Raw genomic sequence first — 288,358 nt, 5'->3', positions numbered from 1 at the left:
ATTGGCTGGGAACCGTGGCCAATGGGAGCTGCAGGGGTGGTTCCTGTGGACAGGCCACCATGCAGAGCCGCCTGGCCGCACCTCCGCATAGGAGCTAGAGGGGGGGACATGTCGCTGCTTCTGGGAGCTGCTTGAGGTAAGCGCCACCCGGAGTCTGAACCCCTGACCCCTTCCTGCACCCCAACCCCCTGCCCCAGCCCTGATCTCCCTCCTGCCCTCTGAACCCCTCAGTCCCAGCCCAGAGCACCCTCCTGCACCCCCAACCCCTCATCCCCAGCTCCACCCCAGAGCCTGCACCCCCAGCTGGAGCCCGACCCTCCCCCTGCACCTCACCCCCTGCCCAAGCCCAGAGCTACTTCCCGCACCCTGAACTCCTCATTTCTGGCCACACCCCAGAGCCCGCGCCCCCTCCTGCACCCCAACCCCCAATTTTGTGAGCATTCGTGGCCCGCCATACAATTTCTATACCCAGATGTGGCCCTCGAGCCAAAAACTTTGTCCATCCCTGCTCTACACTCATGAATACCCCCATACAATGGCCAAATATGTTGCAAATAATCATGGTAGCTGCTGCAGAACCAGGACTCCTGGGTTCTTTCACTGATTTGATGTGTATAGTACTGAATTGTGTGTTCTGCGCTAGGCATGGTTATATGTGGTTCCCCCATTTCCAATCCATGCTTCCCCCATCAAAATGTACGTCCTGGCCTGTTATTGAGCTCCTTTAAATATATATGCCCAAATATTTTTAATTTGGGGGAGGGAGGGGAGTGGGAGTGGATGGAAGAAAATAAATTCCCCTTCACATAATCATCGGAGGAGGACAGTTCTGAACAATGACCAGACCATCCCCGCACCGATGATGACAGCAATTTCAGACTTATCACGCCCCAGCACTATATTAAGGAACTGAGATTACATTGTTATTCATTAGGGCAACATCTGTTGGGAATCAGCACGGAGCAGCCCAGTGTGATTGCTGAAAAAGCACTGTGACGGGCGCAGGAAGCGTCTCCCCCACAGCTTATGGGCCTGTGCCCTTCCTGGGGTATCTTGTGGCCTATGGAAATCAGTGGCATTGAACTTACAGTAAGCAGTCACTCACCTTTGTGCTAAGGGGCGTGTGCTTGAAGTAGAGAGAGAGGTGCGTTTACCTGGGTTAGATGCTATCTGCTTCTCCCAGCAGGGCATGAACTCCAGTAGTAATCGTGATTAGTACTGTCATAGTAATCATGAGTGCTTCGTAAGATAGGCAGTCTGGTTCAATGAATAGGGCAGTGGGCTGGAATGCAGCAGATGCAGGCTCTAGTCCCAACTCTGACCTTGCACAAGTCATTTCCTCTCTCCGTGCTTGTCTATTTAGAGGGTAAACACTTCAGCAGATGGTCTGTTCCTATACATGTGTGCAGAGTCCTCCACCATGGGTCAGGTTAAGGTGGCTGCATGCCAGTGAGCTCCCCCAATCCTGAGGGCTGTCCATGGGCAGTTTGGTCCTTGGGGCTGCTCCATTTTACAACCCTCTCCATGGTGAGGCTGTTCCATGAGCCGAGTGGGTTCTGAGGTCCGTCTGCAGGTTGAATTCCAAATGAAGAGTAGGTTATTCTTTCCTGATTTCTGGCCTGATTTCTCTTTGATTGGCCTGGAATAAGGAGCAATCGATCCAGTCAGCTGGTGAGGATGTCCTGGTATGTACCGAGAGAGAAAGGAATCATCCAGGTGGATATACATTTTCCTATGCAGCCAGAGAGCTTGCAGTGGGAAGGTCCATCAAGGCAACGTGGATGAGTTTCGCTCATTCAAGGGGTTGTGATTCCTCTGTGCTTTGGCTAAGTCTTCCATTGACTCCAGTGGGGCTTGGATCAGGCCTTCCATGCAGATCCCACAAAACCTGGTAGATTCATAAGAAAACTGGTATATTTATTGACTTAGCCCTCTGCCCTTATATCCCATCTCCCTCCAACAGGATTTCTGGGACTATGTCTCGTGTCAACAGCCTCCCAAAGTTCTTAGAACCCCAGTTTCCCATAGCTTTGAGTGTTTTTTTAGGAGGAAGGAAGCAGTTGTCTCCTATCAACCTCCCAGGGATCTTTAGAGGCTGGAGCTTCAAGGGGCAACTGTTTGGCCTGATCTCCCCCTCTGAACTGGTTAGTCAATAAAGCTCTATTGGCCCCTCTAATCCATGGGAAAGTTCTTCAGGGCCAACAGTCCATGTTCCCATCCAGTCGCGGGAGTGAGAAATGTCCCTGCAGCCCCACTGCTTCTCCTTCACAAGCTGTTTTACCCAGCCAGAGTAGGAGATAAACTGACCTTCAAATTAGCAGCAACAGGACTGAAGGGGGATTTCATGGGCCTATTCTATTCTGGGCCTTATGCCACCCCCCTTATTGTGGTGTCTGAGCACTTACGGTCTCATCTACACAGAACCGTGCCGCCTTAACTTCAGGTGCGATGTTGAAACCAGTTTTGTTAAACAAATACCAACTGCTACATTGATGCTTTTATTTCAGCTTTAGCCTGGCTTATTTGGATTTAGCTTAAATTGATTAGGAACAAGGTTAAGCTAAACTGCAACAAGCTGCTCTTCAACCACAATAAGATCATCCACACAGGGGTTTGCACTACTTTAACTAAACCGGTTTAAATTAGCCAGTGCAAGTTAGTGTATTGACAAGGCCTAAGACCGTAAGGTGGCTGCATCTTGGACAACCTGTAAAGAAGGCCATTCAATTGCATCCAAAATGATCACTCCCACCTGCAGATTATAAGTGTGAGAGGAGGACAGTGGTCCATCCCTGAGCAGGTTGGGAGGGGAGTGGGACAAAAGGGTTCCATCCCCAGCAGTACACCCTTGAAGGTAAGGTAGGGTCATTAGGGGAGTGGAAGGTGATGGAGATGGTGCGTAGATAAAACTGGCTCAAGTCTTCTCCTGGACCTCAGGGAGGTGTGGGTGTGCAAGGTAAGTTCTGCTTTGTGTTGGGTTCCATCTCAGTTCGCCAATGCCTTGCAAATGGGAAACTTCTCTGAGATTTACCTTCCACCCCTGAACTTGCCACAAGCCCATCACCGCCTGTCGTTGCTGCTGCAAGTCTCTCTGGAGGGTGCTGAGAACCCTGATGGAAAATACTCATTCATTAATTGATTCACTGGCACCCACAAAGCCTCCAGTCCAATTAGTGATAAATAATGTATGCCATCGAATGCTGAGGCTGGGACCTGGCAGGGACAGTATTGATCCAGGGCGGGGAAGGGAATGGGCAGCTGTTTCCGTAGTTGGAGTTATAGAACCTGAACTGAGGAGTTGATCCTTCCATTAAAAAGAAGGGAGGGCTGGCCAGACACTAGGTGAACACCGTCTGAGGTCTCAGTACCGGCACACAGCAAAGGGGCAGCCTTATCTTATTCTGTAGATCTCTAACAAGTCACCAGCTGTACAGACAGGGCCAAATTCTGTGTTCAAACATGCAACTCCCATTGACGTGAAAGGAGCCACCTGCATGCAGAATTTAATCTGTTGATTGCAGTGGGAACCATCTGTGTATATAAGAGGGGAGGTTGTAGCCCAAAGTACCCTAAGTAATAGTGTAGTTATAGAGGATGCTGACTTTCAAAGCTCAGCAAATGTGGTCACAGCATGGGCCCACCCTCGTAAGTCAACACCCAGCACATGGAAAATAAGGACCCAGTCCTGAAGTCTCATGTGAGAACTCCCACTGATGTCAATGGAAGTGGCAGGATTGGATACCTAAATACCTTTGAGGATCTGGGCAAACACCCCATTGATTTCACTGAGAGCTAGGTGCCTACATACCTTTGAAGAGCTGGGCCTTGGTGCCTAACAAAAACAAGGCTACCATGAAGTGCAAGAAGTTACAGTAGTGAAACATTAAGGCTGAGAATTTAAACAAACTTCAGAAAATGCAGAGGTTAAAGTTCTCATGGAAACTCAGGTACCTGGCACGTCTCTGCTTACGGCTGTGTGTGTATTCATCAGTAGTAGGCTAGATCATATGCCCAATGCAGTCAGCACATGGTTAATTTGGAAATGTAAACCTGGGATTTCCTGACTTCAGTGCACTTAAATTCTCAACCTTACGTGGGCAATAAAGGGCTGGGGGAGAGGGAGTTTGGTTATCTAATTTACTTGTTTTTATAAAAGGGAAGAAAAGGAAATAGGGAAGAGAAAATAAAGAAAAAATGTAATTGCTTTCACGGATGCCTTGAGATCCTTCCCTCTGTCCATCCCTATCAGATCAAGAATCCTATGAGAAAGAGATGGTGGAGAATGGGCAAAGAGTTGCAGACTGATGGATTGCAGTATCTTGCTTTAACCAAACCCATTCATCCTTCCTTCTCTTTGATGGTCATGGTGTTTGTCCTAGTTAAGTCAACCAGAGGTTTTCTATTGACATCAATGAGAGCTTTGGATCAGGTCCCAGTATTGTGGGTCATCGTACAGTGGAGAGAGAAGACGGGAAATTCCGCAGGATCTAGTTGATTCAGGAGCACAGAGCTGACACCCCCTTTGGAACAATAGTGTGGTTATTACAGGCAAAGGAAATATGTTATTTCCACTTCAGGACGTTTATTTGGCCCATGGTGGTAAAATATTATTTACTTGTCAAAGTCCCACTGGGGTGGTAAAAATATAAATACCACATATTATTATGTATTTGTTCTGAAATGTGGTTAATGACTGTGTTTATTGCAGCTGGCCACTGCTTAACAGGATATGGGGCCTGTTGTGAAGCCTAAAACTACTGCAGAAGGATGGAGCCAAGCGATTCTGTGCCTGAATCTTTTCAGGACTTTCAGCAGCACTGAAAATTGCTCATTCTATTCTATATATGTTTTTATACTGTGCTCATCATTGTAGTATCTAAGCATCTTCCAGTAGAGCATTAAGCAACGTGACTATACACTCTCATACACATTTGTTCTCTCATCCTCTCCCCAGAGGGAGAAGCATGTGTAATGGAGTGTCTTCTTTTGATAGGTTTATTTAATAAATATCCTTGTTGCTCTGTGTTTCTATTAGAGAAGGCACGGTCAAAGAAATGTGCCTCGCACTTGGAGCAGAAAGTGGGGAGGTTTGGGATGGTCCTGAGTTCTTGGGGGACTTCATTCCACAGTCTTGGACCAGCTCCTGGAGAAAGTTCTACCTCCTGCAGAGATGAGAATTTACTCTTATTGGTGAGAGCTCTGCTGTGCCAGAGGAATGAAGTGGTCAACCGTGGTTTTTGTCCCAGAGCTTTAGACTGTCTTTTAGGTATCCTAGGCCTAGGTCATGGAGTGCTTTGAAGTTAAGGACCAAGACCTTATAGATTCATAGATTCTAGGACTGGAAGGGACCTCGAGAGGTCATCGAGTCCAGTCCCCTGCCCGCATGGCAGGACTAGATACTGTCTAGACCATCCCTGAACCCTGTCTAGACCTTGAACTTCTACAAGAATCCCCATCAAACACACTGCAAGTGTTAACCCTGCATTATCTGACTTGCAGGCTGGCATTCTTTAAATGGAAACCTCTCAAGTTAAAAAACAAAATATATTTTATTCCCAGAGCAGCCATGAATTGACCTCATTGTGCATAGGACATACAAATAGTAATAGCTTACTAGTAATAAATGTATGCAGCTCACTGGGGAGTGTGTTACAGGTCCCCCTCTACTCAATCCAGAGAGGTTATGAGTCTTTCACAGCCTACCCCACAAAGATTTAGTGCTGTAGCAGGTCATGCTTTTAGCTTTGGAGATGCACAGTGTGTCAGACAAGATGGTGGCTGTAATGAGGTGTGCCTACCCCTTCCTGGCCCAGAAAGGGTTAACTGTGCATTGTAGGCCGAGGAGGCCACACCCCTCCACCTCTGCTGGGCATGCTCAGCCTGGAGACAGGACATAAAAGGAAGCAGCCCAACTTAGTCTGGCCAGGCCGCTGAAGGGGAAGGATGCAGATCACGGGCTCCCTCCTGGGAACTGCTACAGGCCCTGACCACAAAGCCAAGGCATGCCGAGCCCCAGATGGATTCCAGGCTGCCTGCGGAACCCAGAGAGGGGCCCAAGCCATGAGGAGCTGCACCAGCCCAGGACCCCAGAGACCCAGGAACTGTGGATCACCGCTGAGGAAGACAGGGTAGGGAGCAGCCCAGGGGACTTAGACATTGCTCTGGTTGGAGGACCGGGGAGCAGGTCAGCATGTTTTGGGGAGATCCCCACTGAGTCAGAGCTGAGCACCCTCACCACTGCCAGGGCCCTGGACAGGGACTCAGAGGAGCAGGGAGGGCCCGAGTCCCCCTACCCGGGTGCCACACACCCCTAGGTGGTGCCTCACTTCCCCAACAGGCCAATAGGCCACACAGCTCCGTGAAGGTAGGTGACTTTATTGACTCCAGCCACTAAGCCATACTACCACGCCTTATAGCCTTCAGCATAGGAGCTAACCAGCTCCAGTACAGCCGTTCCCTTTCTTTTAACCATATGTGACCTGGCCTCCATGATAGGGTGTATCTATGTCATGACAATGGCCATTACAAGTGCACTATATGTTCAAGGGCCCCTGCCAACTTAAGCTGATGTGTTGCAAACAATTCTGTACTGCTGCTCATTTGCACCTTGCAGTCCACCCCCATTCTAGCCCTGAGTGTGTGGTCTGCATGCATGTGCTGTAGGGAGCCATCTACTATATGTAAAAAGTTAAATAATTTTGCCACTTGCAATTTAGAAAGCTCAAAGAGCATAAGTCCATGTTAGAAACAGAGGCTATCTACATGGCAAAAAACAAAACTCGCAGAGGGAGTCTCAGAGCCTGGGTCTACAAACACGGTCTCACGATATGGGGATGAAAACATTGTAGTTGTTCCTACTCAGGCTCTGAGATGGGGTGAGGCAGGTAGCTCTCTGAGCCTGGGCTCCAGCCTGAGCAGGCATATCTACACTGCTGTTTTCAGCCCCAGAGCACGAGCCTCAGGAGCCCAAGTCAGTTGACCTGGCTTTGAGACTTGTGGCCACAGAGGTTTTTTTGCAGTGTAGACATACCCAGAGTGCCTTTTTTAAATTTAAGGGCTAGATGCTGAATTCACTAGTGCAGCTGAGAGAGGGAAAAACGCAGGAGCAGATCGGCTATTAAGTAAGCTGCTCCAGCCACACACCTCCTAGCCCTCGAACGCCCCCACCTCCAAGGACTACATCTGCCATCACATGCTGGTGAAACCTCCCTCCCCAAAACAATCTCCAGCCCCTTTGTGTCACAGAATCATAGAACTGTAGGACTGGAAGGGACCTCGAGAGGTCATCTAGTCCAGTCCCCTGCCCTCATGGCAGGACTAAATATTGTCTAGACCATCCCTGACAGGTGTTTGTCTAACCTGCTCTTAAAAATCTCCAATGATGGAGATTCCACAACCTCCCTAGGCAATTTATTCCAGTGCTTAGCTACCCTGACAATTAGGAAGTTTTTTCCAATGTCCAACCTAAATCACCCTAGCTGCAATTTAAGCCCATTGCTTCTTGTCCTATCCTCGGAGGTTAAGGAGAACAATTTTTCTCCCTCCTCCTTGTAACAATTTTTTATGTACTTGAAAAATGTTATGGTGTTCCCTCTCAATCTTCTCTTTTCCATACTAAACAAACCCAATTTTTTCAATCTTACCTCATAGGTCATGTTTTCTAGACCTTTAATCATTTTTGTTGCTCTTCGCTGGGCTTTCTCCAATTTGTCTACATCTTTCCTGAAATGTGGTGCCCAAAACTGGACACAATACTCTGCTCAACTTCTAATCAGCGCAGAGTAGAGCGGAAAAATTACTTCTTGTGTCTTGGTTACTACACTCCTGCTAATACATCCCAGAATAATGTGTGGTTTTTTTTGGCAACAGCGTTACACTGTTGACTCATATTTAGCTTGTGGTCCACTATGACCCCCAGATCCCTTTCCGCAGTACTCCTTCCTAGGCAGTCATTTCCCATTTTGTATGTGTACAACTGAATGTTCTTTCCTAAGTGGAGTACTTTGCATTTGTCCTTCTTGAATGTCATCATATTTTCTTCAGACCATTGCTCCAGTTTGTCCAGATCATTTTGAATTTTAGTCCTATCCTCCAAAGCACTTGAGACCCCTCCCAGCTTGGTATCGTCCACAAACTTTATACGTGTACTCTCTATGCCCTCGTCTAACTCATTGATGAAGATATTGAACAGAACCAGACCCAGAACTGATCCCAGTGGGACCCCACTCAATATGCCCTTCCAGCTTGACTGTGAACCACAGATAACTACTCTCCGGGAACGGTTTTCCCACTAGTCATGCACTCACCTTATAGTTGCTCCATCTAGGTTGTATTTCCCTAATGTGCTTATGAGACGGTCAAGCGAGACAGTATCAAAAGCTTTACTAAAGTCAAGATATGCCATATCCATCGCTTCCCCCCTATCCACAAGGCTTGTTACCCTGTCAAAGAAAGCTATTAGGTTGATTTGACATGACTTGTTCTTGACAAATCCATGCTGACTGTTACTTATCACTTTATTATCTATTATCATATAGAGGGCTGATCCCAGCTTAGGGTCTGGCCCTTGTTTTCTATAATGATTCTTTTATATCAACATAGGACAGTCTGAAAAATCAGTTGGTGGGGCCATTTTGATAGTTAAAACATAATGTCTGATAGCCTAAACACCAATTTTAAACCATGAGTCCCTCTCAGAGGGTCTGTTAAGCCCTGAAATCGACCCATTTGGTACATTAATACTAGCTGATGTTACAGTCCTATTCCTACTCCTGCCATCATTCATTTCTTGTTCTGACAGGCTTAGCTGGCAGTACATTTGCCCTGGAATCAAAAAGTTGTAGGCTCAAGTCCCCTATTAACAGCCTAAGGGTAGGGTTAGATTATCTATGCTGTAATCCACGCAGGCCCTCATTCTTCTCTCTGGTGACTATGTAGATGCAAGTTAAAGTTGGAATGGCACTTTTCAGAAAGAGTAGGACTGTCCTGGCTCTGTGTGTATATATCTATTATATACCTTATAGATCAGGGCCCCACGGCCGTGTGCTAGTGCTGTACAAGCATATAATAACAAGACATTCTCTGCCACACGAAGCTTAAATATTTATCTCCCTTGTCTGTCTTTGTTCTCCACTTTTCCTTAAGACTGCTGTGTAGACCTTCTATCCAATAGCAGATTCTGAATCCTCCCCCTGCCTTTCAGCGACCGATCCCTTCCTATGCATTGGAGTCCTTTTGATGAAAGGAGCTACAGTATATAAATATAAGGGTATACGATTTATTAGTAACACCAGCATCCTTGTCAAAAAAATCTTTCTAAGTTCACAGCCGCATGCTGAGCAGCAGCTGGATTAGTGTGAACTGACAGTACTGTGTTTAGCGCATTGCTTTGTAAAGTGCTAGAGCACATTGAATACAAGAGGCACAAGCTAAAAGCAAATTAAGTCACATTCTATATTGACCGTCACCTGATACAGCCACCACTAATTTGATCCATACTATTTTATACTGTGCTGATTTAAAGAATTCATGGTCATATACAAAAGCTATGTACTAGCCCTCTTCTCTCCCCCCCCACTGGCAATGGCATTGTAGAAAACATTTATGCTGCTCTTTGGGAAGATTTGACGGGTTTATAAAAAGGTGCAGTACATTTCATAGGAAGCCTGGAGATGGACGCATACTTACCAATGAATATAAAATATTTTGTATTCAGATTAGACACAATTTGGTGAGTTACATTGGGAACACTCACTCACTGACACACAGAGGGCTGTAGTGAGTTAAGGGCCATGTCTAATTTGCATATGTATTTGCATATTTCATCATAAATTAATGCACACCTCTAGAAAGTTAGTTTGCCTTCTTACCTTTGATGGACTCCTGGGAATCATTGGTTGCTTGTGTTCACCACAAATAAAAACCTATGGTGCTTCAACCCGCCAATTACAGAGAGGGCTGAGACCACAAGTGAACCACATTTGAGGATATCACAAGCTGCATGCAGACCCCAGGCCACAGTCTGGGCATCTCTTGAAGGATGTTGCTAATGCCAGTGTAAGACAAAAAGGAGTTTTCTTATTTTAAAAGAGAAAATGCAGCTAGAAATTCAGAAAGTGAAACATACAAGATTTATCCCGCTCTAGAGGATTTCAATATCCCAAAAGGAAAGGAGTCCAGTCCCTCTGACTTAATGGAAACCTGCTGCTTTATTGAGGCTGTCTTGGAAAAACTTGTCCACAGGTCCTGGGCAGAAAATCAAGCTCTGCATCTGAGGAGCTTTCCTGGAGGTTGTCATTAATAACAGGGCCAGAGACCCACGGCAAATGTAAAAATCATAAATTAGAGAGTCATGAAAGGACTGAGACTTACTCACGGTGGAACCAATAGAGGAAAGTGGGAGGACCCCAGAACTCAGCGCTGCCGGCGTAGAAGCTATAAAAGTGGTGTGGAGGCCAAGGTGCTATTGGTGGGCAGGGGGAGTTTGCATCAAAGCACCACAGAAGGCCAGCTGTTTGCTTCAAAGAAAATTCCCCCTTCCTCATGGCTTCCAGATCGTCTGGATCCAGGAATGTTTTATAATCTGTCCCCGGCTGGAAAATAGAATAGACTCAGGCAGGAGTGATGTCCAGTGAGCTCATGGCACCACGCAGTGTTTCAGGGAGGATTTGTGATGATCCATTAGCAAACAAAATGAGCAAACGAGTATGGCTCTGTGGGCAGGATGCTTGACTGATATAAATGGGCCTATCTCCACTGAAAGCAATTTGCACTGGCTTAGGACCTTACCCTGTGTAGTAGTAGTACTGATGTGGTTTTATGCTTGCAGAAGAGCCTAGGAGGCCAGTCGTGGAGCAGGACCCCATTGTGCCTGGTGCTGTACAAACAAAGACCAAAGAGCTGATCCCTGCCCCAAAGAGCTTGCAATCTAGGTGTAAGACAAGAGGCCGGGGGGACAAGGTGTGTGTGACTGTGTGGGTGTGTATGGAAGGGTTTGTATGTGTGTATCTCTATGATGACACTTAAGGAAAAACACAATCCAAATGCAAAGAAGCAACACAAATCACTGAAGAATGAGCATAGAAAAGGAAACAAACAAACAAACCAATAATAAATCACCAGGCTGGTAGGTGGGGTGGCTGTTTGGTTTTTATTGGGCATGTGTGTGTGCAAACTACTTTAGATAAAATAAATACCAGAATGAACCTTCACTTGCAACTCTAGTCAAACCCAACCTCAGCCTATTGGGAAATTAGAAAAAGCCTTCCCACCCCACCACCCCCTTCATTCCTCTCTGTACTTGATGTGGGGGGAGGAGGCCTGTCCCTCAAATGGAACAGGGAGAGCCAGTTCAATTCCGGATTTGAGCAGGAAAAAAGCTCCCTTCCACTAACACATGCTGCAATTGTAAGCTCTTTGGGGCAGGGAATGTCTTTGCATGTCAGTGACTAGCACAGTGGGGCCCTGCTCCCTGACTCGGGCTTCCAGGTGCTGCCAGAACAATGATAAACAATGGCTGTGTGAGTTTCGTCCCCTGTGGCAGACCCAAGAGGTTCTGGCTGAGAGCAGAAAGGAACACTTTTTGGGTGCTTAGTCCATCCCTACCTCCAAACTGCGCCCTCCACCCCCCCAAGTCTCCTTCGGTTAGATCCCTGTAAATCCAAAGCAACCCCACTAATGCAGAGGGGGTTGCTCTGTGTTGATGCTGGTGTAAATGGGGTCAGAGCTGAATCCCCTTCCCCCTGAATTTCCACCACATCCAAGCTGCGCTCTGACCTATTGGACAGTGGCGGCTGTAGGGAGCTGGTTGCGACTCCATGATCCCCAGTTGCTCAGCCCCGGCAGCAGTTAAAGCAGCAGGGGTCCTTCTGCTGGAGATTTCAGCTCCAATATACCTTCTTCCACCTCGCCCCCCCCTCCCAACACGCCCCCTCCTCCTGCTTTTGTTGGGGGTGGGGGCAGCTGGCATGGTAGGTGGCTTTGCCACTCCTGCCAGATTTTCCCTGGCAGAGATTCCCCCTATACAGTGTGAATTCTCCAATGGGAATCTCTGACCAGTTTAAGGTCACTTTGTGCTGCTTATGTGAACCAGAGAATCCGACTCTTCGTCTCTACACCCAAATGGGTGGGTCTGATTCTCCTGTTTATTTTTGCCAGTATAAATATGGGCTAGCTCCATTGGCATGAATAGTCACACCAGCGTAAAACCAGCATGGGAATCGGGGCTGGTATTCAGTGCATGAAGCATCCAGCAGCAGTCAGACCCCTGTAAACACATTTGCGCTTTAGTCTGTTCTCACACTGGTGTAAATCAGGAGTGACTCCGTTGAAGTCAATGGATAACTGGTGTAAGCAAGAGCAGAACTGGGAGTTTGGTTGACAGTCTGTCTAGACTGTTTCCTCCCCATGCATTTCATGCAGGGTTTGCTGTATTAAGATCTGCACCATGTCTGTATCTGAATCACTGGCCACTAGAAATGCGCAAGGGGTAGGGAGATGCTGGGGGGCTATGTTTCCTTCTTCTCCTCCCCCTGCAGTTGTACCTCAACACTAGCACTTGTGGATTTATAATCTGTGACTAAGAAACTGCAGAGCACAGGGTGTGTAGCGGACACGGGCGTCATCCGATCTGCAGGATGCATTCCCCTGCCTCTCTGTGTTCCTCCTTCAATGCTGTATTGTGTAGCGAAAGCCTCGATCTTGGCTTTGCGGTGCCAGTCGCCAGCCTCACGGATAGATTTTCACTTTGGCTTTGGGTTCTGTTCCATCTGGAACCATTTCTCAACCTCCTCTCCCTCCATATGGGAACTGAGACTGCAGAGCGACCCCAGCCTCGCTGCCCCCGCACCCCTCGCCTGGATCCTTGGTGGTCCAACCTATGGGGGAGGATGTACCTTTGAGATCGCACAGGATTGTGAGTTGAGTAGAACACAAGGGCCCAATCCTACTCCCACTGAACTCAGTAGCAATGGGAGGTGGATCATGCTCATTACATGTGTGAATCATGTTTCAGCTCATAGGCTGATACAAGGCTGTTTTGTTACTACCGGTTTCTAAGAAAATTTTACATTTCTATTGTTCTAGTCTTCAGATCCTCAGCTGATGTAAATCCACTGGCTTACCAGCGAAGCCCTAGTGCTAAGGTTCTTACAGACTCTACATACAAGGTTATTATACCTACCACTGAAATGCAGCCACCTCTGGGATAAAATGTGACTGCTCTTTAGCAGTGCACATCAATCCGCAAAAAGCACATGGGCCAAATTCTGCTGGTATTTACATCTGCGTAATGCAGAGTAAATCCATTTACTTCAGGGGTAAGTGGGAGCAGAATTTGGCCCTTTATCACTAGGGATGCAATGCTCCCGAATGCAAGAGCGATGGGAATCTCACTCTCTCTCCATAGGATTCCTGCAAACATTCTCGTCATTTGCGGCCCATGTGGGTTCGCACCCCAAAAGTCTTGTTTTGAGTTCTGAATTCCTTTGAATTCAAAAACTCAAAGTGAGGCTCAGCTGAAATCACATCCTAGGATCAAGCAGCATAATTCAGATCCAGAGCTGGATGTCGAGTGTCTCAATGTTCAGGGCTGTTTGGATCCAAAGTTTTGTTTCAGCTCATTTATTAATGTGGGGGGGGCCATTTGCAAAATTTAGCTTTAGGTTCAGATTGCAAAGACAGCCATGAAGCTCGGGGGGGGACCCAAGTCAATTGGATTTGTTTGGTCCCATCTCTAATGGAATACATATTAAGCTGAAAAATGTGAAGAAATGAGCTAGATTCTCAGCTGATGAAAATCAGAGCAGTTCCTTTGAATTTACTGAACTGACTTGACACCAGCTGAGAATCTGGCCCAGTAAACGAGCCCCGGTTTGCTGAAAGTTGAGCCTGTGTTGGCCACATTTTGATCAATAAGATCTGAGATCCAGGTGTCAAAACCTGGAGCTAGATACATTTTTATGCAGTTTTGGGTCTGGCTGAGAAGATTTTGCATAGCTCTAGCAAACCTCATGCTGAGGCAGTGGCTCAGTGCTCTCTCAGTGGAAAGAGCACCACCTACTGTACCACCAGCATCACTTTCTGCGAAACCCTATAAGGTTTCACATCCCTCCTCTTGCATCTGAAGAAGTGAGGTTCTTACCCACGAAAGCTTATGCTCCCAATACTTCTGTTAGTCTTAAAGGTGCCACAGGACCCTCTGTTACTTCTGAAAAAGTCAAATTTGCCTGTGAAATGGAAAGGCTGAGTTTTGACCCGCTCTGCGTTCCCCATTGGGAGAACAGGAAAGGCTGTCGAAGCGTACAGAGTCGTGGAATTTAAGGCCAGATGGGATTACTGAATTCGTAGATTCCTACGTGAGAGTGGAGCGTTGTGCTCATGTAATCTGGCCTCCTGTATAACACAGAGAATTTCCCCCCCAAATCATTCCTAGAGCAGAACTTTCAGAAAAATCTCAATTTAAAAATTTGTCTGTGATGATTATCTAGTCTGACCTGTTAAACATAGCCCCTACAGACCGAGTCCAGCACTACAGCTGGAGGGTTGGCTACTCAAATCTCAATTTAGGAGCCAAACCCTAAGTCACTTTCACAGGACCACCGAGAGCGGGTTTGGGCCCTGGTGAAATTTTTTTTTCAGGCCCCCCCAGCAAGGGTGGACCGGCTAAACAGGGCCAATGGGGGGGGGGGGGGGGAAGCCGGGCCCCCTTCCGGACCGTCGGGCCCCGGTAATTTGTACCGGCTTTCCCCCCCCCCCCTCGTTGGCCCTGCACTTTCACTGTTGGCCTGGATATATACAGGCCGGAGGGGCCTGGGATCCAGAAGGGCTAATCAGTCCCAACTCCCCTGTAGTCAACGCTCAGCACCCAGGAAAACTGGACCCTGTGGGTGTGCATTACACACTGCATTCGAGCCATGTATCCTGTGAGGCAATAACCAGTCCTGCTGCCTGACAGCCAAGTACTTTAGTTGATGCACTCTCAGCCCCGCCAGCTCCTCCCACCTGGCTTTTCAACAACTCTGCAGCCCCTAGCCCTGTCATGACACATTGGTGGTCCGGGGGGCTTGAGACATTTTCCCAGCGCTCTAATCTAACAGCACCAGTGGGAATGTTTACAGCACACTGCCACTTGAAAAGTCTTATCGTAGTCCTTCCCTATCTCCCACCACTCGGGGCCTGATAAACATGGAGGTAGTGGGGGTGCTCAGGGCAGAGCCTGGGGCTGATGACCGACCAAATCAAAAGCCTGCTGGATAAAACGCTAATGGAACGGCTTAATCACAAATTCCTCTGGCATTTATTAGGATACGGTGGGGCCCACTGTGGCGCTTGCCTCTTTAAGGAGAAGATGAAACAAACTATGAATGGCAACCCTGTGAAATGAGCCTCTGAGGAAACAAGAAACCTCCAGCCATGGCACTGGTAGGGGAAGAATGCATTGGAGACCTGACCTGTTAAAGGGACAGTTCTGGGAAGTAAAGGCATCTTCTGTGGAGCAAACCAGCAAACAGTGGGCAGAGGCTTCTTAAATGCATCCCTGTTAAAGGAGCAGGCGTGTTACAGAGTGTGAGCCCAATTTACCCCCTGGCGACTATAGCCAAAACAGGTGGGACCCAGGCTGTGGGTGGCAAAACATCCACTCTGAACCGCGGTGCAGTGGAACAAGTCGCCGAAAATCTGCACTAGAGGGATCTGGAGCCAGCAGACCGTGCTCCCAAATCAGGTCTCGTGTTGCACCTCCGAGGTGTAGACGCTAGACGAAATGTAAAGCTCCCCATCCCTGGTGATAACAGAAAACATTAACGCTGCGCCCTGAGAGACGTCGTGAACATCCAGAGACAAACACCTGATCCTGTGGGACTTCCCCCCTAAGCAGCAGGGATGGATTAACCCTTTCCATTGCCATGGGGGGAAGTTAAAAATGTTCCCCACCCACCTACCCAGCCAACTCCATTTAAGGACCAGAAGTGTGTGGGTGAGGAATTGTCTGTTATCCACTTAGGCTGCCTAAAGGACTGACACCAAATCATTCAAGGAGACAAAACCACAAGTCACAGGTGATCAGAAATCAACCCTGCCTGTAGTAGAACATACAGCAGGGTTCTGAAAATTCATCGGTAGGTTTCTTTTCCCTCTCTTTTGCCCAGAGGGTTGTTTCCCAGTACGTTATTGTCAACCTTATTCCTAAAGCCCCATTCCATATTGCTGTGTTCTCTGGATGTTTCTCATCACCACAGTGTGATTTAAGTACGCTTGGCAGAATTCATTTTTTTTTAAATTTTGATGGATAATATTGATGTTTATGTTTAAGCATTTTTATCTATTTAAATTTTCACAGTTGCCTAAAATTATGGGGTTTAAGCATTTTTTATGTTTATTAATTTAAATGTTCACTCTTGTAAGAAGTTATGGGGGGAATAATTATTTAATGAAAGTAGGGGTCGAGGTTCAAAAAGTTATAACATTAAAACACAAATTGTCAGCATCACATGTCAAAATATACAAAGTAAACATCCTTAAAGTCTAGTAGGTTCTTAGGCAGCATTCTTCTTCCTTTGCCCATCTGTACATTTCAATGATTATCAATGGAGATATATTTTTGTCTGTGCGTGTACAGCGAAATCGAGAGTTGCTGACATTTACCGATAATCTCATCCTTCCAAGCCTAGATATACAGATGTTGCCCTCTAGTGGCTGATTTATGCCGTGGTTTAGAGAGATGCTCCAGCTACTAGCTAAGAGATGCAAGTAGTTGAGGCCCGTGCATTTTAGACTTCTGGAAATCAAGGTTCTAATCCCAGCTCCCCAGGCATGTGTGTGATTTACCAATGAACTGTGTGTGCTGTGCACAACGCATGGAGTCTATACAGCAGGAATGAATGCTGCTTTGCTGCTGTTAGAGGCTGCACTGTTTTACCATCTCAGGTTGGCTAAGTCAGTGTGCTGCGTCAAGCTTGCCCTCATAAGCCAATGTGCAAGACCTGCCTTGAGTTACAGGTATCACACTCTCAGAACTGAGGTGTTTAGAACCTACAAGGATTCATTCTCACACCGTGCCATGAACAAATTAGGCAGATCTTGCTGGAGAGCTATGCAGTGCAGTGGGTCGGCGAACTAAGTCTTCCTCCATGGAGGCTTCCGTTCATCACCAGGACATAAATGAATTACGGATATCACTTGTGCCGCTTGAAAAAGCGGCACAGGTTGGTGGCATTTGCAGTTTCTGCTCAGGGGAGAACTAGGGTCGTAATAGCAGGGGATGCTGCTTGTTAGAACTGAGATGCACTAGCTGAACTGGGGGATGGACCAGAACTGAAAAAAGCAGGAGTGTGGTGTAGGTCAGGACTGAGGGACATCGATGTGTGGACACCCAGGACTGGACTAGCGGGGGGTGCTGCATGGTAGATTTTAGGTGCATTAGCAGAGCTGAGTGGGGACCCCAGGATGATAGAAACAAGAGGATGCAGGTCTGGTCTGAGAAGCATCAGCAGATCTCCGTGTGACCCTAGAGCCGTGGGCACGGGCAGAGAAGCAAGGTGGCTGGGATCCCAGACGAATGGGGCAAAAATCAGCCTTTCCTTACTCTTTATTATTTTACCCTTTCTAAAGTGTAGGCAACAAACTCCATGCAAAGACGGCAGAGCAATGCATTCTCCCCGCGGGCCCTGGGTGGGTGGAACACCCAGCTCACTGCAATCATAGGGAGGGTCCCCAGCCCCCTAATCCTTGGGGCCAAACCCAGAGCACGGGTAACCTCCTAATTCTGAGCACAGTGAATGGCATTGAGCTAACAGAGCAAGGACCTGGGCTGATTCTTCTCTGAACTGAATAAGAATCCAGGCCAAAAGCACTCAGATCCCTAATGGCAACTGTGCATTACCCCTAGTTCCTAGTGTATTAGGAAGAACCCACAGAAACAATCCCCCTGCCACCCCAAGCATCGAACAAGACATGGGAGTTCTTTCTTTATTAAGCTGGTTCCAACCCCAGGTTGGCTATGAGGAGTAGAGGGAAGGCCATCCCGAAGCCTGACCCCAGCTCAGCAGTTCTGTGGGTGAGGGAGCCCCCTAGTGGAGGCAGACATGTGGAGCAGAGATAACAGACAAGGAATCACCTTTCTAATGGGCATAGACATTGCATAACCCCAGTGGGGCCGAAACCTCCCCCATGGCAATTAACCAGTCAGACGGAGGGGAGGGCAAGCACCTGGAGATGCCCCGAGAATCAGTCATTTAAATGTACAGCTGCGTTCCTCCCAGCACCTCCAGGGATGCTGGTAGAATCGTATGAGTGCAGCAAGCTCCCTGAGATGTGGTGTACCGGCTCCGCACTGGAGCGGAAGGGGTTAAAGCAGTGCTCTTAGCGGCAGAAGCCACGCCCCCCAACCCTGCTGAGCATGATCCAACTGCTGCTGCAGTATAAAGGGGAGCAGCCTAGCTTAGTCTGGGCTGGTCCCTGAGAAGGAAGGATGTACCTTGCTGGCGAGGCATAGCCAGGATCCCAGACTGCAGGAGATGGAGATGCCCAGGCAGGGGCACAAGTACTTGCAGACACCCCAGGGAGATTGCAGTTGCCACGTGAAGAGCCCAGAGACTCTGAAAACACCCTGACTTCAACTGCAGGAGTCATGGTAGGAAGTAGCCCAGGGAGGGACTAGCCAGTGTCTTGGCCGCAGTTGGTGTGTTGTCGGTGGATTCCCCACCAACATAGTGGTGAACCCATTTGCCACTACCAGGGCCCTGAACTGGGACCTGGTGGAGCAGGGAGGGCCTGGTCCCCCACACCTGGCTGTCCCCTTTAGGGGGTAGCCCACTGAGCCACCTCTGACTCTGGTCTGTGGGCTGTGCTTCCCTGCAGCCCAGGGGAGGCCTATTAGCTTTAATTGTGGGCCTGCCCCACCCCCAGGAGGATGGGGTGTACTGGCCCTGTGATACTTCCCTTTACTTCTCTTTTTCTGTGGTTCCCTCTTCCTCCTCCCTGCACATCCCTTTAATACTGAAGGGCTTTCTGCAGCTGATAACCCCGCCCTGCCCCTCTGTGTTCCCAAGGGTGCATCTATGACCAGAGGTGCCTTTGGGATTTGCCTTTTTGGCCCCAGCAGCAGCAATAGGAACTGTAACACAGCTTATGGGGATGGGGATGCAAGGCTGCTGTTGTTGTCTCATCCCAATCTGCAGTGGATATTTGTGCTCGGTATAAAAGGCCTCCAGTGCTGAGAATCTCTACCCCGCATGGGAGCGGTGGAATAGCTGTGGGTCATGACTGAGGGGCATTAACAGAGCCGTGAGGAGTTTAAGAGCCTAGCTGGATTAAGGTCTAGGCAGTAAGTGCCCCTGCCTGGGGCTCTAGCTCCTGGAGTCATGTGGTGAGATCAGAATCTCAGCTTCCATTTAAAAAGTAGCTGTGTTTCTAGCACTCCTGGAAGCAAAGAAAGGATTGGAGCCATGACGCTAGTGTATCCAATGCCTGCCTGAGTCTGAAGACAGCCTGAAACAATAGGTTCAAGAGTTGTGAACTGCCCCATTCATCTTAAGGGAAACCTGCTGCCACCCCAAGGTGATGCCAAGCCATGGTCTATAGGAGGTCTCACTGCGGGTGTACTGAGAGCCCTCAATGGCCTTAATTTGGCCCTGCTCATGACCACAGTAGTAGGCACGTGTTGCAGTTTGGGACTGAGGGGCACTGGATGAGCTGTGGGAGCTGAGCCAGAAATGGCGTGGCAGGTGGGGTGCTGCAGGAGACAACAGTGCACTGGCCTAATTGTGTAAGGCGCTCCAGAGCTGAACGCAGGAGGGTGCTGAAGTTCAGACTTGTTCTGAGGTGCATTGGCAGAGTTGTAGCGGTTTGCAGGACAGGACTAGCAGAGGGTGCTGCAGTTAAGATGCATAGACAGATCTGCAGCACAGTTGGCCTAGAATAGCCAGGAGGCCAGGGGCTAGGACTGACCTAGCAATGGGATTGCGCTATCTAGGGCAGGACTGGAAGAGCCGGGCGTGTCTCAGCTCAGGATTGAAGTGCATAGCCAGAGTGGCGGGGTGGCCCACTGCACTGTGCCAGGTTGTAAACTACCTGATTCTCTCTTTCATGAGCATCAAGTTCACCCTTTTAAAAATAAAGGACATTTTAAAAAGCTGTTTGCGCATCGAGATTGCCAGGAGGCCGAGAGGTGATCCCTTGGATGCTCTCGGCTCACGGCTTGCAGGGCTAAATGAGAGTATTCAACCCATCTGCCTGTTGAATGGGGAATTCTTCTAGCTTTGAAATCTGCCCTTAACCATGATTGATTTCCTGAGTAATTTAACATTTAACGAGCTCTGGGGCAGTGCTGGGGAGGGAGGGAGGGGAAGTTTTGCGCAGCACCCCAGGAGAATCTGTTGGGCAGGGGGAGGCCCAATAATTCCCAAATCCTCATGTGGGAAATGTAAAATATTCCAAAAGGTACAGTGTACACAGGCTTGGCAGAATTCAATCTGTACTTGTTATAACTTTGATGGATAATATCAATATTTATTTTAAAGCATTTTTAAACTATTTTTATTGATTTTAAAATTTTACAGTTGTGGGGAATTATTGGGGGGGCAGGCAATTATTTAATAGCAGTAGACACTGACATTCAAAGAGTTAAAGCTTTATCACCATTGAACAGAAATTGTCAACATCATATGTCCAAATACACAAAGTAACTATCCTGAACTCAAACTCGACTAAGTTCTCAAGCAACATTTTTCTTTCTTTGCCTATCTGTAAATTTTGATTATCGAATAAATATTTTTTTCATCAGTTTGTTCCTGTATGGGGAAATTGACGTTTACTGACATTCACCAATAAAAATTTAATCCTCTTAAGCCTAGGTATACAAATGCTCCATTGAAAAGATGTGTGCATCAAGGGGATGAATAAATAAGTGGCAAAACTACCACTAGGGTATTACACCTGGATCACTAAGGAGGGGTGAGAAGGAAAGAAGAAAAAGGGCGGGGGGGGGGGGGGGGGTTCAGGGAGAGGAAAACAGAAGGAAGAGGAATCCTAGAATCTCAGGGTTGGAAGGGACCTCAGGAGGTCATCTAGTCCAACCCCCTGCTCAAAGCAGGACCAATCCCCAACTAAATCATCCCAGCCAGGGCTTTGTCAAGCCTGACCTTAAAAACCTCTAAGGAAGGAGAGGCAAGTCTATGAAATAGAACAACAGCAAGAGGAAAAAGAACAAAATGAATGAGGCCGTCCTTAGGATTTATGGGGCCCTATGCAGTATTATTAAACTGGTGCCCCTGTGCCTGACTTGCTCTTAGCAACACAAACAGAAGCTTATAGTATTGGAAAACTTGCCACGTGCACTCTATTAAAAAACAGTTTAATTGTGCTGCTTTCACCCCTAACCTCTGCACTTCCCTCCCACCTGCTCCCCAACCCCAGCCCTGCCCTGCCAGCGTGCCCTGCCACACCACCCCCCTGCCCAGTACCCCTCACCCCCTTATGCCCAGCAACCCCCATGCCCAGTGGCGCCTCACCCAGAGATCTCCACCACAGATCCCTACGCCCAGCGATCTCCCACCCACAGCCCCCCCCAGTGCCCCTCTCACAGCCCCCCAACTGCCCAGCCCCCCATATTCCTGAGGGAATGCAGCACCAAAAAATTAAATTCTGTGGACAATATTTTAAAACTCTGCAAAATTCTGCAAATTTTGTCAATAAATAAACATTGAGGCAACAACATGGCAGTGGCAAGCACAGGCCACTGGCTGCATGGAGGTAGGAGATCACCCTGCAACCTTCCCCCTCCCCTCCCCTCCCCTCCCCTCCTAGGACAGGGACTTGGCAGTGAGGTACCTCGGGGGTGGGTGTGTCAAAAGGCCACAGGCAGGGCCGGCTTTAAGTGCGGGGCCCAATCGTGGGGCTTGTACTCACCGGGCGGCGCTCCGGGTCTTCGGCGGCAGGTCCTTCAGTGCCGCCGGAGCAAGTGAAGGACCCGCTGCCAAAGTGCTGCCGAAGACCCGGAGCGCCACCGGGTGAGTAAAAATTAAAAAGGCCACTGGGCGCGGGGCCCTCTTAGGCACAGGGCCTGATTCGGGGGGATCGGCCTAAAGTTGGCCCTGAGACAGTCTGAGGGAGAGCAAGAGGCAAAGAAATCATTGCAGTAGAGAAAGAGAGGATTATTGTTCTCCCACCTTGTTTGCTTTCCTTTTGGATTCCACTTGTCCCCTGGTGACTATACTGTTTCACTAGCTCATTGTATGGCCTGCAGAACAGTTTTCCACTTCTAAACTACAGTGGCCTTTGTTATGCAGGGGGAGGCCAGCGCAGCAGCTAGAACAAAGCCCTACCTGGCAGCCAAAATGTCTAACCTATTGGGACAGGCCTGAGCTACCAAAGTTGGAGCTGAATTGCAAAGTGCCGGGGGATGGGTGTTTGGATTTGTGTTGTGGGGGTAGGCCTGTTTCTAGTTTAATGCAATAGAGCCCAATTCTGATCTCCCTGACTTGTGTGCAAAGCAGGAGTAACTACTGAAGCCAGTCAAGCTAACTTGGTGTAAGGGAGATGAGAATCAGGCCCATAGCTTTTTGTCCTTTAAGGTAGTTTCCTCCTCTAGTGCCCATCTAACGCCTATTTCCTAGAGCTGTGGTTTTCAACTTTTTTCATTTGCAGACCCTAAACAATTTCAAATGGAGGTACAGGCCCCTTTGGACATCTTAGACATAGTCTGAGGACCCCCAGGGGTCCACCGACCGCAGGTTGAAAACCACTGGCCTAGAAAGTAATGACTGCACATGGGGCAAGGAAAGGGAGAACCAGTCTTTCCCCAGTTCAAGCAGTCCTTGTGCTCTGGTCTCCAAAGAAACTTGGATTCTCCTTAAATCAGCAACAACTTAGGCCTCTACACTGAGGGGATTGGTGGAGTCCCTGGTAAAGAAGATTAGACTGTCAGTTGTAGGTATTTCAATTATATATTGAATGTACAATAAAATCTTTACCTTGTACTGCTCCCTGGCCTGTCTGATGCACAGTGGCCTACAGATCCACTTCTGCCATCCAAGATACAGGCACCGTTCCCACTAAAATCACTGGGAGTTGTGTGTGCCCCTATGATGGGGCTGCTAGGTTCCTAAAATCTGCTGACTCATCCTGGCAGTCAGACTGGGTGGGCCTCAGTGCCATCCCAGGAGCGTAAAAGGATCTGTGTAGCTGTTGCTAAATGCAACACACTAGAGAGGAGATCTAGCAAGGAGAAACTTTAGAAAGAGTCAGCAGGGACAAGACCAAGATTTACCTTTTGCTCTAAAGGTAAGAATAAAGGGAACGTACATGCATGCGTCTACTCCATTCCTAGTGCAGAGACTCTATTCACAAAGTGCCCATCTGAGGGCAGGTTCTTACTTGGACTTTTCAAGGCTGAACTCAGTTTTATAATTATTATTGTATTACCATAGCTCTAAGGGTATGTCTACACTACGAGAGTAGTTCAATTTTACTTAAATCGAATATGTGGAATCGATATTACAAAATCGAACGTGTGTGTCCACACTAAGGACAGTAATTCGACTTTGTGAGTCCACACTAACGGGGAAAGCGTCGACATTGGAAGCGGTGCACTGTGGGCAGCTATCCCACAGTTCCCGCAGTCCCCGCTGCCCATTGGAATTCTGGGTCGAGCCCCCAATGCCTTCTGGGTAAAAAAAATGTGTCGAGGGTGCTTTTGGGTAACTATCGTCAGCCGTCCGTCACTACCGCCCTCCCTCCCTGAAAGCGCCGGCGGGAAATCAGTTTGCGCACTTTTCTGGTCAGTGACAGCGCGGACGCCACAGCACTGCGAGCATGGAGCCCGCTGCGACCATCGCTGCAGTTATGGCCGTTGTCAACACCTCGCAGCTTATCATCCACCTTTCCCAGAGGCAGATGCAGAGAAATCAGGCGAGGAGGCTACGGCAGTGCGGTGAGGGCCTGAAGTCTGAGAGTGGCACAGACCTGTCAGAAAGCACGGGACCCCACGCCGAGGACATCACGGTGGCAATGGGTCATGTTGATGTTGTGGAACGGCGATTCTGGGCCCGGGAAACAAGCACGGACTGGTGGGACCGCATAGTGCTGCAGGTCTGGGATGAATCGCAGTGGCTGCGAAACTTTCGCATGCGGAAGGGGACTTTCATGGAACTTTGTGAGTTGCTGTCCCCTGCCCTGAAGCGCAATGACACCCGGATGCGAGCAGCCCTGACTGTCCAGAAGCGAGTAGCCATAGCCCTCTGGAAGCTTGCAACGCCAGACAGCTACCGGTCAGTCGCGAACCACTTTGGCGTGGCCAAATCTACCGTGGGGGGTTGTTGTCATGCAAGTAGCCAATGCAATCGTTGAGGTACTGCTCTCAAAGGTAGTGACCCTGGGAAACGCGCAGGTCATCATAGATGGCTTCGCCGCGATGGGATTCCCAAACTGCGGTGGGGCTATAGATGGAACTCACATCCCTATCCTGGGACCGGACCACCAGGCCAGCCAGTACATTAACCGAAAGGGCTACTTTTCAATGGTGCTGCAAGCACTGGTGGACCATAGGGGACGTTTTACAAACATCAACGTTGGATGGCCGGGCAAGGTTCATGACGCTCATGTTTTCAGGAACTCAGGTCTGTTTAGACGGCTGCAGGAAGGTATTTACTTCCCGGACCACAAAGTAACTCTTGGGGATGTGGAGATGCCTATAGTCATCCTCGGGGACCCAGCCTACCCGCTAATGCCCTGGCTCATGAAGCCCTATACTGGCGCCCTGGACACTGAAAAAGAACTCTTCAACTACTGGCTGAGCAAGTGCAGAATGGTGGTGGAGTGTGCTTTTGGCCGTCTCAAGGGGAGATGGAGAAGCTTACTGACTCGCTGTGATCTCAGCGAAACCAATATCCCCATTGTTATTGCAACTTGCTGTGTGCTCCACAATCTCTGTGAGAGCAAGGGGGAGACCTTTATGGCGGGGTGGGAGGTTGAGGCAAATAGCCTGGCTGCTGATTACGCCCAGCCAGACAGCCAGGCGATTAGAAGAGCCCAGCGGGACGCGCTGTGCATCCGGGAGGCTTTCAAAGCTAGGTTCCTGAGTGAGCAGGGTAACCTGTGACTTTTAAGTTTGCTGAACCTGCCCCCGTTTCTTTACCCACTAAATGTTCAGTATCCTCTCCAGTTACATACCCCGTTCCCCCCCTTCCAACACACGTTTAAAAATAAAATCACTTGAATTTTGTTAATGAACACCGTTTTCTTTATTACTGTTTTCGCGGGAAAGTGTTGAACCTGGGACGCAGACTGTGGTGGGGAGCAGGTGTAGTGTAGTGATGCAAATGACGCTTCTAAACTCCAGGAATGACAGGCTCCGCAGTGGTGGACTGGTTGTTTCAACGGAGCCTGCCACCCCTCCTGTTCGGGACTCTGTGTGTGGGGGGGGCTATGTGACTTTGTGGCAGGGGGAGGACGGTTACAGATCCCCTGCTGCGTGGCTCTGTGATCCAGGATAAGGACCGCTGCATAAGATCTCTAACTGCCCTCCCCCGCCACAAAGTCACAGAGCAACCCCCCCACCACCACCACCACAGAACATGAAAACCACCTCCCAGACTGACCAGGGTAACTAGTGACTGCACTGTGTGTGTGCACTATGTGTGTGCCCTGCTGCTGAACCTGCCCCCGCCTCTGTACCCTGGTAAAAGTGACTGTCCTGTCCAATTACCAACCCCCTTCCCCCCCTTCAGACAGACTCTCCTCTAAAAGAACGTGATGGAAACAGTAATTAACAGAAACTTATTTTTTATTAGCAACTACACATGAAACTGGGGGGTGAAACTTGGACGGGGGCTTGGGTGAGGCGGGAAGGAAAGGACTTGTCAAATTTTGGGGAATGAGAGCCTTCTAGTACTAGAGCAGTCTGCAGGGGTGGAGTGAGAGTTTTCACGGACTCTGCCGCCCCTCCTTCTTTGGACTTTGGGTGAGGGGGGTATGGGACTTGGTGGCGGGGGAGGGCGGTTACAGATAGACTGCAGCGGGGCTCTGTCCTCCTGCCTCCGGTCCTGCAGAACATCCACAAGGCGCCGGAGCGTGTCCGTTTGCTCCCTCATTAGTCCAAGCAGCGTTTGAGTCGCCTGCTGGTCTTCCTGCCGCCACCTCTCCTCCCGTTCCATGTGTGATCGGTGCATTTGGGACAAGTTCTCCCTCCACTGGGTCTGCTGGGCTGCCTGGTCTCGGGAGCAGCCCATAAGTTCCGAGAACATGTCCTCCCGTGTCCTCTTCTTCCTACGCCTAATCTGCGCTAGCCTCTGGGAGTGTGATGCCAGGCTAGGTCGGGAGACAGTCGCAGCTGTGGGAATGGGAAAAAGGGAGTGAATTCCTCAGAAAGATAAATTTAGTTGTGAACAAAGAACATAGTCTTTCTCTGTGAACAAGACCATGCACAGCACCTATCACATGCGTACTCAGGACAAGGTCGAATTTTCGGCCTTCGCATTCAGTGCCTGGGGTCTTGCAGTGCAGATCAGAGAAGCGGGGCAGGACACCGGAATTTGTGTAGCAGGCCAACATGGTAAGCCGTAGACTTGTGGCTGCTTAAAACTTTAATAGTAGCACTGGCCTCCTTTCACATTGAAAGCAATGTCAGTCCCTGCTGCCAGCAGTCCGGCAAGCATGAACTCTGCCCCTGTCCCACCCCCTCGCGGCTGTCCCAGGGAAAGATCCCTGTATGCTGCCCCTCTCCCGCCTCCACCGCGTGGCTGTAAGCCGCCGGTTACAGTTCTGTAAAGGAACAGGCAAGCAGTCCCAATACTAACATTCCCCTACCTAATTCAAAGCAGGTCACCATGAGCGACATCACTCTGATGAGGATTTCAGAGATGGAAAAAGAAAGGATGCTTCGGGAAAGCCTGCAAAGACCAGGGCCGTATGCCGCCATGCTCTGCAGGGCAATGATCCCGGAGTACTTGCTTGTCTCCTGGTGCGGAAATGTTTGCTACTACGGAGGACCCAATAAGGCCGCTCTCCCCAGGAACCTGATGCAAAGGCTTTCCAATTACCTCCAGGAGAGCTTCGTGGAGATGTCCATGGAGGATTTCTGCTCTATCCCCGGACATATAGACCGGATTTTACTGTAGCTGCACTGGCAGGGACTAAACAGTAGAGCGGCTTGGGCAGAACAATCATGCTAAACCGGACATTGTTAGATTTTTTTTCAGCAGTTGCACTGCCAGGGACTGAACCGTTAAGTGCCTAGGGCAAAGTAATCATGCAAAACCCATAGTTAATATTGTTAATATTCCTGTTCTGTTAAAAATAAATGTTTAGGTGTTTTAAACACTTACTGAGTGATCCTTCCCCTGATTCTGTGTCCGGGTTAACGGCTGGGGACGGTTGGTAGGGGATCTCTGTAAGGGTGATGAAGAGATCCTGGCTGTCGGGGAAATCAGCGTTGTAAGCGCTGTTGACTGCCTCGTCCTCCTCATCTTCTTCCTCATCTTCCCCGTCCGCTAACATGTCCGAGGAAGCGGCCGTCGACAATATCCCATCCTCAGAGTCCACGGTCAGTGGTGGGGTAGTGGTGGCGGCCGCACCTAGGATGGAATGCAGTGCCTCGTAGAAACGGGATGTCTGGGGCTGGGATCCGGAGCGTCCATTTGCCTCTTTGGTCTTCTGGTAGCCTTGTCTCAGCTCCTTGATTTTCACGCGGCACTGCGTTGCATCCCGGCTGTATCCTCTCTCTGCCATGGCTTTAGAGATCTTCTCATAGATCTTTGCATTCCATCTTTTGGAGCGCAGCTCGGAAAGCACGGACTCATCTCCCCACACAGCGATCAGATCCAAGACTTCCCGATCAGTCCATGCTGGGGCCCTCTTTCTATTCTGAGATTGCACGGCCATCTCTGCTGGAGAGCTCTGCATCGTTGCCAGTGCTGCTGAGCTCGCCACGATGTCCAAACAGGAAATGAGATTCAAACTGCCCAGACAGGAAAAGGAATTCAAATTTTCCCGGGGCTTTTCCTGTGTGGCTGGTCAGAGCATCCGAGCTCGGACTGCTGTCCAGAGCGTCAACAGAGTGGTGCACTGTGGGATAGCTTCCGGAGCTATTAGTGTCGATTTCCATCCACACCTAGCCTAATTCGACATGGCCATGTCGAATTTAGCGCTACTCCCCTCGTTGGGGAGGAGTACAGAAGTTGAATTTAAGATACCTCTATGTCGAACTAAATAGCTTCGTGGTGTGGACGGGTGCAGGGTTAATTCGATGTAACGGCGCTAAATTCGACATAAACTCCTAGTGTAGACCAGGCCTAAGAATCCCTAGCTTTAGTCCAGGATCGCATTGTCTAGGCATGGTACAAACACAGAACAGACTCTCCCTGCCTCAAGAATCTTCCATTGATTGGCTTCTTTACTATTACTGACCTGAACATTTGGACCTTATCCCACAAGGTTCAGAGCAATCGGGTTCTGATTTGGCAAAGCATTTTAAGCATGTGAATACTACTTCCATCAGGTTGATTCCTAGCTTTAGTGCTTTGCTGGACTGGGGGCCAGATTACTTAGCACCTGGAAGGATCAAGAAGACCTGAATGAACATTGAATTGTTTTGGAATCTGTGAATCTGCTTGTTAATGTTCGGGTCAATCAACAGACCACTATGAAACCGGTTTAAGTTCAGATTTGCTAAATTGTCAAGAAAAGTCACCAGCCCCAGCACAGAATCAGCCCCTCACCTCTTCACTTTTGGGAATGAGCTACAACTTCCCCCACCTGAACATAAAGGTAAAGGGCACCTGGGAGGGAGGAGCGCAGCATTGGGGAGTCTGAGCTAATGCGATTGTCCTAAATGGCTGCATCCTTACAAATGCCACCTTGTTAGAATTCCTGCAGGCTCCTGAGAGAACTTTCCATGAAGGGCTTGGAACCAAGCAGCCCTTGCTGACCACCTCCCAGCAGCTTGGCTTATAGCCTCTTCAGGCACTGTGGAACTTTCATGATGCCATTCAGGGTGGCAACGGGAAACATGAATTGTTAAGCAGACAGCATAGGCTGTAACAGGCCCTTCATATCTCCTCAGATGCTGTTAGCAGGGGTAGGAAGCACCTGTTTGGGGTCACCTGCTGGCTGCAATTCTCCTGTCTTTTGGCACTGGACTAGGGGGACCTTCCCCTATATTTTCAGACACTTGGCCTCCTGCAGATGCCCAGTCTGACTGCAAACCTGTGAAATAACTTTGGAGTGACACAATTTGCTGTAGCCTTCCCTCTCCTCCTCCCTGCCTTCTCCTTCACTGCTGCAGTCTCCAGGAAATCCTGCAAATGATGAGATTGTTATTTATGGGCAGCAGGCAGTGGCGGCAATCCACCTTGGGACTCGACCAATGAAAATCTCTGCAGGCAGCACTTGTGAGACTGAGCCGGTCTGCTGGGTGTTTCTTGACTCTATCTTCAGGCCCCGAATGGGACACAGAAGTAAAAGGCCACAGAATTATCTCCTAAATCCATTGCCTTGTTCAGCAGCTCAGTGGGCTGACTAAGCCCCTAACCAGCTTGTAAGAGAAGTGAGAACGAGCTTTGGAGTTGAGGCCGTTTCCAAGCTGAGCTATCACAGCTGCAAACCATTATTGGGAACAGTTACGCACACTAACTCGAGCCACCAATGTCCATACAATTTTATGGCCCTAATCCAGCCATCTCATCTAATAGGTGACTATACAAACTGTGTTTAAGTAATGTGACCTGACAGGCAGTGCATTTCTTTGTGATTATAGCATGTGCCAAACAGCACAAAGCTAAAGGCAATAATCCCCAAGAGAGATATTGCCCCGGGTGTCTAATTGCTATTATGAAATGAATGTTTTCATTAACATGTAATTTCAAGAACCTTTACATTCAAGCTATGATTATGATGTAACTGACAGCCAATCGAAAGCTCCAGTCCTATGCGGGTTGCAAAAGCCATTTATGCATCATGTAAAAACACATACCCCAGGGGTTAACGATATCCGGTTTGCAAATATATTTATTTCTGCAGCCAGGTGATATATGGGACCCTCATGTGATAAGCAGCATTTCATTTTCAACTTGGAGCAGCTCACCTGCTCCCTGCCTACTCATCCACCTCCTCAGCCAGGGCTAATTCACACATGCCAAACCTCTGAGCAGCTTTCAACAGACACCCAGGTAAGAACAAATGCAACAAACTATTTATTCCCTCCCTTGGGGAAATGAGGAATAACCCCTCAATCCCCCCCACTCCACACTAATAAAAAAAAAAAAAGCAACTATTGCCCTGGTCCACATTGGGCAATATTCAGTGGTGGACCAACAACAGTTTTAAGGTCTGATATCTTGTGACCCATCAGAGCTAGAAATACCTGCAATATCCTATTGAGGACCCAGGGGTCCTGCTTTCTAACATCTAGCATTTATGGGTTGTGAAATCACAAACTGTAAATCTGACATCCTGATGTAAATGAAAATGTCATGGGGGGCCAATTCTGCTCTCAGATCCATGAGCACAGCTCTCATTGAAGTCAATAGGTGGAAGTTCAGTGTTACACGCTCCGTTACCAGGGCCATAGGTTTTTAACAGTTATTCATATTAAAGATGAAACTGGATCAGAACCTTGGCTCTAAATACCCCTGAGCTTCAGGGAAATTCTGTTCTAATTCTATACTTCTTTGTTCAAGCTTGTCTGTATAATGAGCCCAAACAACCCACCCAACCCCCAAATCTTGGCCTTGGGCCCTCTTTTTAATTCATAGCTATATTCCTGTCGCATAGAAGCTTATAAAAAGAAATTAAGTATCAGGATCCCAGGCACTGGTCAAGGCCAGTAGCCACAATCTGCCCCGATGTCCTGCTGCAGGACTAGGTTGGAGACCGTGAGCTATGCCAAGTCAAAAGTCCACTGTGTCTGCCAAGGTTGGGGTAGTGGAGCCAGGCAAGGGATCAGGAAATGAAAGAAGAAGCCAGGATCTGCCTAGCTGCACAGATAGCCTCCAACTGTTTCCCCCTGGCCTTAAATAACACACTGGAGCCAACCAGGGGACTCAGTAGACACTGCCAATCAGGGCCTCCATGAGCAGGCTCCTCCGAGGTGCCTGTCTGCTGCTCTGCTAGAGTTGTCGAATGGCATTGTGGCTGCAGCAGCTACCAAGGAGCCAGCAGTCATGGGTTCCCGACCTTCATGCTAAAGTAACGTACACACAGGTGGAGGGATCTGATGATTGTTACAGTAGTTCTTGTTGTGCAGGGCCCTGCACAAACATAGTGACAGACAGCCCCTACCCCAAAGAGTGTACAGTCTAAAAAGGCAGGACAGACAAAGGGTGAGGGGAGGCAGAGGCCCCTGGTCACCCAGCAGGTCAGTGACAGAGCCAGAGGATTGGCCCATGTCTCCTGACACTCGGTCCAGTACCTAATCCACTAGACTGTGCTTCCTCCCAACAAAAATAAAACACACATGACTCTTTTTTCTCTAAAGTGTCATACTACCACCAGCTGTTAGGGTTATAACAGGTTGGTTTTTTTGGCACTTGCTTGACAAGACTTGCCTAAGCTAAGGGCTTTGCTTGTTGTGAGTGATGCAGGCGCCCCAAACTCCTGCCAATATCACCCTCATGCCACCATGTGCTCCGTATGCTGGATGAGAGACCAAGCCGTGTAACTAACTTTATCGTTATATTGGCAGGAGCCTAAGGTGACCACACCCCCATAAGTGGCAGAGCAAGTTAAACGGTCTTCCCAAGCACCTACTAGCATGCCCATCAAAGCATCCAAGGCTTCCTGGAGCCACTGGTTGAAATCACTACTGCTCAGCCCTTCATTCTTTCTAAGGAAGAAAAAGTGAGCCCCAGGCAGTGTATAGCATGGTAGTTTTCAGAACACCGGCACTGCCATGCCAAATCAGACCAGTGGCCCATCTAGTATCCTGTTTCTGACAGTGGCCAGTACCTCCAAGGAATATGCTAAACAGCAGTGATGGGGAAACTATGCCCTAATATGACCAGGGGAAAGTTTCTTTCTAAGCTAGTCTTGTTGAGTCTTTCCTATCTATTCTGCACAGATGTAAAACTCGCAGAGCTTTCTGTGAGCAGGGGTTTGCTGTTGTGTATAAAATCTCACTCCTCAATTAACTGCTCTCAGGGACTGGGGCATGGGCAGTCATACCTAGTGATTAGAGCCAGACCTCTCTGCCTAGTGGTTACAGCCAGGGACAGGAACCAGGAGTTAGAGCCAAGGGTCAGTGCTGGAGTCAGAAGCTGGGTAAGGGAGTAGGGTTGGAGCAAGGCTGGGAACAAGGGAAGCAAAAGAGACACTACAACTGCAGGCATAAGCACTGAGCAGCCAGCAACCTCTTTGTTTTATGGTGAAGCAGACTCTCTTGCTGAGTCGGTGACCATCAAGTACTGGATACCTCAGTAACTCAAGAATTAGTCTTTCATCTTTCCCAGTATTTTTAAAGAATTGTGATATTGCATGTAGCTTTTTTTTTTTTTTTTTTTTAAATAGGACCCACTTTTTCTGGTGCTCTTTCTAGGTGTTGCAGTGAAAATCTGAATAGTTTAGGGCCTCTGTGTTATTTCAGATAAATACCCCCTTTGATGGTACCCTCTTGTCATTCCCACAGGAGATGACCAACTGTTTCCTGGACCATGTACGTTCCACATAAACCTTCTTTATTAGAAACAAATAACTATTTAAGCCACAGTTGACCGTTAAAATTCTAAATAGAGCCACTTCTCTCTCTTCCCCTCCCTCTCCCCCCCAAGTCCTTGGAGTATATCAGAATTTGTGACTCCTGGGCCTAATTCACAGAATCTTTCCCCTTCATTTTGTTTGCCCATAGTTCCTGCCATTCCTCTCAATGTCTTTTTTTAATTAGATTTTTTTAATCTCCAGTTTACCTAAAGGGATCTCTACATCAACTTGCTCATGTTTGACAGCAATTTTTTGCCACTTTGTCTGCCAAGTTGTTGCCCACCATGCCGACATCCACTGAGATCCCTGCTATTACTGTGATTCCGCCCAACTGCATCAATTCTGTTAACAGTAGTAATTCATTAAGTATCACTTCTGATATCTGAAGTTCTATTTCTGATCACCAGCAGTCCCAATAAGGAAGCAGGACAGGATGACCGTGGCAGCTGGGCACATCTCTATGACTCAACTTAATGCCAGCATTATTCCTGCCAGTTCAGCAGTCAAAATGACTACAAAATTTGATAGCCTTGCAGCTTTCTTGATTCCCAGTGAAAACCGAGAATGCTGTTCTCCCTCTGCCTGTTCTTACATCTTTGGAGCCATCGGTATACATTTGGCAGTAGTATCCCCATTTATCACAGACATATTGATTTGCTATATCTTGCATATTTACCACTCCTTTTCCTCTTTTAATTTCATTGTATAATTCCATATCTACCTCAGTAGGTATAATTTCCCACTTATAATGCATTCCCCCAACGCTATAGATATTAACCTCTTTTTTTAGTTTTTTTCTTTTCGCTAACATCCTTTGTCCATGCTTTAATCCTACTTACATGAGACATTTTTGAATTTTTGCCTCTTCACTGTTGTCAATGACTTCAGCTCAAAAGGTTAAAACTTTAAGAATGAAGTTTTTAGAAACAGCTGCGAGTGAAATGCCTATCTGCAGTACATCAGCATTGTGATGAAGGTGCCACATGGCATTCACAACACCTGAGCTTGGATTGAGTCAAGCGGTCTCCAATTCAGTTTTGACGCCAAAGTGAAGACCGGCGTAGTCAATAATTGGTGTTAGCTCTCTGTACTGCATTACTGCTGCTTTCTTATCCACACCCCAGGAAGTTCCAAAAATATTATTAAGTCAGTTGATTCTGCCTGTACACTTATCACTAATATTTTCAACTTGATCTTTCCAAGTGCTGTCAAATCTCACACTTAAAAATGTGAAGCTTTTAACTGTATTTATTTGCTGCACAAATAGATAAGCCAGCCCCCTGCCACAGCTATTGAGCTTAAATGCAGACTGGATGGCTCTTTGCAGCCAATCAGGCAGGCCACCAATCAGGTGATTCTGCCCCAGCCCAGATGGACTCATTTACTGGCCTGAGGGCTGAACCAGCTAGCCCCAGTCTCAGTGGAGGGAATTCAAACCCATAGACCCTGACAACAGCAGTCTCCTCCAGTGCAGAGGGGGCTGAATGCTAGTATTGGTATATGTAAATAAAATAGAATTACTACATTGATTTTTGTCCTCTTTTGTCTCCTTCTGCTTTATGTAATGTTTTGAAATGGCTACCATGGTTGTGCAGCTTTAAGACTTTTTGTGTAATTCTATCTATCCCCTCATGTAGTCATCCCACAAACACTTCCCTCACTGGATATCATGTAATCCCAGCCTTCCCAAGCCAGTGGATAAACTGTCCAACTATGGAACAAACCATTTATTCAAAGCCTTTAATTCCCTCACCATCACTCTGACCCCTGATCCCCACAGGCCTCTCTCGAACATTCCAAAGCAGAGCCACTTTTAGGTGATAGCAATTTTTTTTTTAAATGAAGAATCCACCACCAAAAGAAAATTTTGTCTTCCTTCTCCCTTCCCACAAATAACAGCCGGCCTTGCAAAGTACAGACATTGTTGGCTTCAGTCTTGGACCAATGACAATTTAAGGTACAATGTTACCGCTGTTCAGTGGGATCCAGGGTTTGAGGCATGGCCAAACGCTGGTGTCTAAGATTTCCAGCCCATTTTGCAGCAGCACAGGCTCTCGCAACATTCCCAGGTGGATCAGAACACTCCATACTGTGGCCCAGCTCCTGCCCAGAGGCACAAAGGAGAGGGGGAGGTGTGCGTCCTTTGCATCTCCAAAGCAGGATCCAGGCACAAATGCAGGCCTTGCATCCTCCTGAAGGAGGGGCACAAACCTCCACCAAAGGGTGAGGTAGTTAGGGTCAAGGTGAACCAATGGGCTCTACCATCCCCTTTTGCACCATCAGTAAAGCTGGCCAGGCTCAGACTGTACCATCCCTGAGGCACAATCCCTCCAGCAGGGATATACTCCAGAGGAGGAATATTCTAACTTCTTCATGGTATGGGACAGTAGATGTATTGTCTCATGGCTACCACCTCCTCTCCCACTGGCCACTTCCCTCACATTCACAATAACCTAGCATCACTGGGAACTACAGTAATTGCTTCTCTGCCAGCTGCCATCTTGGCTGACAAAGCAGGGCCTGAACTCAGGCTCTCCAGAACGGAAAACCACATAACCCTACAGCTTGAGCTACAATACAGGGCTTTCTACTCTCAACAGCTATGGGTGGGGGTGCACACTGTCAGTGGGTTACGCTTCCACAGACAGGCAACATTAAGAAAGGATTTAATGCATTTTTAGTTTCTTTTAATGCACCTTCTTAGTTAGATATTTGGCAGAGTAGAGGGCACCATCTGCCCAGACAGGTCTCCGGGGGTCACCAGCAAAGCTCCAGGGACCACAGTTAAATCATTGCTATCGTAGAACAAAGACACACAATCATACCCAACAAGGTGTGCCATTATACTGGAGACCAACATGCCTTCAGTGAATTGAGTCACAAAATTTAAGACCTTTAACTATCCAAACTACTTGCTGTTACATTTCTGTAAAACACACACACATACACACACGCGCGTGCACAAAACCACCATTGTTAATGTCTAGAACTGATCAATCATTTATCTATTAAAACTTTTTCTATGGGAAAGCAGAAATTTTCATTAAAATGTTTGTTTAATATGTTTGATTTCTGGCAACAAAAATTGTGCTTTTTCAATGAATCTCTCCCCCTCCCCCCATATTGATGAAAACAAAAATGTTTAATTTCCATGCACATTTTTTGTGGGGAAAAATAAGGTATTTCTTGATTTGCTCTGTTGACCAGCTAGAGTCAAGTCATTATGAACCAAAATTTCCATTCCATGGAAAAATTCCAACATTTTGGGGGGGGAAATTGTTCCAACTTGGAACAAAAAGGTGAAATTGAAATTTCCTGTGAAGTGAAAATTTTAAAAAAACTGATTCAGGACTATCAAAATGTTTCATTTAGATAACAAACAGTTTCAGTTTGTGTCCTTTTGATAAGGTAAAATGTTTTAATTTGACTCTTGTTTTATATTCATATATCACATATAATATTGTGTATAATGTTAAAATATAAACATCAAAATTAAATGGATCAAAATTATAAAGCCAAAATGAAACATTTTTACCTTATTGAAATAAAAGGTTTTGACCTTAACAAAATGAGAAGTCAAAACAATTTGACTTTTTCCCTGTAGAATTTCATGGACATCAACATGTTCCCACACAACTTTTTCATTTTTGACAAAACCACGTTTTTCAAGGCAGGGTGTTTTTTTTGTTGTTTTTTTTTTTTTTGACCAGCTCTATTTTCATTTTGTCTTTCAACCTCCACCCAATAGCTAAGCAGTTAATAACAAACTCCTATATAGCACTCTTCATCCGAAGATCTCACAGCACCTTATAAGGGAAGGTAAAGGTTAATCATTATTCTCATTTTACTGGCAAGGAAATTTAGACTACCACTTCAGTGTCTTACCTAATGGGCTATATTGCCTCTTCAGGCATTTGGCTGGAGAATCTGAGCACTTAAAAATCTTCATTAGCCCTATGCCCAATGTAGAATTGGCATCATGCCCAATTCACAGGCCTCTATAAACTGGATCTCTAAAACTTGGCTTTGTACCTTTCATAGAATCATAACAATCTAAGGAAAACTCTTATCCTTTGTGACAGTTACCCCACAGGAAAGAAACATTCATTTCCAGCCTGTTTCTAAACATACTGACAGTAGGTGAGGGAGAGAGGCAGGGACGGAGAACAGCAATATGCCCAGTGCTGTGTTGTAAATGAGGAATTAATTGAACACTTTCTTGTGATTTCCCCCCACAACCCCACTCCAAACCAGACTTGCTTCTTTTCAGCTGACAATACACTTCTGAGCAGAGGAGACGGGTGTGGTTATGATTACAGCCATTTCTCTCCAAGGCTGAGCCTTCCTCGGTTATTGCTCAGCTCCTGACTGCACTGCCACATTTGTCTTCTGAAGCACCTTCCTTTCCATTCCCTTGCGCCCACCCCTAACTTCCGCACCAGTTCTTGCTGTGGTACCCCTTAGCTTCTGAGATAAGTCAAGTACTGCCTGCTCATGACATCTGTTTGTGGGCTTGGGAAGCCTGGGCTCCTTGTCATGGGCCAAATCCCACCAGCCCTACTCATGTGGAATGTATGTAACCTGTCTGCAGATCCCACAGTGGACAGCTGCTCTGTAGAGACAAACATTGAAGTCCAACTCCTTGGTCCTAGTGGTGTCCATAGGAAAATATCTGGTTAATGCTAGCTGCTGCTGTAAGCCCCTGGTGAGTGTGGGTTACAAGTCCCCCTCTGTGGCACTCCACAGTGGTATCTGTGGATTGGTACAATGTCCACGGTACCAGGGCATCATTTCAGAAAAACTCTGCCTGGGAGTTAGGGGGGAGTTCTGTTAGTATCCCCACTTTTAGCTCTGGAGGTCTCCAATTCAATCCCTGTGTCAGACAAGATGGTGGCCATTCCACCATGACCACTGAATGCTCTATCAGCCACTCTCTAATGTTTGTCCCAAAAAGCTTCTGAATTCTCCAGGCTGTTATCAGGTACAGACCAGAACAAGCTATTATGGAAAAATAAATCTTTGCCTGCCAGTCAGACCCCAGCATCTGCTCCTGGCAACCTAAATAAACTAGGGCGTTACGACACAGGGAGATCATTATTTGGGGTCTGAATCTCAGTTACTCTGTTCCTGCACATGGAGCAGGGTTCAGGGAAATGTGGAGTATACTGGCACCATACATGAGCGTTCCCAGCTTGTGATGGTGGAAGGACATTCAGGACATGCTTGTTCACCAAGAGAACGAATGACCCATTGCCAACAATGGAGGTCATCCACGGGGTTCCAATGCCCTCCTTCAGTTAAGGTTAATAACTAGTTGACAATTTTCCATCAAAATGTGTTTGTGTGAGGAGAGGTGTTTTTGTTTTGATCCCCCCCCGCCCCCCCAGCAAAACAGAAATTTTCATGGAAAAAAATCCATTTTCCTCTCTAGCTTTTGGGGTTTTGTATTGTATAATATTTGGTTGGCTGTTTTTGGCAATGGAAAACTATTTTCCCCCCAGAAACAGAAAATGGTGGACTTTTTTCTTTGTCAAAACAAAATTTTTCATGGGGGAGAATAATCATTTCGCAACCAGCATTACCAGAATAGTTCTACTGAGACCGCTGGAGTCCCACCATTTAAAAACTATTGAAACATAGTAGAGAATCAGACCTCATGTCTATAAGTCCAAAGAGAGTCCAAATCTATCCCCTCCAGTCCAAGCCCTGCTGGGCCATGGGAGAATTGGATACTAAACCACCGATACCTACTCCTACCATTTTGGTTCTGGATTGGATCCCAGTTTCCAGTCCTGCCATTTTTCCTTTGCAAGGCCTTGTCACATCTGACCCTTATTCCTGATTCACCTTTGAACCCAGAGTCCCAATTTAACCTTAATTCAGAGCTGAGCACCACTCCCTTGGCCAACCCCATTATGACCAGTCACTGCATGTCTGCAGCCTTCTGTCAAATACTTACCTTTTGGTAACATTATTGTGGAGTAACAACCCCTGGTGTATGTGTATATTTTTCCAGAAACCATTTTAAAATCGAGAGTCAGTAAGGTGAGATGGAGCCTATACAAGCAGACCAGATCACAGGGCTGATGCAGGAGCAAAGGATGCGGAGAGACAATCGCTTCTCTGATGCCCCCTTCCACTAAGAGGGTTGTAATTAGATACTGGCCCTCAGGGCCAGCTCTAGGTTTTTTTGCCGCCCCAAGCTCAGGTCGGGCTGGGGCTCGCAGGCGGTGCTGGAAGCGGAGGGAGTGATGTTACCTTCTCCCAGTGCCTGCAGGGGCTTTCCCCGCTCCCCCGCCCGGCTGCGCAGAGAAGCCCCGATATAAGGGGTGGCACAAGGCAGCGCAGCAGCCAGTGCGCAGATGAGGCGGCGCAGATGAGGCGGCGCAGCCCCGGCTCTCCGCCAGGACTCACCCTCTCCTCCCCAGGTAGCGGCTGGGTCCTGGCAGCTCAGCATCCCGGGGCTGGAGCTTCCCCTTCCCGCTGCGGCCGGGGGCGCGGCGCCCTCGCCCCGTCTAAGTGGCGCAGCTCCGAGAGCACAACTGCCCCGAAAAAAAAAGGATGGCCAGAATGCTGCCCCTGGAAATGTGCCGCCCCAAGCACGTGCTTGCTTTGCTGGAGCCTACAGCCGGTCCTGCTGGCCCTAACCAGTGGCCTAGCACATTACTACTCCTCCATCCTGCACCAGTTCATATGTACTGGCCAATGGAGGTGGAGCCTAGGTACCATCACTCCCTACCAATTTGCTTGGGAAGGAGGGGACAAAGTACAAAGATACACTGCACTTTTACCCTTCTGCACCAAGTTCTGGGAGGGCCCTCTGGGGGTGGATCTTATTATCTGTTATGCCTCTCCATGACTACCTATGCCACGTATCAGTCTGACTCAAAACCTCCCAGGCAATTTGCGTTGGGTTTGGGGATCCTATTAAAATCAAAGGGCTAACACTGTAAACAAATCATTCATTTCCTCACCCCGAGCTGTGGTGCTTTTTTTGTCATTGATTAGTTCTCCATCCAGAGCCAATTTTTACAGCCAAGTCAGAGGCTTCACAGAGACCCTTTACCTTAGCGGCTGCCACTCCAGGAAGGGGCAAAATGGTTTTGGCTGGTGGCGCTGAGGATGACCTAGTTTTTTCTCTCTCTCTCTCTCCCCCCCCCTCCCCAAAAGAGAAAATTGGGAATCACGAGTCTGGTGCCGCTGACCTTCCCTTCCCTTGTGTATGTGTGCGTCTCACTCTCTGGCTCCTTGACAACAAGCTGTTGCCTGCGACCAATTATATTTTCTGGTCTTGCTCTGATGAGATGAGGAGGACTTCAGACAGAACAAAGCCACTCGATACCATTCGAGACAAGGGTACAAAAGCGACATCTTCTGGACTTCTGCCCTAATGAGAGCAATTTTTTTTTTGTCCAAACATTTGAAGCAAGGAGGTGCCGTCTATTGCAACCCCCTGCTGGGGTTAATACTATTATCCAGTCCGCTCTGGCTGGAAATTAAAACAAAGGCATTTGCCTCTTTTAATGAGAAGTGACAGTGGCTCCAGTATTTCAGAAGGGAATTAGAGAAAGAGGAGTTGCTGTGGAGCCAGTCTCCCCAGTCGTATCCATAGGCCCTGGTGCCCTAGGCTTCCCATGGGATCAAAAGGCCATCTACCTGCTGCTGAATACAAACTACCCAATTTCCCCCCCCCCCAGTGAAAAATCTACTTGCCTTCCCCTCTATTCCTGCAATATATTGGAAAATGAAACATTTGAAGCACAACACAGGCATTTATTTTCAAGGGACGTGAGGGGCCCAAGAGATGACAAAGCAATGAGGAAACTTTTTACCTTCCCGTCACAGACACCGGCTCGCATCTGATAAGGAAGAACATCCAGAGCTGGTTTAGTCAAGATTTAAAAGCAAGAGTGTGGGGTGGGATTTCAACTCTCAAGCGAGGGACATAATTCAGCCGCTAACAAAACTGGTGAAAAATGAAAAACAAATTTTGTGGAAAAAATACTAAATGTCAAAGGTGTTTTCATAGCAAAAGCTTCAAAATGAGCCCTTTTTTATTTTTGCAATTTTTCGTGTACTTTTTTTGTTTTGTTGGTTTTGGGAGGGGGGGGGTCTCAAATTTTTATCAAGCAGCTACCAAAAATTCTTCTTTTACCAAAAACCAGGTTTTTATAAATATTTCAGTATTGGTTTTGATTAAAAAAAAATAATTAATTGTTGACCAGAAATGTGACTCTTTTAATATGAAGTTTTGGGGTTTTTTTAAATCCCTTTTTCAGTGGATAAAATTTTCATTTTGGGCAGCATTATTAATGGACGTGAAGCACAAAATTTCCCTGGGGGCAGGCTGTCCTCTAACTGCCTACTGCTAGGTTTCTTGCATCTTCCTCTTAAGATGCTGGAGGTACTGCCTCCTTGACTAGATGGACGATTTGTCTGATCCAGTCTGGTAATGCCAATCTTCCCATGCAATAAGTACGTGAAACAGTAATGCAGAAATCTAGAGTGCTTTGGATATGTTGGAGAGTACAGGGCAGGGGCACCATTTGCTATGGGGCAGAGCCCTACTGCCCCTCCTTTCCTCCCCTGACTATAGGTGGCAAATGTCTGGGCAGCTGCCTAGAGCAGCAGATTTGGCCCAGCTGCCCTTCTGTCAGGAGGGAGGAGCGGCCAGGCCAAATTTGAGTTGACGTTGCAACCCCATGCGCCAGATCACAATGCCACTCACTCAAATGTGGCCTGGCCACCTGTCCATCATGATGGAGAAGCAACCAGGCTAAATCTACCACCCTAGGTCTATGGGGGGGGGAGGGGGAGAGCAGATTATCTTGAGCAGATTCTGGCACACATACCTTCCCCACCGGCCAGGCAGCAGGAGCCTGGGTCGGAACTGAATGTGGAGAAAACCAGGCCCCAATCCCACACAGGGCTGGCCATCGGTGAGACACCTCTCTCCCAGCCCACCATCCTCCTCACTCCCCAGAATCGGACTGGCCTCCCACCTCACCGCCCCACTCTGGGATGGGATTAGAACACTAACACCTCCCCCATGAATGGCTGCAGCCTCAGCAGGGAGGAAGAAGTGAGGAAAGTAACACAACTGCCCCCCCAAAAGTTTTTCTGGTGTGATGTCCTGCTACAGTGGTCACTGCAGCAAAGTTAGCATGTCCTAACTGCCACCACAAGTGGTATCTGAGATTCCTACATCTTGAGATGACCACATAACTGGCCACTAATATTTAATGAACATGTCTTGGGGTTCCCCCCCCCCCTTTTCTGTTCTAGAGTGTGAACAGCTGGTGAAATTCTCCAAAGGGCTTGTAATCGCAAAGGATTGGTAAATAATTCTTGGGGCGCAGATCATTTCAGAACAGTTTGGGTACATATCCTCAACGTGTGCTGTGCTAGTTAGCACTAAAAGGTGCGGGCTAGTGTTTCTCTTCCATGATTGGATGACTTAGGTGATTAACCACCAGCGCACCTGGGGAAAATATGCCCCTGCCAGCACAATCCTCTGTGGCCTTCATGAGACTTAAACAGTGCATAAGTGTGAATTTCATCCTCCGTGACTACTCACAACCAAAATTCACTTTTCACCATTATTGGCCCAAGTAGGCTTGGAAGATTCAGATGCTGGCAGGAAACAAACATGAGAGGGTAGCTGTGGTGGGGCAGATCCCCACCCCAGTCAAGAAGGCATTAAAGAGCTCCTGTGGACAGTCAGCCAAATAGGAGCATCTGTGATGCTTGTCAAGTCTGGAGAGATGCAGGTCCTTACAAAGGCTGATGCTAGCTCAGTTTGGGGTGGTGTTCTGAAAGGTAGGGCTATCACCCAGAGCTCCTCAGCTCCTCGAAGCCAGGGTTGCTGCCTTGGAGAAGCTGCTCATGACCCTTGGCTGCCCAGGGCCTCTCACAAAGGAGAGTGGATGGTTTTTTCCTCTCTCTCTTCTGAAGGCTCTGGACTCCACCTTTTGTGGGTGGTGGCAGCATCATTTAGACTACTTTGTCCCTGCTGTGGAGGACCCTGGGGCAACCCCACTGGAACCCCACCAGGATCTGGGGAGACAACAGCAGTGCCCACTCTGCCCAAGGGGGCTCTGAAGAGGTACAACCTACTACAATAGTCAACTAGTCATGTAGAAAGTCTCTAATTTAATTTACTCATAGATCATTTTTTTCCACCCCTTGCTCAGCTCTGACCATTGATTTCCCATCTATGTAGAACAGAGGCACCCTATGAGGTCTCTGGGTGGTAATGGGAAGCAGATGAGGACTTCTCTGTGGCATCTGTTATATCAGGAGAACATGAAACACCTGGTTTCCCCCTGACAAGTGTCACAATTACGGCTGGTTGGGAATGTGGGGGTGGGGGTTGAGGAAAATTTGATTTTGCTTAAATTGGAAACTCAAAAGTCAAAGTATTTAGGTTTTTGGTTTTTAACAAAAATTCAAAATTTTCTGGGAAAGCGGCTGCTTTCTATGAAAAAATTCATTTTGTCAAGACCCCTGTTTTCCATCAGAAAAAGAGTTTGGAAAAATTTCAACCAGCCCTACTCAGAATCCTTCCAAAACTAGCCCATCAACCTGGTGTCTCTCCCTGCTCCCAGAACCCCCAGCCTCTCTAATTGACCTCAACTGTCCGGAGAGCTGGGATCTCAGCTGTTGACCTCATGCTGCTATTTCAGGAGTCTAGGAAATAAGCTCCACTGTTGCTTTTCAGATATTTTCTGTACTCCTCCTGAACAACTCAAATTGACATTTATTAGGCCACCATTTTGTGCCTCTCAGCTTCATTTTGAGATACCATTACCCTTAGCTTTACACTTCCCTTTCAATAGCCCCCCAGACACACACACATAGTGGGTTTAAACTGGTGTAATTTCATCCCTGAACTGGGGCCACTGGGCCAAATTAATCTGTGGTATAACTCCCACTGAATCCAGTGGGGGCTCCTAAACTCAAGATGCTGAGACTCCATAACAGTACAGAACTCTGAGTTTTTCTGAACTGTGTTTCATGAGTATCTACCCAACACAAGCTAACCTCCCAAAGTCCTGTCGCAGCATCCGCCAAGTTCAATGTAAAACCCAGGGTGGATTCTCTGGTGCATTTGCTGAGGGGAGGGGTCCAGGTGTTTCTTTGGTTGTTACAAAGTCCTGGTTTGGAATCATGAGAGGATATCTCCCAGAAATAAGTCTCAAAAGAACAGGCTTCCTCCTGCAAGATTTCTTGCAAAGTTTCTCTCATGGTAGTTTGATGTTTCTGTTTTTGGCCCCTGATGGCAGACAGAAATACAGAGGAGAGTAAACATGGAAAAGAAAGAACTCAACTTTTTCAAACCTTACAAAAGCATTGATTCAGGATCAATATACATGAGGGGTTTGACCTGACTTCTCCATACAAAAAGCAAACATACTTTCTGTCAAAATGTCCTTTGCTTTACACCAAGAACAAGAAAGAATGAAAGTAAAATTTCTAGGAGAGAGCAGAGTGTACGTTTGCTTCCTCTGGAACAGTCTGTACTGAAATGAATACAAAATGGCTGCCTTTTTCTGTAGATGGCAGAGTCCTTAGGGATATATTAGCACAGGACATAGAAACCAAGAGACAATTGCAGAGTTAAATACACTACAGGATCCTTATCAAAGCTGGTTCAGCCCATTCTTAGGAACGGCCCAGAAACGTAGGATCATATCAGATGTGAGAGAGATCCTTTTGAATGTTCCTCAGCCCCACCCCCAGAGACACAACGGCAACCTGCGGTAAACAGGCTGGCACCACGCATGCGGGACTCACCGAGCATACGCTGCACGCGGTCGCTTGCTAACCAGGGGAATGCAGTATTAATGAAGTGTACCTGATTGCCTGCACTGCTCATAATCCATCTCCATCAAGGCCGGGGGCTGTTGACAGGGTGAATGGAAGCGAATGAGTCCATCATCCTCGCTGAGGTCTGGAAGGGGGGAGGAGAGAAATCCCAGGGGAGCAGAAACCCTGCAGCTCTCCAGTGCAGGTACTCAATAAATAGCAAGTGATAAAACAGGAGTCTGCATCAGGAAATCAATTAGATGTGGGGCCTTTGGTTTGCTTTTTTCCCTCCTTTCCTTCAATTGTTCAGGAAAATGTCTAAGGTTAGGGTTATGGAATTGTTTTCTTCTTGAGGCAGCGTCTGTCCGTTACCTGCATTCACAGCTAAAGTGCATCAGAGCTCACTTACTCGGAGGCTTTATGTTTCTTTGCCTCCCCCCCCTCCTTTTCCGGGTTAGACACAGAGTCTGGATTCGGAGAGGTCATTGGGGTCCCACATCTGAAATACGCACAGCCTGGAGATGGGTCATGATTGGAAATAGGCCCCAAGTTGCAAAATTCAGAGTTACATTTTAATCCCTTAAAGTTCAGGATCTGGGAGTGTGGCCCCCCTCCCCGTACCAAAATAAGCACCAGCTGCAACATTTTTGCTCTGTTTCAATTTTGACCACCCCCAAACCTCAGGGATGGCAATGGGGTGGGAGGTGGATCGGAGGGTTGGATCCATCTATAGTCAAGGCAAAAGTTAACAATGGGTTTGGAAGAAAATAGTCCTGGGAATCCACTGCCATCAAATGGAAAATTGAATAGTTTAAGCTGGACAACAAGGGGCTAAGGGCAGTGGGTAGGGTCAGGCATGTTATGATGTCTATTACAGGCTGTGGAAATCAGGCCTAGCTTCACCTGGGATGCAGCAACTAGTCCCCTACCTCTTCCAGGTGATCCTGATGGTTTGGCTTAATTACAATTATCGGATACAGCTGGGAATGAGTCAGGACATTGACTCGTTTGGGACATTGATACCCTGGGAGGGGTGGGACAGAACATAACCCAGCTGGAGGGCTACATCACAAGAAGGGGATCACCAGCAGACATGAATAGGGTTTGGTGGAGGTGACTGAAGAGAAAGCCCCTGCAATGTGGTGCCCAGCCATGAGGGGGTATGCGACTAGTAAGTCACTCTTCTGCAATGTCCTTTGTGTTCAGAAGTTGCCTTGTGGTGGTTTCACATTCCGCCGCTGCAGTCCGCTGTACTAATCCTCACTTAAGCACATGTATTATCGTGCTGGCCTTTTCAGTCACTCAACAGCATGTTAACTAAAGGCACCACCACTCACTCACTCTCTCATACAAGGGAAACAGTCTGACCTCAGGAGCCTTCAAAGTTGAGAGGGGCGTGTCATATAAACCCAGGATGGGTTCTTTTTGCAGAATGTATTAAATGCCCCCACTCAAATGCAGAGGCAGCTCCATAAATATCCCCTGTCCTACCCCCTTTCTGTCTCTCCAACGCTCATCACTGCAGTATCCAAACATTTTCAGACCGCTCCGCTCTCTGGATCTGTCTCATAGCCTTTCTATAGCTAGGAACTCTTTGAGGGCACCTCTGTAGGTAATTCAAGGCTATCTTTGGACAAGAAGGGGGGGGGGTCTAGTAGTCTGAGTATAGGCCTGGGTGCCATGAACCCCTGAACTCTACCTCTTTGTTGCCTTCTTTCTAACATAGGATCTGTCCTCATTACAAAAAGGCAGGTTTGGTTTAAAGTAGCAGTAAAGACACAGCACTTCCTCCTAAAGAGCAGCTATTTTAAACTTCATCAGCAACACACACACACTTTTTTTTTTTAATGAAGACATATCCTTGGATACTTTTACAGTCCCCAATAACCTAGTATCTGGGAGTACATATTTATAACACTCCTCTGAGACGAGGAAGTATTATTGTTCTCATTTTACAAATGAGGAACCCAGTCACAGAGAGATTAAGTGACTTGCCAAAGGTCACACAGGAAACACATAGAGACACAGGGTCTTGAACCCAGGACTTGTAAGTCCTAGGCTATTGGCCTAATCTCTAAGCCATCTTTCCTGTGGTCCTTTAACCTTGAGTAAGAACGTGGCTGATCAGCTCTAGCTAAACCCAAGTTCAAAATGTTTAAATAATAAATTGTTCTGGGACTCAAACACTAGAGTAATACTGTCATAACTAGAAGGCGCTCACACACTATAGAATTAGTGCATTGCTTTATTACACTTCCTGTTAAAGTACCTTTCCCCTCAGGTAATTCTGAATGTTAGCGGGCTGCTGTAATATTAGCTAGAATAGTAGTAGGATAAAAGAGGCTGGCCCTAGGTCAGTGGATTTTACAGGATGGCAGCCTCCTGCAGTATTCTTGCTACCCTGGCCAGTGTAGAAAAAGCCACTCAAAAGCAATACGTGCTCAGTCTGTTTTCTCCATCTATTGATCAAAATGTGCAAAAATTATCTGATAAATGAAGGAATTTTTTTTGCAATTAACTCAAAAAGCTAAAATGTTCACATGAAACACTTTTTGCCGTTCAAGACAAAGAGCCTGACATACCCTGAGGACATTCTGCTGTGTCCTGACTGATTCTAATTAATAAATATACTTTAAAAAATAGCATGACACATTCTCTTGAGCACATTTAGCTTTCCTGAAGGATCACATGACACAGATGGCATTTTAACTTGTCCCAGCATACAGTGGGACTAGTGCAAAAGCTGAGATGGATTCCTGGGGATAGGCCTTGCTTTGGTTATTCCAAAACATGGATTAGGATTATGGAATGGATATTTCCAGGATGATACAGCTGTCCCAGAACTGAATAGCCGGGATTGCCGCAGGTGCAGGACTGAATTGCTTTTGGTGGTGGTCTGGGTGTGTTTAGGGGCAGGACTGCTATCGCATCCAGCACTGTGGGCTGGGATCGAGGGACATGGTCACAGTCTGCGTGGTGCCAGCCTGTAGCCCATGCTATTAGCCTGTGAGTTTTCATGACCATTAGAACTTGCTTTGTAAATGACCATGTGCAGGGAGAGCTTTATTCCAGCCTGCTTCCTCAGCATTTTACAGGCATCACAGCAAAATCTACATCTCTTGTGGTGTGCCTTATTTCTCTCCTGTCTCATTGACCCCAACTGTTCCTGCACCCTCCTCTCTGTCCCCTCTTAGAGTATGTCTACACAGCAATTGAACACCCACGCCTGGCCTGCGTCAGCTGACTCCGGCTGTAAAACTGTGGTGTAGAAGTAGGGAGGGTCTGAGAGCCCGGGCTGCAGCCTGAGCCCAACTGTCTACACTGCAATTAAAAGACCTCCTAGCTTGAGCCTTGCGAGCCCAAGTCAGCTGACATGGACCAGCCATAGGTGTTTATGTAGACGTACCCATTGAGAACCAGAGGATGGGGGTCAGGGGAAGGAGACAGTCAGCCAGGCTAGACAGGGTCAAAACTGCTTTGATTTGGTTTCCAGCAGAGATGGTTGGAAAATGGAATTTTTGTTCCATGGGAAATTCAGACACTGAAATTTTGCTCTAATCCCAAATCAAAACGAAAAGTCGAAATTTTGAAATTTACCATGGGGTGGGAATTCTGAAAGCTTTTGATTCAGAAACGTTTTGTTTTGATCATTTCAAAGCATTATTACTTAAAATATATACAACATTAAATATCAGATGTGATTAATATTTTATTCAAATATAAAAGTTGAAACAATCATCAAAACCAAACACTTCAACGTTATCAACATGAAACAAGGAAGTCCCCCCATGAAAATGGACATGTTCCCATGAAACATTTAGACTTTGGAGAAGCTGCGATTGCCGATAGAAAAGTATTCTGTTGAAGTTTTTTTTTTTTTTCCAGACAGCTCTATCTTTCAGTACGACCCACTGACACCCAGTATTCCACTTTAATGTCCCCGTGTATTACTGCCAAGGGTCAGTCATTTCCCTCCCACACCCTCTCTTTCAAGAAGAGGAAAGGAGCAAATCAAATCTGGTCTGGATTCCAGATGTTCTCAGGTGCTCCCATGGGAATAAGAAAACCTGTGATGCAATAATGGCACACTTTAGGAAGCTCATGAAGGCTGGAAGGAAACGTCATGTGAGCATGGATGTGCATAGACCTGCATGCAGAGAGCTACGTACATACCAGCCTGCCGTCACATACATAAACTGGAATCTGCATATTGTACAGTCAGCTGAGTTCCCAGCTGTCACACTTAAGTTGTTGTCCTGCAGTATTGCCAGCCCTAAGTGTTCAAAAATCATGCGCCAGATCCCTGCCCCCAAAAATACAGGATTGACTTAAAAGTAATAAATGAGGTTGTTTGTTTGTTTGTTTTTGAGCCAGTAGGGATGGGTTATGCAACCACATGGCAATTAAATAGCTGTGGGGATCGGCAGAGGTTGCATGAATTCTGCAACAACATGGTTAGTAAGAAGACAGTGAAAAGCTTGAGGGGAGCCCATCTCCTTCATTTCCCCCTCACCCATTGGTGAGTGCGTGTTACGGATCCCGCTCTGCGTCCAATCCATAGAGGTTGGGCGTCTGTCACAGCCCCAGCTAGGCATAACCCATTCGCGCTCTTAGTTGCGGAGGTTCCTGGTTCAATCCTGGTGTGTCGGCCAGGATGGGAACCATCACGTGAGGCAGCAGGTTACCATTGCACCTCTGTGAATTTGTTCTTGCCGTGTCCTGATGAACTTGTGCTTCGAACTGGGACTGAAAGCAAACCAAACGCGATCCCTGTGGGGTTTTCATGCATCCAAAATCAGTTGGGAGTCCCAGCACAGAGCGAGAGCCTGTTCTCAGGAGACTTTAAGCCCATTTTTTAGACCAAAGATGCTGATCCTGCCTGAACAAGTTGAGGGTCACTGTTCATTACTACCAGGACATGAGATGCCAACCTGGAAGATTTGAAATTGGGGGATATTGTGGGGTTTAGAAATCCTAACAGATTTCCTCTAATATTTTCTTCCAGTTCCCTGTTCTCTCTCTCTCTCACACACACACACGGTTTCAATAGTGCGAGGGTCTAGCAATGTTATTTCAACAATCAGCTGCAAGACAAAACAGCTGGCGCTGTCAGACTCTGTGTGGAGGTGTGGAAAGTCCACTGGGGGATTAGACTGGCCTTACCATCAGTCCTCACTTGTGAAAATACAACCTACTAAGTTCTTCTAGATGATGCCGTTTTCAATTGCTTTTGTTTGCTTTTCAGACAGGTTCTAAATCACCATCAGTCAGCTTCCCCCACACACCCTTCTCTCCCTCCCTCTCCCTCTCCCTCTTCGTCTCCAGCTCAGCTTCCAAGAGCTTTCCTGGAGAACCTATGGTATCCTTCCCATTGTCGTTTATTTATAGGGCTCTACCTGCTGCTCCATGGCAAGGCTCAAGGTGGAGCAGGGTGGGAAAGGAGGGGGTATGACTCTTAACACATTACAAACAGGGCATGTGCTATTTAAATCATGGTTGTGTGAGCTCCCCAAACATATTCACATCTCCTGGGCACCATGAAGCCGATTTGCATGCTCCTACCTAACCAGCCCAGACTGCAGAGGGCTCCAAGGCACAGAGTTTGGATCTTTATCTGGATCAAATCTGTGGCTGGGGGGTGGGTGTCTGGAACCAGTCTGGGTTTGGGCCTCTCACTAGCTGCAGCTACAGGAACTATTTCCATATCTATCTTGCCTGCATGCATCTCCTAGGGCTTTACTACATGCACAAGTTGCACTGGTTTAACTAAAATTGTCATTTAAATTGACTTACTTAAACTAGTGCAGTTCCTTGTGGACACCCTTAAATCAGTTTTGCTTAATTTGGTTTCAGTGTGAACCAGCTGCCAGCTGGTTTAAAGAGTGTTTAGATGGATTTAAAAACGTATTTGAATTAAACTAATGCAACTCTTGTGTACAGACAAGGCCTTATTTTCCTTTCCCCCACTCCTCTGCATTTTTATATGAAGCTGCTGCTTTGCTTGCAGTATTTCTCATTGTCGTCATGGCTGATGCCAAAAGGACATCGTCTCTTGGCAGATTGAGCCCCGCCTGCATTGCTCTCTATCTATGTCCTTGGCTGTCTGGCTGGATGTTCAGTCTATGTCTGTCATTGGTGGTCTTATCGCACTACTGAAGGGTTTGGTGCTCATGTGATCATTGCCAACATAGTGGCATTCCTTGGAAAATGTGCTTCATAACTTGTTGGTCTTCCCTCCTAATATGTCCTGACCAAGCAAGCTGCTAAAACCAAACCTGTGCTGAGAGAGGTGGTTGGTGGGTTCAGCTGTGAGTATCATTGTTGCTGATCTTGTCCTGCCGCTTAATATGGAGCAGCTTATAGACGTAAATGGCAGAAGGAACCATCATGATCATCTAGCATAGGCGCCGACTCCATGGGTGCTCTGGGGCTGGAGCACCCATGGGGAAAAAATGGTGGGTGCTGAGCACCCACCAGCAGCCCCCCATCAGCTGCCCCTCACCCCCCCCCCAGTGCCTCTAGCCCACTGCAATCAGCTGTTCCAGCATGCAGGAGGCTGGGATGGAGGGGGAGGAGCGAGGACGCAATGCGCTTAGGGGAGAGGGTGGAACTGGGCAGGAAGAGGCAGGGTGTGGGAGTGGAGTGGGAAGAGGTGGGGCGGGGGTGGAGCAGGGGCGGGAAGAGGCAGGGCAGGGGTGGGGCCTTGGGGGAAGGGGTGGAGTGGGGGCAAAGCTGGGGGTTGAGTACCCAATGGCACTTTGGAAAGTCAGCGCCTGTGTCATCTAGTTGGACCTCCTACATATTACAGGGCACGGAACCTCATCCCCCACTCCTCATCCCCCCCATTACCTTTGGCCGAGGTCCTGAAATCTTAATTTAAAAACTTCAAGTTACAGAGAATCCACCATTTACTCTAGTTCAAACCAGCAAATGGCCCGTGCCTCGTGGTGGGAACGTGGAAAAAATCCCAGGGTATCTGGCAATCTGACCTGCGGGAAAATTCCTTCCTAACCCCAAATCTGGCAATCAGTTAGACCCTGAGCACGCAGGCAAGACCCTCAGACAGACAAATGGGAAATAATTCTCTGTAGTAACTCAGAGCCCTCCCCATCTAGTGTCCCATCCCCAGCTGTTGGAGATATTTACTGCTGGAGCAGGAAATCCCAGCAATTGCATGAGGAAGGCTATTCCCAGGCGATTTCCACACACAGTTTGCAAACCTAACAGGATCTGCAAGATTTGAATAAGTATTCAAACTCCTAGTTCCTTGTGAGTCCACAGCCTTTTGATGTTCACCCATCACTGACACAGCCGTCAAGCCTCATGGAATCACTCTGGACAGCAGACATGAGCAGGAGTAGGAACGAAACAGGGAAATGGATGTGCCGTTAAGACGCTGAGGGGCCTCTTGCCAGCTTCCAGGCTCAAAGATCTGGAGAGAAAACAACAGAGAGTAGGAGCAACATGGAGTCAATCCCACTTAGGCTCACTACATTTGGGAACTGGACCCCTCCCCTCACACCCACCATAGGAAAATCCAGGCCGCCTGGCCTCCCTCTCATCATTTCCCCACACCCCTGTCCCTGTTATATTTTAACAGTCAGTTGCTGAGAGTATATAGTCAGAGGAGGGTTCTTGTTACACACACAGAGGCTTGTAGCAGGAGTCAGGCTCAGGGCACTGCCGGGGGCGAGAGCTGCTAACCGTGTCCATGGTGAGGGCTGGTGGTGTGAGTGTCTGACTCCAGCTTCCTGGGTTTGTCTGGGAGGTGGATTCTTTGTGGTAAAGCGAATGGAGAAAGGCACCAAGGTGTCGGACCAGCAGCATCTTCTGGATAGCCCCATCACAGGCAGCATCAGTGCCAGCTTCTCCCTTACGCTGCTCTTCAGAGACCTAGCTCACCTGATCCAATGGTCTTTGAGAGCAGAAGCAGCTGGGAGGATCCCTGGGTACAATCCAGACTAATGAGTAGCTGCACCCCCCTTACATGGCTTGGCTGCTCTAGCCTCCAGCCTGGACTGCTCACAAACAGCCTCCAGCAAGCAAGTCACTCCCAGCTGTGCCTGTGTGAGTGCTGTAGCCAGCCAGGCACACCTGAGCTCCTACCAACCTGGGTTATATTGCAGGGTGACCCCAGCACATCGCCATCCCTAGATAAAATGCAACTGGTGCATAACGTAACCAACTATGTTAAATTCAAAGCAAAGTTTTCTCACCACATGCGCTCAGCAGTCTTACTGAACAAAATTCTTAGGTCAGGACCCCTTGTCTAGTTCAATGGCTCCTTCCTTTCGCTCTTCTGGTGTAGTGAATCGATGGACTGAGAGAAGAGGAGGGGTGCCTTGGGGTGTTTGTCCCTCAGTTTTATGATGTCCATCCCCCTCTTGGAAAACATTTCCAGTTGAGATTCAGGACACCCATTGCCTATAGGAAAAGATGCTCCCTGCTGCTTTTCCTCACCTCTTGGCGTTTTTTTGTTTCCCTTCCTGCTCGATGACTCTCTTTACAGCTTACCTGCATATTAAGCAGGGCACACCTTCTCTTGTTTGAGACAGGCCTGTTTGCCAACTTCAGTTTGGAACATGAGTTAAGATCACCATCCAGTGGGATTGTCCAACTTCACATACAGTGTTGCTGGCACACATTTCATCAGGACTGGATTGATCAGCAAATTATGAGTTGTTAAGTGACATCTCACAAGGCGTATTTTGTACAAAGACTCTTACAATAGTGTGTAGGGTGTGGACACTGGGGTACATTCTGTCACCGTCCCCTCATGCAGTATCCCTGGGATCTGTCTGCCTGGGGGTGGGGTTTGCTTCCCTGCTGATCTACCACATGTTTACCCCTTAAGAGCTGCTGATCCTGGGAGAGCTGCAGGAGGTTTTGGCTCTCCATGCCAAGGCCTGGCATTTCCATGCTGCCTCTGAGGCCCCCTAGCTTCCCAGAAGCATAGCCCCCCATTCAGGTCCCCAGCAGCATAGAGCTAATGGGGCTATATTGCCAAGGCTTCCCTCAACCACCGCTCCCTCTACCTGGCCGGGAGAGGGGGTGGGGCCATAGAAAAGTTCAGTGCCACTCCAGGCTATGTTAAGGGCAGGTCTATGCTACAAGACACTTCCTACGTTGATGGAAGGAGTTTTGTCATCGACGTAGATAACCCACCTCCCAGAGCGGCGGTCGCTAGGTTGAATTCTTCCATTGACCAACCTGCACCTGCACCTACACCTACAGCGCTCCGGGGTATGAGTGACATCACTAAGTCGACCTACATTTAAAGTGCAGACCAGGGCTAACTGTCTGCTTGTTTTTTCCAACAGGGTTTGGTGGCACTGATGGGGACCTATGCACAAGCCCTTCTCCATCCCAGCAATGGATATATCGGGGACCCCCTAAATGTAGGTACCTAAATCCATGTTCCATAGGGATGGGGCTGAGATACAAGGTTCTGATCCAGATCCAAAGGTCCCTCTAATGCAGGATTGGGGGCTAGGTTCATTATAGATCTGAGGACCAGTCACAGCATTCTGATCTGGACTTGCACCAAGTTCAAGGGTGCTCAGACCTCAGGGGCTGGTGCAAGCCTAACCCTAACATTCAAGTGCCAACGTACCCAGTTAGGTGACTGTGTCTTTAGGCACTTAAGTTTAGACACCCATGTTTGGCAACTGGGTGCAGAGATTGCATGGAAGATGTCATGCCAAATAAAGCCCTATTGTGATAGCTCTGTGTAACTCAAAGACTCTCCAACTCTGAGTCTCACTCTGGCAGAGATAACAGCTGCTCTGCCCTGATCAGGGAGAAACAGATGTTTGTAATTGATGAGGGCGGTCCCCGCCCCCTTTCCCGCTTAGGAGGCAGATGAACTGACAAGGTCCTTTGGCCGGCATGCTGCGAGATGGCTAAGGAATCGGTCTGGTTACCCATACAGCATGTCACTTGGCATAAAATCACTCAGGAACCTGCATGCAGACTTGGCTTCAGTTAGAACTGATGCCTCCTTGGGGAAAAAGTCAGAGGAGATCCATGCTAAACATTCTCAGTGGCAACCAAGCGGTAGGGACAGTGAAGGGTTAAAGCCCTGCTGAGCTTCTAAACCGTCAAAGTGACAGTCTACTTGCAGAAATAATGGTCCAGATAGATACAGGAGAAAGTAACCCTTAAAATCCCAGGCATCCTAGTAAGGTCTGTGGGAGCTTCCACAGCCAACACACGTGCGCCATTCCCTACAGCGACTCCTGCTGGTGGAGATTATGGCAGGAGTAGCTGTGACGTACTATACAGCCAATGCTCCTGCACCATGCTCTAAATCAGGGGTGGCCAACCTGTGGCTCCGGAGCCACATGCAGCTCTTCAGAAGTTAATATGCGGCTCCTTGTATAGGCACCGACTCCGGGGCTGGAGCGACAGGTGCCAACTTTCCAATGGGCCAGGGGGTGCTCACTGCTCAACCCTGGCTCTGCCACAGGCCCTACCCCTACTCCACCCTTTCCCGCCCCCTCCCCTGAGCCTGCCATGCCCTCGCTCCTCCTCCTCCCCTCCAGAGCCTCCTGCACCCCATGAAACAGCTGATCGGGAGGTGCAGGGAGGGAGGGGGAGGTGCTGATCGGTGGGGCTGCCAGTGGGCGGGAGGTGCTGGGAGCGGGGGGAGGGGCGGAGCTGTTGTGGGGCTGCTGCCGTATTACTGTGGCTCTTTGGCAATGTACATTTGTAAATTCTGGCTCTTTCTCAGGCTCAGGTTGGCCACCCCTGCTCTAGAATGACTCTTGTTGAGGGAATTTGAATTACCTCTGCACTCCATACAACTCCCTATAGTGACCCCTGCTGGGAGAGGTTGGAATAGCTGTGAGGTCCTTTGCAGCTCCTATAGAACTTGACTTGCAAGCTTACCCAATTCATTAGACCCTGCCTCTCTTGCAAAGGCAGTACATCAAGTAAAACCTCAGACAGAGCCAGCTTTGGCATGTTTTACAATGGAATTAGAATAATGAATGAGGAGCTGGGTGTTTGTTAGTTTTGGCTGGCAAGGTGAAGAGAAAGTGTGGTGTTGATCATCATGATATACTCTCAGTGCTAGCACAGCTCTTAGATTGGAAACAACTTTTAAAAGCCTCCAGGGCCCTTGGGGGCTAGAGAGATGCTGGTCCATCAATGATGGAGCTCGCTGGCTCAGGCCAATGGAACACTATTTGAGACAAGCAGGGGTGTGTGGTCCAGCTGTTAGGACTGGATGCCAGAACTCCTGAGTGATTCTGCCGCTTAGTCACTCTCTGACTTTGGCAGGTTACTTGCTTGCTTTGTGTCTCAACTGAACTCATCCTCAAAATGGATATACTACTTCTAACCTACCTCACCTGAGTGAAATAGGTTTGGGGCTCTGAGCCTGCCAAAGCTGTGAGAATCAGGCTGCATTCCGCCATCAATTCCTCCAAGATCTAACATGCATCTGGATGGCTCCCTGCATGTGTGGCCCAGATTGGGCGCATACAGAAAGGGACTCTATAAAGCCTGACAAGTAGTCCCAGGAATGGATGTAAAAGGAACTGCTCAACAAGGGAGTAAAGGATGGAGCGGGAACAATTCAGTTTCTGGCTAGGTGGGTATTAAAGGCATCTGTAGAAAAAGGGAATACTAACATCTACCAAGCAGTTGCATTGGGGTCCATGAGGGGTGCTAGGAGCTGCATTAAAAGTAGAGCTTTTTGTGAAGGGGGGGATACAGATCAGGCAACACTGAAACATTTCATGAATCCGTGCTGACTGCTGAATTGTTCAAGCTGTTTGAAAAGACTTCCCCCCCCCCCCAAATGTTCTTATTTTAAAAAAACCTAAAAATGGCCAATCAAAGTGAAGCGTGTGACTCAAAATGAACACTCTTTTGACTCTTCGATTTGCCAAAAAAAATTCAAAATTCAGGGGGCTGGTCCAACCCAAAACAATTTCCCCCAATGTTTTGAAATGTCCAATCAAATGAAACATCCATATTTCACCCAGCTGTAATTAAAAGGTGTTTTTACAATTTGACCCCAAGCCAAGCATAGTGTTGATGGTGATATACGGATTCACTCTATTTATCTCCCCGCTCCCTTTAAACAAAATTGTGGACCTGATTCTCCTCTCACTTGTACCAGTTCTACTCTGGTGACTCTCCTGATCTGCCGGAGTTGCCATGAGGAAAACCAGGCCCTGTGGGTATAGAGCAGCCCGGACTCACTCATTGCTCTGCCAATGTCCTTGAAATTCTCACCCCTGCTATTCCAGTCCTGAACTTTGGCCAAGCATCAGGTTATTGCAGGGGTGGCCAACCCGAGCCTGAGAAGGAGCCAGAATTTACCAATGTACATTGCCAAAGAGCCACAGTAATACGTCAGCAGCACACCATCAGCTCCCCCACCCTGCTCCCAGCGCCTCCCACCCACCGGCAGCCCCGCTGATCAGCACCTCCCCCTCCCTCCCCGCACCTCCCAATCAGCTGTTTCGTGGCATGCAGGAGGCTCTGGGGGGAGGGAGAGGAGCGAGGGCATGGCAGGCTCAGGAGAGGGGGCGGGAAGGGGTGGAGTGGGGGCAGAGCCAGGGTTTGAGCAGTGAGCACCCCCCGGCACATTGGAAAGTTGGTGCCTGTAGCTCCAGTCCCGGAGTCAGTGCCTATACAAGGAGCCGCATATTAACTTCTGAAGAGCCGCATGTGGCTCCGTAGCCACAGGTTGGCCACCCCTGGGTTATTGGGTTTGTGGTGTGTACAATGGAGACTAGAAAATGCACTAACGTGAAGGTTTGTCTGATGAGAATCCTTCTGGTGAAGACTTAAGATTTTTTGTTTGTTTCCTTTTATGTAAATTGGGGGCAGGATACTTGAGATTGGTTTTCTTCTGATCTTGACCTTTATATTGTTTGGTTTTGTTTTCAATAAACTCCGTTCTTTTTGACCGTTAATTGTTCTCATTCTGTTCCAGTAGCCAGGACAGAAAGTGTAATTGGCTGGTTGTGTTGTGCCAAAGCAACCCCAATCTGTTAGCAAGTTCTGATTCTGGTGGGAAAGGTATGGGTGGGTTCTGTTGGCTCACTGAGGCAGATGACCATTACTCCACCCAGATATAAATGAAGTGGGATTGTCTCTCAGAGAGGACAGGATCTGTGGACTGAGCAGCCCTAAGGGAGGAACCCTGGGAGCAGCCACACCTGGGGAGAAGGTTTGAGGTGATTTTTAAGGTACCATGTTGGTTTTTTATTGTTGTCATAAAGCTAAACGCCAGGGAAGGGGATGAGTTTGGATTCCACACAGTAAATTCACTGTTTGTAGAGCAAAACAGGAAAGGCACCTCCTCACAGAGAGGTTAGTGAATTAATCTGCTGCAGCACATGGCTACAACTCCAGAAGCCCTCCTGGAAGCTAGTTAGTTTGGACTCTGTGGAGTTATATTGTTTGTTTGGAATGATTTACATCCAGATGGCAGATCACCAGTTGGACTCGGTTCTTGTTAAAAGAAGTATAACAGAATATTATTAATAATCCAATAAATTGCACTTACAAAGCACTAGCGACAATCGAGGCATGAGGCAGCAAACTCTAATTTCCTCAGCATGTCTGTAGGTTCTGCATTGCTAGGAAACGCCTTTCAACGTTCCATGAGGAATGTTTTAAGTGGATAATGGTGTTGAACTCCCTCTAGAAAGCGCTGCATTTTGGACTGTAACTTGCACCTCCACATGGCTGACCCCCTCCCCCATGCTTAAATACCATCTCTTACCTGCAGGCTGTCCTGCTATCATGGCAGTGCTGGAGAAACTCCCCTAAGTGACTCATATCCCTGCTACATCAGCTAACTTCTGCCCCTATTTCAAATGAAGTTTTCCCAGTTGCTCTCAGCCAAAATTTCTAGAGGGCAGGCAATATTTTCCTGAAGGAAGAAGTGAAGACTGGAGAGGAGTACTGGTAGCAAATATACGTCCCCAGTTCCGGACCTACCTGTCCAGATTGCTTTGGTCCAAACATTTCTTGTCACTGATGGCTTTGCCTGCTGTTCTGCATCCACTCCCAATCCACTTCAAACAGGGTCCCTTATACATTTCATGGAGGATTGAGAATCCTCCAATTTCTCCTTTACTGTGACCTTGCCGGCCCAGCCAGTATAAAACTAGCCATGTGTCCCATGGTTGTTTGACTGTCCGTTCTACTAGGCCTTCAAAGCTGGGGGTGGTCTAGAACCTTTAAAAGCTCGTGTGCATACACATAAGAATTCTTGTTATCATACAACAGAATGGGGAATTACTTGGAATTCAACAAAACCCTCTTCCCTGGATAGATTGTTTTTATGCTCAGGCTTTGTTTGTATGACACAATCTTCTATTCTCTATTTTTTTTTAATTATTATTTCATTTGCTTTCACTGAGTTCAATGTCAAATTTGAAGCGAATCCTAAGCAGAATATTGTTTTCAATGAGTTTTACGTGTGAGTTCAAAATTAAGTGGGCCCCAAGTTGGGAGAGCAGAGAATCTGGGTCTAGTTCTCCACTTTTCTATATCTTGTGTAGTCATTTACCCCAATCAAAGGTCTTTGTTCTGTGCTGGTATAGTGCCTAGCACAATGGGGTTCTGGTCCATGACTAGAGCTCTCTTATGACCTTCTGCAATACAGATACGAAATGATGATTGATGATGATAACCATTCAGGTCTGGTAGTTTTCGACACCCACTTTTTATTAGTGTGTGTGAATCATTGCACAAAGTGCGAGGCAGTGGAGAACCATGCCCTCTACGTTATCTTCCACCTAATTCACATCCATCTGTCCAATGCCATACCCAACACAGGAAATGTTCTATGGACCTTTAGCCTGAACAAAAGCCCATTGAAGTCAAGGGAAAGATTCCCATTGACTTCAAAGGGCTTTGAATCAGGCGCTAAAGGCCAAGATCCTCATAGGTATTTAGGCTCCTAACTTCCACTGATTTCAATTGGAGATAGGAGCATAAATGTCTTTTGAGGATCTGGGCCTAAATACCCACCAGCCCTGGTCCAACCCTAATCAAAACCCAGACACCAATAATAATGACATTAGTCAAACCCACCTACCACACCAATGTCAGCTGCGGCCATTGATCTGCACAGTCTGGGGAAAGCACAATATTCAGTAGGTATTTAAAGCATATTCTCGGGGTGGGAGGAGGACATGACTAATTCAAAGGAGAGCACTCCACTCTCCCTTTAAAGTCATGACTTGTGAGGCCAGTGAGTAGCACTTTTTCCCCAAGCCCATGAATCCATTGAGCTGGCATCAGCCATTTGTCCCCATCCCTCAGACCTATGTACAGTGTCCATCAGTCCTCTCCTCCTTCCCCTCCCTTTTAGCATCTGAAGTCAGTCAAGCTCAGTTCAAGTTTATTCCCTGGCCTATTTTCATGCCGGGTGCGGGAGTAACCTTTCGAGTGCTCCTCAGCTTAGGAATCGCGGCTGCCTCCTGGCGGAGTCTCTTTCACTTGGGGGCAGCTGGCCATCCTTTATCTCTTTGAAGATTAGGGGGCTTTAACGTGTCTTTAAAGTGAATTTTTCCCCCTCCTCTGTTTTATTATTATAATTAATGACCAGCAAGCTTTTCTCTTCCTTTATCTTTTAAATATGTTTCTTTACCCTTAAAAATGCAATATTTCTTTTAACTCGGAATATGGATGAGTCTGTGCCTAGCAGGGCAGCCCTTGCATCATCTGTCAATTTGATCGTGTAAAGCCTCTGTTTTCAGCTGGCATCCAGCGCAGATTTCAAAGCTGTGACTCACCAATTTAGGACTGAAAGAGGGGGGGGGGCGGGAAATCCACTCCAAGCTGTTAATTGCTGAGAGTTCTGCTTTGTGAGGTTCCCTCTGCACCACCTCCCTCTGCACCACCGCGAGGGAGACTACAGCTGGGGGGGGGGGGGGGTGTGTGAGAGAGAGAGAAGGGGGATTAAAGTAACTGCAAGAAGTCTTAAACTAAGACTACCAAAAACTGATATTAGCCATTCCTAAAATATCCATTTTCCTATATACCTATATTAATTTTGCAAAGTTGTGAGCACCAGAAAACAAGAGGGTTAAAAATGGAAATGGTTTGCAACCTTCATCCTTAGAGCTTCTACCACTTTGAGATCTAGAGATCTTGTTATTACTATTATATTTTAAAATGTTATTTAACAATAGCTAATCCAACTGAAAGGTGCCATATTGCAATAAGATTTTTTTTTTAAATCCATTTCAAATGTCAGCATTCCTCAGACAAATGGTGGAGGAATTTGACTGAATCTATCGCCTTATATGGCCCTCATCACCACAGTATCTGAGCACCTCAAAACATTAGTGAATAGAGCCGGTTGAAAATGTTCTGACTGAGCATGTGTCAGAAAATGCTGATTGGACTAAATTGAAACCTTTCATGGGAACATACTGATTTCATCAAAATGTTCAATGAAAAATTATTGAAATGTTTTTTGTTTCAGTAGGTCAACATGAAAAAGCAGAAACAAAGTGCTTCAATGTTATTGCAAAGAAAAAGTCCAAAACCATCATTTTAATATTTCTGAAACAATGTTGGGGCATTTTTGCTTAGTGGGAAACTTTTTGAAATTCTGAATTTTTTGTTCTGATTTGAGCTAAAGGAATTTTGGAATTTCCAAGTTTGAACCAGCTCTGTTAACAAACACATTACCCTATACCACTGAGAAGCATTTCCTTCCCCCCATCCAATTTCATAGCTGATGAACACTGATTAAGCAATTTGCAGAACCAGGGACTAAACTCAAATCTGTAGAGCCCCAGTCTAATGCTTTTAACACAAGACCATCCCTCCTCTCGACTGATTTGAACAGCTTGGCTGATCTATGGCTTTATCCTCCAAAGGGCCCTTTGAACTTTGTAAGAATGTATATGCATGTGGCCTGCCCTACTCGGGCGGACAGGGGAGCTACATGAGACTTTTTCCTCCTGAGATTCCTTAGCTGCAAGCTATGCTACAGTTCAGACAGGAGGATGGTGCATAGAGGGCAACAAACATCTCCCCAGCAGCTCTCTATATAACCAGCTATAACCCTCCAGATGGTTCTTCCCCTGCACACACTCTAGGATCCTGAAGGCCAGGACACCCACCACTGGCTTAGATAGTGTTAAAGGAAAGCACCCAGTTGGGCAGGGCCAACGAGAGATTTACAAAGGTCATAAAATATCCTTCCATCTGGGTGGGGTATGAGTGGTGGTTACCCCTCCACACTAGGGTGACCAAACAGCAAGTGTGAAAAATCAGGACGGGGGTGGGGAGAATAGGAGCCTATATAAGAAAAAGACCCAACAATCAGGACTGTCCCTATAAAATTGGGACATCTGGTCACCCTGCTCCACACAGATCACATGTGTATATGCTACACACATTTGTTCTGGAGGTATTTATAACCGTAGTGGAGCACACAAGCATGCTGGGGGAAAAGATGGCTCTTTATTTCCTGGCCCTGGTCATATGACATGGATCAAGGTTATAAAAGATTATACACCCCGTCACAGAGCAGGTATCTGCATTCACGGACTTCAGTTGTTTTTATTACAAAACCCAAGACCAGTGGTTCCCAAACTTGTTCCGCCGCTTGTGCAGAGAAAGCCCGTGGCGGGCTGGGCCGGTTTGTGTACCTGCCGCAACCGGAGGTTTGGCCAATCGCGGCTCCCAGTGGCCACGGTTCGCTGCTCTGGGCCAATGGGAGCTGCTGGAAGGACATGCGTTCCATTCTCCGATTCTGCTAGCAGGAGCTTTGTGAGGTCTCCAGAACACAACAGCAGCTACTGACACACAATGGCCTATGGGGTGATATTGTGGGGTAGTCATGTTCCAAGAGTTAGGAAAAGCAATGAAGACCAAAGCAAACCATTTGAAAAGAGAGATTAGAGCTCACCAATGGTGCCAGTCTATTCAACCCCAAGGTAAGGGAATAGAAAAAGCCCCTGAAGAGGTATAGAAAGCCCAGCCCTGCAGTTAGAGGGGAGATGTAGATGACAAACACGGAATGGGAAGCCTTCTATTTAGCTTCACTGCAAGTGCAGTAAAGAGAGCTCCCTTCTCACCCCCCCCCCCCAACCTCCAGTGTGCCTCCCAAACGGAAGGGGCTAGATGGCAACTGTGGAGTCTGTACAATACTTGAGACTGCCAAGAAGGGGGCCAGTTAATGGTTTCTTGTAACCTGGCCACTGGGAACTAGCCTAAGCCCACCAGCCAGCCCAGGACAAGCTCTCCCGCAGTAACAATTTTAATTGCTATTGACCTAGGCAAGACTTGAACTGACACCCCTAGAGATGAAGAGCTCCATGTGTCCCCTGAGCCCACCCAAGTCCCTGAAACACAAAATGCAAGGCAAGAGGATGGACCTACAGGCTATACAAAGACCCCCATCTAGAGTATATTTGGTTTGTCTTGTGTGACCCAGAGAATCTGAGTTATTATTTGATCAAGCCCTGAGTAATAACCAGACAAATGGCCCTGGGGATTTATAAATAAACATTTTAACAAATGATGGGGGAATTAAAGGAGCGCTCTTTCCTCCTCCCCGCTCCCAATATTAATGTGCAAATGAGTACAGACAGCATCAGCCAGAGCCTCGTGTACTGTAAATATATTTCTTGCACTGTCCCGCGTAAACACTAGAAAAGATGAAGATCAAAAGGTCTCCCTGTGCAGAGCAGAGCAGTGTGATGAAATGAACATGTTGCTTTGTGGATGGGGTGGGATGCCTGAGAATAACAGACTGGCTGGAGACGTAGGAACCCAGAGGATCTGGGGGGCCTCAAAGGGGGAAAAAATCCCCACTAGCAGCAGGAAAAATAAATAATTCCGTTATCTCTGATGAATTTCTGCCTTTGATCTAGTTTTTTTTCTCCCTCTCACTGCCTGTCCGTCCCTCTCCCTCCCCCCCCCCCCCAACTCCCCCTCCGACACTTTTTTTTTTCATCCCCTCTTGCAGTTTGATTTATCCCATGGCCAGCTCTGAGAGCTTGACGTCCTCTGATGAATTGGCGGGGCTTGTCTGCTCAGAGCCCATTGCTCCAGCGTCTGGAGGGACATCCCCAGCTTTTTTTCATTCTTCGAAAACCAGGCATCCATCTAGTTGGCGTTGCGCAATATATTTAATTCATACGTCGCTCTCTTCCTCATTCTGCATTAGGGAGATTGCTCTCTCACACACATGGCTCAACCTGCCCCATCCTAGGGTTACTTAGCTTAACCCTGACAGCTGCTAAATAATTGGGTGTTTCTCCCACAGCCAGTCCCTACCTTCTGAGCCAGTAAAGGTCACATGGGTGCCTCTGATATTTCCCTGCCCCGCTGCAAGGAGATGGGCCTTGGAGACAGAATAGCAGTGTTAAATGGAAATGATCATCAGGACTAATACAGTCACGTGGCTTATCTCATACTGACATGGGAGAGGGGAACAGCCTCAAAGGGATTTTAAACTAGTAACTTCAATGGAGCACAGCAAGCGAGAGGGCTTTCTCATTGGAAGTCCTTAGAGAGGACAGCGAGAGAGAGAGGGCTTTCTCGTTGGAGATCCTTAGAGAGGACAGCAAGAGAGAGAGAGGGCTTTCTCGTTGAGAAGAGAAGAGAAGGACCTCCATTAACATTTCAAAGAAGGGGGGAAAGGAGCTAACACCAAAATAAATGACTAGCCTCTCTCTAAGGGTGATCTCCTAGTTGGCCACACAAATGAGCATGAAACTCCTGGCCTACAAATTTCCTTGGGCAGAGGCAAGATTTTCAAAACTGGCTCATTATTTAGAGAGTCAGTTATTTGTGTTCAACTTGAGATGCCTTCGAGGGGCATGGTTTCTCACAGGATGGGTGCTCGGCCCTTTCTGAAAAGCAGGGAGTTGAGCACTTAACTGTCCGATGTGGCTTTGCATATCCTGCCCCCAGCAAGGTCTAGAAAATTTGACTGAGAAAGCCTGAAATGAGACCCTACTTGGCTGGCTTTGGGTTGGTTTAGGTAGGACCTTTTCCTGTGGGCATGTTATTCTGTAACTGCCTACTGGAGGGTTCTTGCCCCTTCTTCGGAAGCTCCTGCCAGAGACAGGATGCAGATAGATGGACCACTGGTCTGATACAGCTGGTAAGCCCCATGTTCTGATGACTTTAAACCAACCACAGACCCTTGCCAATCAAAACGGTTGAGTTGCTCACAGCTCTAGTTGCTACCCAGATGGCAGATGGGTCATTGGACCATAAAAACTTCATGAAAAGAGATTGTCCTAGTTCTGGTGCAGAAGCCTTACTCTGTTGTTGTGGGTCACAGAGCGCCTGATTCTGGGTGGTGCTGAATACCAGCAGTTCCAACAGGCACCACTGAGAATTATGGGTACTCGGACTCTCTTTGGCTCAGGGCCATTCACAGCACAGTTCTTTGCTCTGGTTTTCCCTGTATTTTGTGTTTTCACCATCTTTCTCATTGGTGGCTCCTGACTTTTTATCCCCTGAGGAACTTGCAGGAATGACATCCTCATCCTCTGGCTTCCTTGTCCCAGACCGAACTTCCCCTTCTCCCAGAATGCACCGGGACAGAAGTAGTAAATATCCTCAAGGAAAAATAACAGGAGTACTTGTGGCACCTTAGAGACTAACACGGCTGCTACTCTGAATCCTCAAGGAAACTTACTCTCAAAAATTCAGTCTGTACCTCCAGTCATTATATAATCTTGTATCGAGGGTAGCCGCGTTAGTCTGTATCCACAAAAACAATGAGGAGTCCGGTGGCATCTTAAAGACTAACAGATTTATTTGGGCATAAGCTTTCGTGGCTAGTGGGTTTTTGACCCACGAAAGCTTATGCCCAAATAAATCTGTTAGTCTTTAAGATGCCACCGGACTCCTCATTGTTTTTATGGTATATAATCTTGGAGCTGCTTAGACATATTAGACATAGGAATATTTTATTTCACACATTATTCACTAATCCATCCTCCAACTCTCAGCTCTTTTTAGGTTTTTTTTTTTCTAAGTAATTTCCCATTTTTTTTTGTTCCATCGTAAAATCATGTTTTACAAATAAAAGTTTTAAGAGATTTACTGTATATGAGATTTTCTGGTAGAAGTTGTCGGATAGTAAAACTGTACTTCCTTTTTGCCTCACAAGAGTTCATTAACCCCATGAAAGCCCATATTATTGTTGTTGTTGTTATGTATTTGTCTTAAAGCAATGCCTTGAGGTCCTGAGTGACAGTGGATTCCCACTGTGCTAGGCACTGTACAAACATAGTGAGAGACAATCCCTGCCCCAAAGAGCTTGCAGTCTAAATAGACAAGCTGGACAAAGCCTGGAAGGCATAACAGGCACAAAGGGGGTCACAGAACAGGTCAGTGGCAAACAAGCAATGGAATCAGGTCTCCTCTCAGGCAATTGCCCTAGACATGGGACGATGATGCCTTCCCTATCCCTACTGGTAAGACGCCCATGATAAAAAACCTACCACTAGTTGTTGTGAGGTTTAGTGGCTGGGACAGAGCTGGTCAAGGCTGAAAGCTGCTGGAAAGTCTAATTGATGTTTCTGATTTGGGATATCTGAACAATTTTAGTCATTTGTTTTTTTCCTACCTCAGTACTTACACCTGGATACTCATCTGTGCCTACAGCTTCTTGACAGTCGCACACAAATTGCCATAACAAATCAAAAAATGGCCCATCTGCTCCAGTATCCTGGGAGCCAACACCAGATGATTCAGAAGAAAGGTACAGGAAACCTCCTAGTAGACAATACAGGAACAAACAGCCTATAAGTGATTTTTTTTCTTAAGCCCCATCAATTAAAGACTGGCTTACGCCCTGAAGCATGAGAACCTACATACCCTATTAAGCCCTATTTATCCTATCTATCCTGTAACTGTGGACATCTCATTAGTCATATAAATATCTAATCCTTTTTAAAAATCTTACTAAGGTCTTAGCTTTGGTGATCTCTAGTGACAGTGAGTTCCACATGCTAATTCGGCATTGTGCATAAAAGTATTTCTTTTTTATCCTTTACACTTATTTACTTTTAAAGCAACAACAGAAAACACTACTCAAAATATGTTAGTAACAAAGGAAGAAAGAAATGTGCCATGGGATATTTTATTATCATAAGTGGTAAGGACCTCAGGGTGTCTTTGTGTGAGTTATGGAAAGATGGCATTTGCCAAAGAACAGTGTCTAGTAAACAGAGCTGATCGAGAACAAGAATTTCTGTTCCATGAGAAATTCTGACATTTCAGGGGGGGAAAATTCTGGTTCAGGAATTTTTAAAATATCCAGTGAAACAAACATTCAGTTCAGGACTATCGAAACGTTTCATTTTGATAGAGTCAAAATGTTTCATTTCAATAGTGTTGTTTCCATTCATTTAGTTTTGATTTTTATAATAAAATTGTAAATATATGTACATAAATATTACAGTTAATATTGTAATATAATATACAAGTAAAAATGTATATGATAATAAAATACAATAAAATTATTACAGTAATATACAAGAAAAAAAATCAAAATGGCCCTACTGAAAAGAAAGGTTTCGACACTATCAAAACAAAATATTTTTACCTTTTCCCATAAAATCAACACATTCCCATGAAAAACTTTAATTTTGACTAACTTTCATTTTTTAATGTGAAATTTTTCCAACAAGAAAACTGACCAGCTCTACCAACACCACCAAACAGGGGCATTGGTTCAGTATGAGACTTGTTGAAACATTTTCATCTAAACTTTTTTTCAGTGATAAATGACTTTTTGGTCAAATGGAAAATTCCCATTTTCATATAAATATTTTGGTTGTCTGAACTATTTTCATTTTGGGGATTTTCAGGTTTTCACTGAAAACTCAAAATATGTTGGCAAAAATGAATTGTTTTCGTTTTCATCAAATATTTTCATCAAAATACAATGCTTTTCTCAACCAGCTGCAATCATTATTGACAAAGGGCTTGTCTTCACTCCAAACTGTTATCATGTTGGAACATGCCTTTGAAGAGTCAAATTAATCAACGAGATGCCGGCCACATAGTCAGTGTAGAGATGGACAAATCATGTTCAGCAGCATGTCAGCTAGTTCTGGATAAACCCTTCTGGGACTAGTGTTTAACCCTGACTAGCTGACACAATGCTAAACACAGTCTGTGTCTACACTGCTGCAAAATTGTGGAAGGTTTCCTCTCAGTTAAGCCACCAACACCATTTCAAGTAGCATCTAGACGTTCCTCAGAGGTCTCCCATCCTGGTATTAAGCCAGTTCAGCTTGTGAATACGGACAGCATCACAACAGAAGGTGTCATGGTGGTATCAAAATACCAGAGTTAGACTTGTTAGAGTCTGGTGAAGACCAAAGACCCTTCTCACCCCAACAGAGAAAAAATGTGAGAAGAACAGGAATCACCCATTCATGGCTGGAATCCATTATGAGGGCAGCAGTGGAAGGAAAAATCCAGGGGACAAAACTCCCTTCAGATCCCAAGTGAGGATGGATCTTCTTGGTCAACATTGTGATCTGTTGATGTAGCAATTATAAGAAATTCACCCTTTTGCAGAGGAGTCAGGCCATATAGGTCTTCCAAATTAGAGCGGAGCAAATAATTGATTTTTCTGATAAAACAATTTTTTAAACAAAATAGTTAATTTTGAACTGAAACTCTTTTGTTTTGTTTTTACCTCAACAAACTAAATATATATATATATATATTCAGGTCAAACAAAATGTTTTGAATATTGATTTAAAATGACATTTTCTAAACAAAATTCCAATTCAAAATGGTTTTTATGGCCTTGGACTCTATTAAATAACATGTCATTTTGAAAATGTGGATTCAAAACAAAATGTCAAAATGGTTCGTTTTGAAAATGTCAGAACAAAACATTTCAATATTTACCTTTTTTCTCCCAAGTTTTTCTATATCAAAACTATTCCCCAAATTTGACCCAAATTTCTAAATAGTTTTGGTGCATTTTTCATTAACCTCACCTGCATCACCTGGATCGATCGGTCTTCAGCTGTCGTTAAGACTGCGCCGATCACAACACATCCGCCATTCTTCTCGCATTCTTGCCTTTCTTCTCCATGGTCGTCCGAAACGTTTAACAATGTCATCTTCCCATCTTCTTGGAGGCCGACCAGGTGGTCTTTTCTGTTCTCGTGGGTACCACTCAGTAATGATTGCAGTCCACCTATTGTCCGTGAACCGTGCTATGTGGCCCGCCCAGCGTATCTTATTATTAATTAAAAAAAAAAAACACAAGTAATTTTTCATTAAATTCACCAAAAAACATTTTAATCCAGAAACTCAAAATAGTGTGGTGGTCTACTGCACAGGGTTGTAAATCTCACCGGAGTTGAATATAAAGATTAAATTCCCCTTCTTAATCTTAAGAGAAGTGGATTTTGTCAGATGAACAGAATGGGGAAGCCCAGATAGACCGAGCACCCAATCTAATGCCAGGGAAGTCAATGGAAAGGCTCCCGTTGATTTCAGTGGGCATTGGCGCTGACTCTGAATGACCAGAACAGTATACCCCGGGTGGTCGGCTTCGCAGGGCACGTCTACACTGTGATAAAAGACCCGTGGCCTGGCCACAGCTGGCCTGTCAGCGGACTCGGGCTCAAGCAGCTCAGGCTGCGGGGATATAAAATTGCAGTAGACATTGGGGGGTGGTCTCAGAACCTGGGCTCCGGTCCAAGCCCAAACATCTACACTGCTCTTTTTAGCCCGTCAGCCCAAGCCCCGCCAGCCTGAACCAATTGACTCCAGCTCTGAGACTTGGTGTCATGCTTTGTTGTTTACTGCAGCATAGCTGGACCCTGAATGGCCAGAACAATATAACCAGGGGGCCCGCTTAGCAGTCCATTGCTGACCTCTTGAAATCAGACCCGACCCTTCCAGTTTAGGGTTTGATCACTTCTGCGCTAACCAGGTAAAAAGCAAAGATGGGAAATGAACAAATAACGTTTCTTTCGCTCCTGAGGCAATGAGACAAAGGAACAGCTTTCAGATGGCCCTGCCCATCTGTCTCAGTACCTGGGGGAGATAGCAAAAAACCCTCCAAATCATGTTCCTTGTCTGGAATTACAGAGCGTTAGATAAGGAGGATGAAAAGGGAGGGGGACTTTTAAAATTCAACCAGGTTAGGTGCCATTAAAAGGTCACTGTGTAGAGCTGGCAGCTCTGATTGTGAAAGAGTGCAGAGCTCATGGGATGAAGTTTAGAACAAAATCCACCAAGATCCGTTATTAAGGGCGGGAGCCAAGCAGCTCGGTAAAAATGGGGAGGAAATAAGAAAATATATGGCCGCCTTTTAGATCACAGTGGTATTGCTGTCCTATCACTGCTCTTCAGATTACAGTAGCCAGGGGCGGCTCTATGCATTTTGCCGCCCCAAGCACGGCAGTCAGGCGGCTTTTGGCAGCGTGCCTGCGGGAGGTCCGCCGGTCCCGCGCCTTCGGCGTCCCCGCCGCTGAATTGCCGCTGAAACCGTGGGACCGGTGGACCTCCCGCAGGCATGCCGCCGAAGGCTCCCTGACTGCCGCCCTCACGGCGACTGGCACGCCGCCCCCCGCGGCTTGCCGCCCTCACGGCACGCGCTTGGTGCGCTGATGCCTGGAGCCGCCCCTGACAGTAGCAGCTATGGGAGATCAGGATCTCCTTTGTGTTATGCACTGGGAACACACATAGTAAGAGACAGTCCCTGGCCTGAGGAGTTTGCAATTCGAGCTGGGCAAAATTTTTCCCGCCAAACTTTTTTCCCGCAAAAAATGCAGATTTGACGACACCAAAATGTTTCTCAAAAACGTGTCAATTTTGCCACATTTTTCATTGTGGAAAAAAAAAACTAAAAAGATTCCAAAAAAATTGAAATGACCCATCTTGGCCTTTTTTAAATGATTTTTTTTTAATTTTTCAGTTTGAAATAACTTTTTGGTTCTATTAAATATGTTATTCATTCAGCTCTGAGCTGGGGGTTGGGTTCTTGGTTCAGGGCCTGGAGTGGGACACGGGAGATCTGGGGTGACTCACAGCTCTGCCAGAGACTCCCCACAGTGGCCTTGGACAAGTCATGTAATCTCTTTATATTTCACCTTCCCGTTTATAATCAAGCTGCCTTTCTTTGTCTTGTCTATTTAAACTACTAAGCCCTTCAAAGCAAGAGCTGTCTCGTACTGTGTGTTTGTACAGTGTCTAGCACAATAATAATACTACCCTCCTCTAGCACTTTCCAGCTGTAGATCTCACAGCGCTTTACAAAGGAGGTCAGTATCATTATCTCTATTTTACACATGGGGAAACTGAGGCAAAAAGAGGTAACGTGACTTGCCCAAGGTCACCCAGCAGACCAGTGGCAGAGCCAGGAACAGAAGTCAGGTTTTGCGAGTCCCAGTCCCTTATGCCAGTGGTTCTCAAAGCCGGTCCGCCGCTTGTTCAGGGAAAGCCCCTGGCGGGCCGGGCCGGTTTGTTTACCTGCCGTGTCCGCAGGTTCGGCCGATCGCGGTTCCCAGTGGCTGCGGGTTCACCGCTCCAGGCCAATGGGGGCTACGGGAAGGGCGGCCAGCACATCCCTCGGCCCGCGCCGCTTCCCTCAGCCCCCATTGGCCTGGAACGGTGAACCACGGCCAGTGGGAGCCGCGATTGGCCGAACCTGCGGACGCGGAAGGTAAACAAACTGGCCCGGCCTGCCAGGGACTTTCCCTGAACAAGCGGCGGCCCAAGTTTGAGAACCACTGTACTAGGCCCCACTGGCTCCTGTGGGGGCCCATCTCTCAGTTGAGGCCTGTAGATGCTATGGTAGTCCAGTATGCAAGTCTGTTTGGTGTTTGGAATATTATTACTTCTGTGAACATATGATTGGTCCCTGACACATTAAATAACACCGTGAGCTTAATCAGGAATAACCCATTGCAAAACAACCTCCTTCCCAGCCTGGAGTAACACAGGGATGACTGTAATGCTTGGGAGGATGCTCACTGAGCAAGAGTTTCTGGAAGATGAGGTTTGGTTGCACTCTGCTGAGTGACTTGTAGAAACAGCCCAGACTAGGTCCCTTCCCCGGGGTATGTTAGAGAGACAGACCACAGCCAGTGATTACGCTGCTTCCTTATCTTTCCCCCAAACATCAGAGAACTGATCTTGCTCCCGAGGCCGGGACCTGACAGCCTCGTACATTAGCACTTTTTTAAAGTGATGTCCACTTTTGAAATAGTACCTGTCCTGAGAGTGGTCACTTCATTTGACAAATGCCAGTGATGACAGCTGGACACAATTTTACAAACGCCAGCCTTCTGCTCGCCTCCCCCAGCTCCGCCCCTGCTCACGAGCCCCTGGAGAGAAGCAAAGCCAAGAAGGAAAGGATAGCACAAAGCGCTGTGTTCACATAGTCCTTATCAAGGAATTTAGCGCATAGCATCCCCCTCCCTGAGCTCAAGGCAGCTGGCAGAGATAGTCATTCAGACCTTTCACACACACACACACACACACACACACACACACACACGCTATACACATAGGTACAGCAATTCAGACCAGTTCACGCAGCCACACGCTACAGGCGTGCGCAATTAATAGTCAAAATTGCACATGCAAAGAGCACACAAACGCACGCCATCATGCCCATACTCAAAGCAGCATGCACACCCTTATTCATATACACATAGTGTCCCCTCTTGGACTGCTCAAAGAAACTTCACTTCAGCCTTTTTCTTGGTCACAATACCCCTCCTTGGGGACTGGGATGGGTTACCTAGGGAGGTGGTGGAATCTCCTTCCTTAGAGGTTTTTAAGGTCAGGCTTGACAAAGCCCTGGCTGGGATGATTTAGTTGGGGATTGGTCCTGCTTTGAGCAGGGGGTTGGACAAGATGACCTCCTGAGGTCCCTTCCAACCCTGAGATTCTATGAATATAAAATAATAGCTCAAACCCCCAGAACAAAATCCACTCCTAAGTCCTCCCAACCCAAGGTTTCTCATCCTCCTCCCTGCCCAGAGAGAGAGACAGAGATTGCAATTGCCTCTGCCTCTGGCTTGGCTCTGCCCTGCCGCTTCCTGCTCCTTTTATACTGGAATCAATCACCTGATTCCTCTCAGGCGGGGGCCATCATAGGCAGGTTTAGCTTAGGCCCAGGCTCTCCAGCCCGTGGGGCAAGCCAACTTGTAACAGGGAACCAATATAATACAGAGTCTTTGTTTTGGGGAATGCTCTGGGGTAATTATTCTTTGGAAAACAAACAGGCGATTAACAGGGGACCTCCCAGCAGTTTGCAGTTAGAGCTGGTGCGAGGTCCCCTGTTAATCTCCTGTTTGTTTCTCGCTGTTCTCACAGCAAATAGCAGTTTTGTGACAACTCCATGTGAGCTATTGCCTGGGGCAAGAACCAGAGGTCATAGGCTAGGAAAGCAGGTAAAATGTGTATGCACAGATAACGCATAGCACGCATGACCGTGGGCGGGGCAAAAGCAATTAGTATGGATGGTTTGTTAAAAATCAGTTAGACAAAAATATACACTGGATGAATTCCTCCAGAGGCGTAAATCAGTGCAGCTCCACTGACTTCAGTGAAGCTACTGTACAGTGATTTATACCTGATGAGGAAATGGCCCATTGTTAAAGGGTACAAGTACTAATTCAACAGAGTGGATGGAGCTAATATATCCTAGACTTCTTTTGCCCCCTATGCTCTGTTTCAGACTCTGAGTTCTTCAGTGACTATCTTTTCCTATATGTTTCTGCAGCTTCAAGTGCAATAGGACCCAAGCCCTGACTAGGGCCTTTGGTATCTACTTGAATACTGTCAGTAATATAATTTCTAATGATCAGCTATTCAACCCTGTGAATGGGCTGCGTCCTGACCCTTAGTCCAGTCCCCAAACTCACCCTGTTTTCCTGGGATGGATCATTTATAGGCAGTTGAAACAACCAGACGTCAACATAAATCCCAGCCCAAGCCTTCTTCCATACAAGGCTGCTTCTCGGGCTCTTCCTGTAGTGTATAATCTCTCTGTCCTGTATCTAGTTCCCTTTGCCCAGAGAGCCATTTCTCCCCAAATCCCCAGTGATCTCCACATGCCACAATGAGTCAGCGGGGTCAGTCAGCATTTCTATGCAAGGTTCTAATGCCTGCGAACAGTCAGGGCCATAAAAGACTCTGCCACTTTTCTATAAACCAGCCCTACATTTTGCCTCAGGCCCCTTTCCTTTCATTCATTTTCTTCTATCTACTCTGATTCCCCAAGCTCTTTCTCCATTATTCTTCTCAATCTATTCAATTCTTCACTCAGGTTTTCATCTGTTCCCCGGCCATCCATCCATCCATCCATCCACCCACCCACCCAACCATCTACATCACAATCCATCTTTCGCTCCTTCACCCTCCCATCAATCTACCATCCCATCCATGCAGATTTCTCCTTCCATATTAATGACTCCACCGAGATGCAAGTTATGATGTGAAACTTGGACAAATGTGGACACCCGGCACAACCCAAGCTGAGCCTGCAATTTCCTGGCTAATAAAAACATGAGCTTCCTTCAGGTCCGGGTCTCCGCCAGGTCACGCAGATCTGAATATTGTTTTCCCCCCAACGATTTCACAACACCAGCTACGAGCTTGGTTTTTATTGCTCCATATGTTGGAAACACATGGAAAAAACGAACAGGAGAAATCCCCTTAGTGAGGGAGCGAAAAGCCACCAAGTTTACAGGGTGTTGCAAATGATCAGAGGCAAAACGAAATGTTTCAAGCTGACCCGGTTGCAAATTTCTAAGCACTTTGTTTTGAATCAGGGAAAACAGACCAAGGGGCAGTTGTTAACGGGCTAATAATTTCCTTTCCTTCTGGACACCAAAGAGCAAAACATATTGAATATTCCTTGAAATCTATTTTTTTTTTTTATTTAACAAATCAAAGGGCAGCATTGATTTGCCCGTATAGAGTGCTGCTCATTCCAGCGAGGGGGTTTTACAAGGCAATAACCTGCCTCTAAAGCACAGCAGCGAGTCCATCCAGCCCAGCTCACGGCTTGACGGCAGTGCTGACTTTTATAAGACGCAGTGGGGGCTTGCAACAGACGTGCCTTTTGTGAACCAGTCCATTAAACAACGCAACCTGATCTAAATGGGGGGGAGGGGAGGGGGAACCGAGCTTTGCGAAACCTTGCTGAGTCAGCACCTCTGCCTCCGTAATAAACTCAACGGGATCCCACTTATGGCTCAGGCACTGGGGAGGCTGTACAGAGAGGCTAATGCATCTCCGCAGAGAAGATCAAGGATTAAGAATAACTGGGATGGGATTTTCCAGAGTGCTCGGCACTGGCCTAACTCGGCTCCCGTTGAAGTCCATGGAGAACAGTGTTGACAACTCCTGTGATATTTCCCGGTGGGGGAGGAGGGACAGATTCTTAAAGCCCCAGCTCCTGGAGTCATGTGATTACATAGGCTTCGCAACTTTCCTTTTAATGGCAAGTCAATGTGGCCTAGTGGCTAGATTAGGCTATCAGAGACCTGCATTCTAGTCTCAGTTCTGATACTAATCTGCTGGCTGACCTTGGGCAAGTCATGTTACCGCTCTGTGCCTCAGTTTCCCTATCTGTAAAAGAGCATGATGATGCTTCCCACCTTTGAAAAGTGGATGGGGATTCTTATTTGAAAAAGCCTTCATGGCTACAGAGAGAAGTTGGAAAATGGGACCTCTAAAGTCTCAAAAATCAGAAAACAAATAAAAAGAAACCCCAAATTATCATTTTTTTAAAAAAATCTCATGAATTTAGAGGGCCTGCTTCCTGATTTTGAACATCTAGGCTTGGCAGTACTGCAAAAATCCCACCATTCTGATCCCTCTGATCTATTCTCCATCAGCCTCTGGGTGAAAAGCCTTCTTTTGCCACAGGTAGTTCCTTATTGCTGGACATTAGCAGCTTGCCTCTCCTGGACCCTGCCCCTGTTCCAGTGAGGTCAGTGGTTCCTGTGAGGTCAAAGGTCAGTCACCGATGAGTTCAAGAGAATTTGAACTCAGGCCCCAGTGTCTATTCCATATTCTGCAAAACTCTTGGAGAAGAAATTGCTTCTGGTATCAGCTCCAAACTGGCCAATAACCAGCTTTAGATCATGACCTCTTGTTTGGCTATCAGCCTGTAACGGTTCTTTTATAAGGGTGTGGTTGAGGCTGGTGACATATGAAAGCTGGCAGACTAAATAGACGTGTAGACATGGCAATAGTGGAGCATCCCTGTTGTCTCAAATCAGTGGCAAGATTTTTAGATGCCCAGTCAGTGATGTGCAACTTCCCAGCACTAGCATTTAGATGTATACTAAATCACACCAGGGGTTTGTAGCAGGCAGTTACCCCGCTCTGGTGGAGGAAGGCTGGGCTGATTGGGGAGGCAGCCACAGCTGGGGCCATGCCCCAATCAGGCCACACCTGGCCCTGTTATAAGGGCTCAGGGGGGAGCTAGGTCTCTCTCTGGACAAAGGCTAGAGGAGGAGCTGGGGGAAGGGGGAGTGAGACTGCTGCAGTGGAGTTTCAGTTTTGGGCTGGCTGGGGAATCGGAGGGAACCCCAAGGCTAGGGTCTAAGATCCCTACCCTCCAGAAGGACCTGACTAAGGGGTCCTGTTTTTGCCTACAAGCTCTGGTTTGGACTGTGTTCCTGTCGTCTAATAAACCTTCTGTTCTACTGTCTGGCTGAGAGTCACTGTGAATTGCAGGAAGCCAGGGGTGCAGGGCCTTGTCTCCCCCCAAACTCCGTGACACAGGGTTGAATAGGAGGAGATAGGTTTTGATAACCTGAGGCTTAAAATTCATATTTTAAAGTGGAAAGGCAATGTTGTCTAGTGGGTAGTGCACTGCCCGGGACATCCAGATTCTATTTACTGGTCTAATGTGCAGTGTGAGCTTTGGCAAATCACTTCTCTCTGTTTCCCTTGGGTACTTTGTCTGTACTTTTAAGCTTCCTGGGGCAGGGGTTGTCTCTCACTATGTATTTGTACAGCGCCTTGCACAATGGGGCCCTGATCTCGGCAGTAGTCTCCATGTGTTACTGTCATCATAATAAACTAGCGCTCCTCAGAATGTACTCATAGCTGCCCACAGGCTGCCAACCTCCCAGATGATTTACAATACTGTCTGGTGAGCAGATTTCAAAGGTTGGCCACTCTGAATTAATTAACAAGAATTAAGAGTCTGTGAATTTCCAGCAACCTGGTTAGAGAACTACTTGGCTCCTGTTCCCTGCATTCAGTCACAATTTCAGTGGGTGAAATTCACCCACATACCCTGGGGCCAGCGGAAAGCCTAGGTACCACTTAAATCTTATTTAAACCCATAGACATTGTGCAAGCTCTCTGCACATGGTTACACTAGCACTTGGCCATTTGGAAATCACTGGATCTTTATGAAAGAGCAACAGCCATTGTTGGCCAATGTGGCTCCCCAGAATAAAGCTTTTACACTCTCTTGATAGCTGTGTGGGTGAGTGAGTGTGAGCTGAGAAAGGAAAGAAGAGATAGAGGGGCCCAGGAGAGCCACAGAGTAAGTGAGCAGAAGGACTGAAGTAGGGGTTCCTGGGCTATGGACCCCCCTTTGTGGGGAAAACCCAGAAGAGGTTTCCTGAGAGGAGAAGAGACGGTGCATAGCCTGCCCCCTCAGAAGGAACTGCATCTGAAAGCACATGAATCCTCCACTGGATAACGGATTGTAGGAGGAATCTGTCCATTCTCAGACTTGAGCCAAAGGTTTGCAGCCGACTAAGCTCAAGCATCCCGTGGTTTTTGCTCTGGGGACTCCATCCTGGTCTGCAGAGGGGCTGGCCCTGTCACTACCAGGGGTTTGCTAGAGATGTGCTTGAAAGCCCTGATCCAAACAGGGATCCAGCTTTGGGCCTGGTTGAAATCCAAAGCCCGATCTAAGTGTGGCTACAACGCTGCCCCTCCGCCAGGGAGAGGGCTCCCTGAGGCAGCCACGCCCGCGTCCATATCTCCACAGGGGCCCCCGGCCACTTATCTCCCAGGGCACAAGACTGACAAAGGGGCGCAGGAGGCCCATCAGATGGGAAACGGCCACTTAGTTTAATTGTCCTGTCCCTCGCCTCCCTTGCCCGGCCCGTCACCACCACACCCATCGTGTGAAGAAGGCGAGAGGCAGGGATTGGGTTTTTCTCTCTGCTTTTAGCAGCAGGCAGGTGGGCAGCAGGAGGAGATGTCAGCACGCACACACGAGCTGGGGCCCTGCTGAAAGAGCTGCGTGTGAAGGGTAGAGTCACGCACCAGCCTATTTCCCTTCAGAAGCCATCAGCGCTTCCCAGAAGCAAACAGACCTCTAAAGCACTTAGCAAACCAGCCCCTTCCCCCTTCAGCACTGGCCCCCTCCAGGTAGCTGCCAAGAAAGCTGCACCTAGTCCCATTTGCTAAGTGCAGGGCTCTGCGGGTTCACCTGGCTGACTGAGAGGCATCTGGCCATGAGTAAATTTCAGCTAGGAATTACCCTGGAAAAAGCAAGCTCGGCATTAAATTCAGCCTCTCCTCCAGCGGTGACACCAGGAGCACAGAGTGGACAGGCCAGATCCCCAGCTGATGTAAACGGGAGTAATTCCATTGACTCGAGTGAAGCTATGCTGGTTTGCACCAGTTGAGGATCCGGCCATAAACTGGATAGAGGCTCCTGTCTCATCAATTGAAAGGAAACTGCTGTTTAATATTTCCCCTGATATCACTGTTCCTTCCCCGGAACCAGGGCCGGCTCTAGGCCCCAGCGTTCCAAGCATGTGCTTGGGGCGGCACTTCTCAAGGGGCGGCATTCCGGCCCTTTGGGGGCGGCTCTTTTCAAGCGGCAACACTCCGGCTTTTGGGGGGGTTTTTTTGCTTCGGCGACGGCACTCCAGCTTTTTTTTTTTTGCTTGGGGCGTCAAAAAACCTGGAGCCGGCCCTGCCGGGAACTCTCCCTTCTGGATGGCAGGGCTGGGTTTCTGGCACAGAGTTGGCTCTGCACATGGCACTCTGCATCCATAGAGCTCCAACGGGGGCCGTCACCGCTCGCCTCATTGGACAGATGGGAAAACCAAAGCACGGAGAGCTCCAGTCACTTGTCTGCAGGCAGTGGCAAAGCCAGGAATAGACACCAGGTCTCCTAGCCCAGTGCCCTTCCCGGTAGTCAAAGCCTTTCCCCTTAAAGCTACTTTTCAGGAATGGTCACCAAAGGGAAGCTCAGAAAAACCTAGTTTTAAATACAGATTTGGGGTCAGATGCACCACAGCTGCCAAAAGGAGGTGCAGTGACCCCACTTTCCCCCACACATCCCTTGTGCCACCATGGCTCCTGGCTGGCATTTTCCAGCTTTAGTTCCTGGCTCTCCATAGGGGAATTACTATCTTTAACCAGGGCCAGCTCCAGGCACCCGCCGACCAAGCACGTGCTTGGGGCAGCACCTTGGAAGGGGTGGCCAATCTTGGGGTGGGGAGGGGTGCTCGGGGTTTTTTGTTTTTTTGGTTCGGTGGGGCGGCGCTCGAGGTTTTTTGTTTTTGTTTCAGCGGTGCTGCACTGGGGGGGCAGGGGCTGGCGCAGCGCTCGCGGGGGGCGGGGGTTTGGGCAGCCCGGCGCGGCGCTCGGGGTTTGGGCGGCCTGGTGCGGTGCTCGGCGAGGGGCGGGGGTTGGGGCGGCCCGGCATGGCGCTCGGGGTTTGGGCGGCGCGGGGCGGCGCGGCACGGCACGGCGCGGGGTGGTGCAGCACGGCGCTCGGGGTTTGGGTGGCCCAGCATGGTGCTCGGCGAGGGGCGGGGGTTTGGGCGGCCCAGCGCGGCGCTCGGGGTTTGGGCGGGTAGGCGTGGCACTCGGGGGGGAGGCGGGGGTTTGGGCGGGGCGGCGCAGCGCTCGGGGAGGGTGGGGGTTTCGGCGGCCCGGAGCGGCGCGGCGCTGGGGGGCGGCAGGGGTTTTGGCGGGGCGGCGCGGCACTGGGGGGGGGGGGGGGCAGGGGTTTTGGCAGGGCGGGGCGGCGCGGCGCTGGGGGGGGCAGGGGTTTCGGTGGCGCGGCACTCGGGGGGGGGTGTTACGGCGGGGCGGCGCTCTTTTTTTTTTGCCTGGGGCGGCAAAAAAGTTAGAGCTGGCCCTGTCTTTAACTATTAGGTGTATTACGGTAGCCCCTAGGATCCCCAATCATGGGCCAGGACCCCTTGTGCTGTACAAACTCAGAGCAAAAAGACAGTCCCTGCCCCCGTGTTCCTCTTGTGATTGATACCTCTCATTTTTTTGGGGCTGGGCTAGTCCTTCATGCTGTCTCCCTCGCCCCCATCTGTCAGTCTGGGTTCCAGTGGGAGGGTATGTGCAGAGACTTTCCACCACTCCAGTCGCTCAAGTTTTGCTGGACTATCCCCATCGACGTCAGCCTTCTTTATTTGCCAGGCCTGAGCAGGACACACAGCACCGTACGTGCACTGAGAACTCTCCTCAGCTCCAGAAAGGACAACATCTGCATGGCCTCAACTTCCTTGTCGCTCCGTCTAGCTCATTCAGAGGAATCACATGATTCTGATGTCACTGACCCTGCCAGCTTCTGCCCCTTATAGCATATCTGCTGTTCTGTGGCTGACCCCAAGCCCACTGAAATCAGTGGGGCAGTCTTTCCATTGACTCCCCTGGGTTGTGGATAAAGAGGGAACATGGGCCGTGTGGGAGAAAGGTTGTTTGACAAGGATACAACCTCTGCACCGTTGCTCATTGAGAATCCAGATTTGCAGCTGCTTAATTATTATTCACATTCAACGCAAGGCCAGATTCCACAAACACTTAATATCCACACACAACTTTGCTTGTGTCCGTCTTCCCATTGACTAGAAAAGAGCTGGCTGCCACCTTTGGCTTTCTTTATCTTGGCTTGCTTGACTTACTTTTTTAAAATTTGACTTTGGGGTGAAGGATCGTGTCCCTAAAAGTGATACCCTCATGAGGCCAAGGGCTGCTTTCAGGTAATAACTAATTACACTGTGTATAATCAATTATTCCGTACAGTGTTATTAAGTTATTGGTTTTTCCGGCTCAGCCATTGAAAGTTATATCTGACCTGCAGCATTCCCTGCTATTCCTGCGGAATGCCACACTGCTCTTCCAATGCCAAACAGCCTTTCTCTTCCAATCCTAGGCTACACAGCTCTGCCTAGCTACCTAAAACAGTCCAGGTCATTTCAACCCTCGCCTGAGCAGACACTGCCCATCACAGCAGACTGGTATTGTTTCACTCCCAACAATGAAAGTTTTCTAAAGACTAGACTGAGAGCAGCTAATTTAATTCATTTGTGATCTAGGATTTCTAACCCCCTGTCTCTAGAGGGGTGAAAGGCTGCAGTGAAATAACTCAGTGCACTAGGGGATTCCCACAGAATTTCAGAGATGGCTATGGAGAAATTGGTCCTCTAATTAAAGGAGGCCACATGCCTTCCCTTGTTATCATATGTTGGATGCAGAGTATGGAGTCAGCTCGTTACATACTGATGGCAAACAGCCAGCCCATGCCTACGCCCCAGTATCATTCACCTCTGCTGCTATCCAGCTTACCCCAGGAGTGATGTATCCAAGCGATCACCATAGTGACGGCCTGGTGGTAGAACAACTGTCTGGTAACGCTCCCTTGGCATCCCTCGCCTGTTGCAGCAGGCGGTGGCAGGCGATAGGCACACCAGGTGAATGCCTGGCCAGGGTGCAGATGAGCCCATTCAACAACACACGGGGTTCTCTCCCTTTTGCTCAAAGGGTTCTGGTGACATCTTGTGGTGATGTCTTTCCTCGCCAGAGGCATGTGCAGCTGTACCCTTCAAATAGCAGAGGACGCTTACCTATTTCCCTTCCTCTTTTCAGATCAGGCTGAGGTAGAAAAGCCCCCTCAGGTTCTATTTCCCCCCTCTGCTTCCCCCCCCCCACCCCCGGCCGATTGCTCCCTGCTGTCCATTTTGTAAATCTTTGTAACCTGCCTTATTTCCAATGCCCTGGCAAAGAGGCTTCCCCCGCTGCTCAGACTGTGCCGCGGCCTGAGGGAGCCAGCACAAGGCCTGGGCACCAATTCAGCTCTAGGAGGTAGGTGTAAGTCAGGCCTCACGGGGTACGTCTGTGCTGCACACTGAGCCCAGCCCCTCTTCCATCCACATACACATCCGTCTGATTGAGGGCAGCAAGCCCTCAGGACCTGGGGCCTAGGCCTCTGTCGGGGGCTGAGTCAGAGCCAGGTCCGGCAGTTGTAAGCCCAGGTTTACAAGGCAGTGTGGACTTGGAAACACCGAGTCCACAAACCAGATCCCACTGACAGGAGTGAATTTCCCCATAACAGACCTCACTGTTATTCCTTCATGACACTGAGCATATATTTCCCCTTCCCCTGAGTCCCAGTCCAGTGCATTATCCACTAGGCCACACAGCTTCTATGAGCTGCAGTTTGTCTTGGCGCCTCCAGCAACAGCCCCTCCACTCACCACGTCCTCTTCCCGGGCCACCCCGGAGCTGCCATTGTATCTCTTGTATTTATCTCTAGCATTGCCGTGTCGGTGAGGGGGATTTGACGGCTCTCTGCAGCTAGGGACACAGGTGACCAAGACCAACTTCTGGCCAGATCAGCCTGTACCAAGAGGAAGCCAGGATTCTGTCACATTCAGAGGGATTATACTTGAATTGGATCTTCAGAGCCAAGAAAAGCCCAGGAGGCAGCCAGGATTTTGGAAGGGCATCCAGAAACATACGGCAACAAGACAAATGAATCCTCACTCTGGGTCACACTTCTTCCATCCTGCTTCTTTTATAAGGCTGGATCACTTCTTGCAGGGGGCAGGCATTTGGGGTTGGCAGTAGGGAGGACACACCAGGGGGTCCATGTCTCCTAGCTCCTTGATGCACCAGCTTCCATACCATCTTTGCAAATCGTATTCCGTTGAACAACAAGGCCCGTTTTGCAACAGCAGGTGGAGCTATACTGCAACAGCGTCTTCAGACTCAACTCTGAGGCAGGGGGTCTCTACCTACGGAGAGCATACATCCTCCAGGCTGTCTTTAAAGCATAAAGCACTTGAGCAGCAAAATAAATGATGAGGCTACTGTGGAGATGTGCTGAAAGCTCTGGCAGTACTGCACAGCAGGATGCAAACCAAAGGAAAGGGGAAGAGCAGGAGAGACTCCAAATGGGCAAAGTGAAAACAAAAGATCTTTCCCTTTACAGCCACTGCCCAGGGTCATTATTCTAACAAGTTGAGACTAGCTGCCCTCCTCAGGGCGAAAAGTTAGTGCCCTGACTCAGAAATCACTTTGCACAATCTACTGTACTCAAATAGGCCGTGACTGTCCAACTTCTCACTGCATAAGCTGCAGCCATGGAGTGTTAAAATCCCACAGGGGATTTTTGGCTTTACATGGCATATCTACAATCCACTGGTCTGTGGGTGTTTCGTGTCCCTCTTGGTGCCCAATCCCCAGAGGACAGGTGTCTATTCCAGCTACTATTTACAAGAGCTGGGCCTGGAGCACAAGTCTAGGAGCTGGGTTGTTTTATTTGAAAGCTCTGGAGGTCTCCGGTTCAATCCCATGCTCCTCCTAGCCAAGATGCTGGTCATCGCACATCCATTGAATTGCTGTTCTAAAAAAACCCAACCCCACTCCCTTCCTAGAGGGCAGGTGGAATGTAAAGGCTCCAGGTCCCCACTCAACACAGTGATTTAGGAGCCTAATTCCCAGCGAAATGAATGAGTTAGGTGCCGAAATACCTTTGAGGATCGGTGCCCAGGTCTCTTAGTGGACTTCATCCTCGTGGCATTGGAGAGGTTAACATTCTAGGCAGTACCTTTGCCTCGGAGCCCCGTTGCCCTGACGTGTTTGTAGCAGCTGGCACCAAGCAGCACGTGTGCCTTTTCTCCTTCCCTCTGACTTTGTTTGGGATCTGGCACCGGTCCAGTCTCCTGCCATCGTTTCCATCACCATGAATGACAGGGATTTGTTTCCTTGGCGTCGGCATAGAAACCCTGTTGACCTACAGATGCCAAGCATGCCCTTGACTTGGCAGTGTTTGGGCCCGGAGGGAGTGTATGTGTGAAGAGGTCGTCAGATCCTGGAGCTCTCATCCCCCCCCCCCCCTTATGGGCAGGGCTCCAGCCGTTCGAAGAACACACAAAAACAAGGGCAAAAGGAGCCAAAGAAAAACGCTCCCATGGAGAGTGAGAGGGGCCACGTCTGGAAAGAAGCCACAAGTGAGCTGCAGGGACATGCGATGTCTTTGCAATGAGCACACAGGGCTGCCGTCAGTGTATCCTGGGAAAGAGGCTGTCGTTCAGGTGGGGTCAGCACGCGGGGCCTGAGCCTTCTCAATGGCTTCCCACTGTGACTCTGCGTCGGCGCACGGTGACGCGGGCGGACAACGAAAGCGCAATGACCCCTGCAGTCCTGCGCCTGGGCAGCACTGCCCCGGCACTGCCCCGTGGTTTTATAGGATTAGTGGCAGCAGGGGGCGCTCACCAGAGTAAGGGCTGCCTGAGGTCTGTAGGTGGGCGAGTTTCAAACTGCTCAGCTACACACCTGGAGCTGCTTTCGTCTGTGGGAAGGAGCCATACAGCCGATACGCCCGGCCTGATACCTGTGGTGTTTTCAGGCCCCAGAGCAGGCCAGCAGTGGGGCCTTGCAGACAGGGCATGGGATGGGGATCCAGAAACCTGGGGTTTTGTTGGGTTTTGTGCCCTCTACACACCAAATGCAATCTGAAGGAGCCATGTGAGCATGCTGGGGTCCAGATAACAGGGTTTACTAACTACGTGCAAGGCCTAGCTGCATATTAGCATGGCTCTTCTGGAACGTTTCGAAACATAAGAACACAGAGCGTGCCACTAGAGGGCTTGCAGACTATTTATTGGGATACTACCCTGTTATATGTGACCATTTTATTCCGAGCTTTGCCACTGACCTGCTGTGTGTCCTTGGGCAAGCCACTTCACCTCTCTGTGCCTCAGTTTCTCTTTATCTGTCTTGTCTAGACTACAAGGGCAGGGTCCATCTCCCAGTGTGTGTATGCAGTGTGCACAGAACCATGGGGCCCTGATCTCATTTACATAGACTGTAAGTTCCCCGGGGCAGGGACTGTCTTTGTGCAGCACCTAGCACAACAGGGCCCAGGTCTGGACTGGGGCTCCTAGGTGCTACCACAACACAAATAATAAATCATAACTGGGGGCCGAAGGTGCTGCTATGATATTAATAATAAGCACACCGGGACTTGGTCCGGTGACTCCTGAGAGCAGAGACTCGATGCATAGAGGCATGGACACGTCACAGTGAGCTAAGCCCTCAGCCAGAGCCTGCAATGGCTCATCCTTCAAGCATGTTGCAGCAGCCAATCCATGAGTAAGGACCAGGTCAGATGACCCCCAGAGACAACTACTTAATCCCACAGGAAGAGCAGCAAGCCAGTCTGTGCAACTGTCACCAGTCAGCTGGGAACTCTTCTTGCCCTGTGCCTTGTGGTCTTCCAGGGTGCTGAGGCGTCCAGGCTGCTCTCACCAGCTGGCCCCATCCTGGTATCCACCTGCACCTGCCTGCGCCAGCTCCACCCCTGCCTCGGTGAGTCACCCAGCAACCCCCCCCCCCCCCCGGCACTCACTGCCCTCCAAGCCCCTTTCTTCTGCAGTTTCCATCCTTTGCAGAATCCCTTCCATGCTCCTTTCCCTCTGTTTTCCCCCTCTCTCTGACCACCTTTTTGTTCTTTCATCTCTTCCTTTCTCAGAGCTCTCATCCAATGAACCAAATGGCAAGAAGAATGCTGAGACCTCGCAGCTCGGCTCACTTGTGGCTGCCCCTCCCTGTGTTATCAAGCCGATGAGGCCTTTCCATGCAGGTGGCCATGTTAGCGGAGGGTTAATCAGTCGAGAAGGCCTCTCCTTTCCTCTAGTGGCTCTAAAGGTTAACTCTACCCTGGCTTCGCCGCCATTTTTCTGGTTGGGTGGGCAGGATGCTTAAAATGGCACTTTGCGTGGTAGAAGCAAGGGCTGGGGGAGGAAGAAAAGCTTTTATTTCCAAAAATAACTCTGGAACAAAATGAGGAGGTCAGGAGATAAGCGGGGAAGGAGAAGCCTCTTCCCTCAAGGGCCAGCCCTGAGGTCTTATTCCTCCAAGTACCTGGAGAAGGGAGCTTGGCTATAATAATATGCTGACAAGGCTAAAACAAGCACCACGGCCTAGTGCGCACACGCATGTGCGTGTAGCCTATGGTTTTGACTCCCTCCTCGCTATTTGCAGTACGGCTCCTCCAGTCCCTTGTCTAACCCTATTGAACTCTGTTGTCCTTTAGCTGGTCAGCCCCGGCAGCAGGGACTGGGACGCTTTCTATGATGGCCACGGTGCCAATTCGGTGCTTTCCACCTTTCACCACCCATGAGGCTTTGCAGCCCGGAGGCCTGCAGCAGGGAAATCAGCATGGCCTAGAGGAGATCATGCAGATGGCAGAGCATGTCATGGTACAATTTGGGTCATTTTAGGTTGAAATAAAACTGGAACACAAGTCATTTCCCAGAGAGATCTAGCATCCGAATACGGTCCCTTCCCTTCCGTGTATCAACAGCCAGCTACAGTTTGTGATGTCTCCACCTACTGGCTGGCCTGAGACAAACCTAGTTTTCTATCCTGTTTCCTTTTTGCTATTAGTGCTGGGACGGGCTCATTAAAGAAATGTGCCCCGGTACATCACGTTCGCTTGGGCTTGCCCTCCCATTTCATTTTATTTACACAGACATTTGGGGCTCCCCCTGAGCTCAGGGTCCTGTACAATTATCCCCCCACTTTCTCCCCCTCTTGTCAGACCTGGGTGCAGTGTGGCTGCTTTGAACTGGCAGAAAGGGGCCACAGAGCCCACATAACTAGCCACGGGAGTACCTTGCCAGTGTATGGGGAACTCCCAGTGACCGGCGAGCAGTGCTGTAGCTTCTACCTGCTGCTGGTGTATGGGAGGACATGGCTAGGGGAAACATGGGGTCACTGGGGCTTCCCTCAGCCCTGCTGATCCATGGCTCCCATATTGGCTGCTTGGAGTCCTTGGCTGCTAGCACAACTTAAGCCAGAAGTTCAGGCAGTGGCTTAACCCGCATGGGCTTAAATGGGACCGAAGTTGTTCAGGTAGTACGGAGATGGGAAGCCGAATAAAGCTCTGCGGTAGTTATGTGGTGGATAGGCCTTGGGTTGGCCTTTTGCACAGGGGTGACTCTTCCCCTGGAACACTTCTAAACTGCACAAATGCGTTCCCACCGGTATTTGCTCCAGTTCACCCATTAGGGCCCAATCCTGTGTGGTCTTGGGCTCCTTGTACTCCCATCAGAGCACCATGACCATCCCCAGCAGCTGTAGTTTCTAAAGAGTTTTGATGTGAGGTGCTCTCTAACCATAGGCTTTTGTGCAGTGACTGGGGGAAAAGGCAGGAAAGGGTGTTTTCTGGAACAAGCATTGGGTGGGCATCTTATCACGCCTGTGGCCAATACGCCAGGAAATACAGCAACTTGTTTCCCCCATCCAAAGCCTATCACTCTGACATGATAAACATGAGCCTCTGCGCCCACTCGGCTGGGATCCATCACGGCTGGAGGGACTCGCGGCACCAAAGAGCGGCTGAAGGCAGTTCAGCGATTGTGTAAACAGGCGCTTTGGAGTTCACCTCGAGCTGGGATGACTGTAATTCGTTAGAGGTGTCAGCCCCCTCTGCTTGGCAACTGTACCTCCTCCAGCTCTGGACACAAAAACAAACAGCAGAAGCACTGTGGGCAAGGCAGGGAGAAGGGGGTCTCCCACCTCAAGCATTCGAGTACAGAGTGCTGGCCCCTGGCTGTGGCTGCGTGGCATGCAGTGGTTGCTCTTTGCTGTTGCCTTTGAGCTGCTTGCTGTTGCGTGGCTTGCAGCTCTCCTGCTTGAGGCTCCGTGGCTGCTTTCGGGGATCCATTGCCTTTTGTTAGCCACTCGGGCTGGAGCTGGTGCTCTGCGGGCCGGCGCTGCCAAGCCCTCGTGTAACAGGAAGGCTGCGGAGTGTTTCCCAGATGGAACCGCCTGTTCTCATTCCTCCCCTGGGAAGATCTGCTGTAATTCTTAACCACACTTAAAAGGGCACTAAAATCTCTTACTACTGTTGGAGGGAACCTCGCCACAGTATATAAACTGTCAGAGGTGTCCAGTGAGCGGTTCAGGCCCTGGCTTGCAGGGCTGTAAACACAGGAGGGAGAAGGACGGCTTAGGGTACAGGAAGAGCAGAAACATGAACAACAACAAATGCTGATACACCTCTACCCCGATATAACGCTGTCCTCGGGAGCCAAGGAATCTTACCGCGTTATAGGTGAAATTGCGTTATAGCGAACTTGCTTTGATCTGCCGGAGCGCTCAGCCCCGCCCCCCGAGAGAGCTACTTTACCACGTTATATCCGAATTCGTGTTATATCGGGGTAGAGGTGTATTTGGGAAGAACCTGTCCTGACAGACTGCCTCAGCTGTGGCATAGTCTCCCATGTAGCCAGTGGAAGCCCCATTGCTCACTCCTTTTAAGTGAGACTGGACAATAGGGAACAGGCCTTCACTAGCACCGATGAGCTAGAGGCGGACTTGTCCATCTCTAGCTGATATGGTTCTACAGGCCATATTCTGATCTCATGTACACCAGCCTAAATCTACTGAAATTAATGGGACAGATTCTTAACCCTGCCACCACTCCAGCCAGAGACTCCCCAGTGCCCAAGGCATGGGCAGGCAGCAGCCCAGCAGTTCCCAGCTGGCATAAAGGCCTTTTGTGAGGACAGCCAGAGCAGGTTATGGCATTCGCAAGGCTGCTCTCAGCTATGTCTGGCAGCAGGCCTGTAGAACTGGCTCCAGGATGAATATGCTCTGGAGAACACAGATCTCCCCCCAGAGGCATTACATAGAGAACCATCGATTTGTAAATCACTCCCAATCAAACCAATCCCAGTTATTCCTGGGAAGCCAGGATGGATCAATGAACATTTTGACTACAGCTGATCAGACTGGTGTTGTGATGAAAAAAGTCTTTTTTGTAGAAATTGAAATGTTTTGAAAAAGTGTCCGTTTCAACAAAATTTTGTTTTAGGAAACTTAAATGAATCGAGGCATTTTGGTAACATGGAGACGCCCCACTTTAACATTTTTGGAATGGCTTTTCAAACTGAAATTCATTGGTTTTTCTATTTAAAAACATTTTAAAGATTAAAATTGGAAGGAAACACTTTGATCAACCCAAACAAAATTTTCTTCAGAATTTTGTTTTTCAGGAAACTTCCACATTTTTGGTTTTGGCCTGTCTTGGAACAGGAAAAAAAAATGAAATTGTGGAATTTATGTCAATATAGAAAATCCTGTTCCTGGCAAACTCTAGTTTTGACCACAGCACACAGTGAAGTGCTGAGAAGATCAACACATTTGGGCCTGCATGGTGCCAGGAACTGCCCACATGGATACACTTACAGAATCCGGGCCTAAGCTGAAACCATTTGTACTGAAATATTAGGGCAGAATATAAAACATTTGAATTATGGGACAGGTATTTTCTTATATTGTGTGACTGTGTTAGCCCAATGGCTAGCACATGAGAGTAGATTCAGGAAGCATGGGTTCTATTCGTGTCTCTACTAGTAATATGTGACCTTGAGTAAGTCACGTCTCTTCTGTATGCCTCAGTTTCCCCGTTTGTAAGAACATAAGAACATAAGAAAGGCCGTACTGGGTCAGACCAAAGGTCCATCTAGCCCAGTATCTGTCTACCGACAGTGGCCAATGCCAGGTGCCCCAGAGGGAGTGAACCTAACAGGCAATGATCAAGTGATCTCTCTCCTGCCATCCATCTCCATCCTCTGACGAACAGAGGCTAGGGACACCATTCTTACCCATCCTGGCTAATAGCCATTTATGGACTTAGCCACCATGAATTTATCCAGTCCCCTTTTAAACATTGTTATAGTCCTAGCCTTCACAACCTCCTCAGGTAAGGAGTTCCACAAGTTGACTGTGCGCTGCGTGAAGAAGAACTTCCTTTTATTTGTTTTAAACCTGCTGCCTATTAATTTCTTTTGGTGACCCCTAGTTCTTGTATTATGGGAATAAGTAAATAACTTTTCCTTATCCACTTTCTCAACATCACTCATGATTTTATATACCTCTATCATGTCCCCCCTTAGTCTTCTCTTTTCCAAACTGAACTGTCCTAGCCTCTTTAATCTTTCCTCATATGGGACCCTCTCTAAACCCTTAATCATTTTAGTTGCTCTTTTCTGAACCTTTTCTAGTGCTAGAATATCTTTTTTGAGGTGAGGAGACCACATCTGTACACAGTATTCGAGATGTGGGCGAACCATGGATTTATATAAGGGCAATAATATATTCTCAGTCTTATTCTCTATCCCCTTTTTAATGATTCCTAACATCCTGTTTGCTTTTTTGACCGCCTCTGCACACTGCGTGGACATCTTTAGAGAACTATCCACGATGACGCCAAGATCTTTTTCCTGACTCGTTGTAGCTAAATTAGCCCCCATCATGTTGTATGTATAGTTGGGGTTATTTTTTCCAATGTGCATTACTTTACATTTATCCACATTAAATTTCATTTGCCATTTTGTTGCCCAATCACTTAGTTTTGTGAGATCTTTTTGAAGTTCTTCACAATCTGCTTTGGTCTTAACTATCTTGAGTAGTTTACTATCATCTGCAGTAGTTTAGTATCATCTGTAAAATAAGGTGATGTCTTACCTCCTTTGTAAAGTGCTTTGAGGTCTACAGATGAAATGTGCTACATAAGAGTAAGGTACGACTAACTTTCAACTTCTAAAAACAATCCTTTAAAGAACATTGAATATTTTTAGTAGCTTTCCAAGATAATTATGAAAGCTGATTAATAAAATGCAGTCACTTACACGATTTTGCTGATGCAAAGTCAGTAGCAATAAGGATGAATTTTTGGTGGCTTTTTGTTTTCCAAAGCATGCCCTATCATCAAAATAACCACGCCCAACATTGCTTTAAAAAGACTCTTTTTAGTTTATGCAACCAGTTTGAAAATAAACACTGGAATGACAGGAGGAAAATTAAATAAACGGATTCCTGAGATATAAATCACAGACTCTCAGGGAGGCAGGATTAATACCTCATCCCACAGTTCTGAAAGCACACAGCTGTGTCATTTGAGCTACAGGACAAATGATCACCAGCAAGATTTCTGCCACCATTTACTTAGCTATACCAGTCTGGGCCCTGGGGTGTGGGAAAAAACACACCCTGGCCGACATGGCTGTGCTGGCAAAAACGCCTGTGTAGATGCAGCTATATTTGCAAAAGTAACCTCTTTTCGGGATCGCTTATGTTGTTCAAGGATGTGGTTTAACTATACCACCAAAAGAACTCCTTATTCTGGTAGAAGCTGCATCTTCAGTAGGGGGTTCTGCCAGTACAGCTGTACTAGTATAGCTGTATGGGCAAAGCGTTTCTAGTCTAGAGTAGCCTTTAGATTGGAAATTCTTTGGGGAAGAGATCACCTTTCTGTTCTGTGTTTACAGCGCCTAGCCAGTGGAGTCTGGGTCTGAGACTTCGGCTCTTAGGCATTACCGTAATACAAATCACAAATAATGATAATCAAACATGTCTTTTCTGTGTCTACATTGGAGGAAGCCATTATTGCCAATAGCAAATGTTAAAAAATCATGATTTAAAACAAAAAACATGCTGGGTATTTACTTCTTGGCTTCTGGTTTCTGAGCCTTTACCCCACACTTGCATCACATTTCCAGCTTTTCTCCCCCACCGTGAGAGCTAGAAACTTTAATGTATTTCAGTGAAAATGGAGCGTCTCGTAACTCCAGGAGCTTTAAGAAACCCCAAATATCTGGAGACTTGGGATTCAGATGGCAAGAGTTGGCACTACAACAAAGGCTGAGACGGCAGAAATCTTGTCAGAAAAGCTGGATTGGAGAGAGTTTGACAATTCAGGAGGTCCGAGAACTCACAAGAGCTTCCACGTGATTCCCCAGCTGGGGCTGAAATCTCCCTCTGCTTGCAAGATTTCAACATCTTTAACATTTTATAGACTTCAAGAGGCCTGGAGGGACCATTAGATCATCTGCTCTGCCCTCCTGTGTAGCACAGACAATTGAATTTCACCCAGTTACTCCTGCACTGAGCTCAGTAACTTGTGTTTGGCTTCAGCATGTCTTCCTGAAAGGCATCCTGTCTTGATTTGAAGATGTCAAGAGAAAGAGGAATTTCTTTCTCTATCCCTGCTTGTTTGTTCCTGTGGCTAATTACCCTTAGTGGATATATGCCAGAGGTGCGCATCTTTCGGAGACAAGGTCTCTGGCTCATCAACTAAGGTTCTGATCCTGCAAACACTTACACCTGCTGAACTTTACACATACAAGCAGTGCCACTGACAAGGGTGATTCTCCCTTCCCTTTTGTGAAGGCTGGAGTCTGAGTCACCTCTGCCCCAATAAATCAGCACGAGTTAAGCTGCAGGATCAAACACCTGATAGGAGTGGGGCAGCTAGGGGAACTCTGTCCCACAGACTCCACTAGGAATCTCCTGTGTCCACAGGATTAGAATTAATGCCGTTCAACGTGGTTTGATGGAAACTAGATCTTGTCAAACCAACCTGACTTCATTCTTTGAGATGACAAGTTTGGCTGATAAAGGTAATTGCATAGATGCAATTCTTAGACTTTTGTAAGGTGTTTAACTTAGTGTTGAAGGACATAAGAACATAACGGCCATACTGGGTCAGACCAAAGGTCCATCTAGCCCAGTATTCTGTCTTCCAACAGTGGCCAATGCCAGGTTCTTCAGAGGGAATGAACAGAACCAGGTAATCACCAAGGGATCCATCCCATTTCTTATTTAAAAAATAGCACTGACTAGACAATATCAATGAATCACATGTTAAATGGAGTGAGACCTGGCTAATCACAAGAAGTCATTGTCAGTGGAGAATTGTATTTGAATGGGGGTATTTCTGGTGGAGCTGCACAGGGGTCTGCAGTAGGCCCAACGCTATTACCATTTTCATCAATGCTCTGGAAGGAAATATCAAATCACTGATCATTAACATTTGCAGATGACACAAAGGTTGGTGAAGCGGTAAATAATGATGAGGGTGGGGCACTCACAGGGAGCGATCTGGATTGCTTGGGAAGATGGGCCCATTCAAACAAAACGGGGGTTAATACAGCCAAATGCTACATCATACATCCAGGAACAAAGAATGCAGGCCACCCCTACAGAATGGGGGGCTATAACCTGGAGAGCAGTGACTCCGAACAGGATTTAGGGGTCACAGAGGACAAGGAGCTCAACATGAGCTCCCCAGTGCAATTCTATGGCATGAAGGGTTAATGCCATCCTTGGACGTAAAACCGGGAGTAGGAGCAAGGAGGTGATTTTTACCTCTGTCTGCGGCATTGGTGAGAACAATAGTGGGATACACAGCGCTGGTCTCCAGCTTTTCAACATCCTTCAAATGCGGCCAAGGGGCAGAAAAGAGCCCCCCAAATGGATTGAGGGCTGGATGAAATGCCTTAGTGTGAGAGACTTAAAGAGGTGAATCGGTTTAGTTTCTCAAAAAAAGAGTGAGCGGTAACTCGATTGCAGTGTATACGGATCTTCACGTGGAGAAAACACTGGCTCCTTAGGGGCTCTTTGACCTAGTGGAGAAAGGCAGCACAAGGACCAATGGCTGGCAGTTAAAACCAGACTAATTCCAATTAGAGATAACGCCCACGCTTCTCCCCGTGGGAGTGGGTGGCCAATGGGATCAACGACCAAGGGACGTGTTGGATTCTCCTGCTCTTGATAGCTTCAGATCAGGACTGGACGATGCCTTTCTGGAAGCGATGCTTTAGCCAAACGCAGGGTCTTGAGCTCACTGGCTCAGATGTCCTGGCCTGTGATGTTCAGGAGGTCAGACTAGATCCCTTCTGGCCTTACATTCTATTAATCTAATGCAACCGTTCCCAGGGGCTTATCCTTTGTGGTAATGCAATAATCGAATCTAATCCCACCGATTGGACTGATGAGTTCACGGCCGCAGTATCTGCACGCCACGTTTCTCAACAAATAAAATACCCCCCTGCTCCATCATCTGGTGTGTGCGCGCGCAGGGGAGCGTGCCTGTGATATACTAGTTCCCAAGCCGCTTACTGGAATGTGTAAACAAGTCTCGGCCCCCAGCTCTGTATTTGCTAATAAACCATCTGGCATTGCTTATTTTAATTGCACTCTGCTCCTATTTGGGGGCTCCCAAATGAGATGGTGCCCTACATTCTTTTGCACAGCATTTGGCTGGGGATAATTGTTCCATTCAAATGGCACGCCAGGGCCTTTGATTCCATTCCAGGGCAGGCAGGTGCTTTCAATATTCGCCATGTAAAGCCTCTCTGATAGGGAAAGTGTTTGCAAGATGCATGTCGGAGGGGCGGGGGGGCGAGATCCAAACCTTCCCCAGAGCTGACACTGAGTCCTTCCTGCTGCTGCCAAGGCGCATGGCCTGTCCTCTGGTGAGAGAGAAAGGAGCAGTCACTCTGCCACACCTACCCCCCTGACAGCGCCTTGGCTCCCCGGGGCACGAGGGGGGCCTGTGTCCTCGCCGAGGGGATGCCAAGCTGGTTCTGTGTTGAGGGGCTCTGATCTCAGCCTTCATCCTCCTCCTGCTCTCTCTCAGCACGGGGCTTGTCTGCTCAGTTAGTTGGTCTCCTGCCATGTCGAAGTGTCAGCAATGACCTGTCCCTAGTGCTGCCTCGGAGCCTTTCCCTGCTCTGTCGTGTTGACAGGCTGTGCCAATTCAATGCTCTCCTCTCTTTTTCTTTCCTGTCTGTTTCGCTCCCCTGTGCCCGCACCTCTCTCCTTTCACTCAAACTCCTCCTGGCTTTTAGAGTTGCTGCTGAGTTTTCCTTTCTCACCCTTCTTTCATCTGTTTCTCCTTCTTTCCTCTCTCTGCATCTCTCTCTCTCTCCTGTCCCCCACATCCACCTAATTCTTGCTGTACCTGTTGGTAACAAATTGCTGCCCTGAACCCAGCCAGAAGGAGCCTACTTTGGTTTCTAGCACCTGGGAAGATAAGATGGAGGTGGCTGCCTCTGGGAGTGACCACAGGCTCCTGCCTTTTCTTGCAGGTCTGACTACCAGCCTGCAGTTCTAGCCATGTGGCAGCTGACTTCCTGTGTCCCCTGCAAACCCTTCAGCAAGTAAATATTGGCTTGGATCCTTGATTGCTCCTGATACTTACAGAAGCAAAGTGGGCCAGTCACTGGACAGGGAAAAGGGAATCTAGGTTCTATTCTTTACTCAGCCACTGACCTTCTGGGTGCCCTTGGGCAAGTCACTTCCCTGCTCTGGGCCTCAGTTTCCCCTCCCACATTGTCATAGAATCATAGGACTGGACGGGACCTCGAGAGATCATCTAGTCCAGTTCCCTGCACTCATGGCAGGACTATTATCTACACCATTCCTGACAGGTGTTTATCTAACCTGCTCTTAAAAATCTCCAGTGATGGAGATTCCACAACCTCCCAAGGCAACTTAGTCCAGTGCTTAACCACCCTGACAGGAAGTTTTTCCTAATGTCCAACCTAAACCTCCGTTGCTGCAATTTAAGCCCATTGCTTCTTGTCCTGTCCTCAGAGGTTAAGAACAACAATTCTTCTTCCTCCTCCTTGTAACAACCTTTTATGTATCTGAAAACTGTTATCATGTCTCCTCTCAGACTAAACAAACCCAATTTTTTCAATCTTCCCTCATAGGTCATGTTTTCTAGACCTTAATCATTTTTGTTGCTCTTCTCTGGACTTTCTCAATTTGTCCAATTCTTTCCTGAAATGTGGCGCCCAGAACTGGACACAACACTCCAGTTGAGGCCTAATCAGCGCTGAGTAGAGCGGAAGAATTACTTCTCGTGCCTTGCTCACAACACTCCTGTTAATACATCCCAGAATGATGTTTGCTTTTTTTTCAACAGCGTTACACTGTTGACTCATATTTAGCTATGACCCCCAGATCCCTTTCTGCAGTACTCCTTCCTAGGCAGTCATTTCCCATTTTGTATGTGTGCAACTGATTGTTCCTTCCTAAGTGGAGTACTTTGCATTTGTGCTTATTGAATTTCATCCTGTTTACTTCAGACCTTTTCTCCAGATTGTCCAGATCATTTTGAATTTTATTCCTATCCTCCAAAGCACTTGCAACCCCTCCCAGCTTGGTATTGTCCGCAAACTTTATAAGTGTACTCTCTCTGCCATTATCTAAATCAGGGGTAGGCAACCTATGGCACGTGTGCCGAAGGCGGCACGCGAGCTGATTTTCAGTGGCACTCACACTGCCCGGGTCCTGGCCACCGGTCCAGGGGGCTCTGCATTTTAATTTAAATTTAAATGAAGCTTCTTAAACATTTTAAAAACTTTATTTACTTTACATACAACAATAGTTTAGTTATATATTATAGACTTATAGAAAGAGACCTTCTAAAAACGTTAAAATGTATGACTGGCACGCGAAACCTTAAATTAGAGTGAATAAATGAAGACTCGGCACACCGCTTCTGAAAGGTTGCCGACCCCTGATCTAAATCATTGATGAAGATATTGAACAGAACTGGACCAAGAACTGATCCCTACGGGACCCCACTCATTATGCCCTTCCAGCATGACTGTGAACTACCGATAACTACTCTCTGGGAATGGTTTTTCCAACCAGTTTTGCACCCACCTTATAGTAGCTCCATTTAGGTTGCATTTCCCTAGTTTGTTTATGAGAAGGTCATGCAAGACAGTATCAAAAGCTTTACTAAAGTAAAAATATACCACGTCTACTGCTTCCCCACCATCCACAAGGCTTGTTACCTGTCAAAGAAAGCTATCTGGTTGGTTTGATTTTGTCTGTCTTATGTACTTAAACCGTAGAGTCTTCAGGACAGGAACTGTCTCTCCAATGTGTGTGTTCACGTCTACCACAGTAGAGTCCCAAGCTCAGCGGGGGTGTAATAGGGAAGTCGTACAAACCTTTCCCTTCAGTACTATGTGTTCTTCGGGGCATCAGGCCTGCCAAAGCAAAGCCATTCTTTGGCAAGCTGCATAGGGAGGGAATGGCTTGAAGGATGCAGGTTTGGCAAGCCTTCAATTGCTGGTGCAGCGGAGCGCAGGGAATGCACTGCCTGGTGTCTTCTAGAGTGGGCAATTAAGGTACGTCTACATTGCAGCTGGCGGCATCTGCCCAAGCTGGGAATTATGTACCCGCACTAGCCCTGATCGCGCGAATGTGCTAAAAATCGCAGTATAGCCACAGTGGCCTGGACGGCGGCAGAGGCCAGCCATCCGAGCATAAACCTCATGTCTCAGACGACATTCTTCTTGGGCAGGTAGACTGACCTGCTGCGGCTCTGCCGCTGTTTTAGGGCACAAGCTCGGTTGGGTCGCAGTGTAGACGTTCCCTCCGTGGGTGCTTCACTAATGTCTGCAAAGCATCTGGAAGTAAAAGAGTGGTGAGCGGGCCAAATGCTGGGGATGCACTGCCAGGCTCTGGGGCCCACGAGGAGTGGGATTTGGGAGCTCCTTGCACCCTCCAACTCCATCCTTCGTCTATCAGAAGCCCAGGGCCCTGGGTTACTTTGTTGCAGTCAGATGATGAGAACAAGCTTACACAGTGCGAGTGTCCACACTGCTCGGCCTGGACCACAGTTCTGTCCTGGCATGCGCTGAGCTCAGTGCAAAACCCACTGTGGATTTTTGGGTGGGTCTTTTTTTTGACTATTCCACAGTCCAGATCAGGAGCATGGCTAGGATGCCCCCAGGACTTCCTGGTTTTACCTGCCCTTCTGTGGAATTGCAAGATGGAGAAGCAGTGCCCCGTCCGGAGCTATGGCTACACCAGTCGTTCACTCCTAGCAGCTCCAAATGCTGAAGCAGTCCTCTAGTTTGATGGCTCTGGTGCTGCAGAGTTGGAAGCTGTTGTGTTTTGGGATCATTCCTGTGCAAAATAGTATTGCTTTCTAAAAAAAGGGATAGCTTAGTGGTTTGTGCGATAGCCTGCTAAACCCAGGGTTATGCGTTCAATCTTTGAGGGGGCCATTTAGGGATCTCGGGCTTGGTCCTGCTTTGAGTAGGGGGTTGGACTAGATGACCTCCTGAGGTCCCTTCTAAGGTTTGTATGACAGATCTTGAGTAGATTCTTATAGAAAGACAAGTTCTCTCTGGGATTCTATTTTCTATTGCTATTTACCTCCCATAATCTCTCTCACATGCACACCGTGCTGCCTGTGCATGGTCCATGACACCTAAAGCCAAGATACCCAGGGCACATAGGCTCACTCTCTGCTATACCCCCTGGCATGGTCCCTCCATTATCACCTGGCTTTGGGATTAGCAGCCACCTTCATCTCTTTACTTTCCCAGAGCCTGCTGATAAATTCTGTCTCGAAACCCCAGCCCTGATTGACTCATTATCAGGCAGCCAAGTGTGAGGAAGTAATCTTTGACCCCCTCCACGATTAATGCTTATCAGGCCTTTAAATGGTTCTTTTTTTACAATGACAGTGGTGCCTTGTTCAACAAAAATAAATAAATATATAAGTAATGGGACAGCCCCCCCCCCCCCCCCCAAAAATGTATGTGAAAGGAAATGGAAAAGCTCAGGGCTGGATGGAGCTTCGGTAGAAGTGTTGCACCTGGGTGTTGTAGGCACCATGATGGTAGCAGCATGTTCGTTCTCCTGCCCAAAGCTGCTTGCTGGGCGTGGCTGAATTTGCTAAGAGTGAGCACAGACAGGAGAGGTCAGCATGGGCCGGAACTTGGGGATGAGCCTAATATAAAACCACGTCTCTCTCACTCAAAGAACCAGCTTCTGCTCTTCGATCCATTGGTGTGATTCTATTACCGCAGTGTAAGGGGCAGAGTGACTAAGTGGCTAGGTCGCCAAACTGGGACATTGGAGACCCAGTTCCTAATCTTGGCTCTGCCACTGACCTGCTGAGTGACCTTGGGCAAGTCCCTCTTTGTGCCTCAGTTTCCCCCTCTGTAAAATGGAGATGAGGATACCCACTTCCTTTGGGTTTGACTGATGAGGAGTGTTGTCTAAGAGCTAGGTGGTCATATTGACATAGCTCCAGATTTCTTCTCATGCTTCATATGTCATTATGTGTTTCTAGCAGGGCCTAAGTTGTGCCTTAAAGGCAAAGTTGTTGTGTTGTAGATACTGTTATTTGTATTACTCGCAAAACCCCACCAGAATCCCATTGTGCTAAGAGCTGCACCAGCAGAAAGACAGTCCCTGACATCTTACAATCTAAGTCTAAGACAAGAGGCAACAGTCCCCTGATGGACGGGGAAACAGAACCTACATCCCCTGATCCCAGTCCAGGGTCTGGCCCACTCTGCTTCTGTAGTGTAAGGCGCAATCAGAGACAGACCAGTTCTCCCGCAATTCCCTGGGAAAGAATCAAAGAGCAGCTCAGTTTATTGCAGCACAACGAATCCTGGGATGTGCCCCCAGCAGTCCACCGCAACGCACGGCGGAGCAGAGCGCCTGTAAGGACACAACCTGGGTTGGGTGTTGTACTGTGGCCGCTCACACCCAGGCTAGGCTACCCTGGGGCTGATCCCCTGTGTTAACGCTGCAGTGAAGTCCTCCCCCTCGAGTCCAATTCGGCTACTCTCTGGTGCTGCTGCACTGTGGGTGAAGCGAAGAGTTTTGAGTGTGCCCGTGTTGTGCGGATGCAGCAGTTCACTCTTCTCTCCGTCAGCAGGGAGTTCCCTGGCTGAGAATCCTGCCTTTAACTGTCCTGACCCCTTTGAGATGGGCCTTAGCTTGTTACAGCTCAGTCAAGCCAATTCCCCCAGAGGAGTTTCCTAACAGCAAGGATCTCTCTGCACAATGGGTTGGGGGGGGGAAAGAGAGAGAAGGTGACATTGGACTGGTTCACGGGCTGAAGGCAAACCCACAAATCCTGCACCCTTATACAGGTACCTAGGCCACATGACCTAGTGGGACACTTGAGTCTGTAATGGAGGGAAGAGAGTGGACATGGGTTTCCCCTTTTCTAGAACCCAGCTGTCTCTCAAGAGGAGTTTAACTGGACTTGGCCACTTTCCCTTTTCCTCGGAGTTGTTTTTTTTATAGCCAGTGACCTTTTAACCCTCTCCTTATCTTTATGGGGGCGATAAAAGTGTTAGGACATCCCTCCCTCTGCCGTCTCAGGCGCAAAGTAACAGGGAACAGGCTGTCTGTACAGAGGAGGCAGAGCAACCATTGGAATCGTCTCAAGTATCAGGGGGTAGCCGTGTTAGTCTGTATCTACAAAAACAACAAAGGAGTTTGGTGGCACCTTAAAGACTAACAGATTTATTTGGGCATAAGCTTTCGTGGGTAAATTTTGCCCCTAGGTTCTGGGTCCTATTTCTTTCCCTCTTCTTACCAGGTGGGGGCAGTATGGTCAAGAAGGGATTAACTGAGGGAGGCTAGTAGCCAGGGCTGGAGGCTGGGAATTGGACTGACTGGGAAAGTCTCTGTGAGCTTAAAAGTAGTGTCCCAACCCCTGGCAGCTGCCCTTTGCGAACATGGGAGGAGGGCGTCAGTCTCCAGTTTTCAGCAGTATGTGCTCCTAGGGTTGGGTGGGCCTGAATGATGCCCATATCTCCCAGGGCAAGTGCCCCTCTGCAGTCTGTGTGTCCTGTAGCTGGGAACGGGGCCCTGTGTAGGCTGGATGGCTTGTGCCCAAGGGTCTCAACTGATCTGAGATTTGGAAGCCAGCATCTACCTCCCTGGCTCTCTCCTATGTCCTGCCTGCTGGGGAGACAACTAAAGGATCTGCTGTTTGTTGGGGGGCTGGGGAGGAACATGTAGAATGATAACCTGGGAGCGATGCACTTGGTGCACGTGCAGGCATGGCAATATGTGATAGATTTTAAAAAAATAATGTAGATGGATGATGTCAATGTTTGTTTTCAAGCATTTTTAAATTTTTATCCGTTAAATTTTTGCAGTTGTGCAAAATTATGGTTTTAAGCATCCATCCCCCTATTTTTATCACTTTAAACTTTCTTTCTTATGGGAAGTTATAGGGGGTCGGCCAATAATCATTTAATGACAGTTGATGTTGAGATTCAAAGTGTTAAAGCTTCGTAATGGCTAAAACACACATTCTCAACATCCCATGGCAAAACACACAGAGTAAATATCCTTATATCAAACTCGAATACGTTGTCAAGCAGCATTTTTCTTACTCTGCCTATCAGTAAATTTGGATGATTATCAGTGGAAATATTTTTTCATCCGTTTGTTCATGCACAGTGAAATCGACATTTACCATTAAAAATCGAATCCTTCCACAGCGTTTTATGTGCTACCTATGCTCTTTGCCACCAGAACATGTCTCCCCAGCTAACCCGCTTGCTGTTTAGTTCCCAGATGCTTTGTTCTTTCTAGAAATCTTGAAAGGGAAAGAAGAATGTGCGTCACCGTGGATACGCAGAAGGAAAAGGAGCGGGGCGTGATCAGATGGATGCGAGTCTGTGGAAGCATGAAATGCTGCAGATAGTCTTGCGCCCTGTGTGCCCTCTGCTCAGCATACTCCCAGTGTTCGGTGTTATCATCCTTTCTGGGTGACTCGGCTTCCCTCTGGCTGGCATCCAAGGATGCAGGGGTCAGTGTCTTCAAAAGCAGCCACCTCGGTTTATTTTTTTTCTCACCCTCCTCTCAAAATGTTGGTTCTTCTACCTGATTGGCTGCTGGGCCTGTGCCTCTAAATAATTCCCTGATGGAACACAAACGGGGGCCTTTCTTAACCCCCCCGGGTTTGGAAGAGTCAGATGTGCAGCCCCCAGGTTGTGGAGGTTTGGGGACAGAGGACCGATCGCAGGCTGCGGGGGTAGCACAGGCAAGGTGGAGTGGGGGCCCATGGACTGGTATAAGAAGGGGTGCTGCACGTCAGCACTGGCAGAGCGGTGGTGGGGAGAATCCAGGGCTGGAATAGCTGGGCAAGACTGAGGGGCATTGGCACAGCTGTGTGTGGGGAGCCTCGGACAGGGTAACGGGGTCCTGCAGCTTAGGCGGAAGCCCATTGCTTGACACTTGCCGAACAGGCGTGACTAAAGTCCCCAATACCCCAGTGCAAGGAGCACAGCTGCCCTGGCTGGGCAGATAGAAGGGACTAGGCAGCTTGTGTATTTCTTCTATCTGTAAGTGCACTGATTGTGAAACAGTGCAGGGGCATCTCTCCTCTCCCTCCCCCGCCTTGTGGGCAGAGATTCCTCCCCTGGAGCCTTGATTGGCCGCAGACTGGGCTGCTTGGGTGGGTTGGTAATCCCACCCCCGTGTATTAATACGGATGAGGTTTTGCCAAGTCCTGGCTGTCACCGAGTTCCCACCTTTGATCATGAGGCGGCATTCCTGTCTCCCACATGTTAGGCTGATCAAAGGCAGCTGTTGCGCGGAACCTCCCCATGCCCCATTACACACACAGCACCCAGAGAAGGAAGCTGAGGGTAGAAGCGTGTTGGGAAGAGGGACTGGGGGGCACTGCTGGGTGGCTTCCCTTCTCCTGACCCACCTCGCACACACAAATGGAAGGTCCCAACCACAGCCACAAGGGTGGCCATCGTTAGTGAACGTAGCGCTAGTGAAAAAGGCTGGCTTTGCACCCTTAGGAACTAAGTGCTAGGGAACAGGGGCAGGGTGGTCCAGGGGCTTATGTACTAGCCTGCAGTTTAGGAGACACAGGTTCGATTCCCTACTCTGGCAGATAGCAGGTGGGAGCTTGGGAAAATCAATTAGCTTCTCTCTGCCTCACTTACCTATCTGTAAAATGGGGTTCACAGTCTGGAGTATCAGTATGTTGAAGATTGTGAGGTGCTTGGGTCCTATGAATATAAGTACCTTAGACAGGTGCAGGGAAAACCTCCCCTCTGCCTTGGAGGAACCACCTAGAGGGAGAGGTCAGTCTTATCCATGTTTTACCATCCTGCTCCAATGTCGGAGCAGCCAATCTCCACATACGTTTATAGATTCATAAATTCTAGGACTGGAAGGGACCTTGAGAGGTCATCGACTCCAGTCCCCTGCCCTCATGGCAGGACCAAATACTGTCTAGACCATCCCTGATAGACATTTATCTAACCTACTCTTAAATATCTGCAGAGATGGAGATTCCACAACCTCCCTAGGCAATTTATTCCAGTGTTTAACCACCCTGACAGTTAGGAACTTTTTCCTAATGTCCAACCTAAACCTCCCTTGCTGCAGTTTAAGCCCATTGCTTCTTGTTCTAGCCTTAGAGGCTAAGGTGAACAAATTCTCTCCCTCCTCCTTATGACACCCTTTTAGATACCTGAAAACTGCTATCATGTCCCCTCTCAGTCTTCTCTTTTCCAAACTAAACAAACCCAATTCTTTCAGCCTTCCTTCATAGGTCATGTTCTCAAGACCTTTAATCATTCTTGTTGCTCTTCTCTGGACCCTCTCCAATTTCTCCACATCTTTCTTGAAATGCGGTGCCCAGAACTGGACACAATACTCCAGTTGAGGCCTAACCAGCGTAGAGTAGAGCGGAAGAATGACTTCTCGTGTCTTGCTCACAACACACCTGTTAATACATCCCAGAATCATGTTTGCTTTTTTTGCAACAGCATCACAGTGTTGACTCATATTTAGCTTGTGGTCCACTATAACCCCTAGATCCCTTTTCCCTTTCTATCCCTGGCGAGTGTCCGTTGTGGTGGTGACATTAGTTAGGTAGACAGATCTGTCCACCAGCAGGTGAAGTGAGACTCATTTCCCAGAGGCTGCTGAACAGTCATCAGATAATAATGATTTCTGGATCCTTAGGAACATAGGAATTGCCAGAGTGGATCAGAGCACCTAGACCTCGCTGTCACTAGCAAGACCAGCTGCGTCAGAGAAAGGCGCAAAAGCCTCCCCCCTCCCTACCTCCCCCAGCACACAGTGATGGATTAACCTGCCTCCAGGGAAAGTTTCTTCTTAACCCCCGTTAGTTACAGTCTGGGTTATGCCCATCATAATGATTAGTACTAGTAGTATTGCAGAAGCACAGGTGGGTTTGTGTCCTTTCCAAAACTCTGGTTCATTTTTTTAATCTGTACCACACTAACTCTGGCATTTTTCTTATTATCCATATCAATGTCCAGTCCCTTTCTGAATAGCTTTAAGCTTTTGATCTCAGTGAGTTCCACAGGCTAATTCAAATACGTGACCTGGTTGTGGGGGGAAGCTCCACATCCCAACCCACCTATTTGCTATTGTTATTGGTTATGGGTTTATCACATTATTATGATAGCACCCCATGGCTCCAGTTAGGAAGGGGACCCCGATTGTACCGGGAAGGGGACCCCGATTGTACCAAACACTCTACAAACAGACAGAGAGAGAATCTTGGCCCCACAGGGTTTACATTTGGAAGACCCACAATCCAGCCCAGGGCAGGGGATGGGGATCCGACATACAAGCATTTCCATTTGCTGCCCTTTCCCAGAATACTCTTCCAGAGAGGAGTGTGTTTGTATCAAACAGGAACAAACTTGCATTCTTCCATTCCTGCCCTCCGTAACCCTGCAGCAGTCCAACCTCACAGCCGCCAGCGCAGCAAAGTTATTCCGCGTGGCTGGTTAATCACCTGATCGCTGGCACAAGTATTATCTGCTTCCTGATCCGAATGGGACAGGCGGCAGCACAGGAGGCTGGGCCGAGTCCCAGCAGCCCAAGAGATACGCAGTACAGGGGATCCCCTCTTGCCCACCTTTGTTCTCGGTGCGTCGGTGCATGGACCAAAGAACGGATGTTCATCAGGGAGCCCTGCTCAAGAAACGAGAGAGGTGATGGAGGCCCTTCAAGAAGGCTCCTTGTTCTGCTTCTCTGTTCAGATCCTTGTGCTGGAGAACTCCTCTGCAGGAGGGGCGGGGAGAGGGCAGGCCTATAAATCACTGCATTTCAAAGGCTCCCCTGTCATTCAACATGGCCTTTAATTTTCTTTCCCCATTCCAATGTAACCGCCGGTTGTTTATGAATCGCAGCAGCCGCCCGGTGGGAATGACGTTGATCAGTGTCAGCTGTGGGTGCCCCTTCAGGAAGCCGGCTCAGAGGAGCGTTGCCAACCCTTCACTCCCGTCGCTGCTCGCATACAATGCAGGCTTCCTGGCCTCCTCTGCTACCCAGCAGCCAGTTCGCATTCAGCCTGCCGCCGCACGTGGCAAACGAAAGGAAACAGCAACGTCTACCAACTCTCTTCCACAGAGTAATACTGACTACTAACACTTCACAGGGCGAGAGTGTCTTCCCGCTGCGGATCTCAAAGCATCTTCTAAAGCTGGGTCAGATCCATCCCTGACTTCAATGGCGTTACACCAAGGATGAATTTAGCCCATTATCTTCATTTAACAGAGGGAAACAAGCCTAGGGAAAAGGTAAGGGTCTGAGTTTCATCACTGAAGTCACTGGGCATGTTTCGTACCTCTAACGAATCAGAGCTGCGAAGGGTCAGGCTTTCGAAAGTGCTCACGTCCCATTTAGGCACCAGAGTAAGGGACAGTTTTTCAACAGCGCTTGGGAGGCGGAGTTCTGAGCCCTCAGAAATCTGCCCTAAGGGCACCTCTACACGGCATGCATCTTTCAGCAGCATATAGAGCACGTACCCATGTGGGCCCCCAGCAGGGATATAAATAGCAGTGGAGACCATGAGACACGGCTTAGGGGAATAAAGACACGCCTGGAGGATGTGGGTATCTACTACATGACCCTGCTCTCCCAAGCAGTGCGTCCCTGTCCGCTGCATCCCCACTGTTCGAGTCTTTGCCTGCCATGGGGAAAGGCTCTGGCGGGGGAAGGCAGTGGGGAAAGGCTGAACCGTTCCCTGCTACCAGAGCCTTTCACTGCCATGCGTAGCTATGCCCCACAGTGCACATGCAGCTCATTTTTCACTGTGGCATGTAGCTACATGTACACTACATGCCGCCACCAGTGGCGCATAGTGTAGATGAAAACTCACTGGTTCTCAAACCACTAGACAACACAGCCTCCCACCACGTTCTTGTTAATGAGAGCAAGGCCCGAAAGCAAGCGGTATTTGATTTTTGAACTGTAACTAGCAGTTTAGAAATGCTGTTTGAGAGGAAATGACAGCACAGCAGAGACCCTTCTGCTGCCACCACGCCCAGGTGAGGAGAGTCAGGTGGGTGTTCTGTGTCTGGGATATTTGGCTGGACTTTCATCTCATAAGCCCTGTCACACTACCACAAGAGCACTTGCTTCCTTGTGTGCCTCCATCTTTGTTTTACGTGCTGTCTGTAGTCTTATTTTGTAAGTGGAGCTGTTTGGAAAATGGGAGATGAGGTTTCCATGCAAAATTTCAATTTTGGGGAGAAAAATTCAAAACTCAAGAACTTTAGTCAAACCCCAAGATTTCAGTTTGGAAGTGCTGCTGGGGTGCCTCACAGGAGCTGAATTCTGGGTTCCTCATGCTCACATTCTCCACTGTAGGCCAGGCTCACTGGTCATACTCCATCTCCCATGATGCACCATGGTCCCAGCTCTTGGAGAAGGGAGGCAGTGCATCATGGGAGGCCATGGTGCATACTGGGAGATGTACTCTGGTCAGAGAGACCAGCCCATAGAGGCAACAGGTACATCAGGCCACCAAGCTGCAATTACCATGAGGCACCATGGCATCATTTCCAGATTGAAATATTTTGGTTTTTCAGGTGTTCAGTTTTTCACTGAAAAAGTGAAATTTTAGCCAAAAAAAAAATCACTTAATCAAAATCCAACTTTCCACCAATAAACAGTTTTGATGAAAATATTTCGACCAGCCTTAACTGTAAGCTTTTCTAGGCAAGGACGACCTCATGTAATGTGTACAGTGCCTAGCGCAGTAGGGGTCTGGCTTCTAGTTACTACTATAATAATATGAATAGTTTAAGCATATTCAACAGCAGCAGAATTTAGACCAGCCACCACCCCCTGGCTTCGACCATGGCTGTATAACACAACTGTTGAGGGAAAATGAAGAGGATAGATGCGTGTGTAAGACGCTTAGTGCGTGTGATCATGTCTCCCTCTAGTGGTTCAGCTAGTAACTGTAACAGCCTGCTACATAGTCAGACCTGAGGGAGTTATTCCTTTAGTTTCGGTGTTAAGGACCTGTGCTTTTGGTGCTGAATGCCCCAGCTTTGATCCTTCCGTGGTGTTTGTATGGAGGTCACCGGGGTTTGTTAAACTTGCAGACCTTGTGCATGGCTTCACTGAGGCAGAAAGTGGGGGCGTTCTCTGAAGTGCTGGAATTCCATTGGCATGTCATCATGTCGGGGGGGATATAATGTGGCACTGGGAGGGCAACTCTCCCCCCCGCCCCACACACACACGCACGCTCTGTGTGCCTAGCATATTAAGCAATGCTGAATCAGTGAACCACCTTCCAGACTAGCTCATTGTCAGGTGCCTCTGTGTGAGCAAAGGCTGTCGCTCCCTGCCAGAAACCAGAGGCCCAGACAAGAGGCCAACCTGCTGGGGAAAGGCAGAGGAGGAACTAGAATACAGATCCCCAGGCTCACTCTGGCATGGACTCTGGAATATACTCAGCCCCTCGCCTTTGTAGAGAGGAGATTGTCACGGCCACTGTAGCAGCTCTTGCCTGTGAACATACACTAACACTGGGGACATGAATTAACCACAGCGAGGGGGCGTCAGGTGCAGATCCCACACAGCCATTGGCCCCCAGAAATACAGGGCTCTCCTCAATGAGCTAGGAAGGAGCTTCATTAACTCATCCACTAAGGGGAAGTGCTGTCCACTCCGGCAGGCTTGACACGGGGCGGTGATGCATGTGCGAATGCAAGTGAGTTCATTAAAGCTTCATCCGGTCTGGAAGAAACCGGCTCCGGTCACTTGGGGAGGGAAATTGACTTGTTGTGGATCTGCTCCCAACACCTTGTTAAATGGTCTCCTGCTTGTGGGTCCTTGGGGGACAGAAAGGGACAACAGTTAAGCTCTAGTATTAACTCCCTACTGATCCAAGTGGTACTGATGCACTCGCTGGTTCTCCATCCCTACTCCTGGCATGGAGCTGCTATAGGGCGCCTCTCAGAGCTCTGGCTATCTACTTGTTGCTAGGGCAAGGAGTGGCATGAGACGGCCTGACAAGAATCATCTCGGTGACTCAGCAGGGGCACTCACCGGAGCTTCCCTTGGGGTCTTACCTTCCCTGTTCACCTTCACCAGCGTCCAGCTCCAGACAAGTTGCTCCTGATCAGACAAGCATGAAGGTTCCCCCGAGGCTGCGTCCATCCTTCCAGTCGTGGACTAGCAGTTACAAAGCCTGGAAAACCCTGCATCTCTGATGAGCAAAGTTCTGCAAGTTGTCTCAGTGCCGGAGTTGCAGCCAGTGTCCCTCCTACCTCCAGGATCACGGCTTCTGCAGGAGCCGGCTGACCATAGCCATTCTGGCTCCCCAATCTTGCCAGATGGGCTGGGATTCATGGCCTCCCATGGTTACAGGATTCCACCTCCTAGCTGCTATGTACTAAGAGTCAAAAAGCCCATAGAAGAGTCTTTCCACAGATGTCAATGGGCTTTGAATCAGGCCGTAACTTCCCTATACGTCCCTACCTAGTTGTACATAGGAGCTGCAGTATCTGCCTGTCTTATTAAAGGATCGACCTTTCTTTCGCCCTGATTCCTGCAGGCTAAACTTCAAGGACCAAATCAAAAAGCATACGTCCTTTTTTCTCCGGGTGTGTTAACCACCCGGGGGAGAATCGCAGACCCACCATCCCCCTGCTGCAAAATGGCCCCAAGACTCTCAGGCTCCCGTTCCGAAGGTGGTTTTGAAAGTTCAGCCGCTCGGCTGCAGGCAGCCCATAATACTATTTAACAGCAAGGTGACCCCTGCTCTTTTGCGCTGTGCCATTCCCTGTCCAGCTCCTCCGATGAGCAGGCCGCCTAATGCTTTGTGACAGTTCAAGTTGAACGTACAGAAGGACCATCTTGTTAATAGCCCTCTTTTCCCCTCTCCTGTTCGAAGCGCAATTCGGTGTCACCATTCACCCCCCTCCCCAACCCCCTGCTTCTTGATGGCCATGACAGAGAGAGGTCCAGGGAATCAAGAAGGCAGGAGAGTAACAGCCAGAGCTGTGGCTACCCAGTCCATTAGAGGCCCTGATTGTGCTGATCTGATGGCCACCATCACGGAGATGATGGGGGGAAGCGGGAGAGCAAAGTCGCAGCTGCTTTTGCACTTTCTGGGAATCCCAAGGGTCCTCGGTGGAGCCTATTTAAAGGACTGTAAGGGACCAGACCCGCTAAAAGACACACGTCTCTACAGTAAATGCCTGCTTCAAAAAACAGTCTGTTTAACCCCTTCCTGGATGCTAGATTTGATCCCTGGAGCAGAGTTCATTCCACCTCCATTCGCGGGCTGGTGGGTGCCTGGCCTAACCATGGTGCACCTGCCACACTTCCAGGTGTCCTGGGCATGTCCTGCAACAAGGAAAGGGCCCAGACTTCCAAGTGCTTGGTATCCACGCCTGGAGCCTGATTTCTCAAAGGGGATCAGCTCCTCGCTTCTCTTGAAAATCTGCTCATTTATTTAGAGAGCTGAGCCCTTTTGAAAATCTGGCCCCCCGAGGACATCCTTCAGAGAGGTGAGTTCTCATCCCAGCTCTGCCACGGGCCCGGTGTAGGCTCTCAAGCAAGTCACTGCCCCTTGCAGTGCCTCAGTTTCCCCAGCTGTAAAATGGGGATCGTGATCCTCACCCGCCTTTGCCAAGCGCTCTGAGAAGCAAAGAGCTTGGCAGGGTGTGGTATCAGCGCGTGCCCCCCCCCGTCGCTGGGCTGGGACGGAGAGGCTCTTCGTTGGCGTCTGATGCACTATAGAACCTCCCGCTGACAGGTGAACTCCCTGGGTGACTTTGGGGCCTTGCCCTGGCTGGCGTTCACTGGCCCGACAGGAGTAGGCCCCATACCTGCGGTGAGTAGAACACCCTGTCATACTGCCCTAGATCCCCTTTGTGCCAGCCTAACTCATCACCATGGTATCTGAGCTCCTACAGTAGGTGGGAGTCGTGGCTAACACCCTCCTTATTCAGAGACCCCACGAAACTGGGTGACTGGGCAACAAAAAGTCAGATGAAATTCAATGTTGATAAATGCAAAGTTATGTCCACTGGAAAATATAACCCCAACTATACATATACAATGATGGGATCTAAATTAGCTGTTACCACTCAAGACCGAGATCTTGGAGTCACTGTGGATAGTTCTCTGAAAACATCCACTCAATGTGCAGCGGCAGTCAAAACATCGAACAATGTTAAGAACTACTAGGAAAGAGAAGACAGAAAATATCATCATGGCCCTCTATAAATCCATGGTACACTCACACCTTGAATATGGGGTGCAGTTCTGGTTGCCCCATCTCAAAAAATATATATTATAATTGGAAAAGGTACAGGGAGGAGCTACAAAAATGCTTAGGGGTATGGAACAGTTTCCACGGGAGGAGAGATTAAAAAGACTGAGACTCTTCAGTTTAGAAGCGGTAACAGAGGGGGATATGATAGAGGTCTATAAAATCATGAACGCTGTGGACAATGTGAGCAGGGAAGTGTTATTTACCCCTTCACATAACACAAGAACTGGGAGTCACCCAATGAAATGAATAGGCAGCAGGTTTAAAACAAACATAAGGAAATACTTCTTCGCACGACGCACAGTCAACCTGTGGAACTTGTTGCTGGGGATGTTGTGAAGGCCAAAAGTATAACTGGGTTAAAAAAAAATCTAGAATAGGTCCAACAGTGGCTATTAGCTAGGGTGACCAGATGTCCTGATTTTATAGGGACAGTCCTGATTTTGGGGTCTTTTTCTTATATAGGCTCCTATTACACACACACATACCCCGGCCCGATTTTTCACATTTGCTGTCTGGTCACCCTACTATTAGCTCATGTTTGTTGTCTGTCTTAAAGCCCCAGCTCCCAGAGTCAGGGGAGTCAGTGGGGATCTCTAACTTTTTTAAATGAATGCAGCTTCTAGCCTGTGAGATTTTAGAGAAAAGCTTTGAAAACATGACCGAAGTGTAACCTCAAGGTCCAGAAAGCAAATTAAAAAACAATCTCATGATATTTGAGGCCACCCATTATTTTTAAAGGCTTGGCGCTAGGAATGCAGGGTGTCGTCGTTATGGGCTTTTGGACGAGAGAGAGAAAATGGAGGCCGGGGCCCCCTTGCGGATGTTAAAGATCCCCTGGTACTTTTCACGGGAGTCAGGGGGTCAGCCCAGGTGTCTGGGCCCAATTCCGGGTTGGTTAAGTACACTCCATCTCCCTGAACGTCCCCTGGGCAGCTGCAAAGGGAGAGAAGTTGCTGGTCATTTGCATTCCTGTAGGGATACAGCCTGGGCTGCTAGTGTATATCGGCACCACACCACGACTCCGATGCCGATTTCCACCAGCTGAGGAGCTGGGGCCTTAGTCAGGTTAAAGGCCATGGAATTACTGTCTAATATCGAGATGCCTTCCTGAATCCATCCCTGTTCGTGAGAGCCCATCTGGTCATTGGGCCGAGTGGTCTCTCCATACAGAGATGGCAGGGGCTGCTCTGGGCCTCCAGGGACCCACGGCGGCTTGGGGAGGCAAGGACACGGTCTGGACATGCCAGCATCAGTGTGAGCCCCCATTCCGAGTGATGGGTCCGACAGCCCCGTGAAGGGAAAGGCGGCGAGGTGGGGGGAGGGAGGGAGACCGGGTGGCTGGCCCCGTGACACTGCCCAGAGACTGCTCCGTGGGGAAGGCTGGGCTCTGTTTGCCAATACAGTTATTGGAGCACGGGTATCTTCCTTTCCTCATAGCCAAGCCCCCTGAGACATGGATGCCCATGCTGCCAGCCAGGGGACGAGCAAGGGGGCTCTAAGAAGCGGAGGGAAGAATGCAGGGGAAGGCCAGGGCGGGAATCACCCACAGAATCCCTGCTGCCTTCCCTTGCCTGTGCCTGCAGCTGCAGCCACATAGGGGCCCATTCCCGCAGCTCTCAGGCCCCCTAGGAAAGCTGTCACCCCGCAACAGGGCATCACGCCAGGTGCATCCTTCTGCCTGCCCCAGCCTCCTAGGCTGGAGAGGTGGGGAAAGGTCATGGGGCCAGTAGTGTGAAGTGCCTCCCTGGAGGGAGGGGTTTTTTTTGGGGGGGGGGGGGGGAGATCACTGTTAAATGGGGAGTGGCAGGGGGTGGCTCTGTACCAGGCTAGATAAAGGGGAAAATGACCTGATTCCGCATTTGGCAGCACTATCTGGGTGCTAGGAAGGCTGGATTGTCCCCGGGAGGAAGCAGGCACGGCCTCTGCCCATGCTACATGGCCTCTGGGTATAGAGGACTTCCCTGATTTGCCAGGCGTCGCTTGCTGCAAGCTGTGCAGACCCTGTTGACCCCTGACAGTGACTCGGGGGTTTGGGCACCACATTTGAAACAGCTGAATGGAGTCTGATTCTCGGGGGGGGGGTGCTCAGCACCTTCTGGGGTGTCAAATTGGGCCCCAAAACATGGAGAGACTCATCCTCAATCCCTAAATTTGGTCTTAAAGGACTGACCCGGAGCTGGGGCCGGCTCCTCAGCTGAGGTCAATCCCCAGAGTCAATGGAGCTGCGCTCACTTACACCCGCGGAGGACCTGGCTGAGCATTACCCCACAGATGGGACCCCTCCCCCACCAGCTCGGAAGGGAACGAGACGGGGTGCTGCTTGCTGACACATGCAGCACACAAATATCCTTTCTGCCAAGGAACACTTCTAAAGGAACAGAGTCTGGCTGCACGTACTATAGTATGCTAGTAAGCTCAGGAACATCGGAGCTGTCAGCTATGGAGAAGGTCTAGCCAGCCAGGGTAGGACTGGCCCTTGCTGTATATTTCCCAGTACTTTCTCCAGCCCCAGCAGCTGAATGAAGGAAGATTGTTCCAACATCTCACAGACCTCACCGTCAGCACGCCAGTCGGTCTGTGATACTTCTCTGTTCCCCGTTAGGTGTTGTGAGGTGCTCAGATGCTTTGTGGGAGAGAACAGGACTATTCTCCCCAGTGTACAGATGGGGAAACTGAGGCACAGAAAGGCTAAGTGACTTGCCTCAGGTCACAAAGGAAGTCGTGGGGGAGCAGGGAAATGAACCCAGATATCCCAAATCCCAGGTTAGGGGCCCTAACCACTGTGCCATCCTTCCTTTGGTGCTAGTCCATCTAACTTCCCCTTTGCTCAGCTTCACCCCACTATGCCTAGCTATATCCCACCTAGGGTTGCCAACTTTATAATATTTAAAAACCGGACACTCCAGCAGAAGTGCCAGAACCTCCCCTGCTCCTTTCTCTGAGGCCCTGCCCCGCCTCTTCCACCAAAGCCCTGCTCCACCGTTCGCTTCTCTTCCCCTCTCCCCCGGTCGCTCCCTGCTTTTCCCCTCCCACCCCCTCTGTGCCTGGGTCGGGAGGGTCTCTCCTGCAGCTGCCCAATGCAGACCGGAGGTGGCCCCGGCTGAGTAGGGCCTGGTGCGGGTGATGACCCGGTGCCTCCCCACCTCCTCTGTCCGCAGTAACTGGACGTTGGCTGTCCGGTCAGTAGATCTGACTGGACACTGTCAGGTCCCCTTTTTGACCAGACTTTCTAGTAGAAAACTGGTCACCTGCCACCCTACCCCCACCCTCTGGACCCTATGCCTAGAGAACACAAGCCCAACTGGTCTCTAAGGTTAGGAGTCAGGAGTGGAGTTTAGCTGGCCTGAGATCAGAATCAGACCCTAGGTCTTTTCCGGATGGGGCTGGGGGGAGTCACTTGGCTCTTTGGTTAGTTTGGGGGTTTCCCTGTTACAGCTCCAGTAGCACAAAGCAGCTGTAAGCAGCTGCCCAGGGATTCCCTGGATATAGGGGAGAGCACAGGTGGCACAGAGCCAGGGAACCGGCCAGAAGAGCTTGGCAAATGTCCCCAGCGTGTGTAAGGGCGAATGGTGCACCATTCTTTGGGTGTAGAACTACCAACAATGGTCCCACCACCGGTCTAAACACCCCACAACACAGCCAGGCCCACGTGCACCCATCAGACTAACATCAGAGCAAACCACACCTGTGAATGTCCAGCACCCTTCCTCCCTGTCTCCGGCTCAATCACTCCTCAATTTCAAGACTCGCTGTTGTACATCATATTTTGAATCTTAGGGCATTAGACAAGCAAAGAGCTCCCTCTTCGGGTCATGAGGGGCATCGCTGCTGGAGGTATTTAAATTGTTTATTGATGTAGATACTGGTTTTCTTCAGTGGAATGAAAGTGTGTAGTGACTACAGTAATGGGCACTACAAAAACAGGCAGATGGAAGCAATCCTGGGGAAGTAAAATCACCAGGACACCTAGATGGTAAACTAACCCTTCCGCCAGGTGGAGGCAGCAGTAGCAAGGGCCAGGTTCACTGTCTAGGGCAGTGCTCGTCACTATTTTTGAAGTGGGGGCCACTTTGGCAAAAAACCTTCAATGTGAGAGCCACATGGGGTGGGGCCGAGGGGTTCGGCGTGTGGGAGGTGGCCCAGGGTAGGGCAGAGGGTGGGGTGCGGGGGTGAGGGCTCTAGGATGGAGCTGGGGATGTGGGGTTCAGGGTGTAGGACGGGGCTCAGGGCTGAGGCAGAGGATTGGGATGCAGGGGGATGAGGGCTCTGGCTATGGGTGCGGGCTCTGGGGTGGGGCCAGGGATGAGTTTGGGGTGCAGGCTGCCCCGGGGCTGGGGCCAGAGGACTCCCCCCAGCCCTCTCTCTGCTGGCAACAGCTAGCTCCGGGGAAGGGGCTTCTCTCTCCCCCATGCCGGCAGGCAGCACGGGAGCTCTGGGGAAGGGGCTTCTCTCTCCCCCCTGCTGGCAGCAAGGAGCTCCGGGGCTGGGGGAGAGGCCCACAGCAGCCCTGCAAGCCCCAACTTGCTCCCCTCCCCAGTTCCCACCCACCCCCTCCCTCTCTCCTCTCCAGGTCCCTGCCCGTCCCTTCTCTGCACCCCACTCATAGTTGCTGTCCTTGGCCAGTGCAGCCCCAGAGTTCAGAGGTTCATCCGCAGAGTTCACGTCCCCCTCTGTGTGGAAGGGGGCGTGTAAGGAGCAGGGCTGGCTCCAGGCACCAGCCCAGCAAGCAGGTGCTTGGGGCGGCCAAGGGGAAGGGGCGGCACGTCGGGCTGTTCGGCGGGTCCGTCTCGGAGGGAAGCACCTGCCGCTGAATTCCTGCCGAAGAAGAAAGTGGGGCGGTGGAGCTGCCGCCGGAGTGCCGCCGATCGCAACTGCGATCGCGGCTTTTCCCCCCCCCCCCTGCCGCTTGGGGCGGCAAAAACCCTGGAGCCGGTCCTGGTAAGGAGGCACCTTACACACTCCGCTGCTCGGGCAGTTGCTCATCGCCCCAAGAGATCATTGCTGCACCTCTCTGCGGGGCTCTGCTCTGGCCCTCTCCGCCAGCCACCCTGCTGGCCGCGCCTCTCCGCGAACCGCCCTGCTGGCCACTCCCCAAGATGTCTTCAGGGCCCTCCCCTGACATCAGCTCACCACTAGATGTCATTCAAACTGCTTACAGTAACAACCTGGCACAGGCGAAGATTTCCAGCGTATTTGTAATGTAATAGGGCAAAGAAAAGATGTATCATTTATAGCAAAAAAAGGCAAGTTTGCCAAAGAGCTAGAAGATCACGCATTGGAGTCTGGTCATCTATCATGTCAGTTTCTACTGTAATAGCCCCAAAAGCTGCTGCAGCACTGAAAGCTACAGGACCTAATTCATCGCTGTCCTGCACCTCGTGCAGTCACTTTCACCCGTGCAAGGCAAGTGCAAAGTGGATATAAAAGGCGACTGCTCTGATACGGTGGTGTTTTGCACCCACTGGCTTAAATGATTGCACAAGATGCAAGGCACTGGAGAATCATGCCCATGGTGTTTGCTTGCTACCATGAAACGCTGCTGTGCTTTGTATCTGGGGAATGAAATTCTGCTAGGAACGTTATGGAGGGGACCTGGGGGACGTGGTACATGAGTTATCCCTGATGTGCTAGGGGCAGGATGCCTTCCTCTCTCTTCACCTCTCCAGATTGGGTGCCCTCCATTCAGACCTGCTGCATTTGCCTGCATTTAAAAAGATCTCCTAGCATCTTAGGAATATTTATTAATGAACTCACAGGCCAACCTCCCTGCGGGGCCCTAGGCTACTGAGAGAAAACTGAGGCATAGGAGGTTAAGACCAATGTTTTCAAAAGTGTCCCATAGTTTTGAGTGCCCCACCTGAGAAGGGCCAGATTTTTAAAGGTATTTAGGTACCTAAAGATGCAAAAGCACCTAGGGCCCAGGTGCTTTTGAGATTCCCGCTAGGCGCCGATCTGCATCATTAGGAGACTAAATACATTTCAAAATCTGGCCTTAAGTCCTGATTTTCAGAGCAGCTGAGCACCCACAACTCCAGCTGAAGTCAACCAGAGCCGCAGATGCTCAGCAAAAAAATTCCCAATCAAGTGGGCAAGAGTAAATGGGACAAACGCCCACTTCTGCCCAAAAAGGCAGGACTGCCAGGACAGGGCTTAAAAAAAGGACTGTCCCAGCCAAAACGGGACGTAAAGGCACCCTACTTCTAACCCTAGGGTTCTTTGAAAGGTGTCTCAAAGTGGATGCCCAAAATCAGTGGACATTGGTTTGAGGTGAGTCAATGGCAAAATCCCAGGTGCTGTGATCTAGCCGAGGGGATGTAGGGATGTCTCAGTCCTGGGGGTTCCCAGGTTTTGTGATCTGACAGAGGTGATGCAGGCGTGTCTTAGTGCTGGGGGTTCACAGATGCTGTAACATAGTGGAAGTTCTCTTTCTCTTGACTTTTCATCAAATCATGAAGTCAATTATATTGCATCAAACCAAACCTGCCTTGTGTAAGGAGAAATGCTCTAACCAGATGACAGCCCTGACCAGATCTTAACTAACCAGGGTCCAAGCATCGGGTGTCATGGTCCACTTGCCAGCCAAAGCATCCACTTGTAACTAACCAGCAGTCCGGTGTTCCAAAAACTTCAACAAAAGCCATATTTCACCCATCTTTTCTATCCTGTCTCTCCTCCACCTTGTCTGTCTGGTAAGAACTGGATAAGGAAGTGAGAGTAAAATTAACCTTCTCCTTTCCATCAAAGGTTGCTTTAAAAATAAACTCTAATATTTTGACTACAGAAGGAGAGAGACTTTGATCAGGTCTGACTAAGTTTGTTTTGCACAATCACTCCATCACAATTTCAATATAAATGCTTGTTTTGAATTTATTACTCTTTCTTGTGTTCAATCCATACACTTTCAATTTGAACAAATGCTTTCGGCTGTTTAACAAGTAACTAAATAAAACCAGAGCCCTGTTTAAAAATAAACACGGACCTGCCTATTACTATCTACTGTTGGAAAGTCAAAAAGTTTATAAACACCTTTAACTCTTTGGGCCTTCCAAATCACTATCCAGACAACAACAGAGGGTCCTGTGGCACCTTTAAGACTAACAGAAGTATTGGGAGCATAAGCTTTCGTGGGTAAGAACCTCACTTCTTGGTTCTTACCCACGAAAGCTTATGCTCCCAATACTTCTGTTAGTCTTAAAGGTGCCACAGGACCCTCTGTTGCTTTTTACAGATTCAGACTAACACGGCTACCGCTCTGATACTATCCAGACAACAGGTCCTTAATGGGCTTCCATCTAGTCTTTTGAAACAGGGCTAGACCTAAGTGCACTTAACAAGCGGCTAATGAGCAGCAGCAGGATCCACATGGACAGTTGGTCCGTGGCAGGCTAGTGCAGTATAGATTCATATCCCAGCTTGCTGTGAACTAATTGTTTGTGTATGCAAGCCCTTAAAATTCATTTTCTCTGTATTGTGGGCTGCCACTGCTCAGACTTGGGGAACTCCTGGCTCTAACTGCATGAAGAATAGCATCACGGCCTCTAACTCATGGTTTTAGAATGCTACTGCAGTGGTTCTCAAACTTTTTTTTCAATGGACCACTTGAAAATTGCTGAGGGTCTCAGCGGACCACATAATGATCTTTCCAAATGTTGTTTGTACTGTTAGCTAACTATTGTAAAGCGCTTTGGATAAAAGCGCTATATAAAAACCCCCTTAATTAACGTTTTTTTGTTCTACAAATAAAAACACAACTCATATTAATATCAGTAGTCTTACCTTTCTAATGCGATGGATGTGCCCTCTCTCCCCCGCCGTGGCAGCCCCTGAGCTGGGGCTGGGAAGGACAGTGGGGTTTCTCTCTCTCTCTCCCCCACCACAGCAGCTCCTAAGCTGGGGCTGGGAAGGAGCGGGGGTCTCTCCCCCACCACAGCAGCCACAGAGCTGGGGCTGGAAAGGAGGGCCATCTTTCCCTGGCAGCCACAGTCCTGGAGCTGGGGAAAGTCGCCTTTTTCTCTGGCCGCCACAGCCCTGCACATCCCAAATTCCCTCCAGCCCCTCTTCTCACCACTGCCCCCTCCCACCTACCTCTTATTCCCCCTCAAGACCACCACCTCACCTTACATGTGCGTCTTCTCCAGGGTCCAGGCACCTGATTAGTGAAGCCACGCCTGTGCAGCTCCACTAATTAGGTGGGTGGCCCTTCATTCTCTCGTGTGTGGCTGCCCAGGTGCGCACCTTAGAGGGAACTATATGTGGACCACCTGAATGGAGCTCATGGACCACTGGTGGTCCACGGACCACAGTTTGAGACCCTCTGTGCTAATGGATTTAATCTCTGAATAGAAGGAAACATCTCTCCTGGATATGACAGTGCTGAGCAGGAATGCTGGTTGGGAATCTTTCCACCATTTTTTTTTTTAATGCCAGTTCATTGAAACCAACATTATTTGTGGGAAAGGGTCAGTGCTGAAATTCCATTTTCAAAACGTTCGGAGGGGGGAATTGAGAAATTGTCAAAACTTCTTGTTTTGACATTTTCAAAAGTAAAAGTCTGGATTCAAATCAACTTTTTGTTTAGAAATTAAAGTTAATTTTTAGAACATGGATGTATTTTTAAAACCGCTTGAAATTGACAAAACATTTTGATTGATCTGCTCTGGTGTTTTTTTTTTTGATTGGTGAAAATTTTCACGATTTGGGCTTTTCATCCCCATTTGGGATGGGAATTTTTCTAAATCTCACCAATGGCTTTGCGTGCCTGCTATGTGAGTACCTCGAGTCAGTCTCAGGCTCATTTTGTCTCTTGCAGCAGTGTTGCCTAGTGGATAGTGCACTGGACTGAGACTCAGGAGGCTTGTGTTCAATTCCTGGCTCTCCCACTGGCCAGCTGGGTGACCTTGGGCAAGTCACTTCCCCTCTGTGCCTCAGTTTCCCCAGCTGGATAATGATGCTGACCTTCATAGTAAAGCACTTTGATGTCTACTGATGCAAAGCGCTAAGAGGTAGGTATTATTATTATTATTTTACCTCTCCACCTGCTCCAATACTATGGGAATTCTGCATCATACACTTTATCTTGCCAGGAAATTCAAAATACTGATGATCCCAGGCTCTTTGCCTGCACCCCCGATTTCTGCCTTCCATTTAGCACAGAGGTTTTCAAACTGTGGGGGCACATGCAGGGCTGTCCCTAGCGGGGTGTGGGGCCTGGGACATAGGCGCCGCGTTTCAATCTGCTGGGGGGTGCTCCCTCCCGGCTCTGCCCCCACTTCACCCCTTCCCCCAAAGCCCCACCCCTGCCTTGCTTCTTCCCACCCCCGCTCCACCACCACCCCACCTCTTCCTGCCCCCCTCTTCCCCGCCCAGTCCCGCCCCCTCCCCCGAGCACGCTGCGCCCTCGCTCCTCTCCCCTCCCCCCAGCGCCTCCTGATGCCGCCAAACATCTGATCCGCGGCAGGCGCTGAGAGGGAGGGGAGGTGCTGATCGGCAGGGTCCACCAGTGGGCAGGAGTCGCTGTGCGGAGGGGGAGGTTCTGGTAGGGGGGCTCCTCCTCGCCCCCCCCTCTCGCCTGCCCGCCCGTCTCCTCATGATTTTATGGACGCACAGGGTCCCCCATAGCACGGGGCCTGGGGCGGTCACCCCTATTCGCCGTACCCAAGGGACAGCTCTGCACAGCAGTCATACCTCTATGCACCTGGAGATACAGGCTCATTTACTGCCCAGTGGCCACCTGTTCCAGGCAATCCCCTGATCTCCAAGCAGGTGTCAGTCCTGAGTCCACTATTTGCTGTGCCTGGTGCTAGCCCCTCCCTCCTACCCTGCAGAGGAGGCAGCGATGGCTGTGAATTTATTCCTGCCCTTAGCTGGGGCTGCATTGGAAATGGAGACAGGACTCTGAGGTCCTGCCTCTGTGGAAAGAGGGAGGCTGGCGGGCCCCTGCATTACACATGGGAGGGCAGCAGCGTTTGTGTGTCCCACTGCCGGGGCAGCTGGGAATACAGACAGGCCACAGCAGGGCCTGCTGAATCAGGCACACTGGTGGAGTTTGAACTGCAGTGTTTAAAAGACAGCTGGGTTCTTCCTCCTGGCCCCCCTCCCAAAGAGAAGCTACATCTAACCTCACGCAAGGCTTCCTATTCCCCTCCCTCCGGCCCCACCGCTCTCTGCCCCCGCAGCTCTGTGTTCTTCTCCGGCCACCCCAGCCGTTACCAGCTGCCAGCCGCTCCTCTGGGCAGCCAGCAGCTGTTCTCAGGCCCCTTGGAGGGAAAGAGCTCGTCCGCCCTGTCTGTCTAGCCATGCACGCCCAATCCCTAGCAGCACAGTCCCTGCGTGTAGGCCAGGGATTGAAAAGAGCCAGACCCCTCCCCACAAGGTGGGCTCATACCTTACGCTGCTTGCCAGGCAGGGCTGTGAGCGATTACCGTGAGTGCTAATGGATTATGGGTGCTCAGCCTAGCTGTATGTAACCCAAGCCGTGTGTGGAGATAAAGGACACTGCTTAATAGTCTCCTGAGAGCCTGCTGTCCAAGGACACATACTGTTTCAAGTAGCATGGCTGGAGCTGTGATAAGGCCACAGAGCAAAGGTACAGGATATTTCTCCCCTTTACAGCCGCCTTCTCATTTGGTACCAGTCCCATGGCCAGCAGCATCCAGCTCAGAAACGGGAGGCCACCGCTGGTTCTGGTCTGGCTGTGAACGGGATGAGGGAAGAGATGTGAGGAGCTGGAGAGTGAAGAGGTCTAGGTTGGGCAGAATTAACCAGGCCTGTCGGCTGGGCCTCCCCTTCCCAGCAGCTAAGCCAAGCGTCCTCGTTCCGAAGACATAGTATTTACGGGAGTGCCCACAATGAGCTCGGTGCTTTCCTGACGTTCAAGGCGGGCCGTGCCTGAGAGCTCCCAACCCAAGGATGGAGCTAGAAGTCAGGGGAAGGGGACCACCAACCAGGCAATGTATCCACAAGCCAGTGCAGGTGTAGGCTTGGGTCAGACTGGGTGGAGGTAGCTTGGCAGTCAATGGAGCTATGCCAATTTACACCAGCTGAGGAGTTACCTCTGCGTCTTTATGAGGGACTTGGCTATGGACAGGGCAAAGGCCTTGCAGATGAGCAGAGGGAGGCTGGATGTGGCCAAGTGTGGAATAAGCGAGGGTGGGACCTCCCTTTGGCCACCACCAGGGCACTGTGCGTCGGGGTGGGGAGAGCAGTCCCACAGACTCCTGAGAGGAGGAGGTTTCATGCTGATAGCCCGGGGCACTGAAGTTCTCTGCTTGCACTCAGAGCAGCTACAGATGCAGTGCTTCCCTCATCCTGCCCCTGCAAAGTGCCTCAAACCCTCCCTGGAGATGCAGAAGTAATAAGACAATTCAGGCTTTAGGCTCATTTATTTCTTAGCCTCTCTGCTGGGACTGACAGTGAATGCCCACTCTGTGGTGGGTCTGCAATGCAGATGCCAGTACTACAACTAATACTTTACATGTGGATGTATAGACCTTTTGAGGATCTCAAAGCTCATCACAAAGGTGGCTAAGCATAATTAACCCCCGTGTACAGCTGGAGACACCGAGGCACAGCTCCCACAGTGCACAGTTGAATGACTTGCCCGAGGTCACAGAATCAGGACTAGAAACCAGCTCTGACTCCCAATCCCCCACCTTGACCACTAGATCACACTCCCTCCTGCTAGAAACTGGACTGAGGCCACCAGCTCAACACATCACATAGCCACTGAGCAGGCAGGAGTGGAGAGTGACTTGGTCCCCCCCAACCTGGGCCAAATAGTTCCATAGAGTTTAAGGCCCATAGGGACCATTTGAGCATCTAATCTGACCTCCTGCATATCACAGGCCGTTACATCTCACCCGGTGACCCCAATATGGAGCCCAGCAATTGGGGTTAGACAAAAGCATTTCAGTCCTTGGGAGACTAGAACCAAAGCCAGGGAAGAAGGGGGGGGAGACAGGAGGGGAGAAGAAAGAGAGGGAGGCCATCAGTGGGAGGAAGATGGAAAGGCCTATTGGGAAGAGGAGACACTTCTTTGCTGAGTTTCCCACCCCTTCCCTGGAAACACCCCTTGTGTGTGAGGGGCTGACTCCAGCCAACGGGCCCCGGCCTCTGTCCACAGCACCAGGGCCTGGATAGACGAGGGGTCGGCAACCTTTCAGAAGTGGTGTGCCGAGTCTTCATTTATTCACTCTGATTTAAGGTTTCGCGTGCCAGTCATACATTTTAACGTTTTTAGAAGGTCTCTTTCTATAAGTCTATAATATATAACTAAACTATTATTGTATGTACAGTAAATAAGGTTTTTAAAATGTTTAAATTAAAATGCAGAGCCCCCCCCAGACCGGTGGCCAGGACCCAGGCAGTGTGAGTGCCATTGAAAACCAGCTCGCATGCCGCCTTCGGCACACGTGCCATAGGTTGCCTACCCCGGGCTAGACCAAGGGACGTTTCTGGGGAAGGACCTTAACAGAGACAAAGCAAAGGGCAGCGAGGGTTAGTTTTAGTGAATTTCAGTGCACAGGAGAGTGGCAGGCTGTGATGCAGGCACGTGCAAGGCAAGCTCCCCACCAGTGCCTGCCTGGATACCCTCACCGCTCTGCCAGCCCTGGCTGCATGCCCCCCCGCCCTGCCTGTGCCCCCCAGCCCTGCACGCTCCCCCCAGCCCTGCCTGTGCCCCCCAGCCCTGCACGCTCCCCCCAGCCTGTGCCCCCCAGCCCTGCACGCTCCCCCCAGCCTGTGCCCCCCAGGCCTGCACGCTCCCCCCAGCCTGTGCCCCCCCGCCCTGCCTGTGCCCCCCAGCCCTGCACGCTCCCCCCAGCCCTGCCTGTGCCCCCCAGCCCTGCACGCTCCCCCCAGCCTGTGCCCCCCCGCCCTGCCTGTGCCCCCCAGCCCTGCACGCTCCCCCCAGCCTGTGCCCCCCCGCCCTGCCTGTGCCCCCCAGCCCTGCACGCTCCCCCCAGCCTGTGCCCCCCAGCCCTGCACGCTCCCCCCAGCCTGTGCCCCCCAGCCCTGCACGCTCCCCCCAGCCTGTGCCCCCCAGGCCTGCACGCTCCCCCCAGCCTGTGCCCCCCCGCCCTGCCTGTGCCCCCCAGCCCTGCACGCTCCCCCCAGCCCTGCCTGTGCCCCCCAGCCCTGCACGCTCCCCCCAGCCTGTGCCCCCCCGCCCTGCCTGTGCCCCCCAGCCCTGCACGCTCCCCCCAGCCTGTGCCCCCCAGCCCTGCACGCTCCCCCCAGCCCGGCCCGGGTTTGCATGCACCGCTGCTCCGGTTTGCGGGGCCCAAGCGCCCCATGCCTGGACTGAGGCTCCAAGCCGGGCAGGGCTGGGTCCGTTCCCGCCCCGCTAAGCAGCGCAGGGCAGCCAGCGCCCCCTGCTGACCGCACCTCGGCACTACACCCACAGGAGGAGGCGGCCCCCTTCCCAGATTCGCGCATGCGCATTAGCTACCCGGAAGTGGGGGGGACCGACCCTCCCCCTGCCGCAGCGTTTCCCCGTCCCTTGGCCTCCTCGCACGTGCGTGCCGTGCTGCCGTTAGGGCGATCACGTGACTCGCGGCGGGCAAGATGGCGGCGGCCAGCGGGAGGCGTGAGCGGCTCTGAGCGCGGGGGGCTCCGTCTCTGAGCGGGGAACGGGCGGGCCCGGGGCCCCTCCCCGCCATGTCGCGCCTCATCGTGAAGAACCTGCCGAGCGGGGTGAGTCCGGGGTGGGGGCGATCCGCCTGGGAGGGGCCAGCCGCGGGGTCCCCACTTGCGGGGGAGGCGGGGGATGGGCATAGCCCTGAGGGGGTCCCCATTTATGGGGTAGGTGGGGGAATGGGCATAGACCTTGGGGGGAGTCTCCTCTTGGGGGGAGAGATAAATTTGGGAAGGGGGGTTGGGGGAGGAGGAAGGATGGCTGTAGTCCTAGGCGGAGGTGGATTGTGGGGAAGGGGTGGGCTTAGTCTGGGTGGTGGTCCTACATGCAGAGGAGGGTAGGATGTAGCCCTGGGGACGAGAGGTGAAGCGAGGGAAGGGTCCAACTTGGGGAGGGATGGTTTGGGTCCTGTGGGGGAGTAGAGGTAAATTGGGGGGGTGCACTTGGCAAGGAGGAGAGGAGGATACAGTCGGGGGGGGGTCCCATGTGGTGCACTGTGTGGGCTATAGCTGTGGGGGTGGGGGGAGAGGTGAGTGGGGGTATCCCATATTGGAGAAGGGCAAGGAGAGTTTGGGGCCAGGTTTAAGGTGAGTTGTTTGGGCTGGAGGGACAAGGGCTAGGGGCTGCCCCTAAGTTGCAGGACTGGGGGCACAAGTTGGGGATTGCTCTGCTTTTTAGGTCTGAAGGGTCTCACTCTCACTGACCATTATGCCAGGATCCTTACCCTGGGCAAGGAGGAGCTTACTTCTTAGTCATGTGGTGGTTGCTGTTTGTTCTGGGTCAGTGACAGACTTGTGCTTTACAAGGCACCAATACAGAGCCCCTGCTCTGAAGAGCTTGGTCTGACAGACAGATATAGAGACAACAGGACTGGCTAGCAAACTGAGAGGGAATTTGACTATTATCAATATAACTTGTACTTTAATATTAGGGTGATGAGGGCTACAGCAGTGGTGCCCTAAACATTGTGTTTCTGAGGCATCATAAAGATGAAGCCCAAGTGTACTTCGACTGTGAGCTTTTCAGTGCAAAGACTTGTCTATAAACCACCTTCCACCCTTTTGATGTGCCTCCCTGATGCCCATCCTCTTTTTGCAGATGAAGGAAGATCGCTTCCGGAAGCTGTTTGCAGCCTTTGGCACGCTGACTGATTGCAGCCTGAAATTCACCAAGGATGGCAAGTTCCGCAAGTTTGGATTTATTGGCTTTAAGTCCGAAGATGAAGCTAAAATGGCAATGAATCATTTCAACAAAAGTTTCATAGACATGGCCAGAATCACGGTGAGTTGGCCTTAAGATGAAATGTTTGCTTCTTTCTCTGGGAGAAGTTTGCTACTTGATATTATTTTACTCTTTAGGATGAACTAATCGTGTTTGTGTATGTAGAGGAGGAGGGGAGCTTCGCTAAACCCAACTGGCTATACTTCAGTGGTGGAGCCTTGTTTATGGACTGATTCTCAGGCATCCCGGTGACTTGTGTTAGTAATTATCCCTGCTGCTGTTCATGGAGCCAGGTTTGATTCCTAGTCTCTTGCTCCCCCCCCCCGCAGCAAGGGCTAGGAGTACTGTGGAAGCTAAGGAAAGAGTCCTTTGCCCAGTATCCAGCCTGAATAAGCAGGCTATGTGCTGGGCAAATATGTGGGAGATCAAATCCTTCCCTTCCTCTGTCCCCACGAGCCGCAGAGCAGCTGTGGAGCTGTTGACTACTTGGGCCCAGTAGCTGGAATATATTCTCAGACTCCATTCAGGGGTTGGGGACAGGAGGATCTGCCGTGTGGATACTTCAACGTGATCAACATGGCATTCCCCCAGCATCCTATTTCCCTGGACTCAGTGGGACCATACCAGTTCCTCTGCCAAGGGAGCCACTGCAGCGGTAGGGCATGATCTTCAGCATTTGATCTTCAAGCAGAGGAAGGCAGATGAAAATCTTCTTAATTTTGGTCAGGTTGATGGTAAGGGGAGCAGTCGGACTCAGGTCTGCAATACAAATTGAATCGGTTGAGTTAGTCTGCTCGATCCTTTGCTCCAGCAGTGCTGGTCTAGGCTAGGCTGATTTAAAGTCTCAGATTTCTGGGCTGAAGTTGTGTGTACGCTTCTTAACGTTATTTAAGAAATTTACATTTTCTCTTGTTTTATGGAGACAATGCACTGGATGACAGTGGAGAACATAACAGTTTGTTTGAATATGTCCAAAAATGATTAATATAATTACAGGCTTCCCTCCACTGAAGAGCCATAAACATATGGTTCTGAATGGGCCCTTAGCATGGTAGTGTCTAAGCCTTTCTACTTTAAATGCAACTGAAATAATAAAAAGTAGGACTTGTTAAAAGGGGGCTCCTTGTTGGTGGCTCTTTTCAGGTAGAGTTCTGTAAATCATTCGGTGACCCATCGAAGCCCAGAGCTTGGAGCAAACACTCCCAGAAGCCTTCTGCACCAGAGAAACCCGCCGATAAGCCCAAAACGAGTCCAGCTCCCACGGAGACAAAGAAAGTAAGTCGCACTTGCTTTCCTCGGGTATGCCACATGGCCATCAGTGACTTTGTCTGGGGAAGTGCACCCTGGTGCCTGCAGCAGGGGATCTGGAATTCGGGGATCCTGTGTCCTATTCCTGGTTTACCATTCGCTTGTGATCTTAGTGAGCACTTTCTGCCTTTTTCCTGATCTGTATAATGGGTTCGTGGCTATCTGAAAAGTGTGTGTTTGCTTCTTTCAGGATAAAAAGAAGAAAAATACAACCGGAAACTTAAAAGAGGTGAGTTGAGAAGAGCAGCATGTGAAAATTGTCCATTTGAGAAGAGTTTGATATAGAAAGTATGGGGTAGAAATTGCTGAGTAGTCTCTGCATCGATCCTGTTCTCGGAGCCGGGACTTCTGGGTTCTGTTCCCAGCTTGAGCAAGTCACTTGACCTTTCTGCGTCTGTTTCCTCATCTGTAAAATAGTGAACTTTGTAGTTGTCTCTGTTGCGTGCTTAAAGTGCTTTGACATCCTCAGGTTAAAGGTGCTTTATAGAAGTGCAAAATACTTATTAGACCATTAAGAATTTCACTTGTTGCCTCAGAGTTACTGTCTGCACTTGTGTTTAATTAGTAGCATTATAATTAGGAAGGAGTACTGCTTCCAAGGCTGTTGATTCAGGTGAGACAGGTGGTTTAACTATGATGTAGCCTATAACACTGGATGTAAATTCATGAATGAAGCATAATTGTCCGCATCTCATGGAAGGGAAATCAGCCCTGGCAGGTGAAAAGCAGACTCCTTCCCTTGAGATCTTATCTGCGAGGAATTACAGTTTAGATCACAGTGACCCTGATCTAAACTTGGCTACATGCCCCAGTGTCTGTCTTTACTACTCATGTGTGTTGTTTTTTCCAACAGCTGGAAGGAGATGAGGCATTCAGAGAATTTTTGGTGGTTCATCAAAAACGGACTCAAGTGGCCACTTGGGCTAATGACATGTTGGCGGAGGAGCCCAAGACTGGGAAATCGAAGCCGGTGGATGATTATCTGAACTTTGACTCGGATGAGTCAGAGGAGCTCAGCGAAGAGGAGGAGGGCAGGGGCAAGCGCCACAAGGAGCACGAAACCGCAGGCACCAAAAGTAAATTTCTCCCTCTGCTCTGTTCATCCTTCTCTTCAATGGTGTACTGATGTGGGGCCTGATCCTGCGGCATGCTGAGCAGCTCCTGGAAAATGCTGTGTGCCCTCCGATCCCATTGGAGGTGTTGGGAATTGCCGTAGCTCAGCACCTCACAGGATCGAGCCCTATATCCCAAAAGAGGAGATACTAACTATGGTTTCAGCATGTTTTATCAGTGTGGGTAACAAAGGGTGAGGCCCTCAGTCCCTCTCCACTGAGCCTGAACAATCTGAACTGCCGACTCCCTGGTTCGTCTGCCCAAGTGAATCTCTCCCATGCCTCAGTTTCCCCTCCCCTTTATCCATGTTGTCTGTTTACATTGTGAGCTCTTTGGGTCAGGGATTGTGTGTGCATACGGTACCTAACACAATATGGCTGTAATTTTGATCAGAGCCTCTAGGTGCTACTGGAAATCAAATAATTGACTGAACTGAACTCTTTTTAGGTGACACATTTAAGTAACTATCACAGATTGAGGTGTCCATAGAGAGGGTTTTGGAACAAACTTATACATTAAACAGTAATTAGTCACCAGTGTTCTGAAGAAACTCAAATATGAGATTGCAGAACTACTAACTGTGGTATGTAACTTATTGCTTAAATCAGTCTCTGTACCAGAGGACTGGAGGATATCTAATGTGACACGTATTTTAAAAAAAAAAAGTTCCAGAAGCAATCATGGCAATTATAAGCTGGTAAACCTAACTTCAGTACCAGGCAAATTGGTTGAAACTATAGTAAAGAACGGAATTTTCAGACATATAGATGAACACACTGTATTGGGGAAGAGTCAATACAGCTTCTGTAAAGGGAAATCGTGCCTCCCCAATCTATTAGAATTCTTTGAGGATGTCAACAAACACATGGACAAGGGTGATCCAGTGAACTTGGACTTTCAGAAAGCCTTTGACAAGGTCCCTCACCAAAGGTTCTTAAGCAAAATCAGCAGTCATAGGGTAAGAGGGAAGGTCCTCTCATGGATCAGTAACTGGCTAAAAGATAGGAAACAAAGTGTAGGAATAAATGCTCAGTTTTCACAGTGGAGAGAGGTAAATAGCGGGCTTCCCCAAGTGTCTGTATTGGGACCAGTGCTGTGCAATACATTCATAGATCTGGAAAAAAGGATAAACAGTCAGGTGGCAAAGTTTGTAAACAATATAAAATTACTCAAAATAGTTAAGGCTAAAGCTGACTGAGAACAGTTACAAAGCGATCTTACAAAAACTGGGTGACTGGACAAGAAAATGCAAATGAAATTAGGTGTTGATAAATGCAAAATAATGCACATTGTAAAAATATAATCCCAACTATACACACACAATGATGGGGCCTAAATTAGCTGTTAACAGTCAAGAAAGAAATCTTGGAGTCAAAAAGGCTAACAGAATATTAGGAACCATTAGGAAAAAGATTGATATTTTCTGTCTTCTTATCTTAATGCCACTATATAAAGCCATGGTATGCTCACACCTTGAATACTGTTTGCAATTCTTATCGCCCCAACTCAAAAAAAGATACATTAGAATTGGAAAAAAGTACAGAGAAGGGCAACAAAAATTATTTGGGGATGTGGAACTGCTTCCATATGAGGAGAGATTAAAAAGACTGGGACTGTTCATCTTAGAAAAGAGACAACTAAGGAGGGATATGATAGAGGTCTTTACAGACATAAATGGAGTGGCGAATAAGGAAAAGTTATTTACCTTTTCTCATAACACAAGAACCAGGGATCACCCAATGAAATTAATAGGCAGTGGTTTCAAAACAAACATAAGGAAATACTTCTTCACACAACACACAGTCAACCTGTGAAACTTGTTGCTGGGGATGTTGTGAAGGCCAAAAATAGAACCGGGTTCAAAAAAGAATTAGAGTTCTTGAAGGATAGGGCCATCAATGGCTATTAGCCAGGATGGTCAAGCATGCAGTCCCATTCCCTGGGTGTCTCTAAGCCTCTGACTGCCAGAACTGGACAACAGGGGATGGATTTCCCAGTTCTGTTCCCTCTGACTGGCCCCTGTTGGAAGACAGGCTACTGGGCTAGATGGACCAGTCTGGCCATTCTTATGTTCTTATGCACATTTTACAAATACCTGTGTCCCTTCTATTTTTTTAAAGATTTCTCTTTGAATCTTGGCAAACTCAGAAGTGGTTAAGGTTTTAAATATCAAGTGAGGACAAGAATAACAACCCCTAGCTCTTATCTAGCGCTTTTCGTCAGGAGATCTCAAAGCGCTTTACAAAGGAGGCCAATAACTGGGGAGAAATGTAGGTCGCCGGTGAATCAATGAACAAATGCACATATATCCTGGCCGCGTACCGTGCTTCAGATTTCAGCCGAGAGTCTGATACTCGTCTGCCTATTGGTTTCCATTTGCAAACCAAACCCCAAAGTCAGCTCCTCTGTAAGTTGTGCTCGCGGCTAGTCCATGCAAAACCACACTTGTATTACTGTTACCTTGGCTCCTTCCCTGCCACCCAACTCCATCTTTGTTCACCTGTCACACCTTGTCCTAAACTAAGATGAAATTTTCTGGAGCAGGGTTTGTCTTATGCCTGTATAGTGCCCAGCACTTCAGTGCCTTGGGTGCTGTAGTGATATGGATAACTAGTAATGAAGAACCCATTAACATGTGTTTCCATGTCCTTGTGTATTGCTGATCCAACTTTTTAAATAGCAGAGTGTTTTTAGTGCCAGGGAAAGGCCGACAGCCTGGAAAGCCAAAGCCTTCTGTTGATCCCTGTAGGATGAACGTTAGCAGAGCAGGATTCTCCCCGCTGTATGGAAAACCTCAGTGGTAGGAGGGAGGCATTCAGATCCATGGCCTGTTTAGTCCTTGGCCTGTTTGCTGAGAGAGTGTAATGCCAATTGCACTGGTGACTTGTGATGGGACCCCTCTCTGCTGGGTATCACCAGACCATCTAATCAATATCACCCAACAGCCCATTGGATAGTAACAGCTTCTCATCCTTACCAGCTGTGGCTGGATTTGATCACCTGACCCGAGAAGAGGCAAGGGGATTGGTACTGGGATGTAAAACCTGAGCCATCCTCTGGTGCCTCCTGTGCATATAGGGCGTCTGCTCTTGCAGTAGCCCAGCTGGGCAAAGGGCATGTGGGGGCTTGTGCTGCTATGGGCCGTTTGCCCCACTGGGGAAAAGGGGTGTGTGAGCATGCCCAATATCTAATGCCCATCTCTCTTCTCTCTGGCAGTAAAGAAGAGCCCCAGAGAAAAGGCAGCTGCCAGGACAGAGCTCTCCGATATGGATTACCTGAAATCTAAAGTGGTGAAAGATTCCTCGTCTTCCTCATCCGAGGAGGAGAGTGAGGAGGACCAGCTGGACAGTGAGCAGCATGAGGGGGGAAGCGAGGATGAGAAGGAGCCCAGCAGCTTGGAAACTGTCGGTGCCCAGGTGGAAAAAGGGGCAGAGCTGGAAGGACAGAGCAAAGGGCAGGGGACAGTGGTGGAGAGGAAGAAGAAGAAAGGAGCAACATTGGAGGTATAACCGAATTAGAGATGGGCCTGAGTTGTAACCCTGGGTGCCAGCTCCCCTGCAGCTTGGCTCTGGAGTTGAACTTGGCAGCTGCGGTCCATCTCCATTCCTACGGGGAGAGATTTCCAAATCTAATGGTCTGTGTCCTCCTGTCCCTCCCGTAACACTGGGTTTGCAATGAATAATCACTGTATCTATTCTAAATAGATGCATTTGTGAGAGAGGGAGGATGGCCCGGTGACTAGGGACTTGGGAGACATGGGTTCACGTGCCTTCTCTGCACAGGATGCTGCCAGGAAACACAGGCATGAACGGGGAGCAAGGTCCCCATTCATTTGAGCGATCTCATAAAGGCAAACACCGTAGTAGCAGCCATTCAGGATGTAGCAAGCACAGACGCGAAGTTTTGGGCCTGCGCCTGATTTTAGTCAAACCCAGATATAACACAGTGCATGGACAGTTTGTGTTTTGGGTTCAGTTCCCTTCTGTGCCACAGACTTCCTGTGCAAACTTGGGCAAGTCACTTAGTGTGTCTGGCTCAGTTCCTCTGCTGTACAATGGGGATAATAGTTGCCTACCTCACGGGGGTATTATGAGGTGCTCTGACAGTACAATGATGGGGGGCCATATAAATACCTATGCTTTTGTTTTGTATGTCTCCCCGTTTAGCGTTTTGTTTCAAAGGGGCAGTTTTCCATAGTGGTCTCAAAATCAGTCCCCCTTGGTGGTCAAGTTGTGGGGCAGTGCATGGAGAAATGTGAAAGCAGATTAAATTATTTGACCATTGAAGGGAATTTAATGGTACGTTCCCTTACTGTTACATCATTAGGCTAGGTCAGATACTCTGAAGTCTTTGGGGATGTAATTGGAGCCATCTTACCGGCTGCCTTTGTCTAGTATGCCTTGTTAGTCACAGGATGCCCAGGGCATATGTACAGGATTACTGCCCTTAGTAGTGATTAATCCTGTGTTTTACTGTCTCGCCCAGGTCGCACTGTAACTGACTAGACATGCTAGCCAAAACTTTGAAAAATGACTAGAGATTTTCGTTGCCCAACTTGACCGACCTTGAAGAGGCCTGAATTTTAGAGGATGGGTGCTTGGTGCACTCCGAAATTTGGAGCCCTTTAAGATGTCTCACATACAGTTGGCCACGCGGAATCACCAGCTGTTTTATGAACACTCTGGTACCTGTGACTTTCCCTGACTGTGGGGGTTGCGTCTCTAAGTACCCAAGCAAGGAACGGGCAGAAACTGGGAACTAGTTATCTGCATGCAGGCTCAGGCCTTTGACCTTAAATAAGGCAGGAACCTCATGGAGTAACAGAGCTGCAGGCCAAACTAGGGCGGGTGCTGTATATATGTGGGATCTGTTAGACCCACTGGAGGGCTGAAAGCTTGAGGCTCTCTAAGGCAGGGCTTGGAAAACCTACTGGCCTGCCAACTAGCCACATCTACATGTCAGAAGCTGATATAAAAGATGAGGTGGAGATCCAGGGGTAACCCATTTATGTGAATCCCAGCCCTTCCATCTCCAAGCTTCTGGGATTCCCTGATTGCTGCCCAAGGGTGGAAGGGGTGTTTGTCTATCTTTCATATCCCATGTGTGCCCATCAACCATAGAGTATCAGTGCCTAACTGAGCCCTCTACCCCACCTCCAGCTGTTGGAAGGGACGAAGCGCTGTCCCTCTCTGTTTCCGCCCTATCCGAGTCTCCTGACTCTGTATGTGAGGAGTGGGAGTGAGTCATCTGTTACTCTGTCCTTACCAGCAAGCAGGAGGCTGGGGAAAGACTAGCTCCCTGGCATCAGGCCTCCAGCTCTCCTATCTGTACACTGTGCGGCCGGCCACGGTTGTCTGTTGGTCTGGAAACTGTTCCAGATTAAACCTCTTGCTAAGGATGACTTTTCAAATGTTGTGTCTCACTTTTTCCTCTGTCCAGCTGAAGAATCGGGCCAACCCCAATGTAGCCACCACGCCGTACACAGTGAAGCTGCGCGGTGCCCCGTTCAATGTCACTGAGGTATGTGCTCTGCCATCGTGGCCTTCCCGCTCCCTCGTTTAGGGCTTAAATCGTGCTTGCAACAGGGAAGAGGACGATGGTCCTTGGATTCCCAAGGTCTACTATTTAGCAGTCAGCAACTGAAACCAGCACGTGCTGTGCAGGGGCATCTAGGTATCTGCAAGTTGATGGGTTAGTTATGAGACTGGAATCTGGCTTGGTATGTTTAGACTGTAGAGGGTCCCTTGGACTCTAAGTCTGTCCCTGGCTGTGTTTATGAAAGGTTTTTGTAGGATCTACTCAGCATTCGTAACATTTACAAAAGTAGGCCCCCGAAATCGGCCCGACTTGCTAAAATTCTTGTTTTCCTCTTTTCTATTTGCAGCAAAACGTTCGAGAATTCCTCTTGCCCCTGAAGCCGGTGGCAATCAGGATAGCAAGAAACGTACATGGGAATAAGACAGGTACTGGCTGTGGGGGGTTGTGCATTGTGGGAGCAGGAGACAGCAGAGATTTCCGTGCTGGCCTTTGCTGTCTCCTGTAGCTGTGGTTCCAAATCGCTACGAATTGCCCCATTTCTCATACCTCAAATTCCTTTGACTTACTCCAATCTCCTTACCTTAGGCTAGGTCTACACTAGTGGGGGGGGGAGAAGGGTCAACCTAAGATACGCAACTTCAGCTACGCGAATATCTTGGGTCGATTTACCTGGCCGTGAGGACGACGGCGAGTTGACTGCTGCTGCTCCACCGTTGACTCCGCTTCCTTCCGCCTCTTGCCGCGGTGGAGTTCCGGAGTCGACAGCAGAGCGATCGGGGATCGATTTTATCGCGTCATTGATTGATCACTACCCGCCGATCCAGCGGGTAGTGTAGACGTACCCTTAGAATGGAGTTATGAGGAGTGACACCGTCAAAATGGTGTCCTTTGCCCTACAGCTCTGTTCCCTGTGTGCAGTGGGCCACTTTGGTTTGCTTTGCTGACCAGTGGGATTTATTGCTTTCTGCAACTCCAAGCTCCGCAGAACCAAATGGGAGATGGCTTCTGTTCTGGTTCATGCATCTTCTATAGAACTGTTAACCAAATTCCAGTTAGAGGTCCTTTACCTTGAGGTTCAGCTCTTAACCACACCTGGAACCGAGTTGGGTCATGGTTATTGGTGATGGTGCGTGGACCAGAAGGGACACAAAATGAATCCAGGGCTGGTAGTGTGTTTCCAATGTGTATTGTTTTCTTTTCATAACCTTAGGGGGGTGCATCTTCTATCCCGTCATTAATTCGAGGCATGTAAAAACATATGGAACGCATGGGGTGTAGCTGCCAAATCAGTTTAAGACCATTTACATGCACACAAACAAGAACAAAAGTCATCTTAAACAATCATTTCTCTTTAATGAAAGATCCCTTCCTGTCTGAAATCTGATAGTTGTTTTCAGCCCAGAGTCAGTTTGTAATGGGAGCTAAACACGTGTTTATGGAGATCTAATACAGAAAAAGCTGGCATCATTAGGTTGTGCTTAACTGGCTAGTTAGTGCCAGTGTGTGTGTACGTACGCACATCCGCATACCCCAGGTGGTGCTCAATTGAACCTGATTTCCTTCCAGGTTACGTCTTTGTTGATTTCAACGGCGAGGAAGAAGTACAGAGAGCCTTGAAACGAAACAAGGAATACATGGGTAAGGGCAGCTTGTAGGTCCTCGTTACTGACTGTAATGGGTCTGTGGGTGTTGTGATGCTCTGCTGTAAGCCCTGTTTGCTGTTAAAGTGTCAAGTGGATTCTGGTCTGTCTCTTGATTTTGCTCTGGCAGGAAATGATGTCGATCACGCTCGCAGGCCAAACGCAAAGAGCAGCATGATCTACAACCCTGAGTCTGTTGCTCAGGTTCATTAAAGAACCAAATGCTAAACTGTCGCAACCTAACCAAGTAGTATGGGGTTGGGAGAGCAGGGCGGGTCATAAATAAGCTGTCGGACTCTGGCCCAGGTTGGTATTGGCTGAAAGCTGTCGTCATCTGCTGACTGGCTGGCCTCTGTGAACCAAGTTAGTGGATTTCAGTCCAGTAGCCACATCACAAATCCCACTCTTTCAGTTGGGAGTCTGAGCAGAGAGGTCAAGGATTGGCTGGGTCTTGGGCACTCTTCCCTTTTCTTCCCCAAAAGTCCCACCATGACAATGGGACCGAAGCTTGCTGTGTAGCAGCCTATGCTGTATCTCTGTCTCTGGCTGTATAGAGAGCTCTGACCTGTCAATGCAGCATGTTTCACCCGCACTAACCCTCCTGCAAGAAACCTTTCAGGGAGCAGGCCCAATCTTGGGATCTCTGCTGTACAGGCCAAATGCTGCAAGCTCACTCTCAAAGTCACTTCTCCGGTATCTTCAAAAACGTCAGTGCTCTGGGATCAGAAGCAGTGGGCAAGAAATGAGGAATTCTGTCTTCTCATACTAAATGACACTGAGATGGGCACCATAGAAGCAGTTACAGTAGAACTGCAGCACTTCTGTAGCTCCTGGTGGTAGGCCAAAGCTCCATTATGCACCTGGGAGAAGTGTCTTGGTCGTTCCATTTGTCTTAAACCTAAAAACGATGATTTAAACCTGGCTGGGATGGCACAGTGGGTTAGTGCTGGAGCCCTGTGTTCAAATCCTGCTCTTATCCCAGTCCTCAATGAAAGCTGGTCCTATATTGCAAAACCATTATTGCGTGGAAGCCCAGGACTGGAATGGAGAGGGGTCATGAGAACTGGAATGCGCTGCCCTGACTCTGTGAGGCGTCTGGCCAGTGGCGTTCTCTCATTTTGAGGTGCAGCATGCTTTCCCCAAAACATCATTAACATTCTTCTCCCAGAGATGGGGTGGGCTGCATTCATTTGGTGGGGGGGAGGGGGCATTCCACAGGAGGTCAGTGGAGTTTTGCCAGCTTACATCGGCAGTACATTTGGCCCAGTATCTTTAGAGACGGCCATATGTTTTCATTGTCTGGGCTCAGGTCCGGCTGAGGCCTTTGGAAGTGCCTGAGATGTAAGGTTCCCCTCTGTGTTGTGTGCGGCAGGTGGGCGCTACATTGAGGTGTTCCGAGAGGAGAGTGGGCTGAAGATGAAGCTCACCCGGAAGGGCGAAGACCAGCCCTGGCAAAGGAGGAAGAAGGCTGATGAGGAAGAGGAGGACCTCTCGGAGTCAGGAAGGCTCTTTGTCAGGAATCTCCCTTACACTAGCACCGAGGAGGACTTGGAGCAAATATTTTCCAAATATGGTAGGGAATGGAGCTCCACTCAGCTTTCTGCTTCCCCCCAGCAATCTGAGGGTTAATCATCTTGCCTGGCTCTCAGGGCTTATTTGGGTGCAGGGGAGGAGACAGCTGTGGTACTCTGTTAGCCTGCAGATGCCCAGATACTACAGGGATGGGCACCATTTTAAAACTAAATCTTTACAACTGGAACCCATTTCAAAACTCACGGTCATGTTTGACCTCCTGGTTGGCAATCTCTGTATGGAGGCCATCTATGGAGGAGGCCATCTAGGCTGAATTCCCTTCCACCTCCATGACATCTCCTCCTAGCTCAGGGTTGAGTAGGATTTATGGAGCCCCAGTGTGCCACTGGAAGAGAGAAGATTGGGTGATGAACTGCCTCTCCTTCTGGCCCCGGATAGATCTGGCTGGCCTGTAAGTTGCCTAGTCAATGCAGCGCATCAAGAGGCCATGTTCCTCATGTCTAGATGCCTGGGGAATCAAGGCACATTGCTAGTGGGGATGTTATTCCTGGGGGAATTCTGCGCCACTGTGCATGTGCAGAATTTATGTCCCCCGCAGATTTCCTTGCTTCCCTGCAGAAAAATGACTTTCTGTTGGGGAAGCAAAAGGAAGCCACGAGTGGTCATGTGACTTTCCCCAGCAGTGTGTTTTGGGTGCCCAGGGCAGCTGGCAGAGAGGTAAATCACTATGGGGCAGGGGGCGGGACTGGGGAAGACTTGGCTGGTGGCTTCTACCCTGTACCTAGCTCAGCTGCTAGGCTGGGCTGGGGAGGACGGGACTTCCTCTTCCCCTGCATGGCATCTGGGGCCGGGTCAGACCCACCCCCAGATTTCTTCCCTGGTTGCAGGAAGCTCTGCAAACTCTCTTACCCCCCTGCTTCCTGTACCCATTGCTCCTCAGCTGCAGGGGTGGGTTCCCTGTACAGGGAGCTGCTCCCCCATCCGCCCAACCCCTGTAAATCCAGACCCCTTCATACCCAACCCTCCTGCTGAGCCCCAATTCCCCTGCACCTCGACCACCCCGACGAGCCACCCGCATCCCCACCCCACCGAGTCCCCACTAGTTGCACCTGGATCCCCACCCCACTGAGTCCCACTCCCCCAGCATCTAGACCCCCCACTGAGCCCCACACACCTCCCTGCTGAGCCCTATCCCCCCCTATACCCAGAGCGCGCCCCCCGCTGAGCCCCAACCACCTTCACCTGGACCCCCCTGCAGAGTCCCATTACCATTGCACCCAAAAAACCCCAACAAGCCCTTGTGCATCCAGATCGCACTCCCCGCACCCAGATCCCCCACTGAGCCGCCCACACCAGATTGCCCCACACAGAACCCTCTCAACCCACACCTGGATCCCCCCCACACTAAGTCCCTCCACACTTGAATCCTGCCTTGCTGAGCCTGCCTGCCCACACCTGGTGCACCTGGCAAGGAGGGGCAGGGGCCTGGGGTGTTTCTGGGGCAGGCCCGGTCCTTGCACTGTATCGGTTGGGTGCAGCCTCACTGCTGAGTCCGTGTCCTGGAGGAGTGGGGGTGAAGATGTACAGTGATCTCCCACCTCTGGGCAGCCAGTGGCCTGTGCTTCCCAATGCCATGCTGGAGCCTCCACATTTATTTGACAAATAAAATTTGCAGAATTTTAAAATACTGTACGCAGAATTTTTAATTTTTGGCACAGAATGCCCTCAGGAGTAGGATGTGGGGGAAGTTGGTATTCCTGCTGGCTTGTACCAACTTGGTAAATAAAGGTTTCCGTATCCATGCGGTCAACCCTTGAGCAGGCCCAGATTCTCTGAACGCACATCTCCTTGCACGTGCTAAGCTGACCCAACTTTCGTGGCTTCGTTCCATCAGCTGGGCTCCTGCAGAAGACACCAGCTCAGAACCCTGCTCTGCAGTGTCTGAGAAGGGGGCATGTCTCATGGAAAGGATTTGCCTTTTGCAGGTCCCCTGTCCGAGATCCATTTCCCCATAGACAGTCTGACCAAGAAACCCAAGGGATTTGCCTTCATCACCTACATGATCCCGGAGCATGCAGTGAAGGCCTTCGCAGAAGTGGACGGGCAGGTGTTTCAGGTACAGTGACACTAACTCGCCTGCATGGTTAGGTTGCAGGGGAGGGGATGTTGGGTCATAAGGATTATTGCCAGAAGGTCAAATGCTTATGGTGGTGCCGTTGTGCACTGCTCAATGGGATGCTCAGCGCATTGAGGAACAGAGTGCTGTTAAGATGGGAAGGCCTAGGGCAGCAGTGTAGCAGCACCAGTTTGCGTGGGCCAGTGGGTTCCGAAAACTCCAGGCTGCTGCTAGCTTGGTGCCATGCAGAGATCATATGCTGTTACCAGAGGGAAAGAGGTTGGAGTTCATTGATCTTTCAAACTCCCTGCTGGGCTGCTCTGGTGAGTTGCGTTGATGCCAGCCTGAAGTGGCAGAGAAGGAAGGGGAGTTCCTCCCAGGTCAGGTTGAAAGGCCATCGTGGGAGGAAGTTGCATGGGAGTGCTGCACTGACTAGTTCATCTTACCTTGAGGCAGTGAGACTTTTTTTTCCTGAATGTGGATTCAGAGGCACTAGGTCTTATACTGTCTGTCTCCTAGGGCAGGATGCTGCATGTGTTACCTTCCACCATAAAGAAGGAAGAAGGGGAGAACCTAGATGCTGAAGGATCCTCTTCCTACAAGAAGCAGAAAGAGTCCAAGGACAAAGCAAACAGTGCCAGGTACAGAGGGGAACGGCGTCACACAGCAGGAGCCTTTTGTTTTAATATGGCACTAACTGCAGAATTCCCCTCTGGGACCAGAATTGAAATGTGTGCGGCTTCTCTAGGGGGTGTATTAAGGAACAGGGCCAGGAAAATTACCATTACGTTGCCCCTTCCTTGACTCTAGTGTCCTCGCATCTTCTCTCTTTCTGGCCTCGGCTCAGCCAAAGAACAGGGATGCTTTTTTGGCTCATAGGAGTTGCCTTACGAGATCAGTCCTTCTAATCCAGTGTCCTAACTCCAGCGGTGGCAGGCTAAACAGAGCCCAGCCAATGCTCTGTAACTGTTTAGGAGTGAAGAATGTCCTATTCCACTGAAATATGCAGCCTTTCTGTTTTCTCTCCCACTACTTACAACCCGCTTGCTCCCCCATCCTCCTCCACATTTTATCCTCTACCCTTCCTCCCATTCAGTTTGTGATCCTTGTTGGCCCGCTGGGTGTGTCTTCTGTGTCACTCTGAGGCAGATGCCAGTTGGAAGGTGTGAATGATCTTACAATTTAGGCCTCTTATTTAATTTTCTCTTCCTCGGCCTCTAGCTCTCACAACTGGAACACGCTGTTCATGGGCACGAACGCTGTGGCAGATGCAATCGCACAGAAGTACAATGCCACCAAGAGCCAAGTGCTTGATCACGTGAGTTGGATTCTAGCTGGGGAGCAGCGTTTCAGTCTGTGGATGGAAGCGTGTGGCCTGCAGCTTAAAGGCTGCTGCTTTGGGTGTCTTTCTTTGAAGGGTCTTAGCACACCTCATGGTACCATGAACTACGTTTCCCTTAGTACACGTGTCCATGGAATGCAGGGTGGATTTGATTTAAATCAATTTAATTTAAATCACTAGTTAAGAAGACTCGATTTAATCATGGATTTCTACATAAAAGTGCATTCTTGTATTAAGGTTATAACAACAAACATAGTTTTCACAACTCAGAGATAGATGTAGGTTTCATTTTTAGAAGGTACACTATACCTTTTTAAAGTGATTTATTTTGAAAACTTTTCAGATCAGTTTTACAGCTATATCAGAAAATAAATGATTGGTTATTTCATTTACCAAAGGTAATTGAAGCAGATATTTATGAAGTCACTGGGAGGTGAACTATCTCCAATTCAACAGGTTAATCATTAATATTTGGAGGGTTTTCTTGCCAGGCTGTATTAGGGGGAGAACATCACCAGACAGACATTTAAATTGTTTTGTTTAACTAAAACAACAATGTTATGTATTCTGGATTTTTTTTTCAACAGCAAACATACAATATTTTAACAAAACAAGCATGAATCTTTGAATTTAGTTAAACATTCAAGTTTTTTAAAATCAGGTTTGGTTTTGTTTAAATTGTTTTTAACTAAAATAGCTAAATGAAATATTTTTTAAAAAAAACAACCACCACCATTTTTGCTGTTAACAAGCATGTTATCTCTGGAGACACAAATCCACATTTTGAGAACTGCAAAACTAAGCGTCTCTGATGGTATCTTCTAGACTGAGCACTGAGTCCCATTGGGTAGGTAGAAAGATTAACCTAAATAATCTATACAGAAGCCCCTGGAACTCCATAAAATTGGGTTCCTAATCCATGAACTATTGGAACTCATTTACAAAACTTTTCTTAAACGTTACATGAATATATTGTCTCATTCTATAGAATTAGAATTTATAATCCCTATTCCATGATGAGATACATTATAGTTCAAAGGTATCTTAATTAAAACGATCTTTTGCTTTTTGAGGGAAAAACGTATGATTTAGATAAAAATCTTTTTTTTTTTTTAAATCATTGATTTTTATCCACCCTGATGGAATGGCTCTTGCTGCATCTCAGCTTTTATCTAGACTCTTAGCTCTTTTGGCTGCATAGAGCCTTCATAGTGTGAACCCGAGTGCTGCTGTCTTAACTCGGCACTAACAACTCGATGTGGGCGATATCTGGGAGTTCATCTGAATGGGGGTCACTTGCAGAGTGCTAAATGGAATACAAGGTATATCCAGGCACCTGGGTCATCGTAGGCAGCTCTTTTTACTTAGCAGTGCCCGACATTCCTTCCTGTTCTCTGGGGCGGGGGTTTCAGTAGCACTCGGCATTGGCCTAACGCTGCTCCCATTGAAGTCAATGGGAGTTTTATCATTGAGGTCGATGGGAAGCCGAGTTAGGTGGATGCTTGGTGCGTTTGAAAATCCCGCTGTGAGTGGTAAGCGGGAGGCTGCAGCAGGGTGCCAGGTGGGTCCCAGTGGTGAACAGGGGGTAACAGGCAAACCTGGGCCAGGTGGATCAGACTCCGGTTCAGGAAGCAGGAGCCCCCTCTCTCAAGCAGGTGGCATGTGGTTTCTACCCGCATCTCTAGGTAAATGAGGACATATTGGGCAGGAGTTAATGAGTCTTACAGCGGGTGTTTCAGGCTTTAAAAGGAGCAAGTATGTTTCACAAAAATCATTCCTGGCTCTGCCTGCATAATTGGAACAGTATTCACATGTGTCAGCCTTTCACCTTGGAAGATCTGCAGTATAGCCCACTGAAGTCAGAAGTCACATGCGTGTGACGTCTCCATCTCGTTACTATGGAAAAGTGGTACCAAGCACCCAGTGGCTGGGCTGGGTCTGGTCCCTGTATGCCCATTGTCCAAACCACATGACTTGCATTCTGTAGAATCCGACTGCTTTTATTTAATACCCAAGTAGCTCCTAGCTCTCGTGTGAAGAGAGCCTGTTGGATGTGATGGATGTAATGTTGGTTTAGGCAGCATGGCACAGATTTCAAGGTTTGCCCTGCTCAGGTCACTATATTCACGTGTTAACTCTGAAACCTAATGAGAGATCAGAGGGCAGATATTCAGAGAACGTAAGTGCACAAGTATAGTAGAATCCCTCTTTGAACTAATTGAGGGTTGAGGAGTTCATAAAAAGGAAGATCTCAAAGTTACAGTTCGTGCAGGGCATAAGCTGCAGTGTGGCGCCCTGCATCACTTGTTCTTCAAAGCAGTGCAAAGCCATTTTCAGTGCATTGACAGCATCAGAACGTGCAGGGATGTTGACTTGTTCTTCATTAACATCGCTTTTGTTGTGTGATAATATTTTTGGTTTGTTTTTGTTTTTTTGTTTTTTTCCCCTCCCTGTGGGGAAAAAATGGTTCCTATAACTGGTTATTCGTAACACCGGTGTTCGTAAAATCCTGGCTGTATTGTATGTGCCTAATTTGCTTCACAATTACTGCAGTTGTGTGCTCATAACTACACACAAGTGGCCAAGTAGACACCAGCTGAAATAGCTGTGGTCCTAAAACCACCCTACGTAACACTTTACTGCTGCATTCAGCACCATTCTTTTCACTAGCTGAGGCTTGAATCGTGCCCTCAGTTACAAGGGGTGGAATTCCCATGGGAGTTGCATCTGCGTAACAGCACGGAATGTGGACCTAAAAGCTGAGTTATGGCCTACGAGTCATCAGCTAACCTCAGGGTGACGTCCTGGCTTGACTGAAGTCAGCGGAGCCAAGATTTCATCCTCTGTCTGTATGCAAACCTCCAGTTAGGCCAGAGTCTGAGTGGCCTGGGTGTTGCAGGTGCTCGGCACCTCTATAGTTTAGGCCTGTTATTACCGGTGTAGTTTATGCTCCTGGCTTTGTCACTCTGTGGATTTAACCACTGTTGCTCTCGTTTGCAGGAAGGCAAAGGCAGCGTGGCCGTGAGGGTAGCTCTGGGCGAAACCCAGCTAGTCCAGGACGTCCGCCAGTTCCTGATGGACAATGGAGTCAGCCTGGATTCCTTCAGTCAGGTGAGGCGCTTCAGTAGCTCCGGCTCAGCAGAGACCCTGCTCGCTGCAGCAGCAGATGGCTTATTTCTTCTCACCTTAGTGTCCGGATATTCAGGGGGTCGGGCGTTCAGGAGAGAGTGTTACAGGATAATGGCGTGGGGGCGCTCTCTGTGTAGGGCTGGGTCACTCCTCTATAAAAACTTGAACGGTGAACAGCAGAGAGAACAGTCTGTACGTTGGCAGTCTGCTCCTGGCTTAGCTGGGTGCGAAGAGGATTGGGAACATTGGCCTTTCAGCTCTCTTGATCACATGGTGCGCAACACACATGAACCGTGAGGCTCCTTCCCCGCCTGACATCCCATTGTTTCCTAGTGCTTAGTCCTTACAATGCCATGGCTGGAAGCTGAGGAAAACCCTAAACTTTGGAGTCAGTGGCACTAGGATTTGGGATGTTTCTTCTCCAACTTCCAGGGAAGGTGAACACATTTGACCTGGCTCCCTTCAGCCTCCTGTCTCTAGAAATCTCCCTTCAGGGCTTTTCAGTCTGCTTGTGTTCTCCTCCGGGAGGTCGGGGGGCGGGGGGGGGAGGGATCGCACAGTGGTTTGAGCATTGGCCTGCTAAACCCAGGGTTGTGAGTTCAATCCTTGAGGGGCGGGGATCTGGGGCAAAAATCTGTCTGGGGATTGGTCCTGCTTTGAGCAGGGGGTTGGACTAAATGACCTCCTGAAGTCCCTTCCAACCCTGATAGTCTGTGATTCTGCAACTCCATCAGAAGCCTCAGGATAATCTCAAAGAGATTCTGAGATGCTTGAGTATAAAAATGTGAACTACAAAGTCCCTACTCCATTTTTTTTCTGGTTTTCTGTTTCACAGAGATGGATTTTTTTTTTTTTTTTTTGGTCCAGTTTTGAGTAGAATAAAAACAGCCATGTCTGAAATGGGTGCTAGGCTAGAATAACCGGCACGGCATCTTTGCATGCTAAACATCGCTGTGCACAGACCTCATCAGCACAGCTCCGAGGATAGGGTTTCCTGGCTGACGGCTGGTGCAGGACCAGCTGAACGATCACAGCTCATTAATAGTTCTCATCCTTCCCTCTCCAGCCCTTAATATCCACGTGTAAGTGTTAAATAAGTCAGTTTAGGGTTATGTACTATCTTCTCCCCACCCAAGTATCTCAAATGGTGGGGGGTTGATCCTGATCCCCTCAACTCCCATTGAAGTCAGTTGCTGAGATTGCTCAGCACCTTGCAGGATTGAACCCTAGATTCACCCACCACAGAGATGCGTCCAGCCTGGAGTGGGACGTGGCAGCTGTTTGAATGCACGCAGCAGTACGAAGTTAGCTGAGCTGCAAATGGAGAACAGCAGTGGGTGTGAATGTATTGTACCGTTGGGAACTGATGTGCCCCGTGAGTGAATGGAGTTTGTCTATTGGGCCTGCATGTCAGTCAGGAAGGGCATTTTACACAGCTCTTTGTGGGTTTGCAGTGTATCCTGGAAGCATATGAAATGGAGCAGGGGGGGCCCCAAAGTCTCAGACCCCTTATAAGAATCCTCCTCTGTATTGTTCCTCCTCCCCCCCCCCCCCTTTTCAGGCTGCTGGAGAACGGAGTAAAACTGTGATCCTAGTGAAGAACCTCCCTGCCGGCACTAAAGTGGTGGAGCTGGAGGAGGTCTTTGGCCCACATGGCAGCCTCGGGCGAGTGCTGCTCCCGGAAGGAGGGATCACAGCCATTGTGGAATTCTTGGAGCCCACGGAGGCCAAGCGAGCCTTCACCAAGCTGGCCTACTCCAAGGTAAGCCTGGGGACAGCAACGTGCATCATCTGATGCGGAACTCGCATTTCGGGATAGGGGATCCAGGCTAGGCAGGCTAATGCAAATCCACCCTCTTCTCTGTCCCAGCATTGGCACTTTGAGAAGCCAGGTAGGAATAATTTGATCAGGTATCAGTATCTTAAAGCCTCAGATGTAATCATTAGTAATCAAATTCAAAAGGGTGCAAGTTCTTGCTCAATGTGGAGGGGCTGAGGGAAGCAATCTCTAGAAGTGGGGAGAGGATCAGGGCACTTTTAGGAGAATAAAATCCCGCCCCCCTCCCCCCATGTTGCTAGCAAAAGTCACCGCTGTTAGCAACGCGCGGCGTAAAGTCTAGTTATAAAAATCTCCGCTGTTTCCTGGGCCTTCGGTACTGTTCAAACTCAGCCCTAGAGAAGGCTGCTGAACCCCCAGTGAGAACACACCCTGCGGGGAGAGCATGCGGCTGTGCCTTTAACCTCCAACCAGCTTCCATCTCCTGTAATATGTCCCCTGAGAAGGTAGAGCTGAGATTTGAACTTATGCTCCCTCCCCTCCATCCCCAAAGTCACTTCTTCCCTGTCTTGTAGACATCCCTTGTATCTGTCACCCTTGCAGTTTCAGCACGTCCCTCTGTATCTCGAGTGGGCTCCCATGGGTGTCTTTTCCTGCCCACCCCCTGAGAAGAAACAGCCTGAGATTCCAGGAGAGGAAGGAGAAGCCAGGCTGGGAACTGGTAAGAATTTTGACTTGGCGGAGGAGGTATTTACTGTAGTGTGTGTGATCCTGCTCTTCCTGTAGAGCAGTGGCCATGCTGTTCTTGTCCTAACTGGATGAGAACCTCTGCCTTACTTGAAGTCCCCTCTTGAAGTTGCTTTGAGGATCGTGTGTCTAGAGATGAGCAGAGCTTCGCTTCCCCCATCATTCTGCAGGGCGCTCGACTGCTGACCTGGGAAAGCAGCCGTCTCTAGATCTAAGCACTACAGCAGTGCACTTGCTTGCTGCTGCCCTTCTCTCCCTTTGGGTTTTTGGAAGCCAATGCTGGTGTTGGAAATGGGGTTAAGAGTTGGCGCACTAGCGGGGTTCAGTTGGTAGCATGTGTGAGGTCAGAGGGGTGAATAGAGCCAAGCTGTTAAGCAGTGTGGGAGAATGATTGTGGCTCAGAAATGCAGGGGCAGCGTTATTAATTTGTGTTACCATAGCACCCAGCGGCCCTAGTCACAGACCAAGACCACATTGTGCTAGGTGCTGTACAAGCGCACAACAAAAATATGGTTCCTGACACAAGCGGCTTACAATCAAAGTACAACATAAGAGGCAACAGATGGCTGTTGACGTGCTGGGGAGTACAAGTGAATGGTGAGACAGTGTTGGGCAGCGTGAGTGGTAGAGGTCTGTGCACACCAAGAGCCTGACCGTTGCCATGTTTTGCATAGGCATCCTGACAGAGGAGGGATCTGGAGGAGGGGAATGAGGTAGGTGAGCCGTTTATGGGCAGCGCCTCCCAAGCATACGGAATAGTGCAGGAGAAAGCACAGAGGGGTTTGGAAATTTAAAAAGTGGGCAGTGGACAGAGGCGTAGCGAGCGCCCTCCGTACCCTCCGACCGGAGGGGGCCCCGCAAGGAAGGGGGCCCCTAAAAGTGGCAAAATAAATACCGCATTCCAGTTTCTGCATTGTAAGGGGCCCCGCCCGGACATATGTTCGGAGGGGGCCACCGTTCGGAGGGGGCCACGTTCTTTGTTGCTACGGCCCTGGCAGTGGAGGATGGCCTCATGGGCCGAATGTCGCCAGCAAATGAGACTCTATGAAGGGCCTTGAAAGTGATGCTTATCTTTGATGTGACAGAGAAGGGGGAGCCAGGGGAAGGATGCAAAGAGTCAAAGCGATGGGCAAGGGAAATGATCTTTGAAGCCGCATTCTGAATGGCCGTGAGCGGGGGTTTGTCAAGGCCAGAGAAGGATGCTCCAGGAATCAAGCCGCGAGGTGATGAGAATTTTGTAGCTGTGTGCATGGATAAGAGGGGCCGTATCGTAGAGGTGTTATGCCCAAAGAATCGGCAAGATTTTAGATGCAGCCTGGATGTGAGGACCTAGAGAGAGGTCTGAGTCGAAGATGACACTCAGGTTGCAGGTCTGGATGGTGGTATCCCATCGTTGAGAAAGGAGGTAGCGGGGAGGGCCTGCAGGGGAAGATTAGGAGCTTGGGCTTAACCATGTTTAGCTTGAGCTGGTGTTTAGAGATTCATGAGGCAGTGTCAATGGCAGGCTGAGTTTTTAGTCTAGACAGGAGACAGGGCTGGAGTGAAGAGGTATCTCTGAGTTGTCAGCACAGAGATAGTTGTTGAATCTGTGTTTGCCAACGAGATTACCCAGAAATGAGGTGCAGAGGGAGAGGAGAAGAGGACCAAAGACAGCCCTAAAGAACCCCCACAGGGAGTTGAAGGGTGGATGAGGAGGATCCCCCAAGGAACATGCTAAAGGAGCGATTAGAGAGGTAGGAGAGGACAGAGTCAGGGAAGCCATGGGAGGACAAGACTTCAAGAAGAGCACAGATGTCTGTCGAGAAGGATGAGGATGGAATATTTGATAGGATAGAGAAGGGGGAGCCAGTGAAGAGATGCAAAGAGAAATTGCTTGCTTAGACTTTCCCCTTATTCGGCCTTAACGCAAATGCAGTGTGGACCAAGAAAATGTGCATCTTGCTTGGTTGCAATAGCGATTATGCTTCATGTGCTTTAGTATTAGTACTGGTGTCCAGTCCAAAAATATGCAAATTCCTTTGTTGAAGGAGGGTGATTTGAGGAGTTTCAGGAAAACTAGGCAGATGAGATTAAAGCCAGGCCAAAAAAGGCAGGAAGTGTCTGGTTGAAGACCTTTTTTCCTGCTCCTGAAACACACACATTGCTAGAAGATGGCACTCATGCCCGGGGCCGAACAATGTAGCAATCGTGCTAGTCTCATTGCCAGTCTCCGCTTTGTGTCTATGAAGCCCAGCCAGTGGGAGAACTTTGAAACCAGTGAATGTTTCTGGCTTTGTGCGAGGATCTATGGTGGCTTCTGTTGAAGCTTCTGATCTTGAGCCTTCAGCAGCCAGTCAGGGGGAACACAGGGCATGTTCAGTGCCTTGAGACGCTCAGGATTGTTCCTGATACAGAGTCTCTGGTGCTCAGTGTAGGCCATTTTTAAATGTCTTGGTGGATGGGACTAACTCCACTTGCAGTGGAGATGATCACACTGTCTAGGATCTTGCCATTAGTTGAGGCACTCCTGAGACTGTCAAATCTGGTGACTTTAGAGGTGGCCTCACTGACGCTTAGATACTGAAGTGACAGCTGATGGGTAATATTTCTGCTTTAGAAAGGGTATTATGATTATCATTATTATTATTATAGCCCAGACCTGAAGAAGAGCTCTTCAGAAGCTCGTCTCGTTCACCAACAGAAGTTGGTCCAGTAAAAGATGTTGCCTCACCCATCTTGTGTCTCAGTTATTCCAAGAAGCAGCATAAATAGCTTACAAGGACTCTATACAGGCCACCACCCCGACTAGAGAGTTCTCTCCTTGTGCACGGTTGGTATAAATGGAGACTGAGCTCTACAAGGAGGGTCGGAGAAGCAGTCCCAGAACAAAAGGACGAGCAAGGCCAATCTGCTGCTGTTACTTAACATGCAGCAGTGCCTGTGGGTCTCAACCAGGTCAGGTCCCCGTTGTGCCAGGTGCTGTGTGAACATATAGCAATTACAGTCTCTGCCCCAGAGAGCTTAGTCTGAAAGGCAAGACAGATGAGGTGGATGAAAGGAATGGTTTTTGGGGGAATGATGAGATCGTTGTTACAGCATCTGACTAGGACTTGGAAGAGCTGAGTTCAATTCCTGACTCTGCCACAGCCTCCCAGGATGAGTCATTGAATCTACCCAGTGCTTCAGTTTCCCCATCTGTAAATTGGGGGCAGTGCTTTCCTACCCCACAGAGGTGTTGAGAATAAAATCCCTCAGTGACTTCGGGGTGATGGGATAGCATGGTGATGAGGGCCCTATCAGTACTGAGATAGGAAGGAAGGATGAAGTAACACCAACAGTAGCTGTGATGGGGCGATTTAGTGTAGACAAGTATCAGGAGGTAGCCATGTTAGTCTGTATCCATCTGAAGAAGTGGGTTTTTTACCCACAAAAGCTTATGCCCAAATAAATCTGTTAGTCTTTAAGGTGCTACCGGACTCCTTGTTGTTTTAGTATAGACAACATGACATGAAAGCAGATCGACCCCCTCCCCCAAACTTTATAACAAAGCCTGTTATTGACAGAATTTCCCCATCAGAGAGAGGGGATCGACACAGCTGAGCACATGCCTGTTTTCTGCATGTGTTACATGGTGCCCTCCTCTAAGGGTCTAAAGAACCTAATTGAAGGGCCAGGCCTGAGGATCCCAGCTTTGATTGAACAAAGGAAGGGCCCAGACCAGCTGATCGCCTGGCTGGCAGGTCATGGAGCAGCGTGTGCATTTGTGTGCTTGCCTGTGTTAATTTCAAGCCCCACTGCACGCCTTGTGTGGGTGAATTCCCACTGCTCTTATGGTAAGGACGTGACCTTTTTTATGTCTTTCCCCTCCCCATCCCTGGGGCTTTTAGCATTGCTCTTGCATATTTGGGGCCTTAAACACTTTTAAAACCAGTACGGAAGGAGGTTGGATAGCTGAGGGTTTATTATTTGTATTTATTTTTTTCCCTGGAAGCCTTTGCAAGACCATCAGGGAGGTGGAGGGAGCTGATGAAAAGCTTTTCCCATTCCAGGCCCTGGGGGAGGGACAAAGATAGGAGCAGCTGTTTTATCTCCCCATAACCGAGACCCTCACCTCCAGATAAAGGGCTTTAAGCCCAGGAGCTCCTGGAAAGCTGCTTCGGTTTGATAATGGTCTTTGCTGTCAGCCTCTGGCACCGTATGCCTGGGGGAAGGTGTGGGAGGGAGGCAGCAGTAAATTCCTTAGTCTGATTACAGCAGAGCCCCATGTGGCTGTGTGTGACTGTTGTGTTAACCGCAGATGGAGGCACCTTTCCCCCACCCTAAATCTTTCCCCTCTTCCAACCCAGTTGTCTTCAAAACCAATGAATTTTCTACTCAAGTTTGCTGATTTCCAGCAATTGCTAAAAGTTTCTCTTGCAATTAAGAGTGAAAGTGCTTGGCCAGAAAAAAAAAAGACACTCTTTCAGGGCAGAAGAAATTTCCAGTTGATCACTTGTTGCCCTGACTTGTCTGGTTCTAAGCAGCTCTTTAACCAAAGCAGGGATCTGGGTATGCTCTGGAACCAACCCAGCTCATGGCCCTGTTGTCTCAGCAGAACATTCCTATTCAGCGGGATAGCAGATGACCAGCAGTTTTGGAAGGGCTCAGTACAAAGGGTAGATGCAGTAGGAAGGCCAAGCTAGGCATACGTCTGGTGGCACCACGTCCGCCTTCCGGCACCTCTCTAGTGGAATGAGTCAGATCCTGCTCCTCTTGGAGACAATAAAAACTCCAACCACCTCCCATGAATTATAGTGGGGCGAGATAAGGCTGATCCAAAGCCCCGTGCAGTCAGTGTCAAGATCCCTGTTAACTTCAGTGTGCTTTGGATGAGGCCCAAAGGCTTCAAGAGATCTCTTACACCTTCCTCTGAAGCATCTTATGCTGATCACGAGGTGATGTGGTTTGGCAACTCGTGCGTATGTGGTGAGGCCTGGAGAGAGCTGTTGGTGCCATGCTGGAGTGAGAGAGGGGAATTGCAGTCAGCAGTGGAGATGCCCAGGGTAGGCACTAAAGCTAAGGAATTAGGCAAAGCACCACATTTGGTGCTCGGATACAATGGTAGTGGAGGGCTAGGTGAGCCTTTAGAGAGATTGGGGGTATAGTGATAGCTGTATGACTGCTTCTCGGCTCTCTGTTGTTTCTGGAGCTGCCTTTGGTTTTGCACCCCAGCTTTTCTGCAGAGGAGAGAGCCCAGGAGCCTGGCTGTTGGCAATACCTTCCTCTCTGGGTGGGTGTGTTTCAGTCACTCTTCTACCTTGCCTTGGTGCCGGGTGGGAAGGAGGAGAGCATGTGGGTTTGAGTTGCTGATAATGCCGGAAGCCAATCATGGGTTGTTCACTAACGCCAGCATTTGGAATGGAGATGGGAGCAGGTGGCGGATGGAGATGTTGGAGTTCCCCACTCTGCATGTACATCATTTTCTGGGAAGTTTGGGGCACAAGGCAAATCTCCAGTTTAGATTCTGATATTAGCCTCACGCTCTGCGTTGTGCATCTCTCCTGAGCCTGCCTTTCCCTTTCTCACTCCTCTCCACCTCCTTTCTGGACAGCCTCTCCAACTTCCTCAGTTGTTGAACAATGGGTGTGAAAGGGCCTTCCTCAGAGAAATGTGAAGTTCTTTTTCTTTTCTCTTTGAGGCAGAGATAGGACGGTTGCATGTTCCACTGATGTTAAAAGGACAACGTTATCATTGTTGCCATTTCCATTAAAGCATAAAAGGGCCATTTCATGCCAGAGCTCTTGAAGATTAATTAGAAGTTTAATACATTCGGTTTGTTTTTTGAAAGTGGAAAAAGGCCGGGGGAGTCTTTGTGGCGCTCGCTGTGGTGAGCGAGTTGAACGAGTATGGACAAAAACCCGTGAAGATCCCTTTCATGTACACAACTCTTTAAAACCTGGTTACAGCCCCCAACAAAATGGAATGAAGCAGAAGCTGTTCACGAAGGGGATGTGTTGGCACAGCGAACATGACTGAAGATTGGCCCATAAACTATTAAAAAATGAGACCCAGCATTTGCTACCCTGTTGATTCTAGGATGTTGTGCAGAGGGGATTCTGTTGTCTCTCAGTGCTGGAGGTTCCTCTGTGGTGCACTAAACTGAAGCTGAGGTGATGCAGTTGTGTTAGTAATGGCGGTTCCCAGGTGCTACTCTGTAATATGGTGAGTGCCAGGGAACGCTACAGCAGAGTCATCATTAATTGTGGTATTTCAGAAGAGCAGTACAATTGTGTGTTGATTCCCAAATGCTATGATCTGTATTGTAGTTCAGCTGAGTAAGGTCTATAGATCATGGAAAATAAACTAACAGAGCAGATGCACTACTGTATTGGCCGGGTGCTTTAGGAGCATGGCTGCCATCTTGAACCTGATCCTCAGTTGTCCTTTTATCCAGTCAGTGAGTTGAGTATTTTGAGGTATTTTATGCACCGATGCAGGAGTAGACCTTGTACGTCAGATACTTGATTAGCAGCCTATACTGGAGTAGTAGTGGGTATTTCAGGCCATTGTTGAGGGATACTTGTAGAGCTGTACAAGAGCCCAGGGTTGGAGCAAGTATCTACCTAGGCTTGTCACCATAGTGTCTGGACTCCTGGGAAATAGGATGGCGTAGGTCAGAATTCAAGGATGTTAGAAGAACAATACATGGCTTACACTAGCTATCCATGCTGTGGCTGCGTGTCCAAGACCATCAAGTTCACCCACAAAACTGTTACTAAATGCAGCTGGAGAGAGGAGTCATTGTAGTCTGGGCATTGATGGCTCCGACGGTGGGGTCAAAATACAATAAATCCCTTCAGTCTCTTGAACTGCCTGGAGTTAGTTACGTTTTATGGTGTTTATGGTTTGTTCTCTTGCTTTACAGCTGGTGATGAAACTGAGGAAGCTAAAAAGGGCTCAGAAAAAATAGCAGTAGATGAGGAGGAGGAGGAGGAGGAGGAGGACGAGGAGAGTGTTCCAGGATGTACTCTGTTCATCAAAAACCTCAACTTTGCCACCACAGAAGATACGCTGAAGGAGGTGAACAAAGGGAGAGGTGGTGGGACTAGGTGTTGCATGTATCCAGCAATGTTCTGTTTAGATGGAGCAGCTCGGTTTGAGTGGTTTGGTCAGGGTCAAACAGTGAGTTTGTGGCTCAGCCTGGATTTAAGTCCTTCAGCTGCTCTACTGTTTGGTATTTTAAAGCTATCGATAAAGCATTCGTCAGTACATATCTTTCATCCGAGCCTCTACAAACATTGAGCCTCCTCTGGCCCTTATGAGGAAGGTCTCATAGCCATTTTGCTAGGGTAAAGAGTAGTAGAGAGGTGAGGTAGCTTTCCTAAGGACATACAGTAAGTCAGTGGCAGAGCCAGGAAGAGTAACCTGAAGTTCCTTCTGTTTCCTTTCCCAGCCACTAAACAACTCTCCCTTTTGCTGGTTGGAGACAGTAGATGTAGCTATAGACCATGCTAGAGCTGTTCTCCGGCTTGGTTGTGAAAATATTATCCTGCCCAGATTGGGGCTGGTGGTAACTTTGAATGCCCAGAGAATCATTCAGTTGGGTTTTTTCATTCACATCAATTGTCATGTTAGAGGGCAGTCGAGTAGACTGTCTACCTGGAAAGTTTACCAGCCCAGGCAGTTTTCAAAGGCTAACTTAATTGCTTAGACATCTCTAGCAATCCATCTCCAGACTACAGGGTGTTATCCCATCCTGTGTCCCAGTAGAGGTGCCCCATTTCCCTTCTCTTTCATGCCTCGCTCACTGTTGAAACACCAAATGTTTCAATAATCTCCCATACAAGTAGTCAAAATTGGAGGAAACTTATCCATCCTCCTTTTTACTGCCCCATGTTTCCTTCCTGTATATATCATGAATCCAAAGGCCTTGAATTTGTGAAGTTGATGTGTTTAAGGGAACCACAAACTCCTGTAGATTCACCGGTACCTAATTAGGTCCAATCCCTTATATTTACATTAGGGCTGCGCAGCATATAATTAAGCTTGGCAGAATTCAGTTTTTATTTTTTATAATTTTGATGGATAATAGCAATGTTGATTGCTAGCATTTTTTTGTTTTAAACTTTCACAGTTGTGGGAAATTATAGGAGGGGTTAGACCGGGGGGGGGGTGGGTAGTGTCAAACAGTTATTTAACGACAGTAGATGTTGAGATTCAACAAGCTAAAGCTTTCTAACTGTTAAAACATAAACTGTCAACGTCACATGTCAAAATATACAAAGTAAAAGTCCTTAAATTGTAGTTCTCAAGCAGCATTTTTCATTGCCTCTGTTTCAGTTTTGATTATCATTGATAGAAATATTTTTTCGTGTGTGTGTACACGGTGAAATCCACGTTTACCGACTTTTGCCAATAAAAATCGAATCCTTCCAAGCCTACATATAACACAGCCGGGCTGCCACAGGCACTTTTTGGTACCTCCCCTGCGGTACTGGAAAGAGAAATAGTCTAAGGATATTGTAATGAATTGGCAATTGTTAGACAGCTTTTGAAGGAGCCAGTGTTTGGGTGGAAGCATTCTTTTAAGTACTTCGGTATTCTGTAGCAATGATCTAAACCACTGCAGCTTTCCATAGCTATAGTGCAGTGTGTTGGATAATTACTGAGAGAGTGTTTTAAATAAAGGCTGTCACAATAGAATGCATGACGTGTGTCTTTTCCTTGTTCAGTGTGCGTGTCTCTCTCTCTCTCTCTCTCTCTCTCTGTGGGTTGACTTTGTCTGTTTCAGTTGCTACAGAAGGGGAACGTTGTCAAAGGGTTACACTTTAATTACAAAGAGAACTAAGGACCGTGTAAAATTCTTTGCAGATGTTTTCCAAAGTGGGAGCTGTGAAGAGCTGCACAATCTCAAGGAAGAAAGACAAAGCAGGTACTCCTATGAATCGCTGTGCATTTCCTTCTGCTTGGGTTGGTCATGGTGATGCCTTCCGCGTTCATCTGTGTGGGCAATTGGATAGTTGATGTTAAAAATCTTCATTATGTGCCCAGAAATGCATATGTTGAATGACTGAAAACGTAAGCCCCAAAAATCAAGTGCTGATTAAACCGGGAAGGTCATGCACCAAAGGTAAGTATTAAACCATGGTGGGACTCGTAGTGGGTCAGCTGAAGGCTCCGTGAAAAAGTCATAAGCTCTACTTCATGCCATGGGCTTGTGAAGAGTTCAGTCAGTTTTAAAAAGAAACCTCACAGGCACATCTGCCTGCCCAGCCCCGTGTTTGCTCATGATCTGTGGTACACACATGATCTGGTTTAAGGACAGAACCATGTCTGGTTTCACTCTACCTTCCAGGATAATCAACTTCTGTCACTGAAGAAGGACTTCTGTAGCTTAGTGCCATCCAAGTTTGGAAACTTGCCATTGTATTTGCTGCTCAGGGCCTTGCTTATGGATCCCTGAAGTTATGATACTATGAGCCTGTTTCCTAAAAGAGTTGCATGGCCTTGGGTGTTGAAAATTTTTGCTGAATGAGGAAATAATTAAAGGGCTGTAGATCAAGTTAGCTTTTCATCGTCGTCTCTAGCGAATGGCCCATGCTTCAGCACATAACCTTGAACTGATAAGAATGACCATATAGGGACTATGCTAGTTTGCATCTCTTCTGTGTTGCTTAGAGGGACAAGTGAAATTTAGGGCACAACCTAGGTGATAAAGTGAAAGACAGCAGATAATGTTCTCTGGCTTGTAAATAGATCTCAATCCTTCACTCCCTTGCCAAGACATTTGCACAGCGGTTTGGAGAAGACCTAATATGTATGAGCCCTATGCTCCTGGCTCTGTAGCAGCAGTTAGTTAGTTTTTTTTATAGAATATCAGGGTTGGAAGGGACCTCGGGAGGTCATCTAGTCCAACCCTCTGCTCAAAGCAGGACCAATCCCCAGACAGATTTTTACCCCAGTTCCCTAAATGGCCCCCTCAAGGATTGAACTCACAACCCTGGGTTTAGGAGGCCAATGCTCAAACCACTGAGCTATCCCTCCCCCCCTTCTATATCTGCGCACTTGCTGTACTGCTGACATCCCCAGTGGTGTGGATAACCAGCAAGGGATGAATAGTCATTCTGTCAGCTGCTGAGGCCTTTGGAAGTAAAGGGAGAAGTCTGTGCCTGGCAAGTGGGAATAGGGCCACCCTAAAGGGCTGACACTGTTTTTACATTAACCAATGGGAGAGTGGAGAGCATGAAATCGTTGGTTCTTTTCCCCAAATTAATTGAGCTCCAGGTTTGGAATTATTTAACAAGCAGTTTCCATTCACATATATAGGACGAGAGTTCAGGCCCCCATATGCTGGGCACTGAATGTACGCAGAGACAGCCTCTCACCCCAAAGAGCTTCCCCTATAAATACGACAAAGGACATATTGTCTCCACTTCACAAATGGTCAATGAGCACACGCAGTTTAAATGAGCTGCCTATGGATACATGGGATTTTTGTGGCAGAGCCAGTTCTCTTCTGACTCTTAAACCAGGGCTCTAGCCAAAAGCCCATCCTTTCTGCCGAGGGATCTACCTAGACGACAGACTAATTTAAGGGTCCATTTATAATTGTTTTATTGGCTTGTGCAACGTATTTCCTCCTTGATGGCCAGAGTGAACTCTTTGGTGGGTTTCAGATGAAAAATACAGTCAAAACTCCAGACTCAGATTTTACATCCATCTAAAAGGAAGCATACATTATTAGGGGGGGTAACTTTTGTCTGAATCAGGCACGTTAGGAATGCCTGTGTCTGGATTATGGTGAAAATTTCATTCTAAAAGTTTACCACTGCAGCAGTGCAGGAAAACCCTGTGCATGAACAAATTTGTATGTAAGCAATATGATCACTGACCTTTTATGCGCATAGCTATCATTTCTGTAGGACCGATGGTTAGTGTTTTGTTTAGTTGCATTCACAAAAGTTACATATGAAATGGATTTCCACTATACCCAGGTGTTGTACAACTTTCTTTGCATCATCCCTAGGGTGACTGTATCCTGAAATGTCACCATATCAGTTAGTTTTTTAATTCCCCATGGCTCCTTTGTGGCAGGTTTAGTCCAGCAAAGTTCACCCCATTTCTAGCAGCGTTGATTCACTTTTTCGTTGTCTGTCATTAACCAGTCACAAGGGCCTATCCATTGTACAGGCCACTATCGAATGCTTTTCGCCAAAGCGTTTACGGGGCTCTTTCCTTCCCTTTCTGACAGGCACTTTTCTTCCTATGGGCTTTGGATTTGTGGAGTACAAGAAACCAGAGCATGCTCAGAAAGCCCTCAGACAGCTCCAGGTAACCATGGGTGACGCAGGCAAAGGGGAGGAGTGGGTGGGTCATGAGGCACCGAGAACCCTTCTAATATTTGTTTTTCAGTAGTTACCTACAGGCTGCGACTGAGGTCAGAGCCCCATTGTGCTGAGTGTCGAACATACCCCTAGTGAGACGGTCCCTGCCCCCAAAGGACCCACAAACTAAAGACAAAGGCTGGGAGGGGAAGTAACTCGCTCAACATCACATCAGTGGCACAGTTGGGATTAACTCAGGTGTCTTGACTCCTATGCCAATGCCCTGGCCACTAGACCACACTGCTTCCCCATCTGTATTGTGTACTCTTCACCTGTATTAGCTGAGCTTGGGTGAAGGAGAGGTGGGAGGAAGGAGAATTGAGATGTAAAACTCCTTCTCCATTTTTAAGGTCTCTTTCTTTTTGCAAACGTTGTAACTTGCTTTTTTAGGGTTGCTCAGTAGATGGCCATCAGCTGGACGTGAAGATCTCCGAAAGGGCCATCAAGTAAGTCTGCCTGATTCCTGTCTGACTTCTCTGCACCAAATAGACTTAAGCAGCAACAGCCCTTGATTGCCCAGAATGGCTCGTTCATTTCTTTACAATATGGTTGCTGGTGGCGCTTTGTAATTCGGGTGGTGAATAGTGCCAGTCTTAAATACACATTTACCTGGTACGCTGGAACCATCCTAGCGTATGGAACAAATGTTTTTCCTGGGCTCTTTCAGATGATCAGGTGTAGGTCTTCAAAAATAGCAGTTGTGATGGTGTTAGTCCAGTGTACTAACTCAAAGGTGTAGCCAGTTGTTTGACTGCACGCGCTGTTCGTTCTTAAAAATGTTAGAGACCAAATAACTAATTTTAGCCACATTTATTGTCTAAAGGCAAAGTCGGACAATTTGAAAAGGAAACATACATACCTTCCCTCTGGGAAGCAATCCTTATCTCGCAGCGTGTTCACCTTGCGCACAAGTTGTGCTTCAACGATACACGTTGCAACTAGTAGTATTTATAGTATGCTTTTTTACAGGTTACAGAATGCTTTGCATATCACTTAAAGTTTAAGTTTAACCCACTGGTTTATGCCAGCTTTGTCCTTAGTACCTCCCTATATTTTCCCATATCTTGGGTTGAATTGCTGCATTCCAAGTGTTGATGAGCCATGAAAATACTCCCAAAGTGTACTTGGTACAAAGGGTTCCTGCATCCTTGCTTTGACAAGTTTCCTATTTTCTAATGCCAAAGCTGATTTCTGCTTTGCAGAGTGTTGTGGGATGTATGACATAGGTGAACAGAATTGTGGGAAGAGCATAATACATTCAGTTAACCTAATTTCCCATCACTGATGTATATTATATTAATACTGTGTGCATAATACCTATTAATATGGTATATTTTTGGCCAACAAGTGGATAGGAATAAATGAAATTTGAGGTGGGAATCTGTTTTTATTAGACTAAGTACAAAATAAAAAAGGAAGCACTGAGCTTCTGGGAATCGGAAGAACGCAAAGCAACACTAAATGATTTCACCACTTAAGTGAGAGAGGCTAGATCTAAGGTGAACTAAACTAGAAAAGTTGTCACAAGGGTCTCCTTGGGGTAATTTACTATTCTCCTCCCAACTTCTTAAAGAAAAGCATCTTTCCACTGTCATCCTCATCTGTCCTGTAGATGATATTGTTCTGTGCCCCTTCCCTCACGCTGAAGGCATCTTTGTTAGACCAAGGGGAGCTGCATGGGACTTCCTTAAGGGCCCATCAGTACAGCTCTTCGGCTGCTGTGGGGTAATGCACCACTCTGTACATTGAGGCCCAAGAATGGCTTCCACCTCCTGCTGGCTTGGACAGCCAGAATCCATGTCTTGGAATCAAACCTGATGGCTTTACACAGAAGCATGAACTGTTCATGCTATTTACAGCCTTTCAGAGACCAGTTAAAAGTGAAACTAAAGGCACAAGCTGTGTGCTTCACTTACACTAATTTAGCCGGTGTTACAAACTTCTCCCTGTTGTACCAAAGCAGGTCAGCAAACCAACGGAAGTATTGGTCTGTTCCAGAATGGTAATCCCTAGATAGTGCTTTATTTACTTGTCTTGAAATAGCACCCAGCCCAGAAGCCCCTGTCAGGATTTGGGGTCCTGTCTGCAAGATAATGCACAAACACATAGGAAGACTATGATCTTTTTAAAATAATGAGGCAGATTTTTATATATTCCAAGTATAACTGTAATCAAACTGTTCTGTTCTCCCACCTGGTCTATGAAGTGTCCATTGATTCAAATAAGAAGCCATTGAGCATATTGATCAGGAAACTGGACTCCAGAATGTCTAGATTCGTAAGCTGGAAGGAACCAGAAAGAGAGAGGTCTGTGTTGTGTGTTGCTCTGCAGTGTAACTTACCATGTCTCCGTTGATTTACCAGGCCCACTGTGACACCATCCCGCAAAAAACAAACGCTCAAGAAGCAAAAGAGCTCCAAGATTTTGGTCCGAAATATCCCATTCCAGGCAACCGTGAGGGAAATCAGAGAGCTGTTCAGGTAAAGAAATCTGCTGCTGCTCATTTACTCAGTGGGTAGTTACTCACTGGGGCATTGGTGGCTGCTTTTGGCAGGTAACCTTGCTGTCTGATCATAAATAGTACGGAACTTATGGGGTAAGTGAGACATGTATTTAATGCAGATATGGACATATGACATGAAATAAGCAGATTACTCCTGTGTCTGAGCTCCACTTGGAGCAGGAGCATGTAGGGGGGGAAGGGGAGGCGCATCAGCGAGCGGGTCGTAGTGTCTTCATCCTGAGGGCCAAACTGCACCAGCCTGTGCCTGAATTAGAGTAACCTGGGGCTGCACTAATGTACACCAGCAGTGTCTGGCCCACTAAGGATCCACACCGAGATGCCCCAATACATCCCTATCTCTTCTGACCTGTTCCCTGTGCTGCGTTGGTGCAGTTGGTGCAGGAGTTCTGTACCCCAACTCTTCTTGACTGGGGCAGTTCTCAGCTGGTGGGTAACAGACAGAATCTGGCTCCTTTGCACCTCTTAAGCAGTGCAAAGGGTTCAGATCATAACTGAGAATCTGGCCTCAAATCTCTCCTTGTCCAGAATATGTTCCGTGGCTTTCCCAAGAAAGTGAGGTGTGAGGAGCACCAAGAAATTGGCCAGACAGCAGATAGGATTGTTTTACATACAACTAACCAAATTCCTCCCCGGTCCTGTACACGTGGCACCAGGGTTTGTGCACGCCCTTTGTTAAGGAGCTCCCAAAGCTTGGTTCTCTAGCAACAATTAACCTCATATCAAATGGCGTGTGCGTGTAAAGTACTTAGTACAGGGCAAGGGTTGCCCCAAGATTGGGGGCTCTTATATCTTGTATGCTTGTACTTTGACTGAATAGTGATAGAGCCCCTAGAAATGGTCTAGACCCAAAATTTGGATCTTAACGTTGTTCAAACTTCTTCGGATGGGGAGGAAAATTGCCCCTGGATTTCTAATCATACGAGACCCTTCAAGTCCCAAACTTAACCCTTTCTGCCAGTTGTAGAGCAACCAACTTGATGCGTCACATTGCCAGTGCTCAGCTGATATCTGCAGTTTACCGGCCAACAGTCCAAATTATAAACAGCGCCAGGTTGGCTTTTGGTTCTGTAATATATTCAGGGGACGAGAGGAATCTGTACTTGCCCAAAAGATAAAAGATCAGTACAGAGAGATGTTTTGTTTCATGTTATTAAAAGGGCGTTGAAAAACCATGCATGGTTGAGAAGGTGGGGGTATGGGAGCAGTTTGATAGGGTCTGTTTTAAGGAACACAAGGCTTCGATAGCCCATTATCAAAAGCGTGTTAAGAACAATGCATGTTAATCAGGAAGCAGTGTTCCACCAAAATGTCAGTTTCACTTAGTTACACAATATATTTAGGAACCCATTATTTATCTTCAGAACAAAAGCCAGCAATGAGAGAACTGAGCTGATTTAATAATCTCTACTTATTTTTCAGAAGGGCTAAAAATTTGCACACAGTGAACATTATTAAATGCCAGGCGTTCTTTTGGGGCTTTGTTTAAAATTGTATGCCTATGCCATAGATTTATATCCTTTGGCGGGTTTCTTTTTAATAATAATTTTTTAGTTTAAAACAATTCTTTGGAACCAGAGGCATTTCCCTCACCAAGGCAGCAGGGGGCACTCTTAGTCTTCCCAGGAAATAAAGGACAAGAGGGGAACTGCAGTTGTTGCTCGCAGACAATGACACTGCAGGCCAATGGTAGCTCTGCCTGGGGAGGTTAAAGGCCTTGTGGGACAAGCCTCTTCTCTGTTGTTTCACATGTTCAAAAGCCACTTTCCAGCCACCCAAGTGATGTCCCATAACCCACTTCCTTTACTCCACTTCTGAATTATTGTCTGGGCAGGGTATGAAACACAGAAGGTTAAAATCCTTTTTATTCTATAAAAAATGTCTTCACCTTTCAAGCTTTGTCACGTGAGCTCTCCCTTTTAAATCTACCCAAGAATAGGTGTTAGCAACGCTAGCTGTTTGAAATGGACAATGATTGATTTGTTTAAACAGTGCCGACTTTTGGAGGTTTACGTTCATGGATTGTTCAGAGTTGCAGCTTACTCTGTTCCTCTCTCTCCTCTAGTGTTTTGTCGACTCAAAGATCCATCATCACAGTGCTTAGCCTCTCTGTGGAATGAGGATTATGGTTTAGGATGCAATACTAGCAATCTAAGATATGTATAAAAGCGTGCCTTGTCCCTGCACTCTTGTGTTGTTGCTCTCCTCTAGCCAATTCAAGCTAAACTTGAAGACCTGCACCTTGGTCGTGGTAGTGGTGGGTTTTGGATCACTTTAACAAAACTTTTCATAGGAAGAGGGAGGATGAAGACAAACACTTGCAGAAAATCCATGCATGGGTGTTAAATTAGTATTGCTTTCCCAAACCTCCATAGGGAGTGCGTTGGAAAGTGAAGGTACTCCATTTTCTTCATGTGCATTTGGTGATGGTGAGCACTGCTGGATTGGCAGTCCTGGAGTCTGAATCCTTTGTCTAAGCATGGACAACACTGGAATACGTTTTCCTCATACTGTATCTGTCGCCATACTTGAATCCTGGCCTGGAGGGACTATCTCTAATAATGAGGGTATTTCAGGCTGTCTGCTCTCTTTGCTGAGGCTGCTAGTTATGTAGTTTATCAATTTATAACTGTCCTTTTCCAAAATGGGGGAGGGGAGACAAAAAACATGTCTCGGGTGAAGACTTTTAATTCTTTGATACTATATTGAGAGGCTCTTAAGCTGTTATTTTCAAAAACGATTAATGATTTTGGGTGTCTAATTTGAGACCTGTGAAAAGGCCTTATTTTTCAGAGAGCAGCTCCTGAGCAATTTCTGAAAATTAGGTTCCTTTAAAACGTGTCATGCTGGTCCCAGATAATCACCACTTCCCGTCAGAAGTCTTGATCTTAATGCTTTGTTTCATAGCCATATCACTTTCTACACCAACTTAGAGAGCATAAAAAATGGAGGCATTATTGTACAGACTCGCATCACTGAACATGAAGTTACAAAGATTTTTTCCCCTCCTAAAATAGGAGCAACTAAAATGGAAAAAGGTCCTTTACATTTTCTCTAGATCAAATAGGACTTGTTGAGGGGTGAACACTGTAGGCTGCCTTCGTAGAATTATAAATGCACATGGTGCACACTCCACAGAATAAGAGCTGTCATAAAATCAGATTCAGAAAAAGCTTGTGATGGGGTCGAGTGGGGCTTCTTTCTGGAGGAAACATAAGGTTTTTGGAAACTTGCATGTAAATTGGGCAAGATGTATAAACCCTTTTTCTAAAATCAGAACTATCTGTCACTGCCCCATGCTTCAGATGAGCAGAGGAAGAAGACCAGGCTGCCCACTAGCCTCATTATTTGCCTTCGTCCATTTAAAAAAAAAGATCGAGAAAATCCCCAAATTAAGGTTTACTTCCAGTCTAAGCACCAAGTTATATAGCTTTATATGCAGATTACGTTATTGTACATCTGATCACCTCCATATTCTATCTGTAGGAGTCTAATTCATACAAATTTAGTAAGGCTTTCTGGTTACAAAATTTGTATGGACCTCACCCTTAACAGGAATAAGGTTACAGCTATTGTGGGGGGAAAACACAGCTGAAAATAGTGCCAGAACATGGTTATGGTTCCTAGGAATAAATATAGCAGATCACATTGCTATGTGAAAGTAACATTCTGTTTTAGAGAAACCAATGGGATTAAAGATTGGAATATGATACTGGACAGGTTTAATGTACTAAAAATAAATGGTCTGTCCATTATTCTTTTTCAAAGGCTTTGTTGCTTATTTTCTTTAAAACAAGCTCCCCCCTCCCCCCCAAAAAAAAACCAAAAAAACCCACAACTCACTACGTAGTGCTTTTAGAAGAGCAATCTAGCCAAAGTAGCCAGGACAGAAGTTCCCTCTGACCGAAGAAGTAGAAACAGTCATGAATCTAAAACTATATTACAAGGGGCAAGATTTGGAAATTAGATCTGTTCTTCTGGAAGAAAAAAAAGTATGGGTGAAGGATACAGTTGATAAAATAGTTCGATTTTTTTTTTTTTTAACTAAGTCTTTATAAAGTTATTCTTATGTCATTATCCATCTCTTCAAAGCTTGGAATGACCTATGAAAATAAGAGTTGTTACGAGAACGAGCTCTTCATTCCTCATTATGAAGGAACACTGAGATATAATGAAGCCTAGTGCAAGACACACTTCATGTTCACACCTTTCTCCAAGTAAGGGAGGCTACATGACTGGTGAAAATTTTCCCTTCCCCAAGATATCTTCCCGCACTTGAACCCATAGAAATTTTCACTAACCAAAGGCAGAAGAGAGAAAATTGTCGATTAATGGACAGTGAGGTTTTACCCATATAAGAACTAGGTGGTATTAATTGGTACATTCAGCTCCTATATGCTCGGGTATATGACCCACAAAAAATGCTTAGATAGCTAAGCACCTGACACCGATTATTGTACTGTGGCTGCAATTTTAAAAGTGGGAATGGTTATTTTAAATATTTTTAGTTTCAAATGATTCAAATGCTAAATCCTTCTAGCAGCTTAATACCCAGTACAAATCTTTCTGATCAAATTATTTTCACTCTTCAACAGTTCAAAATATTGTGCCATAGAAGACCTCTCCATACAACCTCTGGAAACAAAGACTAGGCCGACGTATGCGCATTAACAAAAAGGATTGCTATTAATGCTAATATGCTTTCTATTTATTATATTTATTACCCCTGTAAAACAGAAGCAAAAACAGATCACGTATGGGAATATAATGCCGACTAAAATTATTGTGGGATGTGTCAAGTTTGAGTGAACTAAAATACAAAATCAGTGGAAGGACATAACACAGATAATCAAATTGTCTGTATTAGTGCTTGTCTACATTTAAAACACTGCACTGATGTAGCTGCACCACTGTAGTGCTTCATTGTAGACGCTACCTAAGCCGATGGGAGGGATTCTCCAGTTGGCGTACTTAATCCACCTCCCCGAGAGATGGTAGCTAGGTCGATGAAAGAATCTTTCCGTCAACCTAGCAATGTCTACAGGGGGAAATAGGTTGGCTTTCCCCCACGCCGCTCAGGGGTGTGGATTTTTTACATCTCTTAGTGACATAATTAAGCTGACTTAATTTTCTAATGTAGACCAGGCCCTCAGAATTTCACCTAAGGACCAGACTGCATTTTCACATTCGTTCAGGACAGTAAAATGTTAATGAATTTTGTCAAAGACTGACGAAGTGGGTATTCACCCACGAAAGCTTAAGCTCCAATACATCTGTTAGTCTATAAGGTGCCACAGGACTCTTTGTTGCTTTTGTCAAAGACTTGGTGTCTGTCACTGAAGATCCATAATTAGCGCTGGTTGGGAACTGGAATTTCCATTCTGTGGGGAAATTCTGAAATATTTTATTCTGAGTCTGATTGAAAAGCTGAAATTTCCCATAAAATGAAAATTTCAGGGCACTTCAATTTGGGACTATCAAAATACTTTGGTAATGTCAAAATGTTTTGATTCATTTTGTTTAGCTTTTATATTATGTTAACGTATGTAATATATACATATAATAAAATATTTTAATATAAAAGTTGAAACAAACTGAATCAAATAGTCACAATGAAACATTTTTACCTTGTTGAAATGAAAGTCTAAACAAATTGTTTAGACATTTCCCCAATCAAAAACTTTGTTGAATTTGACATGTCGCCATGAGATGTTTAGGTTTCAGTGAAACTGCATTGGTGCAGCAGGTCAGGATTAGCAATGTACCAATGCAAAAAAAAAATTAGTATGCATGAGCAGAAATAGCACAGGAAAACCTGGTAATCCTGGAATGACCAAATGCTACTACCACTTGTCATTAGATTTATATTTAATATCAGCTTTTGGCTAGAATCATTTGAAGAATCATATTTATGTACAAAGACACACGAGTACCCTTTGTCTCTTGGGGAACATTGGACTGCCCAGGGAGTAAATTAAAATGTAAAGACTCTGCTGTTTCTCCTGGTGCTGAAAGCTACAAAATTGTCTCTTTCTTTTTTGTTAGAGCATGTTCAGACTGAGGAAGGAAATAATTAGGTGGTTGAATATGCCACAGATTTGCCTCTTGGATTTTCCAAAGAGACCCATGTACTGAATGCTCATCTGAATGACGGCCTCTTCCGAGGCGGTTAATGTTACTCTCCCAGTCTCGTTGGTGGTTTTCCTGTAATGATCACAGTGCTGAAACTAGCTGGAATGACCTGCTTGTGCTAGAGTGGGAAGGATGCATGATTAATGTGGGCATTGGTTTATCTGAGAGCAGCTAGGCGTTGTGCCTACTTAGAGAAGGCCCATGGATAATGCAGTCCAGATGATATGCTTGATAACCAGGCAAATGTCTACTTTCGAAGTGGAGCTGAAGTCCTCTTTCCCACCCGTATTTTTGTCAGTGGGTTGTTGTTAGAAGGTGGTTGAAGAAGAAAGGAAACAATGGTTCTTTGTAAAGCAGGGTATGTAAGCATAAGGACCAGAGTGGGCCAACCACAGACGACAAAAGGGTCATTGGGGAGGAAGGCTTGGTTGGTGCAAGAGGGGCATGAGCAGTAGGGTTGTGCAGGATTATGAAGGTGAATCAGGAGCTTGAACTTCCTCAGGAAGAGGAGAGGAAGCCGGCGAGAGGATTTGAAATGGAGTCATGTAGGCCAAACGGCAGTGCTCGTAAGGGGGGCGGGACCAGGAGCAAGGTGAGAAGCAAAGAAGGGAGGAGATTGTAGTAATCAAGGCAAGTGAGGACCAAGACATGGACACATGGATTTTAGGAATAGGAATGAAGAGGTAAGGATGGGTTTTAAAGATGCTGAGGAAGAACTGATAAGATTTGGTGATGTCGTCTACTTAACTGACTGCAGAACTGATTTCATTGGGTCTATCTGTAGATGGTAGAGCTAGAATAAAATACATCTGAGATGTATGCGTATGGTGTGTGTCTACACTACACATGAATTCATGTGTATGTAATCTTTTGTATGGGTTTGTGTTGCTCAGTCTGTACATTCACTAGTGGAAAACCTCTATTCTGGAGGCCCAGTTTCAAAGGTGGCACCTAAATACAATATGCAGATCCTATACCTGGACATTTATTATAGGTGAATTAAAACAATCTTTGATGTACCATTTAGGGCCAGATCCTAAACTGGCATAACTCAGAGTAGTTTCAGTTTGTCAGCTGAGGATTTACCCTTTAGTGTTTAATTCTGGATTTCAGCTTCCTATTTAGGATCCTGTGTCTGACAGCTGGGATCCTCAGGTCTGAGCACACAAAGTGTTGCAACTATGAACAAGCCCTGTGTGCTCTGCAATTCCACAGGTTGAAGAATTGCGATGTAGAATTTAAACTGGAATTTTATCTTTGAAATATTGCACTTCTAGCCCTTATGCTTGTGTTCTGGCCCATGCATCCTATCCCTGATTAGGTGGGGTTTGTGGGGGGCAGGCTGGGGAACACTGATAGGAAGTGCTTTTAAAAAAAACAACAACAATTGCTTGATGCTTTTTCATCAGTGCATTTGTCCCAGCTACTTGCCCTCACCCTTCCTGACTGAGAACCTCTGCGCTGTAGGTGTCTTTCCACATTGCCTCACACTCCTAAAGGGATGGAGTTTCTCTGCTCGGCTGCACTTCCCCCTCCTCCAGAGCATCTCTGGGAACTGTTCCTTCCTGTAGGTGTGAGCCTCCTGCTAGGAGAGTGAATGGCAGCATTCACAACAGGTGGGAAGAGGCATTCATTAACAGTGTGTGGGTTGGGCTGCAGTGGCCTCACCTGTTGCGTGATCTTTGTCCCTTTTGTTTTTAAGTCTTTTCTTTTATCCCTGTTTTTTTGCTCCCTGATGGAAATGACTAAAGATTAAGCGCTGGTTTTAGCCTCTGTTCTTGAGGCCTGTGTACGCTACGGTTGCGGTCGTGTCTGGTTCCATTCTATAGTGTAGACAGCACTCAGCCCTTGCACATATCCAAGGCTTTTGCACATTTCAGGGACACCCAATCTGCATTAGTTGGTGGGGCAGGGAATATCTTATGTTTGTACAGCGCCTAGCACAATAGGGTGTCCATTCCTGATTGAGGCCTGTTGAGGCTATTGCAATATAAAGAATAATAGAACAGTGTTGTAACTTGCTCTGTTTGTGTTGCTGTTGTCAGGGCCTTAACAGTCTGCCCCTGGTGCATGCTTACAACAAGGTCTAACCCAGAGGATTTACTAATAGTTCCACACACCAGCTTCAAAACACCAGGTTACCTCTGACAATAGGAAATTGTGCTTTCCATAAAAGTGCTTTTATTGAAATCAAATTGCAGATGCAGATTCAAGAGATACTAGTACCTACTTTCAGATGCAAATGCAGGGATTGTGCACGTCTGTGTCTGTCACCACATTAGAAAAGTGTTCATGGTTTTTTTAAATGAAGATTTTCTTTCTTCTTGAGGTGCTGGAAACCCGAACACAGCAGTATTGGACTAGTGCATGAGAACACGCAAATGAAACTGACCAGTCTAGTTTCACTGTCCAAGATGAGCCATGTAGGAATCAGTTAAATGGGTTTTCAATGTTCTTTTTAAAAATTGAAACTGAAAAGTGTTTAACAGAAGAATTTTTTTAACGCTGTCTTGACAGTGGATCTTTCCTTTCTGAGGTCTGAATATTAATCACAGTCGTTGGTTTTAGTGAGTTGGTAACAATCCAGATCGCAAGCCTCCTCATTGCTCCCCTAAATCTCTCTGCTGAGCCATTTTCAACTGCCTGTTCTTACTCCGGCGGATTGTCTAATGCAAACTAAGAATTTCCAGGGTCCCTCATTGTGATTTTTGCTGATGTGGCTCTCACCGATGCACTAAGCTGAACCTAGTGACGGGGCTTAATTAGTTTCCTACACCCCGTTCCCTGTTTTTCATCAGTGCTTTTCTGTTTTTTTTACTTGAAATGCCATGTTCAAACGGGTTACCCTCTGGCAATCTCCCACCACCACCACCAGCCCCACGCCATATCTGTGCTGATTGGTGACTCTAAGGTTCGTGTGTGCATGAATGGGTGCTTTTTAAGTTTCTTCTTCATAGGAAGCAACTTGCTGAGCCCCAGTAATCTAGTCCAACATCTCCTTTGGATACCCATTCAGTGCTATTCATATTACAAGGTGTTGTTCTTTTGCCTGACCTGTTAAAAAGAATATTTTTGTCGTCGGGCAGAGGCAAAGCATGCGTGTTTCCAAGATGCATGCTTGACTATTAAGATGGCTTTTAAGTTGGCCATGAGGGTTTTTAGAAGCTGCTATATAGAAATTGTAGTTGCCTGACATCTAAAGCTGCTCGCCTCTAAGTTTGTAATTCAAGGAACAATCAAGATTGAAAACAAGCATTAAAAAAAAAATCCGTTTCTATTTTTAGATTTCTTGAAATGTTGAGAATGAAAAGCACTTTCATTTTTTGCACTTTCACCATGAAGCTAGACAGGTCAATTTGACACTCTTTCAGTAGTACATAGTGTGTTTTATTTTTCAGTCTTCCTCCCTTCATGGGAATGTCTTAACAAAATCACATTCTATTAAAGACACCCAAATGCTTTCCATTCATGTTGACACTTGTAAAATCCATTCTTTGCATTGTTTTAACAAGCTGCATCATTGGACTGATGTTATTGATGTTCCTTTCAATGCAGTGGAATTTAAAATTCAGATATTTTAGCAAGTCTTCGCTCTCCGTGCTTGTGAAAAGGCACAGTACAGTTTTATAAACCGCTTGTAAGTTGTCCTTTCCTCCCAGGAACCTCAGCCTTGCAGGTGAACGGACACCTAGCTTTTACTTATTTTTGCCTCTTACGGGAGTGGTTTGAGGAATGGAGCCCTCGAAAAACCAGGAAGAGCAGTTGGAATGTTCAGTGTTTGATTTGGTGTGAGAGGGAATCGGGCAACAGCAGAAACACTGCCCCGCCCCATGCCCAAAGCCATCATGGTGAAAAAGACAAGTCAGATGGAATTGAGACCCATCCTTATGTCACATGACCAAAGCATGGATGAAATTAGAAGCCAGCCTGACTCTTACACTAGGAGAGACCTTGCTGAGATTAGGGGTCGCCTGACCAGACTGGAAGTTGTGAACCAAAAGGGAGCTGCAGCATCCATTTCTGGTTCTGTGGTAGCCTCTTAGGGCTGGCTCTCTGGACGTCCGATGGCAACTCACCAACTGCTCCAATTTATAAGCTAAATATAAGCAAGGAAGATAAAAGGGGGTGGATAAGGGTATGCAACAGCCAGTGCCTGCCAGTGGAACAGTACAAATATACTGCTTAGAGGAAAGAGTGAGACAGGGTGGTCTAGTGGATAGAGAATTGCACTAGGTCTTGAGAGACCTATTCCTGGCCATGCCGCTGGCCTGCTGGGTGACTTTGGGCAAGTCACTTCCCCTCTTTTTGCCTCAGTTTTCCCCTCTGTAAAATGGGAATAAAGATACTGACCTCTTTTGTAAAGTGCTTTGAGATCTACTGATGAAAAGCTCTAGATAAGAGCGGAGTGTTTTTTAGAATTAAAAGCTCTTCCTCATCATAGTTGATCCCACTCACCTTGTCAGATTTCAGTGGCCTCCTTTCTGTTTAGTAGCCTTGATCACAAGAGCTCCCATAGACTAGTCTGCTAGCAAATGTTATCTGGGCACAGAATATCCTCTCCACTCCCCTTGGGTTGGGGCCCTTCTTGGCTTTTGCACAGTTGCTTCATCCCTGTGTCCTGGCTCTGAGGTCTTTTCTGCTACCCTTTATGATATGAGGCAATAATCTAACCCTTTATTCTGAACAGTCTAGCAGCTGCATTTTCTGACTTGACCTGGGGGGTTGGAGGAAGGGGCAAATGCCTCATGGTTTCTAGCTCCCTCGTGTGGAGATTCCTTTGTGGGATTCATCTGAGGTCCACCACTTAGGCTGGAAGGAGAGGTCAATCCAGGGACTCCTGTATTCCAAAGCCCAGGGTGCGATCAGAGCACCTCCCCAGACCAGGCCCAACTGCTTCTAGCAGAATCTGGCCTTTGAAAAAACTTACTCTGCAATACAATTGCTTACATGGAGCCAACTGCATCTTCAGAGCTGCTTCCCTGCAGAATTGCCACTGTTTGCACCTAAAGCCCATATACATACTGCTACGTTTGTGCCAGAGTGGCATGCTAGCAGCAAAGGGGTTAAAGTGGAAGCAAGGGGTGGAACCAAGGTATTTCAGATGCTCATTATTCATTGCCAACTTTCCCCAAAATCGTATTAATTTCACGCTGTCACGCAGGACTGCGCTGTCTTGCTCATCAGTATCTGGGAAGGCGGGAGCTGCGATGGGATGGGAAAAGAGTGCACTCTCACTTCAGAACTGCTGGTATTTGGAAAGATCATTGGTAGCCTCTCTCTGCTACAGCACCGGCCCAGCACGTTCAGGCTGCCTGGGTTCTGGGGGAGGGAGGCTGGATCTAGGAAATGGGAGGGGCACGTCTCCACATGATGGCTCCTGATGATCATTTTCCACCCCGCTGCTTGCACAAAAGCCTCATGAAATTAGGTCTGCTGCAGCAGGCAGGTCTACTCTGCAAACCGACGGCACGGGAGAAGGGCGGGAGGAAACGGCACTACCTGTAGGGAATGAGGAAGCTGTTACACGTTGGACTTCGGTAAAAACCTTCTTTACATGCAATTGCCATCTGTGACTGGGAGGATTCTTGAAATGGCAGGGGGCAGACGTGCAGTCAGGCTGTGTCTATAAATTACTCTCCCGTTTTAAAAATCTTCCATGGACTGGTCCCCTGCTTACCTCCTTTTTGTCCCTTCACCTAGTCCAACTCTGTTGGTGCAAGAGCCTTCACCTTCCCGACATCTGGAGGTGGATCTCTGCCTTTGAGTCTTCATCTCCTCTCCTAATATACTGTCTTGTGTTTTATGTAATACCTTTTTCATCTTGAAGGGATCCCACAGCACTTTCCTAACTGTATATTTAACAGCACTGAGGGGGTGGAGCCACATCTGGGGCAGAGGGCAGCAGCCAAGCTTGCAGCGTGCTGTACAACAGTCGAGGAGATGAAAAATTGAGTCCAAAATTCTCAAGTCTGTGAGATCTCCACGTCCATCGAAGCAGAGATCATGGCCTTGGCCTTTTACCGTCTGAAAAGAGCCTCTCCTGGGAAACTTCAATTTACCCATCTCGGAAGAAGAAAGGGCAGCTAAACCCTTTCTGGGTTGTGGCTCTAGGGACTTCAGCTGGGGCTTAGACCACTCAGCTATCCCCTTGGCCTCATCTGCAAACCTGCCTCTCTTGCCAATGCTGCTTAACGTTCTTCTCCCTTTTGTTTTTATCCTGTATTTAAAAAAAAAACCCTTTGTAAAGTGCATTGGGATGCAGCTTGTCTCTGAGGTTCTACGCAGTAAAGATGTGTGATGTAAAACGCTCAGCTTTGAGAGCTTAGAGGAGTTGCCTGTAGACTCACTGGGGCAGATATTTTTTTAAGAGGTGTGGAGCTCCCAAAACTCGAGTTGGAGCTGCAAGTGCTCAGTTTCTTTGGAAATGGAGCCCAGCAGCTTTTTGCCTTCTGTTCCTTTTTAATCTCTTGTTGATCTCCCTGACTCTGAATCTGCATTTTCACGGGTACAGTGAAAGTTGGACCCCCAGTATAGGTACAGTTGCTCCAAATAATACCCTAGTAAGAGACCTTTGTTGGTGCGCTGTGCTTATTGTTAACTCTTTGAGCAGTGACGATTTGCAGGAATACCATATAAAAACTCATCAGCAAGGTTTGCAGGGTTACATTTGAACTGTGTGAGGCTGCCAGCTCTTACTATCTTCCTTCTCTTATTGTGTGAACAAATCTGTGGGCCTGTTTCCAGATGAAGATTAAGGGAACTGTCCAACCTTAAAGATACTCTGCTTGAAGAGAGTCAACCTTTCTGCCTCGTTGCTCCTCCGTGCACGTGCTGTTCCTCTAGAAACCCTCCTCTTAAAAGAGAACAAGTTACTGTCTTCAGTCCCTCTTTCCCTAGACGACATGAGCAGATGTTATGTATATTAGGGAGGTAGCATTGTCCAGTTGAGAGCGCGCCAAACTGGGTGTTGGGAGACCCAAGTTCTGTTCCTCACTTTGTCACTGACTTTCTACTTGACTGAACAAGTCACATCACAGCCCCGTGCCTCAGTTTCCCCATTTGTGACACGAGAATATGCACTTCTGTAAAATGCTTTGAAGTCTATGGAAAAAGCCCTACATAAGTGACAAACACTACTACCTTGTTGCTCCAAGCATCTAGGATTAGGGGGTCCCCCCCCCCAAACACTTCTTTCATATGACTTAGGCTGCTCCAAGAAGACTTGCCCGCTTTCTTTAGATTGCAAGCTCTTCATCTGTGTACAGTGTTGTACGCTGTGGGGACCCCTAGTTGTGACCCAGTTTATCATCTGCAGCACATAGGTAGTTTTAGAACTGAAATAACCAGAAGATACACTGCTTCCTGAAGTCATCCCTGATCTAGGTCTTCTCCAGCTGATGTTCAGAAGACTGTTTGCTTAAGGATCGCTTTGTTACTGCAATACTCTTAATTTATTTTAAAGGGCCAACCACACTTGTTCAAACCTAAAACCAGTCTTCGTGGGGAAACCTCATGTACTCAGAGAGGAAGTAAGATACAGATTTTTAACAGAGGTGGGTAATTAACCATTGGAACAACTTAATCTTGTGATGGATTCTTCATTACTGGCAATTTTAAAATCAAGATTGACTATTCTTCTGAAAGATGCTCCAGTTCAAAGAGGAATTAGTTCAGGGAAGTCCTGGGGGCTGTTACATAGGATACTCCTGGGGGAATTCTGTGCCAAAAAAAATAAAAATTCTGTGCGGAATATTTTAAAATTCTGCATGTTTTATTTGTCAAAATAACAGTGTAATTACACCAGTTTCAATTATTTTGGTAATTTATTTCAAAATACCTGTCAGCAAGTATGTCTGTAACAATACAGACAACAAAAAAGTTTCAAGAATTTTTTTTTGACAAATAGATTCCTTACTAGGCATATTAATACAGAACTTTGAGTAATAATTCATTTAAACTACAATACAGAAACATATTTTCTGTACCCCCCACTCAGCCACCCCCACGCCCCATGTGGCCCTGCACCCCCACTCAGCCATCCACTCCCATTTGTCCCTGCATCCCAACTCCCATTCCCCCCTCCCCAGCCCTTCTGGACCCCAGTCTGTGACACCCTTCCACCCCCAAAGCCATGTGCCCCACATGTGCCATGCCTCCTGACTTGGCCCCACAGGCAGGGCGCCATGAAGAATGCAGCCTCTTCTCTTCCCTATCTGAAGCTGGGGCTGCGCCTGCCCTGGACCAGCTGCCCTCTGTCCTGATGCCACAGCAGCCCCTGCTGGGTGAAAGGTGTAACTGCAGCACCTCTCCGGTAGAATGTATTTCCTGCAGACAAGAAAAAATTCTGCGCGTGCGAATTCTCCCAGGAGTAACAGGAGGTCAGACTAGATGATCACAGTGGTCCCTTCTGGCCCTGTAATCTATGAATCTATTCTGCTCTGAGTCAACCTATTTCTGACACGTTAGTCAAAGTCTGTGTTTCAGGTGACATGTAAAACCCAGACCACGACTGCTTGTGATCTTTAAAATCTAAAATGTAACTCTTGCCTGCAACCCTAGCAACCAGGTGCACAGACAGATACTTATCTAGGTGCATGCATATTTTGTGAGCATCAGTGTAGGTGCCTAGATTTGAAAATGTAAGCCTGAAGACTTCTTCACCTTTTCACAGCTGTAGGAATGGGAGCCCTATGTTGACGTAGTCCAATTATAGCTTTGGGTAATTGCATTCTATTTCCCTAAATTTTCCCTGCAATTTCATTTGGGAGAAGTTATTCTCCTTCCTGACTCTCAAAACAGTATGGATGCATTCCTGGCACAAAACAGCTGTTTTGTCCCACCCCAGAAGTGGCTGCATTTCAGCAAGGGGAAAGATCTCTGTAGCGTATACTAGCTTTAAGTGCTTTGGGTCTGAAAATGCAGCTTATAAACAGAGAAATGTTTGCTGCTTAGAAAAGGTGAATTCCACTCTCCCTTTATAGGTATATCTCTTTAAAACATTTGGTGATGGCAGGTTATTTTGGGGTATCATTTCCTTTCCTAACTTCTTATAGGACTTGTGTGTGTTACATCTCTCGGAGTTTGTCTGAGTGTGCAGTGCCAGTGGACTGAGTAGAACAATGATCCCACCCCTCTCTGATAGCCCCTCATTTGTATCTCATTTTCACGTTATCATTCAGCCCGTGACTTGCAAGGCTATTTTGACAGCATCTGTCAGCAAGGTGCAAGCGTCTGCTATCGCCTCTGATTGGTTGCAGACACCTATGGCATTGTGCTGAATATTATTACAGATGTTTTAGTGGTGAGGGGAGGAGGGGGAAGCAAAACACACACCTCCCCGTACAACGTTCTGAGTCTTCAGTGAGCCGTTCTGTGGTCTCTGGATTCATTTGCATTTTTCTGGCTCCCGCTGGAGAATGGAGCCGTAAAATGCTCAGGCAGTGTGGGTTTGTGTGTGTGTGTGTGTGGTTTAATTTGTTTTATTTAAGAGGCTTTTAGTTGGGAGGGGGAGAAATGGAAGAGGGTGGTAAAGCCATCTAAGCAGCCACTTAGTCTCGTCAATGTCTATTTATTAAATTAGTGAGGTTACGTAGCCAGGGTTCACAGCTGCTATTAGATGGGCTCGCTCTGCTTACAATATATTGCATGCCAATACAATGGGACCATATTTAAGAGAGCTGTGGATAGGTACAGCTTTGCTTGCGTAAATCCCATTTGTACGTTCTTGAAATCTATACTGAAATACTGTAGAATCTTACTAAATAAATACCTGATCAAGGAATAAACCATTTTTCCTCTTCCCCTCCAGACAGTATGAAAAATGTAAGCTACACTAAAGCAATCTAGTGTTACATGATCAAAGTGGACGGACTTCCTGTGCACCAAATTCAAAGCACGCAGGAACCCTAGTAAACACAAAAGTGCAAAGAACACAATTTTGGGGGTGCAATTAAGCTATGCTTTTATCGTTTGATTACTCTAAACATTAAATGGTGATGTCAATTTGCAACAGTTTATTAGATTGATCTTAGTTTTAAAATGTAGGATACTCTCCTTCAAACACTGGGCCTTATTCTCCTGTATATAAAGGCAGATGTACACTGCACTGGTAGTGTAAAGGGCCCTTAACATTAGCATAAATTATATGTAATACGCTTTTACCCCCGCACAGCAGTGTAGTGTAACTGAGGATAAGGCTCATGAATGGAACCACTCATGCTAGCAAGCATGGTTTATTATTCCTTTGTATTACTGTATTGTTCCACTTAAAAATCAGGACTCCCTGGGGCTTGCCACTGTACATACATACAGTGACACAGTCCCCCCTCTGAAGAGTGCACAAAGTGTGGAGAAAGCAAATGCTGTTCCTCGTCTATAGATGGGAAACTGAGGTACAGACGTGGTTTGCCCAAGTCCGTGGCAAGGCTGGAAACTGAAACATCTTCGGAGTCCCAGTCTAGTGCCAAAACCACAAGACCATCTATGTTTCCTCGCCTGGTAATAAATATTTCTGCAGAATTTTTCCTGACGACTTTTGTCTGTATATGCTTGTACCATGGTCATATCTGTATGTGTACATAATATACATGAGAGCCCACTTAAAAGGATTAGCTAGCTCTATTATACTAACGCAACATCAACTGCTCATTACAAATGCAAACACAGACTCTTAAAACTAAGTTCTGTTATATAACGTGGACAAAAGTATTTCTTCACTTCACTTTAAAACTGATTTAAGTTGGTATGACATGTTTAAATTCTGAATATATACCATAGATCAGGGGGTTCTCAAACTGGGGTCATGACCCCTTAGGGCATCACGAGGTTATTACGTGGGGGGTCGTAAGCTGTCAGCCTCCAACCCCAAACCCGCTTCGCCTCCAGCATTTATTATAATGTTAAATATTTAAAAAAGTGTTTTTAATTTATAAGGGGGTGGGGGATTGCACTCAGAGGCTTGCTGTGTGAAAGGGGTCACCAGTACGAAAGTTTGAGACTCACTACATAGATTGCAAAGCAAATCTACAGGAAAGTAAAAGAGAACGACTAGATTTGCAGTGTCCATTTGGTAAAAGAAGGCTGAGCTGCTCTGTTGTCCGTAGTGCTGCTATTTCCAAGGCTGTACACGCTTCTGCTGTCATCATCCCTCGGGCTGATACGCAAATAAGGAAGGTTTCAGAGTAGCAGCCGTGTTAGTCTGTATCCGCAAAAATAACAGGAGTACTTGTGGCACCTTAGAGACTAACAAATTTATTAGAGCATAAGCTTTAGTGGGCTACAACCCACTTCTTCGGATGCTGCATCCGAAGAAGTGGGTTGTAGCCCACGAAAGCTTATGCTCTAATAAATTTGTTAGTCTCTAAGGTGCCACAAGTACTCCTGTTATTTTTGCAAATAAGGAAGTAAACCAAAAGAGCATCTCTTTTGGGAGACTTACCCAACACTTTTTGAGAACTACGGATAAGTAGTTACGGATAACCCCTGTAAAAATAACATTTTCTTGTACACTGCAGTTGTATGCTTAATAAGGTGCTTATAAAGAGAGACAACATACAGCCAGTAGATACTGAGACACGAGGCTTTATTTGTGTTGTTGAACAGAAACAGACACCCAAATTCAAGCTTCAAATACCAAAAATACTGTGTGTCTGAACGGGTTCCCCCCCCCCCCCCATTTCATCAGACTCTGAGTGGGTATGTTAACTCCATGTACTAATGCTATGTCCAGTCCCAATTTTAAAAAGATCTGAGAGATGGGTGGGGAAGTTTTTTCTCTTTGGAGTCCATGCCACACTATCAGATCTCATGATTGTTGTTGTACTCAAATAATGAGAACAGAGGCACTTAATGTGAACTTCATTTTTAATATATTTGCATTTTTAAATCTGTCTTCTTGTCTGTTCTGATTAAAATAATTCATCTGGTTACTTTTGAAGTTCTTTTGCAGCTTTATAGGAATGGAAATTCTCTTACAAATTGTAGCTATGTTCAGATAGGTGTCTGCCAAAAAATATCTGGTGCTTCTGTATTTATTCTCCATCAGATCAGATGTAGTCTGCTAAAACTGAACCTGAAATTAATGTCTTTCAGCTACTAGCACCATAATCTCAGCCTGGTATCTAACAGATACTCTGTGTAGCACACTGGCTAAATCGTTGGGACTTTTCTTGGTGCCACGCAAGGCACAATAGAATGTGTTCTCCGTTACTTATGTCCTCCATGGAGCTGAGAATTTAAATGTCTGGCTTTGAAACTGATTCAGAAGGAGGCTCTGGGAGACTGGAGTTGTAGTGTGCTCTCCTGGGACTACTATTTTTTTAGTTTAAATTATTTTTGACCATAGCTGCAATTTAAACATTGAGAGTGGGATTTTCAAGGGGAGGGTTTTCTAAGGGAGTCGGGCACCTAGATCTCAGGCCTGACCGAGCCGTGGGCTATTTTGAAATTCCAGCCTTTGTGCCACTACCATGGTGACTTGGTGCTTTTGAACTCTGAGGCCCTGCTCCTGCAAGGTGATCTGCACAAGTAGAATTACAATCTAGAGCCCCAGCTCATGTGGGGTGCTCTGCCTGGGTGGAGTTCTCACTTGGTTTCAGCCACACACACTGTCTCGCATGGTTTGGGGCAGTAGATCTTCCTGTTGATACATGTAAGTACCACCTAGTGACCTCAGGGGGAGTTGCATCTGAGTATCAGAAGGCAGAACTTGGCACCTTGGGGTATGTCTGCACTGCAGTTAAACACCTGTGACTGGCCCTTGTCAGCTGACCCAGGCTGCGGGGCTGTAACATTGCAGTCTAGATGCTCGGGCTTTGGGACCCTCCTCCCTTCTAGGGTCCCAGAGCTTGGGCTTCAGCCCGAGTGTCTACACTGCAATGTTATAGCCCGAGTCCGCTGACACGGGAAAGCCACAGGTATTTAATTGCAGTGTAGAGACACCTTTGGCGTTTGCTGTGTGGTGTAATTTTTAGAAGTGGGGATACTGACATACTAGGCTGTAAAACTGTGCAAACTACACTGTAAGTCCTAGGCAGGTCCAGCGAGGGGCAACCTCCTCTGTCTACAAAAAGCCTTTTCATAGAGATTCTGCACTAATTTCTACTACACAAAACCCAGGTGGAGGCCTGAATGAATCTGGCCCAGGGGAAAACATCTACAATGAACTAGAGTAGAAAGTCACCCATAGAGGATAACTACAGCATTCATGAGTGGCGCCATGAAGGTAAACAATCACCACATGCAAAAAATCAGTGGTGGATCAGTTCCTTTCCTCCCCCCCGTACTCAGTATGAAACTAAGCTGTTAGTTTCCACGTGTGCTCTGATACAACGCCCTCCCCCAAATAACTACCTAAGCTGCAACATAAAGCAATATGTGATAGCACTGCCTTTGTTAGGATGGGTAACCCATTCTGCCTTGGGTATTAACAGTTCCACTAACCAAGAGCTTTGTCTGGCATCAATGGAATGAGGATTATTCACCTAGTATGAATACCAGTGTCTTTTTTAAAAGCGTGCTACGAAGACCGAAAGGTGGTACTGGGATAGAAAGACTCTTATGAGCACAGGCCTTGGGAACTGAGCATGGTCACCCATTTTGTGAGAGGGGAGATGTAACTGATGGATCTAAAGGAGATTACGCTGGGATTTTCAAGCCACCTAATGGAGTTGGATGCTCAGTTCCCGTTAAAATTAACGGGGATTGAGTGTCAAAGCCCCCTAAGTGGCTTTGGGAAAATCTCAGTGTATAAGCATATATAAAGTTTCAGGGCAAGATTGTTTCTAGCTTCAGTTGTGTAATTTGTGATCAGGGTTTTAAAGTACAAGAATAAATTTAGATATTAAGCAGATACCTGTCACTGATCAACACTCTGATCAAGCAGTTAAATGCTGCAGGGAGGGAAGTATAAAAGAATTTGAGGTTACTGTGGACTTAATCGTTTTGGGGGGAACAGACTGAATATGTTTGCAGAGTGCATTCCCAGAAGATCAAGCAATGGAGCTAGCTAGACTTTATAGCTCTTCCAATTTAATCCATTTCTGTAATTCTCTAATTCCAAAGACATTCCAGTGGGGATCTCTTAGTCACTATCTCTGTGGACCTAGCAGAGATCACCAACATGCATCTTCCGAGATGGGGCTTGAACTAGGTTTTCCTGCAGGTGAAGTTAGATTATTTGGGCTCAGCCACCCAGCATTCCCCACCTCCCCTACTGCCACTATGGCTAGTTAAATTATTCTGTAGGAGCCAGCACAGTAGAGCTAAAGTACTGTGACAGTTGTACCATGGCAACTGTACCTGTCTGTGTCTGTCATTCTCCTCTAGCTGCAGCTGGGAAGCTGTTGAAAAATAATCATTATTTGGAAGGTAGAAGGAGGGTGCGGGGAGGGAGAAAAGAGACAGAATTTAAGACAATACAATTCTGCGTCCACAATCACTGCAAATCTGTGCAGACCTGGGAAAGGAAATGCCCCTTTAACACTAGCTTTAAAATAAATCTCTTTACAGAATTTAGTATCTTGCACAACATTAAACCTTGCAAAGTGGGATTAAATGAAACAAAATTAAGAAGCCAAACCTGATACTAGCACCTGTTTAAAAATGAGTTAAATGGAGGGATATTGAAATTTTAAACCCCTTCACTGTGCTGCTGAAAGAGGATTTTTTTTGCCCAGTTTTTGGAGTTATGCTTATTCTGTTTAGCATGCAGCCTAACTGTGTAATTACACGATAGACTGCAGTAGAATTTAGTGCCCATAATACCAGTTATAAAGAAGAGCTCTAATTATGTACATCTCAGGTAAATAATACATCAGGGGCCATGGAAGGGCATAATTATCGGTCTGAAAACCTGCGTAATTACTAATTTACTGGGAATTTCAGCAAGCTTTTGATAAGATCCCTTATAAGCAACCGTGAAGGAAAATAAACTGAGTAAGGGGCAAAATGTTGTTACATTTCTGAAAACAGTCTAAGCAAGGGGAAACCGTGCTAGTGAATAGCGTCTTAGAGGGCTCTTGGGAGGGGAAGGATGGGCTTGTGGGGAGGGTTCTGGACTAGTACTAAGGAGACCAGGGTCCTGATCCTGGCTTTGCCTCAAACTCCCTGTGTGGCCTTTGGTAAATGTCAGCCTCGGTTTCCCCCTCTATAAAAGAGGGTAATTGTTACCTATTTCATACGGGTGTTGAGGGCAAATCGATAAGTACTCCGAAGAAGCACATTTGGTGGCCCCTGAGCACCATAGAAAATTCAGTTAACATGGATAAGACCTATGGGTGGGTATTGGGACAGTCGGGTTTCTCTGTGCTAATGATTTGGAAGGTGGTTATATAGTGAGGTGGTTGTGGAGAGATGCCAAGTTTAATTCACAGAGCAAAACACCAATGGAGCCCATGCCCAGATGGATTTAAATCTCTCTGGGAGAACAGAGCAGGCGGATGAGAGGCGATATATATGGATTAATATACTGGAAATGTATATTACAGTTTTCCTCCCCAAATCTTCTCTCAGATACTGATGGGCTCTGAACTTGTAGGATCATGTGAAGGGAAAGAGACTTAGGAATTGGGCCAAACTGACTTCAGTGGAGTCGTATATTAGACAGAACCACACACAGCTTTCTACCCCGTATGTATCACGTGTTATTGAAAAGCAGAGGGGACACTTTGTGAGTTATAATCAAATAACACTGTAGCCAGCTCACCTGCAGCACTGTACCTAGCGCCCATCCTCCCCTCTCCATACAGCTGTGAGAAGGCCCTGAGACGGATGCTGGCTAGAGGCAGAGAGGGTAAAACTGGTGAAATACTGACAGTGTGGTAGGCTTGTATATTTCAATTTTGAAGTGTATTTGTTTCTCCTGCGTTGAGACCTTTAGGAGGATGATTAAGGCCTCCCTTAATTTGCGATGTTGCGGATCTTGCAATATTAGGCTTCCATCGCAGTTTTGACAGCGGGAACCCAGCCGTGTGTGGGGGCTGCCAGGAGAAGCCCCTGCCGCCCTGGGCGGCCGACAGCAGGAGCCCCCACTCTCTGCCCCAGGTGGCTGACAGCAGGAGCTCCCATTGTCAGCCCCACACATGGCGGGGCTCCCGCTGTTGTCAGCTTTTCCAAATTACCGCAAATAACGCAGGTCTGTTATTACTTTCCTCGATTTTCCGTGGCTTGTCCGCAACTCAGCCGCAATTATTTGACAATCATCCCACCATTCAAGTAGGGCCTTAATGATAATGAATGTGTTAAACAAATACTGAAAGCCACCTTGGGCTTATCTCCCTTGGGAAACACTGAGTTATCCTAGTGGGATTTTGCTTGTGGTTTGAGGGAGTCCAGGTCTACAAAAGCAGATGCTTAATCCTCTAAGCAGCTACTTCGCCTCTGTTAGCAGTAGATACAGTATGCATTTCTTCTGTTGTATACCATGCTTCCTAGCTCTGCCTGGATCCTGAAGCTGAGCTCTGGGCTTGCTCCATCCCTCCCACAGCCATGACATCACGTGATTTATACAGATGCCTTTAATCCCAAGTGTGTGGGAAGGTGTAGCAGGACCCAGCAATAAAACTTCAATCAACAATGAAAACAAATAAGTCAACTGGTGGTCCCGTGTGAGAGGAGGATATTGGCTGACAAGAAGAGGAAGGGGAGAGACATCAACCCATTAGCAGGAGCATTAAGAAAAGAAGGGATTTGACATGACCGTCAGAAGACAAGAGGGGCGAGACACGCAAAGAGTTAGCGCTAGAAGAGCAAAGGCAAGGTTCTTAGCCCTGGTGCTAGAATCCTGAATCACAGGGAGAGAATGCCTGAAAGGATGTGAGCGCCATGGTGGGGGAGTGAGGAGAGGGGAAAGGTAGGTTTGGGACAGCCCCTTAAAAGGAAAGAAGTGAGAATGATAAGGCAACAGTTGCTGGCTGGTCCGAGCTCAGCAAAGCGGCAGTGAGAGGGATGTGCTGGGATAGATGTGACTGGCAAAGCTAAACAAAAAGAAGTGTGCCACCCTTATGCAGTGGCTGAAGAGAGATTTTTGGAAGAGCTGCAAAGAGTGCCCACTCCAGGAGCTTCACTCCCTGCATCCTGCTCACTTCTCCAGCAGCGTTTTTTTTCCTTTTTGTACCTGTTCACAACATGTCGTTTTATTTTACCACTTGAAGCTGGTCCCGTTGACTAATCCCCACCTCTCCCTATATTCATAGTGAGCTCAAAAGAGAGAGAAAAAAGCCACACTTCATTTGCAAGTCCTTCCGCTGCGTGTGTCGCTAATGACCACTCTAATTATGATATCGCACAGTCTCCTTCAGGGGCTGCCTAATCCAGCTGCCTTTTGACATCTCATTGGACCATGGGACGTTTGAAAATTTTTGCGATGAAAAGCAAGTGGGTCCGGGGTGGAAGAGCAACCACGTGAGAGCAGGTCTGATTTTTGGCAGCAACACTTGGTTGTTTCCACCTACTGCTCCCTCTTCTGCTGTATCACAGGTTCGCTGGTGGGCCAGTTCTCAGAGAGGCTTTAGAATCGTTTTCCAAACGGAGGAGCGAAGCAAGGGGGGGGGCCAGTGTGTAAGAAAGTGTTTGCAGCGGGGAGCGGGGTGTGGAGGGGAAGTCAGCAGAAATTAGCATGAAAGGCTCCTCTGCCGTGCTGTGGAGAGCGAGCGGGGAGATAAAGCGAGAGCGTGCTTTGTGCCTAGCCGGCGACATGATAATTGGCTTTCCTTCCTAGCGAACTTTGCAAATGATGCTCTTTAACTCATTGGCGAGATAAACAGTTGCTGTGGCAGGTGCGCCGAAAGCGCCGTCTGGATGTAATTAGACATGTTCGCAAGAGAGCGCCCTGAGAAATCTAACCGTGGCATTCATTCTGGGCACTTCCCATGGGCCACGCCACCCACCCCCTCTCCCTCTCTGGCACTTCTCCTTTTACCACGGAAAGGAAAGTCCTCCCGCTGACTCGCTTCTGTGTTAGTCTGGACCACGTGTGCGCCACAGAATAACTGTTAGGTGCCCTTTGGCTGCAAAACCCCAATTGACCAGCTGATTTTGAACCCTTTCTCTCTCTCAATCACACAGGGCTCGAGGCGGTTTGCCTTGTTTGCAAACCAAAATCACTCTCTTGTGTCTTAAAACTCATCAGACCATTTGGAGGGTGTCATTATTTTTCTTTACTCCTTGAAAATGTTTGCATTTGCATTGCACCTTTTTTTTTTTTATCTCAATGCACTCTGCTAGCACTAATTAATTAAGGAATTAAGCCTCACACCGCTCCATGAAGTTGGTAAATATTATCCCTATTTTGCAGGTGGCAAACTCCAACAACAGGGCTGTTGTGACTTTCCCAAGGTCATACAGCAGATCTGCTGCTGAGTCTAGAATAGAACCCACAAGTCCATTCTCATGTTATAACTATTGGATTATTTAACAGGTCAAGCAGCTGATTAAGGGTTAGCCTAGCTCTAAATACTGGCATCTGCTTGAGCTCTACCCATAAGGGTTAGCTCTGGCTTTTAAAGATAGCCACTCTTGATTTTCATGGGATGTTTAAATAGGGTCCAGCCAAACAGCATTCCAAGCTGCTACCATTATTTCACGGAGTAGTCTGCCTACTTGGAAAGCTTGGTGTCGCCTTGAGAGCTAAAATATTTGTGTTTTCTAATTCTATTTCTCTGTCATTCTCAATCTAGTCATATAATCTTCAGGGAAATGAGCTATATACACTGAATGGGATTGCAAAGCACATACAGCATAAGTCAGGATCATTTAACTCACTGCTGAAGTGCAGCTCCTTCTGGGGTGGAACATGGCAGTTGTCCAATAGGGCATGCCAACAGTGTAGGTCTGGAAATGGAGAAAAGTTAAGTACCATCTCCATTTGAAACTACAGAAGGGATTAAATAGGCAGAGAATTGTTATGCAAGATGGAATTTGGCCTGGACACCAAGGCTAACAATTCTACTCTTGTTAAAAGTGCCATGGGCTATAAATGACCATAAGTAGGCGGGGCCATCTATTTTCCATGACACCCACAATATGGCACCTCCAGGACAGAGTGCCTCCCAAAACTGTTGTAGGGCATTCGCTTAGTGCTGACTCGGAAGAAAGAGTGCCACATGCAGAATCAGCATCACCATTTCTTGCAGAACCGCTGACTTCCCTTGCAGATCTCCCATCCACATACCGGCCATGCTTAGCATGCAAGATCACCGTTTGAGATGGCACGTGCAGTCGTTCTCGACTTCTCTTACCTCTTCCTTCCTTAGTAAAGACGCTTCTGTATAAAGGAGGGATCTGTTTGCTTTGTGTCCAGCGTTTCCCTCTTCCACAAGGCATACCCCCTGTTTCTGGCCTCCTGCCACAATCCTTTCCACAGCACTAGTGGCCTCCAAACAAGCCTTGTGGTGTAGGGTGAGCAAAGAGCCAACCAAGTTTGAAGACAAAGGTGCTATCTAATAAAGCATGGGAAGCACACTAGTTGGGTTCTCCTCCTCATCCATGCTAAGAGGACACGTGCTTGTAACACAGGTTTGGGGGGTGAAAGGTGGTGGTCAGTATTTAGTGTCCTGTCCAACAGGATTACCTAGTGCAGACGAAGTCAATCGGTAAGAAGCTACTGCATTAACCTTGTGTTCAGATTCGCCCCCTGGGGGGTTATTGTGGGAGTTAGCCCCTTCTTAAGATTGCTTTAGCTCTGCAAACCAATGCCTGGAAAGTACCTCCAGCAACCTTCTCCTGCCTTATTTCTCAGCCGGGGCTGCCGGCAATAAGAGCGATAGACTTGTTTCAGCATGTCAGAAGGCTTTACTCCATTCCTGCCCTCCTTCCCGTGCATTCATTCATTAATTTTCTGAGGTTACCGAGGAGACATTATTGATGATGATGATAATAGTAATAGGGAAGATATGTGGCAGATTAATTCCTGAACTCTCTAACAGGATTTAAGCTAACAAGAGAGGAGGGCTTTTTTCTTCTTCCTCCTTTCAGATATTTCCTGTGCTGGGGATAACGACACCAAAGAGTGTTAAATTGGTTCTGAATGTCCACCTCTGGCTGTCCACATTCTTGTAACGATTTCATTAGCTTGAATTATCCACGTTATTTTCTTGTAATGGGATTAGCTGTACCGGAGTCAGCTGAAGACCTGAGGGGGAGGAACATTCTGCTGTGTATTTCATTAACTCTCTCATCTAGGGGGTGGAACTGACCACGACTCAGCCCAGGGGCAAAACTATTTGGCAGGGTCCTTCGTTCCAAAAGGAGAAGGGAAAAGAAAAGAGGCCATTATTCCTCTGTAATCAGTAAATCGGTGCAGGAGCAGAGACTGGCAGAATAGTTTGTTGGCGAATTGCTATTTGGGGGTGATTTATAAAAAAAAAAAAATTAAGAAAATCATTGCCAAGCGAATACTAAATTTTGCTCAGATGATGCAGAATTTAGGCCTGATGCTGTAGACAGCATTTTGCAGGTCAGTGAAGGGAGAAGCTACTCTGCGCTTATGCCTCCTTGGGAACTTTGCATTCATTGCCCAGAACGCCCTGTGTTACTGGCAAACTGTTAAATCTTTTCTTGACTAGACTTTGCAATGTAATCAGCACTGGATTTGCTTGGAATGGGAGATGAGCTTTCTAGCATATATATTTGTGGGGGGGGGGGCATGTCTCAGGGGTGATTCCTTGCAACAGTTAGATTAACCATCTTGTTCTTGGGATGCACTGTATATTATAGTCTCTTGTGCGACCATTTGTATAGATCAGTGGTGAAATTATGCTCTCCCTTTCCTTTTTGGAGTGAGTCTTTCAGCTGAGTTTCCTTTGATTAGCTAGTGACTAACAGCTTATCGCACTAATTCTGATTGATCTTTGCTCAGTGTCTAGGGTCTAAGAAGAATGACACCATTTCAGAAATTTATAATGTGAATGGGCTAAATTATGGAAGCATCTAGTACAATCACTGTTATTTATGTAGTGCCAAAGGCATGCTAGACACTTTGCAAAGAGGAAGAAAAGCTCCCTGCCCTGAAGAACTTACAGTCGAAATAGATATTATTCAGACGGAGAATGGGATGAAAGGACACAGCAAAGATGCAGAGCAGTCAGGGTTAGAACATGTCTTGCTGAGCCAGCATTTCTTGGCTGATTTTCTTGTGGGGGCATCACAGCAGAAGTAGGTCTTGAAGGGAATTTGAAAGAGGAAGGGGTAAGGGCCTAGGGACAGTATGCAGGGGCAGCTGTGGAAGAAAGCACAGAGATAACTGTGGGAGACGTGGACAGACAGGTCATCGAGGCTGAGATTGGTTCAGCAGTGACTTCAGGTCACAGGGGCAACACAATTATAGAAAAGAACAGGTAAATAAGTGCAGGAGGAATATAAAGGAGTTTGATGGTGAGGACAAAAAGCTTGACCTAAACACGGTGGAAAGCGAGGACACCAGTGGAGGTATCCAGGTATGAGGTGATGGAGCCGGAGTGAAGAGTATGGCCGGGGGTGGGAGGGAGAGGGAGGGGCAAGGGGTGTCAGCGAGGAGGAGGGTACAGTAATTGAGATGAGGGCCTGGAAAGGACTTTTGGGGGCATGGACAGCAAGATGATGATGGACCTTGAGATGTTATGGAGGCAGGATTTAGACATGGCCTGGGTTGTGTAAGGCAAAAGAAGGGGGAGAGGTCAGTGATGGTCCCTAGGTTACAGGCCTCAGTGACAGGGAGGATGGTTCTTATTGGCAACAGCAGCAGGCACCACAGGGGAATGTGTGTGTTGAGGAGGCGCATGTGTGGCCATATTTATTTGTATTCTCCTTCATGTTCACCATTAAAGAGCACAAGTGCTAACACCAAATATCTGGGGCCTTCCTGTTCTTAGATGCCAAATAGGCTTTTTTGTTATCCGCCAAACTAAACCAAGGATCTCAGTCCATTTAATAGTAACATACCATCCTCACGGTCAGCAGGCCATGGGCTCCTTCTTCCAAATCGCCTGTTCCCAGCTGAAGACGAGTCTAGCAGCTTCCATCTGCTTCTCTCTCTGTTCACCCAGTTGGTTAAGAGGAAATCCACCCAATTGCTGGAAGAGTTGACGGTGTGGTGGGAATATTATTGACTTCCAGGATAGCCATGCAGACAATCTGCAAACCTTGTGCTGCTGTATATGTTTCAGGGGGAGCACTGATGTGCCCCACTAGCTGGGGTCTTGCACAGGAAATCCGCTCATCTTGCTCATTTGCCACCTGTGACTTTTGGCTCGCCTCGGTGAATCCTCCAGCTCTCGCCTCTCCGTTGAGTTCCTGCACTTTGTGGGTTGTAGAGGTGCAGATCGGGGCTTGTGCGCAATTGAGGAGAAGTATGCGACCCTCTCTTCCTGAATCCATAGAGATGATTCACCCCAGTAGGGCCAACGTGCTGTTGTCTTTGCGTGAATGTTGATCGGTATGAAGCAAAGTCACCAGTGCATCTTTTACGGAGTGAGCGGTGATGCACCCGTGGCCCTGTGAGTCCTGTCGCGCTCTGAGGCAGTGTATGAACCCTGGCACTAATGCACTAGGGAGGGAATGCTGGTATTCAGTGTGTGAGGAGCCTTCTGTCTTGGCTCTCACTGAATTGTAATACCAGAACCACTGGGTTTTTTTTACTCTGCTCCATTGGCAGGTATGTAGCACAGTACAAATGAGGGAATTCAAATTCCCGTCCCAACATCTCAGCTCAGTCACTAGTTACTTCAGAGCGTTTGAGCTCTGGTCCTGCCCACGGGTGTCCCATGAAGAAAGGGTCAGTTGCCATTTCTGAGTCTCACTGGTTTTTTCCTTCATGCATAGAGAAGAGGAGACGGTGTGGGTCGCACAGTGCGTCGCTTTGTGTTAGTAGCTCCAACAGCAAGGTTCCTCGCCAACCCTCTCTGATGAGTCCAATGTGCCACACACCCATCAGGGAACCGTCCCCACTCCCCCCAGAGAGAGAGCTGCATTTTCACACTCACACCTGTGGGCAAGTGGGATTTGTGTACATTGCAGTTGGTTATAGGGAAGGGAGGGGGGAATGTCATTGATCTGAGCTGCCATAAAGCACACCTCCCTCTTTGTACGTGTGACTGCATAGCACACCCCATCAAACAAATTAGAAATGTGAGACCACCTCCCTTTGTTCAAAGCATAAACTATCTTCCCTGGATAAGGGATATCCCATTCAGGAGAGGGTAATTGCTCCCCCACCCCCCAATAGCTAGATGAAGGAATAATTGGATGCGTGAGGTGTGAGTTTCTCCACCGAGGTGGCAAGGGGAACATTAAAGGCCCAGTCTCTCCACTTCATTCACAGCTGCTCGTATGGTAATTGCTGTGTTATGGTTTCTAATTATCAGCACAGTGGGGTGGCTCTTCTCCCTCTCCCCAGCGGGGTCATCTGTGCTGCTGTTGGGCGTCCCGGTGTAACCCCTTCTACTAGGGTGACCATATAGCATATGGGGAAATTCGGGACGGGGTGGGGGGTAATTGGAGTCTATATAAGAAAAAGCCCCAAATATCCGGACTGTCCTTATAAAATCGGGACATTTGGTCACCCTACCTTCTACCCAGGCCAGGTCTCTCGCTGAGGTAGCCTGTGTGGAGTTCCCTTCTGAACCCCTCAGCAGCTGCTCCATGGATACCACTGTCAAGCAGCTCACATCTGGTGGAGCTGGCGTCTATCCCCTCCAACCCTCTCCGTCCCCTAGGCCCAAGGGACTCAAACGTGCTCAGCTCCCATGGTGTCGCTTGCTTTCTCGGAGCCCCTCCAGGCGTGTTAAATCTGTCCTGCCGCCCAGGTTGTGGGTATACCCACCTCATGCTCTTGCTGATTTCCTGCACTTCGGGTGAGTCTGAACGTCAATGGGTTTTCAGGTCATCTCCCCAAACAAACAATCCCGAGGGTCAGTACAAATGATTATAATAACGTGGTGGTGATAACAGCAGGAGAGCTACAGGTGGAGTTCAGCATGTTTCCCTCACTGACCTCTTCCCTGGGCTTCTTGTGGGCAAGACACAGGCCTGGGAGGCAGAAGAACAGGGTTCTTTTCCCATCTCTGTCACAGCCTGTGTGTGTGACCTGGGTCAAGTCACTTAAGCTTTTTGACCCACATTTTCACAGGTATGTAAGTGGTGTGCTCATTGTTCTAACACCTGACTTAGGAGTCTCACTCTCATTGAGATTTCTTCCTGTGGGAGGCATATCATATAAGGTCAAGGTATAATTCATATTCTTTTGTGTGCATGTCCCATGTCAAAGGCACTTCTTCATGCTCTCCACACCAGGCAGTGCCACCAAAGAACCAACATTCCAGGGTGGATTTGATTTAAATCAAATTGATTTAAATCACTAGTCAGGAAGACTCGATTTAATCATGGTTTTCTACATAAAAGTGCATTCTTGTTGGTTGTTATAACCTTAATACATATTCTTCACAACTCAGAGATAGATGTAGGTTTCATTTTTAGAAGGTTCACACTATACATTTTTTAAGTGATTTATTTTGGAAACTTTTCAGATTAGTTTTATACCTGTATCAGAAAATGGATGATTGTTTGGTTGTTTCATTTACCAAAGGTAAATTGGGAGGTGAACTATCTCCAATTCAACAGGTTAATCATTAATATTTGGAGGATTTTCTTGCCAGGCTGTATTAGGAGGAGGACATCACCAGACAGACATTTAAATTTTTATTTAACTAAAACAACAACGTTATGTATTCTGGATTTTTTTCTTCAACAGCAAACATAATATTTTAACAGAAAAGCATCTGTCCCTCGCTTCTCACGTTTATCTCCAGACTTCTTCTCCTTGTCCAGATCTATTCCGCCCCCCACAATCTTCTATTCATTGAACTTTTTGAAACTTTTCACTTTTAAAGAGAGGTAAGGGATTGACTCTGTACACAAATTTGCAGAGGGACAATAGAGTTGAGGTCTGTTATTTCTCACCTCTATATATTATTTATTTATTTTAAAACATGTTTGCTGTTAACAAGCATGTTACCTCTGGAGACACAAATCCACAGTTTGAAAACTACAAAACTAAGCATCTCTGATGGTATCTTCTAGACTGAGCACTGAGTCCCATTGGGTAGGTAGAAAGATTAACCTAAATAATCTATACAGAAGCCCCTGGAACCCCATAAGAGTGGGTTTCTAATCCATGAACTATTAGAACTCATTTACAAAACTTTTCTTAAACATTACATGAATATGTTGTCTCATATTATAGAATTAGAATTTATAATCCCTATTCCATGATGAGGTATCTTTGAGCTATAATGTATCTTAATTAAAACTCTTTAGAGAAGTTTTTTCCTCAAAAAGCATTTTATCAAAAAAATCCGATTCCTTTGATTTTTTTTTTTTTTAAATCATTGATTTTTATCCACCCTGCAACATTCCCCTGTTGGAAGCATGACCTGATGTTGTTTGGGCACTGGTCTGGGAGCCAGGAGACCTGCGTTCTAATCGAACCACTGACCTGCTGGGGTGGCTTAGGCAAGTCACTTCCCCTCTGTCTGCTTCTTTTCCCCTCCCACCTTTTGTCTTGTCCCTTCAGACTGTAATCTCTTTGGGGCAGGGACTATCTCTTACTAGGTGTGCATAGACCAGCAGGGCCCCAATCATGGTTAGCTCACCCAGGCACCACTCTAATACAAATAATAATAGAGAAGTACATGGAGTTCTTGTAGTCTCAATTCCCCCCAGCCGCCTTGTGGGAGACTGGTTCACCTCCGAAAACAATGCAATGTTTCTGCCACGTTTAGACTTGAGCACTCCTGCTCTCCAAGGCTGTTGCGTCTCTTCTGTTTTATTCTGTTTGTTTGTTTCCTTAGTACCATCTCAAAGGGGGGGGGGGGTTGGGGGGCGGGAAGAGCTACGAGGAGCAGACGTGCAGATTCATTTTGAGGATTCATAATGCTACATTTACACACCGCACTGCCTGAGGAAATTGGATAGATGAATGCCTGGTCATGCTGCCAGTGCAGCGGGTTAACTCCCTGGATTTAGCTTATATCATTTCACGAGAGCATTTACGGCCTTTACTGTGTTTAGTCCCGGTCGCTCTTTGGCATTGTAACATCTCCAACCCCTTTGTGTGTGTGTGTAGATTTTCAAATAAAATAACACATCTATTCAGACCCAGTCCACATTAAATATTTATTGTCTGCAGTTGGTGCATATGTGTATGATAACTGGACATAGAAAAGAAAAGAAAGGGAGCTAGAGCTCAGCCGCAGAGAAGGTGGCCTCTTGTGGAATTTCTAAAATGGCAGTGTCTCTCTCTCTCTCTCTGGGGGGTGGGGGAAGGTAAAGTATTCAAAATCAGCCTTTGGCTCTCACAAGCTACGTTTCCCTCTGCCCCAGCCCATCAAGGGCTCTGAAGTAAGAGAATAGCTTGAAAAGAGAAGCCCATCCGACAGGAGTGGGAGATAACTAGAGTCAGCTGCCTGATTTTTTAATGCTTTACAAGTTAGGACGCTGCTAAGAGGATCCTCGCGTCCGCGGGGAGTGAGGAGTGGAACCTGTGGGAGATGGGGGAGCTGTGCCCGGAAAGACCATGCTGGCACTGTGGGCCTGCCTGGCATGGCTTTCTATCCCCATGGGCTCCTGTCCTTTCCTGGTTCACAGCAGTGCCCTGTGTACAGCGGCTGATTTTAAATACCGCCTGAAAGGAATGGGGAGTTCACCATAAATTGAGGCCGAGTGTGCTGCTGCCTAATATTAAACTCTTAACGAGGAGGAGATGTACTTGTGCGTTCAGCACCGTGTACAGTGGTACAGCGCAAATCCTCCCTTTCCTCCCAGGAGAGAAGAAACACGCCAAATACTGCAAAGACGTCTTCTGCTGTGTTCGGGAGTGTCCAATTGGAAGATCCTTAGTAGCCAAGATCTGTCACTAAATGTGGCCTAGAGAAATGGTACAGCATTTGCCTGCAGTGATCATTCTGTAGCTGTAATGCCTGCACGGCGTACATGAAAGGGGACATCCCTTAATGGCACTGCCTTGGCTCATAAATGAGGTGGGTTTTTATCAAAGTATTGTTATCCTGTCTCTTATTCACAGCACCTTTGGAGAGCTGAAGACCGTCCGCCTGCCAAAGAAAATGGCTGGGACAGGATCTCACCGTGGCTTTGGATTTGTGGATTTCCTCACCAAACAGGATGCCAAGGTGAGCTTAGCGGCACAGTCCTCTCTCCCTATCCCTCCCCCTTCCAGCCCTCCAATGATGTCTGCTTTCTGGCCTTTCACTTAAAGAACAATGGCCTTGTCTAAAGTAGGATTCAGCCCAGATTTCAGCAATCAGTAGCTTACTTTATTGTGGCTTTCCTTGGCTGCACTTGGATTTTGCAGTGGTGCATCTTCCTGGGTGCTTGGCCAGCAATGGTTGGACTGTTTGCTAATTCCCAATGTAGGCGAGGTCTGAACTGTGGAGTTACTGTCTGAGGCCTTCACATACAGGGGAATCTGATTGGATGATCACAATGGTCCCTTTAGGGCTTGGAATCTATCTAGGAGTAGAGTTTTTGACTGGCCAGAGAAGCTGTTGTGTAAAAACCCACCAAATGGTATTGTGTGGCTCGGTGTTGAATAGCATCACAGGTGGAACGGACACAGGTTTGGCAGTTAGGAAGATTCCTTGGTCCAGTCCTGGTTTTGTCACTGGTTGACTCTGGCTGGACAAGTTATTCCCAACTTTGAGCCATCATTTCCCATTCATAAAATGGGGATAAAGATACTTCCCTAGTCCCACCCTTTGTCTGTCTTGTCTATTTAATTTAAGTGCTTTAGGGCAGGGATTGTCTCCCACTATGTGTATGTACAGTGGCTAGCACAATGGAGCCCCGATCTCAGCAGATACTATTCTTCTACAAGTAAGAATAATCCAAGGAGTTCCTGGATCCCGATTGTCTGGCAGCTGGCAACCTGGCTCCAATCAAAGGAGTCCTGATTGGGGCTGGAGATAACATGTACTGAGCCTGTCCACCTCAGCACCCTGTACTGGCTGTTCTGTGTGTTTATAATTTGTCTCGAATGAGTTGCTGTATCCCATACCCTGAGGCACAGCGCTTGGGACTTGTGGCAGGGAAAAGCAGCAAGACTCAAAATGAAGGTTTTGGCTTTTCATGCTCTGCTGCTCCCCTTCCTGCCACCTATGCCTGTAAGGGGGACAGATGCATCAGAGAGGCTTCCTAGGCTGTCGGCTTGTCTCCACGGCCCAGGAAAGAGTAAATGCCACTCCCAGGCCTGGTTTACACTGGGCGCGGGGGAGGGATATCGATCTAAGTTACGCAACTAAGTCAACGTACTTAGATCTACTCACCACGGTGTCTTCACTGCGGTGAGTCGACTGCTGCCGCTCCCCCGTCAACTCCGCCTGCGCCTCTCGCGGCGGTGGAGTACAGGAGAGCGCTCAGGGGTCGAGACACGATAAATCGACCCCCGCAGGATCGATCGCTGCCTGCCGATCCGGCAAGTAGTATAGACTTACCCCCAGAGTCTGTTCAGGCCCTTTCTCTGTGGCACCATTTACTGGCTGCACTGACAATCTTTAGCAAGCCCCAACATGAAACCAGTTCAGTGTAAATCCAACTCCCTGCCCCTGGCAGTTCATCCCCAGTCTTCCCACAGAGACTTGGGAGTCCCTCTTTTCCAGGGCCTGCCACCAGACCCACTCTGCTTCCTCTCTCAGGCCCAAACAACTGCTCTTAAAGAGGCCCTGCCTCAAAACAGGGCTGGCTGTCCCCAGACCCCCTGCCCCTAAAGGAGCAGACTTCTCTGTTGCATGTTTCACCTGGGCATCATCCCTCAGATCTGTAGTCCCGTGTGTGACTTCGTTCGTCCCTAGACACCGACGTAGCAGTAACTCTCGAGGGCACGGAACCTGTTGTGCTGGGGCATTGTCCTGCCTGGTCTTGCTAAGAATCCGAGCGTACAGTAAGTGTGCCACCCATCGAGAGATTGCTTTGTGCTTTTCTGCCTTTTAAGGAAAGTAGCTTTGTTTTCGGTTTCTTTGAGGGATTTAATTGTCTTAATAAAGTGCACACCCAAGTTCATTCTGTTGGCCGTCTAGAAAAGAATGAACCACGTATTGATGGGTAGGATTCTGAATATTGTAAACACTTGCATAACTGGTTCCCGGTTCAGTGCTATGTGAACAAGAGAGGGGGGAGGCAGGCTAAGACACCTCTGAGCTGAATTGTTGTGGACTGTGAAAGAAGAACCTATCGTAAGGGGTAACTTGGAAACATTTTGTAAACGGAAAATGTTTGTTGTGTGATAAAAGTGCTTTTAGTTCCTTTGAACTGCCTTGTCCACCTGTTTCGCAAGGCAATTACGATGACTCTGAGTGAGTGAACTGGAATTTTCATAACAGCATAAAGGAACTGGGCACCTAAGACTCTCTCAGAATCCATTGTGTTTCAAATGGGTCTTTTAGAACCAGATTCTGATCCCCTTGCTCACGTTGAGTAGGACATTATTCCCCAAGTAGCCTGTGATAGCCAACTCTTGTTAATACGGCTTCTGGTCCAATGGGGCCATGATCGCCTCAAGATGCTCCTGTAGTAAGATTAATAATCCACTACTGAAATGCAACCACCTCTGGTGTATGACACTACTGCAGAACACAGCAGCTCTAGACACATTAGAACAGGAACTGAAGGGTATCGCCTCTAATAACGGAAAGTGAGGAATGATATAATGATCAGAATTGGAATGTAGCCAGGGCAACCGTTTTTAACATCCTAAATCTTGTAAAAAAGCACTCTGGGATTTTTAACAACCGCAGGCCAGGTCCTTGGTTTACATCTCTTCTGAAAGATGGACGTCAAGTTTCAAGGGAACTGGTTTTGTGACTGCATGGAGGAATTTGTTTTGCACAGATCAGTGTTGCTAAGCACATTGATTCTGATTAAAGCAGCACTAATTTATTTGTATGTTTCCTAGAGTACTCACTGCAGAGAGTTGGGTTGTTTTTCGCTAATACTGCAAGCAGAGTTTCTGCTTTCTTTCCCCCCTGCTGATATAAAAATACATCTGGTCTCCAAATAGAAATTGCCCATTCAGGAAAGACGTTCAACCCTTTAAAACAAACTTGAGCTCAGTTGGCATTGTAGGGAATGTCCTCAACTGGGACTGTTTCTTTTTAGGACGGAAAAGAAATTTGTCAGCAGTCTAATGTTATCAACCCTTTGTCCCTCTAATGACGCTGGCCCCAAGGCTCTTATGCTTGAGTGTTTAATAGGGCAATGGGGAATGAAGAAGCAAAGCAGCAGTGTCCCCAAAATTAAAACAGCATTTAGAGATGGTGAGCCATAGCACCCAAGGGAGATTAACTGAGCAGTCCAGTCTCTTGATCTGTGACTTTCCAAATCCCCAGGCCATCAGACACCGTTACAAGCAGACTATCTCTTCCAATCTGCACAGCCCAATCCTCAAACAGCTTGACTAGCTGCTCCTTGGTTTTGGAATCCATCGCAGAATTGCCCTTCTGGCTTTCCAAACACCTTCCATCAACTTGTCCCACCCCACCTTCTAGGCCACCTCTTCCTCTCTCTACCTTTCCCTGTTCATTTTGGCATACCCAACACCTGCCTCCTCTCTAACCCTTCCCAGGACCTGGCTACCAGTGCTCCCGGCAGCACCACAGTTCAATGGCTCATCAGAAAGCACATTTTGAGCATGTGTGTGATGCTTCCTGGCTGTGTTCTGGATTTAGCTGGCTGGTTTTCTTTAGGCTTTTTTGGAAATGTTTTGTATGCTGTTGGTTCCCATCTGCATGGGCTCTAGCTGCCTTTTAATGAGCACCCTGGAAGTGGATGACGAATAAGCAACGTTTAATTTATTACTGAACTTTACAAAGCATTTTGGGGTGCAGTTTGCTTAAATTTGCAAATGAAAACTGCATTAGGCTGCTGATGTCTATTCACAGCACATGGAGCAGCCATCGCTAACTCAGCTGGCCATATTGTAATTTTAGGACTCTGTAAGTGGCACTTAGCTAGCACAGAATTCCTGCCCTAGCAAGCTGGTACATTAAGCTAAACCAAACAATGTAAAACCAGACCCACAAGGGTTCAGAAGCAAGGTTTTAAGCATGAGAATGTCCTTTTTCCCTTGGACACTACGCCTGTAGTTTTCATGCAAGCCCTGAGGCATTTTGAAAGCAGGGGAGAATCGTAAGGGTGGTGGAGAGGGAAGGATGCTGCTTCGGATTTTCATTTACCTGGCTTGGGTTGTACTCGCAGAGGTTGCTGCTGCTAGGTTGTGGTGGAGTTCCTTTTTGATTTGCATTTTTCAACAATCAAGGGCACCAAGAGCTTTTAAAGGTGTATCGATGTAAAGAGATACTAGTAAGTGGACGGTTAGAAGTCTCTTCCAACGAGTTTCAGTCTTGGATGAACAGCTGGCCACAGCTCTGGTTATCAGCCAGTCGGTCGGATGGGGATAAAGTGTGATCCTAAGGATCGAATTCACCCAACCTCCTCTTAGAAGGTGACCTGAAAAGGAGAGAGAGAGTTGGGTTTTGCTCATTTCCTTTATGATGTATAAAGAACATCAGAATTTTTTTCTCGGTTTATATTAATGGTATCAGGAATGTCAAGTCTCCTCTTGCCTGTTTTCTTTTGGAGAAATTCCAGAGGTGAGGGTTTGGGAGGAACCTTCTCAGCTCTTGAGATGTAAACAGTCTGAATAGAAAAAAAATCACTGTCCGTCTGTATCACGTATGGTTTCTCTGGTGACTTTGCAATAGCTTACTTGGTCACTGGTGGTCCATAGATGCTTCCAGTGTAGACATGACCTGAATTTCGAATGTTTAAAACAAAAAGGAAGGGGGAGGATTAAAAACAAAGAAGAAAAAAATCCTTGTAGGCCTTCTTCATATCTCCTAAAGAAATAAAAAAATGGCACAAACATATCTTCCCTTCCCCTCCACCTTCTTTTGGAGGTCATCTTGAAGGTGGACCCACAGACACTACAGTTCCCAGCATGCAGTGTTGGGTTAACATATTCAAGCAGACTGGATGGAACATCCCAGCATGCTGGGACCTGTGGTCTCCACGGGCAGCACCCTGCGTTAACAATACAGGTGGCTACAAACAGCTTCATTTGATATAGATGAGGTGCCCAGTTGCCTGGCAGGTGGCCAGCTGGACCCCCCGGTAGGGCAACATGTGGCTGCCCTGGCAATACGTGCTCGTTCCTGGCTGTTCTCAATACAGCCTTTCTCTTCTTCGGGTTGTGGGAAGTGAGAAATTAAAAAGTATAAATTAACAAATGAGACCTAGTGATTAGAGCTGCAGTTGTTTGCCAGGGGTGGAATTGCTCTTTGTGCCAATGTAAACAGCCATCACAATTCCCTGCTCCCGAGTCCTCCCCCTACCCCTCGACTATTTGTTTAAGCCAACACATTGCTCTGCTAATTGGGTAACATTCCATGTGAAAATAGGCCTTGAAAACAACAGCGGCGGCAAATAAAAACAGCTGTAGCTGCAAAAGTACTAGGAGGAGAAAATACACCCAACTGAAAATTAATGCATCCTTCCTTTTCCAGTTTAGGATCATATAGTTTAGAGAGGAGAAGAAGAAGAGAGAGATGAGAGGTCAATAAAATAATGAATGGGGGAGGGCAGGCAAATCAGGCACTCCTGTTCACACTTTTTTTTTTAATGTTAGAATGGGGGAGACATTCACTGAAACAGGCAATATATTGAAATGGCAATTTTTTTTATGCAACAGATAATTAACCCGTGGAATTCATTGCTTCAGGAGCTTTGTAGGAGTCGCACAAAAGGATTAGACATTTATATGGATAAGAACATCCATGGTTATGTCTGGATAAAAATATATGCAGGTTATAAAGTTGCCTGCTTCAAAGTATGAACCAGCCATCAACAGAGTAGGGCCAGTAAGAAAAATAATACTCCCCCCTTTCTCCCCCCTTCGGCAGGTTAGTCCCTAAGGGTATGTCTACACTGCATTGTAAACCCGCATCTGCGGGACCCGGGCTTGCGGACTCGGTATTTCCAAGCCTGCGTTTGAATGTCCACTCTGCATGATAAACCTGGATTAACGCTTGCTGGACCCAGGTCTCACAGCCGTGCTCACACATCCACACTGCACTACACAGACCTGCCACCTCGGGTCAGCCGCTCGAGCTGCATCCATACTGCAAAATGACAGGACTTGGACGGACTCAGGTTGTGACCCGTCCCTCAGCAGGGTCTTAAGATCTGGTTCCTGAGTGTTTGCTGAGCCGAGTCAGGCTGATTTGTGAGAGGATGGAAAGGGGGGTTGGGTTCAAATAGACATAACCTGTCCTTGCCCTTCTTTCAACTTCCTCTAAAGCATCTAAGACTGGTCACTGTTGGAGACAGGAGTCAGACTATGTTAATTCTGGTATCCTGACCCAGTGCCAGTCTGAGTAACTACATACAATACTGTCTGTCTAAATTGTCCCTGTTTTAATTGCATATGCTGTTCAAATCCTGTGCTGAATAGTTGTGTAGTGTTGCTGTATGCTGTTAAACAGCTCTTGTGTTGCACCCCAGACATGGCTGCATTTCACTTCCTGGTGAATTGCTGCGTTTTTCACTCTACATATGTGTAAGTCACTGTAGGTGTCCCATAGAAGTCAGTTTACAAACCTTATAATCACGTTTTATTTCAGCCTTATCTGACACATTTAAAAGAACATTTTAGTCTTCCTGTCTAGCCCTAGCAGTGTCTGGGCTTGTTCTGAAGCACTTTGCAGTCCCTTGGAATGAATGGTGCTATAGAAGGGCTGGCCCTGTGTGTTTGCATAACGGGGCCCACTCCTGCAATGTCCCGAGCACAGCTCTGAGGATCAAGCCGGTGTTTCCTGAGCATTCCCATTGATCAGCTGAGGATATAGAAAGTCTGTTGTGTTAATGGTACTGCCGGCACTTGTGCCTTCAATGTCAACGTGAGGTCATGGCCTTCCTAAAGCTCTTTAGCAATAGGAAACAATAGGGAAACATTCAGACCTTTTTATTGTGTGAGAAACAAAACCACAACAATGAAATAGGAGGCAATTCCATTTTGGGGTTCTGGTGCATCCGGATTTGCTCCTGTGACTTATGCGATCACCTGCATTTAGTGGAAGGGAAGACTTCTTACCCCCAGTAGCTGGAGATCTCAAAATGCATTGCCTCAGCGGACCTACTTAATCATAAAGCTGTGCTCTGGAATCATGCTCGTGTTTCACACTCTCAATTTGACGTACCAGGAGAGTGACATGGTCTGTGGTGTTGTCATAGATTCCATGGCCAGAAGGGACCACTGTGGTCATCTAGTCTGACCTTTCCTGGTGTGAGAGGCTTAGGTGACTGCTCCCGTTCTAAGCAGAAGACCACACTCCAGGTTGTGTTGCGTACACCTGGAGGCAGTGCGGAATGGCACGTCCAACCTGTGCCAGTGTTTCTCAACCGCACCCCGTTTTATGGCTCCTCCCCCCACCCCCACCAAATGCATTCGTAAGAGACCATGCTGCAGAAGACTGCTCTTCCCAGGGGAGAGCGCAGTCTTCTAGGGTACGTCTACACAGCAATTAAACACCTGTGGCTGGCCCGGACAGCTGGCTCAGGCTTGTGGGGCTCGGGCTGTAAAATTGCTGTCTAGATGTTCACACTCGTCCTGGAGCCCGAGCTCGGGGACCCTGCAAAGCAGGAGGGTCCCAGAGGCCAGGCTCAAGCCCGAGCCCAAATGTCCACACTGCAATTTTTAGCCCCGCAGCCCAAGCCCAGTGAACCTGAGTCAGCTGACCCAGGCCAGTTGTGGCTGTGCTGCAGGATTTTTATTCCAGGGTAGATGTACCCCTTGAGTAGCTGGATTTCAAGGGGAAGACTCCATAATGAAGATGTTTAGGAACATCAGCACCTTGTCTGGATCATGAGGTGGGAATGGGCACTGGGGGATAGATCACTTGATGATTACCTGTTCTGTTCACTCCCTCTGAAGCATGTGGCAATGGCCACTGTTGGAAGACAGGATACTGGGCTAGATGGACCTTTGGTCTGACCCAGTATGACCATTCTTATGTAACCCCCCTTCCCCCACAATTGGATGCCTTGGGGTTCCAGGAGTCCCTGTAGATTTATTTTTTTTTTTTTTTGAGGTGGAGGGAGGGCAGTGTCTATTACTTAACCCGTATAGATATTAAGTTTGTTTCCTTACATGCAATTTCTTTTTCCCCACCCCCCTTTAAACCTTCAGAAAGCCTTCAACGCCCTGTGCCACAGCACACACTTGTACGGCAGGAGGCTGGTCTTGGAGTGGGCTGACACGGAGGAAACAGTGGAGGCCCTGAGACGGAAAACAGCTGAGCATTTTCACGGTAATGTAGTAGCATCCAGACAAATGGTAAATACATCTGAGACCAGTACGTCCCTATCTGGCATGGGTCAGACCAGTTCTTTCCCAGGAGCTGTCTGTTCTCATGGGTTGGCAAATGGATGGTGGAACCTGGGAACGTAACTGCAAGGTGTATTGCGTGGTGGATGTGGAAACCAAGGATGTCTCCTGTGCTTTGAGAGTAAAGCGCACCGAGGAGCAATGGAGGGAAGCCATGCCCTGGTAATGCAGGTTGTGCCAAGGAGAGGTGGCAGGAAACATCCTGACTACGCTTTTGCTCATGCCTGCCTGTATGCATCTATATGTTAACCCTTTATGTACTTGCTGGAGCAGTCAATCCATGAAATGATTTTCTGCAGTCCATATTGGTTCACTAGTCTGACAGCGCTGTGGGTAATTCCAAATATTTAGGCATCTCAAATAGGAGGTGAGGTGGTAATGGTCAGGAAGCTGTTTTGATACCCATGGCTCTGAGTAATAAGGCAGTGGTACTGTACAGTATGGCCTAGTGGATAGAGCATTGGACTGGAACTTAGGAGACACTGGGTTCTATTCCTGACCCAGCCAATGGTCTGCCGAGCCTCAGTTTCCCCCTCTGTAAAATGGGGGTAGTGCTACTGATCACTTTTGAGATCTACTGATGAAAAGTTCTACATGAGAGCACGATATTGTGTCCTTTGACACACCTAAATGCCACATCCCCACATGCTGTGTGTTAAGGTAGCATGTTTAGTGCCTGGAATGGCTAATTTACAAGAGATACAGGCCTCCAGAAGGAGGAGGATGAAGTCCAGGTAAAAATGGAACAGATAAGAAGTTGAGAGTTGAACAGACTTGTTTGGATCAGATTCCAGAAGCCGACATTCCCATAGATAACCCTACTGCAGACTTGTATTGACAGCCATTGACAAGTGCCAATGCGTTGGTTGGCAAATATTTGTGTAAGAAGCTCTCCCCTGGGTTCAAGGACTATGGTGGAGATCAATGCTCCTCCTTCAGCCTTTCAGCGCAATCTGCCCCCAACAGACACACGCCAGCTGCCTCCAGAAAAAAGGGTTGAGATGAGCAATTCATTCCAGGAAAGCGTTGAAAGCAGCAGTTTACGTACATGGCGATGAGAAGCAAACCACTTCTCCCCCTCCCTGGAATAGAGGACTGCACGGGCAGTGGTTCTCAACAGACATTCAGGTTGGGAAGACAGTCTCCAGTGAAAGGGGTGTGGCTGGATCCCACCAGGTGGACCAGCTGTTGAATGTGACGGGGTGACAGTCAGCTGTTGGTGAGAGGCAGGAAAGCAAGTGAGCACTGGAAATAATAGCCAAGCCACTGGTGTGACCTAGATAGCACAAGGGAGGCCGGGCGTGTGCAAATGCCTGGGGGTGTCAGTGCACCAAGCGGGAGGAATTGTGCACAATTGTGCTCCAGACATGGCACGTGGAATTGGGATGTAAGGTGGGGAAAGAGGCTTCCTCAGGGTGACCCTAGAGGAGAAGGGAGCTGCAAGGAAGTTGATTCATTTGTCCCTATTATATTTAGAATTGCCTCCCCCTCTGGTTTTGCAGTCTCCGGAGCCCCTGTGCCACCTGGGGGAGTCATTTTAAAAACTGATCTCGACTTTCCCTGGTGACTGCAGATCTAATAAAAATGCAGACTGCTCCCCCTGCTGTGTCAACCTCCCCCTTAGCCAGCTCTGCCAACAGGTCACACTGGGCTCCAACGTGTGCCCTGATTTCTGTGCACTTGTTCTCTGTCTGTTTTTGTCTTCCCTGAGTCCTTGGGATCCTAATGTCCTAGCATTTGTATTATCTGCCGTGGATAGAAGTTGGAAGTCAAACGGGCAGCATGTCCCCAGGATCTTGGCTGTGGAGCGAGAGAGAGTTCAGTAAGCCACATCGGTTTGGAACTGAAAATAAGAGCAGTGTCTGGCTTGGAATCCTTCTTGGTGTGCGAGTGCTGGGAGATGGGGAAACAGACCCAGTAGACTTCCACCCCTGCCCTCCCTACGTGCACACTGGCCACTTCCCCTGGCAGGGGCGGCTGTAGCTATTTTTTCCGCCCCAAGCACGGCAGTCAGGCGGCCTTCGGCGGCATGCCTGCGGGAGGTCCCGCGGCTTCGGCGTACCCGCCGCCGAATTGCCGCCGAATCCGCGGGACCGGCGGACCTCCCGCAGGCACACCGCCGAAGGCCGCCTAACTGCCGCCCTCACGGCGACCAGCACGCCGCCCCCCGCTTGGAGCGCTGGTGCCTGGAGCCGCCGCTGGCCCCTGGCTAATTGTTACTTCTAGTTGGCATTCAGTTACTTTGTGCTTAGCCCTGTTTTCAGGGAAATACGCAAGAGGCTGGACCTAGTGGCCTGGACTGGAGTCCACTGTGAGGGCATCTACTTAAAAGGAATGTTCATGGCGAAGCATCTCTGTGGGACAGTGAGTGAGTGCATTCAGCTGTTAACTGCTTCAGTCCCTCCGGCGATGCTGCATTTGTTTCTTTACTTGGATCGTAAGCCTCTTGTGTTTGTACAACGCCCTGATCCAAATTCGGCCTTGTAGGCACTTCTGAAATATATGTATTTAATAGCAGTGCACCTTCTGGACCTGAGTTCAGTGGTTGCCCTAGAGCCCAGTGTGACTATATCTGGGACGTAGCTCATCTCCTAGTGGCCTGGAATTTTCGATTTCAGCAGATGGTCCTGCAAAGCCACCCCCACAGGGAACCCTGACAGGGTTACTGGGAGCTGGACGGGCAGTGTGTTCCACCAGCTCTGCGTGCCTTTGGTGTTGGAACGTGTGGGAGACGTAGACCATTGCTGTAAGGATGCAGAAAATGGAAAGGCTAGAAATAAGCATAGGTAAACTGCAGCTGCATCTCTCCCTTCCATCAGCAACCTCTCCGATACACCTTCACCATTGTTTTGGTCAGATAGCACGTTAGCTGGGGGTGGGGAGAGGCTCATTTTTTCCATTGGTGGAGCCAGGCACATTGTGGGTCTGCGCTGTGCGATACCCAGCTTTGTGCCAACGCACTGCAGTTCTGCTCTGAAACCTCTCTGACCCTCCCCGTCTAGGCCAGCGCTGGGACTCGAATACTGTCCTCTGAGTGATTGTTGTAATAAGTCTAAATGTCTGTGTCTGAGAGCCCCAAACTCTTGTCATTGGTGATTGAAGCCAGATACGATGAGATTGTAATCCAAAACCGCTTCACCATTTATTCTCCTGACCTCCTCCATCCCGTCTCGCCACGCAGCTAGTTGTTACTGTGGCACAGATTGTTATAACCACCCACGTGCTCATCTCTCCAGCCGTGCTTCCTTCTCCGCGCCGGCCGATAAGGGAGCTGTTCTGACCACAAGCACCCATCGAGCAAGGCCGCGGTTTAGATTAGCAGAGTGAGAGTGAGTCATGGAGCGGAACATTTTTCATTTGTTGCCAGCCCTGAGCATTCCTGCTGGGGGCACACGTACTGTGAACATACAAACACCACCTGAACCCGCTCCGCTCTGCTGAGGCCCCGCGCTGCCTCCTTTGCAGAGAGCACGCTCCATTTTCCTCCTTCCGTTCTGCTTCCCAGCGAGACATTTCCATTGAAGCACATGGTCTCCCCTGCATTTAGTGCACCCCCGGTTCTTCCAAATAATGCGTGGGGCAGCCAGGTTTTTTATGTGCAACCCAAGCTTTACTTTGAATCTGAGGGCAGCTTTTACCCACAGGGGTCGGGCTCTTGGCCGTGTAGATCACAGCCTTGTTTTCTTTCTCCCGTGTCTCCCAAGAGACAGAGAACACGCACCTTGCAATGCAGTGGGCGTTTCAAAGAGGAGCATAAGTCACTCCAAAGATCAGCAGCCTTAGAGGCAAGTTAACTAGAGAGCGGAAAGCGTCAGTAGGGACGGTTGGGAGCTCTGCTTGTCTGGGTACAGCATCTTCTGTCCCTCCTCCCCCTCCCCTGAATTGGATTTCGAAAGCGAACCCACATAGTAAGCAAAGAGGGGGATGCTCTGGCGGACATGTGCGTGGGAGGGAGCTCAGGAGAGGAAGAGAAGTGAGCGTGAAAGCACAGCGGAGGGAAGTAAGTAAGCTGCTGGCTGTGTCTCATTCATCCAGAGTGCAGTTCAAACAGCAGGCTCGTGACTGAGAGAAGCTTTCAGTCCTTTTGCAGGCCGCAGTGCCTGTGAATTCAGCAGAGCGCATATAATAGTGCCAAAAGAATCTGATGCAGAAATCTTTGTTTGCTGGCCTTTCAGGCAGGAGGGAAATGGCTTTGTTTGGCTACACGCTCAGGTGGTTTTTTTAAAAAGTGCCCCCCTTCCTGTTCTTTTGTTAATAGCAGGTAGGGCAGTGCTGTGGGTTAATGCTCTTGCCTGGAGAACTGGGTTCAAATACGACTTGCATCACTAGCAGCCGGCAGCCAAGCCAGCACCCCACCACCACCTCTCCCGAGACTCACTCGGGCTGTGAGCTTGTCCTGTCTTAACAAGCGAAATGGGGTCAGAGCTGGTGGTTGCTTGGATTGAGAGACAACCCCCGCCGCCCCCCAAAGATCCAAAGTTGCTGCAGGACGTGGTGCTGGGGAGACAGTAATTGGTGCTCTGGGTAAACACTGACATAGCGCCTAATGGCACTGGGGGTGCTGTACTGGTGGTTTTATGTTTGGGTGACACGTCAAAGCAAGGTCCTGACCATGTGTGGTCATTGGAGATCCCATGGCACAAGAAGAGGGGTGACAGCTGTGTTGCCCTGGCCAGTCTCCAGTAGCAGTCATTGCCATCTTCCCAACGTTATTCCATTGCATGCATTTCTGAGGTCCCTTCCCCGTAGTACCTAGGCACCACGCCCTGAACTGATTACCTGCCTCGACAGCGAGGAACAGGTCCCTGTAACAAAGCTGCTCACTGACCAGGAGGAATCCAGGTGTGGTTTCCAGTGTGCACAGCCATGATTGTGTCTCATTTACCTAGTAGGGGAAAGCCGGAAGGGTGGTGCCGGGAGAGAGCTCACATGGTGCCTTCTCCTAGGTATCATTCTGTTTCCTGGCTCTTAGTTTGAAAGCGGGCTCTGCCAGCCTCAGTGGTGTAGGATGGGCATGGGCAGGGTGCAGGGGAGAGATGATCTTCAGGAGAGCCAGGCTCAAGCCCATTTGGGGATTTAAAGAATGGAGGCTGTGTTATTGAAATGGACCCAGAGTTCGACTGGCAGACCATCTAGCACAGTGGTTTTCAAACTTATCTTCTGGCGACCCAGTTGAAGAAAATTGTTGATGCCCGTGACCCAGCGGAGCTGGGGATGAGGGGTTTGGGGTGTGGGAGGGGGCTCTGGGCTGGAGCAGGGGGTTGGGGTGCGGGAGGGAGTCAGGGTTCTGGGCTGGGGGTGCAGGCTCTGGGGTGGGGCTGGGGATGAGGGGTATGGGGTGCTCCGGGTTTGTGGGGGCTCAGGGCAGGGGATTGGGGCGCGTGCTTACCTTGGGCAGCTCCTGGTCAGCCACACAGCAGGGGTGCTTAGGCAGGCTTCCTGCCTGTCCTGGCACAGCGGATTGCGCTGTGCCCCAGAAGCGGCCAGCAGCAGGTCCAGCTCCTAGGCGGAAGCACACAAGCAGCTCCACGTGGCTCTCGCCCAAAGGTACCGCCCCTCCAGCTCTGATTGACCAGGAACCAGCCAATGGGAGTGTGGAGCCGGTGCTTGGGGCAGAGGCAGCGCACGGAGCCCTGTGGTCCCCCCGCCTAGGAGCCGGACCTGCTGCTGGCTGCTTCCGGGGCGCAGCGTGGTGTCAGAACAGGTAGGAACTATCCTGCCTTAGCCGGGCAGCATCACTATCGGGACTTTTAACGGCCCGGTCGGCGGTGCTGACCGGTGCCGCCACAACCCAGTGCCTGGCATTCCGCAACCCACTACTGAGTCGTCACCCGCAGTTTGAAAACCACTTGTCTAGCACGTGCAGCGCTTGGTGGACCAACATGAGCACTGCTTATGAGGAGGGCTGCTATCTGCCTAATCGGCTGTGGTTTCCAGGTGGCTTTCAGAGTCCTCCTACAGCAGTAACCTAGCCTTGAGGGCACCAAGGCATGTACCACCATGACCAGGGCAGCATCTGAGAGGAAAGGGAGGAGGAGGAGGAAAAGGCATTTCTGCCTACCCGAGCTCTGAGTGCCCAGGAGCAGAGATGAGTCCAGCAGGACCCTGAGACATGGAGAGCAGACAACCTACATTAAGGGTGAGGTCACTATTGTTACCAGTTCTTCCAAGTGCTCCCGTCCACCAATAGCTCCCACTTCTGTATTGCCGGGAGTGAACTACTTTTCATGCTGGTCCCTACTGTCCACAGCTGAGAAGGACAATCGGAGCTCGATGTCCTCCGCAGACTGACAGCACAGCAGTCCCTTCCTTGAGCTGACGGAGCATTCTTTGCTTCCTGCCCTAAACTCTTGTGCAGCGTTACTGTGCAGTGTTCAAGAGCTGCCTCCTGCCACACCAGAGGGGCTGCCTTTCTGTGGGCAGCGAAGTGATGCCTGTATAGTTGACAAAGCGCTTTGGAATCCTCCAAAGTGCCCCAGAAATGCAAGTGATTTGTATTCACTGCATAAGTCTGTAGACTCTGGTCATGTCAGGCTCAGGACTGGTATAATGAGGTGGTGCCCGTCTGTATCACGCTGCCTTGGCGGTGCTATGAAGGCAGAGCTGCGGAACTACAGTACGCCTGGCTCTCTTCCTGGTTATTAATAAGACTTGCACAAAAATGTGAGCAAACCATTAACGTGTCATGGAAGTTTCGGCACATACTAGAATAAGACAAATGTCTGGGCAGGACAAACACGTGATGGATATTCCATATCCCTCGCAGGTTTCTGAATATACCCTTTCTAGTCCTGTTGTTCTATGTTTCATGCTAATTGATAGTAAAACTTAAAAAGTATTTTGAAACACTGGGGGGGGGGGGTGGGTTATTAAAAAAGACCTTTTTCAGTGTCTTCTTCTTTGTGGCCGCAACAAGGTTGTACAGGTGTTTCCAACGTTAATACCTCATGTGTCCGCGTGTAGGACAGGCTTCACGGTGCCAACAAGGAGGGAGATGGGTTTGTAACAATGTCTCCATTTTTTTTAGCAGTGGATGACACATGTTGGTGCACTCTCTAAGACTACTGCGGCCCTCACTTTCACTAAATATTTGACTTGCACCAACAATAAACTCCATCCTCTTCATAGTGATTCTCTTAGACCAATGGTTCTCAACGACCAATCCATAGACCTGCAATCTCCCTGACAGTTTAGGAAGGCAGCAAGCCGGTCGCTGGTATCAAAAAGGTTGAGAACCACTGTCTTAGACCATATGGATGGGTGCCCTTTTTAGCATTTCTATACATCAAAATAAGTTTAGACTAATAGAATTTAAGGTCAGAAGGGATCATGATCCTCATCTAGTCTGACCTACCAGATAGCACAGGCCAGAGAATCTCACCAACTGATTCCTGCATCCAGACTATGACTTCTGTAGATACCTTTTAGAAAGATATCCAGTTTTGATTTCTAGACTGCAAGTGATGGAGGAACCACCATTGCTAGAGAATTTGATCCAGCGGCTAATTTCCCTCACTGTTAAAAGTATGCACCTTATTTCTAATCTGCATTTGTCTAGGTTCATCTTCCAATCATTGGATCTTGGCTTTTGGTTTTTGCTAGACTAAAGAGCCATCACCTATCAGAAATCTCTTCCCTATATAGGTTTTTGCAATTGTCATCAAGTCACCTCTTAGCCTTCTCTTCAGCAAACTAAATAGAGAGTGTCTTCCGACTCTCGCTTGTTATTCAGACCTCAAATCATCTTGTAGCTTTTTTTGAAACCTTTCCATGTTTTTTCCAACTTCCTTTTTGAAAGGTGGATACCAGAACTGGACACAGTATTCCAGAATGGTCTCACTACGGCCATCTACAGTGGCGGTAACACCTCCCTACTCCTAATTGATATTCCCCTGCTTAGGCATCCAAGGATTGTGTTTGCCCTCTTACAATATATCAGTATAGCCTCTTTTTAGTGCTCTCGGTTTGTATACGTTTTCTCTTAATACACAAACCAAGGTTTTAAATACTTTTTTCATACACCACGCCGTTAGCCTGTGGAACTCAGTGCTATGAGATAGCATTGAGGCAGGAGCTTAGCAGAATTCCAGAAAAGTATTAGATGCTTTTATGTTCAAAAAGAACATTGGGAAGAAAAAACAATTGTAAAGGATAGAAACTCTTCTGCTTTAGTATTAGAGGGGTAGCCGTGTTAGTCTGGATCTGTATAAAGCGACAGAAGAGTCCTGTGGCACCTTATAGACTAACAGATGTATTGGAGCATGAGCTTTCGTGGGTGAAGACCGACTTCGTCAGACGCATCTTCTGCTTTAGGGCATAAAACAAGCTAGAGGTCTGCTCGGGTCTGATTTTTAAGCCGGAACCAAACCCAAGCTCACCTGTCCCAAGCCTTCCCCCGGAACCCGATTCAGCGACACTGATGCCTCCTGCCCATGGGGTTGGCGCCGGCGGCTGCGTGCCCTGCTCCTGCCGCCCACTGCCCCCTGCTGTGCTGTGTGTGCCGTGCAGTGAGAGATGCTGCCATTCCTCAGCACGCTCGCGCCACAGCGCGCACAGTGCAGAGAGGTGGCGGCCTGCAGGAGCGAGACACGCGGCTGCCACCGTGCTGCTCCCATGGTGAGGAGTTGAGCTGACCCAGCTGCGGCCCAAGAGGCACTTGTACTTGAGTCCCCATTGGGTTTGGGTCAGGTTGCAGGGCTATAAAACAAACACTAAGGGCTTGTCTACGGAGAGATGGGAGAGTTAATTCGAATGATCTAAAGATGTATGTAAAGTGGATTAGTTAAACCACATTAAACCCCTGCGTGAACACTTAATTCATTTCTGAAGTGAATTAAACTAGACTGAATTAAGGCCACTTGAATTCTGACTAAGTGCATCCACACAGGGATTTAATGTGGTTTAATTAATCCACTTGAAAAATTCATTCGGATTAACTCTCCTGAGTGTCGCTGTGTAGACAAGCCCTAACTGGGGGGTGTCGGGAAGAAACTTCCCCCTGTGGGTAGGTTATTACGGGGTTTCTTCCATTTTCCTCTAAGGCATCTGGCGCTGTCCACTGTCAGACACGTGCTGGGCTGGGCGGCCCACTGGGGTTATCTCTTAGGGCATTTCCTATGAGCTTGTATGGCAGCTGCTCTGCATTCAGCCACTCGAGGCTCCATCGGACCCTGCTCCGAGGACTTACGCAGGGCTCTGGATTCCTGCAGGGAAGGAGCTGGGTGATGGGAAGAATTTTCCTAGAATATTTTGTTCCTTCTACACTTGAGGCTGCTTTGCACACAAACCAGTGCACGATTGAATTGGGAGCTGAGCCCGGCTCATTTTGGGGTGCACCTCGCTGTCACCACTCCAGTCCTCCCGTGGCCTTTGGAAAATGGGGGTTCTGGATGCTTTCATGGAGTCTGGTCTGTGCAGTCAGTTCCCAGAGGAGGTGATGCCTCAGAGAGGGGGACACATCTATGACCAGACACAACCCTTGCAATTCCAGACAGCAGTACCGCCGGTGTCGGCCTGCCAGCCTCCCTCGGCCTCTCTCTCTCTGGCAGGTGGTGTTTTGGAACTATTTCCGAGCGAGCCGGTAATACCCTGCACACACTCCCTCTCTCCCGGGAGCTGCAATCCGTGCAGGGAAGGTACTTGCTCCCAATCCAGCTAAATTACTATTGACTTGTGTTCTCTGTGCTCCGCAAACATTTCACTCAGCCGTCACCAGCGGGGCCGGCGATCTCCTGCCAGGGGTAACTTGGAAGGCCAGCTGCGCAGGGCCGTTTTTCCTGCTCTTCCCCATCGATCAAAGAATTAAACTGACGGGAGGGGGAATTTCACGCTAAGCTGAGGAGGGGGAAAGAGTGACTTTTCATTGGAAAGATGAGGGCGGCGAGCGTGGGGGTGTGTAGGGGTGATGGGTACGTCCAAATGGAAAGCATGTGGGGGGCGGGCGCGGTATGGCAGGGGATTTGTGTCATGTTTCAGTGCTAAAGAGGCATAGAAAAAAACGAGGCAGTGAAGCTGCAACATTTTATAACCGGTTCCTCTCGTTCTGCAGGAGGCTGTGGTGTGAACAGACATGACCGGCCAGATCCTCTGCAGAAGGCTGTGGGGCTAATGTAAAGAATGGGTCAGATCCTGAGGTGGTGTAAATCAGTGTAGCTCCATTGATGCTAACTGAGGATCTGGCCCATTATTTACAATCTGCATCAATGGAGCTGCACCGACTTACACCAGCTAGGGATCTGGCCCAGTGGTACTTCCTATGACTATCAAATCCAGTGTTGCCATCCTTGCGTCCTTTGGAAGGGTTTTTTTAGAGGCTTTTTGGTGGCCACTTTTGCTAGGTGCATTGTAGAGACCCCACCTGTAATAGTGTTTGAAGAGCTCCTCAGCGCCCGTGTTTGTTTTCATTTCACCAGTATGTATCTCCCTTCCCCTCTGCTTTGTGCCTCTGGTTTTGTTTTGTTTTTCAGAGCATCTGTAACCAATGCAAACATGTGCCGTAGCCAGAGAGTAAAACCCTGCCGGATTAGTGTGACAGCCTCAACCTCGCCATGTGCTAATCCCATGGTAATTCCCTGTTAGCCCCCGCCCCCGTCGGCTTTTGCTATTGTCTAAAGGAAGCAAATGGCATCGTTAGCAGGCAAACCTTAACCAGCTTGGAGCAGCAGAGCCGCGGCGCATGCGCCAAAGTCAAACCAATTTGCTTCCCTTTTTTAGAAGGTGCGCAAATGGTTATGTGCGTTCCCAGCAGCTGCCTGCCTGCGTCCTCTCTGGGAGTTCCTAGTCTGGAGAGCAAGGGCCTGCTTATGTGGGGAGTTAGCGCCTGCCTCTAACGCAGGGGTCGGCAACCTTTCAGAAGTGGTGTGCCGAGTCTTCATTTATTCACTCTGATTTAAGGTTTCGCGTGCCAGTCATACATTTTAACATTTTTAGAAGGTCTCTTTCTATAAGTCTATAATATATAACTAAACTATTGTTGTATGTAAAGTAAATAAGGTTTTTAAAATGTTTAAGAAGCTTCATTTAAAATTAAATTAAAATGCAGAGCCCCCCGGACCAGTGGCCAGGACCCAGGCAGTGAGAGTGCCACTGAAAATCAGCTTGCGTGCCGCCTTCGGCACACATGCCATAGGTTGCCTACCCCTGCTCTAACGTATGCAGCTGGACACCCGCACTGAGATCAGGGCCCCATTGTGCTGGGTGCTGTACAGACACGTAGGAAGAAGCAGTCCCTGCCCTGAAGAGCTCACATTGTAAATAGGCAGAGAGGTTGAGACTCACCCAGAGTCACTCAGGAAGTCTGTGGCAGAGTCAGGACTTGAACCCAGATCTCTTCTACATTGCATCAGGGCAAGTGTGTGCTGGGCGGGGGGATCCTCACCGGCAGCTTGTATTTTATTATATTGTTTTCATTTGATGCTGATCCAAGGTGCTGTCTTGGCAGCGCTGCAGATGGAACTCCTCTACCCACAGAGCAGTATGGCATGGGAAAGCGTCCCACACCTGTAGCCCCATCTACTGTACTGTGCAGCTCCACCCTGCACAGTACAGTAGAGCTCGCCGATGGTTTGACGGCAGCTGTGGCCCTTTTGTTCCCGGGCACGTCTGCAGACGCTGCCTGTGGTTACCAGCTGCGAGGGACATGATGATGTACACACTTGCCTACTAGGGCTTGGACTGTGGCGACGGACTTATTTTTCAGAGGCCACCAAATCATCGTCGGGTGGTGGGAACGTTCATTCGCAGTGATCTGAGCTAGATTGCAGCCGACGACCTAGAGGCGGAAGGCTCTGGGTTCCCATCACTCATCCCCTTAGCTGGCCAGTCCCCCTGCCAGGAGGTGGAGAAGCTCTCTCCCAGATAGGGTCCCATTCACAATGCTCTGTGCAGCCCCTCTCAAGACACTTCAGCTGTCTATGCCCAGCTGCTGAAATCTCCCTGCTACAGCTATGTACACCTTGGGACGTACTCATTTCTGGGGAGCCGTAGCTGTAGTAGCTACTACAGGGGTGTCAGGACTCTTGGGTTCTCTTCCTGACTCTGCCACCAGCTTCCCGTGCGACGTTGGCCAAATCCCAGTTCTGTCTGCAAAACAGCAAAGGGTCGGACGGTTTCTATGCTGGGCGTTTGTGCAGAGTGGTGTTTCAATGAGTTTCTGCTTTCAGCTGTGATTTTAATTATTCAGAATTAAAATTCAAACTGTTGGAGGCCATGCAAGTTCCCTACTAGGCAGCAGAAGGGATGCAAAGCACTGGAGGTAACTTTGGATATTGAAGGACAGATTTTACAAAGCCCACAGGCCTGCCCGTGAGACCCATGATGTTTCAGCTGCTGTTTATAGGCACTTTAGCAGGTTAGGGTAACAGTGTAGAAGGGTGGAAGGTCCAGTGGGACTTGGGAGACCCAGATTCAATTCCCTGCCCCCCCACACACTTCTTTTGTAACCTTGAGCAAGTTACAGTGTGTCTGTGCCTCAGTTTCCTCTCTGTACAACAGGGACATTAGCCCTGCCCTACCGCACGGGGTGCTCAGATGCCATAGGGATGACGGTCATGTAAATTCCTCAGACAAATGGAAGGCTGAGGACCGCCTGTCTCCCTGTTTTATACCACCACCATTACAGTGGAGCTGCTGCCTATGCTCCTCGTTTTTCCCCCTGCCCCCCTAAACGCACCTCTCGCACAAGCCTAGGTAGGCAAGCAGCTGGCGTGGTATTATCACAAAGAGCCACCAGTGGTGGAACTACCTTCTCCAGCGTGGGGCGTTGGGGCCCAGGTTTGGTAAGCTTCCAGGCACACTGCGCAGCATTGGAGGCTGAGGAGTGACCCGGAGGTGAATGTGAAGTGCCTAGGCAAACACTTGAACGCTGCCTGATGCAGTGCCCTCTGTCAACATCCTGTGCTCCTGAGGAACTATTCAAGCTAAGGGATAACCCCAGATCTGGCCTGGGATAAGCGGTGATGTTGATCTTTTGAGGGAGAGCAAGATGAGACCCTCAGGCTCCCTACTCTATTATAATACACACAAAGGGGCCATGTTTGGGTTGCCCTGTGGAACCTTGATTCCGGCAGTTCCTTTTTTTTTTTTTTGAGCGTTTGACTTTGCAACGTTCTTTTAACTCATTTTTTGTCTGTAATGAGTAGCTTATAAAGGGTCAATAAGTGATCATATGATATGCTGATAGGGGTGGTAAGTGTTAGATAAATGTATCAGTAGAAGATGTAATTGACGAGCCGTGGCTATAAGCAACCGAATGACATGTTTAATTTTTGACAATTTACTGTTTATTAAAACAGCTGCCTATCAATTGCTAACCCTTTACAACTATGACTATAACCGTAATGTAAGGTATAACCCGTTTAGACACCAAAAAGCAACACAAGGATGATTAGGGCTGCTTTAAATTTTGGAAATTTGGAGTTAATGTTTCTAGTTAAGGTTCCATCAGCAGCCTTCTGATTGACGGCGTCTGTCTCCAGTTCTTGGTTCCCCTGGACATATGCAGTTTGCTTCTGATCTCCTTTACGCTGGTATAACTCCACTACCATCAGCAAAGCTACTCCTGAGTAACCCCTGAAATCTGAACCCAGCCCTGTGTGCTCACTGTGCGCTACATATGAATTAACGCTGAGGATGGTGGTCGGAGGGTTACCGTACCTCTTCCCGCTTTGTGCAGTGTGGAGCACAAAGTACCAGTTGGACTCGGTGCACGTATATGGAGAGCACGTTATCCCTGCTTCTCAATAACAAAGTGAAGTGTGACCTCAAGTTACAGTGTCCTCACTAGTGTTGCGTGTGTGTCACTAGGACTTCTGGGGGCACATCCCAGGGTTCTTCGCACTTCAGTGAGCTGAGCCGCTGTATGTTTTTTTTTTTTTTTTTCACCCAGTGAATTGTAGGAGAACTTGTCTGTCCTTGTGGGCACACAGGGTGAATTGAGGGAAGGCATTAGAGGACTTTCAGCACTTGAGTGGCTTAGCCTGTGTCCTCACTGAAAAGCAGGTGGGTTACAGCCCCAGTGAAAGCCCTGCTGCCCCAGCTAGCCTAAGTTGAAACCATCACCACACTTGGGTGAGAAGGTTTTGTGTGTGCAGGGGAGGGAGATTGGGGAAACACCCAGGTAGGAGGCTGGGCTAATTCTGACATCCCTGAAAGTTAGTAGAAAGGTGATCTGGGATGAGTCAAAGATGACTGTGGGATTGGGTAGCATTAGGGGAGCTGTAGATGGTGATCGGGTAAGGATCCTAGGGCAGAGTTAAGGTTACTGGTGGCTGTGAGGTTCCAGAATTTCAGATGTTTCAGTTCGTCACACATTTCCTTGTCAAGTTTAAACAAGACACAGCTGCAGCCTTATGTCTCACTTTAACAATGGGAGGGTTGCTCTCTTAATAGATCCTTCTAGCCTTCCTCCTGTCTCCAGGGGTCTGACGCTGAGCGGAAGCCATAGCAGGAGAATTCCCCCCTCCCCCCCGCCCAGATCTCCCCTCCCCTTCACCTGTCTCCCACAGCATTCCTAAAGTATAGAAGTCGAGGGAGACCAATTCTGGCATTCTGTCAAGGAATTAATTGAAAAATAAAATCATTAGATGGGAACTCCAGAAATGCAAAATTGTTTAAGGGGGAAAGAAGGGGTGTGAGCTTTTGTCAGGTTAATTTCTTCTGTATTGATGCTTTGTGACATTTCCTTGTTGTTTATCTTCGGCAGCAGCTGTAATACTAAAAGAAAATGCACAGCTTGTTCCATTTATTTATTTTACACCTTTCTTCAGTCCTACGGTATGTTTGTTTGTTTGAGAAACCCAGTGAGGCTTTTGATGTCTGAGAGCCGGATTTAAACAGCTGTTCTCCGTGTGGAGGTGCGCTTCCTCATGGGAGGAGGATGGGGGGGGGGGGGTAGCTTGTCTGTCTTTCCTCAGCAAGCAGGGCTAAAGGTCTGCCTTGGCTGGTGTCACTAAGCTGGGTGATAATTTTTCCACAGATGCTCGCCTGGAGCTTGAAATGAATTCACTCTGGCCACGCTCGCTCTCCTCTGGGTTCATTCTTGGCAAGCATATCGCCCAGGCGGGTTATCCCTAATGTCGCACCTTCCAAAGAAAGCTGCCGTTAACGGTGTACACGAGAGGGCTCACCCCACGTGCTGGTGCCATGATCCAACATGGAGACGGAAAAGCCCCATGTGATTTACATGACTAATCCCAACTAGCCAGCACAGCTTGAGCCTCATGTAACGTTCGTGATCAATCCACATTGCTGGCCCGTGGACACACAAATGTAGCATGTAGCCCTGTCCTGGGTGGATCATCCACTTCCTCCCTGACAAATAGCAGTGGGACCCTCAGTCCTGACTTGAATGCCTCATGGGGGCTTAAATGCCCATGAGCTGTGCTCCTGTATAAATGGATTCAGTAGATCAGGGTACATCAAAGGAGTGGGCACTGCAAGGCATCCCACTGCATACTTCTTTAAAGCAATTTGGGTGTTTGCTTCCAAACAAAGGCCTGTCACCGCAGGGGCCGCAGCAGGAGAGGGGTTAAATCTCCCGCCGGCTTTGGAGGCAGTGAGGCATAAGCTGTCGCTCGCCACCCCCTGGAACACCCGGCCCCAGGGAGCGCCCCTTATTGGGGAGCGGGTCGAAATCAGGCTGCGTCTGCATGGCACAGCCCCAGCGTCGTTAACATCAGCCAAGAGAGTGACAGGCATTTAGTTCATGCTTTGCCGCACCTGCCCTTCTGTTTCCGGCGGCCGCCGCTGCCACAGCTCCCATTACCTCCCTGCAAATTCAATTTCCAGAGGCCATTGTGCACTGCCAGAGCCTGATTATTACGAAGAAGCAAATGATAGTTGAGGGCTTTAAAGACGAGCTGCTCGGGAGAGCTAGAGCGGGGGAGAGGGAGCTAACGAGGATGGCGTACGCAGCCCGGGGTTGCTGCAGGGGGGATCGGGGCAGCCAGCGTCCCTCCTCTGTACGCCGTCCAGGGGACATTATCCTGGCGGGGAAGCTGCCGGTTGCCTTGCCCCCACTCCCATCCCCAGGTCAGTATCCCCCTCCATGTGCTCTCATCTCGCTGAGACCAGGTGTGCTGCCCCTCTCTCCTGCTCTTCACCCCTTTGCTTCCTGTGATGAGCCCCTCTGATAGGCTCCGCACGCACGCATGACATCTGGCTGCCCCCCATAGGGCACAAGTTTTCTCCCTTGTCAGAGAGGAGAACGGGGGATGATCTGCAATCCCCTCCCACCCCTCCCCAACACACACTCATCCTGCAGAACAGCAAGTGGAAGGAAACGGACTCCCCAGGAGCCCTCTCCTGCCCTGCCCTCCCCACTGCTACAAAGACAAGCCCACAAGAGTCAGAGCAGCGTGGATGCTTCAACAGCCTGTCCTCTTCCTTCCCACATCCTGCCCCAGGCCCCGTGGAGCAGAGACCAGGGTGCAGGCTCACTCGGCCTTCTGCTCCTCTAAAGGTGAGGAGACCCTTTCAGCTTGTCTGGGGTGGAGAGACGTGATCAGAGCTCAGGCCTGAGAGCCAGGAACGCCCGCGTTCTAATCCCAGGTGTGGCAGCACCGGGCTCTGAAGCGTTTGAACGCGGTTGTTGCCAGCCCGGTGCACTGCTCAGCCCGGGCAGGGGCTGGGAATGCTCCTCAGAAGCATTGTCTTTTAATTGTGTCTGTCTTCTCTCTCCCCACCCTCTCCTCTGCCATCTGGGCCTGCACAGATTCCCCAAAGAAGAAGAAGCGTGCTGTGGCTTTGGACGAAATCCTGGAGCAGCTGGAGGAGGACGGGGATGACGATGCAGGCGACTAGCAGACTCATCGGCTGCTGTTTGGAGTCTGAGGGTATGTGTTCCACGCGGGGCGGGGGCAGGTCCTCTCAAAATTCAGTTGTTTTATTATTTCTATTACGGTAGCGCCTAGGAGCTCCAGTCAAGGATCAGGGTCCCATTGCGCTAGGTGCTGTACAAAGACGGCAGACCCTGCCTCAGAGTTACAGTCTTCGTGTTGGCCTGGATGCAACAGCTGGTCCAAAAAGACAAATGGGGATGGGAGAGGATGCAGGGTATGGGTAAAATAAGCTGCTTAGCAGAGACTCAGAGGTCACAGCCCACCGCTTGCCTGGTCTTTTCCAAGGTGCATGGGCCTTTTGGCTGCAGCGAGTGGCGGCTCTTATAGAAGCAAAGGGCAGGTTTCCTTTCCGTGTGGAAACAGCCCCTGCTCTTCCCTGGTTATCTAGCTCCTCTCATCCAAACTTCCCAAAGCACTTTAGAAACATTGAGTCCCACAGCAGGTATTAAGTGTCATGACTGAGGTCTCTCAGCAGGTCAGTTGCAGAGCTCGGAGAAGACCCTAGCAGTCCCAACTCCCACTTACCAGATGGCACTGCTTCAAAGGCTGGTTGTTCCATTAGCTGGAAGCAGTTCTTGACTGGTTTGCGATGCCCCCATGTGCAACCTGTCACCCTCTCGCCAGTTTTTTTGTCATGATACTGGGGTGGTGGATCAGAACCGGGTCCAGTTCTGGTGCCACGTTTGGGCTTTGGGGTGAAATCGTTCACCAGACTGCTCGCTTTATGTGCTTTCACGTGGCTTTGAGAGGAAAGGCAGTGGAGCTGGAGAAGACCGAATTCTCCCTCACCTGCCCCTGCTCCGTTCGAGGAAACAGATGGGCTGCCAAAAGAGCCTGCCTAGAGACCAGCCAGCAGCTGTTGCCACAAAATGGGTAGCTTGGCAATCTCCTTTCTCCTACCGCCACCGCTGACTTGCGCTGCCTCGCTCCATCTGTAGGGACCAGGCGCCTCAAGGTCACTGAGATGCTACCACAGGGCTGGATGACAGCTGTGCTGTTCAGACACCGCTGTGACATTCTACAGTCACCTGCTACAAACTGCTCTAGACGGCTGTCATATTGGAGGGGTTTGGCTAGCTCAGGACTCGCAGCATGCAGCCAGTCCCCTCTAGAGTCTCGGGTTTGCAGCGAGCAAAGGCGTCGCAGGGATGAAACGAGACTGAGATCTTAGTCCCGTTTCTAGTGGGCAGGTAGCCACCGCACCATCGCAGTGAAATCCAATTGGGACCTCTCGCCATCTCAGCGGAGGGGCCAGAGATGGAGTGGGACACAGACAGTGAGCTCCTCTGACCCAGGGGGCTGAGCACTCTGTGTATTGTGGTGAGCCAGTGTGTGGGTACCATGCCCAGATATGCCGGCTTTGTGCAGAGAGGGCTTGTCAGTCTGATGCTTCTCATCAGGGCTAAATTCTCTGGCAAAGTAGGATGGAAGTGAAACGCTGTGACACAAAACAAAAGCCACCTAGCCCCAAAGTGGCATGTAATAGGATTCAAGATGTTGCACTGCCTTCTTCCTTTGACTGGTAAGCTACTTAGAGTGTCTTGTTCATGCTGCCTTGAGTGGTAATTGGCATTGCTCCCTGGCGTGGGGCGCAGGGAGGGGACACAGTCCCGAAGGCTCTAGGGAGGATGGAACAGCTTCTGTGGAAACCATTGCATGCTAATAAATAAGCCAGGCCTGCTGCACCCTTCTGTGCCTGCGATTGCAGGTTATAGCTCCCCGCAGCAAATCCTGCACCCCCGCAGCAAATCCTGCTCACCCAGCACTAGTGCCCGCAACCAGTGGCGCTCGTGCAAGGACAGTGGCTGCCGGATAGTGGCTGCTACAGATTTTTTTATGTGCATTTGCTTATGGTGTGGGGGACAGATACAGATGGCACATTTCACCCTTAATGTGAATTCCAGCCTTCCGCTACATTTTCAGGTTTAACTTAATATTCTATTCATATAGATGGTTTTTTGGTTGCTGAGTTTCTAGGGAGAAATTTATTTTGGGATTTTTTTTTAATTGGGTAGATTTATCGTAAACTCCTCTTCAGTGCAGGTGGCTAGACGTGGCTGTATTTTCACCTTCTGCATGTGCAGACGTGCGCGAGGCAGCGTTTCAAATTGTTGCACCAATCAGAAATTTGTGTGTGTATTTAAGTGCAATGACTTTCATTTCTTCCTTAATGATGTGTCAGTGCGGCTCCCGCTGTAGGTGCACTGGCCCCTCGGGCACTCGATCAGATGTTTTTGAGGAGCAGCATCCAACAGGGCTATACATATGCCCTATGCCACCTCACGCTCCTGTGTGAGGGCATGAAGAGCTGAGAGGTCACGGTCCCTCCGTTCTCTGACTCGGCAGCGACATGGTTCCTGGCGACTGTCCGACCCACTGCTCTTTCGTGAGCTTCAAACTCATTAGTTTTGTGAAGAGTCTTTCATCGCTTTCCTCCGTTGTTAATTCTTTGAAACGGGATGTTCCAAAACTAAGAGAAAAAGATCAAGAGACACCCACCCGGGCACAGCAGGGCAGGGTGCTTCATGCTAACTGCCATGGTGGACTCCAAGCCTTCGGGGTTTGGGCTCTACCCGACCTACAACGAACTCATCCCTCTCGTCGATGGGCACAGCTGATGCCCTGTCTGTCTGGGGGAGGGTCGCATCCTTGATAGGTACTTGGTGTGCAAATCATTCTTGTCAAGGATTCGTGCGCCCAGGGACACGTGGCTCAGACTTCACCTGCTCAAGCAGTTGATGCATGTCACCTCAGCCTGGAGGAGACATCCGCCTCCGAGGAACCCATGGGGTGACCCTCAGCAAGTTCTTCTCTGAGCAGACACCGCATCCTGGGGTCTAGCAGTGAGAAGAAAGGCAGGAAGAAAACCCCGTCAAAGTCAGCACTGATGACATTGATGCCAATCACCCAGCACTGGGGCCACCGATGCAGCTGAGTCCAGCAGCCACCTCAACATGTACGTGGTGCCACTTGCCAGCTCTGGTTCAGGGCAGTCGATTCTCCAGTGAAACCCCTGATAGACAAGAAGGTGGAAGTACTGTATCATGTTACTAGGAGCTGGCTGACACCCTCAAACACTTGAAAAGGGTTCCCGTTCTCAGTCCCCTCCCCAGCAAAGGTCTTCATCACAGATGTGTCAGAGACAGGATGGAGAGCTCACTTGCACCACCTGTAGATCTGAGTCACCTGGTTCCCAAACAACAGGGGGCTGCATGTGTACATCCCAGAACTCGGCCATCAGAATGGCCTGTATGCCGTTCCTGCCTCTTCTCCAAAACTCAGTTGTGGTGATCGTCGCAGACAACATGATGACCATGTGCTGGATAAACAAGCAAGGGGGTGCCCACTCCTCACCCCTCTGCCTCAAAGCCATCGACTTCTGGAACAGGTGCCATCAGAACAGGGTAACACCAGTGGCCCGTCACCTCCCAGGAATCAGACTTGTGAGCAGGCAGTTAGTGATCACCACATATGGTCATTGCACAGATCCATCACAAAAGTGACTTCCAACAGTGGAGACCCCCGAGTCAGACTTGTTCGCCACCAAGAGCAACACGCATTGTCCGAACTTCGGCTCCGAAAGAGGCCTGAGTCATTCCGAATTTCTTCCTCCTGCAGTGGAACCAAGAGTGTCTTTCTTCCAATTCCCCTGATTTCCAGAGTGACTTCCAGAATCAAAAGAGGCAAAGCCATGACCCTGAGTTGTTTTCTCTGATGGTAAAGCAAAACCCAACAAAGGAATGAGCTCAGACTGACGTTCCATTAACTTAAGTTGAAAATTAGGCTCCTAAGTCATCTACGTGCTTTTGAAAATGTTACCGGCTCTGTGGACTGTGTGAGTAGAACAGGTCAGGAAAGGCACCTGCTCATAAACCTCTTGAGGTTACCCAGGTGTCACGGGATGACGAAGGCCAATTAGGGCATCTACTTTCCCTGCCAATCCTGGGGTGCGCCCTAGTTTTCAATTGCTTTGCCCGGTCTAGTTTTAATATTTCTAAGGAAAAGGTCCCCCCACACACACCCTCTTTCAGTCTTAGCTGTGTCCTCAGAACTAGCCCCTTGTGTGCGCAATAGTCTGCCAGCTCTTAGTGGCATGTGTTGGTTTTGTGTGCTATGTATTAGTGTGAGAGAGGCTGTTTTTCTCTGTGATAGCTGTCTATTGTTGCAAGACTCTTACCAATACGCCTAGCAGTGGGATGCTCATAACCTTACTTATTATTGGACTTTTGTTAAACCCACAACACCGGTGGCCTCCTGAGTAGTGACTCAAAACACATCTGGGCCTGCAGCTGACCAATAACCTTTCTAATATGTCTGCCTTCCCGGGCTCCCGTTTGTGACGGAAGCACGCTCAGCATCAGGGCTCTGCTGATGAAAGGAAAGGTGGCTACATGACCACAGGAATAATCCAAGCTGGGTTAAATAACTGTCTGCTCCATGCTGTGCGTCTGGAATAAGTACAGGGCCTTGAGATACCATTTGTCCTTTTGGAATGGCTCTAATATAAGGATGCCTCCAGATGCATCTGCTTTTAACACCTTCCTCTTGAGAAGGGAGCAAGAGGAGAGACGTGGGGGTGGGGAGGGAGCAGCGTGAGGGGAAAGGACGGTGAGCATTGGTTAGAGCCGGGAATTGCACAGGCAGGGTAGAGTCTGGCAACAATAGACACAGAGCTCTCCCCATGTACCTCTGGCCTGATCCAGAGCATTCTGCCCTTCCAGTCCTTTGTAGGCACCGGGAACAAAGGCACCATCATCCCTTTAATGTTGCCTGCAGCTCCAGTCATGCTGAACTGGACTGTTAAGTATCTGCATGGGGAACAAGCATTGAATAATGGGCTCTTCAAATAGCAGCGAAAGGGCGAAGGTGATCCAGGGGTTGGAAGTGGAAGCGCGACAAATTCAGACTGGAAATAAGGGGTCAACTTTTAACAGTGAGGGTCATTAACCACTGGAATCATTTTACCAAGGGTCGTGATGGATTCTCCATCACTGACAATTTTTACAGTCAAGATGGGATGTTTTGCTAAAAGCTCGGCTCTAGGAGTTATCGTGGGGCAGGTCTCTGGCCAGCGTTACGCAGGAGGTCAGACTAGATGATCACAGTGGTCCCTTCTGGCCTTGGAATCTAGGAATCTGTTAACTGCATTGGTGGTTTTGTTACTTGACCAAACGTCCACTTGGTAATAGGCAAACTCACTTTTGCTTGACGCCCAAGATTTAGGTTCATCTCTGCAGTGGAGCAAGACTAGTGCAAGACTGGAGCAAGACTAAATGTCACTGTAGCCCTTATGCAGTGCTTCGCCCTGTGCTAACATGGATTCTCCCAACCCTCTTAAGAGGAAGGATGGACATTGCCCTCATGTTGCAGATTGGTAAACTGAGGCACGGAAAGGTTAAAGTGGTGTGTCAGCTTGTCAGGAAAAGGGATGGGGTTAAGACTGATTGGAAGCTCTTTGAGGCGGGGCACCATCTTCTTGCTCTGGGTTTGTACAACTCCTAGCACAATGGGATCTGGACTATGACCGGACTCCTAAGAGCTACAGTGATATCAGTGATTAATAACCACTGTGGCATTCCTGTCTCCTGCTCAGTCTGTGGTACCTTTATCTACTGTGCCTTTGGGGAGGGAAAAACAAAGAGAAAGCCCTATTATTGATCTCCGATAGCTGTGAGGTCATCAAGATTATGATGATTTCACGGCATGAAATTGAGAAGACAGGCTGGGTAGAGATGCATCTTTTGATGGGGAAGTTTCCAATTGGCTTGTGCAGATGGAATTTGCATATTTGGAAATGAGAACTAGAAGGCTGGGTGGGGGTGGGTGGAAATCATGTAAAAGATAAGTCGAGATTCTGGTTCATTTTAAATAGGTATGGCTAGGGAGCGAGTAGAGGAGTGGAAAGACGACAAATAGTTGATATCCATTCTACCCTGATGACAACTGGTGGGGGTCAGAATGGGGGTTCTGACTCCAGCCTTTTAAAAGCACACGTGGAAGACAACTTAAGCAAGGCTTGACGGGGTTGTGGGTTTGTTGGGTTTCCCTCCCCCCGTCCTTTCTTATTGTCTTTTATGGCAGGGCAGATTTCTTGCTGAGCGTCTCTGTGCTGTGTAGCAGCCACGAAAAGGATTAGCGCAAGCAGAGCATGTAGGCTTTAGAGAACAGAGCAGAGTTTGGTTTCAACATCTAATTCAATTTGTTCTGCCGAGATTGAAATATGAAATGGTTGCCAGTCAAACGTTCAAAGGCGCAGGGGAGGGGGGGAAGGGAGCCTTCTCGCATTTAAATTTTAATGAAAATTAATTTAACCCTTTGATATGTTTTAAAACATGTTATTCCCCATTGGTGTACAGGCTTTTCCTCTTTGAAAGTAATGAAGACTTTCTTTTCCCTTAATGATACTTATCTCATTCAGCAGTTGGCATTGGCCAATTTTTCAGACAATTTAGTTTCAAACAAATCTCTTTAATGTTGGTGGGGGAAGCTTTTACCTGTATGTACATATATAATGTATGTATGCGTGTATGTACGTATGTGTGTATTGTTATGGAGGCGCTGATCACAGCTACGCAGTTTTGTGTTTGTTTGTGTGTGTGAGAGAGAGAGAGAATATTATGGAGGTGCTGATCACAGCTCCATGGTACAATTTGAGTTGATTTTTACTCTTCGAGCAAGGATTCAACTTCTTTGTTATGTACGAAGAACACCATGAAGTCTGTCCCTGAAATTACAGCACTTACTCAAAAGGGATTTTCTGACAACGTACAAGTATATCCATTAATTAGTTTGAATTGAAATGAAATTGTAAATGTGTCCTTTAAGAAATTTAGCACCCATCGTAAGACCTTTTTTGGTCTCAAATGAACCTAATGATGGAATAATACAAACTCTTCTCACTTCCCTTATCGTTAATTCCCCAAATATCCCTATATTGATTTTTAGCCTTACGTGTATTCTCAACATGACCTCCATAATGTGTTTATTTTGGCTGGGAATTATTAGTATTATTTATTATTTGTTTTATGGTGGTACCTAGCAGCCCCAGTCATGGATCACAGAACAAATAAATATATATTTAAATGAAGTGTTGTCAGTCAGATCCTCCAGTGATGTAAATTGGCATAGGTCCATTGAATTCTGCTGATTTACCCCAGCTAAGAATCCAGCTCAGTTGTGTGTTGGGAAGAAGGGAACTGGAGACCAAAGACCACAGAGAGGGCGGAGACAACAGGGACAGGGTTTTATTAGAATGTAGCCTTTTTACTGAGTTAGATAAAGTAATATGGTTTCATGTAACTGAGCTTTAATGCATAGCTGCCCATTGCCAAAGGCCTCAGTGGCAGCAGTACCTACTATGGGACAACAATAATACCGGCTTAATACAGACCGTAATAAACCTATCAGCCGAGATTTTCAACAGTGATTTTGAGTGCCCCCATTTTGGGGACATCTTAAAGGGTTATGCATTTTAAGTGCTCAGCACTTCCTGAAAATCAACTTAAATTGGGCATCCAAAATCACAATCCACTTTTGGAAAATTTTGGCCAGGGTCGGTGGGGTTTCTCTGGTCCATCCCATACCCCAGACAGAAGGGAAACCACAGGGGATAGCCTGCAATCCGCATGTAGATGTTAAACCAGCATCCAGGCCTGCTGTGCTGTTGTTTCCCGTGCTGTACCCTGGTGTGACGACGTGGGCTTTTATTCATCTTATGTTGCATGCGAGTCTTACTGTCCTATACTAATCTTGCGTGGACCTCAGTTTCCCTGTGTACTGCACCAATATTTCGGTGGTGGGCATTGGGTGTGTGATGTTTTTCTGAGGCCCTCGGGGCAGGTGAGGCTGCTCCAGCTGTCTGCACATAGGCTATGGCCGGTGCCTTTCATAACCTGAGACACCCAGGAGGGGGATGCGACCAGGTGACACCTTTTGCCCAGGAAGCAGGACAGAGACGAGGAGGAGGAGCAGTGGGCGTGTTGGAGGTCAGGTGGCTGGAAGCTGGGCAGTCTGCTTGGGGGGACTGGAAGAGGGGAATTCCAGGGCGTCTGGCACAGGACTCCCCAAGATGGACTTGGCTGAAAGTCATTGATTTTTGTGCTAACAAGTTCTGTTCTATACTGTGTTCCTGCTGGCTGAGAGTCACTGCGGAGTTGCGGTGCAGGGCCCTCTGGCTTCCCCATGAGCCCTGCCCAGGCAGACTCGCTGCGGGAAGCGCCCGTGAGGAAGGGGATGCTCAATGCTCTGAGGTCAGACCCAGCAAGGTCGAAGCTGTGTAAGCGTCTTGCCCTGGCGACAGTCTACTCAGAGAGAGGAGGCTCCCCAGAGTCCTGACTGGCTTCGTATGGAGTAGTTCCAGAGCATCACCCGGTGACTCCGTGACACCTTGTGTTGCTGCCTACTCAAGAAAGCTTGATGATCTCTGTGTGTGTTTGTGTGTGTGTGTGTGTGTGTGTGTGTGTCCCCTTGCATCACTCTGGTACCTAGGTCCAGAGTTCAGGGGCGGTTTCCTTTTGTCGTCTTAGATGCAGAAATGAGGTGAGCAGGGAGAGAAAGAGGGGTGGCTTGAGGTGTTTGCCTCTCTTTATAGTTTCCATCCCCCTTTTGAAAAACATTTCCATCTGGAAACTAGGGGACAGAGTCTGTGTGGAAGGATGTTCCCTGCTGTTTTTTCCCCCCGTCTGAGCCTCCTTGGTTTTGCCTTCCTGCTTGATAACTCTGTTTACTGCTTACATGCAAATTAAGGCAAACATGCGCTCTTTTGTTCGAGACAGGCCTTTTGGACCAGTTTGGTGCTATGTGGATCTTGAACATGCACTCTTAGCATCAGGCTGGGGAATCTTATAACTTCACATACAGTGTTGCCACACACATTTGATCAGGACAATACTGAGCAGCAAATTATGAGTTTTCAAATGGAACCTTACAAGAAATATCTTGTACAAAGATCATTACAGTATTGTGTAGGCAGTGAATGCAGGGGTGTATTCTGTCACAAGACCCTACCTACATCTCTAGGCAGAATTCAAAGAAACCAGTGCAGTGGACACGGTGAACGTTGTTTCCCTGCCCTTTGTTGGGGATGAAGGAAGAACTCGCAGCTTGTCGCGTTGTTGCAGCATGCTCCCTGCCTTCCCACGTCCGAGCTCCAGCCAGCTGCTGGATCCTTGCAAGGGTGTGTGTAAGCTCTTTAGTCCCGTGGGTCAGTGCCGATGGTCATTCTCCTCTGTAACCCTGCCTGCTCTGCTCAACAACCCACAAAGGAAAAGGTGGCCACATCACTCCCTGCGACTTAGCCCTTTTTGCACTTCTCTGAGCGGCACGCACATCCCATGCATTCTCTCTTCCATTTTGGGTACCGCTGGATTATCAAAGCAATTGCAAACCATGTGCCAGATTTTCTGAAGAGGATGCCTCCCACTGAAGTGTGCAAATACCCCAATCTGTGTGTGCAGATGTAGGGGTCCAGCCCAGGTCCCCAGCCTGTCAGGTTCCCTGTAGCTGCACAATAATTGCAGGTTGAAGCTGGCAACTTGGCGTTTCAGCTGAAGTTACCAAAATCTCTCAAAGGTCAGCTATGGAAGAGCCTGCGGTATTCCCCACCCATGAGCAAGCTCTAGTTTAGAATAATACTAATAATGCCTCACTTCACCAGTAGATCTCAAAGCACTTTACAGACGAGGTCTGGATTGTCATCCCCATTTTTACAGATGAGGAAACTGAGGCACGGGGAGGTGAAGTGACTTGCCCAAGGTCACTCGGCAGGCTGGTGGAAGAGCTAGGAATAGAGCGCAAGTCTCCTGAGTCTAGTCCAACGCTTTATCCATTAGGCCACACTGCCTCCCTCATTCCCTTTGACTGCAAAGGCAGCTAGGAAATGTGGCGGTAGTCAAGTTGCTTAACCTCGTTGTCTCAGTTTCCCCATCTATAAAATACCTCGTGTCTCTCCGGCTGGAAACGGCTGCATGCAGTAAGTGCCAGTGATGATTATTGTGGAGTCCACAGTACAAGTCCCCGCTGTTTGTGCAGGTGTGCTGTGATTTCTTTGGGGTTTTTTTTTGTTTTGTTTTTTTTTAATGTAGCGTTTTGGACTCTTTCCTTAGCTAGTAATTACGTTCTTTCCTCATTATTTATGCCCTTTAAATTTTAAAAACCCTCTGCCTACCCTGCTGGAGAACCTGGCATCAATTATAGAAGATTGCATGGCAGCCCGAAACTACTCCTGCCTCGTCGGACTTTCACTCTCCGCGTCATAAGCCAGTGCTGTGTGCATTGGGCTGGAATGTGTTCTTAAGCCTCCTGCACCCAGCAGTCAAAATGCTCCAATTTTCTGAGCTCCTGGGTGGTGTTGGCTCTCTGTCCCGTAACCTCCAGTTTCCATTCCTGCTCCGGTTTAAAGCATCCCTCACCTCACCCCCTCTGTGCCTGCAGGTAACACAATGCTAGTGTCCACCTGCATACTGTGTCCCATCTAAGTGAACATCAGTGCTGATTGGGGCAGATCCACGTACGCTGGTTAAAAAGTAAATTAGGGCTGTGAAAAGCCACTGTCCAGATTTTCCTTCTATGGTGTGTGTGTGTGTGTGTGTGTGTGTGTGTGTGAGAGAGAGTGATACACACTGCCTCCTATTTTCCCTAAATATATGCATTCGAGAGGGAGAAAAATCACATAGCAGAGACTGAGATTTCAGATTTATCCATTCATGAATAATAATCAGGCTCAGTAATTCACAGTAAATGGGTATCCAAATTGGCTAATAAGGAAGGCTTTCACCCCAAACTGGAACTAGAAGAGAGGTAGTGAGAATATCAACAAACGTTGGCTGACGCATATGTGTACACGATGTGACCTGAATTGGTGAAATATGCAAACCAGTGCCGTACGCGGACGAAATAGCATAAAAATCTGTCAGCAAGGCATGGAAATGGAAGGGGCGAGTGTGGAAGGCAGACATCTTAACATCCCTCCTGAGGGCATTGGCAGCAAGTGCCTTCGGTATTTGACTTCAGCATCTGCGCCGGAGCTGGTGCAGTAGCTCCATGTAATGGCCCTTTGCGTTCTAGAGTGAGCTCTCGAATTGAGCTGCCGTTCTCTATGGTGAGGTTAGTAGCCTTGGTGGAGGGGCAGGGAGAGGTAGGAAATGGCCCCGTGGCTCTCTCCAAGTATATTTGAGCCAGCCTGTGTTGTTCCTCAGGAATGAATGAATACCCCAAACCAAACTGAGCAAGAGGTCTCTAGCTCTTTAAATGATCCAGCATTCTCTGGGAGGTCGAGCTAAATGATCAGAATGGTCCCTTCTGGACTTAACACCTATGAAGTGATGGTTTTGCTGAATTCAGTGCGCATGTGTTTTTGGGGCAGGGAGGAAGGTGTTCTAGCCTGACCAGTAGAATCTGCCAGGATCTTTAAAAAGCCCAACTTCAGGGTGAGTGCCTCAGCAATCTGTTCAGGGAGTAGCGGACGCATCCTGTACTGTGTGCTGGGTTGCCCTTGGTAGTGACGCTGGCGCTCCAGCTAGAGTTGAGGCCATGTACACACCCAGTCGATCCAGAGGAAAGGAATGGCGACCAGACTCTTATCCCTGTGTGGTACAGTTGTTACAATTCGCCTTGAGTTGTCTAGCTTCCAGAGAAACACTGATCTGTTGGGCCTACGGAGCTCTGAGTTGGTACAGAAGATATTCAGTAATCTAGGAACCTCCATCTCTCCTCAAACCACCATATAGTCCTCCTAGGCTAGGCCAGAATTATCTGAATTATGAACTGTGGAGTAAAGGTTGGAAAGGGCTCGTTCTCTTCCCCATGTCACACCAGAAGATAAAGAAATATTGGAACTCCAGAACCTTTGACCTCCACTGTCCCCCTCAGCCATGAATTCTCCTTTCTTCTTGCCATTACCTTCACCAGCCAGAGAGAGAATAAAGGAGTTGGGAGCACAAGGCTGTAATTCACACAAGAGGCTGTGAGGGCGTCAAACCATGGCAGTGCAGCTTGAGACGATGGTGTGCAGCAGCAGAATGCGAGAGCATATGGCTGCCTCTCAGTACCCTCCTGTTGTTCTGCAGGTCGTCTGCATGTGTCGCAAGTGATGGAGCAGTCCCCATCGGTTCACTATAATGCTCTAAGGCTGGGGCACAAGGTTGAACAAAGGTACTGTGTAAATGATTGCACACAGCACTGCTTATAAACATAAATGTGTCATTGGAAAGTTGAGCAAGAGGAGCTGAGATGAGGTATACATATAATAGTGAATTGTGCCCAGAAAGGCTTGTTTGTTGCCCGTGTACTCTGTTATAATAAAGGAGGGCACTCAATGGCAATAAATATAAAACTAATAATTGCATATAAAACTATTTCCCTTTTTAACTTGTGGAACTCACTGAGGCAGGATACTGCTGAGTCAAACCTCTTGGTGACATTTTTAATAAAAGGTTAGACCTGTGAATAAGACTAGCATATGGCTTTTCACAGGGATGCAATCAGATGAGCTTTCATCCTTATCCCAGACTATAAAACCATCAACGGACTGAGTTTAGGAAGGAACTTCCTCCCTTGGTACATTGTGGCACATGGGAGTGTATTTATAGAAGGTGTTGGGAAATTTCTCTGATACATTTTGCATTGGCTGCTGTTGGAGACAGCCACAATGTTAGATTGAAGCCCTGCTGCATTATCTTTTGTCAAGCCGTGATGGCAAGTACCAAAGGGTGCGAGAAGTGAAGAGTTTGAGGAGGGTTGTAAGAGGGGGGGAGTGGATGATGTACAATAGGACTAAACAGAGTCCTTGAAAAAACAATGGGTTTTATGATATCCGCCTGTTCCAGGACATACAACGACCTCTGACTGGCAGGGACTAGGGCAGAACTTCCTCCATAGGCAGGATTTTCCGCAGTTGTCTACTGTAAGGTTTCTGGGACTGTGCTCTGAAGGAGCTGGTCCTGGCCACTGTCAGGCCGGAGACTGCACTGGGCTGATCCCATGTGGCAATCGGTATGTTCCTGGAACTGCAGAAAGAGGCTGGAGGATCACTCCTGCTTAGTCACACCTAAACATGCGTCCTGAGCCCTTATTCCGTGGCTGCAAGTCATGCTGCCATTGTCTCCCTGTATGAATATTTCTTAAGGAGGTCAAGGTCCCAGTTCAGTGCAGCACTTTCTTAAGCACACGCTCAAATCTTTTTGAAGTCAGTGCGACTCTAGCATGTAGTTAAAGTTAAGCACGTTTTTAAGGGTAACATTTTCTAAAATACCTAAGTGACTTAGGAGCTTAAGACCTATTTTTAAAAGTGACGCAGGTACTTATGAGCCTACGGGAAAGTCTACACTACAAAATTGTTTTGCATGGCCATCCTAGCTTCTTCTGTTGGCTGTGAGCGACCTAAGTGCTATGCCTCTCATGCAATTAAGTTGGTTTAGTGGGGGGCTTACATTGGTGGGAGCAACATTGTAGTGCAGATCAGGCCTGAGTCTTATTCAGATTCCAAGAGTCTTTCAGTAGAGCTTAAGCTCCTAAATCACCTACATCCTTTACACTTTATCCTGAGTGTTTTGCTCAACTGAAGCCTGAAAGACTTCAAATGCAGAGTATGTTCCATTGGCCGGCTCCTTTGCAATTCTGGAGAGCATCTCCCAGGGACCAGGGTCTGGTCTGATAGATCATCAATGGGATATCACAGCAAGTGGCTTGGTTCTTTCACTCGCTGTGTGCATGTGGGTGTGTATATGGGGCCAGATCCATATTTTATCTATTCCAAAGGGAAAAATTCATTGAGTTAAAGTTGTAAATATTTATCAATAACTTACAGGGAGGGGGAAAAAACCCTTAGTGGAATGTTGTAGTTTAAAAACACAAATGGCTGAAAACCAAGAAATTCAAAGTTAAAGTTCTACTGAAAAAAGGGAAGGAACTATGGAAACTGCAGAGATAAAATACCCCACACAACCTTAGCTCTGCCCTCATCTACCTGCCAGCATGTGTGTTTTGCATGGTTGCTTATATGTCCTTCAATGTAAATAACAATAAAAAAGACACCTTTGCAACGTTCTAGGTGCCCTAACACAAAATTAATGCTATTTAAATGTTTATAACAGAACTAAAATCCTGCTGTTGGCTAGCAAAAATAGCCCCAACTCTCATCTGCTCTGTTGTTGGGCAGCATTTCACAGCTGTTAAATTACTTTTTAGATTAAGGCAAAACCTAGACCAACGTTAACAGTCCCCTTAGCTCATTTACATAGGGCATTTCTATGGGCCGAGATCAACAGAATGCCGTTTGGCTGAGTTACCACTGATATAACGGTCGCGCCATCCTACGGTGAGATTTGGCAAGATTGCTACACAAAAGTGTGTCTCTTCTTTTCAATTGTAATTTTCTTCTGTTCTTGTGTTTCTGTAACAAGCTGAATCTTACAAAACTTAGCCCACAGGAGGGATCGAGGAAGAGGGCTGTTTTTCTAAGACTTAGATTTTTTTTTAGTATTTTGGGAATTCTTTGTCACATACAGTAGGACTGCTGTGCCCTGGGATCTGTCTGATGGGTCAGCTGCACCCACACTAAAATTCTTGGTGTTTTGGTGCCCAAATTGTCCCCTCTGTATAAGCCCAGCTCCCCTAGATTGTGTCGTCTTTGCCACAGCACCCAGCCTCTGCTATTTGACAGTCCTACACCTTCACCTCCTCAGTCTTTACCTCTCCTCACACTTTTCCTTCTTCCTTGCTGGCAGTCCGGAAACAGGTATGAGCCACAGGGTTTAGAGAGTGGGCAATGACATCCTTTAAACACACAAAACGTGGGCGAAGTGAATGCAACTAGACACACGCCCCTGTGATTTTTTGGTGACCTAAAATAACTTGCACACACTCTTGTGAATCAATCAGTTCTTTGTTGTATCTCGAACGTGGCATGAATAAACAGCTATGAATTTTAGGGTTGTTATGACAGAACAAGGAGCAATGGTCTCAAGTTGCAGTGGGGGAGGTTTAGTTTGGATATTAGGAAAAACTTTTTCACCAGGCGGGTGGTGAAGCACTGGAATGGGTTACCTAGGGAGGTGGCGGAATCTCCTTCCTTAGAGGTTTTTAAGGCCCGGCTTGACAAAGCCCTGGCTGGGATGATTTAGTTGGGGATTGGTCCTGCTTTGAGCAGGGGGTTGGACTAGATACCTCCTGAGGTCCCTTCCAAGCCTGAGATTCTATGATTCTATTCCATCAAAGGGAGTCGGGTGATTGCCATAAACTTGAGTGAAGTTTGGTTCAGCAGATCCCTGATCTGAAACGCATTGATCCCAATGTACCCCGAGAGAGAGGATGATGTTTCAGTTAGGAGTCCTGGGTCCTATGCCCAACAGTGCTACAGGTTTCTTGGTCAAATTCTGCTCTTAAACGTGTGTGAGCCTGGAATGATTCACAAGGCGAGAGTGGCAGCTTCTGGGGTTATGCTAGTAGTAGATGAGAATAGAATGTGACTCCATGGGGGACCTTGGCTGAAAGCTTCGGGGATGCACTAAGATCACCAGTGATGGACATACGCTGAATATCCAGCCAGACCACCTTAAGACCCCAGCTAGAGATCGATCCAGGTGATGTTCAGTCTGCAAGGAGCTATGCCCCTTAGGCCTTTGCCGTGGTGGTGATGATGGGACCTTGGCCAAGCCACTTAAATCAACACTTTCAAAACTGAATGCCTGACGATGGGCACCTGAATCAGTTTAGCTTGATTGTTGAGCCTGCTGAGCTTCCACAGGTCCCATCAAAGCCACTGGGTGCTGTGGACAATCAAGACACTTGATTTAGGTGCTTAACTTCAAGTACCCACATTCAAGCCAAATGTTCAACCCTTTCTGCGTCTCCATTTCCCCATCTGTAAAATGGAGCTTATCCCTCTCAGGGATGTTGTGTGGCTCAAAGGCTGCAAGGTGCTGAGTTCTGGCCCAGATCCAGCCCAGCTCCAAAGCGTGTGCTTAAATGTAAGCACATGAGGAATCCCACCGACTTCAAAGGGGATAAGCACGTGCTTAAGTGCTTCGCTGCATCTTGCAGGATAGAGCACCAGTTAGTCAAAGTTTGAGTCAAGACCCTAAAATGGAAGCCACTACAACGTGGGTTGAAGTGGAGTTACTTTGGATGGAGCCAGGTGTGAGTGAGAGCAGAGTTTGGCTCAGGAAGTCTATAACAGAGCCAAGAACTGAGCCCAGTAAACCCTGTTCCCCAGTTCTGTGCTTTACCCGTCCTCTGGCTTTGGGTCTATAACTGGGTGACTGAAAGCTGGTGACCCTTTCATAAGACTCTGCATTACAAGCCTCATCTTGCTCTCCACTGAACTGCCGTGTCAGTGGAGAGCATCCTGGGTAGTGAGTAAAGAAAAGGAGTAAATCCGCTCCTCTCTTTCCTCCTCGCTCAGTCAGGTCGGTGTTACTCATGCAGCAGTTTTCCCTGGATTACCGCACTCAGGACTTATTACTGGGTTTGCTCACTGAGACCTCTTGGGCTCCATGCAACCAACCCCCTGCATCCATGCTCATCCCCTTCAGATGCAGTGGGGCTGCATCTGAGCATAAGGGGACTCTTAGGTGGTGTGCATCGCAGGATCGGGGCCTGGGTCTTCCATGACAGCCCGAGTAGACCTTGGTTTTGTATCATGTGAGGCAAATTAAACTGCAAATGCTTTGTTTTGGTTTGTTGTTTTCTCCCGGGAGCCTGAGGGGTGGGATAAGAGGCCGTTGTTTAAAAGTGATTCTAAGAACGTAGCAAGGGACTAAATGAGAAAATCCCGATTTGCCAGCCACTGAGACGGGGCCGAGGGCTCGCTGAGGGTCAGCTAGAGAAAGCCTGGATGTGAGCTATGCGTTCTTCCGCCAGTAGGTGAAATGGCACTGGGATTTGGGGAGCCCAGGGACTGTCGTTCTACTGCCATGCAGTCGTCTTTCTAGCCACATGGAAAATAACCGCGCAGGTTTCACTCACTCCAGGCATCCGGGTTTTAAAAATCAAAAACGGGAAGTTTAAAAAAAGAAATCTGTGTTTAAACTGCTGTGTCTTGAGTCCCTCGCGAGAGGCAGCGGCTGCGTTTGCATTAGATAAAGGCGGGAGCAAGGGGGGATGATAGCAGACAGGGTGGCTGAAGGCAAGAACGTTGGACTTAGTTAGAATTCAGCCGTTAGATCTTTCCTTTCTCTCTGATGGCTGAGTGTGATTGACACTTACAAATTACCCAGCCAAAAGTGTCGAGTCTTTGACCCCTGAGTAACATCTTCGGCAAGCCTGAGATTTGCCAGCATTTTGTCATCTAATTACTACAAATCCCTTGAAAATTCACTGGCTGGTGAATTTTTAATGCGGGGCAATTTCAATGTGATGCATTGCCCAGATGGGTACGCGCGTGTGCGCTTTCACTCCCTCCCCCTTCTTTCTCATTCTCTCTCTCCTCCTCCATCCCTTTTGCTTACCTTTATTTTGTGTGGATTAAAACTTTTCCCTAGAATTGGGGAGCAGCAGTGTTCATGTTTAATGGGCATTTCACGTAGTGGGCGTGGCTTTGGAAACTTCACTTAGGGGGTCCGTGTTTCTTTGCCCCCAGCACAAGGGCTGGCTGCTTTCAGGTGCATTGGTCTGGTCACTTTCAGCCTCCCCCCACCTCCACGCTGCTGATGCTATTTGCACATTGGCCTCTGCTGTGTGTGTATTTGGTGGCAGGACATTCTGTCCTGCTTTCTAAACAGTGATGAAAGGTAACAATGCTACATGGGTTTTTTGTTTTGTTTTTCTGTTCCTTCAGGTCGTCTGCTGATGGACACAGAGAGAGCGAGTGGCATCCATCCACCTCTGTATTCTGCAACCAAGAAGATTTGTTGCCATCTGAACCTGCTACGCCAGGCCTTTAAACCAGAGGACCAATTCTTGCTTCAGACACAGGTCTGGTAGCCAGGTCTCTTTAAACCCAAAAGGGAAATGCACCTTGAATCCGCAGGTGGAAGACGAGCCTTTTTCATCTGCGAGCAACGCATGCCAGTCCGCGTGCACCTGTGGAAGGCCCCGTTAAACCAGAGAAGGATTTCAGGCTAGAACATTAACTCCTTCACCTCAGCGAGGTGCACCCCCACCAGCATTGCAATCTGGGGAGCTGGCCCTTCAGATGGAGAACGCTACCCCCCAAGGGAACATCAGTCGCTCACTTTTGTAACTGATTGTTCCCACTGCTTGAATAATTTAAAAAACATCCGTGTACATTTAAAAAAAAAAAAAAAATTCAAGACTGTTACTAAAAGCAGGTGAATCCCTTTTTATTTCTATTAACCACAACTGGGTGTTTATCCGAGCCCACGAGGAAGGTGAAAATATTCGTGTTCATCTCTGAGCCTGTCATTTCTGTCCACGCTCGCAGGCAGCAGAGGCCCTTCCCTTCCCCGGGTTCAAAAGAAAAGAGGCTTTTGCTTTTCAACCGGGGGTAGTGGTTTACATATGTACACGGCTGATAAAGTATTTCACTTCGCCCCCTTCCCCCTGGGAATTGCTGTCTTACGGCAAAACTGCTCTGGCTAACAGAGGATGCAACAGATCACGTGTGTTGGCTGCAAATGTTCTATTTATTTATATATATGTTTTATCACTGCATAGCTTTAAAAAAAAAACCTTCTCTCTGCTGTTGGCCAGATTTGCCTGGTTTCCCAAGGGAGTGGACGTGAGCCCAGTACGATCTCCAGTCACAGTGTCAGCTTGCTCCCTGGGAAGGTGCCTTAAGGCTTCCCTGGAAGGTTACATCTTGTGGCTGCCTAAAATGATTCCAGAGTTTGGGATGTGGTCTCAATTCGTTCCCATCTTTATTGAAGGGGTTTCTGATGCACTCAGCATTGACCTAACTCTGCTTCCTTTGAAGGCGATGGGCGTTTTGTCATTGAGATCACTGGGAAGCAGCGTTAGGCGGATGCACGGTGCTTTTGAAAATCCCGTTCTGAGCATCAGGTGGGAAGCGGCTGCAGGACACCAGGCATGGCCCAGCCTTGAACAGGGACAAACCTGGGCCAGGTAGGGCAGACGCCACTTCAGGAGATGGTAGCCCCACCACTGCCCCTTTCTCAAACGCAGGGTGCGTGGTTTCCTGCCCTCTTAGATGGGGACTCTTACAGCTGGTGGCTCAGGTTTTAAAAGGAGAATTTTAAATGGCGGTTTGCTTCCATTGAAATCAATGGTATGAGTTGGGCCAACGCTGAGCAAGTGCTTTTTGAAAATCCTACCCCAAGTCTCTACTCAGAGGTACTGTGTCATCTGAGAAAGAACCATGTCATCTCAGAGGTAACTCCTTGGGCTTGGCGGATCAAGTTGCAGTGGGGGTGGTCTAGGTTGGATATTAGGAAACACTATTTCACTAGGAGGGTGGTGAAGCACTGGAATAGGTTCCCTAGGGAGGTGGTGGAATCTCCTTCCTTAGAGGTTTTTAAGGTCAGGCTTGACAAAGCCCTGGCTGGGATGATTTAGTTGAGGATTGGTCCTGCTTTGAGTAGGGGGTTGGACTAGATGACCTCCTGAGGTCCCTTCCAACCCTGATATTCTAGGATTCTATGAAAGAGGCACCGAAAACACTCAGATTTGGAAGCCTCGTGTGTAATAGTCTCTCATATAGTAATTGCTTGGCCTTTCTCCAGCGTCATTTGTTCTGTGATCTCAAAGGATTAATGAACCTTCTCTGGAGCCCTGTGAGGGGCAGTGTCATGGTTCCTGGGGATACCCACACGTGTGAGGCACCTCGCTGCCACCTGCCCTTAGCGCGAGGAAGCCTGGTCTGTGCCTGTCAGCTCTAGGACACCCCTAGCCACAGACCGCACAAGCACTCCCCCACCAGCCTACGCAGCCTCTGCTGTCCCTCTGCAGGTTAGTGACAGATGCCCGACAGCCCCCGAACCCTCCGAGCGTCCCTCCGCGGTGTCCAGCCCCTGTGCTACTGACACTCTCAGAGTTACCAGACCCGCTGTCCCCGAAGGAATGGTTCGCCCCCACTTACCCGTTACCCCTTCGACCCCAGCTCTGCTTAACACACAGCGCTGAATTTGTTTACAGAGAAAGCTTGCGTGAGTTTATTTAACAGAGCAGAGATTCAGAGGATAGGAAGCAGAAATTAAAATCATAACACTTCTGCTAGAGCCTAAACTTAACTAAGACGACATTATGTCATAAAAGCAAAAGCTCACCCAAAATCCTCCAAGTGCATTACAGCCAGGCTTTGTGGTGATCTTTTGTTCATGAAGCAAACCCACTGACAGCTTACTTCCTACGTGAAAGATATCCTGTATCTCCTTGCATTCTCCTGGTTACACCAGACTAATTCCTTGATCTTAGTCATACAGGACACCCTCCTGCTGTGTGTTCCTTCCTCTAGATTTTGTGATCTCTTATCGACTTTGTAGTCTTGATTCGCTGGTGACTCCGTATGCAAATTAACTTCCGTTGTAAGACACACAGTACACAATGGTCAGGCCAGAAGAGAAGTGTCTCCTGTCCATTGTGTGAATGGAACCTGTTTACTGCCTTCTGCTGACCTGTTTTACGTACCTTAAGAACACCGTTTTCAGTGTGTGAATATATGCATAGCTCTTTACGTATTATCTGTACTTACATTTTGCAATGATTATGCTGATGAGAGTGAAACAGGCTTTCAGTACAGACCTTCCGTGGCACTCTTTGGTGAACCAGCATGTCAATGAAAGCGGTCCTTGGGTCACAGCCTGTTGTACATAAAGATTATACCCATTTCACAGCCCGTTCTTACCAACGTCTACATAACCAGGTAAGAACTTGATCCTGCAGTGACCTCTTCGTAATCCTATCCTGGAGCTGAGCTTTTCAACTGGTCTGAGGAGCTTGTTGATATCGATGGGAATTACAGTGGTGTACATTGGTCTCAACTTCCAAAAGCGACTAGAGACTTGGGTTGTCTCCACTATTAAGTGCCCAACTCGAGATGCGTTCAAGAAGCCTAGGTTTCAGAGTGCGGGTGTTCAGATCTCAAGCTGCACCCCACAATATTGAGGCAGCCAAAGTCAGTTTGGAAAATTTAGGGCCACTCTATATTCAGTAGATAGTACACGGAATGGAGGGATAGCTCAGTGGTTTCACCTTTGGCCTGCTTAAACCCAGGGTTGTGAGTTCAATCCTTGAGGGGGCCATTTAGGGATCTGGGGCAAAAATCTGTCTGGGGATTGGTCCTGCTTTGAGCAGGGGGTTGGACTAGATGACCTCCTGAGGTCCCTTCCAGCCCTGAGATTCTATGAACCTATAAGCACTGGTCATTGCATGTACATGTGCATAGGTGGTTTCAACCTATATTTAAAGGAAAACGCCAATGTGATATGAAATACATATTTTATCAATATATTTTAGGAATTTTAAAGAGTATGTCACTAAAACCGATTCAGATCTCCCCCCCCCCCCAAAAAAAAAAAAAAAAAAAGGTCAAGAGGAAGCCATCCTCCCTGCAGGAAGTCCAGTCTGATGATGTCATTTGAGACAGCATTTGAATTAATGAGAGGTGGGTGACATTAAAAATTGTAAGGTAAGTCCTCCTGATGCTTCTGTAGCAGTTTAATTTAACCAGACACTTGTCTAAAAAAGTAACGCTGTTATAATATCCGGGTTTTTCCTCACGCTCGGCTGTGTTTACTGTGTGTCAGCGGCATCATCTGACCGGACTTCCAGGAAGTGGAGCCGATGCTATTTGTGTATGGAGTTACTGGAACAGAAAATGGTAAGGCTAACTTTTAAAAGTTGATTTTTTTTCAATGTCTCACCTTATTTAAAAAATACACGTGGCCTAAAGGATTGTCCTAACTTCTACAGTAAAAAAAGAAAAATGAATATAACAATCTGCCATCACAATGAAAAGCTTATAAATGTTTTTAAGGGTGTGCTTAAGCTTCCTGGGGCATTGTGGGAAGTGTAGTTAGAGGATCGCCATTCCAGGCTTTGTACTGCAGAATGCTTGGAAGTTAAGTCTAACCTGCTCTGTTAACAAGTTAGTGTTCGCTCATTTCTTTGGAACTTGACGCACACAATTCCATTCGGGAACAGGTCACAGTCCGGGAGATAGTTAGCGTCGCTTTGTTTGTGTGGATAGTTAAGTGCATGCTCCCTCTGCGGGGACTCCTTAAGTGTAAATAGGTGGAAGAAACGAAGAAACGTAACGAAAAGGTGGAAATTAAACTGAATTACCATTAATATGGTGAATGTTACTGACGATGTTGCCATCGGGAAGGCCCAGCCCTTTTTAGCAACAGGTGCTGCCCCTCCCTCGGAATTGGCCAAATGGGAGCAGCTGGTTCAGCACAGCTGGACCTACTTCGTTTACTGAGACCTGCCACCTGGTGACGCCGCAGAGAGCGGGACAGGAGGTAACCATGACATATAGGGCAGAGGAGCCTGTGCGTTCGTGACTGGCAGGAGTCTACAAGGCCACCTCCCCTTCAGCTGTGGTCTATCCTAGGTACTTTTACAGTCCTTGTCCCATAGTATCTGAGCAGATTTATCCCCCTACTGTGAGGTACCTCAGTATTGTTCCCCAGGACGCACAAAGTAGGTTAAGCAATTTGCCCAAGGTCACACACAGGAAACCTGTGGCTTAGCTGGGAATTGAACCTGGGTTTCTTGAGTCCCAGCTGGGTGCTGCCCTTTACTAGGCCATCCTCCTTACTACATGGCCAACACTAGGATAAAGTACCTCTACTTCCACGGACTGGATTAAGCGGGTCCCATTGTATTTAAATCACCTAAGAAAATAGTGCTGTCTACAAAACCACCAGCTCCACTTCCTGAGCTCCTTTGTGTTCTTTGGAGGTCTCCCAGCTCAGCACTGGGCAGACCTGATCCTGCTTAACTTGTGGATTCTGCTTGGCCCAGCACGAGGTGGGTCCTTCAGCCAGTTCAGTGTGTGAACTGTCCTCCCTGATGCACCCATCTTCTGCCCAACCATTGAGCAAGAGGCTCCAGCTCTCTTGGGAACGTGGCGTTGCAAAGAGCCCTCTGGCCAGCCCCCATGCAGGCAGAGCTGGAGCAGAGTTTATTACATCTAGAAGCAGGAGCAGAACCAGGCAAAACAAAAAGGCAAACAGACCCAGAGTGAATTTGCCCTGCTCTGCGTGCTAGTGGCAGCAAATGCGAAGCGGGGTCGGCCAGCGAGAAGGTGGCTTTTCATAGGCAAGAATTCAAATTGTGCTGCTGGGAGTGTCGAGAGAGCTTTGTGCAGAGTTTCTGAGTATGTGGAATTAGACTGGGAGTGAGTGTGAAATTTGCAAAATCCCCCTGGATCTCACAAGGTAGGTGTGTCTCATTCTCACCCTGCAGACAGGCTGTCGAAGGGGGAGTGTATGGGGAGATGGTTTTTCCCCCCCCTCCTTTCTGCTTTTCTGAAGGACCATTCCCCTCCCCCCCTCCCCCCCCCCCGTTTTTTGCCACTAGGAATCACCCAGGCTTGTCCAGACAATGCAAGGGCAGGGAGTTGTGCAGGGAAGATCATTTCTATGGGACACATGCATTCTCACTTGGCCTCTGTCTGCAGGAGGAGGTGGGGGTGGCGGGGAGAGAGAGAGGTGGAGCAATCTAGTGAGAAATGTAACAATAAGAGCAAAAGCTGAGCCACACCAATCAAGAACCACCTCGCTCCTTCGTGGGTAAGGGACCTTCTGGGGGATCATGTGTTTGGGAAGGTGTTGGATGATGGAGGTTGACAGGCTCAGGTGAATTGCCCGTGGGTGATCTACAGATTTCTAATGCCCCATCACCAGGGTACCCAGGAGGTAAACAGGCATAAAAAGACAATGGGAGAATTCAACAGAACTGGGTTCCTTCTCAGAAGCAGACCCTGCTGAGATGGGTGGGAAAGAGAGTACATGTGTGATGGCTGCCATCTTGGCCAGAGCAGTGGGGATTGAACCACGGACCAAAGCATGAGCTGTTACAGCCTGAGCTATGAGGCAAGGCTCCGTAGCTGGAGCTATAACAATCCTAACCTCTGTGGATTGGGCACGGGGGGACCAGTACCACACTTCCTCATCGCTGCCTTCTCACTTGGATGCTGATCGCCACTTCCGACTCCCCTAGTCATGTCGGGTGGTTCCTTAGTGCTCAAGTGGTTTCCTTCATTCCACTGGGGCCAGCTGGGAAATCTGGCCCTTGAGGCGGGACATCAAGCATCTATCTTCCCTGGGAAGTGACAGACTCTCCTGCCTTCCTTGTTCACCAACACTGAACCTGACACAAGAGGAAACCCACCCCCCTTGTATTTAGCCCAGTATTAAAGCAGATTGTGAATCGGTTTCGTCCCTTCCCTTGGGCCCTGTCATGTGACCTTGCTCCTCAGCAAGATGGCCACCTCGAGCACCAGCCTCAGAAATGCCAATTGCAAACACGTCCTTTATAAAACATTTCATCGTTTGTTCACCAGGCCAAAGGCTTCTTAGTGTGTGGTGTTCTCTCCTGTGGGGCTGAACCACGCAAGGGAAGGCATGCCCAGTAGTTAGGGCACTAGTCTGGGACTGGGGAGACCTGGGTTCAAAACCCTGCTCTGCCACAGACTTCCAGTGTGACCTTGGGCAAGTCACTTAGCCTCTCTGTGCCTCAGTTCCCTATCTGTACAGGGCCCTGCCTCACAGGTACATTACAGATGGTGAGGCGCTCAGATACTGTGGTAATGCAGGCCAGATAAGTACCTTAGATACTCAAATAGGATGCATTTAATGCCAAGATTTTTCAGCACTGTGTTTGGCACATATTCACCTACAACAAGGTGAGGTGCATGAGTTGGAAAGTCTATGTGCACAAACTCACCACCCCTCCACAAACTCTCCAGGTGTGGGGGCAGGGAGGATAGACAGGACCTCCCTGGACAGGACTGCTGACTCTTCAAAGTGTCTCTGCTAGCCCCAACTGCAGCTGCTTGCTGCTGCCGGAAGTGCCTTCTTTTTCACATTAGTAATCGTAGTTATTACGGTAGTGCCTAGGGACCAAACTAGAACAGGGCCCATTGTGCTGGGGACTGTCGAAACACAAGGTAGTAGATAGTCCCTGCCCCAAAGAGCGTGAATCTAAATGAGATGGAAAATGGAGATCCTGGACTTTTCCAACAGTTCCCTTCTTCAGCCAAAGACTTCAGATGCCCTGTCGCTTCCTCCTCCCCATCAGCACCTCTGAGAATTTTGGCAAACCGAGGTTGCCTTGAGTGCTACACTAAGCTTCCTGTAATGCTTTGCATTCCCAGATGTGAAGGTCCCTGAGAAAACATCTGGCTAGAAGGGCGAGGAAGCTTAGCAACTGTATTTTAAACGGGCCGAGGACTGAGTCTGGTGTGTTCCCTTCCCAGTTTTCTTCTGCTTTATTTCATTCGGTGATTATTTCTAGGGGAGCTGGATCTGACCCTCCCAAAGACATGGAGCGTTGGTTCTGAGAGGGATTACAGTTGAAACTCTGCCTCTCCCACTGAATCTGAATCCTTCCTGCCCAGTCACATGTCATTTACGGCATCGAACAAGGCTCCACCATCCCGGTCTATCAGGCTGTTTGCTAGTACGGCTGCCTTGTTGTGTTTCTAAACTTAACCTTTCCACAAGGATGGGTTGTTGACCTATCACTCAGCCCCCAATCTGGAGGGCCAGTGGGCTGCTTTTCTCTGGGTCCCTATCCTCTGACCTGTTCAGCTTGGATAACCCTACCAGAAGTGTAAACTCTACCAGCTGAGCTCTCAGCATCACTGGAACATGCAAACCTTCTCACCACACCTAGGTACAGTCTCCAGTGAAGGCCTCTCCACTAGAAGGAATGAGGAAGGACTGCTAGCTGTGGGGAACCTCCCGGAAGTCACTTCAATCCCTGCCTCTCCCAGCAGAAATATCTAGACAAGAAAGGTGCATGTAGGAATGCTGGCCGTGGGGAGCTCCAGGCTGATTAAGTCATAATGCTGAGCACTAATACCACTTCGGATGCTTTTCATAGGAGGATCTCGGAGTGCTATGGACAGAGACAAGGGGCTGGGAGCCAACAACTGGTCCACCATGTGTGGAGCAGCAGCTCTGGAAGGCCTGTCAGTCAAGGTGTTCTCTTGCAAAGGAATCACCATCAAAATAGGAGAGCGACATTTCTCAAGTGACGTACTGTCAGTACTAAAAAGCAAGGCGAGGCTAAGTTCACATGGGATGGAAGTGAACAGGGGTCTGTAACAAGGACCTGGTGGATTTAGATTCTAAGCTGCACTGGGCCAGGACCCTGTCATCTTACTTGGCTTGTGAAGTACCTAGCTCACTGTGGGTGCCATATACAGAGTAAGAGGCAGGAGTGGGCAAAGGGGCGTTTTCTTTTGTCTCCCCGCAATTTAACTCTGATGAATGGGGCACCCCAGCCTAACAAACAGCGAAGAGCTCTGGTCAAACCAGACAGCCAACATCACTGCATTGGTACATCTCAGGAGCTGGGCAGATTTGCTCGGCAGTTCGGGCACGCACCTGTATTTCACTCCTGTGGCTTCCCAGTGAAATGCCAAAGCTAGCCATGGACATGAGCTAACAGTCTGCCACACAGAGAGAGCTTGAGGGGCTGGTGTGAGCCGTCTCCCTCCTCTGTTCACCTCAGTACTTCTGTATTTGTCAGAGGCAGCTACACCCAGGAGAGAGTATTGCACTTTGTATGGAGTTTGGTCCCCAGTGTCCACTGGTCATTGCGAGTGCCAGACGTGCAGCCCCCGTGAGGCCTCTGCTACCCTTCGGACTGCATTGACTTCGGGGGCAGGGGGTGCATTGCAGGGCTGGGAACTGCACGGCTCGCCCACAAAGCGGCTTTGCAATTACAGTCGGCAGCACTCCATAAAACCCTGCAGCTCCCGTGGAACTAAGAAGTAATGAGTGCCACTTTCTATAGCGAGTACAACCCAAATGTCAAACAATAACAAAGCTATTAAGTCGCGTTTTTACTGCATATTTGAAGCAGGACTCTGTGTGTGTGTCTCCTTTCTGCCAGAGCAATGGCGTTCCCTTTGGCTAGATTCATTTGCAGGAAGAGTCCATGATTTTAAAGCGACTGAGCAGTACAGACCCATGTTAATCACACGCAGAGTTCATCCTTCTTGGGAGGGGACATCTGTTCTCTCACCACACAGGGCACTTTTCTCTCTCTTGGCAGAACACAGCTCCTGTTGGTCCCTCTCTGCGTGAGGTTGGTTTTCCTGTCCTTGACTTAGAAACCGGTGTGTAGAGGTCTCGGCCCTCAGCGGGACTGTGGGGTATCCCACCGCCTCGCTCTGGTCCGCCGTCAGTCCTGGTCCGGCGGTAATGTGGGACAGCAAACACACGGTTAGGGGCTCAGGTCCTTAAGCAGGGGCTGAGCCAATAGGTCAGGAACCCAGGCCCTTAAGCAGGGGCTGAGTCAATGAGCGAGAGGTCCCAGCCTCTCTAGGCCAGGGAAAGGGGGAGTCTGCCACCCAAGGAGTGGGTGGCAGGGGGGACGCAGGCCCTCCCACTCCACTGCGTCCCAGCCCGGGGCCCTAGCAGCGGTGGCAACTCGCTGCTGTCAGTGGGGATCCTGGCCGCAACACACTGACATAGGCTCTGGCAGTACTGCAGCCAGATGGGGGTCGGCTGCCCCCGGGCTACTTCCACACTCCCCCTCGTAGGGTACCTGGATTGGACTAGTGTCCTCGGTGGTCTCCACCAGCATCGGTTCCTCCGGGTAGGTAGCGAAGGGTAGGTTCGGCTCCTCCTCGGGATAGCTGGAACGGGGCAGGCTCGGCTCCTCCTCGGGATAGCTGGAACGGGGCAGGCTCGGCAACTCCTCGGGATAGCTGGAACGGGGCAGGCTCGGCTCCTCCTCGGGATAGCTGGAAAGGGGCAGGCTCGGCTCCTCCTCGGGGTAGCGGGAAAGGGGCAGGCTCGGCTCCTCCTCGGGATAGCTGGAAAAGGGCAGGCTTGGCCAGTCCTCCTCGGGGTAACGGGCGAGGGGTAGGCTCGGCTGGCCTGGTGAGTCCTCAGGCCGGTCGCGGCCTGCTGCTGTCTCCCAAGCGGGAGCTCGGCCACAGACGTCTGCTCTCTCCGGCGGCTTGTTCTCCACTGAGCTCTGCAGGCGGGCTCTTATACTTCCGGGTCGGCGCCATGACCTCTGAGGGGCAGGCGCCGGACCCAGTGGCTCCGCCCACGTTGGTGTTAGGGGAGGTTCGGCCCTCAGCGGGGCTGTGGGGTATCCCACCGCCTCGCTACACGGTGTCAAAAATATTTGGAGTTGAACAGACTGTCAGAACCAGCTCTTTCCCATGAACGGTTCCGGTTTGGATGACTGTGTTTTCTGATGGAAAACCATTTCTTTGGAAAATTCCCAACCAGCTCCAGTCACCATACAATGGTTCATCTCCATCTGCGTGTGTCCCACGTGCGCATCAGTGTCTGTGTGCAACTTGCCTTGGTAAAACCCGCTCTTGGATTCTGACTCGAGCCAGCCCTGGGGTCTGTGGGATCTCAAGTTACTGTGAAGGGGAAATCAGATGAGTTTGCCGCCCCATCCCATAGCTGGATGGGGGCACATGAAGGTCTGGCAGTGGTGTTTCCTCCCCCTCTACTCTTCCTGCTGGCAACAGAAACAGGACCATCCTGTGAGCTGCAGATCTTTCATGGGACATAGGTCCATGCACCCCCAAAGCCCAGGAGCTGCTGGCTGGGTTTGTGCTTAGGCCCATCCTAGAGTCCAATGCAGATTCTTAAGGAGGTACTTTTTCCCCCAGGGCTTCTTCAGCAAACCCCAATCAACTGGCACTTGCATCATCCTGTGGCTTACACTCTTTGGTGAGGCTCTACCAATACCTGGAGGCCAGGCAGCAGCTGTCTCCATGACTTTGGGATTGTAACTTCACCTAACTCACCAGAAACATCCCTGTCCTTTCTTATATCGGCCTACTCAGCCAAGGCTCACCCTTCTATTGTGTTCTTCTATGTAGGTTCTTATCCATCCTGTGACGGGGCGCGGCTCACCACTGCGGCGCCTCCTGCTGGATGTCCCAGGTATCAGCTCTGCTAGTCAGTATGCCCTCTTCTGGTGGTGTGTCTGCCACCATCACCTCCGCTCCTGGACCCGTCACCCCAAGGACTGTGGCATCCTCTTCAGGGCACAGCCCTCCAGCTGTGTCACACTCGGTTTTCCCCCCTTCCGGGGGAACGGCAGTCCACTGTCCAGCCACTTTTTCCCCATCACGACAGTCTCTGAGCACTTCCTGCAGTGCATTCTTTCTCTTGCCCTTCTCTGAGGGGAGAATCGGGTGTGCAGTGGAGCATTTGGTTTTGATTTTTTAAATGGACACATTGCTCTGCATGTGGAGAAGGCAGGTCGGAGAAGTCCACCTTGGAGCAGAAGGTGGGCAGGTTTGAGATGGTCCTCAGTGCTTGTGTTCATTGCACAGTCTAAAAACGAGCTCTGCCCTGGTGGTAGAAGGTTATTGTGTCTGGGGAGCGGAGTGGTTGACCACAGTCTTTGTCCTGGAGCTTTAGGTATCCTGGGCCCAGGCCACTGAGTGCCTTGAAGCGAAGGACGGAGACCTTGAACTTGACACCTCAGAGAATCATAGAAGTTAGAGATGGAAAACATCGGAGATGGTGCAGTCCGCCCCCTGGCAGTGCAGTGGATGGGTTATTGAGGCTAGGGGACTGCCATGAAGCAGTGACGGTAGCCTCCAAGACACTTTCCCTCTCCTGATGATGCTGGTTGAAAGTTACCAAGTTCGGACGCGGGAGTCCCGACTCCCAGGCACAGGAACTGATCACCTGTCCATCTATTACTGTAGCGCTGCACCTTATCCTCTAATTCGGACTCTGGTTGTGAATTATTTTGGGGTGTACGTGAATGTAAGTACTCAGGGAAGTAGCTGGCTAGAGCCAGACATAGTACAGTGCAAGGGCTGTGATCTCCGGTTGGGGCAAGGTCGGAAGCCCGGTCCGGAGCAGGATAGAGTACCCCCAGCCCTGCTCTCTCACATCAGCTCTGCAGCTGCCCCTCAGTCCTGACCCGTCGCACCAGGTCTGCCAACGTCGCCCAGTCCTGACCTACAATATCCCCTTGCTCTTCCAGTCCTGGGTTAGTGCTCTCCTTGGGCCTACAGGCCCAGCGATGCCAAACTGCCCCATCGCTCCATGCTTCCGTGAAACTAACAAACGTGTGACGGGGATGAAATTTCAGCTCAGGTAATTTCACTGGGACCTGCAGCAAAATGTTTTGACTTTGGCTAAAAGGCCAGTGAGTGCCCTGACCTCCTGGATCCTGACAGGGATCTTGTAGATCCTGGGGATCCAGCTCACACCTTGCAGATCTCTGCTTGAATAGGCTGGCTTGGTCGTGTTCTGTTTTGTTGATGGGAAGGTAGCCGGGCAAGAGCCAAAAGCGGCACTGCCGAGCACATCTCAGGCTGGTCCATGTAACCAGGCCGCTGAGCCACGGTTCCCCGGTTCCCGAGACAAACCCACCCCCAGCTTTACACAGAAGGGAGGCACCGGAGCCTTGTAACACCCTCGTCTGTTGCCAAGGCAGCGGCTGTGGCGTGTCACAGGCGGCGTGAATTATTGCGGCAGCATATACCCCAAGGCTTTCCGTGTAAAGCCCGGCCTGCAGTGAAATGGGATCCGGGAGCGGGGCAGCGAGGGCAGCCGTAAATCGCCCTTGGAGATGAAGCACAGCGCTGTCCTCTCTGCTGGGAGAGGGCGGGGGGGCTGTGTTGCAGGTGGTGTGTGCTTGACAGAGGCCACGGTTCTGCATATCTTCAGGCTGCCAGGGTGCGCTCATGTGGAGTCAGCAGGTAGCGCTGCATACTGAGCAGAGCGGGAGCGCTGACCTTGGACCTGCGCCTGCCTGCTGCATAGCATTCCCCACCACTCTCCTTTATTGTGCCTCTCCTCCCTTACCCGCTTCCCCTCCTTCCCTCGCGCTGCTTCTCTTCTGCTCTCTCCCTTTCTCCCAACTTGTAGGAGTAAAAGAAAGTCATTTATCTGCCTGGAGCGTTGCTCTAGGAACCGTCTCTTCTCCAAAGCCAAAATCTGGTCTCTTTGTTAGGTAGGATTTTATGCACTTCTATTGGGCTCTCTTGTTTGTTTTTTAATGTCTCCAGACTGTAAACCACAAACGCTTTGTCTCTCAAAGGGACGCAGCTCGTTGACTGTAGTTTCAGCTCAAAGGTTGTTTTTTAGAGGCAGTTTCATCTAACAACTATGCTGGGATGGAGGAGAACTGGATTCTATGCCCGGCCGTGCCACAGATTTGCTCGGTGATCTTGGGCAAGTCACTTCCCCGCTCTGTGCCTCAGTTTCCCCGACCACCCTTTGTCTTGTCTGCTTAGATCGTGTGCTTTTCATAGCACTCTGTGTCTGTACAGCACCTATTTCAACGGGGCCCCTATCTCAGATAAGGCTTCGAGATGCTACTGTAAATGCATACAAATAATAGGCTTTATTGTAAGTATATAAAATAAGCCATGCTAGTCTCTATTATGAAAATGTGCATTCAGGATTTTGAACATCTTTGAAAGGGGAGGAGGAGGATGGGGGCTGATACAAGGTTGTGAACCACACACCTCCATCCCCCCACAGCCCAGGGTGTGCTGACTGCATGTCAGAAACTGAGCCCGATTCTCTTCTCCCTTACACCCCCCTCATGCCAGCACTTCTCCCCTGATTTCAGCGACGCTACTCCTGATTTACATCAGTGCACATAGGAGAAGGACTCTGGTGCCGTGCCTTATGAGCGGCACCAAAACCAGCCAGTTTCATTGCCCAAGCTGAGTTCAGTGCACAAAGTAAATGTGTGTGTTCAGTGAACGACCAAATTCTGTCCTCGGGGATGTTGGGGGAAAGCTGGTGCAACTCCACTGAAGGCAACGGCTACGCTGAACTACGCCGGTGTGTAGCTGATGGAAGAGCTTCACCCTCATTTAGATTTTAAAAATTATATGAACTGTAGTAATGGCAAGTGTTGTCAGGGCCTCGGCTAGGGACGTTACTTCTCATCAAGGATTTGGATCTTGAGAAGGACACTTTTGAATCACGTGGGTCACCAGCAGTGGTATTGTCCTAGACGATCTCCAGGGGCTGAGTGACGGGCGGGAGGAGGGTTGATAGAACCCAGGCAGTGTTACCGGCAAGATGGAGCGTGGCTTCATCGGGGGCAGGGAGTGGGACTCCCATTGACTTCAAAGCCCAGGATAGATCCTGGTGGTCACCCCAGCTACATCCAGACTACGTCCCTGCCCCAAAGAGCTGACAGCTTAAAGAGACAAGCCAAAGAGGGGCACAAAGGAAGAATCATTCTCCCTGTTTCACAGGTTCAGAGTGGAGGCTCCAAAAATGTAAGTGTCTTGCCTCCGGTCACCCAGGAGGCCTGTGGTAGAATCACTAGGACCATCATTCCTGTCTCCTGTGCCCCAAGCATTGCCCCAAAGCAGCTATGGCCCCCAGCCCAGAAAACTGGCAGGGGCGCGGGCATGCCCTGTTGGGTCCACTCCTTCCTTGTATGAGCTTCAGTGCACCCTAATTCCTGTTCTTCCGCTCCCTCTCCAGGAACAGTCTGCTGAGCTCCACGGGCTCGATAAAGCCAAGTTCCTGCAATGCTGGTTCCTGCCTGGGCTGTCCTGCCACACAGCAGGTTGTTCTGGCTGGTGCCATTAACCCCGGGGCTGTTGGACGGCACTCGGGCACTTAAATGGAGCTTTCTGCGTAGCAGCAATTCTATTTTAAAATCATTTTTACCTTCTTCCCCCACTCCACACTTTATAACAAATTTAAAAGGGGGGGGGGGAAGGCACTGGGAGATCCAAACCCCTAAGACAAGGGACGTTCATTGCCCCCACTTGCTGCACTTGCCAGCTCAGTAATAGTCCTGCCGCTTCAGTTCTTGGCCCAGCTCTGCCCCACCGCCCTGTGCCCAGTTCAGCAAAGCGTTTGAACATGTGCTTCTCTGTAAGGGTGGTGGGATTGTCAAAGGTGCCTGTGCACATTCGGGGCCCAGCTAAACTCCCTCTGGGCCCTTGGAAAAATCTCCGGCCTGTGTGCCTAAACCCTGTTGATTTCCGTGGGCCTTAAATACGCGTGTCGAGTTAAGCAGGCACTTAAGAGCTTTGCTGAATCAGGGCCTAACGGAGGCATTGCCTTCCCTCAGCCCTGTTGGAGCACGTTGGGATGGCACATAAAAATGTGATCGCCTGCCAAATCTGGGCTTTCGTTCTGCTGCACGACCCCCCTAGTGCCTGGGTGTGTGTGGGGGGGGCACCTTCTAGGCAGAAATGCTGTTCTAGGTGTGACGGACATGGGCATAGGGACTGAGATTTTCTTTTCCCCAGGTGTGCTCCACCTCCACTCTGCCCAAGGCCCTTTCCCCCAAGACCCCCCCCCCCATTCCTCCCCCTCCCTCAAGGCCCCACCCCTGCTCCGCACCCTCCCTGAGGCCCCTGCCCACTCACTGCTCTCTGCCCTCCCCCAAACCCCTCTTCCAGCCTCCAAAGAGCTGCTTGGTGGCACCTCCCATCAGCTGTTTGGTGGCATCTCCAATCAACCAATCAGAGGCCCCGCCAAACAGCTGTGGCTGGTGGGTGTTGAGCCGCCTCCTTTCCCCCCCACCCCCCCGTGGGTGGTCCAGCCCTGGAGCACCCACAGAGTCGGCACCTATGGACATGGGAGATGCTGGTAATATTTCATGAATCATATATGTTCCATCTGTCTGATTGTTATGGTGGTACTTGCTGTAGGGTTACGAAGGGTTAATGCCCTCCCGTCCAGGAGACAATTAGCTTCAAGGTGCCCTGCTTCCCAATACTTAAAGGACAATGCAAGAGTCTTTCCCCTTAGAGTTTATCTTGGTCCATGCTGTGGCCGCCTGGCTGGCAAGCAGGGGTATAATCTCAGGGGGCCTCCAGGCAGGCAACTGCAGAACTTTGGAATGGAAGAGAAGCACAGGGGAGACAGGCAAGTTACAGGATTGCTAACCCCAAATGTTCCAAAATCATGAGGCAGGCTCACCACCAATCACGAGATTGGCTTTCAAATTGTGAGATTATGTAAAAATACTAGATTTGTTTTTTGTGGGGGGTTTTTTTGCCTTCTGCTTTTTGAGCCTCTAGGGTGCACTGGGGTCACATTTTGATGCTTTCTCCACAGCCCCGAGGGCCAGAAGCTTACGGTTTCGCTAAGAACCAAGGCTGAAATTGTCACATCTGCACATGACTCCAGGAGCTGGGGCTTTAAGGAAAACAATGATTATCCTGAGACCCACGACAGAGTCATGAGAGTTGGCAACAACTGAAGTTATGTCTTCACTGCAAAAAAACGAAGGTGTGTTCTTCATTCGGGTTAGCTAATTTGGGTTAAAATAGCAGTGAAGACACAGCAATTTGGGTTTAAACTAGGGTGACTAAATAGGAAGTGTGAAAAATGGGGATGGGAGGTGGGGTGATAAGGTCCTATGGGGGGGGAGGGGAATAGGGTCCTATTGTGACGTTCCCCTGGTGTTATCCAGACCGGTGATCTGCTAGGTCACTCCAATCCTTGACTGTGGGGGCCAGCCTTACCCTGCTCTGCTGTGAGAACCCCCACTCCTGGGCTGTTCACGCACAGCCTCTGGTGTGTGAGCTGCTCCTTGGATTGTGCAACCAAATGACACTAGCTAATATCTCCGGCCCCAGACACAACCCTAGGAACATCCGTCTTGCAGTGTCCAGTTATGCCCACTGGATGCTGCAAGCTTATGAGTTTGTCAATTTAACAAAGAAATTGATATGTACCAGGCTTGTTCTCCCAAGGGGAGTCTCTGACATGCTTCAAACCAAACGCATGGCTTCAAGTAGAATAAACAAATGCATTTATTAACTACAGAAGATAGATTTTAAGTGATTATAAGTCAAAGCACAAGTCAGATTTGGTCAAATGAAATAAAAGCAAAACGCATTCTAAGCTGATCTTAACCCTTTCAGTGCCCTTACAAACTTAAATGCTTCTCACCACAGGCTGGCTGGTTGCCCTTCAGCCAGGCTCTCCCCTTTGATCAGCGCTTCAGTCGCTTGGTGTGATGTCTGTAGATGGAGGTGGAAGAGAGAGGAAGAACATGGCAAACGTCTCTCCCTTTTATCATGTTCTTTCTTCCCTCTTGGCTTTGCCCCCCTCCCTTCAGGGTCAGGTGAGTATTACCTCATCGTAGTCCCTGACTGACCAAGGGAAGGGGAGTGACTCCCTCGAGAGTCCAACAGATCTTTTGTTGCTGCCTAGGCCAGTGTCCTTTGTTCCTGTGAGGCTGAGCTGGGTTTGTCCCATACATGCCCTGATGAGGTGTGAACTGCCCCTCTGTTCCGGGAGAGTTTTGCCTGGGCTTGTTTTAAGCCATGAGGACACATTTTCACCCTCATAACTATATACATGAAATTATAGCCTATAACATTACTATAACAACAATGCTCCATGCATCAAGACACCTGACATGACAAACTTTGCATTGGATACCACACATTGTGGGGAGGGATAGCTCAGTGGTTTGAGCATTGGCCTGCTAAACCCAGGGGTGTGAGTTCAATCCTTGAGGGGGCCACTTAGGGATCTGGGGCAAAAATCTGTCTGGGGATTGGTTCTGCTTTGAGCAGCGGGTTGGACTAGATGACCTCCTGAGGTCCCTTCCAACCCTGATAGTCTATGATTCTATGAATCGTATTATAAGGATGAACATGGGGGTGCAGGGTGTTCTCCGGAGATGCAGAGTGTCAAACCTATATAAGACAAAGCCGCGAATATCAGGACAACTGATCAGCCTAGTTTAAACTCTCATTAGCAGTGCCAGTTCAACCCCACTATAGCCTTGAGTTGAACTCCTAATGCATTTACAAGCCACGTTGCTGTGTCTTCATTGCTGTTTTAACCCAAATTAGGAACACCCCTTGTTTTGCAGTGCAAACATACTTGCAGGGAAGCAGTCTGAGCCCCAGTCCCAGGAGGTGGGGGTGTCTGGGATAAGCTAGGCCTCCCTAAGCATCTAGGTAAGATAGAGATGCGCATGGATCTTCCATTGTGTTAAGAACCCTTTGCACTGGTGATGCCTTGTTCCTACTTTTGAGATTAAAAATACTTTGTTTTGAAAAGTTTGGTTTGAGGTCCCTGTGCTCACCTCCAGCTCCTGATGGGAAGGTTGATCCTGCTGAGCAATCGCAGCTGATGCCCAGGGAATTACAGCAGAGACCAGCCTGAGAGTGGGGTACTCCTGGGTTTGCCCCTTGTATAGTTACGGGCAAAGGGCCTACCAGCTGAGTGGATGTGTTCAGTGAGTTGGAAGCAGGGGTCTAAGGTGCCGCTAGCCCTGTATCTGTGACATAGAACAAGGTGCATATAACAGATTCTCTGGCAACTCCGAAAAATCAGAAGAGAAAAATCATTTGGGGTTGAACAAAAATCTAAATTTTTCAAAAGTTTTGGCGAATCAAAAAGTCTGGGGGGAAAATCGCTTGCGGTCAAACAAAACATTTGAGTTTGATGTTGAGCATTTGTAACCAGTTTTGATGGTTTTTATTGAAAAATTAAACAGAATTTTAAAATGAAAGTGTTTTATCCTAAAAAGCAACAGAGAGTCCTGTGGCACCTTATAGACTAACAGACGTATTGGAGCATAAGCATTCGTGGGTGAATACCCACTTCGTCAGATGCATGTGGTGGACATTTCCAGAGGCAGGTATAAATATGCAGGCAAAAATCAGTCTAGAGATAACGAGGTTAGTTCAATCAGGGAGGATGAGGCCCTCTTCTAGCAGTTGAGGTGTGAACACCTAGGGAGGAGAGACTGTTTTTGTAGTTGGCTAGCCATTCACAGTCCTTGTTTAATCCTGAGCTGATGGTGTCAAATTTGCAAATCCAGATCCAGACTAACATGGCTACCCCTCTGATACTTGAGTTTTATCCTAAGAAATCAAACATTTTGTTTTGAAAACATCCAAATGAAACACTTGAATTTTTTAAAAACTACTTTTAGGTGGTTTTTTTCAGCTGACACAGTTCTGGGAACCAGACATGAACTTGCGAAACATTTCAGGGTCGCCAAATCTGCATTTTTTCAACGAAAAAAGTTTCAGACAAAACATTTGTCCCAATTCCATTGGGACAATAGGAAATAAACTGGAATCTACAAAATAGCTTTAAAATAAAAACAACCTGAAGCCTAAATGAGCCTCCATGTTAAGCAACTTTAAAGAAAATGTGGTTTAATGTATTTTACCATAACTACAGCGCTGTGGGAAACGTCCTACCACTAGGGGGAGCAATGCTCAAGTCTTGACCTTGCCTCTCACACCCCAGGGAGCCGGGATAGCTGGTATCAGCTTGGCTTTCATGCACTGCTCCTACTGCTTCTCTGATGACGTGAGCAAGGCTCTGAGGCATCCTGGCTGCTGTCCTGTGGTCATTGTTGGCTATAATGGTTTAGCCCATTGCTGCAGAATGGTCTGGGATATGGAGTTGTCTCCAGGTTTGCTGGGGTGTCGCCACAGCACAAGGGCTCTGGGGAGGGTGAGGGGAAGGGGAGAGGCTGCCCTCCCTCCTTCCTTTGATGCAATGATCTGAGAGCTGCTGGAATGCAGGGGATCCATGCTTTCATTCCAATAGCCCCTCCAATGCAATTTTGTGTCTGGCAGTGTAGTCTAGTGGCTACAGCACTGGCCTGGGGGTCAGGAAATGACCTTGGGCAAATCACTTCCCCTCTGTGCCTCAGTTACCCGACAGGGTACCTGTCTCTGTCCTGTCCATTTACACTGTGAGCTGATTAGGGCAGGGCCGGTCTCTCTAGCACCTAGCACAGTGGGATCAGAATCTCAGCTGGGCCTCTGGACTTTACTGCAATCTAACACTAATACAGCAGCCCATAGGAGTGGATCAGTGGATGCAGCATGTGCTAGGCCTTGGTGGTCTGTAGCGAGTTCACCAGCTCGATCCTCCCTCCTGGGGAAAGGGAAAGGGTGACGAAGCACCTGACATTGCACTTCTGGGCTCGGATGGACAACGGGGGCGACCTGATGGCAAAGACCTTCCTAGACACTTGGGTCCAGATCCCCCAAGGTATTTAGAAGCCTGGTTCCAACTGTAATCCATGGGAGTTAGGCTCCTAAATACCTCCAGGGACCTAAGCCTTAGCCTTTTGCCCCCTCCAAGTTTGCGGCTGAAGCAAGGGGCTGTTGTGGGGAGAAGGGGAAAGTTCAGAGCAATTAGGCAAAGGGGGTGGAGGTGTCTTTCTGTCCAATCCTTGGAGCACCCAAGTCCCTGCAGAGGCTGGTCAACCCAGGGAGGAGAGGGCAGGAGGGTGGGGAAATCCAGCCTGAGGGGTGCGGAGCTGATGGATAATAAAGGGAAGATTCCCCAGTCAAACCACTGAATGTTCGTTCTTCTCCAGCCCCTTCCACCAGGGAACTGATGGGCTCTGTATCTGGCCTTTCCCTGTGAACCTCTGCAAATGTTTGCTTGTGCCACCCAGGGCTGAGCTCTGCCAGGGTTGGGGCAACCAAGCTTTGCCACACGGTGCATGCCTGAGCAGTAAGTGAACCTGCTTGGAAATGGAGCCTCCGTCTTTACTGCAAAACTCCCTTCTCCTGGAGGAGTGCACATGGGAAAAGCAAGTGTTCTCCAGTGCTAGCAGCACAGTCCCACAGCGTGGGAACAGTCCCGGAGCAGGAAGACGGGTTGCAGGCAGATGTACGTTGGCAGGGCTTGCTAAGGACTGCACGAGTGTCTCAGGGCAGGAGTCAGGTACGTGGGCAGTGCAGAGCTGGAGACCAGGGCTGGAAGGGCAGGGGGAGCGGCAGGGCATTGGTAAAGCTCTCTGGCCTGGAGTCACAGCGGTGCTGCAAGGTCCGGCCTGAGGGCCGCTGGCAGAGTCGTGTGTGGGAGGCCAGAACGGGAGTAGCAGGGGACTGTGGCTGAACTAGCAGGGGGTGCGGCAGGATCAAGACTGAGGCGCAGCGGCACGAGGGCAGTTTGCACGGCCCTGCTGCCCATTCCCTATCACCCTCCCCACGGTCCCAAACCCAAAGATTTCCTCAGCTGCTTCCTTGCGGCTTAACTCCCCATCGTGCCCGTCAGGGTGCAAGGAAAAGGCGAAAGCCCTGAGGCAGCCGGCCAGCCGTGGGGCTGCTCCCCTTCCTCCCCTCCCGGGGCTGGCTCTAGCCCCTGGGAACAAGCCCAGCAGCCGGTGTGACAAGGACCGAGTGTCCCTGCTTGTTAGACTCCGAGGAGTGGGCGAGAGCGAGATAGCGCGAGGAAAAGGACGTGTCAAATCAATCATATTTAAACAAAAGCCTCTCTAGCCCAAGGGGCCTTTTAAAAGCTGCTTATTTAATTAAAAGTCCCATTTTCCATATTTATGGCCCTTATTCAGTTAAATATTAACCGCCTGGGCCAGGGCTGGTTTATTCTTTGGGAAGAGACGTGTTGGGAGGTTCATTACTGCCGCCTGGATTTATCAGATAGCCTCGCTGCCAGACAGCTGGATCAATGAGGAACCGTGCTCGCCACAAACACGCCGACGCTGCTGGGCAGGCCGAGGCAGGAGGGGTGGGGGGAGGGCAGAGAGCTCGGCTCTTAAGGGCTGGGTGGGCTTCAGCGGGGCATGGGAGGGTTGGTCGCAGGCCATGGGGTGTGGTGAGAAGACGGGGACAGGAGGAAGGGGAAATCAGGTGTGTGGCCCAATCCCATGTGCAGGGGAGGTGAGGGACCTGTGGAAGGAGGAAGTAGCAGGGATATGTTGGTCTAAGATGGTCCTAGACCCTGGTTTGTCACCCTGGGGGAGGAGGAGATGCCCGGTCTCACTTCGTGCGAGGCCTGACATGATGAAGGAGGGTAGAAACGCGATGCTTTGGGGTGGCTCGGGATTGTATTGGGAAGGGAGTTTTCGTACTGGGCTGTGGATAGCCAGGCACAGACCGCCTGGCCTGGAGGGAGCTGCACCCCTTCAAGACTCCATCAGCAAATGGCTATTTGCCCAGACGTCTCCAGTCGGGGCAGCTGAGCTGGTTGCCTGTGACCTCAAATTCAGGAGGCCGCCGAGGCCTGAGCACCTAACGTAACATGAGAGTCCCAGGACGGGCTTGGAGCTGGCGTCCAGGTCTCTGTGCTGGAGGCCAGAATGCGCGGCTCACTGTCTCCCTCAGCCATTCATTTGCTCAGGGTGACGCATTGCCCTGGGGATGAAGTCGCAGGCTCTCATGGGCATTGGGACCAGCCTGCACCCATCCCAGTTGGCTACTGGCTCAAAGCACAGAGCTGACCATGCTCTGGCTGCTTCCTGGGCCTGAGCCGTTGATGCGAGGCGAAATCTGTCACCATGGCTTGACAGCTGCCGCCGTCTGCATTTGGTGTCAGGGCCCTTCTCTCTCATTGGGGTGAAGGGCCTATTTTACGAGAGGGTGATGGGTCTGAGTCGGTGCCGGATGGCGCTGAGGAAGGACACGGCTTAGCTAACAGGCTGCTCCACCAATGGTCTGGTGGGCCATTGTAATAACCGTCTCTCCACGCTATGGGTTCAGTCCCCTCAGCTTCATCAGGTCAGGCCACCTAAGGGTGAGACAAACAAAGCTGAAGGGAAGAGGTCTATGGAACCAGAAGCAAAGTCCCAAGCTGAGGCCTGGCCTACTTAAACGTTTTGTCAGGAGTGAAAAAATCACCCCCCGACAGGCATAGCTGGTAAAAGCCCTAGTGTAGCTGCAGCTATATCGGCAAAATAGTCCTTTTGCCAGCATGGTTCATTTGGGGAACTGGTTTGAACTACTCTGGCAAAAGGACTCTTCCGATGGACGAGCTGCATCACCGCTAGGAGGGTTTCCCCATAGAACTACGCCATAAAAGCCTTTCTAGTGTAGACAAGGCCTGAATCCAAACCAGTTCCTCTCAGTTACTTGCTGAAGGTTATACACCAAATCTGGGGTAAAGGTGGGATTAGAACTCGGGCATTCTAGTCTAGTTAGGAGCTCTAGACCATGCTCCCGTTTCTTAAGCCGCTGCTGCAAAGTCTGGGGCTATAGGAGGAAAAAAGCAATCTCCCCCCCGCCCTTTTTTTTTTTTTTTTTTTCTTTTTCCCCACCACCTTTTTCTGCAGCTTCAGCAACAAGGACACTGACTTTTACACTAAGCAAAGAAAGAAATTTCACCCGGGAGAGGGAAATTCATGAACGTCTCAGTCTTGCCACAGGTAGTTTTGAAACTTAATTATCATTTTTGCCAACCCCTACACCTTGCATTAGTTGGCAAAAAGAGTACACGCCCAGGATCAAATTCAGACGCCCACCCCAATGTTCCTTGCAAGTGAAAAACTGGCCATGCCGGACCAGGCCTCTGGTATGTTTCTAAAACTCCATGGAAGAAGGCCCAGATCTATACAAAGCTGATCAGACAAACAGCACCGACGAGTGGGCTCGTGCCACGTTCCAGACCTGCGAGATGAAGGTAAGCAACAGGACCGTCTATACTGTCGAACCATGTTTGAAAAACAACCAGAGACAGAGCGGTCTTGTGCATTGGGCACTCGACTAAAACGCAGGCGTAGAGCAGGTTGGAATTTTTTTGACAAATCATTTCTCCATCGAAAAATGACATTTCATAAAAAATGGGGAAATTTTTTTTTTTTTGCAGGAAAGCGTTGGTTTTGATGAATTTCCCATTCAAAAAAAAGGGGGGGGGGCAAAATTGTCAAAATAGCCCGTTTTGACATTGTCAAAATGAAAAGTGCAGTGTTTCGATTTGAAATGATTTTTGGTTTCAAAATTTAAGTTAATTTATAGTTAAAAATAATAATAGTAATAAAAGGCAACATTGACATGAAATGTTTCAAAATTATCAAAACATTTAGATGGAACCAAGCTGTTTTTTGGGGGTGGGTGGGAGGGGAGGTGGTGTTTTTTGGATGATCAGTTTGTGAAAAATTTTGAGATTTTGACTTTTCATCCTGATTCATGATAGGAATTTTTTTTTTTTTTTAAATCTCCAAATTTTTCCCGTTTCCTGCCCAGCTCTGCTCAGGAGACCTTCGTTCTAGCACTGTTTCTGCTACTAATCTGCTGTGAGATCTTGCATGAGTCACTTCTCTGTGCTTTCTCGTACCATTTGTCTGTCTTAGCTATTTGATTGTGAGCTCTTCAGGACTGCGACTGTCTCTTTCTGTGTTTGTACAGTGTCTAGCACGGTGGGGGCTTGTGTTTGGTTGGGGCCTCTCGGTGGTACCATCCTGCACATTAACAATGAGTTTGAATTCAACTTAAGCACAGTTCCATTTAAACCGATTTTGAATTCAGTGGAGAAAGCCCGACACCTGGGTCCAAGTGCAGGGGTGTTCTGGGCTGGAGATTTGGTTCTAGTCTGTAGCATTTCTCCTAGTTGAGAAGAGACAGGACTCAACTGTCATGAGAATAAAGGGGGTTCTTTATTAGAGCCTGTGGTTGTCCTTGAAAGACTAATGTAGTCTGTGCTGTCTCATTTCACCCACACAGGGTCTCCCTGAGTCCTGGCTTGGACTAAATACCATCATACTGTATTGGTATTGCAGTAGCATCTAGGAGCTCTCATCAGGGCCCTGTTGTGCAAGGTGCTGCACATACATAATGAAGAGATGGTCCTTGCTGTCAAGAGCTTACAGGCCAAGGGTAAACAGTTGTGTGATTGGCTGCTGACTACGCTGCAGGGTCCATGTCTTATATTCTGACAGAGGCAGGAACTTAGGATCCAGCATGGTGAATAGAGTTTGCACTGAGAGCCAGACTAATTCTGAAACTGAGTTAGCTGGAAGCTCTTTAAACCAAATTCCAAGTCATTTTTCAAATGTGGTTCGAAGGTCCGCGCAGACAGGACCTTTGTAGAAAATGCCTTGATTCTGGCAATGCTAGTAAATGCCTTTTGGCATAGTTCATACAAACAGACTTCAGCTTTTCTAGTGGGAGGGAAGCAATGGTCATAAGTGTTCTGCTTTTCCCGTGCTCCTTATTGGCTAACCCCAATGGTTCCTTAGCCCCACATTTAAATGTCCGGTGGATTATGATTAACCAGGCCTCGTACTCTTTGCTGCAAGGCTGTGTTTGTAGTCACGAGAAGCCCAGCAGCAAGGTTAAGATATGACTTGATCCCAGTCTATAAATAGCTACATGCGGAACAAAGATTTGATAATGGGCTCTTCCAGCTAGCAGACAAGGGTATAACATGATCCAATGGCTAGAAGCTGAAACTGGACAAATTCAGACTGGAAATTAGGTGTACATTTTTAACAGTGAGAGTCATTAACCACTGGAACAACTTACCACGGGTTGGGGATTCTCCATCAAGAGCAATTTTTAAGGCAAGATTGGTGACAAAAATGATTAGGGGTTTGGAACAGCTTCCATACGAGGAGAGATTATACAGACTGGGACTGTTCAGCGTAGAAAAGAGACGACTAAGAGGGGGATATGGTAGAGGTCTATAAAATCATGAGTGGCATGGAGAAAATGAATAGGGCAGTGTTATTTACCCTTTCACATAACACAAGAACCAGGAGTCACCCAATGAAATTAATAGGCAGCAGATTTAAAACTAACACAAAGAAAAACTTCTTCACACACGATGCACAGTCAACCTGTGGAACTCGTTGCCAGAGGATGTTGTGAAGGCCAAAAGTGTAACTGGGTTCATAAAAGAATTAGGTAAGTTCACAGAGGATAGGTCCATCAATGGCTATGAGCCAAGATGGTCAAGGATGCTGCCTCATGCTGTGGGTGTCCCTCTGACTTCCAGAAGCTGGGATTGGACCACCGGGGATGGATCACTCAATAATTTCCCTGTTCTGTTCATTCCCACTGAGGCATCTGACACTGGTTACTGTCAGAAGACAGGATACTGGGCTAGATGGACTATTGGTCTGACACAGTATGGCCGTTCTTATGTTCTAATACTAGATTTGTTTTTAAAGTATACACTCTAGTTCTAACGGGTTTTAATTCAGGGAAGTCCAAAGGCCTGTGTTGCACAGGAGGTCAGACTAGATGGACGCAATGGTCCCTTCTGACCTTGGAACCTATGAAGGTGCCTTCAATAACCAGCTTTGCCCTCCAACATTCATGCGCACAGAGGGGTGGTCCCTGCAGTGCAGTCAGCAACCAGGCCCATGACTATTGATACTTGGACTGTTGGGGCAGGGGCCCTCTTGTATTCTGTGTGTATACAGCACCCTAGCACAATGGGGGATCCCTGACTGCAGCCTTTAGGTGCTATTGCCCTATTCCACGTGCTCCCCGTTCCCCCGAAGACCCAGGGGCTAGTTGCTCATTGGCTGTCTCCAGCTCCATGATCACTCTGAAGCGCCAAAATTTACATTAAATTAACAGCCGGAGCCAGGCAAAATATTCTCTCTCTGGTTTCAGTCCGGGCCCCAAAACAGAGCAGGGAGCAGAAATAAAATATTATTTTAAAAGCAATTACACCACTTTTTTCAGGCAAAGGGATGTGGAGAGGGACAGAGATGGTAGGAGCCAGAGGCCTCAAGTGCCAGGCCTAAGCACACCCTAAGGTTGCCCCCAGGACAGACCGCGTGCCCTGTGTGAATGAGAAGGGGGTGGCTATGTGGGGGGGACACACAATAGCTGCTGTTGCCATTTCCCCCCCCCCCCAGAAAGGGGGACCTGCTTCTGAACTCTTGTTGCTCCCCCTTGTCGTACAAGGGGCGCCGCGAGGCAGTATCCAAATGTCACGTTGCTTGACAGCATCCCGCAGCCCCCCACCCTGTGCTGCTCAGGGATGTCGCCTGACACGGCCCCGCCGGGGGGAAAGGAGGGTGGGCGAAAGCAGCCTCCCGCACCAGCCCATCGCGGGCAGAAATCTATGTCTCATTTTCATATCTAGCACACCAAAATGACACCAGACCACACAGCCGAGCCCCAACAGGGACCTGTGTGTGGGGGGGGCAAGTAATGAAACAGAGCTAGTCGTTTTCTCCTGGGAGGCGGGGTGGGGATGGCACTGGGATGGGGGGAGAAGGCGAGAGTGAGCGAAAACTGTGGGGCTGGTGGAGAAAGAGAGAGAGAGACACCAGGTTATCAGAGAAGTGTGAAGACAATAATGCAATCTGACATTTCTGAAATGAGCCCCCCTGGTTGCCCTGGCAACGGCTCACGTGGGAGCAGTTCCCGGGAGACGGCTCCGAGATGTACTATAAATGATGTTTGATTAGAATTTAAATCATTTAGGCGGAGAGAAGATAGGCCTTTTGTCAGCAAGGGGACCTCTGGGGGGTCAGCTGCCGAGCAGCTGGGCTCGAGTGTATTAGCCCCGGCCGCGTGTTTCGCCAGGGCTGGGGTGAAAGGTCAGCCGGGGGGTTGATTACTTTTGCCCTCTCCTTCCTGCGAGTTTACAGTAACCTTTCCAGCCGGCCAAAGTGGGATCTGGAGGCCAAAGCAAACACTGTGCAGCGAGTGGGGGGAGGTGGGGGCAGTCACACTTTGGTAATGTAACTGGCTTCTCAAACTCAATATACTCGGAGAGATCGGGCCAGAGCTCCAGCTGCCATAAATCAAAGATCCATTTTCACACCAGTTTGCTTCGGTTGAGGATCGGGCCTGTGATTTTACTTCCTTTGGTGTAGGATTGCAATCGTGCCTCTTGTGTAAAATAACAGGGACATTTCAAAAGTCAACTTTCTCCCTCTTTAAAGTTTTCCTGGCCAAAAGCCTCCTATGTTGTCTTGAGACGTGTAGTGTTCTTCCTGGAGGAGGAGAGACAGGGTGGGGTTGTCGTGGAGATAAAGGGGATGGCTCTTCATTAAGATTACTGGACATAGAGAAGCACCTGGGGTCCTCTCTGCCTTTCCAACTCTCAGCCTGTGCTGCCGAGTCTTGGCTTTGTCACAGAAGGAGTGGCTGAATTTGTGATTGCTTTGAGGGCTTGCATTCCTCTGATCCCAGGTGCATCTTTTAGTGCCATGTGATCAGCAGAAGATGAGGTGGGGGAACCAGTAGATGAGCAGATGGACCTGATGGCCCTGCTAGTTTCTGAAAACTTTAAGCTTTCATTTAAACACCAACCAACCAACCAACCAACTTCTGAATGTGACCCACCGTAGTGCTGTCTGCTTAAGTGTACAGGCCGACGCAAACAGTACGTCCAACAGAGATGTGAGTGGCCCTGTCCATGGCAATGTGGTGTTAACTCTTGAACTCTAATGAACTCACCCACCAACATTGCTTACTCTTGCACTGTTGATCATTTTAGCAGGAACGCCTACACCCCGGGCAGAGGATTCTCTGAGAATGTGAGAAATGAGATGGGCAACACAAGGCAGATAATAATAATATATGGAGATACACCTATCTCATAGAACTGGAAGGGACCCCAAAAGGTCACTGAGTCCAGTCCCCTGCCTTCACTAGCAGGACCAAGTACTGATTTTGCCCCAGATCCCTAAGTGGCCCCCTCAAGGATTGAATTCACAACCTTGGGTTTAGCAGGCCAATGTGCAAACCATTGAGCTATCCCTCCCCCTCATGACATAAGAAACCATCTGAACTCTTACCCTGAACTAAAACTCAAATGGAACTACATTCCATCCCCCCACCTTGCAGGGTTGAAAAAAAGTGCTATAATTGCTTTTAAAATAATATTTTATTTCTGTTCCCTGCTCCATTTTGAGGCCTGGACTGAAACCAGAGAGAGAAGTGCTGAGGTCAGGAGGCTGTTCTGGCAGGATCCGTAGCCTGAAATAAAGCAGGAAATATTAGAAATGTCGCAAGGAATCCTGATGTTGGGATTTTGCAGACTCCACCCAATACAACATCCTTGCACAACTGTAACCCCTGGGTGAGGATGTGTTACGGGTCCCTTTCTGTGCCAATCCACAGAGAAGTCTGCTGCAGACCCAGCTGGGGAGTCTTGCCTCTTTAGCTCAAGCTGTAGCAGCTTATGCTGGTTCCCAAGCATGGACTTACCGGTGGGTTACCCAACATCAGAATGTGATGGCATCACATTAGCCCCAGGGACAACCTGAGCCTCACCCAATGACCTGCAAATGGTGCTGTCAAACCTGGGTTGGTCCTGTGAAAATTGGCGGGTGGCAACCCAAATTAAGGCAACTTATTTCTATGGCCAATCATCTGCCTGACTTTAGGCCCCATGTCACCTCATTGGCTCCCGTGAGGATCCAAGAGGAGGGGAGAATTGGTCCCTATGATGACTTCTTAGGTTCACATGCTCTTTTTAATGTGAGTTTCATGGTGGATTGAGACTCCTGTCTACAGCTCCTTCTGCCAGTGTGCCGCAACCCTGATGTGCTGGGACCAGAGCTGAAAGGGGGCTGAGAGTTTATTCTCTTGTCCTGTTCAGTCCTTGGTCTCTCTCTGCTGAGGCTACTAACAATGGTGCTCGCAGACAGATGTCTGCTACGTCCTGAACCACGTGCCCCAGCTTGTTTCATACAGGCCACCAATCTTAACCATCAGATGGCAACAATTTTTGGTCATTGGGTCAAATCCATGACTGATGGTAACAGAATATGGACCATTTTTCAATTCCCCATTGCCATCATGTCCTCCAGTCTTGAGTTAATATTTAAACTGATCAGCCCTTCATTTCAAAAGGTCAAAAGTCTGTAATAACTAATAGCCTGTTTCCCAAACGGTCTGAGCAGTACATGTAAGATCACTCCCATTTTGACCCCCAAGAACCAGAGTGTTATTAAAGGTGAAGTGCCAACCTTAATTGTGAATTTTCTCTCTCTTAGAATCTTTGGGTCTTTAATGTAACATTTTTAGGTTCAGTGAATTTTTAGAACTTGCTTTTCATTCCCCTGAAAATGCAACTTGATCATGAAATTAGAGCTAAGCTAATAAGTCTCAACAAATAATGATCTAATGAATTTAGCCTCCTTTCTGGTTTGTGGCATGTCCATGAATGATTCACAATGTCCTCAAAAGTATTCATAATTTGAATGTATTCAACAATGATCTTTCCAAACTGTTTTTAACCACATAGCTTGATCATGAATATTAACACTACATGAATATTAGCATTCCACAGTGTGTTTCTTAATAGTGGTTTGGCCAGAAAGTCACATGGTACAGCTCAGTCTCCTGATTGGATAAGCATGAAATCACTGCTGAGGCCAGTACTCATACATGCAAATTTAAAATTCTTCATGCACATCGCTTTGAAGTTCATTTTCTGCTAATGTGTTGTCCAGCAAAACTCAACCCCCTGAATATGCCCAGAAAATGAACATGAAGAGAAGATGAATGTGACTGAAGTGAATCCATTTATTAAATAAGACAGATTTCAAATCTCCAAACCCATCATGTCAATGTCCAGTGCAGTCAGTGCTTTCAAAGTTACAGGGGCTGTGTTGAAGCTGAGGCCTCTGAGTGGAGCTGCTGACTTTAACTAGGTCATGCTATCAGGTTCTTGAAGTTTCATATTCCAGTTTGATGGGCCTGATTCTGATTTCACTGACACCGGTATAAATCAAGAGTGACTCCATTGAAGTCAATGGCATGTCACCAGAGTAAAACTACATCAGAAAAAGGATCAGTCCCAGGGTGTATCTTACTATTTTTAAACAGAGAAAATATATAGGTGGCTGGCTGCAAGGGGAGATGAATGTAGCAAATGGCTCCTGATATGTGGCTATTATGGTCATCAAATATTGTGGTCTATGCAGCAGACCCCTAGCTGCAGGAATCTTTACATTCACTTATCCCGCACATCACATACCGAAATAGTTTATTTTTTACATTCACATATGGGGCGCGCACATAAATATTGTATTTTTTGCATTTGCATCTGTAGCAAACACTACTATATAGATACATTATTTATGCATGTGCTGTATATATGAATGCATATATTTTCATAAGCAACATACATAAATACTGTATTTTATGCATTCACATATACAGCACATATATGTATACATAGACAAACACTTAGCTTCATACATGTTGTTCTGTTTTTCTTAAAGTCAATGGGAATTTGGGGGGGTGGGCTGCAAGAGGAATAGAGGTTCCATTGATCCATAGAAACAAGAGTAATTGTAACTACTAAGTAAATCTACTAAGCATTCTGTTGAGTAGCCTACTAAGGAACTACAAGGAAATATATGAAGTCACCACTGCCTCATTGCATGAAGATAGTCAGGAAAGGCTTTGGTTTGATGGTATGTCAGAAGTACAGAGTATTTATAACATGGATTTGAGGCCTATGTAATAAAGTGTTAGTCATTCATCAAATGCACATGCATGCAGGCTGTGAACTTCAGGGACTTTTGGGGTGGGATCCCTGATGCCATATTACGTATTCTGCAGATCCATCATAATGAATACAGGGCTGAATATAGCGAGGGAGTCAAATCCAAATTGTCTAGTGGAAAACCTGAGCAACAGGTGCCAATTCTTTTCTTGCGTCTGGATTTCGGAAGCCTCCGCTGTGATTGCATATGAATGATGTATGGGGTTGGAAGTGCCTTTGTTATCAGAGATCTGTCTTTTTCCCCAGCAGTCTCCCTTTCAGTGCTCTGAAAGATCCGTCTCGTAACAGGTTTAAAGCATTATTTTAATTAAAAAGGCTTCTTCAGTTTCTCGGTGTGTTTTCCCTGAGGTGACTGTCCTGTACTTCTAGAATGAAACGTACCAAGGAGGATGGCAGCAGAGAGCTATCCAGATGCCTGGAGGATTATCTGCAGTGAGAGGAGATGGGTAACACACTGTAACATTTGGGTCTGGGTTGGATTTTATGCTCCAGTCTATCCTCCTAGATGAAGCCCTGAATGCCCACCTGACTGCATAGAGGCAACAGCCCCATGTTTCCTGGCCGTATGCAAAGTAAAATGCTGCCTGTGGTGCAAAGCCATGTCCAGGAGGGGAAAACTTCCAGCCGAACAATGAATCCCAGCGAGGCGGGATGGTGCCCCACAGAGGGGAGAACATGAGGTGCCGAGCACTGCCCAGCACTCTAAGCACGGGGGACACAGCTGCACCATGCAGCAATGTTGACAGCGTGAGATCTGTCTAATTGGGCACTCGCTGAAAGTGTAAACCTGTTACAGGAATGGACTTGCTGTTCAAGCCACGCGCCTGCTGGGTTGCCTGGGGAAGGCCTTTGGTAACTTTTTGACACCCACGTTTCCTGATATGTTCGGCATTAGCTCTCCTAATCCAGCCAGCAGAAGAGACCTGCTATAATAATAGGATGTTGTAAATGCAAAGACGAGTTACCGGTACATGTGATGTAGGAAGACTGAGCCGAGATTGCCCCAATGTGTTGCGCTTAAGTCCTCACCTGGTTTGAACCTGCCACTCTAATAGCTGGTTGGCCTGGCCAGTTAATCTGCCTGGTTGGCCTGGCCAGTTAATCTGCCTATTAGATGAGCCTGACAAGGTAAATTTGCTTCACAAGTTGCAATTTGGAGGCAACTGACTTACACGTGTGGGTTTTTTAAATTAACACTGAATTGATTTTGTTTTTGTTTTGCAAAATTATAGGCTTGGATTTACAAAGGCATTGGGACTCACAGGTCCAATTTAAATGGATGGGGATTCACACATCCAAATAGCCTTAAATGGGTTTGTAAATCAGCCTGTGCCACTGAATGGTGACCCTGCCACAGACAAAAAGCATTCGCATTAGAGAGGGGACCAAACCATGCACTGAAGAGCCAACTTTCCCAAAGCCTGGCGCTACTTGAATCCAGCGTTCTGGCTTAGCCCACGAAAGACAAAAAGGCGGGCTGCCAAATTTGGAAACAGATCAGACCTTTACCTACCTATCTCATAGAGCTGGAAGGGACCCTGAAAGGTCATTGAGTCCAGCCCCCTGCCTTCACTAGCAGGACCAAGTACTGATTTTGCCCCAGATCCCTAAGTGGCCCCCTCAAGGATTGAACTCACAACCCTGGGTTTAGCAGGCCAATGCTCAAACCACTGAGCTATCCCTCCCCCGCCTTTCTCTGATCTGGGTGCTGAGCAGCTCTAGATTTATGAGTTGGACCTATCACTACTTCAGATACAATGAGCCCTCGCCCTACCCCAGACTTTCATCCAGAACTGAGCAGAAACTTGGTGGTTTCAGAAGCATTTCAGTTTCCCCTCTCTTTCATTGTCATGCAGCCTCTGCATTGCCCAGCTCCAGCTGCCCAGGGCGGGAACGCTGCCCACATGCCATGTTACTGGGAGCAAGACTTGGCCAGAAACTGTCGCTCAATCTCCAGCCTCATTCTACGGGCCCTCGGGTCCAGTGTGTTGGGAAAGAAGCCTTTGAACTTTTGGGTGGGTGCGTATCTGAAACCAAACGCTGAGCCTTTCCGGTCCATCCATTGCTACGCACGTGATGCTGGTTGAATCTTTCAGCAATGTGTTGTGAAAGCAAGTGCATCCTTCAAAGGGGAAAAGCTAGTGCATGGAGTCATGATCTAATGCCTGCTTGCAGCTTGATTCTTATTCACATGGTTATAGGGACAATAAAAGTTACTCCCATGTCCTCTCTCTGCCACCCACTAACCAACCTACTCTGCCAACATCCAGTGCACCCTCAGCCAATAAGGTATCCATCCCCTTCTCTGTTCGTAAGACACCCACTCTATTGACATTGCCCGTACCCATCCCACTCTCCTGTCCCGTTCTCTCAGCTGGTACCCATCCAATGCTTTGTTGGCATGGTACCCATCCCGCTCTCTCAACCAGTACACAATCCACTCTCAGCTCATACCTCTCCCATTCTCTCTCTCTGGCCTTTGGTAACTTTGTAACCCCTACATTTCCTGCTGTGTTCTATGTTCCATCTCCTAATCCAGGCAGCAGGAGAGACCTGCTGTAACAACGGGATGGCGTCACCGTGGATTTACACATCATTGCTAAGGGTGAGGCAGCAGGTGGAGCACCGAGCTGGGAGTCAGGAGCTCCCGGGCGCCTCTGTCAGCCAGCTCCTGTGTCTTGCCTGGCAGCATGTGCAGGTAGAGCTAAAAGCCGCTCTGTTCCTGGGGCACGAGGGGAAAAAGCCACTGATCGATTCGCCCGGAGAAATTGCTTGACACTTGGATGTAAAGATTCCCCTTGATGGTGTTTGAAAACAACCCCTTGTTTTCCCACCCCCAAATCAAACAATTTCCCTCCTTAGTGAATACGGGTTAATCACATGCAGCTTGCCCTGCAGCTGAATGGGACCAAAGTTAATCGGAATATTTTAATCATTGCCATGTGCGCTGCTCATTATGCTGATTTTCTTTTGTGGCCGCCTGTGTGGGTTTTCCCCCCCCCCTTGGTGAGTAATACAATCTGCAGTTTTGATTCTTACATTTCCCTTGGGATCCAAAGGAAAAAGGCCTTACCCCATACCAGGGGAGCATAAGCAGACTATCCCTTAGGCCCAGAGGGGCTGCCATCATTCAAGGAAGATAAAAGATGATGCCCTCTATGCAGCAGCTATCACAGAGCAATGTTGCAGGAGAGATGGGTAAGCAGAGGAGAATTAACGCATCCGCTCACTTCTCTGCTGGCCTAGAGGCTACCTCCAAAAACAGCCACTTTCAAAAGCTGCATCTCTAAAATGTTGCTTTCTGAACTCCTAGGCGCAGGGTCCGTATTGAGAGCAGCAGGCTCCGCTCTGCCGTGAAGGGGAAAGGTAGCTGAACACGAAGGCTTGCCGGCTAATGACAAGCAGCAGCTCTCTCTAGCCACAGCCTGCATCACTGGAGTAGCTGAGTGCTTCACAGCCATACAAGGGTTTTGTCCTGGTGGCACCCCGTGAAGTAAGGCAGTGCTGTTAGCTCCATTTTACAGATGGGGAACCAAGGCACAGAAAGAGTAGGGCCTGGGTCCTTAAAGGTAAATCAATCAATGGAAGTGAAGAGCTGGGCTTAAGGTTACACAGGAAGTTTGGGGTTGATCCAGGACTTGAACTCGGCGTCCTAATTTCAAGGTGAGCACCCAAACCATGGGGCCACTCTTCTAGAGAAGGGAGATCAGTAACCCACCTGCCCCATCTCTCTCTCTTCCCCACCCCTTCCTTCCTAAAAGAGAGATGATTACCATGAAACCAGCTTATAGGGAATGTGGACAAAACAAAGCTCTATGGTGATGGAGAGCCCTGAACTGGTTATTCTGTACTGTGCCCATCACCATGGCATCTGAGCACCTTCCAGAAGTGCTTTAAGTAATGCAATGAGCATTTGTTATAGGTGGGTCTGACCGTCTGTCTCCATTTCACACAACGTTTCTTGAAAAATGTGTCCCTCTATTTATCAAAAGTGTTTGAACTTTGTTGACCATCTCCACACCCTCTGTCTCCTGGGGTGAGGAAATGATCTAATAATTTGTTTATTTTGTTGTGATAGTGTCTCTGCTGTGCTCTGTTGATATTCGTGAAGACAGGTGGAAGATGTGTGCCTTGCACCTGGAACGGAAGCTCTAAGTAGAACTTGTTGGGAATTTCATTGAGGAGGTGCCTCAGGTGCAGGACAAAATATGAGACAAAGTGTGAGCCGCCCACCACATTATAACCAATAGCCCTGTGCTAGGGCACTTACCTGGGATGTGGGAGACTCCTGCTTAATCCTTGATCTGCCCAACGCAGAGCAGAGACTCATAGATGAATGTCCTTACCTCTGGGGTCTCTCTCTCCACAAAGACGTTTGACGGGTCACATTTTTGTCCCAATACAGAACAAAAACTAATTTCAACATTTTTCATGAAGCACAAAGCTTGTTTTCCGACCTGCCCTAGTGATGGGATCCATGGTGGTTCTTTGATCACACGGTGTTTGTCCCATGGTCCTAGACTGGCTCCCAAGAAGGCTGTCTTCTGCACAGACCAGCTTTGCCTTTGCAGTAGATGACTCCATTGTGCCTGAGGAGCAAAGCTATTTTGGCCACTCATCCTGGAGCTTTAGGCTTCGGACTTCTCAATATCCTCGGCCCAGAGCATTCAGCACGTTGAAGAGATGGTCAAAGAGCTTGAATTTGACTCTCTGGAGGGTGGTGTTGTGTGAGCACAGGAGATGAGAGACAAGCTCCTGAGTTTTAACCCCAGCTCTGGGTAAACCAATGGGGTCAAGTCACAAACTAGGACATCATCTAAAGCTCTCAATAGCAGCAGAATTTCATTACGGATGGATTTGTCTCAAACCCAAAAGGGTCCAGCGTAAATTAAACAGATAAACCAGGCCCCTGCCTCCTGACCCAAGTTTTTCTGCAGAGCTTAAGCTGCTTGGTGGCCTTTCATCTAAAGGCCAGGTGACTTGCAGGCTCTCACCTGGTCCCTGGTCTCAGACCCATTACCGGGGATGTGGCTAATTAGTCACAGATGGAGCTAAGGCAAATTCCATTAAAGGGCCATCCCACCCTGTGACATTGCTTCCGCCTTGCTGTGTGACCTTTTACAAGCCACTTAACCTGTTCCTGCATCACCATCCCCACCAGTGAAACAAGGATCATGCTGTCCAGGGCTTGTCTACACTTGAAAGTTAACACTGGTGTGAATGTAAAGCCCAATAGCTGTGCCTGAATAACTATTGTGCTTTGTATTCACTCTTTTCCTTACTCTGAAACAGCTTTCCAGCGTAGACCAGCCCTGAGCTAATTTTGACTGGACACTCTCTCTGCTTTGTGCTGATTGGGTGTTTGCTCCAACTCACCCTCTCCCTTAAAGGTTTTTCACCTCAGGCTCACTCTATACCTGCGCTTGTCTCCTCCCATGTCTTCCCCATCCCCGTCACCCCCCTGCCTTCAGTATCCCCTCTCCCTTCACTTTTCTTTCCATTTACCTCATCCCCTCCCAGCTAAACCACCTTTAACAAACACATACAGCAAAACAGGGCACTAACGTGATGTTTGCCACCATCACATTGTTACCGTTGCTTAGACGTTCCACCCCTTTCCCTCCCCTGCGTCTGTCTTGTCTACTTCGATTGCAAGCTCTTCGGGGCAGGGACTGTCTATTCTGTGTTTTGTACAGTGCCTACCACAAGGAGGCCCTGATCTTGGTTGCTCCTTAGGCCCAATCTGAGATCCAGACTTGAAGTGAGGGACCCAGGGAGCATATCTCAATTCAGCTTTAATTCTCCCTTGTAAACTGTAACCACAGGGTTGTATGGGACTGAGGTCAATTTGAGTCCTTTAGTAACTGACAGACGTTCCTTCCTCTTTGCTACAATCGATATCAGGACTGGGCAGGATCCACCGCTCCTGGAGTTGCTGCGCCCATTGGATACTAACTACCGCTCCAGATACTACTTCTGAATCTGCCCACGTCAATCCCCCTGCTCCTTCTTTACCCACCCAGTCCAGCTCCCACTGCCCTCTCCATTGACTCCTACCACAGGAGGTGAGGAGGCTCATGGATCAGGAACAGCCAAGGGGGTGGGTCAGGGAAGAGGAACTCTGCGAATGCCTGGATGGCTGCAGCTGGGAACCGTGCCAATCTTAAAATGGCCGCCACATTGTGGTGGCCATTTTAAGCATCCAGAATCCAGATCTGGCTCACATTTTGAAGTCAGCTCTGTTTAAGGAGCCACCCAGAAAACTTGTCATTCGGGCTGTATTAAAGGGAGTCTGTTCAGGTGAAACTTGAGGACGTGTGAGGGGAAGGGGACTTGCCAAGGGAACAGGCCTCATAGGTCAGCAATGACTGTTCTTACCATAAATTAGAAAACTTGCGTATGGCACAGGGATCCTCCATGCTCATGCCCTGTGACACAGACAGGCACAACAGGACAGCAGCCCTGGAGATATCGCTTATGCCGGCTGGCTTGGTGGTGCCGATAGTCCTGTGAGTTTGCCATTGCTCTAAACCCCTCACCGCTCTCTCTTATATGCAAATATTAATGACCAAATCCATTCAGAACAAGGCTTCCCCACTTCAGGCCCTGCGAAGTTGGATGTGGCATGACACACTATGAAGCTTCAACCGCCGGTGAATTTGCAGACGGACCCAGAAAGCCAGAGCGTAATAGACAGCCAAAGGTTAGTGAAGCTGTTTTGCCAAATTTATGCCTGTTCCTCTGACTGAAGGAAGGGAGGGGAGTAGAAGCCAATGGGAGCCTCGCAGGAGCCATTACTGCTGTGACTTGATAGCCTTATATATCACGGTGTATAAATGGCTGCGCTCTACGAAGTATCGAGCGGTGTTTGTAGAGAGACAGTGCTGGCTGTATCAGTGCTCCCCCATTCATCATGCTGCCAGGGGTACCTGGCCTCACCCGGGCTGTGTGGAGAGGGAGAGAAGCCGGGTTTGTCAGACAGGTGGCCAGCCTCCTCTCCTAAATCAAATTATCCTCCGGCTTGCTGGTATGACCGTGTGTCTGCCTGCGTCGTACGTATGCTTATGGAAATTGCACTAGGTCACATGGTTGTAGATTGGGAATAATTCCAAGTAGGTCCATGGAGTTACTGTGGATTTACACAAGTGTTGCTAAGGACAGCATGTGGTGAGGCAGCAGGGTCTAATGGCTGGAGCTCTGAGCTGGCAGTCAGGAGAGCCAAGTTCCAGTCCCGGCTTTGCTGAGTGATCTTGGCCAAGTTGTTTCCCTCTCTGTCTTGTCCATTAAGCTCTTTGCAGAAGCAGCTGTCTCTCGCTATAGGTATGTACAGCACCAGGCACAATGGGCCTGTGATCTTGGTTTTGGCCCACAGCTGTTTCTATACCATAGGATGGATTCATGTTCTTACAATCTGAAGCAAAATAGCCACTGAAGCCAGTAACCTCTGCTGCTGATGCGCCACTGTTGAATTCTTCAAGAGGGATCAACAAAAGGATGGCTGGTAGATATCTAAGTCTGATAGATAAGATACGGATAGGCAGGTAGGCTGAGACAGACATCTCCACAAAGATAGGTATGTGCAGTCGATAGTAGTTGTGATAGATATGATCTGGATGGGTCAAAGACAGATAACCACGGGCCCAGGTAGACATACACATGGAGAACATGGAGAGACAGCAGTGATGTATGGGTAGCTCCACAGACTGACAGGAGCACTGGCTGCTAGGTACGGTAGATAAATGGGGTGGAGAGCTAGAAGCAGGTGATAGGATAGGGACAAGAGGACAAATAGGCCTGGTAGGGTGGGCTGGACAGAGCTGCTGCTACAGGACTGGACTGCAGTCTCCGTTATATAGCTGTACCTCCGGAGTAACTGCTGAAGTCAATGGACTCTGGTGTGGCTGAGATCAGAATCTGACCCCCGGAAATACATAGAAGTGTGAAGAGAAGGGTAGATGTAGGCAACAGAGCTATGCTGGTGGATAGGAGAACTATTCCCCTCCCCCAACCAATACTAATCATTTTCTATATAGACTTTGGGGCAGCTTGTCCACCCGGACAGAATGAAAAGCAAACCACTGCCAGCGGGAAGCCGGATAGCTATGAGAGGCAGGCAGTGGAGAGACGCTGGAGAGAGCTGGTGAGCCTGCTGGGGGAGCAGGTGGATACTGCCTCTGCCGTAGCTAACCTGGTTTTCTTTGCATCATCATTCCCAGGATTACTGTGCCTGAAGTGGAATTGCCAGGATTAGGCCAAACCAAAGCCAGGTAACAAGCACAGACTGAGGGTGTGACAGTGTACCCCATAAGGCTTTATGGGGAGGGGGTGCTTATAAATGTATGTATGACATAACTGGAATATGTTTTGTGCTGCCTGTGCCAGGTAACATATCTCCGTAAAGGTTATGGTCTACTATATCTATTCATCCTGTTTGTACATATATATATCATTTTCTACTTAAGGTTAAGAATATGGGCTGTATGCTTGCTTGGTTTCTAAGTAAGCTTTGGGAGGCATTTGGTCAGCTTCTTTAGGAAGGAATTCGCCAGGTTAAGTACCTAATCAGGAAACAATGCATCTTGGAATGCTCCAATCCACATAAGAAGTCTTCCTGGAGACATGCAAGATACCATGTGGACAATGGCTTCAGCCTGTAAAGACTGAGTCATGCAGGGACATGTGACTTGTCCAGGTGACTCCAGAACTCCACCTTGGAGCTGGACTTTGCATAGGAGGGAGGAGGGGGGTCTCCTCCCACAAGAGAGAGTCTATTTAAGCCTGGGGGAGACCCCTCCATCTTGTCTTCAGCTGGCTAAAGAAGGAGCCTCTCCACCCCCCCCCCCCCCAGGATACTTGAAAGAAACTGGAACAAAAGACAGAGACTACAGGGGTTGTGAGAGATTGCTGGACCCAGGCTAAAGGGAGATTAGCCTGTAAAAGGGAGCATTCTGGAACTGGTGAGGAACTTAACTGTATTTAGTTTGATTAGGCATAGATTTGCGCATTTTATTTTATTTTGCTTGTGACTTACTTTGTTCTGTCTGTTACTACTTTGAACCACTTAAATCCTACTGTCTGTATTTAATAAAATCACTTTTTATTTAGTAATTTACTCAGAGTATGTATTAATACCTGGGGGAGCAAACAGCTGTGCATATCTCTCTATCAGTGTTATAGAGGGCGAACAATTTATGAGTTTGCCCTGCATAAGCTTTATGCAGGGTAAAACGGATTTATCTGGGTTTAGACCCCTTTGGGAGTTGGGCATCTGAGTGCTAAAGACAAGCACACTCCTGTGAGCTGGTTTCAGGTAAACTTGCAGCTTTGGGACAAGTAATTCAGACCCTGAGTCTTTGTTAGAGCAGACTGGAGTGTCTGGCTCAGCAAGACAGGGTGCTGGAGTCCTGAGCTGGCAGGGAAAACAGAAGCAGGGGTAGTCTTGGCACATTGGGTGGCAGCTCCCAAGGGGGTTTCTGTGATCCAACCCGTCACAGAGGGGCTCAGGGGACTGGTAATGGGATGTGTCGCCTGTTGGCCATTGGTTCAAATCTTGGCTGGGGCAGCTGGTGGAGTGGATGTGTTGCCCCTATACCATGTGTGCTCTTTGATTTCAGTCTCCAGGGCTGGTGATCCCAAACTGAAGCACTGTTTGGTGCTGTACATCACATTCCTGCAGTGGTGTTTTCTAGAGGTGGAAGGATGCCTCAGTCTGTAACAGCAACTCCTGAGACATGCTGTCATTGACTTCTTCAAGGAAAATCAAAATACCTAAATGCTGCTCCTTGTTCAGCGGCCTTTACGTTCCCTGCACTATTGACTTGTTTGTGGCCTACGCTTCCCAGGGTGGATCTGACGTCTCTTCTTCTCTCCCCGCAATTCACACAGAGCAGGAATTGCACTGTAGTGATAGAGAAGGTCTGAAGCAGATGCACTGATGGATGAAAAGCCCTACCTGAGGCTGTCATACCTGGTGCAGGCCATGGGATGGGTGCACTTACCGTACTAGAGAATGGGATGCTCTTGTTAGGGCACCGTGGAGATCATGCTTTATAACAAAGTGCCACCTGGCCGTGTTGCAATGAAAACTGGGGATTACGAAAAGTCACACCACTGGGTAGAGATGGGCTTGATCCCTCAAGGCCCTGCTGAGCACTCTCCCTGAAGTCAGTGGCAGCCGAGGGTGCTCAGCCCCTAACAGGATTGGCCCAAGAGTTTGGATCCAAGCTCCTCTGAAGTTCAAGTTGAATCTGTGCTGAGATTTTTGGTTGGGCCTCTTATGCAGGGAGAAGCCAGGCGTGAACTTCGTATCCGCCAATGGCTGCTGGCGTTCAGATCTGGGCCTTTGATTATGGTCAGCCTTTACTAGGAGGTACATGACATACAATTTTATTTTCTAGCTTTCGATTGGGTGAGGAAGATATGTCCAGAGACTAGGAGTCTTGAATGACAGTGTCTGATGGGCCAAGTATACAATATGGAAGGATGCAAAGGAAGGGTTCTCCAGTATCCTAATTGTCGGGAAACCTGGGCTCTATTCCATGCTCTGTCAGAGACTTCCTGTGTAACCTTGAGCAAGTCACTTAGCCTGACTGGGCCGCAGGTCCCCATCTACAAAATGGGGACAACAGCACTGCCTTACCTCCTGGTGGGGTTGTAAGGATAAATACCTTACGCAGTGTGAGGCACTCAGATATGATGATGAGGGTCATGGACAGAAGGCTATTTAGCTAGGTTCTGCCAGCATTATTTGATTATTTCCCCCCTAGTTAATATGTTGGTTTTGCTTTACGGTGAGCTATTAATGTCCACAAGGGATGTTTTATTACACATAGCCTTTTAAAAAGATGGTATAGTGGCTGCTACCTATGCTGCAGATCAACTTCACATGCACAGGGGGAAAAAAGACAGGAAAAGGATAGGGGTCGGGAGCAGAACAGATGCTAAAGGGCAGAAGAGGGAAAAGTGGCGAGGCTAAATATATATAGTTTTTTAAAGCTGTAGTGCCTCTTTCTGCTGTCACAGCACTCACCTTGTCTTTTTCCCTGCTGCCTCTTTACATTATACACCCTAAGTGGCTTTTATGTGCTTATTTCATTTAATGGCATCAGGCTTACAAGTGGTTGGTGAGCAGTCAAAATGAAAATCCTCATGCTTTTTTCTTGCATTAAATCAGAGCTGGGAAGAAGAAATCATGCATTTTTTTCTTTGTCATTACAGGACTGGTTCCTATAGTCCAGGCTCTGTGGTGAGCAAACCCTAAATTATGCACCCTGGTGCCAATTCTGTGGCACTCTGGTGAAAATTTTGCAACCAGCTTTACATACATTTGAACTATTGAAGGGTTTTATTGAGTTAAATCTGCAAATGACTAATGCATTCAGCCCAGTAGCCCTCAGATCATTCATTGAGATACTAAATTCAATTTAATTTATGCTGTCACTGCATTTTCAGTATGCTCCACATTTTTGCATCGGCAATGTCTTCAGTGTGATCATTATGTTTCAGAATCAACAGTGGCCATTGAGATGGGCAGGGCAGTTTGTGCTGCTTAGAGCTCTTGTTTCAGCCTCTCTGCAGACTCAGGAAGTCAACACGCTGCATTTGTGGCAGTAGGTTTTCAGGGTTCACAGCCATGAAGGCTAGAAACATTTTTCAAAATGAAATCACAGCAAGGGGTGAATTCCATGTGTGCGGAATCAGGGACTACATTGTCTACAGTATGGTCGCCAGTGCTTTGTTCAGTTTAGTTTTAAATAATTCAAGCACGCAGGGATCCTATTTATCTCCCTTGGGAATCTATTTCACTGCCTAAATCCCTACTCACCTTATAAGTGTGCTGTTGTAACCAATTTGTGATACTCCTGTGGCCCAGTTCGAACAGACACAGCTGAGTTGCAGCCACACAGCAGTGTTTGTCACCGTTATGCATCAGCCCTGTTTGTACATCCCCCCGTACCGCACTGCCTAGCTGTGTTTGTATCAGTGCATCCTGGGAAAATCCAAGCACCTCTCCCAGAATGCCAGAGTGTGCAGAGCAACACCAGCAGTACGTGACTCAGTGCTTGCTGAGATGTCCTACCGCCCTGAGGGCCCCACTCTAGCAAAGTCATGGGCACTGACTCCGTGGGTGCTCCGTGGCTGGAGCACTGTTCAGCGGCAATGCCAATCAGCTGTTTGGCAGCTGGGGAAGGGCTTGGGGAGGGCGGAGACTGGGGGAGGGGGTGGAGTGAGGGGAGGGCCTTGGGGAGAGGGTGGAGCAAGGGCGGGACCTCAGGGGAGGGGGAGGAGCAGGGGCAGAAAGAGGCGGAGCAAAGGTGAATCCTTGGGGGAAGGAGTGGAGTGGGGGCAGGGTCTAGGGGCGGAGTGGAGGGTGGAGCACCCCCAGGGAAAAGTAAAAGTCGGTGCCTATGAGCAAAGCGCTTAAGCCCATGCTTAACTGAAGCACGAGTGTGGTTGCGTTGAAGTCAGTGGAACTCAAGCACTTGCTTCGAGTTCAGCACGTGCTGAAGCACATTGCTGAACAGGGATGGGCTGCTGAATCAGGCCTGAACGCGCCTGGAGAGGCGTCTAGGCAAGCCAGTGTTTAGTACTCCAAGAGGGCATTCTAGCCATTAGCGTGGGGTGCACCTTGAGACTAGAGGGAACAACATATTGGATTTAAAATCCCCTGCATTAGACCTCCCTTATGACTAGGCTAACACAGTCAGTCCAGCCCTATCCGTGATGCAATGTACCCTCCTGATTAGTCCAGTGGCGGTGGGTGCCGGGGACGAAAACACGCTGGGCCAGTTAATTTTGCCTGACAGTGCAAAGACATGTTGCCAACTCACGTGGGGCCAATATTTATGTAGCAAAGTGGTTGCCAAGTGGTTAACTGGGTTGCTCAGAGTATTATGGGTTGGACTCACGCTCCACCCCTCCCGGACCTCATATTTTAGTCAGTGGGAGTCTTCCTCCCCACTTTGTTTTGAGGCAATGAAGTGCAGCATAGAGTCAGGTGTTAAGGCCAGAGGTCTGACCTCCTGTACCTCGCAGGCCACCATCAACACCCAGCCCCCGCACACTAAACCCAGCAACCGAAAGGAGCCAAAAGTAACACAGCCCACAGGGGACGAGACTATTGTGTGCCACAGGCAGAGAACAGGCGGGACTGAGGTGCACCAGTGCCCGAGGCCCCCGCAATGACAGGAAACAATTAAGTGAGATGGACCCTGGCAAGTGACCTGCACCCATGTGCTTTGGTGGAAGGTAAAAAATACCCCCCAAGCTTCCTGCCAATCTGACCTGGGGGGAAAAGTCCTTCTCAACCCCACACAGGGCGATCAGTTAGACCCTGAGTATGTGAGTAAGACCCAGCCAGCCAAGCACCTGAGAGAGGGAAAACACTCAGTGTCACCTCAGAGCTCTGGCCTCCCACATCCACTGTCTCATCTCCAGCCATGGCCATCCGTGATGCTTCAGAGGAAGGAGATAAACCCTCCTCCGCTTAAAAAACCCCCCTCAGAATACATTGCAAGGCAGTTGGGAATCCTTCCTGACCCCAGCAGGTGGCTGGTTGAAACCCTGAAGCATGAGCTTTTAGGAAAAAGCAGCAAGTTCCCAGCCTGCAATCTTGTGACTAGACTTATTTTTGATACACTGAACAGTCCCTTTACAGAAGTTTAAATTTTATTTAACGCGCCCCCCCCACCCCCCCCCCCACCCCAGCTTTTTACAGCACCTAGGAATTGAAATGTACCATTTTTTAAAAATCTCATTTGAAAACAAGCTGGATTATTTCTTTGGGTTCAACTATTTTCCTGCTGTGCTGGCAACCCCCCAAACACAATAGTGGGTGAGAACCACAGCGTGAACTTGACTCTGCACAAACAGGCAAAGGGACCAATTCACTTCCCCTGGCCAACCCGAATGAAGTACCAAAAACGGGACCAATAAATTAGATGATTACAGTTCTCCCTGTTTTAATAACGTGTTGGTTAGCAATAATAGCATAGAGAAGAATTTTCTTTAAGTATTGCCAACTCCAGGCTGCGATGATTCAAAAATCATGAGTTGCGCCCCCAAAATCATCAGATTGGCTTAAAAACCATGGGAGTTTTAAAAAATAACCCATTTGAGATGCGTTTTATTAGTCTCGTTGTTTCTAGGTCTTTACAGAGCATTTGGGTCATGTTTTGAAGCTTTTCCTCCACTACCACAAGGGGTAGAAACTCTTAAAATTAAAGCTGAGATTCTCACATAGTCACATGACTCCAGGAGCTGGGGCTCACCAAATATCATGACAGAATTTATGGCATCAGCAATTCAGCCCTTACCTACTCCAATGTGCTGACTTTCCAATGTGCCGGGGGGTGCTTGACCCCTAGCTCTGCCCCAGGCCTCACTCTCACTCCACCCCTTCCCCCAAGTCCCCACTCCCACCCCCGCCCCACCCTCACTGTCCCCCCCATTCTGTCCCCTCCCCCGAGTGCGCCGTGTCCTCATTCCTCTCCCCTGCCCCCCAGAGCCTCCTGCACATCGTGAAACAGCTGATTGTGGTAGGAGGGAGGGGGAGGCACTGATCAGCATGGCCCGCTGACGGGCGGAAGGCACTGGGGAAGGGAAGAGGGGCTGATAGGGGGGCTGCCGGTGGGTTCTTGTATCACAGGGGTAGCCGTGTTAGTCTGGATCTGTAAAAAGCGACAGAGTCCTGTGGCACCTTATAGACTAACAGATGTATTGGAGCATAAGCTTTCGTGGGTGAATACCCACTTCGTCAGACACACCCACCCTTTTTTGCCCATGGGGGCTCCACCCCCGGAGCACCCACAGAGTCGGTGCCTATGACCTACTCCTTATTTAGAACTTCGTTGCAAGTGGAGGAAGGGGGGAGAGGGAGATTGCTGTGAATGGGAGCATGGAGCATGGAGGTATAGGAGGGAGAGCTACTTAGACTCAAGGGTGGGGAGGCAGCCGGCTCCAGGCTGGGAAGGGGGGGCCCAGATCCTGGGTGCCACAGCAGCTGCTTCAGCCCCTATGTGTCCCTCTCTCGTCTCTGCTCCCCCGCGCGCACTCGGGCTTATGTGGAGGATGGGGGCCACCCAATATTTCCAATGTGGTGGCACTTCCTTGAATCCATACTTATAGCATCTTCTCACAGAAAACAAGCTGACAGGTCCACTACCCAGAAGCACTTTTCCTTTGATGGCGGAGAGTGAGGAACACATTTTGAGTCTTCGACCTCCAAGCATCACAAGCAATGACCACGTGTTTTGGAATTAGCTCTTTTCCTGTTGAAGTTCTTCATTTGCATTCCACAAGCCCCAGAGAGGTGAAGGTATGTAGGTTCCTAACTCTCACTGATTCAATGGGAGTTAGGTGCTCAAATACTTTTGAGGAATTGGGCCGAAGTGCCTTATCCAAGATCGCACAGGAAGTCTGTGGCACTTTAGGGAGTTGAACTCAGGTCTCCCAAGTCCTAGGTTAACATGCTAACCACCAGGCCACCCTTCCTTCTCCAGAGTGGAGGGACCACAGATCACGTACCAACTCTCTCTCTCCCATATTGGCCTCATTTATAGGATGAAGAGGAGGAGAACAGATTGTGAGAACCCCACACAGGGGCAGTCGCCCAACACGTTACCCGCCGAGTCCTCTCGAAGACTAAATGATGGAGCCGAACAAGAGTGGCACCTTTCCTGCCTCTGCCGAGGTCTGTGGCTATGTCAGTAACACATCTCAGGGTCAGTGGGGTTAGCTACTGTAGTGACGAACTGGCTGGGGTGTATGCACATGATTGCCCTCTGCTGGACAGGATTGGAGCTGCTCTATTGCGTGTCATCAACTCTCGACTGCTAACAGAGGTTTTCTGTAGCTCAGGAGGGGTAGGGCTTGTGATTTTGGAGCAGGGGGATCTAGCCAGTGAGAGTCACAGATGGGATCCAGCCCCACTCTTGCCATGAAGTTCCCAGTGAGAAGCACTTTGGTAACTATGGATTCCTAAGTGGCCATGGATTTATTACAAGCTACGCATGCAATGTGAGAAGCACAACTGGGGATTTCCTGACTTGGGTGAGTTACAGTCTAGCCTTAATTTCGGATTAACCAGAGCTGCCTGCAACCCGATACTTCTGCTTCATGGGGTTCACTGCGAACATGTCCCTTGGGTTCACTGAGCATGAGTTCACACTCCTCTAGAGAATCATTTCCAATTCAAATTAACCCCAGAGCTCCGTCCAAACCACAGAGCGACACCTGTTCTCTGGTGGTTAGACCCTCTGCTACTGCGGGCTTTGTCTGGTGTCTACGTGAAGCCATGAACTGGTCTCAAGTCAGCTTGCAGCTGGGCCCAAATTCCCTTGAAAGGTTCTAGCCAGCTCGCTTGGCTCATGTGTCTTGCTCCCATGCTCAGAGTCACCCTAATGACCAGGCGTGGGGTCAGGAAGGAATTTCTCCCCAACTCAGATTGGCAGGTTTCTGCCTTCCTGTGCCTGCGTCATTGGGGCATATTTCATCTAATCAGTTCCCTGCCACTGCAGAGGCCTCAGGCATTGGTGGCACCTCAGTCTCTCCCAGGTTAGTCTCCTGAACGCTGAAATGGTTTACTCAATTCCCAGTTGTTGGGCTCAGGCTCGGAGTAACTGGTGAGAAGCACTGGCCTGCGCTACACAGGCGGTCAGATTGGGGGATCGAACGGTGATCGCTTCTGGCCTTACATTTTTTGAATCTGGATCCGACCATCCTCAAACTTTGGAGGGCGAAGTTTCAAAAGCCAGGCCAGAATGTTGTGGCTGGAGGAGCTCAGAGTCAGGTCTAGCTTTATTTGCCTGGAATAACCCTCTGATCTATAAGGTAACTTGCCTCCACATCTCCCAGACACATGAGGGCTTGTCTCGGTTTCTTCTTGTAACTTTCCTACCCTGAGTTCCGTCCACCGGGTGTCATTTCAGTGGGCGCGACTCCCTAGACAGCTACAGAACTGGGACCGTGGCATTGTGATCTATCCATCTCCTCATCCTCTCTCTCTCTTTTTCTCTCCCTCTCCTTCCTTCTTTCCTCGCAGCTGCGCTCTCCTTCTGCTCCCGCGTCCCGCTCTCTCCCTCTGCTCTGCCTCAGAGACATACATAACTCTCCCGTGAAATATATACAGTGTAAATATATAAAAAGCCGGCGTTTGCCTGCTGCTTATGTATTCATGAAATAGTAAATAAATTTTATGGGATAATGTGAAGGCTGCCAGGGAGCAGGAAGATGAAAACTAACCCTCTAATGAGACTCAGTGTCAGCTTAGCACACTCGGTATCGATCTGCTGGCTCCAGCTGAAGCCAGCATGGGGGGGTGGCTTTTCCACAGCACCAGCCCCGGGCTTCGCTGACATGACACTTTTATGTCATTTGGAGGGGGTCATAAACTAGCCGAGGCTGGACACGCATGGTGAGGGGGGCGCAGCATTGGGAAATCGGAGGCCCGGAGGGTTGGGGTGGAACGGGGGAGTAAGATTGGGCTGGGGAGTGGACATGGGAGGGGAGGAGGGTAAATCACAGCGTGAGGGCTGAAGGGAGGGGAAATGGGGTTATTGCGGCACGTGGGGCACGGAGGAGAAGGGGAACAGCCCCTGGGGTGCAGGGAAATCCCTTGTGTATAGGGAAGATAGGGTCAGACTCCATGGGATGTGGGGGTGAGAAGGCGCAGCGTGTAAGGCGGAGGGAGCTGGATCGCAGTGCAGGCGGATTGCAGTGAGTGGCACATGGGGTGGAGGGTTGCAGTGGGTAGGGAGGGAATGATGCCAGCATGGGGGATACAAGGGGATCAGGGCGAGGGCGTCCAAAGAGCGCAGAGCAGCCCAGTGCAGGAGTGACTGGGAGCGAAGCATGCCCGCGGGATGTGGCATGGGGGCAGACGGCGCTAACCGAGGGCAAGTTCTAGCCTCCACGTTTTCTAGCTGTCTCCCTGTCCAGTCTTCCAGGCCGCTCCTTGCATGTGCGGGGGCCTGCTGAGCAGCTCAGCTGGGTGTGAGGCTGCCGGGGTAGTGACTGGCGAAAAAGGCACCGATTCAGGGGGGCTCCAGGTTCCTCCTTGCCCTGGCTCTGAGCGGTCACTTCGGATGCTGGCGGTTCCGTTGGCGAAAGGCCAGCCTCGCTTTGCCCTTCGGCACAGGGTTAAGCGGCGAGCTGGTTTTCGCCGGTGCCTGCTGCCTGCAACTGGCCTCTCTGCTGCCAAGAGAACAGCCCAGACCGTGTGGCTGGCTCGGCGACGGCCTGCAATTTCCCCACGCAGCAGAGTGTGGAATTGCACAGGCAGGATGGAAGGCGGGCGGGACGCTGCCCCCGGCCGCGCTCCTGCTGGCACCTGCCGAGGGCACGCTGAGGGGGCAGCCATTATGTTCTGCAAAGCACTTCCCTCTGCTCCCTTAATCCTCTGCTCCAGGACCCGAACTCTGCAGGGAGTGGCAACCCGCGGGTCAGAGGAGCCTTGGCAAAGAACCGACCCCGGGGGAATTAATAGGACAACAGGGAGAGTCTTTGCCACTTGGAAGAAGTAACAAGCTCTATCACTAGCATCCTCCCAGCACAACAGTCTTTCAGCTACACCTCCGCGATCCTCCCGCCCTGCCTTGGTTTGCATCCACAGTATGACACCTTTCCTTCGGGGTCTGACAGGCAGGAGACTCCTTACCTGATGTGCTCAGCAGGCGGGGGTCATCGCTCAGGGAGCTGTGGGGAATCTATCTCCAAAGAACAGCAGATTTCCCAGCCCTTGTGGGATTCCCAGTCCTTTATCCCTGCAGAGGGCTGGCAGCACCTGGTATAATCAAGGTTGCATTAGAACTTTCATTATAAACAGATCCCCCCCGCCCTTTTATTATTACAGTTGTTACTACAGCCAAGGTTTTGGGTGCCCAATCCCCATTAAAACAGAGGGGAATCGGCCATCAAGCCAGACTGTTATATGCCACAATAATGCCCTATTGTGCCAGGCACTGAAGAAATGTTAGGCCCAGATCCTCAAAGGTTTTTGGGAGCCTAACTCCCAGTCATTCCAATGGGCGTTAAAGCACCTTTGAGTCCCAGCCCCAAAGAGCTTCCGGTTTAAGAAGATGACAGACAGAGGTTTGAACAGGTGGGAAACTGAAGCACAGAGAGGTTAAGTGACTTGTCCAAAGCTATGCTGTAATTCTGTGGCAGAGCCAGGCATTGTACCCTGATCTCCTGGATCCCACACCAAGGCCTTAACCACAAAATCATCCTTCGCTCTTCCCTTTTTTTATAATGTTCTGAAAAATTCTCCTCTGCTGCTGAAATTTCCCCTGCTTGGGCTTTGCCTGAAGGAGGAATTTGGGGGAAGGGGGCGGTGAAAGTATTGTTAAGATTCCTTCAGCCATTTTTGTGCTATACAAGAGCAGGGCCGGCTCTGGCTTTTTTGCCGCCCCAGGCAAAAAAGCCTCCGGCCGCGCCCCCCCCCTCCCCTCCCCCCAGTGGGAATGTGGCATAAGAGCGGACTCAGTAGAAGAGCAGATCATACGTTTTCCAAAGGAAGAGATTTCCACTGGAAAATGTTGATTCCACAAAACTGAAAAGTTTGGCAGGAATGTATGAATTTCATCAACATTTTTGCAGAAAATGATTGAAACATTTCGTTTGGACTTTAATGTGTATAACACAATATATAAACGTTGAAATGATCCAGACAAAACGAAACATTTCAATAAGGTCAAAATGAAACATTTTTGGAATTTTTTCTTTCACAAAAAATTCAGAGATGTTAACATTTTGTCCCGACGCGGCTGAAATCAAATTTTGCAATCTCAGAATTTTCTACAGGAGGGGAATTCGACTGACTACTCAGTACGAAGGGCTCTCAACTCATCCCCCTCCCCATCACCCAAAAAAAAAAAAAGGAATCGGTTCTCCCTGAGTTCAGAGAAAGATCAGGCTCACTGATTCCTTAGAGCAGAGGTGGGGTGGGGCGGGGTGGAGGAGAAGGCAAAGGGCCTTATCAGCAACTACAGTACCACTGCCGGGGAACGACTCCTTGGATTGTTCTCCAGCAAAATCAGTCTTTCTAAGTGGGTTCTTGCAAGATGTCTGTGAGGAATTAAATCACAGCCCTACATGTCCAAACTGAGGTCAGGCCCCACGATGCAAGGTGCTGTACATACACCGTGGAAGCTACAGTCCCTGCCACAGAGATCTTGCAGTGTAAATAGACAAAGGGTGAGAGCAAAACGAAGTGGGTTGCCCAAACTCACATACCAAGTCAGTAACAGAGCCAGGACTAAAATCCCACTTTTCCAGTGCCTCGTGCAGTACCCTATGTGCTGGCCCACAAAGAGCAGCCCCTAGGGAAAGTGGTTGCTGCAAAAAAAATAGGTTGGGAGGTGTGCTGGGGTGTCTAAATTTCACACTGGTTAAGCCTGGGTTAACAGGACCCTGAGCCCAATTAGGGCACTGGCTGGAAGGGTGTTAGGCATAATTGATGTTCACAGAAGCTTGGGAGGAGCTGGGTCTTTGTAAAGGAAGGAGCACAGGGCAGTGGGAAAGAGGCTAGGGAGGAGACCCAGGACGTGGGCAGCTGGGAGTTTTTTCTCTTGGGCTAAAGCCAGGACCAGAGGATCCTAAGACAGAAAGAAGCCTACAGGCAGTGAAGCCTGGAGCCAGAGGTGAGTTGTCCTGGTCAGGAGGGAGCCAGAGGCAGTGGTGGCAAAGCCAAAGGGGCATTTAGACTGAACAACTGTGAGTGGTTTCAGGGAGAGAGGGACAAACTCTGCAATGGCTCCCTGGGTGGCAGAGAGTGAAGAGACCTGTGGGGAGCAGGAAGTACTCTGGTGGGGTGAGGGGGAAGGCTGTGGACGGGGGGCAGGAAGATAGGGGCAAACCCTGTGGTGAACTTTGACACAAGGGTAGGAGCCCTTGGGGGTGCTGCGGAAAGGGCTGGGGATAAGGCCTGAAGAAAGGCTAACGGTAGGAAGCAGTCCAGGGAGGCAGCAGTGAAGTACCTGCTGGAACAGCAGTGGGTGCTCATCCTATGGTCTCTGGCCTGGCGTAGAGGCAGGGCCTGGGTTCCCCTACCAGCCACTGGGCAGATGTCACGAAGCCCCTTGACATCAAGGTTGATTTTAAACCCTGAGAGCAGGATGAAGGGCCGCAGGGCTGAGGCCAGGTGGAAGGACTGTGGATTCTCTGTTGGACTCTGTCCCCATGGAAGGGGTAGAACTAAGATATGACCTTGTCAGCGCAGACCACCCTGGGACTGGTACGACCATCCACAGGGGCTGCTAAAGACCTGCTATGCCCTGCCCTGCCATGAGGGGGTGCTCCAGCGCTGAGTGACCTCTTCTGCAGGGGTCTCCCTACAGAAAGCGGGATTAATCACTTGTATATTATTATAGATAGTGGAGATATTTAGCATTTGACAGAAACCTTCAACTCAGGGTCACAAATTGCTGTGTGACATTAGTTAATTTTAAACCCTAAAAGATCCCTGTGCGGTAGGGAAAGGATTTATGGACACTACCCCACCCACCACTGAAATGCAGCCCACTCTGGGGTGAAACACAGCAGCCATTGAACAGCAACATGACACAACAATTTAGGTCGGGCACTAAACATACTCTTTTATGATGCCCTGTGGCTGGTCTCCGAATCACCCTCCAAAACCATGGGGTGATGTTGGTTTCTTTTATCCAGTCTTTGTTCATTGCCTATGCAATATAGAGGGAGACCCCTTTGCTTATTCTGCCAATGAAGTGCAGCCATTTCTGAGGTGGAGCACAAAAGCCGTTTAACTGCCTACAACAACATTGCCTAACAATTTAACACCCAATTTTTTTTTTCCAAAAATTCTCCCTATTAAAAATACTGCTGTGGTATA

The 288,358-nt window shown here is 48.4% G+C and overlaps 1 protein-coding gene across 1 annotated transcript; it reads left to right on the top strand.

Annotated features, from left to right (window-relative positions):
• Window positions 1-123,521: 123,521 nt before the first annotated feature.
• Window positions 123,522-235,486, top strand: RBM19 (RNA binding motif protein 19). The gene is made up of 25 exons (XM_065417675.1): window positions 123,522-123,604; window positions 124,644-124,826; window positions 125,910-126,041; window positions 126,265-126,303; window positions 126,928-127,150; window positions 130,404-130,690; window positions 132,627-132,707; window positions 133,072-133,150; window positions 134,292-134,363; window positions 135,738-135,938; window positions 137,884-138,014; window positions 138,534-138,655; window positions 139,236-139,332; window positions 142,357-142,467; window positions 144,047-144,247; window positions 144,866-144,983; window positions 151,893-152,047; window positions 153,839-153,899; window positions 156,219-156,298; window positions 156,742-156,797; window positions 158,715-158,831; window positions 192,057-192,162; window positions 200,229-200,349; window positions 217,138-217,258; window positions 235,038-235,486. The coding sequence occupies exons 1-24, from the start codon at window positions 123,569-123,571 to the stop codon at window positions 217,224-217,226; spliced, it is 2,898 nt and encodes a 965-aa protein (XP_065273747.1). The 5' UTR covers window positions 123,522-123,568; the 3' UTR covers window positions 217,227-217,258; window positions 235,038-235,486.
• The last annotated feature ends 52,872 nt before the right edge of the window (window positions 235,487-288,358 follow it).

The sequence above is a fragment of the Emys orbicularis genome, chromosome 16 (genome assembly GCF_028017835.1).
Source record: "Emys orbicularis isolate rEmyOrb1 chromosome 16, rEmyOrb1.hap1, whole genome shotgun sequence".
Classification (NCBI taxonomy): Eukaryota; Metazoa; Chordata; order Testudines; family Emydidae; genus Emys; species Emys orbicularis.
The sequence above is the reverse complement of the archived record's forward strand: the minus strand, read 5'-3'. Positions and strand labels throughout refer to the sequence as shown.

Bases quoted from the DNA above. Each gene is read 5' to 3' on its own strand.
- RBM19 (XM_065417675.1), top strand. From the start codon at position 123,569: ATGTCGCGCCTCATCGTGAAGAACCTGCCGAGCGGG. The intron at 152,048-153,838 runs GTGAACAAAGGG...AATTCTTTGCAG, and splicing joins CAGAAGATACGCTGAAGGAG to ATGTTTTCCAAAGTGGGAGC. The intron at 200,350-217,137 runs GTAATGTAGTAG...GGGCCTGCACAG, and splicing joins AACAGCTGAGCATTTTCACG to ATTCCCCAAAGAAGAAGAAG.